Source organism: Polistes dominula, unplaced genomic scaffold (assembly GCF_049000335.1).
Source record: "Polistes dominula isolate Pdom_NZ unplaced genomic scaffold, Pdom_raw_medaka contig_22, whole genome shotgun sequence".
In the NCBI taxonomy this organism is placed as follows: domain Eukaryota; kingdom Metazoa; phylum Arthropoda; class Insecta; order Hymenoptera; family Vespidae; genus Polistes; species Polistes dominula.
Window position 1 is genome coordinate 2,610,564 of NW_028300966.1, and position 288,358 is coordinate 2,898,921.

General features: G+C 31.5%; 1 protein-coding gene and 1 long non-coding RNA gene across 4 annotated transcripts; one reads left to right on the forward strand and one right to left on the reverse strand.

Annotated features, from left to right (window-relative positions):
- Positions 1 to 11,872: 11,872 nt before the first annotated feature.
- olf413 (DBH like monooxygenase olf413) lies at positions 11,873 to 226,225 on the forward strand. Of its 3 annotated transcripts, XM_089172891.1 has the most exons (10): positions 11,873 to 13,151; positions 39,388 to 39,567; positions 131,076 to 131,404; positions 177,081 to 177,230; positions 209,719 to 209,913; positions 215,059 to 215,145; positions 217,164 to 217,343; positions 217,472 to 217,939; positions 218,551 to 218,744; positions 219,676 to 226,225. In XM_089172891.1, the coding sequence occupies exons 3-10, from the start codon at positions 131,156 to 131,158 to the stop codon at positions 220,106 to 220,108; spliced, it is 1,956 nt and encodes a 651-aa protein (XP_089029017.1). In that variant the 5' UTR covers positions 11,873 to 13,151; positions 39,388 to 39,567; positions 131,076 to 131,155; the 3' UTR covers positions 220,109 to 226,225. The 3 variants fall into 3 exon arrangements, with proteins under 3 accessions (XP_089029017.1, XP_089029016.1, XP_089029018.1); XM_089172890.1 differs by lacking the exon at positions 39,388 to 39,567; XM_089172892.1 differs by lacking the exon at positions 39,388 to 39,567 and having other exon boundaries at positions 217,475 to 217,939.
- LOC149032450 (uncharacterized) lies at positions 173,364 to 173,865 on the reverse strand. Its single transcript, XR_016176672.1, has 2 exons — positions 173,627 to 173,865; positions 173,364 to 173,549 (listed from the first exon to the last, which is right to left on the reverse strand). It is a non-coding gene; the product is annotated as an uncharacterized LOC149032450 (long non-coding RNA).
- Positions 226,226 to 288,358: the final 62,133 nt, after the last annotated feature.

Here is a 288,358-nt window from a genome sequence, read left to right on the forward strand (position 1 = left end):
ATTTATTGAATTGAGTTGAGTCAGAGTCATGAGACTTATCTTATCCAATGAAGTATTAAAATCTTTATTTTTTTTATTATCGTAGCAAATAAAAAAATATTATAATTGTATTTGAATGTAAATCGAATAAATAGTAGATTTATTTTTATATAATTATAATTAATAATTAATTATAAAAAATTAATTAATAATTTATATTAAAAAAAGTAAATAATCGATTTATTTTTATAATTATTATTAATAATTTATATTAAAAATCGATTTAAATGTTAATACATTTCGTATAAATTTACTATTACGAATTATTGAAAAAAGAACGTGCATATATTTAATTATTAATTTATTTGTGTGTGTATTCTTTTGCAAATGGAAAATTCTAAATGCCGTTTGTATAGATAATCTGGAAAAATAAGAAAATCCGTTCTTATTATCGAACCTTTTCATCGTAAATGTAACGAAGGCAAAAGAGTATCAATAAAGATACTCTCAAAGTTGTATCTAAATGTGTAAATACGTGTGCCGCATAGAAATTTCCGCAGCAGACAATTTTCGTCTGACGAAAAAGGAAAAGAGAAGAAATTCCCATGAATGTGTCTGTGTTCGATTATATACACTTGTATTTGTATGCATGTAGGTGTGTATATGTATGCATGTATGTGTTATAAGGCTTTATGCCAGATTTCAATCGATGCTTCCTACGATTACTTACTTTTACTTCGCCATGATTAAAGTGGGTAGAATATTAGAACGCGTTGAAAGATTTTTGCAATTCGTGCATCGAATGTTTGCGCTTTTCCGGTGAATTAGAGAAAAAGAGAAAGAGAGAGAAAGAGAGAAAGAGAGAGAGAGATCGTGATTTGGAACGTTTGGTAAAGTTAAATCGATCGTAAGGGAACGTGCGTAATGTTCGCTATGCGACTAAACAAGCTGACTGTGGAATTTACCAAAATTATCTAACGTATCAGAAAGTTTAACATACATTTCTGTTTGTATTTATAATCTATTCTTTTATATTTTATTATTATTATTATTATTATCATTTTTTCATTGTCAATCAAATTTATTTCCCCTCAAAGAAAATATTTTTTAAAAAATATTCTACCCTTCTTTATTGTCATTTTCTTTTTTGATTAGTTTTATTTTTAATTTTTATTGACAATTAAATTTATTCACCCGACAAAATAATATTTTTGGTTTAATTTAATAAAAAAATATTCTTAGAAAAATATTTTGCCCTTCCTTATGTTCATTTTCTTTTCTTTTTATTTTAATTTTAATTTTTAATTTTTTTTATTTTCATAATAGTAATATTCATAGTTACGAAACATGTGTTTTCCAAACAACATATTAATGAGTTTCTATAGCGAGTACCTTGACAAATGGATTTAAATGGGAGAAGTTTGGTAAACAGTGTGTGCTTATTCATTCGAATGAAATTGGTAATTTTATGCAAATTTACTTTACTACCGATCGCAGTTTCAAACCAAAGTGTTTAAAGTGTTAAATTTTAAAGACCCATTCGACGTTTCGTTTTCCATCGGTGAAAAACTTTAAATCTTCAAATGTAATTTTATGAAATAAAAATCTTGATAGCTTTGGTTTTTTTTTTTCTTCTAATGATTATAAGTGGCATGCATCGTAATGTCTCATTTTTAATTATCATAAATGTTGATTCATTTTGTAGCAATCATTTTCATTTCGTAGAAGTTTCGTAAACCCTTAAATTTGAACTTGACTTAAGGTATCATCACGAATATTAATATTTATCAATCATGTTAATGCACTTCTCTCTATCTTTATCTCTCCTCTTTTTTTTTTCAAAGAATACGAGTAGAAAAAATAGGTCAACGGTATGCAAATTTAAATAGAAAAGAAAAGAAAATGAATAATAAAAAAAGAAAAAACTGAAAAATAATTCATATTTTAAAGATTAATTAAAATACAAATTATATTATAGAATGTCATTTTTGTTCTTGTTTCGAGATAAAATAAAATCTCGTTAAAAAATTGTCTTTAAATATAAAAAAGAAGAGAAAAACAAAAATGTAATAAAGATAGAAAAACTGATAAGATAAAAGATCGTAGGACACGGAATAACAATATTCTGGTTCTTTCTGAAGCTTTTGAACACAACGTTCGAGATTGTGTAATGCAATCTCGAGTGTAAATCGTGGAAAATGTGGCACGAAATACGAATGACGACTGTTCAACGGTGTTGGTACATGTATGTAAACCAAAGTGGCACCATTCCAAATCTCACGACTCCTAGGGATAAACATTTTCGCCTTAGACAAGCGGTTTCTATGTCGTTTATGGATCATCCCTTCGAATCTCTTCGTGATATCATTATATCAACTATGCGGTGTCGGTCAATTATGGCAATAATTTCTAAATAGAGTGATCTTGAGATTGATAGGATTGAAATATTGTTAATAATTTTTTTTTTATTTTTTATCAGAATTAAATTTAAAAATTTGTTAAACCGTGAATATTCTTTTAACTATTATAGTTATACAATTTAATATCGTATCAACTATGCGATTTCGGTCAATTATGACAATAATCTCAAAATACAGTGATTTTGCGATTAACAAGATTGGAATATTATCAATAATTTTTTAAAATATTTTATATTTTATATTTTATATTTTATCAAAATTAAATTTAAAAATTTGTCAAACCGTGAACATTCGTTTAATTATTTTAGTTACATAATTAAGTAAATTCTAATTTTTATATTCTATGTTTGAAAATGAAGAAATATATAAATAAATAGTAATATAAATAAATACAGTCAATTTTAAAAAATTAACTGAGTATTATTTTTACTCATAGTATTTTAAATTGGTTGAATGATTACAATTTTCCTTTTTTTTTATTGCAAAAAATTAGAAAATTGATTTACAAGTTTAGTTTTGTAATTTTTCTTTATAATCAGTGTTTCTATTTCATCAGTGACCAACGTGTACTTTGCAAATTTCAATTTCGAAATATTTTTAGTATTACTAGTTACAATGTTTCAATCTTCTCGATATCAACTTTGGTTATCTTTTTGTTTTCTTATAGCATGATTAAATTATCACTTAAAAAGAAAAAACAAAACTACAATTATTATTTTTTTTTTTTTGAGAAATAATTTCACCGTTTGAATCTACATTTAATCAGAATCAAAAAACTTTAATGAAAATGTATACGCGTGTACAACTAGAAACGTTCCTTGGAAATATTTTACAATATTACACCAGAGGGAAAATTATCATGAAGTATAATATAACGTCCAGTCGCCTCGAGGAACAAAATCTACCCCCTTTTCAACTCCTCGCAGTGTCTACGATTTGTAATGACTAATTTAACTTTATAAGAGACGCGATGTATATTCATTTTTCGATTTTCCTACAGTGGAATTGTCATTGACGTTGTTCTTAGTTTCAACGTTTCATTTTTTTTTCTTTTATTTTCTTTCTCTCTCTCTCTTTCTCTCTCTCTCTCTCTTAATTTCTTTTTCTTTCATTATCTGTGCTCTTGGAGAAAAGGTAAGAAGAACGTCCTCCGTCCTCTTACGGACTCCTCCCCTGCATCGGAAGAAAAGTTCACGAAGGGCTAAGTACATCTAACTAAGAAGAAGAAACTCTAGGGTACCAAAAGCTTTTCATGATACTAATCGCGCAAAGTGGATGTAATCGGGAAAGTTTTTGAACGATTCTCGTTTTCCTCTCTCTCTTTCTCTCTCTCTCTCTCTCTCTCACACTTTCTTTTTCTTTCTTACTTTTGCTCTTACTCTTTTTTTTTTATTTATCTCTTTCTATCCACCTTTCTCTCTTTCTTTCTTTTTCTCTCTTCTTTTCTATCCTATTCGACACATCCGCTTATCGAACGTGGGAACGCGAGCCGATGCGAGTAACTAATGGAATTATACGATGGGCTCGACGTTGAAGTACCAGTAACAAAGTAGCAGACTTTAGTAGATACCGAATATATATATACACACACACACAGTAACAGTAGCAAAGTATGAACCAATCCTGGTCAAAGTTTTTCCATGTGTTTGATGAAAATAACCGAAACCTTGTCTCGTATTCGAATTCGTCGTCATCGTCGAAATCCTCGTCGTCGTCTGTAGGATTTTCTAGGGTTGTTACAACAAAGTAGCCACTAACAAATGACGTTTTAACACGTTCGAAACCAACTTGCAAATCGTGTGTGTATGTGTGTGCAATCATACTGTGAGCTATTACTGAGTTATTTTCAGTAAAGTATTCGTCGAGATAAGACTTCTTTTTTTTGTATAAATAGTTTTTTTAATCTTTCAGGTACTACGAGCCATTATAGTGGCTTTTGCGGATAATATGTTTCAGTAGGATGCGGCAATATGGTGGTTTTTACGAATGTTACATCTTCCAGTAGGACGTGCAACTGTAGTGGATTTCGAGAATGTCACATTTTACATTAGGGACACTCCACTATAGTGGCTTTAGCTGGTAATAACATCTTTTAAAATATATTATACCTAATTTTATTATTAATTATTTAATTATAATAATATACTTTACTTTATTTCTATTATTATTCTATTATTCTATAATATTATAAGATTAGTTTATAATTATTAATTATAAGTTAAGATTATTCTATGTCTGTAATATATATACGCAAAGAATTCGATTAATTTTAATAAGTCTAGGATAGATAAGCCATATCGTACGGAAAAATATTTTCTAATTTATTCCAATTTTTATTTCTTTCTTTCTTTCTCTTTCTTTTCTCTCTCTCTCTCTCTCTCTCTCTCTCTCTCTCTCTCTCGTAGAAACGTGACGTTCATTTTCCTTGTTTTTTCTTTTTTCTTTCTTCTTTCTTCTTTTTATTTTTTAATTCCTCTCGAACGTTAATTAAGCATATTGATAAATGTTCTAATAAATCGTACGCTAAAGAATTCGATTAATGTTTCCTATGACGTTTTATTGTCACGCTTATTAATCTTCACATTCATTCTTCATATAATAATAATAATAATTTTATTTAATATCAAAGTTAAATTAATTACCGTTAGATCATTAGTATCACAATACGATAATATAATACAAAAAAAAAGGAAAGAAAAAATAAAGATAGAAAGAAAAAAAATGATACAAATTCTTTAAGTCAACACAATTAGGAATAACACTAAAAGAAAACATAAATAAAAATTGAAAGCTAACAAGCGTTAGCTTTACAGATATCTTACAAACCTATCTATCTTCGAAACATATACATATATATATATATATATATATATATGTATATATATGAGCATAATATGAATACGTTTTTTAGGTACAAAAGTATCCTAAGGTTGTTCTAATGGATACTAGTGAGAATCGAAAATAAACTATGGGAAGAAGAAGAAGGGCTAGTTAGAGTGGGGGTAGAAGGTGGAGTGGGGAACCCAAAGAAGAAGGTGTCCGAACAAGCGGTCAGATCTGTGGTAGCCCAACGAGACCAAAACCACGGAACCATACCGTGTTTCTCACCCTCTTTCATTCCCATTTTCTCTGTTTTTTTTCTTTTTCTTTTGCTAACACGAGGTCGAAAAGAACCGAGACGTTGATGAGAGAACGGGACGAAGCAATGGGGGAAAAAAAAATAGAAAAGAAAAGAAGGAAAATTTTCTACTCTCGAATAGGATGAAGACAGAACATTCGAGAGAAAGAAATAAGAATAAAGAGAGAGAGAGAGAGAGAGAGAGAGAGAATACGATAAAGGAAGGGAAACGGAACAGTCGTAGACGACGATGGACGTGTTCATCTTCCGTTGAGTTACTACCTGCCATAGTAATTACGTTTTCTCGTCTTGCACGAGAAAAGACCCCATTCCTTATACGTTTTATGTTCGACTTTGAGAACGAGAGAGAAAGAGAGAGAGAGAGAGAGAGAGAGAGGGAGATATCTTACTAGTTTTAATGTCAACTTTGAGAGAAAATGTTTAAAGGACGAATAAAATTCTTCTACTCGAGTTGCTAACAGTTTCACGCTAAATGTTAATGTCCAACTACCTAAAAGAGATTGAGAGAGAGAGAGAGAGAGAGAAAGAGAGAGTGAAAACACATTTTTTGAATCTTTTTTTTTTGTCCTTTTTTTAGGTCTTCCCTTTTCTTCTATTTTTTCTTTTTTTTTTCCTATGTATTTTCTACTATTTCGTGTTGAAAACCTAAACGTTATTTTTCGAAGGACATCTGTTATTAACGACCATTTCAAACGATTATCGTTTTAACCATAGCAATAACGATTTTTTGTGAAGTCACGTTAGTTACGCCGTTTGATGGGTATTCGTTGTAGTCATTGTTAACTACTCAAGGACATTTCCAAATACTTAAACTCCTTTTTTGATTCTCGACCTTGGTAGTCCTGGATATATTTGTACATTGGTATGCGTGAAGAATATAACAAAATTATACGCTCGGTCTATGTTATACATTTAAATAACATTCATTGCAGATGAGATATATCTCGTCAATAAAATAATTCAATGGAATTTATCTTTTACGACGACTGAAACACAATGGGGGGTTGGGGAGAAGGAGAGGGGGAACGAGGTACGGCGAGCAAAATCAGTCAGTGCTGGTGGCCCCCTTTTTTATCCTTTTCTTTTCTTTCTTTCTCTTTTTATCTTCTATGCTTGTCCTTGAATCCTACGCAGACGTAAAATCAGTGATCGAGAGATCGTAAAACTCGTACTTATTGCAATTCCCTTACTTTCGCTTTTACGGCATGACAGTAGGATTATGGTGGTGCTCTTAGACCCCCTCCACCAGTGTCATAAACTTGGTAATAATCGTAATTTACATTTGTTCCATAACCAATGATTTACAAGGATTAAAATTTTCATAAGCCACAAATAAGTATGGTAGTAGGTATCGGTGGCAAAGTAGAATAAGAAGGAAGAAAAATATTAATAACGTACAGCTCATATACACACATACACACTTGCTTTCAGTATAACACTAATGTAAGATTACGCTTATTCAATATTACGTACTTGTTACGTATTCCAGGTAAAATAAAATATTATTACTTACCTTTGCGTACTATTGATGATATCAAGGATTTTATATTTCAATTACTTTTTATATTTCTTTTGTACTACGTTTGTACACGCATGTAAAAAAAAAAAAAAGGAAAAGAAAATATAAATATGTAGAATAGAATATAACAAAAATATATATACAATATATATGTAATAGAACATATATACAATATATAATATAATATAATATAATAATATATATATTAATAAATTAAATTAATTAAATATATAATATTTAATAATAATTATATTAAATATAAGTAAAATAATAATAATATAAATAATATTTATATATATATATATATAATATATAAATCATATTATATTATAATTAAAATATTATTATATAGTATTATATATTATAAATATATACAAATATACGATAGAAAAAAATTTATTTTAGAAGTTCTAGAGAAAATAATTTTTTATAGCAAATATTTAGAAATATACGTACATACGTAGATACCATTTTTAAGGGTATTTTTGATGCACGAAAAACACATAAAAAGTTTATTCCCTTATTCCCGTTAAATATTTTGTCGAAAATGTGTTTTTATCTTCTATTACTTTGACACACACGTTCACAGTCACATTATTAAATATTTCTGCTTTGAGATCATCGACGTTTTTACGATCATCTTATTATCCAACGACGAGACATCAAAATTTCACGTCTAACGCAATAATGTTCATGACGAAATTATAATCGGCAATGTTTTCGACTTACGTCAACTCACCAACACTTCGAATCATATTTGAACAGGACTCTTCTTCTTCTTATTATTATTTCGATGATTGTTAAATGAAATTTACATGAGTTGAAACGAGTTAATATTTCAAAACAAATCGAGACGTCAAGGGTCTTGGAAAGGTGAAAAAAAAATGGATTCACCTGAACCAAAGTATTCTATCAATTTGTTACGTTAATTCCATCGAATCCCAAGAGTACCGTCATGTAACCCATCGATCATGAATTACGTGTCTCCTATTTTTGGAACGTAGACAAAAAAAAAATCAAACTTTCCGTTGTGCCATTAACGTGAATTTTTTAGACGAGAGACAAATATATCGAAAATTCTATTATATATGAGTTTATCTCTTGGACTTTTATTTTCCTGTTCGATATCTATCTCTCTTTCTCTCTCCTTTTATGTTGTTTGACTAACTGACGAGAATCTTATGGAATAGGAAGAATGTGTGGTAGTCAAATTGTGACAGAAATTAAGGAGTTTTATTAAAAGTTTCGAATGTGTTTATGAGTTTGAATATCCTGTTGTTGAGATAAAGTTAGAAATGCATCTATTTGTAAACAAACACGTTCATATTTACTCTCTCTCTCTCTCTCTCTCTCTCTCTCTCTCTCTCTCTCTTTCTTACTTACATCTTATATATATTTAGAAAAGCTTAGTTGAATTCGTTTTATTTTATAAAAAACCACGTACAAATTTCTTTGTCACGTTTCCATTAAATATCTAATAATATAAAATCCATTATATATTTATAAATATACCTATATCTATACATAAACGTATCGACCTTTGATTCGGATAGCATCCATTTACTAAAATAAAATTGTTCGATGTTCGAAGAAACAGCGATCGGATTAGAATAAAGTTTCATAATCTAAATTGCAGTAGAAAGTTCAAAGGTAATTTAGACTACGTTAACCAAATAAAGACGTATAGTATTTCGTACAACTTTGTCTTTAAACACGAGCAAAATCGTAGTTTGTATTTGTTCGAAAGACTAGGTGAGAAACTCTCTCTCGAGAATCGACATGTACAATATATATATATATATTTGTGTGAATGTATATATTTGTGTGAATGTATATATCTTTCTATCGTTCGTACCTGTGATCGACGATGAGTCGACTCGAATAGAATGCTCGTTCTAGATTCTAAAACTCCTTTCGAAATAAGTGGATACGCATAGAACACAACAGCGGTGTGTCTCGAAGCAGCAAACCGTAGATTTGCATATTCAAGCCGGTTAATTGTCTGGAATCGCGCTATGCGGGTGTGTCACTGTGAAAATTATGGGAATCTGGTAGGAACTAAGAGAGAAGAAGAGGTGGTGAGGGAAAACGAAAGATGGATAGAGAGAGAGAGAGAGAGATAGATAGAGTAACTAAAACCAACTTGATTCACGCATTAAGTTTATCCGTTTCTCCACGTACGTGTTAGCAGAGAGAGAGAGAGAGAGAGAGAGAGAGCTTTCGGGCTTCTTTGAAATAACTACATCTAGATTGCAACATCTATCCAGCTTCGAAGTTCACTGAAATTCGAGAGACTGGTTGGTAGGTAGGTTGGTTGATACAGCATCCCTTCTACGAAGAAATATCTTACCCTCCGGGGTACGATATAAGAACTCGAATCGCAAATTCGTTCGCATAAGGATAAGAATGTGAAATAGTATGAGATCGTTTTTTTTTCTTCTTCTTATCGATGAATTCTCTTCTTTCAGATCTATGCATAGATAGATAGATAAAAAGAGATAGATAGTAAGAGATAGAATTTTCTTCTTTTCAAATGTTAACAAGAATCGATTGAAAATTTATTTCAACCGTGTGTAAATCGATCGATACGTGACACTACTTGAAATTATTCATTTTCTTCTTTCGTACGCGCGTATGTCGTTTTGATAACAAATACAATAACTGTACTTGAACGAGTTTACCACCACACCCCTTCGTTCATAATTTTCAAACGATAATGACTCTTTCGCAAAAGGTAAAGTACGACGTTAACTAAATTCATGTTCGTGACAAAATCGGGGAGAAATTTGGCAACCCGAATGAAAAACAGGAGGTAGGGGTAGTCTCGATGATAATGGACTGATAGAGAGAGAGTTCGACGAGTATACTCATCTTTGAAAAGTACGAATATAACCGAAACGAACGGGTCAACGTGTAAAACCCGTAGTAGGGTCGGAATTACAATCGGTATTTATCGAGCAAATATAAACGAACAGTGTACCAACGGAGCCAATGTAATTCTTGCGTTATAATTAATCTCTAGAAAGGTGGAAATATTTATCATTTCAACGATACATGTCAAATGTATGCGTGAGTGTGCAAGTGTGAAAGAGTGGGATGATGCATATACGCACAGAATGCATCATTAAAGGGGGAATATTAAAACTGATGATTTGATGATGATTTGAAGTTGTCATATCGAATTGGTACTCTCATACTTATTACAACCCTAAAGTGAGACTTAACGTGATTCTAAAAATATATTCTTGGAGATAATACATGTAGAAAAGGTCGAACAGCAGTGTCACGGTACGTCGCTTTAAAGGGTCAACATGTATCAGCGCAAAAACTCGAGAAACTAGGTCTCACTTAAAGCGAGCAACCCTCGGCTCTGTTCGACCGTATCACTGAAAGACCCTCTCTCTCTCACTCTCTCTCTCTCTCTCTCTCTCGTTTTCTCTCCTAACTCTGTCTCTCTAGGTAACGTTCCTACCCTACGATTCAATGAACCCCGTGTAGAGATAATGATAATAAAAAGATACGGTTTCCTTTTTTCTTTTTTTAAACCTTTAATTTCATTTTCTATTCCTTCTTTTTTTCTCCCTGTCGTTCCAAAGGATCTTCTTCTATATAGTTATATCCTTTTGATTATTTTTTTCTTTTTTGATAAATAAGACTCGTTAGAAACGAAAGTACGGAAAAATACCGTGAAATAATTAATATTTGACGAATATAAATGAAAAAATAAAAATAAAATTAAAAAAAAAAGGATTGAAAGGAAAACTTGTATAGATAAGAAAAAGGAGTCAGGTTTAGAAGATAAAGGGTCAAGGAGCGCTTTGATCCAGCGTCATATGATAAAAAGATTCTTTCTTTTTATATTCTTTTTTTTCCTTTCTTTCTTTCTTTCTTTCTTTCTTTAGCATCAAGTTTTCTACGAATCTCACTTCTCGGTGAGAGCAAATCGTAAAGAAACGAAACGAGTCCCTAGATAGTGGTGGTGCTGGTGGTGGTGGTGTTGAATATGTGGCTGTACCGAACGTAAGTGAAAACTCGACGAGAAGAGGGTGAGAAGTTAGAAAGGTGGGATGAAGAATGAGAGTGAGAGAGAGAGATATGAGTGTGTGTGGGGGTAGAGAGCCCAAAAGGAAGATCGTTTGAACGGGCATCGAAATATTTCTGAAGGAAGCGCGTGCGGATGGAGATGACGGTGGTGAATCGGGAAGAAGGAGAGGAAGAGAAGAAGAAGATCGGAGATCCGGAAAGTCCTTGGGTAAAAAGGGGGATGTCTCGTGGCATTTCTAAGGAGAAGGAGGGAGGGTACAAAGTTGGAAGAGGAAAGGGAAGATGGGTGTCGAAGAAACCGGTGGCAGGGTACGGTACGGTACGATAGAAAAGGAAGAAGGAGTCGGTGTTAGGCGGTTGGATACGTGCTGAGCTTTAGAAAAGGATGAAAGATCGTAAAATGGTGTGAGTTAGAAAAGGTAGGAGAGAAGAAGAAGAAGATAGAAAGAGAGGGATGATGGTTTGAGAAAGAAATAGAAATAGAAGGAGAAAAGGTAGTAGGAAGAGTATGATAGTTCGGAAAGGGGGAATAGAAAAAAAGAGGGGCAAGGGAACGAGTACGAAGTTGGTGGGATACGGTGTTGAAGGGGAAGGAAGGGGAATCAGTGGACGAGGGGTTGGTTGGTTGGGTTGGTTGGTTGGTTTGGTTTGGTTGGTGTGCTCCTTCTAGGGTCGAGCGCTCGCGCGCGCGTGGCGCGCTGGATCCTAGGGCGGTGGGGCGGGAAGTTAGTTTGGGCTGGGGTGGGGGTATCCTAGGGAGAAATCAGTCGAGTCCCGGCCTCAGGTCGTGACGGGTGTTCAGTTCACAGGCGAGAGCCGTGCCGTGCGGTTCGCTCGTGTGTCGTCGTACTGTTTTCGTCGTTCCTCGTTCTCGTTCGTTGTTCAAAGTTCAAAGTTCGAAGTTTCGGTAGTTCTCAAAGTTCTATTTAGTCGGTGTATCTTTTTTTTAATCGTGTATACTACCTATCTCTCTCTTACTAATTGTGTTGTTTAAGTTTTTTTTTTATTTCAACTTCGTTACATGGAAGAATAAATAACACATGATTATTCATCTCGTTTCAAACGACGAGAATTTATCTGATAAAAGATCATTTTTTTTTTATAGATAAACTAGTAAACAAAATATTACACATTTCGTGTAATTATTTTTCTCATATATTATATCGTTGAATAATAAATGTTCTTTTTTTCGAAGTGTGTGTGTGTAAGAGAAAAATACAAAAGTGAAATATAGAAAGAGAGAAAGATAAGAAGAAGGAACAAAGTGTTTGAGAATCATTTTTGGTATTGACCAGTTTTTTTACGCGTGTGCCGATTTATTAACCGAAGACTATTACGAGGTGTTTTTTATGGGTCCTCGTTTAAGACACAAATGTTAAAAGAAATCGATTGAAGAATCGTGTTGATTTTTGTTGAGCTGTTTAACGAAGATCGTAAACGTGATTGAGAAGAATTCAAACCTCGAACCCCTAAGTAAATCAAAAAAGGTGGTTTTCTTTCATAAGTGTACGAGAAAAGAAGAAGAAGAAGAAGTTGTAAAATTGATATATATCTAACACTCAACTAAGGACACTTACTTTCTTTCTAACAAGGATAGATATATTACTTTATTAGTTCTCAACCTTTTGTGCGTGCGTTTTCCATTTTTTTTTGGTCGTCCGTGTTATTGTTATTGTTGTTGCTGTTGATATTATTTTTCTTCTTCATTTTCCATTTTTCGCGTGTGACAGTGACGATAAAACAACCAGTGTGTGCTACAGCGTGAGATCTCGTCTAAAGGGTTAAAAGTAAAGAAAAAAATATATAAAAAAAAGGGTAAAGAAAACAAGCAGAAGAAGAAAAAGAGAAGAAAGAGAGAGAGAGAGAGAGAGATCAACAAGAAAAATAGAAGAACGTGGGTTGAAGAAACTTTTCAACGTTGGAATTATCCGACGAAAGGGAAGAAGACCACATTAAGAGAAGAAAGAAAATAAAGGGACCGAAGGACAGAAGATAGTCGATTGTTAAAAACCAGCGGCAAAAACGCGAAAGCGCTTCTTCCTAGCAAGTGGTAAGTGTTGCTTTCTATTTTTTATTTTTATTCATCTTTTTATATCTTTTTACCCCTTTTTTTATTGAGCTCTTTTCAGAGCTTTATTCTCATAGCCGAGGTTTGTTCTTTTTATCATCCCTAACAAGAATGATCGAGAACATGGACGAGCACTTGCTCTGATTTGAATCGAACTCTCACGAATCGACCTTTCTCTCTTTCTCTTTCTCTTTCTCTCTCTCTCTCTCTCTCTTCTCTCTCTCTCTCTCTCGTAAAGAAAGATAGAATTCACGATCGAGAGAGAAAGAGTTCGAGAGGTCCAGTTTCGTAATCTCTTTGATAATATCGGACGTCGATCTCTCTCGTGTTCGCTTCCGTCCGATGGAAGTAGATGGTCAAAGGGCTCGGGGTAAAGGGTAAAAGGGTGAAGAGATCCAGGAACGACGATTGCTCGAAAGAGATGATCGTAAGACTCAGTGCAGATTTGCGCTTTATCGTTTGCTTCCTCGAAATTCCTTCTATTCGTCTTTTACTCTCTCTCTCTCTCTCTCTCTCTCACTCACTCACTCTCTCTCTCACTCACTCACTCACTCTCTTTAGTTATTTCTTCTCTTTCTCTATTTCATTCTCTCTTTTACATCAACGTTTGACCGAAGTTCTCTCATAAGATGAATACGTTTTAGACGAAATAGTTTTGCTCGTTCGTTGTTAAATTCAAAGGAAAGTTAAGAATATGACTAAAAAGAGAAAGAGAGAGAAAGAAAGAGAAAGAGAGAGAGAGGGAGAGAGAGAGAGAATGAGATGGAAGAAGAAACATGTAACCTTTTCTAAAATTCCAATTCCGAGTCATATCTGTGTTTAAATAGTTCTATTTATTTTGATTATTTGTTAGACTAATATTTATTCCTTGTTAAACATTAATTATATAAAATAAAATAATATTATATATATATCAAATAATTTATGTTAAATGTAATATAAATTTTGTTCACGTGTTCTCTACATTTACGTATTATTTTAAAACTAATTTTTTTCTCTCTCTCTTCTCTCTTTTTTTCTTTTTTGTATACCACCATTTTTCATTTCTCGTGATTCGTACCACTTATCGAATTTTTTGGGTAGTTTCACAAATTTATTTTACGCGATAACGCGTGAATAACGATTATTCGAATTTCGCGGGTTTTATTGAAACTCGATCGATATTATTTAAAAAAATATATATATTTTATAGATTATTTTATTAGATATATTATATTATTAGATTATTTTATTTTTTAATATAAAAATATTGTTATTGTTTAATATAATATTATAGAATATTTTATTATATTATTATATTATATTATATATTAAATTATTTTATATAATATATAATACACATAAAAAATATCATATATAATAAATAAGAGATATTAAATATAAATATTCAATTTATTATATTTATATATATATATATATATATATTATATAATTTAAAATAAAAAGTAGATATATAAATATATATATATAAAGAAAAGAAAAATACAAATATACGGAAGTATATTATTTCGACGAATAAATCACCAATTTTTGGATTAATTCTTAATCATATTTAAAAGAAAGAAAGAAAGAAATAAAATAAAGTAAAATAAAAAATTATTGAAAGTATAATAATAAATATTGACGTAAAAAAGAACCGGAACCATTTTCGTCGATGGGTCAAAGAAAATTTTGTAATCCCTATATGTATCCATCTATATGTATGTGTGTGTCCAGTGTTCGGCAAAAAAAAGGTAGAGAGAAAAATTTAAGAGCATTGTCATGTCGTTTTCGCGTCAGCCGGAAATAAGAAAAGTTTAGGAACGAGAAACTCTTTACGCGGCACTTCGCGATGGTTCACCTCGTCCATTTCGTTTCTTCTTCTATTTCTTCTTCTTCTTCTTCTTCTCTTTCTTTCTTTCTCTATTTTATTTTATCTTTTTTTCCCCTTTATTTTTTCTCAACAATATCGAGAAAGAGAATAAAAAAAAAAAAAAGAGGAAAAATCGTACGAGTAGTAGTAAAACCTCTGTAAATCTTTGGACGAATTCACGAGCGTATCTCCTTCGAAAGGAATCGTCGTCTTCGTCTTCGTAGTCGTCGTCGTTTAAACTCAAGCTGCTAAAAAATTAACGCAACCCTGACGCAACCCTGACGCGGAAATGATGCACGATAAAGTAATTGTTAGAAAACCCATATGAATTAAATTCCTACAAGATTCTTTTGGAAACTTTTGACCAAGCAGAAACGTTTAACGTAAACTATAATTTATTATACATATATAATAAATAATAAAAATTACTTTATAGTAAATATTATAATTTGATATTTAATTAATAATTAATATTAATAAGTATTATATAATAATATAAGCTATCATATAATAAATATAAACTACATAAATAAATATAATATTATAAAATATAATTATAAAATAATATATATATATATATATATATAAAATAGAATATAGAATATTATAAACTATAAAATTAACTATATATCTAGGTATATAGGTATATAGTATTGTTATATATACATATAGGTATTATAATAATGGGTATTATTAAATATATAGGCAGTATAATAATATAAAATTTATATATAGTATTTTAATAATATTATAAACCTATATATATATATATATATATCATCATCTCTTAGCACCCTCCTCTAACTCGATATATGTGCGTATAAATTTTTATTATTATTATTATTAAATTTGGATATTTCATTTTCGTACAACATCTGCAAGAAAAGAATGAAAGATCGAAAGATAGAAAAAAAAAGTAAAAAAACAGGGTAGGGTAGGGTAGGGTAGATGTAGGGGTATGTATGGTAAAAGGATAGAGACAAAAATGATTTCCTTCCTTCCGAGACAAGAATCCTTCTATCTTTATAGCTAGAAATGAATTGGAGCGTCCTTTTTGGTCCTTTTTTTTCTTTCCCCTTCCAAGAATCGAAATGCATTTTGGTATTCTCTTTTTTTTTTCCTCTCCTTTCGTAGTTTCTCCTTTTCTCTTTCTCTCTCTCTCTCTCTCTCTCTCTCTCTGTCTCGTCTTCTTTTCTTTAATTTTCTTTTTCCATTTCAGCTGATGTTTTTTTTTTCTTTGTTTTTTCCTTTGCCAAACTTCGAACGAGATATTTCTCTTCGTCACGCGTTCCCAGGAAATGAAAAACGCGCAGATGAGACTTTCTTCTCCTACTTCCCGTGGTTTTTCCTTTTTACTTACCATTCTCGATAAGACATTTTCGTAAGTCGATGAAATGTTTATGAGAAAGTATTTCCTTTCAAGAGGATTTTTACTTTTACAGTATAATCGGAGAATTTGAGTAAATAGGAATAGTTTTCTTTACAAATGCGATAAGATTAAAATATAGATCTATAAATTGATAAATATTCGATTGTTTGCGATACTATCCATTTTTATACAAATATAATCTTTTTTTTTCTTACACAAATATTTAATATAAATAAGATAAAAATGCTATTTCGTTACAATTATTCATACTCTCTTTGTGATAATTTTTGTGTATTATTCAATTTATTCATAGTTAGTATAATAATCATAAATATATAGTCATGTTTGTTCAATACTGCTCATTTTTATATAAATATATTTAATCTTTTTTTTTTTTTATACAAATATTTACACTCAAAAAGATAAAAATGATTATTTCGTTACAACTATGAATACTTTCTTTTTCTCATAATTTTTTTTTCTTTGTTCAATTTATTCATAGTTAGTATAATAATCATGTATGTATTCATGTATGTGTCATTCATAATGTAATATAATATTATTCTTCATATTTATTATTTATTAATTAATTAATATTTAATTCTCATTGAAACATTTACATTTTCATTTTCATTTGTTTTAATTAACATTTAATTCTTATTTAACATTTACATTTTCATTTTCATTTTTTTTAATTAACATTTAATTCTTATTTAACATTTACATTTTAATTTTCATTTTTTTAAATTAACATTTTTCTCTCTTTCAATGAATTTATTTATTTACCAATCGTCTAGACATTCCATTACTTTCCTTTTTATTTTCTTGTATGCATAATTCCTTTACGTGTAATCGCATTCTTATCGGTGTTAGTCTGGACGAACGTTTCGCGTGAATTTGCCTAATCATAAACACAAATATGTCCTGTATAAATACCGACGGTTTGTGTTGGATGCGTTTGTGCACACGTAACCGCAGGTACCACACACATTGGGCGCATGCGCCCTTTCTCTCTCTCTCTCTCTTTCCTTTTCTCTCTTTCTCTTTCTCTTCTCTCCCTATCTTTCTGTCAGGTCATCGTAAACCAAAAACGTACAATGGCGATATTATCGAGATCACTATGTCATTTTTATAGCACCGTCTCGTTGATTTTAGTTAGCTCTATGTTCGATAACGAAGAGAATACTATGATAATCAATCATTTTTACATTGACAGTAAAGCAGCTGTAGTTAGGTGGATTCTCAGTTAGGATATTTTAACCCATGACCCTTCACAATACGAAAATGCAAAGAAAATTAATTTATTTAAATTAAATTTAATTTATAGAAATTATATGTACACTGATATTCATGCTAACCAAATAGAACTATTTTTACAACAATAGTTTTTTTGTTCTTTTTTTTTATTTAATTATAAAAATTATTTTATATCATTAATTATTTGATTTATAATAAAATAATGACAATTTGTAATATTTACATGAAACACGAGGTGTACATTCTCATAATTTTAATGAATATATTTCATTCTGAAGTTGCAGTTATTAAAGATAAAAAACTAATTTAAATATGTTTTCCAAAAAAGGCCATTGGCAGGTAATGGGTTAAAACGTGCATTACAACGATTGATCTTTCGATGGTATTGATAATATTAATATTTTAATAATTATTGGTTATATGTAATCAAACGAAGTTATATTTGATAACACGGTATACTACTTGTGATTATTTTTAATTTTTATTTCCATCGAATAGGGGTATCCCTTACTTTAAAGTTGTTTCTAATTGAAATTTTCGTATTTCTATACGGTATTTTAATTTATAAATTAAATACGAAATTGTGGGTACTTTAAATAAATTAGTGTAGCGAAATGGTTCGATTTTTTTTTTCAATCTATGAATTAAAGTTTATTTTGATAATATTAAAAAAAAAAAACAAAGAAAAAATGTATTCGAGTACTTTTACGTTTTTTTTTTTACGTGTCCAAGCTCGACGATGAAATTCGGGGGTATGTAAAAGTTGACATAGTCATTTTCGTAGATATAAAATAACGATATATACACATATATATTGAATATAAAACGAATATAACATAGTAGACGATCTTTTAGCAATAACGTGATATGTGTGTATGCATGTGTGTGTGTGTGTGTATGTCTTATCGATTTACTAAAGTTTTTCACTCACGGTCGAAACCCCGAATTTCCATAACCCGAGAAATGGCTTCTTTTGTAAAGTGAGAAAAGATTGTCGTTGAGAGGAAAAGATAGGAAAGAAAGAGAAAGAACGATGTGTGTGTATGTGTGAAGGAAAAAGGTAAAGAAGAAGAATCAAGAAAGAAATAGTCTGCAAAGATACATACAAAAAATAAATAAAAATAAACAAAATTAAAAATAAAACAACGAGGCCAAGTGTTATAAGCAAAAAATAAAAAAATCTTGCTTGTCCTAAGGCAAAAGATCTTTTACCGACCTATCACCTTTAAGCTTCTCGAAAAGCTTTTCTTCTTCGTTTCAGTTTCGTCGTCCAGTCCAAGAAACAAACACACACACACACACACTCACACACATCCTCTTCTTGGTCGCGTTTTCTCTCTTTCTTTCTATTTTTGTTTCTTTTTTTTCCTTTCTTTCATAAAACACCTACACCTTAGACACATAGATACACATACATACACACCTTTGCCCATTTTTACTTCTCATTCCCTTTTCCTCTTATTTTTCTTTTATTTTCTTTACATGAAAATCGTAGAATGCTCGAACACTTCTCTTTCTTTTTTCCTTGTTTTTTTTCTTCCTTCATTTTATCTTTCTCTTTCTCTTTCTCTTTTTCAATCCTGGGCCGTCTGTTTTCCACACGAAAACAATCCGTCGACTTTTCCATCCCTTCCTTTACCACCTCCTCCTCCTCCTCCTACTCCTTCGTCTTCTTCTTCTTCTTCTTCCTCTCGACTCCTTTCAAATTTTCTAGTCCGACTATTTTATGGATATTTCGACACAACGGCGGCAGCCCTTTCCTCGCTCGAGACGTTCCTTTCCTTACCCGGTGGTATTACTCGTTGACAACATTTATATATATATATATATACAACTCACTATCTTTTCGTACTCTCTTTTTCAACACTGTCTTTCCTCCTTCTCCTCCTCCTACTCCTACTCCTACTCTTCTTCCTATTCTTTTCCTGAATTTTAAACGAACACCCTTCTCTTGAGTGAGTTTGTGTCTTGAGAATGTCGTGACTCGACTATAAACGAAAATACTAGTCGAAAGAAAAGGGTTTTATTTTTTTATTTTAGGGATATTTAGAAAATAAAAATGTTATACGAATGAATTTGGCTTCAATTCGATAGTTACAATTTATAATTTATATTTTATGTTATAATTTAACCCTATGGAATGGGTACACATTTTATTTGAAAATTACTTTTGAAATGTTATAATAATTTAAATTAATATTAAATATAATATTTAATATTATAATAATATACAAAATATATAATAATATAAAATATATAAATATATATATACATATATAACTTATTACTTTGAAATAAACCAGAATAAACTATAATTAAATCTCGTCTCTCAGTTTCAATGACGTATCAGAACGTCATGTTGCCTATTTACCCAAACAAATGCATGACAGGGTTAATAATTTTTTCATTTTACGATTAAAATAATATACAACATTTCCAATAAAAAAATAATTATCGTAAGAACTATACAATTTGTATCTAACTTTGTTGAACTTAGTTAAAATTTAGAATCAATTTATTCTTCTAACTGTAACTGTAAAATCGATAGAAATACATTCTAACAGATATTTATAACAATTTCGATTAGAAAATTGACAGAATTACGTGATATGAGAATTTTCATAGAATTTTTAACAGTCATAGAACAAGGTCTAAATAATCCAATAGATAAGAGCTACTATCTACGGTAAAGGTCGATATCTAATAGTCAGACGACCTCTCACGTTGGCCAAGAGAGAATTTCTCTACCCACGTGAATACTACTTGGCTTCGCGAACCATACGAGATACCAATCTCTTCGGTATACTACTTCTTCTCTAAACGTGCAAAAACTCTCGTGGTTTTATCATATGAGAAAAGTAACACGTAGATTTTCTTACACGTACAAGTAGAATCAAAAGAAAATGAAGAATACATATCTGATTTTGATTTATTTATTTGAACATTTTTTTTTCTTTTCATGCGACATTTATTATATTTATTTTTCTCATTTCACGTTTCCTAAGATGTAAAATTATTTAATTTATTATTAAAATCTGTTATTTTTTTTTTATTTTTCATATTTTACGTATGACGATCATTTCTATAACGAGTTTCATTCATAGATTTACGAGGGATTGAGGTCACAATCTAATTTCATTTCAAACCTAAATCATATTTTCTTTTAACTTCATCTTGAATATTATTAAATACGATAGGAATTCTTGCTATTAAACAACCGAGAGATAGAATTTTCTTTACACTCGTGCAAAATATCCTTTCCTCGGTTCTAATGTTAGAACTTTATAATCAACTTGTAAACCTAGTAAATCTTTTCTATTAAAAACATCTACATATACACATATATACAAACGTATACATAAATTCGTATATACTCGTCATGATTAGTATTTTAATACGTTATTTCACCTCGACTATGCTATGAAAAGGTAAAGGTAGTATTACTACTAACGTTTAACCGTACGCTTAGAAAATGTGAACACTTATGTGTATGAGCATCCCAATGTGCACTCTTACCACAAACGAATCACGTATTTCTTAGCGTTTCCGCCCACGATTGCCGGTTATATCCGCGAAAGTTTTTCACCTCTGCGGATAGTATTGCGACCCCAATGCGATACGTGCCAAGTACGGTATTCCAGTCAAAATAACGAATGACCTCATTCCTACCTTTTGGAAGTACCCAAAAAACGGACTGCATAATGAATATGCGATAAAACTTGAGAAAGTTTGATATATACATATACATATATATATACATATTATTTTCTTACACCTTTTGATTTTCTTCTATTCACCTCCACCAATTTATCATTCAGTAAGATTTTGATTTTTTTAATTTGATTTTTAATTTTTATTTATTGATATTTTTTGAACAAAGATATTAAAAATTGATAGTATAACGAATGATGTGACGATGATACGTGTAAATGTAAAAAAAAAAGAAGGGATTTTGGATAGAAATCCGGATGAAAATGTTTTCGTCCGCAACAACGACGACCACGAGTTGACCGATGCGTAAATTAATATAATTAGCCAGGTAAAGCCTCGATAATACCAATTAGCAAAATCTAGATCGTTGGTAGAATTAACGGGCCGCTGGGTGTGACAATCCCTCTCTTTTTCCTCCCCTTCTCACCGTTGTCTCCATCTCTCTCTCTCTCTCTCTCTCTCTCTCTCTCTCTCTCTCTCTCTCTCTTTCTCTAGCTCGTTCCCAAAGCCCAATTATCCTAATCCGGAATAAACTCCGAAACACTTGTTTGCACCCTAGTAGGAAACTATTTAACCGTCTGTGTAGAAATTTTGTTTTAAATTATAGTACCAATAATATTTTTATTAACATTTGTTTTATCTTACTATATTTTTTTATTTTTTTATTATTGATATGATTAAATTAATTCGCTATTACGAAATATTTATTATTACGTTTAACGTCACTTGTATGTGTACTAATATATATATATATATGTATATAGGATATGTTATAGGATTTATATCATAGGGTTTTATAAATATATATTTTTATAATATATATTAAATTTAATTTATTTTATATATTATATATAAATTTAGTATATTTAATAATATATTATTTATTAAATATTATTTAATATACAATATATAGAAATAATAATTAATATATATTAACATATATTAACTATATTATATATTTAATATATATTTAAATAATATACATTTTTAATATATAATTTATTAATAATAAATTAATATCTATATTATGTATTTAAATGTATTTAATATCATGTATCGATATATATATATATATATATCGATTGATTAGAAATAAGATTAAATTGATTGGTACCCAATCGATTTCTCTAATTACCAGAACAGAGAGAGAGAGAGAGGCAGGTTTAACATTTTGCGAGAAGATCAAAGCTCTCAGGTTTACTAGTGGTCTAAACAACGATTGTTGTTACCTGTTTATGTGCTTGATTAGATGGACGCTAGGTAATATGTGTCGTCGTATAAGCTTGAGTACGATTAATTCCTCACAGTGATTTTCAACAGTACGGACATTATCATTAATTATTAAACAGAGAACGTATGATGACGTTATTGTTGGTGGTAGACCCAACGACGTGTGTGTGTCGTTAACTAAATCAATCGATATCTAAACACACAAAACTATATATATACTCTCTAGGGATTAAATTTCTCTACGTTTATAACACTGAATCAATCGTTCGTTGAAAATTATACGGATTAAACTTGAAATACATATACATATACATATATATGTATTTTTGTATTTCAAAGCGTTTAAATAAAACATTTTCCAGCGTGTATTTTAATCGACTTAAAAAGGGTGGGGAAGGAAGAGAGGAAGATTTATATACTGTTCGTTTTATATATTGAAAACAAACTATCCGAGAGGATTATTAGGGTTTTTTGAATTGAGATTCGAGAAAAAAAATAAAAAATAAAAAAAATAAAGGGGGAAGCATTAATCCAATTAAGAAAAGGGCGGACCGTGTATGACGTTTTACGACATTCTCTCAACACCTTTAACGAAGGATGATTTTAGTGATGCATTAAGAAAGAAAGAGAAAGAAACGGAAATACTGAACGAATGAAAAGGAGGGGTGAGAGAAAAAGAAGGGAAAAAGGGTAGGAGAAGTGTCACGCCCACAGGCCTATGGGTTTATCAAGGAGGCAGCAGCTGGGTTTCGTGACGTTCGTTAATTGCCTTCCAATGGTAGAAAGAGAAAGAGATAATTTCTCTCAACTTGTAACTTCGTGCCACGAACAACGACTGAGACATCAATAATGATCATGGAAAAGAATGCTAATAGATAAAGAAAATGTTTATGGGGGGATACAGTTGATTGTACGAGGTTTCGGTATAACGGATACGATCTATAATTTTGACTCGTAAAATATTAGAGTGAATCAATAGTTCGTGCATTTTCTAAATTAATATTATACTGGGACAGGTATAGTAATTTTGTTTAATTACAAAAAAAAAAAACAAATTGTGCATTAACTGAAACAATACAATAAACCCATGAACTTAATATCTCACTTGCACATGTAAAGTAATTTTATTGAATTTCAAAAAAAAATTACGCTAACTGAAACAACACAATAAATGTAGGAACCTAATATTTCACTTGTACACTGAAAAAAAAAATAATTTTATTAAAATATTATTAAATTCTAACAAAAAAAAAAAATAAACAAATTACACTAATTGAAACAATACAATAATTTATGCGTTTTTGAAATTAATATCTCACTTCCACACTTAAAATAATTTTATTAAATTCCAACAACAACAAAACAAATTGCACAAACTGAAACAACACAATAAACTTACGAATTTATAAATTTACCCTAATAATAAAAACAGTAGAGACAGAGAGAGAGAAAGAGTGAACAATAAGTTAAACGAACGAGTATGAGGAAGAGAGGGGATTCAGTAATTTTATTTGATAGAAAGAGACAAAGATAGAAAGTATAAATCGTTATGGGAAATAGGATGACAAAATAAAAGGGTGTGATTCGTGACGTTTAATAGAAAAAGGGGGGAAAAGAGGATAGAATTAAAGTGGGAGATGAGAAAGAAGAAGAAAAGAAGAGGTAAAGGAGGATGAGTACTTACAAATTACAACGGGGCTTGGGAGTCGCGAACGGCAGACCTGGTTGGTTGGTTGGTTGGTTGGTGGACGACGACAAGCCTAGCAATTTGGTGAGGACGATGGGATTAAGCTGCTCAACCAAAAAACCATCATTTCGACGCGACATAGGTACACATTATCCGCGAGAAATGCCGAGAGGAGAGAGAAGAAGAGAGAAAACGAAAGTATCCCTCTCTTTGACTTGCTAATTTCGAATTGGCCCTTCCCCTCACTCGTCCCGCCCCTATACCTTCTTTCCCTCATGCCTGTATGATGATTCGTTTTTGGTCCTTGATGTTTGCTGTTCCTGCTGCTCCCTAAGATTATTATTGATGCCCTCACGTGCAAATTCCTTTTCTTTCTCTTATCTTACACTCTTCGTTTCTGTATAAATTTCAGAACAATTTCAGTTGAAATTTTCTTTATTTTTTTTTTTTCTATGAGTAAATCAAAAAAGAAACTTCATTTTATATTTTATTCTTTTTCACATTTGCTGGACCTATTTTCTTAGTGTTTCTTTTCTGGTACTGCTACTGTTGCTGCTGCATTTTTAAAAATTTATATTTTCTTTTATTTTTAATAATAAAAAATAAAAGATATTTTCAAACGTTTATGATAATATATGCATTTGATATTATTATATACCAGTCAAAAATCGTAATCGTACTCTTCAATTTGCAACATCGTTTTGAAATGTATAATACTAGTGTATATATAATATTATGTATATACTTAGATGACATATAACCTGGACTCTTTTACGAGAAAAGATCGAAAATAATTCCCTAGTGTATAACATTATATACCTGTTGTGTCCGAGGTACGAGTAGAACCGACAAACGACGAGAAAGCATCCCTCTTTGACTTGCTAATTTTGAATTGGTCCCGTGGCGGGTCGAATCATCCTCTTTCACGTGCGCCCACACTCAGACACACATATATATCCACTCACACGTATGGAAGCACACACGTTTACACAAATCACACGTACGATTGTTATCGATGTGGTTTACGCACGAGGTGAACCAGTGTCGCATTTCGACTTTTCTGTGGTCTCATAGAAAGAGAAAGAGATAAAAGAGATAAAGAGTGAGGGTGAAAGGGGTCGCAAGGGGGGATTGGGGGAGTAGTAGCTAGGGTGGGGAGTTGGGTTGGGGTTTGTTGGGGACAGGGATAGAAAAAGCAGGCCGCGCGCGTGGCTTTTGTTGAGAGAAATTTTCGTCGCTGGTAAAACGTATTGTGTTCTATGCTTCGTTCCATCACGCCTCGCCAGTATCCATCGATTCGAGCTTTTGTCGCATGCTAAAACCCCGCGATATGAATCGAAATGATTAATTGAATATCGGTATCCTACCTACCTACGCACACACACACACACATATATATACCGAGTTGCAGAACGAGAGGAGCAATCGATCTCGACATTGATGTAGCTTTTCTGTTAGCTCAGGTGGACGTAACGCGCGTATCCATGAAAATAAAACAAAAATAAAATAAAATCAAACAAAATAATAAAAAACGAAACAAAGCAAAACTAAACGAAAAAACCCCCGAAAGGGGCACCCCCATCTCCCCCACCACCATGATATCGCACTTTGTTTTTCCCGGAGATTACATTATTCTTCTTTTTATTGTTTTTTTTTGGTGGGTGAGGTGGGAGGAGGTGAGGTTTTTTTCCTCTCTTCATAGTCCTCCGTCCATTACTTGTTACAATTAATCTATTTTTGTTTTGTTATCCAATTTGTATCGTAATAAATTCGTTTAATTAAGAAGCTATCGATACGTTGAAATTTTTGTTTGTTTATTTTGTTTTGTTTAACGATTAAAAATTGAAAAATAAACCATTTGCGTGAATGACTCTCGTAGAAGTTAATAAAAAAAAAATAAGCAAAGGTTAAAGATAGCGACATGGAAGTGAAGTGATAGGAGTAAAGTGGAATGAGAAGAAGGAAGTAAGAAAGGAAAGGTTAAAGGGTGGGGGTGGTGGGGGGTGGTTTTAAGTTTATGTAACGTTCGTTATTGCATAGCACCTCCGTTCGGAAGTACGTCGAGCCTTCTTGGAATTATAAAGTACCATTAAGGACGAGTTTATCCTTAAATGCGGTGCAAAAGGGGCAACACTTCCGCGATTTTACCTCGAAGTTTCCTCGTTAAGTCGCTCTCGATGCTACCAACGAAAGAAGGGTGGAAGGGAAGGAGAAAGGAAGGAAGGAAGGAAGGAAGTTTCGGACTCGAGGAGACGACGACGACGACGGAAAAACGAAGAAGAAGATCGATTCAACGTCTTTCAGCCGTCCTCCGAGTTACAATCCCAAGTTAGACGAGGAGTTAGAAGTAAAAAAGTAAAAAAAGAGAGGGTAAAAAGAATTTACGGATTTCTCGAACTAACTATGAGAAAGATCGTAACACTATAAAAGTGTTCCTTTAATTTTTTAAAACCTATTGAATGACCTTAATTTTCTTTTTATTATCAATTCTATTGCTGTCAAAGTGATTCTTGTTACGATCGTTTATTGAACAAAAAATTGAATGTATTTTAAATTTAGTATCATCATCATGATCATCAGGGTTTTAAAATAAAATCAAATAAATAAATAAAACATTTTTACATTTTGGGATGCTACAAAATGTTTAATTTTTCTTTTTCTTTTAATATGAAACATAATATATTCGTCGTAATATCGTAGTTAATATTTTTTTATTACGATTTGAAAATAAAATAAAATAAAATAATATTTCATTGCGAAATATTACGCAAAATGTTTATTATATTTTTGTTTATTTATGTATTTTTTTTTTTTTTTAATATAAAATACGTATGTGTAATAATATCTCATAGGAAATATTTGTTTATTACAATTTTTATTGTGAATTGTATGAAACATATCTCGATCGAATAAAAAGAAAATATACTTAAAATAAAAATGTATTTAAAAATCGAAGTGGTATAAGAATTGGTTGGCATGCAGTAAAGTTTGCTTTACTAAAGGGTAGGACTTTTAAGAGCCCTATGTTAAGTACCTTACGAGTGGCCTCGACAATCCGTGAATCAACGTGCACATCAGGCCACGACAATGGGCTACTCGGAGGTCTCCTCCGTGAAGTCGTCGTCGTTGATCGATGTTTAAATGCACTTTCAGCTACGAATTACGACTAGAAAAAGAGAATAGTAGTAGTAGTAGTAGTAAGTCCGAGAGAGCCCCGCCATTTCCTTTTCCATTCTAAGTAATTGTGTGACCCACGTTGTCGATTCATCTGTATAACGAATCGTAAAAAAAAATGGACCCTTTTGTCGTGACCCCGCGAAAACGGTCATTTAATGCTCGTAACTTTTCGACCTCTCCTTTATTCTCTCTTTAACGTTTTATTTTATTCTTGAAAAATAAAAAAGACAGAGAGAAAGAGTCGTTGAAATTTGACATCGTGACAGGTGAGATAAGGTCTTTATACATAGAATTGTTTAAAAAAAGTTTTTCATTAATTGACTTAGGTAATATGGGATCAACTTGGGATAGGCAGGATTAAATTTAATACTCGAGGAACAAGTTTAAAAATGTAACGTAGGTTTATTCTTGCACCACATATACATATATATATATTTAAAGTTAACCATGTTAGTTTTAGAGAGAGAGTGTTCTTCTTTAATATATTTAATCTAGTATTTATATTATATATAATTCTGTATATTATTTTAAGGTTATGTAAATTTCTAGGTTCTGTATGAATTCAATAGATGGTGCTCTATTACAATTCTATTATTTCGAGCATTATTATTTTATGTATTCAATTTACAATTGTGGTATTATTTTGTGTGTTGTTTTATAATTAATTTGAATTCCCAAAAAATTATTAGTAAATATTAATTTGACTTAACATTAATTAGTTTAGAATTATATTAAAAATTAACGTTTTATAACAAAACCACACGGTTGCAGTAAATGGCACTGTATTAATATTCAATTATTTCAGAGTTATATGTATATATATATACAAAAATATAAAATGAACAAAAGAAAAGAAATGCATTGAACGATTTTATGAAGAAAAAATTCATTTAAATTATTACTCGAGTATTATATTTACATTCAAGATTGTAAGGAAAGTATAAAAATGAAAATGGAAAAAGTTGATTGATCGAAATGACAATGCATTATTTTACGCGTTCACACATACATTAGCAATCATATCTTTATCTATAAATATACACAGGAACGAAATAAAAATAATATAATTATCTACGTGATGTATGAGAGGAGGTGGCACTCATCCATTTCTTAGCTGTCGTAGACATTTGTCATACGAAGCAGATGACACCGACCTTTCTTTCTCCTCCTCTCTTATTCGCTCCTATTTCTCTTCCTCTTCATTCGAGTTATTTCGTCCCTACAACGAGATCGCCCTTTTTTCTTTGGCGGCACGTTTTTGACTACTTTGGAGTTAATAAAAAAATTATTTTTAAATATAGATACGAAACCCCATACACAGTTTGTATTCTTCTAAGTTTTCTTTATCATTATTTCGTTTAGTTTGACTAGAATGTAATAAAATAATAATTTAGAAAGTTATCGATTGTTGACAATTTGTTTTATAATTATTAAATATTTGTATTATAAAACAATTATATAAAAAATTTGGAAAGAACTGTATGAAAGAGTTTGCAATCGTTTTCTATGCAAATGCTTTATGTTCTATTTTGTGTATTCGTATTTATAATGATTTAACGTACTAAAATGTAAATTTTAATTGCTTTTTTTGTTCTCCTTGTTTTTTTTTTTTTTTTTTTTTTTTTTTTTTTGTTATTTTTTATTACCTCCGATTGTCGATAAATATTTTCCAAATGTTTCTTTTTTTTCTTCTTTTTTTTTTTTTAGTTTGCAAATTTTTATCGCGTTCATTTTTTCGTGACATTTCGAACGATAACGCAATTGTAACGAGTCTTGTTAAATTTTGTCGAAACAATATGAACCAGAAGATTGTCGCTTACCATTTAGCTGCCAAAATAATAACGCTGTTTACAAATGTGCGAATTGTCGTGAAAATGTATCGCTGTGTTTCCAACTCTATGCACATACATATATATAGATATATACATGTACGATGAAAAATAGCGTGACGAGAATATCGACAAATTAAAATTCGAGATTTTACTGTTTCATTCAGTAGGATATGCTATCGACGAGGAAATGACAAAAAAAAAAAAAAGAAAAAAAAAGGAAAAACAATGTTTTTAAAATGATTTTTTTATCCCATCGTCGAAATATAACATGGAACTACGAGTACAATAAAACCCGTGTTATTCTTTCATTTCGATTGTTTCATAATTATTTATAAAACGTATATTCCCCTTGTTTTATTAATTATTATTGCCGAGAGAGAGAGAGAGAGAGAGAGAGAGATTATATTATATTTCTAATTATTCAATTTGTATATTTCATTCGTAAAATGTCATACACATTCATACACATTCATATGTATATCTACATAAGAAATGATCAATTAAAATAAACACGTACGTATCTTTTAACAAGTATATTATCGAATTCTATGATAAAATAAACCCTAGAGTATGCACACACACACACACACACACACACACATAGAGATAGAGAAAGGAAAGAAAAATGAAACGTGGAAAGAAGAGTAAAAGGGAATAGGGTCTCTTAAAGAGCAAACTTTTTCATCTTGTGACATTAGACGTTTGAAAAACATTAGGGTCGTCGTATGAAGAATCATCTAATGGCATAAGAGGAAGCATATATCATTGACGCCTAGTCCTAATATCAAATACTTGTGTATATCCGTTAACTCATACTATTCGTCGTTTCGATAATTTCTATCCTTCTCTGTCTTCTCTTTATAAATCATTCTCCTTCTTCCTTCCACTCATTCTCTTTTCCTCTCTTCTGTTCGTTCTTACTTTTTATATTTTTATCGTTTATTATTACTTTTTGTATTCCATTCTAATTGTAGTATTATTTTCTGTGTGTGTGTGTGTTTTCATTTATATATTACACATATTACATATTATATATTATATATGTTAAAAATTGTATGTTGTTTTATGCCTAATTTGAAGTTCCAAAAATTATTAGTGAATATTAATTTGATTGAACATTAAATAGTTTAAAATTATATTAAAAATCAACGTTTTATAATAAAACCACAGCAACGCGTGGCCGGAATATCCTACTCTATATACATATATATAACAAAAGTTTTAGCACACCGCACACGGGTGACGAATATTAGTGCCAAGAGATGAAGGTAACGTAGTTTAATGAGACTAGAACCTCGCTTCTAGAAAGCGTCATCAAGAATCACGTATGGAGTTCTCAAGAACGGTGAGAAATACGGAACGGGTAACTGGCTTCGTATAGAAAGACTATATATATATGTGTGGATGTGGATGTGTGTTAGATAGAAAGAGAGAAATAGAGAAGACATTCGTTCTAGCGCGAAAAAGGGTTTCAGCTTTGCAGCTTGTTAGTCGAAATCGTTCTTCCACCGACAGTCGTTTCCGTGAATGTCGAGTTAACGTCCATTTGCTGGATCAGAATGAAACTGGCGGGGATGGTAGTGTGTAGGTGTGTTGGAAAGACGTCGAGAGGATAGCACTTCTAACACCTTTTATTTTTCTTTCTCTCTTTCTCTTGATCTTTCTCTTTGTCTGTTACACACATTCCTTTTCTTACCTTTTCTCTTCTCTTCGTCTTTCACTGTGTTCATCTCTTAAGGACATTCGAGAGCCGGTAAAATCGGCGTGCAGCCGCCGGTAGAATTTATCGTTTGCCTAGGCAAGAGGACGACAATTAGCCCGAAGCACCCTTCGGGTAGAAACTCTAAAAGATAGAATAAGAGATAGAGAAAGAGAAATAGAAGAAAAAGGCGTCCTTTTAACCTCGAAGACGTAACCGTTTACGAGTTCAGAGTTTGGAGTCAGTCGGTGCTCCGGTTTCATGATACTCGAAGGAGGGAACTAATTAGATAAAGGTTGCCCGTTTTCTGGTCGTCTTTCTCATACCTTTTCTTATTTTTCTTCTTCTTCTTCTTCTACTTCTTCTTCTTTCTCACCTCTCGAAATTATCTCTTTTCCATTCTTTTTCTCTTCATCTGTCCCTTTTTTTTCCCTTTCTATCTCTTTATTTTAATATTATCTCTAGCATCTGAAGATTTATAAGATTTCTAATTTAGAAATTATTTTCTTTATTTTAGTTTTATTATGTATATTGTATTAATGTGTATTAGTATTTAATATTTGTATTTACGATTACAATTTATTGATTGTAACGAATCAATGCCAATGGAAATTACTAGCATCTTGTTCAGTTACTTGTTCCTGCAAGTATATTAGAGTATATATATAATAATATTTAGTAATATTTAGTGTATGTATATATAATTTTATTATAATTATATTTTATATTATTATATAATTATTATAATTAATTATTATAATAATATTTAGTAATATTTAGTGTGTGTGACAGGATCATAATAAAAGAGTAAACAATTGAAGAAACTAATTATCACCGACATTTCAATTTTTACATTTTTCTTCACATTTTATTCAATCAATTTTTCATATTTCTTCGTTGATATTATATATTTACAATTTTGTTAAATAAATAAACACAAATGATCTTAATTAATGATACTACTCTACCTATAGTGTTAATATATCAAAAATATTTCATTTCCAAAAGTTATTGTAATTCGTTTACTCGTTTTGTGTAAGAGAAAAAAAGTTTACTAGTATTCTACTAGAAATTCAAGAAACAGATTTAATTTCAAGTAATAGTCTACGCCAATGTATAAGGAGTCTTGTTAGTAGTACATTGCTTTCTTTCAAGCATCAACTTCTTCGCGTACAACTTGATTGTCGTAATATCCTTATCCTGTTGCTATTATGGTTACCCACTACTTAAAGTGTTCAGTTTTAACGAGGATATTATTCTCTCTCTTTCTCTATTTCTTTCATATATTTCTATTTCTTTTTCTTTTGCTCGTTTTTTCGTCAATTAACATTGACCGGTAACGAAAGCGAATTTATAGAATACTTCTCTTTCATCTAGTTGCCTTTCGCTTTGCAAGTAACAGGCTGATAGGCTAACAAAATAGGTTCGCACGTTCTTACTTCCACTTTCATTTTTCAACATTCCCGTTTTCTTTTATAAAAGAAAAAAAAAACAACAAATCATTTTTTTTTTCTTTAAGTTTAATCATTAGAACGATCTCGGAATTTCGTATCTCGCAATACTCAGGCTTTACGTAACTATATTATATCTTTGTAAAAACGATTTTAATCTAGATAAACCTATGAGAACAAAGTCAATTAAAATATATAAACAAGTATTTGGAATTACTTCGAAATGCAATTCATTAAATAGAACGAAGTAGCAATCGAACGAACATAATTATTCTCTTAGCAAATTATTTTCAATATAATTAAGATATGCAAGTGTATATATATATTCCCTTTTAAATATAATTATAGTTTAATTAGTTACACGAAGGTAAGAAGAAATAATTTCGTACAAATTATAGAAACATTGTAGAAATAGTTTATTGATAAACAAAATAACAAAAATCAAAAGATTCATTCTATTGATAGATCATACAAATATATATTCTCTTTTAAATATAATTATCATTTAATTAATTACATTAACGTGAAAAGAAATATTTAGAAATTAACTAGAAATAATATATATTAGATATATTTATAAATCATACAAGTATATATTTCCTTTTAAAATTTACATTTATAATAATTATTTATCATTTAATTAATTATACGAACTTAAGAAGAAATATTAAGTAATTAATTAGAAATAATAACTAATAAATAATAATAATAATAATAATAACTACAAAAATAAGTTAGAAATTATAGAAACATTGTAGAAATATATATTTTTTTGGCAAAAAAAACAAACAAAAATAAATCAGAAGATTGATTTGATCGATAGATCGTTTCATTTCTGAATGTAGGTCGCTATTTCCTTTCTCTCTCTTTCTCTTTCTCTCTTCTCTCTCACTTGTAACACGAATCGATGACATTGACTTCCAATCAGAGGAGTCAGAGGAATGCTTTTCATCGAGTTCCATTCGCTTTCTGCTCGCGTGCAAACTCTCGCACCTTCGATCACACCTCATTTCCTCTTTTCTCTTTCTCTTTCCTCTTTTTCTATCTCTTTCTCTTTCTCTCGTATTTTCCGTGTATTTCTATCTCTCTCAATCGTTTGAAATCGTCCTGTACGAAAACTTCTTTCCTACCTTGGATAAAATAGCAAAACTCAACGAATTTCATCGAAACGAAATGTAACAACTATCCAATGCTAGATGAGTTTCGTGTAATAGTCGCGAAAATAAACGATTCGTCTCATTTATTTCCCTAACATCGAACCCAACTCTTTCTCTCTCTTTCTGACTAACGGGATTTTATTCCATTCCAGTCGCAAACCTTCGTGCGAGAGGGGTCCGTGTTAAAGCTCGTAAGTGTTTTGCCTCGAGCTTACACACAAGGCTCGTTCGATTCTCGTGAAATATATGACGAGAATTTTCTCTCTCTCTCTCTCTTTCTTTCTTTTTCTTTTATATCTCTCATATTTACATCTTTCATCTTGTCTCGTCTCATCTTTTCTTCGTAAATTACGTTATTTCGTATATTACACGTGTAACGTGCATGAGTCACAGCTAATGAGATAAAACTCATCGAATGGTTTTTTATGCTTTGTGTGACTTTTATTTTATTTTTTATTTTTTTAATATCATCATTTTATACTTTCCTTCTTTTTTTATAATGTAATAAATTAACAATTAAGTGTTTTATTCTTGTTGTTGTCATTAACCAACGAAACTTTTTTTACTTAAACCATTCGAGACAACGGTTCTTAGGAGCTATTTCTTTTTTCTTTTTTTTATTATATTGCCAACTTTAAAATTCCAAATTTTGTTTTTTTTTATACATCAAAGATATTATTTATAGAAAAAAAAATCTTATCTCGATGAATACTTTACTCAAAATAACTGATAATAGCTTAGTATGACACAGGGTGTGCAAAAGTGGTCTCAAATGAGTTAAGATAAACTTACACACTATATCAATTATTTTCCTCTTAATTACGAGTATTTATTTATAAAATTGTTATTATTATAAAGAATGATTGATAAGGAGTAGAAGAAGATAAATTCTCCTAACAATGTTTGGCTATTTCTAAACTAGACAGATATTTAAATAAAATTGATATCTCGAGACAGCTGGGATATTTCGAATTTGAATTCCAGACCGGTTGACAGTACCAATGATGATGATGATGATGATGATGATGGTGGCTATAAGAGAGCCCACACACGTTCTCCTATCCAAGTTTGTGTCTTGTTCAATACCGAGTAGAAGCTATGGAAGAAAATAGTGGACACGAAGGGACACGTATACGAGAACACGAATAAGAAAACAAGAAAGAAAAAGAAAACAGATAGAAACCAAGACAGAATATGTAGACACGGTGTTCCAGCAAGCTGGTCGACTCCATCTTGTCTTATCGTTCGTTTCTTATTTCCTTCCTTCCTACCTTTATTTCATTTTATTTTCATTTATTTTCTTTATTTTGTACATGGGGGTCGTACGTTTGTCGCACTTCTCGTCGGCATCTTTTCGCCCACGCATACGAGGAGAGAAGCCATCGAAAACCAGCTGAGAAGAGAAACAGCCTCCTCATCCTCTTTTTCCTCAACCTCTTTTTCTTATACTCCCACTTCCTTTTTACTCCTCTTATTCAAGAATAACACGTGCAAGGGATATATATCGCGTGCCAGTCTTGTCCAGCCTACGTATTTATGGTATCCGTGTATGTTGTCGAGAACGGAGGCACTTAGTTTACTTTCTCATACTTTCTTATACACATAAATTATTATTATTATTATTCTTATTATTATTATTAGTATTATCGCAAAAAGTTAAATACATTTTTTTCTCTCCTAATTCTCGTTGAAATAGAATTTTACGGTGGTTTCCTGTCAAGATTACGAGTTAAGTATGATATCTATATTTATATCTATAGTTGCCATGTTGCTGTGGCTTTATTATAAAATGTTGTGATTTAATATAATTCTAAACTATTTAATAAATTATAAGAATAAAAATTAATACAACAATTAGAATGGAGTATATTAAATAATATAAAATATAAAAAAAAAATATATAAAAAGTATGGTTATACGTAAAAATCTAACCAAAAAACGTATAACGTGAATATATCCGAAATAATAGAATTGTAATACAGCACCATCTATTAAAAATTGTAGTAACTAAAGACCTAGATAACCTATAAATTAATATTATATATATTATAATCTTTAAATTAGTAATAAAAACTATCCTATATATCCTAAATTGAAAAAAATTACACAAAATAAAAAACAATTTCATTAAGATTGGTTCAATAGTTTCGAAGTTTATTAGAAACTAGCAATGTAATATTGAATTTTTATATATAAAGATACGTGTGTATGCGTGTGCGTGTATAAATCTATGACAGGATCAAGATAACTTCGGATTTTATTATCCTATTAAGTATTTGCTGGCCTAACGAAGAAGAATATAATTAGTTTCGCAGAAAATACTCGTAACACCCCACCTTTCTTCCTTCAATGAACGATAGTGTCGCTGTAATTAGGGAAATTCATTCGTTCTTCGGTGCGTGCCGCAGTTCCTTTTGATCGAACGATAATTAAAGGGCCGGACAGCCGCGGAAGGAAGAGTTTCCTAACAGGAGGTGATCGATCTGGTGAAAAGACGCTAATGAATGAGTATAGTCGGGTCTCATTGTACGACGTGAAGTAGGATGAGGATGAGGATGAGGAGGAGGAAGTCGTTAACTCTCATCGAGCATCTTCTCGTTTGCGTTAAATTCCATTCCCTTCGGAAATGACTACGATTTTTAAAAACTAACTTTTCTCATTTACCACGTACAATTTTTTTTTTCTTATTCTTCTTTTTTATATTTTATTTTATTTTATTTTTATTTTTATATTTATATTTATTTTCATCGTTAAAAGACACTTTTTGCGAAACTGCGTTAAAAGAAAATTGATGCTCGAGAGGAATAAGAGTAGGGAGAGGAGGATGACGTAAAAATCAGGGGGTGGAAAAGATTTTTCCTTCGATGTACCAAAACACCGTATGTACCAGAAACTCGTTCTGCGGAAAAATTCGTATTTACGTTAGCAAAGAAAAATTCCTTCTTGTTTCTCTCCTACACTATCTTTTTCTTTTCGAATTTTCAACGATGCGTTTGATGCGTCAAGGATGACGCGTATGTCGATGGGTTGATAGGTGGTGATGGTAGTGGTGGTAGTTCGTGCCGTTTTACGAAAATACGTAGATCTCAGTTTGTCTATCTCTCTCTCTCTCTCTCTGTTGGTGGGTTGGTGGGTGGATAGGGTGGTAGGGTTTACCTTTCTCTTTCTGTCTTTCTTTCTTTCTTCTTTTCAACGAACAACAAGACAAGACAAGAAAGAGGGAAGTAAAAGGGATAAGAAAAAAGAGAGAAGAAAAAAAAACAATACGAACGGTTACTACAGCTGTCTGCTGAGTGATTCTTCTTCCTTGTGCATCATTCCCTTATTCGAGACGACGACAGACTACGATGTGCCTTGGAAAATTGAAGTTTACACTGCAAACTCGACAAAACGTCTCATCTCGAATTCTCTCTCTTTCTCTCTTTCTCTCGATAGGCTCGAAGTTTTCTCTCTAGTACGATGTTCCAACGTTTTTCCTTTTCCTTGTAAACGTGTCACACGAGTCAGTCCTACATACGTTTGATCGATGTTATGTTTTCTAATCTCCGTTACTGCTATTTATAATGGTGACAAAGAAGGAAAAGGGAAGGATGGAACGAGTTCATCGATGCAGCTGTCGCAGTGCTATTAAGTACTGTCTTCTGACCGAACGAGAATATAAGTAACTCGTGTGTTTTCTATCTACAGAAATAAATCTCTTTCTCTCTTTTGGTTTTCCCTTTATTTTTTTTTAATGATTTTAAAGTAGTGTTATATTATATTCAATTTATTATTTGTCTAAATACAAAATTAGACATCGCTATATATAAAATATAAATATATATTTGTAATTTTAATATTTTATATATAAATATATATAATAATAAATATAATCATAAATGTATATATATATATATTTAATATAGTTTATATTAATATATAAAAACATATTTATATTTTTTATTTATATATTATATTTATTGGTAATAAACTTTCGATTTCCCACACAACACCAATTAATAATAATAATAATATTAATTATTATTATTATTATAATATAATATATTTATTATTATATTTATATTTCTATCTAATTTATATATTATATATAGAAACGTTATTTAATATGCACATATTTGGTTAAATAAATATTTGATTTCATCGTATCAGACACATATATTTTTAATTTTTGTTTTAAAAATTTAAAATAACTAATTTTGGTTTCATCAGTACGATTTCAATTTTCCATAAAGTTTTAACAATTTTACTTTGGCGTACATTTAATACGTGTAAGTCTTCATTGACTTTCAATTCTCTTTTTTACATTTTATTTTATTTTACCTTTTTTTTTTTTTTTCTTTTTTCCCCTTACATAAAAGGCAAGCAGATTTTTCGGGTAGGACGTATCCTTACAAGCGGTTCCCTTGTAAAGTAGAAAAAGATAGATAGATAGATAGAGAGAAAGAGAGAGACAGAGAAAGAGAGAGAGAGAATGAGAAAGACAGAGAAACCGTAGAACCGTCGAGTTTCGCGACGGAACGCGGAAATTCGAACGCTTATACCTCCTCTGATGTGAGTGAACAAGCACTATGACGAGGAATGTACGATGGCCGACTCACCAACACCATCACCACCATCACTCGCCGTCGCATGCATGGCTTTTCAACATCCGCCAGCGTGAGAATGAATCCTATAACGATCCTAGGTCGCTATAGTATGTACAAAGCCTGTCCCACAGACAGGATTGTGCAAAAAAAAAAAAAAAGAAAATGAAATACCAAAAAAAAAAAAATATAAAACTGCATATGCATCACTATCGTTAATGAATATATCGACTTTTCTTCTTCTTCTTCTTCTTCTTCTTCTTTTTATTTATTTTTATTCAACCAGTTATCTGTGATTGACGAGTATAATCGTCATGCGTATAAAGTAGTGACCATTGGTTATTTAAATTGTAATTGTGTGTAAATATTAGTAATAAAATTGTCAATTTTATAAAATAAACCCATCTTTTTGATCCAATATCTTACGAGCGCAACTTACTCAGTGATTGACGAATATAATCGTCGTGGCTCGAATCTGGCGACACTAAACGGTGCGCGTTCTCAAACGTAGAAGGCGCCGCAGTTAACTGGTTACTTTTCTTTCTTTTCATCTATTTCTGTTTCTTTTTCTTTCTTTCTTATTTTCTTTTATCGTACTCTTCTAGTTGTTTGATTAAACTATTCCAATGCAACTCGATATATGTTTGTCTAATAATGGGAAAGCATTAAAATAAAGTAAGTTGGATATCTATGATTGATAAGCGTTAAAGTATGTGTGCTTGATACGACGACGACACCAGATATTTATCTAGCTAGATAAGCGTATATTAAATAACGTTTCTGTGTAAATATTTATATGCTTTCATCGGGATAAGTGGAATGGGTGTAGTACGTTAGTAAATAAAAAATAAAGATATTTTACTGATAAGTTAGACAGGTTTAAGAGGATATCTACTTTTAGTAGATTTATCTATCGATGAATTGATAACTATATTGATTATTAATTTCTATAGTTTTCAATTTATTTGTATATCTAATTAGAATGAAATTTTGTTCAACAGTTTTTTTTTATTCGATAAGTTTTATCAATCATTTTCATTTATATTTATTATAAAAAAAAAAAAACATGTTAATTTCATTCTAATTTTTTTCTTTTTTTTCGAACAATATAAAAAAGTAAGATAAAATTTTTATCTTAATCTTTTAATTTTTCTTAATAATTTGATTTGATTACTTCCCGTATTCAATCAATGTTACTATCATCTTGTTACAGCTTTCCGTTCACAATCACTTTGGAATTACCTTTTACGTAGCCGATCTAACGCAAGGTCTCGCGTTACGAACAATATATGGTGTTGCTCCTTTACCCGCAACCGGTCGTTACATAATTATCGTCATTAGGTAGTTTACCAACCCTAACACGCAGCCGATACACTTTTAATTAACGACTAAGGTAAGAGAATTTGAGGTGACGCCTTATACTACTCCTTCATGTTCCTACATACGAATAATACACACATACACACATACATATATATATATATATATATATATATATATATATATATATATATATATATCAATTCAAATTGCCTTTTGTATATATATACAAAATAAATATAATATATTATTATTATTAAATTCACTTGCATTTTGAATATATATATATATATATATAAAAGGCAAGTAATTTAGGTATGAAATTGAAATTAGATCCATTAGAAAAGCACTAATAGAAGTACAGGAAAATACCTGGAAAAGATAAGAACATATAACTAAAAGCATTGTTATATGAAAGGTTAGCATACTTTAAAAGATGGATCAAATTTCAATATCATACTTCAAACTCTATTACCCCACTTCTGAATTTATATTTTAAACCATGCATGTGTATGAACTATGGCTAATTAGTAATTTTAGAAACTAATATAATTCTTATTATATGTTTTCGTCAACACAAAACGTCAAGTTATTTGTGAAAAAACTTAAATGTTCTACGATTTAATCGAATTATATAATTCAATGTTGACATATACATATGTATCTAGAGAATCCAATTTAATCGTTAAAATAGGTCAGATTCTAAAAATAGTCAAGCGGATTTTACAAATTAAGGAAACACTCTTTCTTTTCCTGTTGATATAAAAGAAAGAAAGAAAGTTGATGAAAGGAAGGATAAGAAACTATGAAAGAATTGCTTTTCTGATTTAATTAAACAACACCTCACACAAATCTATATATATACTTCAACGTTTAATAAATAACATCGAATTCCATTTTATTTTTCTACTCGAATGACATTTATAAAAAAAACATAAAAAAACGAATAAAATCTAATAAGAGAAAAATTATCACGTTATAATTTCTTTCTTTTTTTAAAAAAAGAAATTCTGATAGAATTTCAATTGGATAAGCACGAAGAAGGATTTCATCGGTGTAATACGATTGAAATTAATTTCGTATTACGACGACTATGACGCAAACGAAGAAGAAAGGTGTGTGTTAGGGGACGTTCGTACCTTTAGGTAGGTTCGGTGCCGCATATAATCGAATGACCCGATTTGATATATATATATAATAATAATAATAAAGTGATTTAATACTGAAAGAGAGAGAAGGACGATAAAATTGATTTACAAATTAGGTATGACGGCTCGTGTGTAATCGATAAAAAGGAAAAATCCTGGTAAGTGGAGCAGCAGAAAAGGGTTTGGTGGGGTTCTCACTATCGTTGAATATACCCACTACTACTACTACATTTACTACGCTAGCGTAGTATCGAACGATTTGCGGTAGGAAGAAGGAAGGATCGTGCAAAAGGGGAATGCTGGAAGGGTAGGGAAAGGGGGAGGGACCAGAAGGATGGTTAAGGAGGAGGAAGGGAGGATGTTGAAGAAGGAGTTACGGGTAAATTGATGGTCGTGTCACGGTGTTTAATACGCTCGAACGGTTTATATGCGCTGTGCGTGTAATTTTCCTTAAAAAAAAAAAAATATATATATATATATATATATATATATATATATATATATATATAAAACCTACACATATACAAAAAGACAAAAAAAAAATGCTCTCGAAACGACCTTATCCTTTTTAATCGATCACGTAGTCGATCATTGTATCTATTATCACACGATGACGAAAAGAAAATGACGAAGAATTGACGATTATGTTTCACGTATGTTTTAACGATTTTTATAATCTTATACAATTTTTTCTACCATTTCACTTTCTTGGACGAGTTCGTTAAATATTCTTCCTCGTAATACATATTGGATAAGTAAACGTTGAATATTTATAAGAAAGAGTGAGAAAGAGAGAGAGTATGCTCATGTATATGTAACTAATGTTTTTATAATAAACATTTGCTTATTACACGAAACCTACACAGGGAGTATGTTGTAAAATGGTACGTGCAAACAGAAATGTCATTTTCTTTTTGGTACAAAATAAAAAAATTTGCTTTTAAGGGAACAAAGTACATGAAAATGATGATTAATAACAGTGGTGTATATTATCGGTGAAAATGTAGTTAGAAAATTACTACTGGTATACGATTTAGTGGAATAAAAAGGTACCACGACGAATGTTGAATGATATAAGATAAAAAGAGAAAGAAAAGGGTGGTGGCGGGGGTTGGAAAAGATGAAAAGAGACGTGGTGGTTTCTTCATCGTAAAGCAGCGAAGAAGGCGACAACACAACTCGGACCAACGTTCGTTGAAATATCATCATCGTGTAGCTTGAGAGACTTCTTAAGAACCTTATTCCCTTTTTTTTTCTCTCTTCCATCCCTTTACCTCCCCACTGTCCTCTTCTTTTCTCCCTTTTTTGTCCGCTCTTCTTTTAGCATCCAGTATGCCACCACCACTACCATCACCAGCACTACTCTGCATGCTCTACCGTGTTTTACCCTTTTCCGAGCCGTTTAAATTGTAAGCTTGCTTGCTTACTTGCTTGCTTGCATGCTTGCTTTCTTTTTTCGCGAATAATCTTTCCGTAATAAATTCACATCCGCGGAAGTTGCAATCTTTGCTGCTTTTTAGACCATTTTTTTCTTTTTTAATTCTTTCTTTGTTTCTTTTTATTCCTTTCACATTTTTTCATCTATACGAATTTAATCGTAGTTTTCAGTTTACAATTCAAATGAATTTTTCACACTTTCCATACACTTTTCTTGTGTATATGTATGTATTTCTTATTATAAAGATAAGGGCACAAAGGTAACAGGATTAAAACAATATGTTCTGATTTTTTTAGCTGTTCAATTTCCCTATGATACAATGTTTGTATTTATTTTATTTTGTGGAAAGCAACTAATTGAATTTATTATTATGTTAGAGTTTATATTGTGTTGTATTATATTAAATATAATATATATTAATACTATAGAATAAATATATATTATATATTATATTTATATATATTATATATAAATATAATATAATAATTCTATAGTATAAATATATGTATATTAAATATAATATAATAATACTATGGTATTGATATATATATAAATGTACTAAAATATAGTATAATAATAATATAATAAACATTAGATTATTTTGTTTTTTTTTTCTATTTCTTATATAATAATTATATTTTTTATTTATACTTATAATATAAACATAATATAATTTATATCTATAATAATACTAATATTACAGTTTATTGTGTCGTATTAAATTACATAATATTATATTATTATATTGTAGTACATTATATTATATTTTATTACACATATATTTTTTTGGAAATATCTAAGAAAGCTAAATAAACTAAATTTATCTGTATATATATATATAGTTATATATATTTTCTATTTATTTTAAAAGAATTATAATATATGTATTTTTATATATTCTCGTTCAATATATTTTAGAAAAATTGTGAAAATGACAATAACGACGTATCTTCGATAAAAGTCAGTTTTCATAATATCATCCCTAGATGTCATTAACATTTTTCACATTTATTTATTTGCATAAGAATAAAACTTGCCGTCGTTTCGTACCTGGTATAAATAAATGTATTCGCGCTTACCTTCAAAACTCCTCCTACTACAGTCTATTTGCCCGGTTGTTACGAGTTGCTTACGTAATACATGCACCTTTCCTCGTTTTCAGTTCTTACTCCAGTTACTAATGTTGTTATACTTCCATTTGTTCGGATCTCTTAAGGGATCTGTTCTCTATTTTCCATCTCTTTCTATCTCATTCTCTTTATCTCTATTTATATATATATATATATCTTTCTCATTCACTCGTATTATATTCTCTTTTTCTTTCTCAGTCTCTCGTAGTGAGTTGCAACGACGAGCAAAAGGGCTCGTTTCGTTTCTCCCTCGATGATACACATCCCTTTCTCTTCGTGTATATTTCTCTCTCTCTCTCTCTCTCTCTCTTTCTCTTTCTCTTTCTCTTTCTCTCATTCTCTCAATCCTCTCATTTCTTTTTCTCCCTATCCCTTTTGCCTGGGTGTAATTTTAATAGTCTCGGCATCGTCGCTGACGCCACACCATTCAACGTCAAAAAATAAATATTACATCTAGACGAGCACACACACACACACATATATATATATCTATATATATGTACGAGATAACGCATCTCTGTATAATAAATAATATTCATTTACTGTTAAAAAAAAAAAAAGAAGAAGACAAAAAAACGTAGAAACGTATAATGAAGGATTCGAATAATTAAATGGATAAAACTGTGTATATTTTTCTGATTATAAAGATTACAATATATATATATATATATAACTGAACTGTATATACTTAACTGTAAAACATATACAGTATCTTGTTCTGTTTATCCTTTTATCTGATAACAGATTAGAATTATATTAAAATATTGTTTACAAAAATTGAAAGTAAATTATTTTACTAGACAAATATGACGAATAATGTTTATAATTTAGCTGTTAAACTAAAAACAAAAAAAAGTATTTGTTTAATTAATAATTTTTTTTAGTTTCACGCATAAAGAAAACCTTAACGTGGTTTAGTTTTCGAGAGAAAAAGGGTTTCGTTTCATTCAGATAGCAAATTCTTTTTCTATTCTGGTGACTCGCGAGACTTTTACCGTTGTCTCTTTGGCAAGCATCCGTTTATCTTTTTTACCCCCTCCCCCACTTTTCTCTTCCCTCTTTACCTTTCTTTTCCTCTTGGTTTTCTGTGTATGTGTGTATGTGTGTGGAACAGAAACGAGGAGAACTCTGTGCTTTTGAGAAGAGGAGGGGGATGGAAAAACGACGGTTAACCGCACGCGGTCGTCCAACGTTGACGCCACCCCCTACCCCCATCCCCACCCTCTCCTATGCGTCGTTAAAATGTTCCACCCTCGACACAACCAACGCCCTTTCCTCTCCCTTTCCTCCCTTATATTTCTATTCTCTCATAGTTCGTGTCTGTGTGTGTGCGTTTTATATTGAAATATACTCGTCAAAATGTTATCTCATTTCTTTTTGTTCCCTGCAACCCCAAAAGGAAAATAAATTTTTGTTCATTTATGTCAATGGAGACCGACCAACCAAGCAACTCGAGCAATCACCATCGGTGATCTCGTTTGATACGATTATTGTTATAATAATTTATTATCCCGTGTGTCAGATTGTTCCCCACCACCTCCTCCTCATCCCTCACCCCTAAAAAAAAAAAAATAAAATATTGCGTTAACATTGGATTATTATTTTGTTTTATTTTTTTTTTTCTTTCTTTCTGTTTTTTCTCTAACAAATTTTTGTTCATTTATGACGACTTATTAAGCAATTCGACCAATTACCACGTGTGGTCTCGTTCGGTACGATTATTGTTATAATAATTTATTATTCCGTGTGTCAGATTGTTCCCACCTTCCTCACATATAAAAAAAAAAAAAAAAAAAAAAAACAAACAAACAAACAAAACAGTGCGGTAACATTGTATTTTTATTTTTTATTTTGTTTTGTTATGTTTTCTCTCTGTTCTTTTTCTTTTCTAATTTTTATCACTTCGAGTCAAAAAGAATTTCAAATCACGGTGTTTTATTTAGGTGCGAGTGCGAGAGTATCGTTTTAAAATAGTATACCCTCTTGGGAAAATTAAATGATACTAATATCACTGAACATTAGCACGAGCTTTAGCGGAAAACCCATCAACGTAATTTTCAAGTTCCATTCGTGGAAATTTTCTCGTAGTGTTACTTCCTCCTTCCTCTTTTTCTTCTTTCTCTTTTCTCGACTCATTTCTAGTTATTTCCATTTTACTCTTGCCTCTCTTTCTCTCTTTTTCTTAAATACAGAAAATGCAAGTCGTATTTTCATTAATCGTCTTTCTTGGATCTTAAAATAAAAGGGTACCGTTACCCAGTACGAGAGAGAGAGTCTCATTTATAATAAAAACAGTTAACGTACGACTTATCATTTTACTTTCTCACCTTTCCGTTCATTTTCTTTATTGCATTCTTCTCTTTTTATTTTTTTTATCTTTTTTTTTTATTTCTTTTACTTTGACACAGAGGTTAAAAGAAAAGTAGGAAAAAGAGAAAGCGGACAAGTTAACCACAGAAGAAGAAGAAGAAGGTTGCCCCTTCGTGAGGGTGGGGAACCACGTTGCATCGTTAGAACATTTCACCCTTGCAGCCAGTAGGTTTGGTTTTAAAAGTAAAAAAAAAAGAAAGAAAAAAAAACAAAGAAAGAAAGAAAGAGAAAGATAGAACACGATTTAAATTTAAATAAGCGCGACGAAGCTGCAATAAAATATAATTAAGTTCGCCCCACGGAGCCGACGAAACGGGGGGTACTGAAGTGGCGTGGAAAGGACACCCCTTTCCTCCCCTCCGATGAGTGGGAGAGTAAAAGTGCTCGGAAAACAGAGAAAAAGAGAGAAAGAGGAAGAAAAGAGCATGAGTCAAGAGAAGCTGGAGACCAGAAATGTTGGAAGTGGAAGATGAGAAACCAGACGAAAAGAAACCTCTCTTATTCTAATCTTTATACTTTCTTTATTTAATTTTTTTTTTTTTTTTGTATTTTTTGTCTTTCATTCATTCATTAATTCATTCATATTTTTTCTTATCTCATACATCGGAGTGATTTTTAGACATTTATGTTTATCTGAGTATTACTTTTGTGATTTAATTAATAGGTGTTTTTAAGATAACAAGACACAAATGTAAACATAATTATGAAAGTAATCTAATTGTAAATCAAAATTAAAGAAAAATAAGTTGTAATATTGTAATATTGTAATATTGTATAGAATTTATTTAACGTTCAAATATAATTCTTTATATTTATATATATTATATTTTATATTATAATTTATACATTATAATATAATGTAATATATAAATAAAAATAATATGTAATATAATATATAATAATATAAAAATAAATTAATATGTTATATTATATTATAACATATTAATATTTATATTATATTTAAAATATATATTACTCAGACCACTTTCATAATTATGAACGCACAATTACATTAATTTATAAAAAAGAATGCAGGATGAATTTATATTATATTAAAATTTCAAATTAAATATAATATAATAATTATAATTGAATAATAATATATCTGTATGTGTTTTGTTAAAGAAATACATTTATAAATTTAATAATAAATTGTATATTTATTATTAAACTGATTTGTGTGTGTGTGTATATATAATATTACATTAGCAATGTGTTTGTAATATCGTTCGATAATACTTTTATTCGAATTTTATATGAAATTTTTTATATTTTATTTTTATTCATTATTGAAAGGAAAAATTCAATTAATCCATTCATAAAATATTATGTTTTGTATGGACGAACAAATTGAATCATTAATAATTGTCAAATATATTATATTAACCATGTACGGTTGTGGCACGTCATATTAATATATTAGCAAGTGTGATATGCAGTCGATGGGCGTCGATACACGCTCGAACGACGACCATCACTGGTAGTGAATTGTTGCTTTTGGAGAAGCTTATAATGTAATTTGTCAGCAGGTTTTTGATGGTGGTTGATTGGTAGGTGGATGGGTAGTAACACGGTCGATAGGTTTTGACGTCACATTTTGTGGTACCAACCCTTTTTTTTTCGTAACTTCGTTCTATTTTTCAGCGTATGTAGAAGTACATTATAAAACGTCTATTTTCTCGAGAATAAAAAAAAAGAAAATAATACAAAATTTAAAAAGAAAAGACAAGAGAGAAACAAAAGCAAATAAATCGACAGCTACTAAAAAAAAAAGAAAAAAAAATCGAAAAAAATAGTTTTTTCGTCCCGATGACGATTCAAAAACGAATTCGATATCGTAGTTGATTTTTTTTTCTTCTTTTTTTGTGTGTGTGTTACATTTCCCTCTCCTACCGTTTTGTTTTTCAACGAAATAAAAAAGAGTGGGATAGGGTAGGAAAAAACAAAAAAAAAAAATCGGCGTACGTTATTGTAATAGTTAGACATTGGAAAGGATTCATTTCACAAGAGAGAGTGAGTGAGAGAGAGAGAGAGAGAACACAACAAAAAAAATAGAGAAAAAGAGATTTCATTCGTTTTAGTAGTAGTAGTAGTAGTAGTAGTAACGTTTTATATTTTGCACGAAAATGTACATTCGTAGTGATACGAAGAATTGTTGTTGAGTTGATGGTGGTAGTGTTGTTGGTGTTGGTAGTGGTGATGATAATAGTGGCGAAAAAAGACGCAATATTTTGGAGGAGCGAGAAACCCAACCCTCTACTCCCACCCCCTAACCCTACTCCGTATATTTAACGCGTATATCAGTGTAAAGAGCATGGTCCACCACGTTGGGGTATCACGTTGCTACTTAACTTGACGGACTTAATGGCTGGGCGTAATGGGCGTAGTGTAGCGAGAAAAAAAGTCGTAATTAAGAGTAGAAGGGAGAGATATCCTACGGGTTGGTTGGTTGGTTGCTAGCTCGGAGATTTATGGTTGCGCTGTAATTTTTACAAAATCCGGCCAACGTTACCACCACTATCACCAACACAAATACCAACACCAACACCATTACGTTTATTCTGTTGCCAATGGGGTGTGACGAGAGAATGAGAATGAGAGAGAGAGAGAGAGAGAGAGAGAGAGAGACCAGGAATTTCCATAAAAACGGCAGGTTAAAGAAGGGGGAAAGGAAAGGGTGGGAAAAATAAAGTACCCCGAGCGCTTATTTCTTTTAAAGCGTTAATGAGGCGACGCCAATACACCCCCGCTTACGCTCGTTCGAGCAAGCAAGTTGTTTGCTCCAAGCGAAAGAAATTGAAAACATCCGGATGAAAGGTGTCAACCCTGTCGGCTTCTTCGATGTTTCTCTTCTTGTTGTTGTTTTAATTTTTTTTTAATTTTTTTTTTATTTAGTATTTTTTTTATACCATTATTATTATTATTATTCTCATATGATGTGATCTCGTTAATGTAGCGAGGTTTAAAAAAAAAAAAAAAATGCAAAAGAGTAAAGAACAAAAAGATGAATATCTAATTAAAATATTTATTTTATATTTATATAAAACTAACTTTATATAAATATTATTTCTAAACTTACTTTACTTTATATTTATAAAAAATAAAAAATATCATGTTAAAAATATTGAAATTTGTTTTGCAAAGATTCTTCATTTATCTTGTGACCATGATAATAAAAAATTTGTTTGAAATGTCGAATTTATAATTCTATTTTATATTTTTTATTTCTGGAAATATTTATTTATTTATGTTCTTTTATATTTCGATAAATTTAACGTTTTAATTTGTCAAAGTTTAGGTTATGGTAAAACTATCTTATGTGAAAAGAGAGTAAAAAAGAGAGAATAATATTTTGTTAAAATTGTTGTTGATACAATCGTCAACCATAGAGTATCTTTATGGATACTTCCATGATAAGTGAGAAAAGAAATGTTTCAACCCCCTCACCCTCATCCTCACTCCCACCTCTAACATTCGTTGAAAGTCTATGAGGTTTCCTTGTGTCCGTTGACGACAACATTCTAGCTAACATTTCGCTCGGATTTTTCTACTTTTACGTGGTCCAGGTTGTACTGGTGGCCGTTAGACGGATTTGTGATTTATCGTTGTTGATGTGGGTGAAATTGTAAAACCATTCCGAGGATATAAAGATTTACAGAGATCGCACTAGTCCCTGCTTTACGTTTTATATAGATATATATATATCTCTCTGGTGACAATTTATCTCTTTTATCATCACGTTGACCACATTTTTTGCAAATACGATAATAATAATCTGCTTTAGAATTTTTAAAATTTTGTTCTCTCATAAAAAACATACCAAAAATAAAATCTCAATCCTATGAAAAGAAAAAAAAACCAAAATATATTTAAGAAAAATATATTTTTATTCTATTCTTTGTTACGTTCATTTTAAAAAAAATTTTTTTAAAACGATATTCGTTTATCTTTAACTATACACTGTTCATATTATTGCTAAGCGACAAGATGTTTTGTTCCTCAAATATTCATAATTGTGCTGACATTTATTTTAATAGTCATCGAAGTCTATTTTTAATATTCTTTTTTAATTTTTTTACTCACACTAATGATACCTACGACTGAAAGTTAATTGTCGTAAAAAAAAAAACATTTTGTGAAAAACAATATAAAAAAGATATAATCAGAGATTTTGCAGAATATTTAAAATGTCGATAGAAACAATTTTACATTTGTTAAATATTAATTATCCAATATTAAATATTCTTTATATGTGTGATGTGATATTAGTTGTTTATTTATTTTTATATAAAAAACTTATATAAAGTTTTTTAATATAAAGTATTTACTCATATAAGGTCTTAATTAATTATTATTAACATAAATTCTCTCATTAATATATCAATTTACTTATATAAAGTTATTTATAAACAGTCTTCACTTGTACAATTGGTAATTTTGTCACCAAATTCTATTTTCCATAACACCCAGAAAAACTTACAACTGTGATCCATGAATAAAATTAAAAAAACGATAAAACACATTTTTATTTATATGCACAAATAAACAAGTCTATTTTTAATTTAAATCATAGAAAATTTGAATCCTACCAACTACAAAGATGCAACTGGAATGATAATCGATTGAAATTTAGTATTTAACTCGATAACTTTAGTAAGAATACATAAAATAACCCTGTACAAAACCGGTTATTGGCGTTGTCGAGTAATCGTGTTTCAATATCGGTCCTAAGGGCACCTAAAATCTACCTACCTACCTACCTACCTACATACCTATCTACCTACCAACCTACCTTGCTCTTTATCTCACTCAACCTCGCACGAAACTAATTACACGACACGAAGAAAATTTCTCTACTCTCGTTTTATCGCCCTAGTCCACGCGTCGTCTCGTTAAGGGAAAAAAAGGGATAATATATAATAAAGAGAAATTATACTAACACGCGTACACACTTCTGTCTCATAATCACCACCACCCTTTATCCCATCTTTTGTAGTTTATATACCTTTTGTATTTTGATTCAACATTCAAGACAGTAGATATATTTGTGGTAACTTTAACCAATACTCTTCGTTTAGGGAAAGAGTGAAGGGGTGAGGTGAAGAGGGGGGGGGGCTAGGAGGAGAGTTTTAATAGTTATTTTTTTCTCGAATAAAAATGAAAATACATTCTCTTTAAAATAATAGAAATATTACAAACATTTTGATCTTCAATATAAAAGCTTTTTCTTTTTGTTATTTGCTTGAATTGGAATTTTAATTATTTTCAATGTTAGGAAAGAGAATTTTTATTTTACTTTAGAAAAGAAATGTGGTTAATCGTTTGTTACCTTAGTTTAAGAGTATAAAAAATAAATAAAAAGAAAAGGGTTTGTAACAATAGATTCGTTTCGGTCTGTTAGGCAATCAAATTATCGTTTTAATCCATCTATCGTTAAACGATCGAGTAAAGTACTAGAAAAGTTTCTTTCGAGACTAGTTCAATTTCACCGACACACGTTTACGTACACAACATGTTCGCACATTTACACTTTTGCATCGAGAGGTATATATATATATATATACATTTCGCGTTAGTTTCTACCATGATCGTTTGAGTTTACGTATAAAAGTGCCCAGAGGATACATATGTCGAATTGCGTTATATTAAATGGGGTCTTACCCCCCCCCCTCCATCCCCTCCCTCACTCCCTCCCCCATTACCATAGAATATTTCATTACATCCTGTCGTAAGTGAAACCACATAGTGTGACTCATTTTTCTTCTTCTTCTTTATTAACCGTATAGTTAAAGTGAGTTTGCGTGAAGACATTGACGTATGGGAATAAATAAGATTGTACTACTGATTGGATAATTTTCTCTTTCAAAGATTAAAGGACAAGATAATAATATAAAAGAAAAAAGATAAATAAAAAAGAAAAGAGAGGTAAAAGTATAGGCGTTGGATGTTTCGTATAATTTTTTCTCTCTTATTATTCTCTTCGAAGAGATAATATTTAAATATATAATAATAAATTAAATATTTATCGTATTTAATATATTTATATATTCATTTTTATTCTATTTAATAATAATATTTAATAACTTAATAATTTTGTTTTTTCCTTCTTTTTCTCTTCGAAGACAATATTTAAATATAATAAATTAAATAATTAATGTATTTAATGTATTTATATATTTATTTATTCTATTTATTCTATTTATATTTATTGTATATAATAATTTAATATAATACATTATTATTATATTATATTAATATTAATTCATTAGTATTTACAATTAGTAAATTATTATACATTATAATTTAATATAATAAATGTTTGATATAATAAATTATTATATATAAAATATAACAACTTTAAAGTAAATTATGTTACATTGTAATAAAATCGTTCTTTACACTTAACTTAAAATATTAATCATATAATAATATAAAAAATAAATAACTTTTGGTAATAACTTAATATCTTATCTTATCAAGAATCAACCATTAAATATTCCTTTCAAATAAACTTAAATAATTATTATAAATAAAACATTAAATTAAATAACAAATTAGAAATATATAGTAAAATTATAAAATATAACGTCATAACATTTCTAACGTTATAATTCTTAACGAAAGATTTATAAAAATAATTGTGGCAAATGAGGGAAGGGTGAAGGGGGGAGAGGGAAATAAAAAACGTCTGCTTAAATATGAGAAGGAGACGTTTGAAAAGCTTTAGGTTGGTCGTGCGGACAAATTACTCGACAGGGGCGGACACACACACACACACACACACACACACACACATGTTCACGCGTACACATTGGGTACCTAAGTTCACATAGAAATAGATTCAAAAGTAGACGTATACGTGTATAACACATAGATACATACATACATATATATGTAGAAAGAGGAAATGGTGCGGGGTGGGGTTGGGGATGGGGGGTGTGCATACACATCGCTTCGTAGCAAGCGAGCGAAGTAAAGGAAAGCGAATATGCGAACTCGAGCGCGTTTACCTCGGGAAATGCCCCAGTTACCTCGTCATATAGTACATCGTAAAAGTTGTCTGCAACGTGGAACGTCACGAAGTTTAGTTTTTTTTTTTTATTTTTTCTTCTTCTTTTTTCTTTTTTTTTTTTATTATTATTATTCTTCTTCTTCTTCTTCTTCTTGTTCTTCTTGTTCTTCTTCTGCTCTCTCGTTGCTGGCTACGTTGTCTTTTCCATCCACTTGTTTTTTCCTTTTTTTTCCCCATTTCTTTTCTCCATTCTCGGTTGTTTTTTCTTTTCTTTTCCATTTACCGTCATTCGTGCTACCATACGCGAAAAAGTAGAAACTATGTTTATAATCAACCAACCAACCAACCAACCCCCCACACACACAACATTAATGAAAAGAAATTCTTTTTGTAATTGTAATATTCTTTTTGTTTATCATTTTTTTTTCTCTTGATATTTAACAAATACGATATTAGAATTTTAGAAATAGTTTTGTATTCGTTTAAATTTTTTTTATTACGAAATGAGTAATATTAAAAGGAAAAATTGTATTTATACGAATTGCACGTTTTTTTTTTGTTCTTGTTTGTTATGCATTATTATAGTTAATTATACATTATTGTAGTTTGTTATACATATTATAGTTTTGCATTTATTCGATTATTAATTGATTGATTTATTTAATACTTTTAGATCAATTTTAGATTTTCGATTCTAATTTTATTTAGGATAAATAAATTTACATTTATCATTGAATAAATTTATATATATATATATATATAAATGTTTACTTGTTTACGAAATATCGATAATATCAAAGAACGTATATAAAAATAGAACACAGTTTCTTTATTAAAAATAACGTTTATTTGAATATCTCTACAAATTTTAGTTTCAAATATATGATCCTTGAAAGATTTTATGTATTTTCATTCATAACAAAAAAATAAAAAGGGTCTCTCAGTTGGCAAGTCGATTGGCTAGCGTAAATTTCTAGAATTAATGTAGGTTACCGTGCCAATGCATTTCTTTAATGAAATTATATATAGGTCAGTACATCAAAGAAAATATTTCTCTCTTTCTCTCTCTCTCTCTCTCTCTCTCTCTCTCTCAAATGAAATAAAATATCTCTGAAACTAAAGTTCGCCAAAGACTGATAATAAATATCATATTAAAGTATTTTCACCCTTTTTTATCTTTCGATGTTATATAATCAATAAAATTGCAATATTGAAATACATATATATGTATATAAAAATCGTGAATATTACATTTACTTGGTAAATGTATGGTAAAGTAAAAATATAAAATTGATTATTAATAATTATATTAAGGGTAATCATAAAATATTTAATTATATATATATATATAATATTATAATATTTTATTATAAAATATATATTTAATATATATTTTTTATATTTTATATTATTTATATTTATATATATATATTTTTTATATATTAAAATAAATTTTATTTTATTTAATTGTATTTTTAAAAATTTTATTTATATTTTTTTTATTGTATATATTAATGTATATAAAATATATATTTTATATTTTAATTTATTTTATATATAGAAAAGAATATAATCCACATATAGAAGAACTTTTTAAACAAAAGTTTAATTATTTTCCCTTCCAATTCCTTTTTGAATTATTATCAGTACGATTAGTCGATTAAATATTCCACGTGTAAGATTCAAATATTATTATAATATTCATGTTGAATATGGATTTATCAGCGAATCTTCATCGCGTTAGGCATATATGTAAATTATCGCATCGTATCGTATCGTATCGAAGAAGCTTTGCATGTTTCTTCTTTACTACGTCATTATAAATTCCACCTATATGAACTCCACCTTCTTTTTCATTCTCTTTCTTTCTCTCTCTCTCTCTCTCTCTCTCTCATTTCCAATCTTTTTCTTTTCTTGGTGTTGTTTCTTTAACAACTCTTCTTCTGAGGGAAGGGGAATGGGGTGGAGATTTGCCATTCTCCTCCTGGTAATTTTACACCATCGAACCGATAGAGTCTTCTGCGACTCGAAGAGTAATTACGAACGGTGCACCTAAACACCACCCACGATTCGCCCACGTTTCTCTTCATTCTTTCTTTCATTCTTCATTTTTTTCTTCTCTTTTTTTTTTTTCTTTCTTTCTTTTTATCTATCGTATTTTCTTTATCCTGAGTAGAAACGCCTCACGCGCGAAACCAAAAGAAGAAGAATAAGAATAAGACAGAAAGAAAAAAAAAAAAAAAGACAAAATTATGCGAGAACGTCCACCTCTTCCTCTCGAGTATGGTTGGTCGTGTTGTGTAGTATATGCGTACGTGTGACACGCGTGAACATAACGCCTACGCATCGTAACCTCGATCATTATTCGTTTGTGTATACACTTAATAACAAAAGTTTCATGAATGTTTCTCGAGTAAAGAATATTAGCATGTCAATAATTTTTTTTTTTTTTTTTTACATTATAAATTCCATGAAAATATCATTATTATTATTATTATTATTATTTATTATTTTATATATTATTATACTATTTATAGAAATATTATATATTATTATTATTTGTATATATTATTGTATTATTATATTATATTATTATTATATATTTTTTTATTTTGTTACATTTACTGTAGAAACTTTCAAGAATATTTACAAATTCATTGTTTATAAAAAATTATTTAATAAACTACATAACATCTTATTTCAAACTGATCGGTGTACTCATACTTTTTACACCCATTATATCACTGTATATAATTTTGCATGAAAATAGGATTAGTACTGAACATCAAAAATGATTATTTTTCTTATATTTATTTTGTTTTATATATGTATTTATTTATTTAATTTTATATATATATATATATATATATATATATATATATATATATATATATCTAATTAAAAAAAATAATGAAGATCTAAAAGGATTTATTTCTTTTATTTTTTATTATTAATCATAAATTGTTATATCAAAGGATTTCGAGGTGGAGATATAAATTAATGTAAAATGAATGACGCTGATGATAATAATAATAATAATAATAATAATAATAATAATAATTATAATAGACGTAGCATATTTGCTCGTGAATTTCAGCATTGATAATTATTGCAAATTGTAACATTAATCAATATAATATTAATTACTTTGTTAACTCATCCTGTTCTATATAACTGATGAATGAAATATATATGCTTCATATACACATATATATATATATATATATATATATATATATATATATATATATATATATATATAGGAATAAATTGGAGAGTTACTCGTCAAATATTTGTATACTCATGAGACGTAGTCCTAACTTTTGTCTAGTAATGTACCCCATGTATCCGTGCCTATTTGCACGCATATACGTAGACACATTTATAAAGAAAGAGAGAGATAGAGAGTGTGTAGAACACAACTTAAACGTATTTTGCATATTTACACATAAACCAAAGGAAGAAGACTATATCTTTTGCCATAGTGTCGTCTCGTAAAGACGGAACTCTCCTTTGCGTATTTCGTATTCGCATGAACGTTGGCTTTAAACTTTCTCGAGAAGGGTTGAGAAGAAATTTTTACGCTCGTCTCTCTCTCTCGATGTAAAATGGTTTCGCATATAACGAATGGTCACGGCAACTCGCGAAGCATAACACCTGAGAATTATTCTACGGTCAAAAAGATTTATAACTTATATAAATATAAATATATATGACCGTTTTTGAAACCGCGTGACATAAAAGAAAAAGAAAAAGAAAAAGAAAAATAAAAATAAAAATGAAAATGAAGAAAAGAAATATAGAAAGAAGACGCTACAAGTTAGACGTTAAAAGAAGATGGGTATAAAAAGTTATGTGAAATATGTTTCTTTCGTGATTAGCTTGTATATCATTTTGTTTCTACTTTTAAGTAATATAAAAAACAAAACAAAAAATAAATAAATAAATTATAATAAAAAGAAGAATAAACTGGTAGAACTTTTAACGTTTTACGATAATATTGCGAGTAAAAAAATATTATTAAAAAATTATTATATTTTTATTTATTTTTATATATATTTTATACTTTATTTATTTAATTTTAATAAAATATTATAAATATAAGTATTATTTATTTATTTTTATTATTTATTTTTAAGTGTGCTCGTAAACGTGTGAGTAATTTAATATACGTTCCAACCATGACAATCTTCCATCCAACCAAATATGCAATCTCATATCCCACACCTCAGACCCACTTTTCTTTATTAGACGATTATTCAAGTATTTTTAATCAGCGTTTGAAAGGAGAGAGAGAGAGAAAGATTCTTCTTAGGTTTCTTCAAAATTGAGAAAACAAAAAGCACAAGTAGTCACTATACTTATAGACAGAAGGGAACGACGATCAACTTTTGTACGTCAGAAAGTTTTGAAGTTTCGTTGAAAATCTTCCACAAGGGTCGATCTCGTTCGCAGTTAAGTACGGTGGCAAAGAAGAAGAAGAAGAAGAAGAAGAAAGAAGAAGAAGATGAGGATGATGATAAAAAAAAAATCCTCACGTCGTCGATGGGACGGGTCCAGCGTTAAGCCTCTTAAGCCGCTTCCTTTTTTTTTTTTCTTTTTACAACGCTTTCTTCTTGGACTCTTCTCGTCATTCTCGAAAAAACGATGGGAAGGAGGGAAGTGGGAGAATTTGATCAAGTACCACCTCGAATTCTTCTTGAACACTTTCAAAGATTATATATCGAAGAATGATGGTTTCCCATAACGCATTATTAATATGAATTATTATAACCATATTATAAAAGAATAGGATAAACGTATCCGTGTAATTGTGAATAATAAAATGAACTAACGTGGGTGACAAATAGAAGATAATTTTTCATTTGATGAAGGAACCTTCGTCATACATCAGGATAGGATTATTATTATTGTATATAGTATCTAGAAAAAGAAAGTTAGTATAATATAATCTCATACGTTCAATCTTATTTGATTTTTTTTTTTATAATTCATAAGTCCCCACGCATTTCCTTTGTATTTCTTCTTATTATTATTATCATCTTATTTCGTAATTTATGTCTCTCTCTATCTCTTTCTTTCTCTTTACTTGTACGAGATATTTCTTGACACTAAGGGTGGTCCCTCGTTGAAATTACCTGTAAATTATTCTTACCTTTTATTACTTAATACTCATCAACATTCAATGAGTAAGAAATTGTATCTCGATATATATATAAGAATCATGCAGAGAGAAAAGAGATGAGATATTTTAAACGTGGGTGTATATCTTCGACTACGATCATTCCATTTGGAATAAATGAATGAATGAACAAACCAATGCGTCAGATTTAAGATCACGTATAACAGATTAGAAATAATTATCATACAAATGGAAAATAATATGACATTATATTATTCGAGATCAAATAAATATGACACCTAATAACGTCATTGTAATGTTAATGTAATATACTCGCGAACGTAATATAAATCCTATAATATTCTAATATTGATAATTAATTTGAATAGAAATAGATAAAGGTATAATATAAAAAAAAATGGAAGATTAGAAATAACGAATAAGAAATGAAGAAAATAAAGAAGTTGGGTAAAGTGGAGGGGATAGGTAAAAGGAGGGGATAAGTAAAGTTGATTAGAAAGGGATGAGTGAAGGAGTGGGAAAAATATTTTAAAAGCGTGTGACTATTATTCCTAGGCATCTTTTGCAAGATTTATAATAAGTTGTCTTTTGGTTGTGTTATCATAAACATTCACATACATACACACATACAAAAGAATTATACTCGCATGTTAACGTAATACTCTTAATTAAGAATTTCGACGTCGGTTAACCAGGAACGTCGTAGAAAAACTTAACCGTTGATGTTACCTTCCTTTCCTCTGCGGTAACGAGAGAAAATAGAAGAAAAATAAAAGAGATCTTAGCGTGTAATTATAATTAACTATAATAAAGTTCTTCGAGACTCTTTGACTCTTCCTTTATCTTTTTTGTTCTGTTTTTCTCTTTCTCACTCTCTCTCTCTCTCTCTCTCATTTCATATTATTTCGTTTTACGAGTATCTCATAAATAGGTTCGTAAAAATGAGTGAAAAAATATATTTCAGGTTGGTCATCGAAAAAGAAACTTTTTTCATATCGTTGTTAATTTCTACCACGGTTAAATATAAATTACACACCAAGTTTCTGGTCGTTGGGGGAAGGGGGGTAGTAGTGGTGTTTCTCGAGTGTTGTGAAGCATAGAAAAATTATGTTTTTTTTTTATATCTTTTTTTCTCATCGTCGTCCTAGTGTCGAGTTAGTTAAACTAAAATAATAAAATCTATCTAATATAAAATATAAATAATACTACTAACTTATTTTTCTTTGAACAATTTTGTTATTTTATTAGTTAGTTTGGAAATAAAAATTGTAAAAGAGTAATCGTGGTGTGTGTTTCATGGCAGAAATTAAACGGAGATCGATGAAACGTCGTTTAACGTGTTAAAAAAGGGGACGATGATGCAAGGAAATGGTTCGAGAAGGTGATTGGGAAGAGAAAAAAAAAGAAGAGAGTCTTCTACCCCCTTCACCTTTTTCTTCCCCCTTAGTCTTCTCCCACAACCCCCATAGTAAATGGCACATTTCTCCATTTTCCTGGATTATTTGGGCTTTCGACTCTTCTTCGGTGTTTCAATTTGTTTGCCGTCTGAATTAGAACTCCCACCACCATCCCCTCTTTCCCTCACCCCAGCCCCATTGATATTACGAACCTGACGAAAGTCTTTTCACTTCGAATGGAAGCTCTGACCGTCTTAGTTCGTTGAATACCACCATCGAATCGGTTTTGCGACGTTCATCAAAAACGTTTGCAAACACTCGAACGCAAGGTAGCAGGAGGGTCGGGTTTTCTTCTTCCAGTTACTTTTTTTTTCTTTTTTATTTTTTCACGATCTACTACTACTACTACTTCCTTCTACTACTACTAATTTCTATCTCTTGATGCTCTTGAACTAATAATTAACGTTTATACTTGTCGGTATCTTTTTACTTTGTAAAAAAATAAACGTTATTTTAATACAATGAATTTTATCGTGAAATTTTTAAAGAAAAGGTTCGATAACACTAGAAGAAAAATATATGTTATATTACATGTTTATTATTTTATTTATTTTTTATTTATTTTATTTACTTTATTTTATTTATACATATACATGATCACAAAGAAAGTAATCAAGATAAAAGATAATAGAATACAAGAGAGTGAAAAAGAAAGAGAGAGTGTTAAGATAAAATAAATGTAACATTTATTTATATTTTTTATATTTTTTATTTTTTTTATTTTTTTATTTTTTTTTTTTTGGCAAGAGTATAAATTTAACGATAATAGATAAAGTTTATACTACGAGTATAAGAGAGTGTAATCCATTGAACCGGGGGCTCGATCTATTCACCGTAATTCCCAAGCACGGTTTGCTGCTTGCCACTCATAATACCATTCAGTGCGCACCACATAACAGCATTATCCACTTGCTCCCATGGACCCGATAATGTGCATCGGATTTGAGTTATACGAAGCTCCCGGCGAGTTATCGTAACGATAAGTGGGTCGGTGGAAGAAGGTAAAAGCGAGAAGAAAAGCCCAAGGAAAATCTTACGAAAAAACGGAGTCAGTCACGAGAAAAGAAAGTGATAATATATATATATATATATATATATATATATATATATATATATATATATATATATATATATTATACACTGCTACTTCATGTCTGGGCAGATCGAGAGAAGACGCCATTGTTATGGGAGAGAGGAAGAGGGTGGTTATGCTTTACGACGTTGACCTAACCACATGACTCTATCCCTTTTTACCATAACCTTTTGATTTTCTTTTTCTTTTTCTTATTCTAGTTCTACTTCGACTTCTTTTTCTTTCCGTTCTGTCTACTATTCCTCCTCTTTCCTACCCCTTTGCGCTCCTCCCTCCTTCCTTCCTTCCTTTTTATCTTTTTCTTTTCTTCTATTTTACTTTGTATGGTAGTCGATAAGTAATTTGCCTTTTTTTTTTTTTAGGCCCCATTACATTACCCAATGGTTTTGTTCCCTACGATTATAGACAAAGTTTAATAACGACAATTATGTCATTTCTAGGAGAAATTCGAACGCTCGCGGGTGAAATAGGACAATGCCTTCGTTATCCGTTAAAGTGTAAGAGTGTGAATGAGAGAGTGAGAATAAGGGTGAGAAAACGAGATAGAGAATGATGATAGAATGAGATAGAAAATACACGAGCCTCGTTCCTATCAGATTCCCGAGAATTCGATGCTACCGGACGATCAGCATCCCTGTCTTCCCTCATCTTCTCGTTTCTCATCCTCCTCTTCCTCCTATTTCTACTTTATCTTCCTTTTTATTTCACGTACTTTTTCCAACGAACGGAAAATCTGGAACGAAAACGCGTTACTCGATGAATAATTTTCGTACGCTTTTATTTTATACAACTCCCTTCCTCCACCCTTTGAAATTGGGGATGACATCAGTTCGTTTCGTTTATTCATTTAACTTACTTGGTCTTTTAAAATAATTTTAAATAGAATTTTGTTTTTTCTTTTCTTTTTTCGTTTTGGCGTAAATCCAATGTAAAATAAATGAATTTTGGAATAAAATAAATAAAAATTTGGCACGTAAATCCTGTGTCGTGGTTTTTGAAACAACGTAATTTAAATTTTGCAAAATAAGAGACTTCTAATAATGCTCTTTATTTACTTTTTCTAGCCCATTCAAGACTACTTACACACCGTGTGTGTGTGTGTGCGTGTGTGTGTATTGTATGTGCAATCATACTAAACTATTATTAGTTATTTTGAGTAAAGTATTCGTCGAAATAAGACTTTTTTTGTGTGTAAATAGTATCTTCAAAATATAGAAAAAGAAAATTTACCATTCTAATATAAAACTGACAATATAAAAAAAAATGTCTAACTTGGAACCGTGTGTTCGAAAAAAAATCGTGGTCTCGAATGGGCTAATCAAGTTTTTGTTTTTTGTTTTTTTTTCTTTTTAGTAAAATAATTATATCACGCGGGGTTTATCACGCGAATTCTCATCTACCGTTCTCATTCTAGACACTTTAAATATTGATATTTAATTATCGCCTGTTAACGGCAGAACACTTTTATCACCGGTAGAGACAAAAAAAAAATATAAATGAGTTTTCTTTGGGCGAAATGAAAAAAAAAAGAGAAAATACAAAAAAAAAGTCGAATATTTTCGAACGACATTCGAATAAGAGATAATAACGTTACTCGTACATCTGCATGCACGAATAGAGATTTTAAAAGCATTTATTTCGTGCTACGGCTTCCAACAACTATCGTTCTCGATAAAAAGAAATAAAAAAAAAAGATAGAGAGAAAGAGAGAGACAAATCATAAATAGAAGAAAAAGGAAAAAAGAAATGATATAAGTTAGAATCGCAAATTCGTCTAATTTTATTTGATTAGAATTATTATTGAAATGGTATCGATTTCACAATCAATTTTTGTCCTCGTTGAATCATAAAACGAGTGAACCGATACAATCGATTCTCCTCGTATTGTTCATTTTTTCTTTCTTTCTTTCTCTTATTATATTACATATTTAATTAGAATAGATTTGAATATTTTGTTGATCTTATAAGGATAACAGGAGTAGTATGAGAATATCAACTTATTCATTTTTGATTCTTTTCTCGGATCTCAAATTGATTGCAACTTTGATATCTGGTAAGCTCTATCTCTTTCTCTTCTTTACTTTTTTTTCTTTTCTTTTTTTTTTTTTTTGTTAAATGACAGATTTATATGAGTTCCCGAGGATGCCCGTAAATCGATTAAAAAAAGCGAAGCGGAATAACGAAATATAAAGTTGGAAAATCGCGGTAGCGATGGGAGAAGGATTTTTATGATATCGCACGGTCCGAACATGGCGATGTGCGAGCGTTAAATATTGTTCGCGATATACATACATATATATATTATATTTTATATATATATATATATATATATATATATATATATATATATATATACATCAAAGAAGAGTCATAGTTCAGGATTTATCGTCGCGTCGAATCCCCGACGATCCAAACAGAGACAATCGAACGAGCCATGCGTCACGTCGACGACGAGTCGACATTGACAAATCCGGCTATTTGAAAAATCGTCCTAGGGATAGACGAAACGATGGAGTCTTCAAGCACGTACTGTAACAAGAGAAAGAGAATGAGAAAAATAGAAAAAAGATAGGCTATTATAAACGGTTAAACATCAACTTTGTTTTTCTTATTCTTTCGATTTGTTCGAGAATAATATTTTAAACCTTCTTACCATTATCTCACCATTATCTCTCTATCTCTCTTTAAACCTCTATGTGAGCCTAATTGTTATTATAAATAAAATAAACAAATTTTTATAACTGATAATCATCAATTATGAACCTATAAATAATAATCATAATAATATATAGAAACTATAATTATATAGTATTTATATTATATATAAATTTATATAAAATTATATATTTTATATAATTTTATTTAATATTATATATATATATTATTTATATAATATTATTAATTACATTTATTTTTATATATTAATATAAATTTTATAATATTATTTAATTATATATATATATAAAACTACTATATAAATATTACCATTTATTAATATATATACTATATATGCAGATGAAAAGCAAATTTACCATTTTAAACAATTTCATTTTCAATAAATTCACTATATTACTTTCAGTGAACAACGACCCATAAAGTTTCCATTTCTACCTAGAAAATCTAAGTTTAAAATTTTACGAAGTAATTTTCAAAAAGAAAAAGTTTCAGTTACTTCAACTGCAAACAAATTGCACAACATTTATTTTATTATTTTAGGTTGATAGTACTAGCAACCGTCATGAATATTTGACATAGAAAGTTGTCTCTGAGACAAAGTAAAAACGTATAGACCATATCATTAAACAAACTAAAAATTATTTAGTAGAATGTCTATAAAATTAACATGTTACCTGAAAGTAAAACTGTCCCCATGGATGGGTGGTTAACTTTCTAATTACTTCGATTCAATTCATTTGTATTAATTACAATGATCAAACGTGTCAATTTAATTGTACCTTAATAAAACTGGTTATTAGGTTTCCTAGTTTAGCCACGCATCGTAATAATAACCATAGTCCGTTAGAAGTTTAATGACACAAAGAATAAAAGATGTCCGACATCCGACAAGAAGAGAAAGAAATAGGAAAACCAAGACGAAGCAGTTATTTACGAAGTAGCATCAGTATCCGTTCTTTCAACTCGTTTCCTCTCTTCTACACTTCCCTATAAACCTTTCCCCAACCTTCCCTCCTTAACCCCACTATCTCCAGCCTTTTCCTTTTCCGTCCTATTCCATCGTAAAGTTTTTTTTCTGTTTAACTTGACAACGAACGGGCCGCGTCCTGGGTAGGTGTGGGGTGGTATGGAGGAGGTAGTAGGAAGAGGGGTGTTCTGCAATCGGGAACGGGTATGTACGGTTGGCCACATCAAACAGACGAGTACCCTTTGAAGATGAAAAGCTCACCGTTGCACAACAATTTAATCTTCACGGTAATAGCGAGCACCAGAGTCGGGTCGTAGTTTACGAGGAAGGAAGGCCTCTGGAGAAGGTTTCTTCTCTTTCTCTCTTTCCTTTTCGTGGAAAAAGATAGAAGATGTTTGGTTCTGTGGGATAGTAAGAGAAAAGACAGTTTGGAAAAGGAAGATAGATGTATAAAAGAGAAAGGAGATATATAGGAGTCCGTCAGACGTTGAGAGAACGCTAGAAGCAACGAGCCAGAGAACAAACGAGCAAACGAACATACTCTGTGTCACATAATTAGGCACGCTCACTACCGTTATAACGAAGTTTGACAAGCGACAGAGTCATGCTTTTTCCTAGTTTACTCTTCTCATATCTCTATATATTATATAGTATATATTATATATCGAGCGAATATATCTTATTTATATAAAAAAATTCAGTGTCACATTATTGGTTTTCAATAAATTTCGAAATTACTGAACTGATCTTAAGGAAATTTTTATTTATTCTGTGTGATTTTTTTTTCAATATAGGATATAGGATAGTTTTTATCACAATTATTTTGTATTTTTTATTGCTAATTTAAAGATTTGTTATTTATAGGTTATTTATAGGTCTTTAGTTACTGTAAGTTTTCGATAGATGACACTGTATTATAATCCAATTATTTCGGATATATTCACGTCATACGGTTTTTTTTTTGTGGGATTTACATATAACCTTACTTTCGATATTTTTATCGTATATTATTATTTTATGTATTCCATTCTAATTGTAGTATCATTTTGTGTCTCGTTAATTTAGTATCTAGGATAGTTTTTATTGCGATTATTTTTATTTTTTATTTCTAATCTAAGGATTTATTACTTAGAGGTTATGTAGGTCTTTAGTTACTGTAATTTTTCAATAGATTGCGCTGTATTTCAATTCTATTATTTCGGATATATTCACGTCAAAGCCATAGCAACGGGTGACCAACTTTATCTCGTTTTGTTGATAAAAAAAAAAGAGAAAATCAGATAAAGAAGAGAGAGAGAGAGAGAGAGAGAGAGAGAGAGAGAGAGAGAGAGAGAGAGAGAAAGAAAGAAAGAAATAGAAATAAAAGAGCTTTTATAATTTTTTTATTTTACGGATCGATATCATTGATAATTATACATATTTAATATTTTTTGTTTATTATTTAACTTTTCGGAGTTTTCAATTAACACGAACTCTCTTTATTTTATTCAAATCGAAAAATAATGAACACTTATTTAATATATCTCGATTTAATTATATTATAATAATTATATTAAACATTTTCAGAAATTTTCGTGTAATATTATTTAATACGATTAAAATAATATATATATATACCTGGTAAAAATTATATAATAACGAAATCATCTTCTTCTCGTCGTATTACTTATTTTTCTGAATATAACTCGTTAACTTTGTTAAGATCTCATTAGAGAAGAAACACCACTGATAATGGTGGTGGTGTATCCTTTTGCACGAGGTTTATAACATAACCTTCATATATACATACATATATACTTAATTCTCTTTTACTTTTATGTTTTAAAAATATTCATTCGAATACTGAAAAAAAAAAAGAAAGAAAGAAAATGAAGTTTTTTATAACTTAGTTAATTGGTGAAACATGTACTTTTACACTATACTTCATGTAGTAAGATAATGAATATGATAATGATCTTCCACATCTTTTTCACATGCATACACATATATATCTTTATACGTAAAATGCTTATGCACAGAAACGCATAACCATTAACCACATAGACTTTGAATTTTGAGACGTTTCTATTCGTGGTATCTGTCTGCAACGTTGCACTTAAGCACGAACACGATCGATTGCATTCGGTCGTCTCCGAAGTGGTGAGACACATCCGCAGAAACGTATCATTCGTGACCTGATCGTCCTCATCCTCGTCGTAGTTGTCGAAGGACCCAAAATGAAAAGGGAGAAGCGTGGTTTGGTTCCTAGCCTGTGGCCAAATATCTTTGGAAAAATCCTACGATTTCTTTTTCTATTTGTGTTTGTTTCTCTTAACCCATTCGAGACCACTTGCAACCGTGTGCAACCGATTGCACCGAGTGTGTGTCTAAATACTTAGCTACTATCAGTTATTTTGAGTAAAGTATTAGTCAAGATAAGACTTTTTTTTGTATATAGATAGTATTTTTAAAATATAAAAAATACAACATTTGGCATTGTAAAGTGGCAATAATGTAATAAAAAATAAATAAATGGCTTCAGAGAACCGTGTTCGAAAATAGTCGTGGTTTCCAATGGATTAATGTCTCTCTTTCTCTCTCTGTCGGAAATGGTATTTCATTTGTGATTAAAGAATTTTTGTCACCTAGTTGTTAAGATATTTTCATCTTATATTTTATCTTATTTTCTGTATTTTTATTAAAACGTTTATTCAATTAAGAAATACATATTTTATTCGATTGAAAACGAGATTGGTGTGATCTACTTCTTGTCATATTTTTTTATATTTTTTATTATTCGATTAAATAAATTCAATTATAATAAATTATATTTTTTTGAATATTTCCAATATTTATCTTTCTTTTTATCTCTCTCTCTCTCTCTCTCTCTCTCTCTCTTTTTGTATATTTTAATATATTATTTAATATGTTCTAATTAATTGGGAGATAATAGTAATAATTCGTTTCTTTTAAATGAACCAAAAAATGTGGTATAATATAAATATTAATAAAATTTAAATGATATTTAAAATTATGAAATTGCATGTACGCGAATTCAAGTAAAACAAAAAAGTAAAAAAAAGAGGAATACAAAACGTCGTCATGGACACACAAAGATGACGATGACGTATATGTGAATTGCATCTCGGTGAAAACGTTCGTTTCAACGGATAACAGTTGGACAACTGGCAAAGGAAAGCTCGAAATTTTAGAAAGAGAAAGAGAGAGAGAGAGAGAGAGAGATAGAGAAGCTTTGTTGCATATAACGTGCTCTTGTTGACTAATTAAACCTCTTAGCGTAGTCGTTAGCCACGCGTCAGGCATGATGCGTTCCGCGCCAACGCCCGCGCGCGCACGTGCACATGCATCGGTGCATCCGTGCATCTTTTAAACGGAGAAACAGAAATATATATATACACATTTTAGAGGACTTCACTCGTGGATAAATTTCAAAAAAATCTCTCCTTTTCATCGTGTTTTTCCATTTTTTTTTCTTACTCCTTTTTGTTTTTTATTCGTTTCACTCATTTCTCTTTCCTTTCTTTCTATTCTAATGCATGTAGATTTCTTTTTTTTTTTTTCAGTAAAACATAGAGAATAAGAATTCCTTACAAAAGAACGATTAAATGAAAATAATGTGACAAATTTTGGTATTTATTTTTAAACAAACTTTTTAACTTGTATTTTATTTTTTTTATCTTTTAATTTTTTGTATTTAGATAAAGAAAATGAAAATTATTTGAGCTTGTTACATGTTTTATTTAACTAATGTTGTTCAATCATTGTAATTGTAACAAAATAATTAATATTTTAGTTAACCAAAAACAGATAGGAGGGTAACAGGTAAGGAGGGTAGTTGAAGAGAGAGGTTTACAGATTAATTTAACTTAATTAAAGTTAATTCACTTAAAAACACATTTTTTCTTTTCCTATAATCTTTTGAAGTAAATGAAAAAAAGTGAACATTACTTTTATTTGTAGCAGAGATTTGTAAGTTTAGTTTAAACTAATATTGTTCAATCGTTTTAATTGAAACAGAGTATTATAATCAATATTTTAGTAACCAAAAAGACATGGGGAAACAAGTGGGAAGGGTGGAAAGGATTACAGATAGTCAAAGAGAAAGGGTTGGGGGGAAAGGGTTTCGATGATCGTTCGCTTTGATCGTCGATGAAAATTGATAGCCGGTGGGAGGAAGATTTCTTTCCATCGTTGATCGTGGATCGTAAGTCGTAAATTCTTTTGACCTCGTTTGATATATATATATATATATATATATATATGTATACCTTACCTACCTACCTATACGCGTGGGTTGTGAAGTCTGAAAGGAATTTTTCTAAAAGGAACGTTCCTTCCCCGCCTTAGGTATTTCAACTTTTAAATTTCTCTACTGACTGAAGTAATCGAAATAAAAATAAAAAAATAAAAGAACAAAAAAATCCCTTCTTAATATATACCATGGAAAAACTTTTAGAAGGGTGGGGGGTTTCGGGGTATTACTATCGGAATTGCATTATCGTGTTTTCTTTTCTTTTTTGATCGTAGAAATTAATTAGCATTAAAATGTTCACATCGACTAAATTTATGGGATATAATATTATTTAATTTTACGATAACAGCATAGTTTTATTTGTTTATTTGTGTTTTATTAAATAGAAAAACAAAAAAGAATATATATATATATATATAGATATCGTACTCGAACGTTTATTTATCGGACAGTTTATTTTCGATAAAATAAATTATTTTAATTAAATTCGTATTGATATTATTTAGTATCGTTTTTAAGCTAATAATTTATTTTTAATTTCTATTTGAGGTAATAATTTTGAAAATAAATTTCTACCTTTTAGTTTTGGGTATTCTTGGCAACGGAAAAGCAAGCATACGTATATTATCAAAATAGAAAATGTTTTGTGTGAGAAAAATCAAAAGTATAATTTATTCAACGAAGAAAATATATCCCTCACACTCTTCATTCGTAAAGAGAGAAAAGAACAATTTTTCTTAGTCACTTCTTTTCCTTATTTTCTACGCGATTTTTAAAATACGCAATTTTTCTAGCGTGCTAGACGCGATTTTATTTCAAGACGAATTTAAATAAAGGATATTCAAATCGTTGAGTATGAAAATTAACGGTACGCGTTTTTCCACAATTTACATTGTGGAGATTGTTTACAATGGAAGAAGAGAGGAAAGAAAAAAAATACGACTGTTAGAAAAATGTTTGAAAGAAGAAATTTTAGTATCGAGAAAGAAAGAGAGAAAGAGAGAGAGAGAGAGAGAGATATTCGGATTAGAATCAAAGAAAGAAACAAAGAATGAAATAAAGAATGAATAGTATCGATTTGAAGAATTTAACTTACAATCAGTTACGAATCGGAAAAGTGTCCGTTCGAGTGGATATATACCATACTCTCGAATATATACTACTTTTTAAACTGAAAGAGAAAAGAAAAGGAAAGAAAGAAGAGGAGTATAAGGTAAAAAAAGAAAAAAAAGAAAAAATAAAGAAAAAAGAAAAGTAGGAAAAGAAGTTGAAGAAAAATAGAAGAAGAAAAAGAATATTGGTAGAGAAATACGTTCAAAGTAAGGGAAACTAAAGTAAGTGTATCGTTTTATCACGCTCGCTTGGTTTTACGATTTAAAGTCATTCGTTTTAATGTCGATGACTAGATAGAGGCAGATAAATAGATTGATACATTACTTTTATTGTTATTAATAAACGTGTCAGATAAATAAACTTTTTAATAAATTAAAAATACAAACTCGAGAACGATTCAAGGAAAACAGTGTTATATATATATGAATACTGTATTGTAATTGTTTGATTTCACGATTTAAAGTCATTGATTAAATACCAATGACTAGTTAGAGATATGTAAGTAGATAAATAGATAGATAGATAGATTGATTGTATTAATCGTTACTAATATAAATGTCAGATAACTAAATTTTTAATTCTTTTTTTAATAAATAAAAAATACAAATATTAAATATAAATACAAATAAAAACAATAAGAATAATAATAAATATATATTCAAATACAAGTAATAAATATAAATAATAAATAAAAATACAAATAAATGTAAACCTAATAAATTAAAATTTAATAAATAAAAAATATATATATTAATAAAATACAAATATATATAAATAATATACAAATATAATTATAATACAATTACAAATAAATATAATACAATTATAAAATACAATTATATATAAATAAAAATAGAAATAAAAAAACAATTATAGGAAAATAGTTATATATATATATAAATACTATTCTATTATTCTATTCTAATTGCTTAATTTAATTTTAAAGTTATTGATTAAATACCGATAACTAGGTAGAGATATCAGTATATATTATAATTAGATATCGGTATATTTATCTACCTATGTAGTTCATATAAATGTCAAATCAATAAATTTTTAATTTTTATTTTTATTTTTAAATTAGAAATTTTTTTTTTTAATAAATAAAAAACACGAACTCGGGAATGATTCAAGGAAAATAGTAATTGTATTGTAATTGTTCGATTTCACGATTTAAAGTCATTCATTAAATACCAATGAGAGACTAGGTAAAGATATGTAGGTAGATAAATAGACAGATCGATTGTTTCAACCGTTACTAATACATATGTCAGATAAATAAATTGTTTAATAAATAAAAAACACACTACTACTATGGAACAATTCAAGGAAAACAGTATTTCATATCTATAAACATATATGCATATAAATTCTGTATTGGTAAACATAAATATCGTATCGGTAGTACGTCAATGACTGTTAGGTGTTGGCAAAGTCAGTATACGTTCTCACGGCGAACGAACAACATCGATCGTAAAATATACATACATACATGTATATATATATGTGTGTGAGTATTTTTCAAATTACATCAGAATAATCCTTGTGTGTAGTGAGAAAGAGAGAGACAGAGTAGTCAGCTTAACGTTCTATCTCGTGACGCCCGGTTTCCAAGAGTAAAACGTGCCTCCGGAGTACAGTTATTACCTCCACCTTCTCCCTACTTCTTCTTCACCTCTTCTCTTGGGTTCGTGTCGTTGACGACGCGGTTCGTCGTACTCGTCGTACTCGTACTCGTCGTTGATCTCGGCCATTAGTGGAAGCTGTACCAAGTGCCAAAGGGAACGGAACAGAGAGAAGAAGCAAAAGAAAGAGAAGAAGAAGAAGAAGAACAGGAGGAGTAGGAGGAGGAAGAGGGGGAGGAGGTATAAAAAGAGAAGAAGAGGAGAAGGGTGTACAGCAGATCCGAGCGTGAACAGGAAGATTCTCGGAGCGACAGCTAACATGGTACTGCTCGCATTCTATTTTCCTTTTTCTTTCTTTTTTGATTCCCTTCCTTCCCTTCCTTCTCTTTCTTTTCTTCGTAGCGTCTTAATGACACCCCTCCATTTACAGACATCCTTCTTTTACTAACTTGATCTCTTTCTATCTCTTTGTGCATTTCTTTCTTTTTATTTTCTTTTACTTTTGTAGCTTGTTTAAAAGATTTTTCAAATTTTTGCCTACTGGTAATTCGCCTTGACAGAAGCTAGCAGCCACCCTTCTTCGCATTTTCCTATTTTCTTTCTAATTTTTATACTTTTTTTTTTGTTTTTTATTTTTTTATCTTATTTACTTACTCTGTCTCTTTCTTTCTTTCTTTTCCTTTTATCTACTTAGCAGTATAGTTACATTTCTTGATTCATCTTCTTTTTTCCACTTACTTTCACGACAGATCTCTCAAATAGGTAGCTTATTCTTGAAGTAGTAGTAGTAGTAGTAGTAGTAGTAGTAGTAGTAGTAGTAGTATTACGTTTACGATTGGTACTGAAGGGCTTTTTTCTATCTTTTTCTTTCTTTCTTTCTTTCTTTCTTTCTTTCTTTCTTTCTTTCCCTTCAGAGAGTTTTTACAGTCACTAGCAATTCGTATCATATGTGTAATTAGAAACGAACTCTGTTGGTCCGTTATATACCGTGTTATCATTTTTAAAAGTATCGAAGAAGGAGCAAAATTCCATCACCGTGATGGAATGTCGTTTTTTTTGTTTGAATGAAAGAGAGAGAGAGAGAAAGTGATGAAAACTCAACTACGTTCTATTATCGTCAAGTTGTTCACCTAGGAGATTACGCTTGATTTTCTATCATTTTCATTAATACTTCCATGGCAATAACTTTGTATATAAGTATGTATGTGTATAAATGTAAAATACAATCTCTATGCATGAGTAATAGTAACTTCAACTCTTAAAATATTACACGTTAGCGTAAATAACGAGGATTAAACTTTAACTAATTTCATTCGGTTCAATGATTCGATATAACTTGCGAATGTCATTTATTAATTATCGAACTACTCGTTATCGATGAAAGGATTTTCACTTGATAAAACGTCGTAAGAAATTTATTTGCAAATAGATATTAAATATCGATAAAATATCAATGAAACGTTTTATCAACAACAAATATATCTATATACTAGGATGTTTTGGTCAGGGGTTGCACTGGTTTTGTTATAAAATATTGATTTAATATAATTCTAAACTATTTAGAAAATTATAAAAATACACAGAATAATAACACAATTAGTAATAGAAGACATAAAGTACTAATACACGAAAAAATATAAAAAGTAAGGAAAAGTAAAGAAGTCTTATGTAAATTGAAATAATTGAATTGTAATACAGCACCATCTATTGAAAAATTACAATACTTAAAGACCTAGATAACCTCTAAATAACGAATCCTTAAATTAGCAATAAAAAATAACAAATAATTGCGATAAAAAGTTATCCTATATTCTAAGTTGTGAATTTTAATACATATTTTAATTCTAAATTTGTATATATAAAGATAAATAATAATTTATTTAATATTTTATAGATTTAAAATTTTCCCCTAACTATTTAGGTGTTAAACTTTTGGTAAATAAGAAAAAGCTTCGAACAGATGGATTTTTTTTTTTTTTAAAGAAAAAAAAAAGACAATGTTCAGTCTATTGAGAATGATCGATCAGCAAGCAACAACACGGATTGAAATTTGTAACGGTGTTGTCGTCGTCGCGCTCGCGAGCGGATCGTTTGCATAAAAGAGAAAAAGAGGGATAACGTGTCGTTCGGATTGACAAGATCGAACAAGGGATGCGCGAACATATTGGCAATGAATTAGAATCACATATTTGCTCGTCTCTGGAGAGATTGAATATTGATAGCATCATAAATAGTACTCTTTTTCCTTTTTTTTTTTTTCGTAAATTCACGCTCTTCCTGTCTCTCTCTCTCTCTTTATTTCTATCTTTATCTATCTATCTATCTATCTATTCATCTCTCCCTCAGTTTATTGCGTGCTTCATCGCATACGGTACTCCGTGCGAAGAGGTCACGTGTGCGGACACAGAGAGGTCGACAATACTGATTCTGCTGCTTCTCGACACTATTCCCTTATGAACGTCGACTCGTCCTTCATGTTTCCCCCTTCTTCCACCTCCTTCTCCTCTTCCTCTTCGTCCTCTTCCTCCCTTGTTATAACTCCTACCTCTAACAGCCTTCTCATCGTTCCTCGTTGTCCGTCGTTTCTAGCGTTTCACAGGACATAGACGACGAGTACGACTACGGACATGGGACAAAGTACGTTTACGATGCAATTAAAATTCTTTCCTCTCTTCGACGAAATACAACCCGAAATATATATATATATATGTACGTCCTACTGTTTTATTACTTTCTAATTGGTATATATCAATTATATAATATATTATTATTTAATTTATAATAGTTTATAAAATAAATATAAATATATTTATTATCTATAAATTGTATTTCAATATATTTATATTAATATATTTTATAAATAAAATAAAATTGTATTAGTATTAAATTTGTATATATATATAAAATACTGTATATCAATTTAGATATATATAAGTCTTAGGTTTTTATTACTTCGTAATTGGTATATATTAATTAAATATTTTATATTATTATATAATTTACAATACCTTATCAATAAATATATATATATCTTGTCGTGAACTTTTTCGTACGAAGAAAAGGTATAAATAAACTAGCAGTTTTTATAATTCGATCAGAGTTAAATCGATTCTAAAGGACAACTGGACCGACCTTTTCTTTTTTGTCCTTTTTTCTTGCGAAATTTCTTGACCTCTTTTTTGTTTTCATTTTGTTATCTTTCTGTTTTATTTTTCCTCTTTTTTTTTTTTTTTTGCCTTTCCTGTCGTCCTTCGTTTCTTTAAGCTTGACACGTTTCGATGTAATAACTCATGAAACGATTTTGCCATTATAAAAATGAATCCCTCGGGAGATCGTGAAGCTCATGGCATACGAATTGCACGTAGGGACGAAGGACACGTTCCGAAGGACCGTCGAATATCGATAGGATCGACCGCGCGTCCGTCTATACCTCACTGAAGAGAATGATCGAATAATGATAGGGTGATACTACGGGGGTAATATTTTTCGTTTATACCTCTAAAGGTAAGGTTTAAAAGAAACGTTCGTTATATATTTCTTTTAATATTTTATCTCATTATCTCTTACCTGAAATCTTTAATGAAAATTGATTAATGTAAATTAAAACGTTATAATTCCTCTTATCGTAATATTAAATCACGGAAATAATATTTCTCTTACGTACTACACACGTGATGGAATTTATTTTAATTAACGTTTATCCAACAAAAAAAGAACAAAAGTTCATAACGAGATAAATATATTTTTATAGTATATTAAAATATAGTATTTAATAATTATTATTAAATTTATAATAAAATTAATTTATAATATATATTAAATAAAATATACTAAATATTAAATATAATATATTTATAATTTAATTTAAAAATATTATTATTAAATATTATTTCGTATTATTATAAAATATATATAGTCTAGAATTTAAATGGAATCTTACAAAGTAGGAAGACTAAAGTATAATAAAAATAAAATAAAGATAAATTCGTTGTGTATAAAGAACGAACCAAGAGAGAGAGAGAGAGAGAGAGAGAGAGAGAGAGAGGAAGAGAGTAAGAGACCTCAGTGACCTAAGAGAAAATTCAACGAGGACACGGCAAATGTATTCTGTGATGTCTTCCTGTCCACGGGATTGCAAAAAAAAAGGACACCGAAGAACATTTGAAAAGTTGAGCGTTAAAACACGCGCCCGAGGTAAAAAAGTGTGCGTGAGTGGTGGAAGGAGAAGTAGGAAGTTGAGTAAAAGAAGAAGGATAAGGTGACTGAGGAAGTATACTAATACTACTACTACTACTACAACTACCTACTGGTTTCGCGAGGTCTCGTCTTCGTTGAGGTCGCGCATTTACACAGGCAGGGTCATCCCATGGTCTCCATGGTACCGTTACGGTGCATAGTACATACATACATATTCTCGGAACGGCCATCTCGCAGTTCCTCTCTCTCTCTTACTTTTTCTTACTCATTGCATATTTTCGTGCATCTCTTGTTGTATGCACACGCGTTACGTACACGTATGTGTATATTCAAGCAACACGTGTAAATACAGTGAGAATATGGGGGCCCAGGAATATCTTCGGTCACGTACGTTTCTTCGCATGCCCGTTGGCTCTTGGGGGAAAACATGAATAAGTCAAGAATACTTCGTGTATTCCTCCTCCTCCTCTTCCTCCTCTTTCTCCTCCTTCTCCTCCTCTTACTCTTCTTTTACTCTCTGTCTTTTAACTTTTCGTTTCGGTACCTCAGCTTTCGGTTCTTACGTTTATTTCTGCTTTTCTGACGATTCGAAACTTTCCTTGCCGTTTATTTCGTTTTACCAGGTTACCCAGGTGCTTATCTCATTGTATATACTGTGTTTGATCTATACTCATTTGTAATACTTACACGTTATTAGTATGAAACTTTTGTTTGAACGTGTTACATTCTCTTAGCTTTATCTCATAGTATTACAAAGAATACTTTCCTATGTTTCACACCTTCTCGTTCGTTTGTTATTTGTTTAAATCCTTCTACTTTATCCCAATATTACATTCGTTTTGATATATATATATATATATATATATATATATATATATAAGAAGGATATTCCGAGAGATACATATAGCATCGGGAAAGGAAAGGTATCGTGTATACGAATCCTAGTTTACGAGATGATAAAGGGTCTCAGGTGTTGTTCCATTATCCTTGTTCGGGTTATTCTTGTTTTCCACAAAGTCGAGAATAGTCTAGAACGATGGATCGAGACTTTCCTATGAAAGAAGAGGAGGAGGATGAGGCAACAGGAGGTGAAGGAGGAGGAGGAGGAGGAGGTGGAGGAGAAGGAGCCACTCACGAAATCGATCATATCCCGTCGTCTTCCAAAACCAATTTACTTCGTCTCGGTTCGCGAAACATCCGACGCGAGTTTACGCGAGTTTACAAAAAAGAACAATTTTCTCTCGTGTCTAGCCAATAGAATTATTGACGATTATTATCGTGGTTTAAATTTTGTCCATATCCTTTTTTTTTTTTTTTAGTTTTTTTCTTATATTTTTTATATGATGTAAAAGGATGGGCTAGGGGGTAGTTTGAACGAAATTCGGTCAAAATAATATAACTCGTGTAATCGATTATATTCGGTTATATTCTCTTCTTTTTTTTTTTTTCATTCTTTTTAAATAACTCGAAATATCGTCAAATTGATGATATTGAAAAAAATTAAAGCAATAATGTTTGAACAAATATTGAATACTACTAAAATTCGAAAAAGTTGGTTAGATAGGGAGGAAGGGCTGTAGGGAATAGAGGGAGAGAAGGGAAAATAACAATAAAACGCATTCATATGTCGAAATATGCTCGATGAAAATATTTGAAAATTGTCGATATTCTATAAAAAATAAAAAATGGATAAAAAGAAGAAAAAAAAATGTATTCCCGATCAATTTTTTTCATAACATTTCAAACGAACATCAGAGTTAAAAAATATGTATTGTATTAGGGAGGAGGGAGGAGGGGCGGTGGGGGTGGGGGGTTACAATATTTTCGAAAAGTTTTGTCGCGTTCACGGTTTTCCGTGGAATTTCCGAAATCGATCGAATCGAATCGTTGAAGTGCGAATATTTCTTTTTTTCTTTTTTCTTTTTGCAAAATCTTAATCGACTTTCAATATTATTAATTTTATAATTTTCATTGAAATATCCCCATTTATTTATCTATTTATTTATTTGCCACTTGAACGTTATTTGCCACGAATAAATAAAAAAAAAAAAAGAGAATGAAAAATAAAGAGAGCAAGAGTGAGTGTGATTTTTCGAACATTTACTTGATAATAATGTATCTCGTTTTGAAAATTTTGTCGACTAAAAGAGAAGATGTTGGTAAATGTGAAATTATGAGAAATATTATAGTAAAGGAAAAGGAAATAATTTTCAGTCGAGTTGACGTATCGCTAGGTGCTGAATAAACACCCAGTGTCTAGAATAATAACGGAGTGAATGAGAGAGAGAGACAGAAAGATAGAGGAAACAATAGTTGAGGGTGGGAGGGCAGGGAAGGGAGAGGGTTGTATATATATATATACCAAACGGAGAAGATTATTATCAGAGCAACCCGACACAGTCGGCTTAAAGTTTAATCGTCTGTCTCGATTGCGTGCTTCTAATTTAACGCGTTCGCGATCTCTTACTCAACGCCAAAGTAAGTAATTGTATCTTTCGCAATCCGATAATCATTGTTGTTGAAGAGGAAGGTGGGGTGGGAGGGAAAGAGGTTAAGTGTATATAGGATCTTGTATACCATTCTTCGTATTCCATCTTCAACACACTACTGACCTAAATTCAAATTATTCCTACATATTCTCGAATCTTTGATGATGTATTTTATAATCTTTTATATATAAACATTTAAATGAAATAATATTTCTATATGTCGATACCTTTTCGGAAAATATCGATGATAATATCTCTGTCATATTTTTAGAAACCTTTTATATATATTTTTATGTATAAAAATTAAATTTTTTTCTTCTTCTTGTTGGTTTATTATTTAGAGGTTATCTAGGTCTCTAGATACTGTAAGTTTTCAACAGATGGTGCTGTATTACAATACAACTATTTTTTCAGGTTTTCATATCAGATAATTATTTTTACTTTTTATATTTTTTTCGTGTATTATTATTTTATGTATTCCATTGTAATTGTGTTATTATATATAGTGCGATGTTATAATTTACTAATTAATTTAGAATTATATTAAATTAATATTTTACAATATACTCTATAGCATTCTATTATATAGTTATATGTACAAATGTGTCAGTAAATATTATATGTATTTGAAATAATGATCATTTTAATATACCTACGTATAAAATAAAAACGTATAGATATCATCATCATCATTATCATCAACAACAACAAAAAAAAATAAAAAAATATGAATACCCTTATCCAATGAATTACAGAATTTTAAATATTAGTCGGATATCGAGTTTGAATTTCGAGTAGGTTGTCGTATTTCGTAAATTATAATACATATATACATGTATATGTTTCTCTTGCTTTACATTCATTCTCTGTTATACATGTGCCTTTTTCCTCTCTTACTCTCTCTCCCTCTCTCTTTTTCAATTGTTCGTGTGATCGTAGTTTCATTCCATCTCTCTCTTATATACACACATACTCTAATTTCCGGTTGACGAGAATATATTGCCATAGCGTATTTATATCGTTTGTTTTCGCGCTGGTGGTGGAGTACATATAACGCGGTTGGAAAATTAGGGACAAATTTACGGCTTGTAAGCAGCAACAGCTACAGCTACTACAGCTACAGCAACGGTTGGGGTCCTGTCGACGTTATTCGGACGAGAAATACGACGAGTATACGTTGCACGACGATTCATCCATCTTCTTACTGTTGAGAGGGGCACGTGTCCTAGCGAAGAATTACTGATAACGATGCTCGAGCATCGATCCCTTTTTCCTCCCTTCATCCTCTCTTCCTACCTTTATCTCTCTTTATTTTCACTTATTCACTCACTCACTGACTCGTTCTTTTCCTTTTTCCTTTTCTTTCTTCTGTCGATCTTACATGCTTACATTTTATATGGCTCATGTGTATGATGTTAGTAGCATAGCTAGCAAAAGAAATGACGCGGCATAAAAAGAAAGAGGAAGTCAAAAAGTAAAAGAGAAAAAGAGAGGGAAAAATATGGAATAGCAACGCGGATCGATTTTACAGACAGGAAAAGAAGAAATGAGCTCACGTATTACGTATTACCACGATCGACCTATTTGAATGATCGAATGGTTCTGAAGATAGTTGAACTCGTATGTAAAATTTACCGTTTCTCTCGTATCCAATCGCGGACAGTACACTTTGACCTTCCAAAAAAAGAAAAAAAAGAAAAAAAATAAAAATAAAAAAGATGCAACTTCACTTTTTATCAAGATGTGTGCATTTGCAAAATATTACATGTCTCTTCTTTTTCTTGACTTAGTCTACGAAATTATTATTTCGTAATTTATATTTACTCGATAAAGAAAATAAATACGATATCGTGATATAGTTGAAGATGGGATTTTATTTATAAATTTTAATTAAATCTTCATTTTTTTTTGTTTTTATAAGAAGAAATGAAAAAGAAGGAAGATAAATCTTTCTATTCTTTGTAACAACGAAATATATCAATAGCAAGTAAATCTACTTATAAATTTTTTTTCCCATTTAGTTACATTTTTATATTCTTACCAAAACTCTTTATTTATCTTTAAATCCCCCCCCCCCTCATCCTATTTTATATTTCTCGTTTTAGGAATAAATAAATATTCACTCGGTATACAATTATAACGAGATATTCGAAATAAGTTATGGCAAAGAATATTTTAACCTCTCTCTCTCTCTCTCTCTCTCTCTCTCTCTCTCTCTGATGTATCCATGCTACACGTATGATATAATATACAAATATATTCTTATTTAATGGCTAAAAAAAAAAAAAAAAAGGAAAAAGATGAAGAAATAAAAAAATATATTTTCTTCAACATTTCGTCTTTTTCCCATCGGCGTAGTTCATGGTAGCAGAAAAATATTTCTCAGTCCCGTTTCGGTGTCATAAATTCCCTTTTCGTCGAGGCGTTTTGCAACATGCAAGGCAAAAAAAAAAAAAAAAAAAAAAAAAACAAAAAGGGGTCGTAGAAAAATTGCCTCCTTTTTTGTGCGTTTGAATGAAAGAAGGTTCCATTCCTCTTTTGTTCACTCCTTTCCCCCGAAGAACACTTTTTCTTCTAGAATTTCTACTGCCGAACTGCGAACTACTGCGTAAAACACAAACCCCTTATACTACCACTCTTTTCTCTTACTCCTTCTGTCCTCTTTCTCTTTTCCTTTTTTTTTTTTTTATTCCACTCTCTTTACTTTCCTAGTGTAGGCGGATTGTGTGTGCATGTATATATGTATGTATGTGTGTGTTATATTCAAGAAACTAGGTTCCCATGTGGCGCGCGATTTTCTTCTCGCATGAAGGATACATTGTATTCGCAACAGGGGAATTCCATTGTCTTCTTTCATTCTGAAATAATATTCCACGTTGTGTCGCGTTGGTTTCCTTCTTTTCTACCCACGTGTATTGTTTAAAATACCCGCTGTCCCTTCTTGCGACCATCCCCCTATTTTTTTCGACCATTTGGATATGACAAAGAAAGACATATACACGCAACTTAAGAGAAAGAGAGAGAAAGATTGACTAAATCTCATTTTTTTTTTTAATTTTTTATTTTTACTCAGTTTGTTCATTAGACAGTAATTCGTATCGTCGAGTGATGATAACTCGTTAACTTCTTTTTTTTTTTCTATATTAATTGATCGATTACGATTTAAATAATCTTCGTATTGTGATGAAATCCTACCACCATATTTTCATTGGCTCATTCTAAATCCATTTGTCGCATTATTCGACGACATCAAATAATTCAATATTGCCAAAACGATTTATAATTAACATTTGGTTTAAGCAATGCATTATCGGTTTGGACGAGATCCATTAGGTGGTTCATTAAATTTTCAATAAATTTGAGTTTCATTTTATTTTGTAGTAATTGCTTCAAACTCCTGATTTATTATAATAATACTTTATATATATTAAAAAGTAAGCCGATCGTGAGTTAACATCTCATTCATTTCATTAATGAATTATTTGAAAAGAAAATACTTTAATTAACTGATTCGATTGTATTTAAATAATCTGGTATTAAATAAACAGTTAGATTGTTTATTTTTTTATAAAAAGAATCTCATAATATTTGAACTCACATCGAGTAAATAAGTTCAAGCTTTTTTTTTACCTTATAAAGCATTTTAGTATTTCCGAGTTGATCGGTAAATGGTTAGTATAGTAACCATGACCAATTATGGAAAGCCGTGCTTAGTAGTTTTGCAAGTTGTTCCATATAATCCTATTATGTTCCTTACACGAGTCCTGCAAAAGGAAGAAGCGCGTATCGTTTAAATGTAAAATAATTTTATAAAATACTATTTTATATTGTTTTTCCCTTCGAGCTTTATCCATTATTTTTATTATTATCTCTCCTACTTTTTTTCTCTTGTTATTCATATTACATACGATTATACGATTACTTGACCGGAAGAAGAAGAAAAAAAAAGAAGAAAATATGTATTAATAATACCTCCTTGTGTGTAAAGTTCTTTTACCTATTATATAAAATAACCTTAGGCAATATTTGATATATCGTATTGAAAAGATAATAGTAAAATGAAAAATAGAAATAAAGGAAGAAAAATGAAATATTATATAAATCAATTTTATTGATGTTTCTTTGTAAAAGTCTACACACAAAGAAAAAATTAAAAAATATATAAAAATCGTAGAAGAATTGATTTTAATAAAAAAATTTGTCGATACATTTGATTTCCACTATACAATCTGAAGATTTGGATAAAAAAAAAAAAAAGATATAAATCGTAGGAATTGATTTTCATAAAAAATTTGTAAACGTACATATGGTTTTCAGTATAAAATCGTAAGATTCGGATGAACTAAATTTGTGGGATACATTTACGAACTTTGTCATATGATACCAACGTATCGTAACAAGGTTTTTATGTAAATGTATGTATAGATATGTGTGTCTGTGTATGTATTCATTGTCATGAAAGTGAAAACCAAAGCATGGGGAAATACGAGCGAGTTTGAGAACGCGATTCTCGCTTGGATATTAACTTTGTCCAATCATGCACCCGAGTAGTTCCGTGGCTTCGATATTATCACGTATCGTTGGCAAAATTTAAACGATTCTTCTCGACATACATATATCGTCATCCTGTAACTATTCGATTTACGATCTAAATTCGTTCGTTAATTGAAAATCGAAATAGTATTTTACAACAAATTTTATCAAATTTAAATATTTTATGTTTTAATAAAAATAAAAAATAAAACAAGGTTTTATATTATAAAAGATTTCATTCTATCGTTCGTATCATACAAAGTATTATATCATACAATTGTTAAACGTTTTGTTAAAGCAAAGAAATAAAAAAAATCACGCATACTGCTACATTTTTATATCGATATTATATTCTTTTATCATAAGAACCAGATATATATATATATATATATATTTTTGCGTCAACGAAAGCTACTACTCCCTTTTTATTTTTATTTTTTCTTTCTTTCTTGTTGAACTATATTTCAACTCCTTCATTTTCCTTTTTATTCTTTTCTTTTTTCTTCCTTTTCTCTCTCTCTCTCTCTCTCTCTCTCTCTCTCTCTCTATCTCTCTTTGCTTTTGTACGACGTAAATTTATTTCTACGAATATTGTAGTAAATATGGAAAAAAGAGAGAGAGAGAGAGAGAAAATACAATACGATTGTGATTTTTCGTTAGAAAGGAATGAAAGTAGAATGCAAAAAAAGGGGGGGGGGAAATAAGAAACTTCGATTTATTTATCCCGAAGAAGATTTTTTTTTTTAATTTTTTTTTTCTTCCATTCGAAAGAATATAAATAAATTATTGACGTTACTTTTGACGATGAAAAGCTGCTTTTAAATTTTTCTAGTAACGTTTCATCTTATAAATATCATATATGCACATACATGAATGCAATATGCAACTCTTTTATTCATTTAATAAAATATATATTATAATATTTTCGCTTTTTTTTTATGTTACAGGTAAGCTTCCAGATAATAACTTATCCTCTTCTATTAGAAAAAAAAAAAAAAAACCAATATTCTGTTGGATACGTAAGTTTATTCTGAATTTTGTTGTGTTCACGTATTTACATATGTGAACATAATTATGAAAGTGGTCTAATGTAAGTTAAGATATAAACAAAATGAGTTTCTCAGTTATTTCACACGATATTATTTAAAACTAAATAAACTCAATGTAATTTCCACGGTATTGTCAAAAATGAAATGTTTAATAGTGTTTATTATGTAGAATTCATTTAGTGTTCATATGTAATTCTTTAAATATCTTGAAATAAGAGATGTATGACTTACAATTAGACCATTTTCATAATTATGGCCACATATATACGCCTAAAAAGTTCGAAATAGAAAAAAAAGCAAATTTAAACATTTTTTTATACTTCAAAGGAATTAGAATATTTTTTTCCATTACCAAATGATAGTAATTCGTACGAATGATCTTGGAATTAAATAATCAAATTTAGGAGCCTATCAATGATTCTTGACATTTCTTAAATTGTCGTCACACACAATAGGATTTTTGTTTTATTTTAAAAATTCGAAATAAGAAAATAAAGGATGAATAAGATGAAGAAAATATAGAAGAAGAAAAATGAAAGAAGCATAATTTCCCGAGGGTTAAACAGTTTCATTCTCGTAGATCTAATTTCCTTCCATCAAGATGCGTTGTACAGAGGATACATTTCTCTCTATATTCCCTATACGTATATGTGTTCCTTTCTCTTTAGAATACGTCTCGTTTTGCTGTTGTTGTTGTTGTTGTTGTTGTTATTATAGTAGTAGTAGTAGTAGTAGTAGTAGTTGTTGTTGTAAACTCGTCAGCCGGAATTACGTCCCCAATGTAAATCTCTTTGCATTCTTGCGAGCTTGCACATGCTAGTTTTCTCTTCTCAACCATCTCGTCGTAAGCTCCCCCCCTCCCCCACACATATATATATATATATATACCACGCTCGAACAATTTAAAGCTCGATTACTCGACTTGACTTCGCGTGTTTCTGAAAAGAGAACTGTTAATATCGTAATCCCCCCTAACAGGAAGATGATTTCGATGCTTTCGAGAAGATAAGTTTTACACTCGATACAAAATTACATTCATTTGCTTTTAATTTTTTTTTTCTGTTTTCCCATTTTTTTTGAATAACTTTATTATCTTCCTAATTGGTTAATGAAATTTCTCATTATATTTCTTTTTTGTTCTCATTAGTTAGACGATAGTGTATTTTAATTTGTTACTTTCACAGACATTGACCTTGCACGTGTGATGATTACAATATTCATGAGAATATGATAATTCGATTATAGGTAGATATATATATATATATACCATTTGACAGAAAATAACATTAGGAAATTATTCGTCAAAAATGAACGATTAAACGATAGGAAAGATAATAATGCGTGTAAAATAAGGAAGAATGAGAAAATAATTGAAGCAGGGTGTAATTGAAGTCGGTACATACCAAGCTTAATTAATACATAGTTATTCAGGAAAGTAAAGAGAACATTTCTATATATATATATAGGTAGTTAGAGAGAGATTGTATGTGCATGCAATGTACTTTACATATGTACCCACTTACATATGTTGGTATTGAAAACGCGCGTATAATATAATAGTTATTTCCATGCTCTGTGTTTTGCCAAGAGAGAAAGAGACACACACACACACACACACATATATACATACACATCATATACGTGGTAATTTCAGGTGCTTTCGAGCGTGTGGAATATTTTACCGAAGTTACACGCTATCTACCGTTCGTTGTGCTTTCAAACGAGCTAATAAAAATGACAACATAAGGAAGTCGTATATCCAAGAGAAAGAGACGTAAGATTGGAGACCTAAAGTTAAAAGCAAAATGATCGGATTTGAAAGAAAAAACAAATTACGTGGGAATGAGAAAAAAGAATATTAAACAAGTTAAATGTGTCGTTCTTTAAGAAAAATAATAATAATAATAATAATAATAATAATAATAATTCAAATAAAGTTATTTGGATAGAAAAGGAGGAATAATTATAAATATAAATTTAAATATTTAATAAATATAATTAAGAATAATTATTTATGTTATAATTATTCTTAATAATATTATTTTATAATACTATATATATATATATATATATATTTATTTATACTATATTATATAATATATTTTTTATACTGTATATTATATTATTATATTTTATTAATATATATAAATATTTATTATATATATTTATATATAAAAAATATATATACAAATAATATATGGTCATCTTATCAAAAATTATCATAACTTTCACCATTTATTTCTAAATAGAACCAAAATTCTTTTTATCTCACTTTTGTAATTCTTTAATTTTCACCATCAGATTTTTCATTATTTCTTAAACATCATTTTATTCTTTTTTAAACGTGTATCACACGAATAGAATAAAAGATTTCATTTCTACTATTTTGTTTCCACTTTCTTCTTTTACTTTTATAACTCTTAACCTATCATACATTTTTCTCTCACTTTTTTCTTTTCTTTTTTTTTTTTTTTTTTAAAGAAACGCTTGAAAAATAATCGTTCAACGAGGATTCGCATGAAATATAATTTCCGGTAGAGATCAAACCGTAGAAAGAGAAAGAGCGTGGGAGTGAAAAGACGAAGAAGAAGACGTCACGAAGAAGAGACGATAATTCGGCGTGTCTTGTTCGTGAAACTAAAACGCGAAAAGTATTTTGTATCCCCGTGTGAGAATAAATGAACAACACGCACGCACGCATGCACGCACGCCACCCTCGGTATTTTCAATTTTCATCTAACTTCCTGTGCTCTTATTATTTCCCGTCTTTTACATTTCTGCATCATCTTCACGAATATACCACGTTTAACGTGTTACCCTACCACACGCACAGATGTGCACGTAAAAAGCAAAACCATCCTCGGAATCGTGAGGTTTACGGCCTATTATGGCAAACGTAATCCCTTGGAGGAGAAGGGCTGTAGAGGTATAGGTTTCCTTTTTCTTCTTTTTATTTATTCATTTTTTCTCTCTTTCTTTCTCTTTCTATTCTTTTTCTTTCGTGGATCCATTCGGAATCTTTTTCTATGAAACCACGCTTCGGCATTTTCACTTTTGATTTCGCAGGATTGGAAGGGGAAGTGTGGGGAGGGGTGAAAGAAGAGGATTAACACACTTCGTCTTCCGTGGTATCGAAGTTAAGCCTCCCTTCTTCTCTTCCCCTCTTCTTCTTTCCTTTTTAGATTTTTCTTTCTTTTGGTGGTCATGATACAGGATTATATGCACGCTTGAAATATTACTTCAGTTACGAGACTCTTATTTCGTTCCTTCGCTCGTTCATTCATTCGTCCTCGTGTGTGTCAGTTCGTTGATTTACTTTTTCAAAATATATTTCTATATATTTTATTCACTATCACTTCTTTCTTATTTATCTTATATTTTGTCATATAAACAATATTAACATTGTATACAAGTATGTTCATAGAGGACAATGTCTTAGTCTAAAGGTGAATCTCGATGAGGAAGGTACATAGATCATGTATTCTAAACTTTTAGGTGATAAGAGACATTTCTATCGATTAATTAACAATTATTTATGTATTTTAATAAACTCTACTTACATTATAGGACAATTATAAACTAAATGTCATAACTGCACAGTAGCTTCAAAGTAATTAGAATAAATTATATATAATATATTTCTATATATTAAATGATATATAATTATATAATTATATAAATATATAATTATAGTATTATATAAAATCAATGTTAAATTATATTAAATTTATATATATATATATTTAAATTATTTATATATTGTATAATATTATATATTTATATATAAAATATAGAATATAGGATATAGAATAAAGAATATAGAATAAAAAGTGGTAGAAATATATATATATTAAATCTAACAATAACTTAAATTATCGATTATATATATATATATCGATAAAAGAAACATATTACCAATTTATCATGTATTTACTATCGAAAATGTACTTGGAATATTATTGTCCAGAATATATAAATATATATATATTTGCATACAATCGTTTTGAAAAGAATGAACATTCGACAAAGAGAATTCGAAAAGTCTCATTCTTCTCTCAGGAAAAATATTATATTATTCAATGTTTTACCGATACTAAACTCCTGTATTATCAAAACGTATCCGATTCAGCAATCGTTTCAAGACATGTAATCTGATTCCACATTCCCCTTCTCCCTCCTCCCCCAACTGTATTACTACCAATACGTCTGCTTATATAGCCGTTTGTTGCATCCTACCCTTCTCTCTTCTCCACCCTTACTCATAGTTCTCTTTCCCCCTCTCCCTTCGTATTCGTTGTTCAACTAGTACGACACGATACCTACGATACTTGCACTAATAGGTATCATGTTGTAGTAACTGTTATACTATAGTATCGTGATCACACAATATGATACTGGGCAGCATCGTGATGCTTCGATGCTACATCAATGGTATCACGTTTTCAAACTTATAAAGAGCTTTCGATGTATCCCCTAGAGTTTACTTAACCAACCCGTTACGATCATTTTTACAGGAGGGGATAACACACACATGTGTATATTTTTATAATTAAATACAAAGAAAAAAAACAGGACGAAACAAAATTAAAATTATATATATATATATATATATTGTAAATAATTTATTTAAATAAAAAATAAAATATTTATTATATATATGTATAAAGTAAATAGTTATTGTAATTTAAATTAATATATTTATATTAAAATATAATTCTGTAATTTATTATTATTATAATTTATAATTGAAATTTTTATAATAAATATTTCTATAATATATATATATATATATATATATATATATATTAGATAATATAAGGTTTATATTGATTAATGATTTATTATATTTGATATGAAAGAAAGAATGAAATTACAAAGAATAACAATAATATTTCCGTGGTTTCCATTAACCGGAAACATTAGTCGGAGTTATGAAAGAGAAATAAAAGATATATATATCTAACCTTTAATATTTGGCCATTGGAGAAGATTTCCAGTTTCCGAGTAGTCGCGTGCATTTAATATCAACACGTTATTGTACGAACGCATCTCTGTGCTCAAACACTGGTATCCTACTGTCTATCTCTCTCTCTCTCTCTCTTATTCTCTTTGGAATGGGCGAGAAGAGACCCTCGTTGGATACTAGTCCTCACAAAGGCATCGTCTTCTCAGACAGCATCGGCATTGTATTGTATATACAGGGTGTCTTTGCCAGCTTATACTTATGTAACGTGAACCCACAAACACAAGTTTAAAGGTACGTCATACTTATAACCTTAGTACCAGCATCAGGATCGTTGTGTGGTGGTGGTGGTAGCATCATCGAACCCCATTCTCCAAAGTCTGCTCTTTAAACCAACGATAGATGCGAGGGAGATGAAGGTGAGGGACGTGTTTGGATGGAGAAAGACACACCAGCTGGCATTCAACAACGACCTAGGGATTGTACAGAGAATAAGTGTACGTTTGTATATATATATATGAGAATGAGAAAGATAAAGAGAGTAGTAGGTGAAGGGGAGAAACGCGTGCAAGGATTCTCAGGACCCTGCCTGACATAATCCAACGTCGAACGAATAACACGCGGACATTCGTGGTGTCGTCTTCGTTTTGAATTGTCAAACTTTTTTTTTTTATCTAAAAGAATGTTTAGTATTTTTTTTTCTTCTTTGTATTCGTTGTTTAGTCTAACGGTAATGTTTGTTACAATACGATTCGAATTGTATTACATTATTATATTCGAATGACTGTTGTACAATGTTTATATAATATTGTGATTATACATTTATCAGTTTTTTTTTTTTAAATAATTTGTGTTTAATTTAACGAAATGTAAAAGATAAATTTGATGAATTTTAATTGACAAGTTTATTGGTAAATTATTGTCAACCGGTAATATTCTATACTTTAATGCATATTATTACATACGAATAACTGTTATACAATGTTTATAATATTGTAATTATAAATTTATTATTTTTTTCTTAAATAACTTTTGTTTTTAATGTAACGAAATGAAAGATTAAATTTTTAATTGACAATTCTATTAATAAATTATTGTCAACCGATAGCATTCCATACTTTAACGCATATTATTATTTTCCAATAACTGTTATAAAGTATTTATAATATTGTGATTATAAATTTATCATATTTATTTATTAAATAATTTCTGTTTATAATGTAACGAGATGAAAGATTAAATTTTTAATTGACAATTCAATTGATAACTTATTGTCATTTGTTAATTAACAATTAATGCATATCCCTACGAACTATAACATTACACTAAAATTATATTATATCTAATTATAAATTAAGGTTAATTTAGGTTGAACGAGTAGAACGAGACTTTTCCTCTGTCTTCCTCGTACCACCAGGTTAATGTAACTACCGCGATGAATAACAAAATAAGGTTGAGAGAGAAAGAGAAAGAGAGAGAGAGAGTAATATGGTCGTGGACGAAATTAACTCTTTCTTTTTGCGTTTAAATCAAGCGAGTTCGTAGTTAATTTTACGTGTACGTTACTGTGTGTATGTAGTTCTATCTTTTTTCTTTAAAACGTAACGACACGTGTGTGTCACTATGCTAACGAAATAGACGGAAAGAGTGCAATGCCATCCACGAACATTTGTTAAATAGATCCCAACGTTAATTGCAACTGCTAGGGGAATAAATAAAAACGTAAACTCGTAATTCCTTTTTTTTTTTTTTAATTTCTCTTCTTCTTGTCGTTGACTTCTTCCTCGTTGCGAATTGTGTTTCTTTTCTACGGGGTAGAATTATTTTTTGCAATATCATCCTACTTTCTCTCCTCCCAACTCCCCTGAAGCACCGTTGTAAATGCTTAAACGTATTTTTCAAAAAGAAAATGCTATTTTCTAGTCTGTTGTACGGGGTTCTAGAAAATACGGGCATTGTTTTATATATCCAAGTTAACCACAAACCACTACTACCACCAGCATCACCACGTTTTGCAAAAGTTGCTAACGACTGAAAATTCACGAATTAAGGACTTTAAGTGGGTGGTACCTCTTTCTCTCGCTAAGCCCAAAATGAGTTTATGTTAATACGTTAGAGAGAAAGTTCTGTACGCGGACAAAAACTTCGGCGCATTTCCTTTTAAAACTCTACTCGTTGGAAGCGAATTTAAGTATTTATGGGGAGTGGGGTGGAAAGCTTCGCGAAAGAGGAGCTCACGAGCTTAAATGTTAGCCGCAAACACCGTGAGAAATAGGAGAAAACACGAGAGAATGAGGGAAGAAGAGAATGAGGGAAGAAGACTTTCCTTACCATTTCATCCCCCATATAAACATCGAAAGTGAGATATTAATAAAAAGAGAGGGGGATAGAAAATCGAGATATCAGTTGGAATAAAAAAAACATGTGTTTTTAACACTTCTCCGAAATTGTCCATGGGGTTTTTTTTTTTTAATTTCTTTTTTACTTTCTCTTTTCTTTCGAGTTGCAAATTGTAAAGCTTTTATTTTTTATTTTTATTTTTTTTTGTTTCCCAACGAGTTTTCCACTCGATTCTCCAAAACCTCCAACGTTCTGGAAAATGATTAGAAACGATCGACGACCTCAATACGCTTTTGAGTCTCCGTTTCGTAGAGGTAAAACCCATTGAATCTTACCCGAACGTTACTCGTGTTAAATAAAAAAAAAAAAAATAAATAAAAAAAAAATGAAAGAGAGAGAGAGAAAGAGAGAGAAATTTTTTTAGAAAAAAAAGCGGAAACACAACGATCGTTACAAAATTTTATTCCACCCCCCTTCATTCATCGTCGAATATTATTTATGCACATTTGTATGTACATGTGTGTGTGTGTTATTTCATTTGTTAGATCGATTTTTCATTTTAGTCTCTCTCTCTCTCTCTCTCTCTCTCTCTCTATCTCTATCTCTATCTCTCTTTCATTTTCTCTTGTTTCCTATTTATGCTTAACGATGAAACACAAGCAAAGAACATAAGCAACTAAAACATGGAATTCATTTGGAATTCCTTCGTATGCAAACACGCGCGCTTGAGCAAAATTAGTTGAGTTATACGTATAGAACCTAATTAATTATCTCCGATAATAACGTACATTAATTTTCGTAGACGGATATTATATCGGTTAAACTAACAAATATCGATCAATTATTTGAATATATAAAAAAAATATATTACATCGATCTTATACGATTGTCTCAACAGAAGTATTTTTAATATCCTGTAGAATAAATTAGACAGAAATTAAATTAGTGATTATTTAATTGATCAGACGATAAATGAATTGAATGATCGATAAATCATAAAGTATTGGGTTGGCAACTAAATAATTGCAGATTTCACTAATCATTTTCCTTGAAAAATCCGCAATTATTTAGTTGTCAACCAAATACATTGATAAGTTCCATTCATAAAAGAAATGAAATGACTACACGTTAGTAGTAGTAACACGCATATTTATATCAAAACCTAGTAAAATTAGAAATTAAAAAATGGAACGATTGTTTGATTAACCCTTTGACTAAATTTGACGTATCAGTACGTCATGCATTTGTTTGCGCAAAGACACGCATGACGTTTTGATACGTCATTAAAACTAAATGTGAGAGACGAGACATAATTAGTTCATTCTTGTTATATTTCAAAGTAATGTGAGTAATTTTTATATTATTATTATAATTAATTTGTAAAATATTTAATATTAATTTAAATTATTATAATATTATTATATAATAGTATTATATTAAATAATATAATACAACTAACAGTAAATCATTGCTGATTTTAAAAGACCACTTATCAACAAAATCCTCAATTATTTACTTGCCAATTAAATATTTCAAAGTAATTTTCAAATAAGTGTGTACCCAAAGGGTTAATTCTAATTTTTATTATCCTTATAACTCGCATAATGCACGGAATCTCTTCTTGAGTGCAGTTATAAAATGCATACGCGAAAGTGTGCATTAAAACTACATTGTTAGCTTTCATTAACTCGGAACTAATTCGAAATAACAATTTACCTTTTCATGGTTATGTGGGTTGGGTGGGGACCCTCTTTCCCCCCTTGCTTCGTTAGTTCTTCTTCACACCTTTTCGACAACGTCTATGTTATAAAATCCCATATGTGTGTGTGTGTGTGTGTGTGTGTGTGTGCATTTATTTTAGTTTCTTCTCATTTTCTCTTCTTTTTCTTGAGAGCATCAACTCTTTCGAGCAATTTCAACCCTTCAGACTCTCTCCTCATCCTTCTATATGTTCTCTTTCTCTCTCTGAACCCTTGCCGACGACCTTTAACTATTCGACTTTGCGTCGCGACCGGTAATTTGCTTTTTATCGCTAGTCTGCCATCGAGTGTATAGAGGAAAGGGTAAAGAGGAAAAGTTTTACTCGTTTCTAGCAGAGAAAGAGAGGCTCGTGTTCATGAATTTTATTAAGATTCTCGATAAAAAAAAAGGGATGAAAAGAGAAAAATAAAAAAAAAGGAGTCTCTAGTAGTAGTAGTATCAGACTTCTTTTTCTTTCTTCTCATTTTTTTTTTGAACAGATACCACCGTCTTACCGTCTGAGTGAGTGGGATTTTAAGAGCTAACGTGTCTTCTTTGAAATTCTTCACACATTTTTTTCATCATTTTATTTCAATTCCGAATTAAATGGAATGAAAAGAACAAAAAAAAAGGAAAGTAGAAAGGATCAATTTTTCTATTAAAATTTTTAATCAATTTCATCTTAAAAGTATTCTACATACACAAACACATTATATATATATATATATATATATATATATATATATATATATATATATATATATAATTGTATTATAATATATATAATTATTATTATTATATTAATTGTTAATTATAAGTATTATATATATTAGTATTAAATTATTATAATAATTATATATATTTTTATATTGACTTAACCTTTATTGGTCATAATTTACGTGAGAAATGGCTTATAAATAAAAATGTGTTATTAAAAATAAATAATTATTAATTTCATATATTTTTAGTAAACAAAAATAGGTATACATACCAAAATAAATAATTCTAATAATAGTAAACAATTTTGTTGCATATTTACCTAAACTTACCTTACTAAACACTTACAAGTTACAATCAATGAGAATCATCCAATAAAAAAACCTGACGACCGATAAGGGTTAACAATATCAAAAATATTAAGAAATGATAATAATAAAAACAAAAATTTTCAAAAATAACAATACCCTTAAATACCTAAAGAATGTTAAATGTTTAACCATCACATATATATATATATAAGGACTTTAAAATTATATATCGTCAAAATCGCATGGTTCGTGACTCTAACGATCCCCATAGTTCTCGAAGCATTCATTAACTCATTAAGTATACTTTTATACAACGGAAGACGTTGTTTTATAGTAATCCTTCTTACTCACACTTTTCCCAACACTGTAGAACCTCTCTCTCTCTCTCTCTCTCTTTTCTTTTCATTCTCATATTATTTCCCAAGGAAATGGAGCATGTCCATGGTCATAAAATGAAGGACGAAAGGAGAAAGGATATAAAGGAAGGAAGCAAGGAAGGAAGGAAGAAACGATTAATATTACATAGTTGGGGTGTATATGAAGGCGTTCTTGCACTAAGCTGAAATTCCAAAGCTCGTTTCGAAGCTCTAGGCACGTGTCTTTGAACAAGAGAGACTTGAACGATATTTCCCCCCCCCTCTCTCTCTCTCTCTTTATCTATCTATCTCTATATTTCCTACCACTACTATTTTTGCTTGTGTTAAAGGCGTTACATATACAGGACGCAAGCGCGTATCTGCAGATTTATAACCAGGCGACCGAGCAAAAGGTGTCGCCTGGGAATGAGTAATGATATATTTGCCCGCATGCGAAGCGTTTCGAGATCGTCCGGGATACGTTTCGAACGTTCTTACCAGAATATGAGTGTGAGAGAGAAACAGTGAGAAAGGGAGAAGCCAAATATACGTATAAGACAGAGAAAGGTGAATTGCACGTTGGTGCAATACGAAAACGACTACGTTGCACACGAATACTTCAACTACTCCACCTCACCTTCCTTTAATACCACCACCACCACCACCACCACCTTAGTATCTTTGATCGTCATCCTTCCTTTTAGGTGAAACTCCACCAACCCAATTTCTTACTTCATCTTACTCTATCGCACACCTCGTTATTACCGAAATTCGTCTAGCTTTACTAACTCATTCGAGATAAAGATTTAGCAAGTTTTGCTGGAAGAACAGATTTTGCAGTTATCATCATCATCCTCATCAGTTTAGACAGACATATTAGAGGTGAGACGATTTTCTGATAAAAGAAGTATCTTTAAATAAATGCGAAAACATCTTGTTAATAATTTTTTATTGAATTGTTTTTATTAATTGAGATTGATCGATTGAATTAATCGTAATGATAAACAAGTCATTTTTTTTATTCTTATGCACGATAGTTATACAGGTATTAGTAATCATATATCTCTCTTGTGTCCTTTTATAAACGTAATTAGTTAGTTGACACAAAGCTGTCATTAATAATAATTATATTTCATATTTAATTTAATTTATCTATCGATCCTTTTATCTTCCATTTTTTTGTTTCATTCTTTAATATGAGACATTATTGATTAGTTATAAATTAAATATTTTTACAATTCCCCCAAAAAATAAGACAAGTTTGAATTATTTGGTATTGTTATTATATTAGGTCGTCCCAAAAGTAAGTTTCCTTTTTTTTTTTTTTTTTTTTTAATAATTTTACGGGCATAGTATATTTCATGTTGAATAATATATGGTAAAGGAAAAGGTAATATTGAGTAAAATCGATATTATTTAGTAAAATAATATAATAAAATATTACGCATACAATATTGTGCAACTTATCAGCAAGAAAAAAGAAGAAATTTTCGGAAGGACCTAATAGTTAGCAAAAAAAAAAAAAAAAAAAAAAGAATAGAAGCATCAGAGTTAGGTATTACTTAAGTTTTTATTAATGAAAAAGAGTAATGATAATGTATCTTTGAATACAAGATGTATTAAGATCAAAATAATCATACTACTACCAATTTCGAGATTTTTGAGGGCTACCAGGTGAGGGTGTTGTTAAAAGTATGCTTTCAATGACGACTTTTTTCTTCTATTTTTTTTTTTTTTTTTTTTTTTTTTTTTAATAAAAACAAACGTGTCTTCCATCTTCCTAGCCCTTTTCTTCTTTTTTTTTTTTATCTCATGTTGCGTAGGAATATTCATGGTATTTCGCCTACTACTCTACTACTCTACTTTATCCCATCTCTCTTTCTTTTTCTCTCATTCAAATCGTCTTTCCTTTGAGCATGTAGAAATAGGAAAAAACGAACGGTACATATATACCAGTAGTAGTAGTAGTAGTAGTAGAAGTAGTAAAGGTAGAAAAAGAGAAACGCGTCTTTTACAGAATATTAATACCCAGTCTCTTTTTCCATCTACCCGAGTACAGACGACCTTCCACCTGGTGCTCCAGTTTAAGAATCGTGACCAGTGCGAAGAAGAGGAAAGGAATTCGAGAAAAAGACAGAGACAGAAAGATAGAAAGAGAGAGAGAGAGAGAGATAGAACGATATATATCCGCGGGCGAAAGTATAGAAAGGGTCTTCTTCTTTTCCTTGCGTACTCCACTGCTTTCTTTCCAATCAAGCTGAACCTTTTTTTTCTATCCTTTTCTCTTCCACTACCTACCTTTACCCTCTCTCACACTATTTCTTTCTCACTCTTTCTTTCTAATTTTAAATAAAGAGAAAAAAAAGAGAGAGAGAGAGAGAGAGCCATACGACGTGCTTCATTTTACTAACAAAAATGGTCCTTCGAGACGACGAGAACTTTTCCTCTCGCGCGAAATGCACTCACTCATTCATTCTCTTCTTCTTCTTCTTCGTCTTTTTCTTCTTCATCTTCTTCTTCATCATCATCTTCTTCTTTTTCTTCTTCTTTTTATTTTTCGTGAGTACATACTCGAAATAAGTTTTTCTCTAAGGAAAAAGTCTTCTCTTCATTTTGAACTCTATGATTTTCTTAGGCCACGGTGAACGAATATTTCACCTTTTTTTAGTTTTCTGAAATTAATTCAATTTGAAAAAAAAAAAAGAACAATTTCCCTCTCACCTGCCCCCTTCCATTTCATATTATCTATGAGTCTCTCTCAAATTTATCCAAGATATATCTTATAAGTATAATACTCAAATGTTAATGTTGCAACGAGAAGCTAGAAGCTAAGAATGGGAGTGGGGATAGGGGGTGGAAGAAAGAGAAAGAGGAAGGGCATTATCCTTGCCGTGTTAAAACGCTAACCGTAAAACTGGGTCGACTTCTTATCGCCACGAAATAACAAAAGCTCTAAGCCTCCACCCTCCACCCTCCCCCCTCTCCTCCAGTAATTAATTTTCCTCGACTCTTTTCCGAGTCTTGTTATTGTTTTTTTTTCTCTCTTTTTTGGCATCATCGAATCCTTTCCTCCATGTTCTTTTCTTTCTTTCATTTCTTTCTTTCGCATTTTAGTAAGAAGAAATAAAATGAACGATATAAGGAACAAAAAGGAAAAAAAAATGTGAGTGAGAAAGTGAGAGAGAATCAAAGTAAACGAATTTTACTTTACAAAAGCAGATGTCCGAAGATCTTCCACCTCCCCCCCCCCCCCGCCCCGCCTCGCCTCCCTCCTCCTCCACCCTACTTGTAAGAAAAGGGAAAGAAGAGAAAAGAGCCGACAAAAAGCCCCGACGTCTTTTGCCACCGTTTCGTGAATTTTCGAATAACGATGTAAACACGTGTTTATTCGCGCAGAAGAATTCTAAAACGAGGTGAGGGAAGAGTAGTGTGGGGGATAGGGGGTGACGAAACGAGAATACGAGCAGCTAGCTTGCTAGTGCGTTTCCTCGTCGAATGGTTGGGTTGGGTTGGGTTGGTTGGTTGGTAGAGAAGAAGAACGAAACGTTAGGTTCAGTCCAGTAGTGAAAAGGAACTCTCTCTCTCTCTCTCTTTCTCTCTTTCTCTCTCGAGGAGTAAATACGTGCGATTGTTCCCTCGTCAAACCGCATGAATAAATAATAAACTAGGTACAATTCGCTCGAAGGGATGTTGTATCGTTCATCCCCTCTAACTCTCTCTCTCTCTCTCTCTCTTTCTCTTTTTCTTTTTCTTTCTTTGTTGCAGTAAGGGAGAAGAAAGAAGGATAGGTTGATATAGAGCAGCTTCCTTGAGCTGCTCCTCTTTTTTCTTTTTCTTTTTTTTTTCTTCGTTGTACGGCAAGAGAAAATATAAATATTTCTATATTATTAAATCCTACTTAAAACGATCCTTTACAGTTGGCTCAAGGTACGGTCTCCCTTTAAGTGTCTCACCCCGCCCCTTATTCACTCAGTCATTCACTCTTAATGCTTTTCAATAGGTTTCAGGGTCAAAATAACGTAGTAAAAGATAAAAGATAGATAAAGGAGGAATTAGAAAGAGATAGAAAAAAGTGTGTGTACATAGAAGTACACCTGCACTTTTCTTATTTCGATGTATTTTTATTCTTAGCAAAATTTCCATCGAGGATGATGTTTAAACTGGAAAAGAATAAGAAATAAAGGTTCAGTTTGATACCTTTACATTGACACGACACCCTTTTTACGTCTCTTAATCTTTTCTTTTTAATAAAAATACTGAAAAAGGGATGAGAAGAAGGGGAAAGAAGAGTAGTGGTGGGGGGTGGTGAATCATAGAAGATGGAATATCCTGACGATGAAGACGAGGAAAACGACAACTATGATGAAGATCAAGACAGAATAATATCGAAGAAAGGGGTGACCCTGGTAAGTAGTCTTGATTGGTGGAAGAAAGAATAGGGAAGGGGAGAAGGGTGGTAAGAATGAAGCTGAGACGTGCCGGGCACAATAAACGCCTTCTAGAAGAGCAAGCAACCTCTTTCTCTCTCTCTCTCTTTCTCTCTTTTTCACCTATTATCAACTCGATGGATGAACCCCTTCTCGTTTAATGCACTTTCCTTTAGAAGTAGTGGAAATCTTCTTTGGACGTTGCCGTTAGATATTTTAAGATAAATTGCGGTCTTAGGGATGGTCGAACGTAAATTCCTAAGTCGTGACAGTTATATCAACTGATATTTGCTGCACTTTTTTTTTTATATCTTATTACATATACATATATATATATACATGTATTATGGGTTTTTTGTTTTATTTTTATTTCTTTTTATTTTTTATTATTTTTCTATATTATTATATATTATTTTGTATATTATTTTATATATTTTTACATTTTTATTTTTTTTATTAAATTTTCGATAATGTTTTATTTTATTTACAAATATATAAGAACTGATATACATATTATAAATATATCTAAAATATTTTCAATGACCATAAAGAAAAATATGGGATATTTAAAATAATATTCATTTGCATGCATCACATTCATCTATCTATCAAATAATTTCAATTTAATGTAATTTCATGGATAGTGCGATTTTTCTCTCTCTCTATCTCTCTTTCTCTCTCTTTTTACTGAGCTATTTGTATGCAACCGATTTTCTGATCCACCTCTTTTAGCTTAAACCTTTATCCAATCCTTTCGAACGTTCACTTTGACAGAAACGATTTCTCCTTTCGACTCTCTATTTCCTTTTTTTTTTTTCTACTTTCTCCCCTTCTTCTACTTATCTTACTCCTCTTCTACTTAGTTCTTTCTTCAACGTTTTATCCTCCCTAACTTTCTTTCTTTTTTTTTTTCTTTTTTGCATATCTCGACTAGTTTCTGCCTCGTATACTACCACTACCACTACTGGCATTTTTTTTTTTTTTTTTTTTTTGAAAGAATCTTTCGCGTCTTTTGCCATTTCTATCCAGCACCCACCCATCCCATAAGAGAGTTTATATTTCAAGGGCCCTTATTTCGCTGAAAAATCGCTTTTTAAACTCGTTGAGCAAAGCCAACGATCTACGTTTATTCACCTTGAAGATGTTCACCACATGTCTTCGATCATCTTCCTTTATTCACCATCAACGATTATCGATTTGGATTATCATCTTATTTTTATGAAAGCACATATCTCAGGTTCATCATTTTATTGTGACGATAATTATAGTTAAATTTTATTTATAGTCAAATAACGTTGACTTATAATCTTTATTGTATCGTTTATTATAACATTTATAAGGAATGAACGTATAACATTAATATCCTATATATCATTTCTTATTCTTGTGATATATATATTTATTTTCTTTTCATATCGTTAAAGTAAATTTTCCTTGCAACTTTTGTATTATATCTAAAGAAATATATTTCATATTTTTCTTCTCGTACACACAAGCAACGCAACACATATTCTACTATACAATTCACATACGCGAAACGTCTACTACTCTTTATAAAAACGACCAAGATATCGCATCTTTAAACTTACATACACATATATACAAGTCACATACGTACGTATACATTTTTTTTCTTTTTAGACGGACACGTGTATTTCTTTGAAGAAAGACTTGATGCATCGTAATGCGATACCCATATGTGTATCTTTATATATTTCTCTTGAAGAAAATATGAAGCATACAAATTTAAATATATGTTGCTGTTCCTTTTTTGCTATTTTTTTTTCCTCCTTATCTTTATCCGATACGTAAGGAAATTATCATTCCTTTAAAAAGAAGGAAAAAATAAAAAGAGAAGGAAAGTAGGCCAATCGAAAAATAACGAATCAGTATTTTAGCAATCTTATATTTTTTGATACTTGAACAAACATTTTTGATATTAACTCCTCACTTCAAGCAAAATATATCTCTATAAAGAGATATGAATAGTCGTGTTAAAAAAAAAAGAAATAAAAGAAAGAAAGTATTTCCACGTTTCCGAGAGTTAATCAATTTCGTACTTTAACGCCGATCATTTATCACGTCCACGATAATTCCACTTTCATTCCATCAGATTCATATCCATTCCTATCTTCGAAGTGACGTTCGTACGTCACTTTCTTGAATTTTCACAATGGCTTGTTATAAAATACCTTTTCGTTCTCTTAAAAAAAAAAAAAAAAAAAAAAAAAAAAAAAAAGAAAAAAAGGTCAATAATATTTTTTCTTATCTCATTCCTTTCGTGAATTTTCCCTATCCCTTATTTTAATTCAAAATTCATTTAAATTAAATCCTAACAATAAAATAAAATAAAAACAAAATGTTGCGAAAAATTTGATTTATCCATGATACAAAAAAATGTCATTGATACAATCATTAATAATTATTAATAAAATTAATTTTTAAAAAAAGTATAAAATACGCCATATTTAACACATAAAAATTGATTCTTAATCCATTACTCGTCATTTATTTAGATCAAATTTATTATCGTCACCTTTTACGCGACGAGCTAAGTTTCCGATGCTGGTTGGTGGAGGGAGGGGGGGGATAAAAAGGGGTGAAGAGGGAGGGACTCGAACAAGAAACGTTTCTGGAAACTGATGGGCACATCCCCTGACAATGGCTCTCGATCTTCAAACTCCAACCACCCTTCTTAGGGCCATCCCCTGTCACAAAGAAGAAGACCCCTTTAACCAAGGAAGCGCAAGACTCGACCTTTTTTCCTCCCCTCCCAACATTCTCTTCTCCATCTTTCTTCTCTCTGTCTCTTTCAAACACATTCATCTCTAGCGAAGCCCAGTTTTACAGGTCAGCTACTTTAAGGTTCTACGGGACCGAACACCAACCAAACTCTTATACTTGTGGGCCCTTCTTCCTATCTTCCACACTTTTCTTGATTCGTGTGATCGATTTAACCAAGGAGAAGAAGATAAATAGGAAGAATGAAAGATAGAAAGAGATAGATAGATAGATAAAGTGAGAAAGTAATGGAACCGTATGTTTCAATTATACGGATACCTAACTTTAGTATAATCGGAATAATGATTAAAAGAATTAACGCGTAAACACTTGCTACTATTTTTTTATTTTTATTTTTATTTTATAGTCTCTCTCTTTCTCTCTTATGTACACTGTTTCCCTTGTTTGTATTTTTTTTTATTTCTATCCCTTTTTCACTCCTACATGATTGTTTGTTTAACTCGCACACGCACTGGGCTTCAGGCAAACATTGAATTCTCCTCATCTCTACTTCCTATTTTTTTCTTTTTTTTTCTTGTCTAGATGGTGGCCTCAGGGTCGGTCGCGAGTAGACACAATCCTGGCTAAAGTTTGATCGGTAGGGTCGTTTTTATTGCTGACTCACGTGGAATTGTGGTTATACCATATATATGTGTATACTTTTCACATGAAATCTGATTTCTCTAGCGATTTCTTATGAAAAAGTTAACGTTTAATCGTTTATCGTATAAACAAAATTTTAATCTATGACTAACAAATGTTTATAGGAAACCATCAAAAAATAAATTTAATTCAAAAGTAAATAAAAGAAATCTTCATTGAAGTATGGTACCGATGATGATACAAATTTGAAACAAAAAATTAATTACGATTACTTAATTCTTTTTTCTTATCGAAGCAACGAGAAAAACGTATTACACGATTCATCGTTATTCTGTATACACATACTTACATATACATATATATAGAAGGGAATGTTATATAGTAGTAGATCCACACACGTGTGAAGGTGAAAGCGCATGCGAGATATTACACGAACGCGAAATACACAACTACTACAACGTTATAGGTGCACGCGATGGTAACCAGTGGGAAGGGGATAAAGGGGACAAGGGGGTAAAGGGGTGCTTGCCTCTCGTTCGATGTCTGTGCCTTTAAAATAATATTTTACTGGGATTATTGTCGATGGGAAATGGTAAAACAGCTTACGCTTCGCGCTCGAACGGGCAAAACGGCAGGCAGGCAAGCAGGCAGGCAGGCATTATGCAAAACAGTTCACCCCCATCGTCGTCGTAGTCGTCTCGTGCCATCCTCACCCCCTCCCACCTCCCTCTGCACCAACCCCACTATTTTCTTTTCTTCTCATTCTCTCTCATTTCTCGCTCATCCCCCCTTCGAATCACCAACGGCAATCGTGTTCGCGTTACCGCCCTTTGCTATACCTTCGTAACACCCTACCTGGCTTGGGGGGGTCTGTTAGCACCCTATCTCAACCTTCCATCTATCCCTTCCACCAAAAAAGAAACGAAGTCTACTCGCAGTAGATCCTTCCGTTCGCATCCTTCCCGAGCTATCTCGTCATTGGTTTCCTCGTTAGGGGAAGAAGCCAAGCGTCGTGAAAAAGCGTTCCCTCCTCCTCCTCCTCCTCTTCCTCCTATTTCTCCCCTTTACTCTTTTTCCATACCTTTCTTTTTCTATCCTTCTTTTATATATATATACATTCCACAGACACCCTTTTTATTCCGTGCCTTTCTTTTACCTTAGAGGCTTAAACTTGCAAATTACTTTAATGCGTCGCAGTGCTGATATTAGCACGGGGGAAAATGATTTTTCTACGAGATCACTTGGATCGTTTTTACTGTTAGTCGAAGGAATAAAAAAAATTTTTTAAATAAATTCGCGAAAATGTATTAAATAATATAATTACAATTCAATGTAATTAATTATTTTGATAAAGTTTTGATATTTATTTATTTATTTATTTATTTATTTATCGGTATCATAATTCGACAAAGATTTCTATTTTTTTTATTTGGGTATCAAACCAAGATAAATTCATTTAAATATATTATTTATTTATTTATTTATTTATTTATTTATAATACACCCCTAAATAAAAGATTATATAAGTTTAAATTAATACTTCCAATTTTTCAATGAAATAAGAAAAATATCTTTATTCTTCTTTTTCTTCTTCCTCTTATTCTTCTTCTTTATGGAAGTAAAAACTTTGAGTTAGGTTATTTCCATGGAACAAGTTTCCCCCACTCCTCCCCCCAACCCCAAACATTGTAGAATCACTTTTGTTCTCCTTTAAATCATCGACGTTTTCCAGTTGTTCGCTTTATTCGGATCGTAGAAACGTAGAACACAAGAAGAGAGAGGGGTTGTATGTGTGAGCTGCTGACTTTTCCCTTCTTCCTTCGATCCTTTTGCGTTACCTTAGCAAATAAATTCTACGATTCTTCTCGGAGCCCTTCGGGACCTAACCGAGGAGTTACGAGGCGACGACTACGACGACGAGTTTCCTCGTTAGGAAAAGACGCTAACCGTCGATCGTAGTCCTGGTAGTGGTGGTGGCATTTGTCGTGAAAGAATCACCCGTTGTCATGGTAACCCTTCGTCGTGCCCTTTGGTCCCAGTGGCAGGTGCTTTTCCAACTTATGATTCGACGTGTTACTGCACGATAGATGTTGTTACATACACCAACACGAGATTCTTCTTCGAGATCGTGTGATATCGTACATATTCTTATGTAATATCAAACCACCACCACAACCACCCCCAATCCTCATCCGTCTACGTACTATATTTTCAACCCCCTTCATCCTTCTATCCTCAAGGAAAGGTCGTCTTATATAAAACATACACATTATACACACGTAACTTTATATAAGTATTATATAAAAATACATATATACATGCATACATATGTACGTATGTACATACATACATGAATCGAAGATTCTGTTGAAAGATGTCACCTAGTAAAATGGATTATTATGTGTCCCAGTTTTCTCACGACAAAATCGTCTCGAACATTGATTTGTTATTTTACCGTAAGATTAAATCCACCAGAGAATTTCTACTTTGGTTTAAATAATAAAAAAAAAAATAATAATCTTTGTAAGATTTAGTCTTTTTCTTTATCTTGTTCTTAGTATCTTTCTTCTTCTTCTACTTGTTCGAATCACTCGAGCGTAAACAGAACGATTATGTCGTTATACTATGAAACGATATCGATGTAGAACTTTAGACGTTTAATTTTCTGAGGAATGTGAAATAACACAAAAGGAAAGATAAATGACGAAAATTACGACGTTTTCGTCGCGACGTAATGCCGTCGCCATCGTTGATTCGTAATTTCGTTTATTCACGTTGACGTTCATAGTTAGATCTTTGGTATTAAATATCAAATGTACCCAAGTTGATAATTGAAAATTGTCAAGAAAGTTGAAAAGCGTGTTATACGTGCAACTGTAAGAAACTTTTTCTTTGAATTACGAAAATTTTGTCACGTTTAAGAATTATGTTAATTATAAAATTTCATCTAGATCAATATTTGTATCATTTATCTTTTGAACTATTTAATTATATCATTTAATAATTTGTTTCCTATTTGTTTAACCCATTACTCGTCACACTACGAAAATGCAAACAAAAAAAATTTAATTAACTGTATAATGATATTCATACTAACCAAATAGAACTATTTTTGCAACAATTATTTTATTTTTTTTTATTTAAATATCAAAATTATTTTATACAATTAATTATTGATTTAAAATAAAAATTGTGATAATTTGTAGCACGTTCATTCTAAAGTTGCACTATATTAAAAAAAAAAAAAACAAAAAAATATTTTGAAAATGCGTCCCAAAAAGGCGCCATGGGAAAGTAATGGGTTAATACGATAAATGTTCATTCATAAAAGAAAACATCATTAAACAGTTATAATAATAATCTCATCGATAATTTGATTATCATAAAAAAAAAAAAGATAAACTCTGAATGAGAAAAGATAAATATTGTCTTACGTAGTTTAGTACGTACTTATTAACAAAATGGTAGTTCAATAAATACGCGTTGGGGTATAGTTTTAAGAAAGAACAACAAAATAACACAACAGTTCTTTAAAAAGACTCAAGAGAAAAAAAAAGAGAAAGAGGTTTTTAGTGGTATTCTTATTAAAATTTATAACACTCGAACTTTTGATTCGAAACTCCGAAGAAATTCTCTACTTCTCTCTTTTACTTTCTTGCTTTCTTTTCCCTCAACAAATAGAAGAAAACACACGTGAGAATTCTCTCAGCTTCATATTCGTTTTCCTTTTAAACCTTCACCACACTACCATCACCATCACCACAACCAAACTACTACTACTACTACTACTACTCGGAGTCGTTCTTCATATTTACATAAAATTTCGTTCAAATATTGATTTTTCCCTTTCTTCGAATGGGGTACAATGATTTGTCGCCGTGCGTCTTGTAAAAGGCACGTTCTCTTTGGACCAAACAAGATTCATGATTCGTAAAAACCACCTTAGACCGACGAATGATGTTTTTCAAGGTTTCGGTCAAAAGTATTTTTCTTTTTTTTCTTCACTGCGTGACATCGTAAGTAAAGAAGAGAAGATCTTTGTGCATTTTAACGTTTTATGTTATAAGAAGACCACCGTGACTTTTCCTCTCATTCTTTCAGTATTTGCCGAACCAAACCCTCCCCTCTCTCTCTCTCTCTTAAAAAACTTTCCATATATTTTGTAAAGAAATACCGTCAAACGGAAATCCACGATGAAGAGGAGGAGGAAGAGGATGGTTGTATCCTTGAAAATTTAACATATATTTTGTATTTTTTCTTCCTCTTTCTACTGAGTTTCTCTTTCTTTTTACAAACGCAAAAGACCGCAAGAGGATGTTGCATCGTTATCCTGTAATACACCATATCTCCGAATCTTATGGGTTTTACGATTTTTTTTTCTTAAATCTTATTTAACGCAACCTTATTTTCTATACGTTGATCTTTATTTGAAAAGGATAGAAAAAAATTGAAACGATAAATCTTTCTATTGTTATGATATAATACTTATAAATGAACGTATATTGTTGCTATTATGTATCCTTTTATTTACATGATTATTGTTAGATATTATTTAACCAGAATTAATAAAAAGGTTTGCTTCTTTTCGATCGTATATTTTTCTCATCAATCACATTAATTCTTTTTTTTTATTTTTTTTATTAAACTTTTAAATTATCGTGCAAGTTGTCGTAGCAATGGTAAATAATGTTGTTATTTTGTATCCATTTATTTACATAATTATTATTGGATATTATTTAATTGAAATTGATAACCAAAATTTTATTTTTCTTCGATCGTATATTTTTCTCATCAATGTCGTTAATTTCCTTTTTTTTTTTTTTATTTAACTTTTAAATTAACGTAGAGCAATGGTTAATAAATGCAATAAAAGATACGAGTATTCAGTTTTGTTCTTTTTGTTTTATCAAATTAAAGTAGGAAGGAAGGAAGATGAATGAACTATATTGATGAAATGAACTATAAAGTACTTTTATTTCGATAATCTTTCACGAAAAAAAAACAAAAACAAATATACGGTTTATCTAAGTGACGGACAATTTTGTTTAATTTATTATTTCCCAAAGTAATGAATTTTAAAGTTAGTAATATTTCAATATCGGATCACGAAAAACGTTGGCTGCATCGTTGCTGCAACGTTCACTTCTAGCTCGTGCTGTTCTTTTCTTGAAACCGAACACCACCACCACCACCACCACCATCACCATCACCATCACCAGTTTGCTGGCTATGAAAATTTCAATGAGAAGTTTTCTCCCTGTTTGTGTATCTGTGTATGTGTGAGAGAGTTGGCCCGCAAAACAGATTACCATTTATCACTGTCACAGTTCTCTACAAATACATAGTTTTGAGATCGGTGAAAAGGGGAAGAAGAAAGCAAGAAAGAAAGTAAGAGATAGAAATAGAAAGGGAGAGAAAGAGAAAGAGAGAGGGTGGTGTATCATTTTCTAGAGTGCGTTTATCGTACCCCTCGCTACGTGAATTCGTCTTCGAATGCTAAATATTTCGACTTGAATGATTGGTTTCGTATATCTCTCTTGTTCTCTCTTTCTTTTCTCGTACGCGTGTCAGTTGCACACCCTTTGCATTTTGTCTATCCTTCAAAGGTATAAGAAAGGTTTATAAATCATTTGTTGAGAATAAAATTTGATTTTCACTATAAAATAGAAGTTAATATATATTTTTTATTTTTGAAAATATATTCGTATAATTTCACGAGTTAAATATATAAATAATTAAATGTATAATAAATATATAAATATATAATTAATATTTATTTTTAATACAATATATAGATTTATAATATATATTTATATTTATTATATTTATTTTAAATATCTAAATTATAACTATATAAATATATAATTTATAAATATATAATTTAGTTAGTTAAAGATACAAATAATGACATATATAACAAAAATATTAATATATATTTCTTTTTGTCAAAAATATTAGTGTATAATTTAGCAAGTTAAAGATATAAATCATGTGATTTCAACGTAATAATATATATATATATATATACTTCAGAGATATAATAATACATAGAGTTGATATAGGAACAGTGTTCGAATGTCAATCTTCTCGTTAGTTCTTGACGTTAAACGGAAACTGAGTTAAGTTTAGGAAGCCGAGGCTTACGCCTTGTCACTAAAATTTCAAGGAGTTTCCTTGAGCTCCGTGAAGGCGGCGAGTATAGAGAGAGAAACGTGGGTGGGAAGTAGAGAAGTAACAGTTGACGACGATCCCGATGACGTTATAAGGTAGAGGTAACACTATCAAAACCTTTGCTAATGTTAGTACTGAGTTAATGATCGTATATGATGTGCGTTAGTATATTATTATATACATAGAAAATTGCTAAGAGGAGGTGGGGTGGGTGGGTGGTGGGAGGAGGTTGTATAAACCGACACGCGTATACTCTCTAGTAATATCTTGTCTAATTATATGTGACTGTACAAAAGCAAGAGAATGTAGGATACAGTTGCAGAAACAAATGAGATAGAGAGAGAGAGAGAGAGAGAGAAATACAAGTAATAGTAATGGTAGTGGTAGTAGTAGACAAGACAAGGAGTATCATAAGCGCGAAATCGAGAAATGCCACGACGTTTGAGTACTATACTCTCCCAAAGGAGAAATTTCAAGGAGTTTGCGTATTACGTTCATCGAGTTCCTTCCTAGCTTCTCAGTGGGTCAAGCATCAGCCAATGTCGACCAATAGTTATCTACCGACTCGAACTTTGAACCCGAAGAATCCTTTTAAGTGCTTTCGCATATTACATTTTCAAAATTATCTATCTAAGGTTTAACGGTTAAATATACAACTTTATTAGAGGAATTTGTAGGGGAAAATGTTATTTCAACGAGGTATGATTTTTTGTTTATTTGTTTTGTTCGAAACTTAGACAATGCATGCTTTTAATCGGTCAATAAATTACTCAGTTTGCAGTTGTTGTCTAGTAGCTTGAAAAATTCAGGATATACAGGACAATCATCCTACTGGTAGTCCTTTATGGTAACGAAACGTGGGTCACTTACGTTATGGGACGAAAAACAATTAAGGGTTTTTGAAAATAAAGTTGTTCGCGTAGAATGTTCAGTGCAAAATGGGTGAATGAAGAAAACTCCATAACGTAGAAGTACACCGACTGTACAACAAACCGGACATCATTAACGTCGTAAAATCTCGCCGATTAAGATGGGCAGGTTATGTGGCACGCATGGGGGTGGATCATAGAGTGCATAAAATACTGATTGACATACCGAATGGGAAAAGACCACTGGGTAGACCGAGACGTAGATGGGTGGACAATATTATTTTGGGATCTTAAAGAAATGGGCTACGAGGATCGCTGAGGGACTAGAACAGTGACGGGATTTGCGTATTTGCATCTATGAACTTTCGAATTCCTAATGCCAATTAGTAATAATTATAATATATAATTTGTTTAATTATTTATTGAATAATTGTACGAAATAGTTTAATTCATAGAGAAAATTAGGCAGGAGGTTTTATGGGGGAAGGATAACTTGAGATCGTTTTTATTTCATCATTTTCGTCGTGACGAAATGAAAATAATATAAAAGAATAGAAAAGAAAAATAATACATATGTATATGTATACATTTAATAACAAAAGTAAAATAAAAACGATGTTAAATGTTTTTGTATGAAAAAACATACTTTAATCGCGCCTCCATTGTACATTTATCCTGTTTTACGTGGCTAGTTAACGGAAAACTGTCTGTTTCAATAGAGTAGCGCAAATTTTTAATGTGTTCTCTGGCGCATGCAACATCCCCACACGTTTATTCATAGGACGAAGCGAATAACTTTTGTTTGATACGCATTCGATATATATTTCCTCGTTCTCTCTCTCTCTCTCTCTCTCTCTCACACACACACAAATTCTGACATTTTACTATTTCATAAAAAATTCCCCAGAATACGCGTTTCCCTGTTTTTAATCATGTACCGAACGAAGCATAAAATTCATACACGTATATAACTCGTAACTCGTTGATTTTAAATCGAATTTATGGGATTCGTGAAATGTAATATTTCTAGACTGGTGGGGGAAGGAGAAGGGTGAAGTAAGGGCATTCGTTTATAAAATGTAATCAAAAGTATGACATCGAAAACATTGAAATAGAATCAATAGGTAAATCAGTGTGAGGTTTGAATCAAACGTTTATTTTTGTTTTTCTCCATCAATCATAATTCTATACAAATATCAACTATGTGGTCGTCATATTTTATGATTCAATGTAACACGACAATTATCATTTTATCGTAGTATGATAATAATAATCATTTTATTTGTCGATACGTGTTTCGATTCGTGTCATTCTTTTTCAACAACGGTGATATAAAATATATACAAGAGCGAATCTAAACAAATTTTTTTTAATTAAAACGGATATATCACGCATAAAATAAATAAATAAAAAATAAATAAATAAACTATACATCGATTCGTAAAATGGGATGTGTTAGTGGTGGTAGTAGTACTCTTCTCCTTTTCCATCTAGAAAATTAAATAACATTCTTTTCCTATCCCCTCTTCTCTTCTCTCCCTTTCTCTCTCTTTCTCTTTCTTTTTCAGTAGTGCCGGATTTCTCGCTGGCTACTCGATATTTTTATGGGGGTACGATGATAATGGTTGGTAGACAGTAAGGGGAGAAAAAATCGAAACGTATGAAATTGCTATCGGTGCCTCGAGCTATACAATCGTTTTTTTTTTATTTATTTCCCTTCTCCCTCTCCCTCTCTCTCTCTATGCATTTATACATATATATACTATATATATATATTTACGTTGATATATGTCAATTTTTTCTCATTTGTAGTTTTAATCTATTTTTTTCCCTTCTAGAACGTGCCAAACATGAAATATCGTAAACCGGTAAACTAGTGAACTTTTTTCTTTTTTTGAATGACACAGAAATAAATATAGCTTCAAGGATTAACAGTATTAGATGATCGTCATCTTTTGAAATACATATAAAAAAGGACCTTTATCCAAAACCATGTAGAAAATCTTTTTTTATCATCATTTACGTGGAATCTTTCACATTTTTAACGATCACTTCTTTTTATTTCTTATTTTCTTATTTTTTTTTTCTTGTTTTAATACCAACCACAAAAATCGTTCTACATTTTTATATAATATAATACATTTCAGTGTATGCTTTTTAAATCTCGTTATGTGCCTCTGGATAGAAAGAAAATAGAAAAAAAAAATAAAAAATAAAGAAAAAAGAAAATTGTTAGAATATAAAGAAGAAGAAAAAAAGAACTAGCACAAAATCTCCTCTCACTATAGTATTTTTTTTTTTTTTTTTTATACACACGCGGTATATTTTTTCCTTTTTTATTTCTTGTTTTTATATGTATGTATATATGTATGTATGTAAATATATAACGTGACCTTGCAAATAAGTATGAATTTAAAAAATGTGGCATACGTGCATACAGATTTAGATATATATGTGTCCTATATATGTTCTATATATATGTATATACTCGATGATGAAAAACTTTAATTTTCACGACCTCGATAGGCAGGGTCGAGTTTTTTTTCGCTCAATAAAGCTTCACTTGTTTCTACTTGTCGAATATCTTTCATTTGCGAATACTCGTTAGCACGCATTCACCTAGTACTTGCGTACCAACGCGTTTCCTACTTTTTTCAACACTTCTTCTTCTTCTTCTTCTTCTTTTTTTCTTCTTCACTCTTTCATTTCATATATATATATATATATATATGTATCTCATCCCTTGAATTCGAAAAGAACGAGAGAGACGTGTGGTGAAAGAAGCAGAAATAAATTTACTCAGCCATAAAATGACGCTGAAAAATTTCAACCTTCCGTTCTTGAAAATGTTTTTTTTTTTGTTTTTTTTTTTACTTCTTCCATTTTCGAGTGAGAAGAGAAAAAACAAAAAGAAAATAAACAAGAAAAACCGACAGGATGTTAAGAAAGAAATAAAGAGAGAGAGAGAGAGAGAGAAATATGTACCATATTATGGTGTAGATATTACACCATAATAAATAGATTGCAATAAAATTGTCTATTAATTTATAAAATACAAGTTGTACCTCGCCACGCGTTGCTGTGGTTCATGTGAGTCAAAATATAACGTTGTTATATAGATAAAAATTAGGTTATGTTCAAACGTTTCGAGAACTCACCGAAATCTATGACCAACAGATGGCGCTGGACTTATTTGTACCTTTTTCTTTTCTTTTTTTTTTTGTAAATTAATTAATTATTATATAAATAATTTAATGTAATAAGAACCTAGCTGTATGTGAATACAACATTGTGTCTAAATTTCAAGACAATTGGTAAAGTACTTTTGGAGATTAGAAATTAGGAACAAAACGTTGAAATATATTTTATAATAAAAATTATCAATTAAATATATGTAATAATTAATATAAAATTTGATAAAAATATAAAATTATAAATTGTGAAATATAAATTATAAAAATATATATATATATATATATATATATATATATATAGATAAATGTAGGTACCAATATTATTCTTAAGTTCCCTTTTTATTTCGACAAAATTATCTACTCTCCGTTCACGAAAAGCCATAAAGAATATTTTTTTCCTATTTTTTTTTCTTTTTCTTTTCTTGAACGTACGCGGATTCTCGCTTGCTTCTAACCGAGCGAGTGAATCTAATTTGCCACTCGTTACCGAGCTACCTGATGAAAAATTCATCGAAGACGACACACCTTCGTTTAAAGTCGTTAGGAGAAAAGAAAAGAAACGAGAGAGAAAGAAAAGAGATCGTGCTGGATTATTTTCCTAGGTCACCCCTTTTTTCTTCCCCCATCCACCCTCCACCCTCTCCCATCTCTTCTTCGTCGACTATCTCTCGTAAAACCCCAAAGTCAACGAGGTTCTTTGCATATACGTTTTACTCTTTGGATTTTTTTTGTCTTTTTTCTTTCTTTTTTTGTTACTTACCTTCTTTGCAATTAACATATGACCCGATGATATTGTAAATAATGAATTTTAATATTATAATGTGTTTTTTTTTCTTCTATCAACCTTGTTGTTTCTAGATTGACTTTTAAACGAGATATAAAAAAAAAAACCCATCACCGATTGGTGATTAATTTTTTTTTTTTTTTATGGTTATATTTTAATAAACTCGTATAACACTTTAATCGTGGCAATATTTTTGATGAATTAATTTATAAAAAATATAACAATAAACAAAAAACAACAACAATTTAATAACAAATTTAATTTTACATAATTTTCAATATATATAAAGTTATAAATATAAATTATAGCTAATAATGGTTGTTCTTGCTATCACACACGCACATGTTGTGTGAGTGGCCATTAAATTGTTAATAAAGGGAATATATTTTTTAATTTTTTGGGAAACAAGAAAACGGAGCATGATAATAGGATAGTACATCGTCCGAATGAAAATGAATACATATATGCAGATCCTGTTTGTCACACTTTCAGTGATTTACGTAATTATGCGAAATAGTGTTTGCTACGAAAGATCGTTTATTATAACCCGACTACTTCGTAGAGTTTGCTTTCTCGAAGAGAACCTCGAGAGTTGTAAGAGAGTTTGTTTGTATGTGTCTATGTATGTATGTATTACGTATATATATAACGTTTATATGAAAGTGTGTGAGAGAGAGAGAGAGAGAGAGAGAGAGAGAGAAGAAGTAACAACGTACATGCGGGTTTCACGTATAAGTAGAAACGATGTTTGCTCGTGTGTTAGAAGATTAGACGAAGAAGGGGATGAAAACGGAAGTAAAAGGTAGAGAAATGATATTATATAATTCGTGTGTCTCGTCACACATTTCCATTCTTGTTTTCTCTACCTTGACCAAAATTTCTATGGTATATCGTGTGTCACACCATATTGTAACCGGACGAACAACGTTAACAGTAAAACAGTTAGGTTTCTTATGCGGCAATTAAGCTAATGTCGCTTTTGGCAATTACTTGGTTACTATTATTACTCTTTGCTGCTACTCTCTTTGTTTTTTTCCCGTTTTGTTCTCTTTGCATTTCTCTCTCTTTCTCTGTAGCATCTCTTTTAGAACTTTATCTCGAATAACGTGTGTTTATTGCATACTGCGATAACGAGCCCAAGGCAAACTTTCAATAGCATTTAATTCGAAATAATTATGGTAGCTTTTTTACAGCTAATGTCGCATTATAATTGTCATTTTTTTTTTTTTACAATCGTATACACATTTAACATATGTATGTGACATAATCAGTTTTTTTTCAATAGGAAAAAGATAATAGTCAAAAATTAAACGATTATTTGCTACCTGTTATATGACACTTAAAAAGTGTTATATCTTTATTTTAGTTAATATTAATTAATTTAAAAAAAATAACATTTTCTTATGTAATACAAAATATATTTGATATAAAAACTTTGTATTATTTATATTTGATATTTGATATAATTATACAACATTTTGTAATTTTTTTTTTTTCATTTAAATAGTCAATCTACATATTTTATTCTTACAAGAGTAAAAAAAAGTACTAATAAATGCAAATATGAATTAAAAGTTGAATTTAAATTAACCCTTAGAGTGCTATGGACGCATATGTGTGTTTGGTAAAAATAACCAGAGTGGTCTATCGACGCATATACGTATTTGTTAATATTAATGTAAAATAATGTAATGTTTATATTAATTAATTAAATAATATTCTCAGAAAGAAAAACTTTAATTATTATATATAATTTATTATTAGAGAAATTGGTTAATAATAAATTATTCCGTTCTAACAATACATTTTAGTTAAAAGTATTCAGCACTCAAAGGATTAATAATAATTTCTTTACGTTTGTTGGGAGGTGGGTAGGGGGAAAGATAGTGTTGGATTTATACAGTAATAACCGTGTTATCTATGTATTCAATGATATTATCACTTTACCATATTGAATATACCGGAAACACACCATGAATAACGTGCGAATGAGAATACTCTCTCTCGTCACGCAAATCGCGTTAAATCGTTTTGAAATCGCATTATCGAGAGTTTGTGTAGTAGAGAAAGTGTAGTAGGAGTTGTCGAATGATTAAATGATAAGAAACGATAGTTATTTATCGGTTTGAAATACCACACACTGCTTTCAGTAAAATATATATCTACCTGACCCACACCTTCCTCTTCAATCATCATTCTCACACACGATAGAAGTTAAACTCGTTTTATCACCGTGGAAAATAATTAATTTGATTCGTTAAATAATTTCAATTGTTTATTTTATTAAAATGAAAATATTCAACTAAAAGTCATCGTTGAATTGTAAGGAACGTTAAAAGAACTTTATTATCGTTTAAAACAATTTCAAATGTTTAATTGAGTATATTAAAATATTTAATATACTTTAAATGATTAATAATTAATACAAATAAATTTATATTATAGTTTAAATAAATAACAGTTTAATATATATATATATATAAATGTTATAAAATTTTATCAATTGGTTTAAAAAAATTTTATTTCAAAAAATTAAAAATTGAAACTTGAAAAGGAAACCGATCAACAAAAAAGATGGAAATTACAAAAAATCTTTTTATTATTTTAATTAATTTCTTTGTTCAAATGTTTGTTCACATATTGGTGGTTTTTTATTTCGTTGACAGATTACTTTAATTTAATTATCGGTTAGATATATAGAATATCGATTATACGAAGCCACATTTGACGATTCAACGATAGTCTTCCGATTGGAATACGATGATTAGAATCCTAGGGTGTTAGGGAGAATATAAGGTTGGGATAGGGTGAAATTGAAAAATATAGAGGGTAAAGGAAGTCCGCAAAACGAATTGCTACAATTAAATGCGCGATTATCCGCCACAAAATCCACATTCTCTTTTCTTTCTTTTTTCCCTTCCCCTTTTTTCTTTTCCCTTTTATATCCCTTCCAGCTATTTCTCCTTAATTTAATTTGCCCCACGGTGTGTGTCGATCGAAAAATAAAACAAAAAAAAAGGGAGAAAGAGAAATAAAGAGAGAAGAATAGTACGAGTTTTCAAGAGACGTTCTCATTATTAAATGTATATGTGTATAATGTGTGTATTTTATTGAAAAATAAGAATATTATAAATAATGTAAATTATTTTATATTACATTTATTTATATAGATTTTATTTCAATAATTTTATGTTTGATATTTTTATGTTTAAATTATAAATTAATTATGTCAAGCTTAAAAATATTTAAAATATTATATTAGATTTATTTATTAAAATATTAAAAATATATTAATTTATTAATATAATAAATATATAAATATGTTATATATATTTATTTCTATATAAAATATTATATTATATTTATTTTATATTTATATTTTATTTATTTTATTTACATATATTTTATTCAAATTTTATTTATACAATTTATATATATATATATTTTATTTATATAAAATATTATATTATATTTATATAATATATCTATATTTTATTTACCTTATTTATATATTTTATTTATAATATATTCAATTTCTTTTTTCAAATAAAAATCTTACACTAAGATAATCACAATTCAATTTATATCTTCTCATTAAAAAAAAAAATAAAAATAATAAACTATATATATATATATATATATATATATATATATATATATCGTTAATCAACATATACATTTGCTTGTATTACAATACGCACATTAACGAGTATTCCTCGTTACGGTTTGTAAAAAAAAAGATAGTAGATTCAGTTAGATACAGGATCTCTGGTGCGGTGTTTGAACCATGGAAAAGGATTTCTCGTCGGAAAGGAGTAGAATCAGAGTTTCGAAGTCGACCGACAAAAGAATAACATATTTCTTGTCCATTGTCTTGGAGAAGTCCTCGTCGTCGTCGTCTTCTTCTTCTTCTTCTTACACAAACCAAGCCAAACCATGGGACGAAGTGGTATCTCTCTTTCTCTCACAGTTTTAAAACATCCTACGTACGAGTCTATCGGCGACACATCGCTGACGATAAATCGTATGCGATATGTTTCTCCCTCTACTTTTATTTCTCTCTCTCTCTCTCTTTCTCTCTCTTGCTCTTTATTTTCTTTTTTCTGTCTTTCTTTCTCTGGTTCTTTGCAAAGTCGCGAAGGGAGAGTTCGTTGTCAACGGTGAAAGAAAAAGGGACTCGTGTGACTTTACGAAAGGACTTCCGTTCTCGCAGGTGCAGGAAAGACGCACCGCATCGTTGCTCGTATAAAAAAAAAAAAGAAAAGAAGAGCAAACGAGAATGAAAGAGAGAAAGAGAGAAAGAAAGAGAGATAGAAAGATCATTGCAACGTTCGTTCATTGCAAACGTTCGGGTAGACAAAGGGATCGAGAATGAAACACGCATAATATAAGAACCCCGTCACGCATTATGCACGAAACGTTCGACCAATCGGATAACCCTATTCGTTTCTTTGAAATTAGAAAAAGTCTATGGAGAAAGGGTTGGAGAATTCTTATAGGGAAACGGGCGTGGTTTTTGTTAATTTTTTCATCGAAGCGTAACTAGGGGAGGGTGAAGTTGTAATATTTATAATAATATTTTATTATTGGGATGGGAAACAGATTGATGGGTAAAATAGGTTGTGTTATTAGATTTTTATGAATGCTAAAGATTAGATTTATTTTTATTAGATTTTAATATTTAACGTAGCGAGATTTAATATACATTAAATATATACTTTTATATATTGTAAGGGGGTTTATAAAACATATGTTTTCATATGGAATGTGATTTTAATTAATTGGATCTATTGATGAATATACTTTATTTTATTTAGAGATATAATATTTATTTTATTTATATTTTATTATTATATTTATAATAAATATTTATTTTTATAATATAATGTTATTTATATTAACAATAATAATTTAATAATATTTATTTTATTTTTATTTTATTATATTTTTATAATATTTATTTTTATATTAATTTTCTTTGATATAAAATAAAATATTATATAATTAATATAATTTATGTTAATTTTTGTAATATTTATTTTTACAATATAATGTTATTTATTTTATTAATATTTATTCTAATAATACTAATTTAACAATATTCATTTTACCAATAAAACATTATTTTTATTTAACTATATTTATTTTATTTTATATTTATTTTTAGAATCATATTTCAAATAATACATATATTTTATACGTTTTCATCGAATTTGTTTTACAAATTAGAGTATTCTAACAAATTAAAAGCTCACATTTTTAAAAATTGCAGAACACGGTAGTGCTACGTTTAATATAAACACACATACATAGATATTTAATATTTAACCATAATAACAATGTAAAATAAAATCGAGATAAAATCTTGAATATCTGATCGAAACATATCGAATCGTTTTCATCATCATAGTCATCCACTCGTCTACCTTCCAACATATATAACTGTGTTCACAGCATCCGTTGTGCGTTAGCCCTTTTAAAGGGATAACGCGTTCGGAGACTTATCTCATAATATATTTACGGTTACGTTACTACGGTCATATATTTTATCCCCAGACATACGGGGGAACCTTCTTATCCTGCCACCCGTTTCTTCTCCACCCCCTTTACACACGCTATCCCAAGCCCACCCCCGAATGTATTATGCATTCCGTACGCGTTGTATTCTTGCATGCTCGCACGATCCATGCCCCGCCTTGTATAATATTTTTGACCTCGATCTATCGGCTTCATTTTGTAGATGTTGCATATCTTACATATTATTGCTATAGTATTTTTTATTTTTTTATTATTACATATTTTTCATTTTTTTTTTTTTTTTTATTGAAACCTATTTGAATTTCATCCTGTAATAAAAAAAAAAATTGTTTCTTTATTAAATTATTATTTTTATTATTATTATTTAGATTGATATTATAATTATATATTAATAAAATAATAATAAAATTATGTATTACTATTATTGGTATTATTTATTAAATTATATTATTATTATTAATATATTATTTTTGCATTAAGTTTTTTTTTTATATTATGTTATATCTTTTATTAATAAGAAAACAAAATAAATCAACTTACCATTAGTGTAATTTAAAAAAGAAAATGAAATTTCTCCCTAACACTGGTCCCTTGTTTATTTTCTAATAAAATTTTCTTAGTTGAGAAGGGTTAAAGGGTTAAGAAAGTCTACTTACATTAGATGGAGGATATTTTTCTTTTCGCATGATTCTCGTAGAATCTACGATTATTACTTTCTCATTTGTGATCCTAAGAATGTTCACAAGAGATATATAATTTCATTTACGAGAATAATGTTAACGCGGTAGACGATTATGGGAATTGAAAGGGTCATTGAGAAGATGAGAAGGGGTGGCAGGAGTAGAAATGCTTTTGAAAAGCGACGTTAATTGGAGACAGTCAGGATCGATGATCCTTTCTTCTTACCCTTTTTTCTTTTCTTGTTCTTGATTTTCTTTCTTTATATTTCTTTTTCTTCAACTAATTGGGGGCGGCAAGTGTTGCAGCAATTAAAGAGGGAATGTGAAAGGGTGGAAGAATAGTTGCGTGTGCCACGTGTATTTTCTTTCAAGGGATAAGATTTGAAGGAAACTTTCGTGGATTTGAGAAAATAATAATGCGTTAAGAAGGGGTAGGTTAAGAAGGGAAACTCGCAAGTGTCAAAATTCCACCCTTCTCTTCTTCGAATGATCGATCATTCGAATTAACTGGGTGCATTTCATTTTTCTTACTTCCCTTGTAATATTTGTTATTTTGATGAAAATAATTCGAGCATAAAGACCTATCATCTCTATGATAAAGTATATTATTTATTATATCAAATAATAAGAAGAAAATAATAATCTATTCTATTTAAATATTAAATATGATTAATAATATATATATATATAAATATAGTTATAAATTATAAATAAATATATATTTATATATTAATTTAATTCTAATATATAATATAAACTATATATTAATTTATTATATTAATATTAATTTATTAATATATATTTATATAATTATTTTAATAATTAATATTATATATTATATTCTAAATATTAGAAAACTTTTATAACCATTGCAATATATAATTAATTAATATCTAATTGCAACCAAATTTCTATAATATTTTATTATATAATTATTATATAATATTATATAATAATTTATTATATATTATATAATTTTATTATATAATATCTATAATATTTATTAACATATATATATATATATGTTAAAATTAATATTATTATTCAATACCTAAATATAAATTCAAGGTGATATTTTATCATGAAACGTGGTATATATCCTAAAGCAATGTGAGTTTCTTGTTACTTTTGATTTTTTTTTGGTCTCATTTTTTCTTTTTTTTTTTCTTGTCTTTTCCTCGCCTCATCTCGCTCTCGTTTTCCACCCACGAACAACAACAACAACCTTGCGCTTTCGCCTAAGCTACTTTTAACTTCCGAAGTTTGTCCGTTCTTTCGCGAGAAACAGTGGCACGTTGTCTTTCTTGTTTCTTGTTTCTTTTTCTTCATTCCCCTACTCTCTTCTTTTACTCCTTTCGAGCATCTTTTGTCAGCAACTTTACACTCACTGCATTATGAATACCACGATTCTGTATAAAAACTTATTCAGCTTAGTCATTTTTTGTTGTTTTTTTTTTTTAAATGTAAAACCATAAGAAGGAAAGTAGGTCAAAAGGTTTAGGTTCGTTTTGCACGTTGATTGTTAATCATTTTATCGATTCATTCTTCCATACAATTTCCTTTTTTTCTTTTTTACACTTCTTCTTCTTCTTATTTTTATTTTAAAATATAATAATAATTCTTTTTCTTATCGATCACATAAATAAAAATTGTATCTTATATTAAATTAATTAAGCTCGTTAATGTTCAAAGAAATGATAGGAAACGAATGAAATATATCGTTCAATCTTTATAGTTATTTTTTATACTTGTCAATCAATTACTTGCTAGTAAACTTTATTAATGAAATAAAAAAATAAATAGGTTTGATAAAACGTTTCTTTTTTTTTTTTTTTTTAAATAAGAAATGACATTTTCTTCATTTCATATTACACTTTATTACTTTTTTATTTCCTCCTGCTTAAAATAATTCCTTTTACCTTGGTCGTTCTTGAATATTTAATTTCTTACTTTATTTTTTTCTTTTATCTCATATACATCTATACAATTATTATTCTATTAATATCACAAGTAAACATATATATTATAATATATAATACCTAATGAATATAACATCAACGTTTAATCCAGATAATATTTCTTTACCGATTAAGTCGTTTCTCGTTAAACTACAGACTCCTAGGGAATTAACAAATAAATACGAAGAACAGAGAGAAACTAATGAAAATGTGTGTATGAAGAAAAAAAAGAAAAATAGGGAGAGAGATAGAGAGAAAAGAAAAATCAACAAATAATATATTCATAGAGAGAGAAAGAGAGAGAGAGAGAGAGGATATCGTGAAAGGCAGGGGTCATAACCCCTAAGTTCTCGTTTGATAGTGAGTGCCGTGTGGTATAGCAATTAGCTTTTCTGTAGCGTACTAAATTGTCGTGACAATCGTAGCAGTATTATCTCTCTTATTTGTAGTTTATACTACTATTATTATTATTATTATTATTATTATTATTATTATTATTATTATTATTATTATTATTAATATTATTATTATTACTAGTTCTATCACAACTAACGTACTGAGCAAAACGATCACTCGAACACCTTTCTTTGCTTTATAATTTAATTTTTTTGTTATTTTTTTTTTTTTTTTTTTGTAAGTTCCTTCGCATGACAACTGTTCAACGATACGATACCAATGATTACTATATAAAATGTATGAATTATATATAATATTATATACATATATATATACTAGAAAAAAAAAAACAAAGTAAATTATTTAGAACTTTCTTATCTCGTTGATGTGATCGTCACGCGTTGTTCTTGTTAAAAAAAAAAAAAAAAAAGAAAAAAAATTGTAATAACCGTGTATGCATTTTTATTGCAATAGAAACACCAAAAACGATTCCTTTCGTGTCGTAAAACAAAATAATTGATTAGAATGTGACTCGTAACGCTTGAAATAATCGAATGATCCACGAAAAATTTTAACTGCAAAATCGCTAATATTTTGTACTTTTTTTTATATTCTTTTTTTTTTTTTTTGACGTAATTTTTACGAGTACCTTTGTCAAAAAAAGAAAAAAAAATAGAGAGAGAGGAGCAAAAAAATGATAAAATTGAAGAAGAGGGTGGGGGGTATGGAGGAATGTAAATCACGCTCGATTTACGGAACGCATGGGTGATCTTTTTTATGTTTTATTCAATAGGCGAACGGAAGCATTAATTGCGAACCGTGCCATATTTCTTCCTATATATAGTTTTTTTCTTTTTTTTTTTTGTTGTTGATTTTTTTTCCTATTTTTTATCTTTTCTTCCTATTTTTTTCCTGTATTTTAACGCTTCGAACGTATCGTCGTAAACACCGATATCGTTTCGTTCTATTCCGTACTATTCGTACTATTCATTAGTATGTGTACGTACGTTTCTATTCGTACGTTCGTACGCATATTTTCAGCTTCGATTTTTCTATTGGAAGTTGATTGTCGTAATTTGACATACCAGGATATTTTAAAGAGTTTGAAATAACACACAAGTCGTTTTTTCTCTCTCTCTTTCTCTGTTTGATTTTGTTTTTTAGTTTAACGCACGACACACGTAAAGTAAGTATGTACTTGTAGGGAATATGTAGGGTACAACTGAACCTTCTCGTTTGTTCGTTCATACGTTTGTTCGTTGCTGCTGCTGCTGCTTTCCTAGTACATATTTCGTATTTGAGAACGTACTGCGCGACTCGGTGTATAATTTATTATACCTAACGATGTTAGTCGTTCTAACTCAAAACTCGTAACGATATTCTGCACGATAGAAAGGAAAGGAGAAAGATTGAGAGAGAATGAGAGTAAGTGAGAGAGAGAGAAAGAAGAGTAGAAGCTAATTGTAAGTCTGAAAATGGAATATAAGTTCGCCCGACGTTCAACGAGATAGTAATTTGTCTCTTTTTTTTTATAAAATTCCAAGGATAGATTAAAATTATTAATTGGAAAAACATAATTGATGATTTTTTCGAGTATAATTATTTACTATAATATATATTATAGTATATAATATGTAATATATAATATTTTATTTATATAATATAGTATAGTATATAATTATATTGTATATTATTATTTATTAGTATTAATTATTATATAATTATAATTATAATATAGTAAATAATATTTATATAATATATTATAGTCTATAATTATATAGTATATTATTATTTATTAGTATTAATTATTGTATAATTATAATTATATTACTAAACACATATTAAAATATAAGATAAATAAGAAATTAATAAATATGAGATAAATAAAAAATAGAAGAACAAAATCATAATTATAAATATTACAATACAAAGAATGTTCATTACAATTTAATACGTATTTTTAATGATTATATTACAATAAACATTATCAATGTTAATAAGATTAATATTTTACATGGGTTATTTATAAATGGGTTTATAAAACTATTAATTATAAACTATGAATTATAGGTTTCGTTAACCTTAACAACGTTGGCACGCCTCTAAACGTTTAGAAACTTGCCTCTCGGTGGATAGTAACGTAATTTGGGTCGTGTTTCAAACTGTCCTCGCACGATATTCGACGATTTTACGGGAACGTTAATTGATGTGACCGAATACGAGAGACTCTGCGGATTACCCATCCTTGCGGATTATGTTATTCATTTTTTTTCTTCATCTACTTCTACTCTTCTAAACTTTTTTTGTCTTGTCTCTCTTTCTTCTTCTTCTTCTTCTTCTTCTTATTTCTGATTTTTTTGATGTTGTTTCTGTACTCATTTTCTTCGACGAAGTAAGGAAAACCTTCGTCGGGTGTCACGATGATGGATTATAACCAGATATTAAAAACCTCGATAAGTGTTCTCTCGTAATATTATAGTACGTTGACCCTGTTTTTTTTTTTATTAAACATTTTTTTCAATTTTTTTGTTTCCCCTATACTTTCGACCAAACCAATGTAATTTAAATTTATCTTTAACTTTTTCTAATTTTTTTTTTTTGTATTTAATCTTGTTACTTATAAAATACAAGATAATTTAATAATACATTTTGTATACGTAAGATTGAAATTTTTTTAATCATTTTTATTGATAATATTATTCTTATAATACTGAAAAATTTTATTTATTTATGTATGGAACGCGCGATATTTACCTAAACCACTTATAACTTACCAATGAAAGAATCATCAATATAAAAAACCTGACTACCGATAAGGGTTAATAATTAAACATTCAAATTAACCCTTTTGCGTTAAAGAAGAAAAATTTAAATATTTGAATTTTTGTCAGGATTTTAAAGTCAAGGGTCTGCTGCTATGCTTTGTAGTGCCACGACGTTATCTTCGATGTCATCCACAGAAATTACATTTCAACCTAAACCCTCTACCACCTCCACCTTCTCCTCCCATTCCTATTCTTTTCCCTCTTCGTCCTATAGCACCCTTTTGTTCTTTCTTTTTCCCCCCTTTTTTCTACAAGGGACACGTGTATGTACGTGTGTGTGTGTGTGTGAAATTCGTCGAAAGCTTTATATATTATTATACTTACGTGTTAGGCATATAACTGCTCTAACAGTAGTCGTCTCCTTCATGTTGGTGACGTAAGTTTTGCGTGCTTAATTAGTTAACCGTTTCATCGTGATCACGATAACGATACATATACAAAGTATGGTTGAAGATCGTCGTGTGTATAATTCGTAATAGAAATACGACTTTTAATTACCGAACCCCTCGAATCAGAATCGTAGGTAAATTAATTGGAAATATTTTGCTGGTTTTTATTTAGTGATTTAATAAGTGAATGAAGAATTGTAGAAAAAAAATATATATATATATATTTAAATAATAATACTCGATTCTTCGTCATAAGAGAAAACTCTATAAATATATATATATATATATATATATATATATATATATATATATATATATATATATATATATATATATATTTATTTATTTATTTAAAAAAAGAGAAATTTTAAAATTTGTCCAAGTATATTTAATTGAAAAGTATGCTGGAGAAACGTAGGTAGTGGAAGACAAGCTGAAAAAATAATGAGAGTAAAATAGAAAGCAAGTTGGAAAGCAAGGTAGGAGAAAGAAAAGATTTTTCTCTACTTTTGTGTGTTAAATTTTCGAAGGGCAGAGAAAAATTAAAAAAAACGGGGGTTGGGAGGGAGGGAGGGAGGCACTGGCAGGCAGGCAGGCAGGCAGGCAGAGAAAGGAAATCAAGAGAGAGATCCACGAAAATGAAAATTTATGTGAAATTCCCATGGTCGAGCTAACTTGCAGTCCCGTACATACTATAATACATGCATACATATATACATACATACATGTATGCATACATACGGTTTTTGCGTTATGTATCGCATCATGCGCGAGCGAATCCGAATTTTGCTTTTGACATTCGTCGTCGCTTTCCCAGAACCAACCAACGGCGGTCTTTAATTTAGTTTATATTTTAATTGCTTTTAACGTCGACATTACCGCGTTTACCAAGAATGTAATATAAGAAGAGAAAAAAAATGAAAAAGAAGAATACAAAAAGAAATGTAAAAAAATAAAAATAAAAAAAAGAAGAAGAAATTACGTTCCCTAATTAAAGACAAATTTTGTCGCAGCAGGTAAAAAATAAATGGACTCGTATATAATTTTATGTATCAAATATCATAACTATTATTATTATAATTACTGTTATTATTATTAGTAGTAGTAATATAAGAAACAAAAAAAGAAGCCCACAAAAAAAATTTACGTTTCCTAATTAAAGACAAATTAATATATTATATAAAATTTTACATTATTATATAATTATATATTTTAATAATATAATATATATATATATATAACATTAATTATTATATTAATTTTTATATTACATATATAAATTGTAAACGCACACATAATTATAAAAAATTATTATTATAATTGTTATTATGTTCGAATAGGTTGAAATAAATTTTCTCTTTTAACGTTGGTGGTGGGAGGGGGGCACGTTTGGTTTACGATAACATTTGAATTACTAATATCTCACATTTATATTACCGTTTATTATTGCCGCATTGCGTCTGTATTGCGCATAGAACGCAATGCGAACGATCTAATCGCTCGTCGCGAATGCATTCTAACCGAGGTCGGCTAACAAATATCAAATGCCATAGAAATACCAAATGGGTGGTGCGATAAGTTACGCCTGTACGTGATAGTGTCAATGACACCTACGATAAAAGCAAATAGTTTTCGTTGGATTATACCATAAGTATGAATACAATCGTTTAAATAATCGATCCACATGAAATGCTCATATTCTAACGATTAGTTTACCTGGTCAGTGTTTTGAAAATAAAAAAAAAAGACAAAATTTTTTATCTCTCCTTTTATTCTCTTTTTTTCTTTTTACTTTTTTTTCCTCCAAATTGTTAAACGATAGGCATCATCAAAAAATCATTTCTCTCGTAAATCTATATTTGAAAAAAAATACCTTTTTTTTCTTTTCTTTTTTCAATAGATAACACACCATCGAAGCGCATTCGTACGAGAAGATAAAATGAAAAAAAAAAAAGCAGAGAAAATCATAAATAAAGAAAAGAAGAAAAAAAAAAAAAAAATATATATATATATATATATATATATATATATATATATATATATATATATAAATGATAGATTGTAACTCATTCGTTTAAACGAAATTTGGGCTTTCGAGTTGGCCAAAATATCTATGTATCGAATAAAACGAAAATAAAACGAAAAAAAAAAAGGAGAAAAAAAAATACTCAAACACACACCTCGACTAATCACCGTTCACCTCTCACTCCATATATACATATATATATATATCGAAAACTTCGTTCTAGCGAACGTCAACTTCTCCCTTTTCCAACCCCTTCTCCCTCCCCCCTACCAGTTGCGAATAGCATGCGAGCGTGAAACTACGAAAACGTATATACCATTTCGATTTCGGACGTTTTACCGAACACGCCCGTCGATTTATTTAACCCGGCAAGCACTAGAGGCTTTTGTATGAGTAAGAGTGAGAAAGAACGAAATAGAAAGAGAGAAAGAGAGAGAGAGAGAGAGAGAAATAGTAAGAGAAGTTGGGTTGTGGAAAAGTGGGAGGACAGGTGAAGTGAGGTGAGGTGAAGTGAGGCGAGACGAGACGAGGCGTCGCGTTTTCTACAAAAGGGAGTGGAAAATTGAGAGAACGATAGAAAGAGAAGAGAAAGAGAGAAATAGAGAGAGAGGGACTATGCAATAGGCATAAAAAGAGAGAGAGAGAGTCTCTAACCACTCGCACAGAGTGTCTACGTGAGTATTGCTAGAGGGTGTGGAATTTTGGTGGAAGTATCGTGAGTAGATGGTGGTGGGAGGTAAAGAAGGGAGGAGGGAGTGTATCAAGGGGGTTGTTGGACGTTTCAGGTTGATGCCACACCGGTACTGGACGCAATTTGAGAGCAATCGACTGAACGACACGCCGCAAATCAAAGCCGCTGCCGAAGCACGGAAACTGCACCCACCACCACCACCTACTTTATAGTAGTAGTAGTAGTAGTAGTAGTAGTAGTCACCTTCGCAATCGTCACATATTCTTCTCATCTTTCTTTCTTTACGATCTATTATTTCATCTATCACCCCCCCCCCCTTCTTTCCTCCTCCGTGTTCTTTTTCAATTTCTGTGCAAGTTTTTATTTTTATGTAGTGGCGGTTATGGTGAGGATGATCTCGAGTATATTTGAAAGCTGCATTGTTGCATTGATGAATGGATGATGCATCATCATCATCATCATCATCATCATCATTGATATTTCCTAACAGAAATACAACACGTCATTCAGACGTGTATTATCACATTGGTATTATATTGTTGTTAATTGAATTGATTGTCTTTATATGAACGTTAAATGTTAGTATATGTGTGAGAAAATGCGTCTGTTAATTACAAAATCATCCTATTGCACGCGTATTGCTTCGAAATAGATTTTAACGGTGAGAATCCATCAAGAAATTACTGTTACGGTTATTTTTTTGATGAATTTTCTAACTAACGTTCTATATATAGTTCAATTAATAACAAAATGGGAAGGAGGAGGATTTTCTTCGATACGCGTAAATCGAGAAAGATTAGACGGGTATTATTTTCTGAAATGTAATTTACACTCGTTGAACGTTCACGATCGAATAAAAACAACAATGGATATAATCTTACCTTGGATAGGAGGAAATGAATGAGATTACAAGAATCATTTTTATAAATTTGTTTCTTTTTTCAATTCATCGCAATATAGTATATATATATACTTTTAACAATTACGATCTATATTCTCATAAAATTATTATTATATTATAACAAATTTGTATTTTACTGATAATACGAGAACGAGCTTATACTTCTGTTGTCAGTTCATCCCCACTCTCCTTCTCTTCACTACGTGCAATCTCTGTCAATAGAATTCGCGAGAGTAGAGGTATAATTACTCGATTTCAATCTAACCCAACTAGGCAAAGGTTAATCGCGAGTACCGTCCAACCAACCAACCAACCGACCAACCGATCGATAGCAGCTTTAAATTGATCTGTTTACGATAAAAGCAGAGAACTATACTACTATTACTACTACAATGTTGGAATAGATTCAACATAGTCAACCCCCAACCAACCAACGACCATACGAAATTCTCCAAACTTGTAGCTACTCGTGATTTTGAAGAGGTCTTTCCTTTCGAACGAACGAACACATGAGTGAGAGAGTGAGAGAATGTGGTGAGAGTGAGAGAGACAGCAGGTTTCTATCTCGTGCAAACGCTTTTAACGCGAGTACGACACTTCTCTACTACACCCTGTACCTACTCAATTTGTACTCGACTCGACTCGTTAAGCGTTTATAACACTCCGTGTCACCATAGTCCATCCCCGCCCCCTCAAAAAAGCTAAGATTTTAATCTACTTTATTTATTAAATTATTTCTTCCCTTTTATATTTTTCACTCTCTCTATCTCTCTCTCTATCTCTCTTTCATCTTTTCAATTTTATTCTTTTTTATGTTTATATACCAGGATGGTAAAATAAAAAGAAATAAAATTGAAAATATGAACTCAAGCTTTTAGAAGTATTCGAAAGTGTAACAATTTAACGAATACCAGAAAGGTTAAAATACATTTGCTTATCAAAATGCGAGATATTTGGAAAAAAAAAATATATATATATATAATCGAGTTATAGAGGAATAAAATACGAGGCTGCAGTAACAGCAGTAGTAACAGCAGCTAACCCGCTGTTTCAGCAACGAAACGTTGACATAACCAATTTTTCTCTTGTAAGAAAGAAAAAAATAATGTTGCCCACAACATACGACTTTTTACATTGGTAAACACACAATTTTTCTATTTTATACGTCTTCTTTTTGTAAAATTCTTAACATATCTTTCATTTAACTATATTCCTTTTCTATTTCGTTTATTGTTTTTATTTTTATAACAAAGAATAAACAAAACAAATAAAAAAGGAACAAATTCGTACTATAAACACGATGGAAAATTTTAAGAGCAGAATCTTTTTTTCACTTTATTTATCTTTTTTTTTTTTTTTTAAATAAGAGATCAAACTAACTGGAACACATTTAATGTCTTCGTTTATAGTCTGATGAAACAAGCTCGTTGACCCTGTTTAAACAATATGCGCTTCTGTGCTTGTCTCATATACTCATCCGATTGGTAAAAATGCAAATTACATGGTTTTATCGTAGTTTCTTATTCTGTCTGCTACTATTTCATCCAATCGTCGGTTATAAAGTTACAACCTTTCTTCCTTCATAGGTCTCGTACGTAGACGAACAACCCAGCAGCAGACGGTTTTCCCTTTGTGCATTCACTCGTTTGGAAACTCCATTTTCTGCAGTTTCTTGTCGAACCGATTCTTTGCGTCTACTCTTTTCCTCCTCCTCCTCCTCCTCCTCCTCCCACTCATTTTCATTTTTTATCATTTTTATTCCTTAAACTCCTTTCTTTCTTTTTATTAGATCTCCCTTTTTGTACTCATTCACACTTCCATGCAATGTTCTAATTCTTGACAGAAACATGGTCAACATCTTCATATATATATATCTTACTCTTATTTCATTCAATCTTCTCAATAAACGGAGAAAAAGGGTTAATATGACTTCATAAAGAAACGAGTAGAATAACCAGATAATTAATACACGTGGTGGTATGTTCATGAATACAAATGAGAGATAAATAAATCCATTACGATGTTTCTTCTTAACAAGAGTAAATTTTTTTTTTAAACCGTGATCTTAAATCAGTCCTCTTTTACTTTTTTATTATTAATAAGGAGTAGTAAAACGAATTGTAAGAGTATTTTTAAAAAAAATATTTTTAACTCATGACTTGGTTTCTGATGAATGTAGCTCAAATTAAATTTATTTTGTTCTTGCTTCATTTTTATGTAAAATACGTATTGTAATATATATATATGTATAGTATTTCATCGATAATAGTACGGTAAATTATAAATATTATAAATATATTATATAATATAATATTTATATAATAAATATAATATGTAAAACTATAATATATAAAATTTATATATTTAATATATAATATAATATTATTATAATTTATAAAAATTATATATAATTGTATATAATATTTATAATATAAAATATAAAATATTTAATTTTATATATTTAATATACCATATAATTAAAAAATAAAATATAATTATTATATTGTATATAAATTAGATATAATTATAATGTAAATTATAAATATATATTATGCATTATACATACATATTATATGTATTATATATATATGTATGTATTTGTCTATACAATGAGATGCGTCGTAGAAAATAAAATATGAAAAGAAAATGTTGCTTGTGTTCTCTTTGCGCGATCGCGTTAAAAAGTTTTAAGTAGCACAAGCCTGGTGGAGGGGTGGGGGGAGGGGGGGGTTACCGGTGGAGAGTGACTCTCTAGTACCATATTAAACTGTAACACGATATATCATGCTTGAAAGTAAATATCCTGAGGTAGTTCAGAAACAAAAGTTTTATCTTTTACTAAGGTGAAACTTTTACCGTTACATATAATCAAAATTTCAATTCCAATTTTTAGGTTTAGTACACATACAAATGATTTTTATATTTCTAAGGGTAGAAATTTTTCATGATACTATCGATTCAGGGTGGGTGTGGGTGGGGAGATGGGGGATTCGTTTCTATCGACCAAAATTTAACTGTTACGAACAAAAGAGTATGAATAACGACGGAAGTACGGTGGTGTGTGTTACCCCAAAACGCGACGATAACCAAAAAAAAAAAAAAAATAATAACTAAATAAACTGGAATTGAGTTTTTTTGTTTATTTGATTTAAAAACATACCATCGATTTTACATATTTTTTTTTTTAATTCAATAATCTAATGTTAGTTTCATTTTGGTTTTGTTACAGATGCACTGAAGGAAGAGTTCATTCGTCATTTTGTTATAAAGAGAAGTAGAAGAAAGAAAAAAAAAAAAGAAAAAACAAAAATGAAATATTTGACGTTGTCGTTAGTTCTTTTCCACTTGAACACAGTTTTTTGCGTCGAGTGGAAACACAGCGCTATCTTGGACAATAATTTTCTCGTATTGTGGACACCAGGCGACAAGGAAGTTACTTTCGAGATTCAAGTGAAGACCCTTGGTTATGTCGGGCTTGGTTTCAAGAAGGAGGATGGTCGAGAGGGAGCTGACATGGTTATTGGTTGGGTGGACAACAACGGTCAGGTTCATCTACAGGTAAGTACTCTTATCATATCTAAACTTTTCATCATTTACAAATATCGTTAATATCATTGTTTATATCTATATGATAAGATAAATTTCACAGTTTTTTGTATAATCGATTTAAAATAATATTTTTTTTATACAAAAATCAACTAAATTAATATTATATTTGAAATACAAATAAATCCTATATGTTTCTAATTATTTTTGATCCCATAAAAAAAAATCGGGTTTTATATTTATATGATAAATTAAATTTCAATTTCGTATTGTCGATTTAAATTGATATTTTTTTTTACATAAAAATCAATTAAATTAATATTATTTATAAAATACAAATAAATTCTGTTCTTATAATTATTTTTAATCGTATAAAAAAATATCATTTTCATAGAGAAAGAATATTTATTTAAAAAAATTTTAATGTCGTTGCTAACGATGAACTATAATAATTATATATCACGTTCTGACACAAATAAAGAAGCAAATGATCGAAACTCACGGATGATTATTATCATGGAGATTACGCATCCTTGCTCGATTACCACCACTACTACTATCATCACCACCACCTTTGTACAGGGAATATAATCATATAATTATTTCCAAGCTACCGACACGATATATATATACACATATATAGACATATATACACATGATGCATACATACGTTGATATACCTGGTAGTAACACGCACTCGTTTATAATATAATATACAATTGTGTGTGTATACGAAGTGGAGATGAAAATATCCTTTGTGGCATATCAATTTACGCGGGGGTGAAAGAGAAAGAGAATGAGAGAAAGAGATGATGGATAATCATAGTAGTTTTGTAGTTTAAGTAACGGTTCTCTCTTTCTCTTGTTTCGATCGGTTGTATCGATAGTTATAGATCCCAGTATCGAAAGTTGCGGCCTTTCATTAAATCTCGATTCTTCTTTCTTCCACCTCAATTTTAATCTCGATTCAACAAGGCGACATACCTTCTTGATACTTTCTCGATTACCATTTTTCGAAGAAGTAGCACGCTGTTAAAGTAGCTTTGAGAAAAATTATTGTCGATAATCGGTCATCGTTTTCGCACCGAGAGTACATGTATCCTTACTTCCAATCGAGTATTCATGAATTATTCATGCTACTCTTTCACTCTTTTCTTTTTTATTTTTCTCTTTTATCTTTATCTTACAGCAAACCAAGCTCATTATCGGTGAACGTAAGAATAAAATTTTAAGTGTCCTTACTCTCGGGTGTCTTCGATGAATATATATATTGATTGTCTATCGATCGTTACAATGTTGAATCGACGTTATGTTGAATCATGCTCATTTATTATTTTTTAAAGAATATTAATCCATTACTCGCTAATGGGCTTTTTTCTGGACCCATTTTCAAGTTGTATTTTTTTTTTTTTTTTTAATAACTACAACTTCAGAACTAGAACTTTTTTAATACCTACAACTATTGAAAGTTCTAATTATTTTATTTCAAATCAATAATTAATGATATAAAATAATTTGTATATTTAAATAAAAAAAAGAAAAACAATTGTTACAAAATTAATTTTAATTTTTTCACCATCATTATATAATAATTATAATATAATTATAATATCAATATATAATTAATTTAATTTTTTTTGCATTTTCGTTTTATGGTGAGTAATGGGTTAATACTTCATATATTTGTAATTGTAATTTCATGTATTTGTAATTATAATATTTACAATACTATAAAATAACACTTTTATCTCGAATCTTTCGTAAAGATTCGTGTCTTAATGTGTGGTTAGTTTAATCTGAATGAAATAAGAAAGATTATAAAAAAAAGAAAACTTATATAAGAGAATGTTTACTTTTGAAAACGATTAGGCGTGCTGCGATTCGTCATGTATAATGTTTCACGTAGAGATATTTAAATGACTCGTTTTCTATGTTAAGTCATTGACAAAGAAAACAGGAAGGAAGGAGGAGTACTGATGTGTTCTCAGCATTTTGAACGAACAAGAAAAGCAACGGAATATAGTATTTCATTCTTTCTTTTTTTCTCATTCTCTTTCTTTAACTGTCTATCTTGTTATTTTTTTATCAAGCCTTGCACGGTACCACTTTAGCCAACAGCAGCAACAGCAGCATCTTCTTCTTCTTCAACATCGTGCCAAGTATATACGAGACACGTGATATGTTTTCTCTTCCTTTCCCACTTCTCTTCCCTTTTTTTTTCTTTTCTCTCGGACATGTCATAGTTCCATTAATAGAAACCCGTAAAAGTTTAGCTGTCAGCCACACCACCACATATATGCCGAATATATTTTTCAAGACACCAGCCGTGCGAAAAATGTCTTTTTATTTTTCTAGCAAATGCTTTTTCTTTACCTATTTTTTTCTATTTTCACCCCCCACCCATCCAACCATTCCTTTTTTTTTGTTGCTTTAGATCGTTCGCCGCAAATTTTTTTTTTACCTGAGACTTCTTCTCCTTCTTTCTTCTTTTTTTCCTCCTAACTTTTATGAGTCCCACGAGTCGTTCTCATCTTTCGACCTCTTCCGCCAACGCTCGTGAATGTCACGTACGATTTTGCGAATAAAAAAAATGAAGAATGATAATATTAAAAGTAACAGAGAAAGATATTTGTTCCATTTGAACAATCAATCAATGATGCTGTTATTATTATTTATTCCTTAAAAATCGAGTAGAATTTTTGTTGCCTTTTTTTTTTTTACACACTTTGTAACGTCAATCAACATTTTACGCGCTATCGATAATACTAGTTTTTGATCATAATCTTCTTTTCACTAAAATAAGAAACACTCGGTGTATTGTTACAACGTCATTCGCAAAACAAATAAAATCAAAACTGGTCTAACAATAAAACAGAAAAAAAATTAATGATAATACTGGAACAAAACCGTATCTTACCTTGAATGATATACGTCTTCACCGAACTGTCAAATCGTACGACACGGTTATTTATTCCTTGCCTTCATAGATTGGTAGCACTGAACTGCAACAGCCTTGTGGTCTTATTCCGACGCACACATCTTCTTTTTATAATTTCTTATAAAATGGAAAACAGTGAGAGTCTAGTCGAGTACCGGTTGGTCGAAAGAAAAATAAAAAAATAAAATAAAATAAAAGAAAAAGATAAAAATAAAAATAAAAATAAAGATGAAGAAGCGGAAGGGAAAGTCATCGATGCGATATAGGAAAGCAATCTTCTCGTCTAGCGACTCCTTCATAGCGGTTTGACCAACAAGAGAACCAACTGCTTCTATGTATCTATCTAATATATATATACATATACATATGTATGTGTATCTATTCCCAGTAGAAAAAGGGCGTTTTTCTTTCTGCAACTATCTATCTATCTATCTATCTATCTATCTATCTATCTATCTATCTATCCATCTTTCTCCATTATCTTGAAGATTTTCTACGTAGGTAGATATCGCCAAGTGGTAAGATAGGTAGGTAGGTAGATAGGTAGGTGGGTATCTAGCAAGGTATCTAGCTAGTCAAGCTGCAGATCGCGTCCGTTTCGCGTGTCCGCAATTTTTCCGCTAGAGAATCCTTGCCGGTCGTTCCATAATGCATGCCGCGACTTGCAATGCATATATATATATATATATATGTATGTATATATGCGATGCAGCCATTGCCGGACGTTCTCATACACGTAGAAAGAGAAATAAGCAGGAACCTAAGAATGAGAGAGAAAGAGAAGGTTGTAGTAGCAAGGAATGGGAGCGAGAAGCTTTTTCGTTATGATCGTAATCTTAGAACCAGACCAGCCGCGGGCATTCAGACTGACCAGACGACCAAGCCCATGATACTTCTAGTTTTCTTGTCCTTCTCCTCTTCTACTTCTTCTTCTTCTTCTTCTTCTTCTTATTCTTATTATGTTTCTTCCTTTCTTCTTGTTTCTTTTCTTTTTCCTTTTCGAACTTGTACTAGAAACGAAGACGTGACTTTTAACGTTGTCCTTCCTGCTTTCTAACAAAGTGACGCGATTCCTTCTCTTACTATTCATTTTATTTCTTTTTTTTACTTTCTTAGATTCTCGTCTATTTTGTTTAATCGTATTTTTCTACCTGGCTTGTCACCTAGTCATTCGAATATATTCGAATACTAAGTTTACCAATTTAAAATTTGTTTATAATTATATATCGTATATATTATATATACGATATTATATATATATATATATATATATATATATATATTAGTTAATATAAATTGATTCGTTTAAGGGTTAGTATAAAGGGGTATATAATAATAAAGTGTATATAATTATTCGAATACTTCAAATTGTAAACTGTATATAGTCATTCAAATACTTCAAATTGTTCTAGATATTGTCCTATCGATAATATTGGTAATATTGTCAAATTTTTTATATATTTATTAAGTTAATATTATTTATTAAGTTAGTTAAGTATTACTATACTTATTAAGTTTTCCAATTTAAAATATTTTTATGATTATATATCGTTTATATATATATATTTGTTAATATAAATTGATTCGTTTAAGGGTTACTATAAAGGGGGTGTATAATAATAAAATGTATACGTTTTCAATCGCGATAAATCATACAAATCTATCTATATATATATATGAGCTAATTACAATGGATTTATGCACGTTTCGTTTATTTCTCCAATCGACGTACATTTATCCGCGCATATGATGAGAGTACTCGTTATCTCCCTTTAACGAAAAATTTGATTCCACCATAATCACACTAATTCTGTATATAATCGCTAAAGGATAGATATAGATATGGGTATAGGATAAGTTACGTATGTATATGTGTATACACATATTTTGCGTATCCTGCTAGCTAGCAAACAAATTTATTCGTTTATCGAATGAAATGATCGAAATCCGGGTACGATTATCCCTCAACTTTAAATACCGATAATTAGCCATCAATTAAACGAGAACACGAACGAACGATTGAAATTATTCACGACGCGATATTCGTATCTTTCGAATTTTCGTTGAACATTCGTTGACTCATTGATAACGTTCATTCGTTCGTTCATTCGTTCGTTCATACTTCGTTCTGCAAAATTATCTCATCGTTAAAGTAACTTTATGACATTTCTCGGATCGATTCTAACTTGCTTGGTTTAATTCACATACGCAATTTTATTCTATAAGTATCTTTACTTATCTTTTTATCTATCTTTATTTATCTTTTTCACAACGCGTAAAAGAGTTGGGCGGATCTGGTAAATCTTTTCCAAGGAAAGAAAGGGGGGGGAATAAAAATTGTTTAGTTCCACTTATTTCTTGTAAAGTATCGTATTAAAGGTATTATTATTATTATTATTAAATTATAGGTTACTAATATGCTACTATAGAGTTGAATCTAGTCCGGTATATATCTTGTTTACTATCTTTAGATTCTCTTATATGCCTAGAATCGTCTTTCTTTACACTGTCCTTTATACAATGCAAAAGAGAAAGAGAAAGAGAAAAGAAAAAGAGTTTAGGAAACGTACAGAAAATAAGAAAAGAAATAGTAAAATGGAATAGAAGAAGTATGGAGAGATCTAGGGAGATGAGAGAAAAGAGCAGAAAGGTAATACTTTGCCCAGAATGAAATTCTTATTCCGCATTCTGCGTCGGCAGTTTGCCCCACTGCAGTCGAGTAAAGTGGTGGAAAAGAGTGGCACGGATAAAAATGTGGAAGTTGCCGGGTGGTATGCTTTAGCTTTTTTTTTTGTTCTCTCTTTCTCTTTCTCTTTCTCTTTTTAAACCTGGAATTCAAATCCGTCGAATGAAATAAAAAGCAGCAGCAGCAGCAGCAGCAGAAGCAGCATCACGGAGGAGGAAAAGTCGCTAACTTTTCCTTTTTTCTTTCTATCTTTCTATCTCGATTCATCTTCTTTTGCACTCCTATATATTCGTGTTTTATTATTAAGTAACGCAAACAGAGATTATTTAATACGGATTAAGTCGTGAAGATTTTTCTTTTTGTTTTATTTGATTTTTTTTTTCATACCTTTTCTTTTTGTATTCTTTTATTTTTAAATATGTGATCAAGTAAGATAAAGATGTATATGAAAATATAAATTATAATTAAACGTTTATTTAATCGTAAGTGATAAGTAAAAGATTGACTAAATTGTCAAAAATTACAAAAACAAAATTATATTCTTTTTTATTTTTTTCTTCTTCCTTTTTTCTATTCTTTTATCTTCAAATATGTGGTATAGATCAAGTAAGATAAAAATACGTAGGTAAGAAATAAATTATCATCGAACTATCTTCAAATCATAAGTGATAAGTAAAGGATTTACTAAATTGTCAAAAATTAAAAGAACACAAAAAATTATTCTTTTTATCTTGTCCAAAAGCTACCTTTCGTATTCTCGATTATGATCCTATGGTTATTTTTTTTTTTTTTTTTTAATTTTTTTCTTTTAGATAGGACCGGTAAACCGTCCATATTTTAGCAGTTGTTTCGTTTCATTCAATTAAAATTTACCGTATCGTGAAATTAATCGAAATTAATCACCGTCTATGAGCATAAATATCATTGGTAGAGAGAGAGAGAGAGAGAGAGAGAGAGAGAGAGACAGACAGAGAGAGAGGTGAGCATGCATTCAGAAAATCCTCCGTTTCGCACATTAAATTCCTACCTCCTCCCCTCCCTCCTCTTGTTTCTAACGCGACGTGAATATCGTATTTATTAATCAACCGTGTCGAGAATTTAATTTCAATCGCACTCCAATGTATCTCTTACTGCTACTGCTACTGGTGCTGCTGATGCTGATGCTACGAGGAATAAATTCTGGACGGTTGTTTTTCATTAAAAAAAAAAAAAGCCAAATACATATCCAAGAGGAACTAACACGTAGTATCATCCGTTTCTCTCGATTACAATACGATCTATTTCGTTAGAGTTTTAAAATGATACCTTTGATCCCTTACGTAACCTTTTTAACGAAAATATATATCATTACATTCTATTCTCCGTGATACGCTCCAATTCCACATCAGAATTCGCTCTTTATCCAATATCATCCACCCACCATCCATCCATCCATCCCTTTCCCCTTTTTCAAGATCAAAACATTCTCGTTTTCTGCCAAAGGCTTCTCTGTATTACCAACAGTTCACGATTAAATCACCAATAAGCTTTGGCTTACAATCGAGGATCCACGGCAAAAACAAAACAACAACAAATGGGGTACGAATGTACGAAAAAGTAAAAAATACAAAATAAAAATTAAAAAATTGAAAAGAAGATAGGATAAAGCCATTCAAAATGAGAAGAAGAAGAATATAAAAAAGGAAGGAAGAAAAAATACAATAGGGTTTAATAAAAATGCCGTCTACCGTGGTAGTTGCGTAAGTGTGTGTATCCACCACCATCCTGTACACGTCCCAACGTGTGCGACTAGCTTTCGAAAAAGGTTGCCATAGAGAGAACGGGGGAGGGGAGTTTAAGCTCGACCTAGAATCTAGGAAGAGAGAAGGTGGGGGTGGCTGAGAGGGGGAAAGGGAGAGAATAACCGTGCGGAGGCTATTCCCAAGGTACTCCTGCCATGGGATCCCTCCAATGCGATTTTACCCCGGCGTAAATAGGATTGAGCGTAAATGCAGTTACGTGAGCGCGTACCTGCTCTCGCACTTACATATATACATATATATATAGTACCCAGTATTCACCGTGTCCTACTTATCGTATGCGTGTGCGTGTTCGTGAAACAGTGCAACTACGTAGATGCTATACACATGACAGCGCGTTACGTTTAATGTAGCAAGGTTTGGAAATTTGCTTCTATTTTTTTTCTCTCTTTCTCTCTTGTGTTCGTAGTAGTAGTGGCTGCATCCCTTATGATGTTCTTATCTTTTGCATCTAATTTTTTCGTCGTTATTTTCTTTCCTCTTTCCTTTTTTTTTTTTTCGTTTTCCATTACTCGCAATTTCAATAAAAATCTGCGGTAAAAGAGTTTGGTCTGGTTTTGCAATAAGGTTTTTTTTTTTTAAGCTTTTCATTTTACCCCCATTGCACACATTCTTATTTTTAGATTAAAAGAGGAAACTTAGATTTCTCACAACTTTTATATATATATATGTGTGTGTTTGTACGTTCTTTTGGATATGTCAGATGAGTCAGAATAAAAAAGGGAAAGATTTAACATTGAAGAATGAATTCTAACAGTTTTTTCTCTCTTTCTTTCTTTCTTTCTTGATCGTTTTCCCTTTCGTTGATCTTGATATAGGGGTGCGAAGCAATCGTATGAGTGCTTGATGCGAGTGTCTCTGCAAAAGATTTCAACTTTCGCATGCTGATTCCAACCTTTGAGAGCATATTCGGTGTTTCCTTCTGTTTCTTTTTTTTCTTCTTTTTTTTTTCCCAGAGTCTCTTTCGGTTGCTTGAAGAATCTCTTGAAAGGCTTGCTCTAGGAGTACCCTGAGACGACTTTGATCCTTGAACGTTGTTGCGTTTTACGAAGAGACTAAATCTTCTCTTTTATTTTTTATTTTATATATATATGTATATAAATACACGTGGTTGTAATATTCAAAGAATTTTTTCTCATATTACAAATACATTTTTTATATTTTGGTTGTTGTGTTGTAAATATTCATTATCGTTTAAATATGTTTTAAATTCCAATAATGTTCCTATGGAATGTTACATATTATAAATCGAGTAACGTAAGGGGGGAAAAGGTAATGGTAGTTTCGTGTAGAATCGAAGCGAACAGTTACCTAATCGTATAGCGTATAGCAATTTTGCCTTGACATAGATGCATTACGTGTTATTTGTGTACATAATACGAACACTGATATACATATACGATACATATACATTTCTTTTCTTTTTATGATTTACCCCCAGCCATATTTTATTTTTTTTCCTTCTTTTTCTCTCGTTCGTAGAAATATATATATTTTATAGCATTCAATTTTAACCGGATTAGTTTTATTCTAACCCCTCTCCCCCTCCCCCTCATCCCTTCCAGACTAAACGTTCTAACAACATAAAGTGCATTTACGTGATAGTTAAGAGCTTATTTAGAAAGGAACGAAAGAGAATTTGTGGTATTCTACTGTTCTCTTCCTCGTATTGCAATTTTCTTTTTTTTCTTCTTCTTCTTCTTCCACGCACGAGATATCTCGTTTTTTATCTCTTTTTACTACTAGCATCTTTTCCTTTTCTTAACTCTTTTCTTATATTCTATCTCTCTATTACCTTCGTTTTAAGAATGACTTTCATGTACCCCTCCCCCTTTCCCATTCTTTCCACCCTCACTTTCCGAAGTAAAGCCACCCGTCGATACATTTTTCTTTCCTCGTTGAACACGATGTATCATAATACATATATATATATAGCGTACACCATAAAAAAAGAATCTCTATGTAAGTACGTTTGTGATATAACCATAGCCGAAGGATATTCTTGCTTTAGATATACATACACATATGCATACATAAATACATGTATAATATACGTAGATATTACTTTATATAAGTTCTACTCAAATATTTTTCCCTTTTTTTTTTTTTTTTTATAAATGCGAAACAATAGTCAGAAACATAATATAAGCGGTCAGAAAATATTCGTGTACTTATCGATCGATCGTTTTCTCTTACAAATTCTCTTTTTCCATATTCGTATAGTATTTTCTTTTCTTTTTTTTTTACATTTTCTTTTTATACAGATCAATAGTAAAGGATGATTGCAGAGAGTAGGTATAGTTTTCTCTCTCTTTCTCTATTTGATATTCTTGTGGAATTTGTACATTTCCTTTATCGAGAAAGTATAAGAAAACGAAACAATATATATATGTGTGTAATAAATATAGTAGGAAAACTAAAGAAAATTTAGATCGTAAATATGAAAAATGTAAAATATAAAGAAGTAGAACAATATAGTTGTTTTTAAAATTGGAGAAAATTATGTTATTTCTATATCTATTTTTTTTCTCATCTCTATCTGTCATAAGTAAAAAAAGAAAAAGAAAAACAATAAGAGGATGAAAAAAATAAGAAAAGAAAAAAGAAAAGATAGTAATGATTGAAACAAAGTGTGTTTCACCTGCATCACCTGGTTTTCGGTGATGTGATGGATCGTAGCTCGTTTGTCGAATATAGGATCTGCATTATAATGCATCGGTAAGCTTAGTATGTTCTCTCTCTCTCTCTCTTTCTCACTCTTTCAAATAGGACCACTCGCTCGAACGAGAAAAGCAGCACAGCTACTTTCTCGATAGGGAGTCGCGATCGTTCGAACCGATACTGTCAAAACTCTCGTACGTGGGGCGTGAACGAGTACTCTGCCGGGACCACCGGAATTATTATCTTTTGATTTCCCCCGTGTGCATCGGGTGGTCAAGAATTTTCAACGAGACCCATTTCTTTCTCTTTCTCACTCTTTCTCTTTCTGTGCTTTCTTTTCTAGTGCTTTTTTAACGTCAAAACTCTTCTTCCGTTATCGTTGTATTACTACAACTACTACTACTACTACTACTACTACTACTAGTATTATTCGTTCGATACTCCATATCGGTTTATCAATCGTGTTAGGGGAATTGGTATGAAACGTGACAGGTAAAAACCTATATCCTACGATGGATTAATTCCGACTAAAATAATTGTATGAATTATTTCTTTCCTATCGATCCAATGATATTCAAAAAAAAAAAAAAAAAGAAAATAAAACATAGAGGAATAACAAGGTTGATAATCGTCAGTCGAGACAAGTACATCATTTTCGTTTTTCGTATGTGCGTACACCTACCTCTACCCCCCATTAATCGAGAGATTAAACGATTAATGTATCACCGAGTTAAATGAAATGAAAAATCAAGGTACGAAAAAGCCTCCTACTCCTCTTCCTACTGTCGGTGCAACGATCTGACAATTCTGAAAAATATATAGACCTATAGATGATATAAAATAACAATTATACGCGTCGGGCAAACGATTAAAAGAGATACACATTTTTCCGGTCAGTGAACGAATGAATCGCAACTGTCATGAATTCTACTACTAATACATACTACTATTACTAATACTAGTATTCTCTCTCTTTCTCTCGCGTTCTCATAAATATGCTCAGCTCTCTGTTATCAGAAACTGATATGTCTCTGACAACTGATCTGATACGAATGCAAATCCGTAGGCACGTAGTAGACATATAGTTATTGAGCCGTGAAATACGATCTGTCAATAAATAATGGTAATACGAGACTAGAGGATTGTACAGGAATTCTGATTTCGCCGTTTTGGAGATACTAGTCGAGATGTAAATCGTAATTGATGCTTATTTTTCACTTGCCCGTTCCACCACCACCACCACCTCCACCTCCACCATTTGGAATACCATAAATCCTTTTCTTCTTTCATTGTGCACTTTCGATATTTCGACAGATAACTACGTTCGGACCTTTCACGTTGGAAAACCGAATCGAATCTAAAATATATAATAGTATATACATATATACTATTATATATACGGAAAAACAATTCCGTTTGTTTTAATGAACCTCGCAAGAATATATATCGATTTTATCGTTCCGAACGACACCCACCCATTTCTTTCTATATACATATACATATATATATATTTTCTTTATCTCTCTCTCTCTCTCTCTCTCTCTCTCTCTCTCTCTTGTATGTTCATTTTCAATAGCAAACATTATTTCTCTTTGTAATAAACCTGTCGCGTATTTTCTCTTTGTACGCGTTACGCGTCGTCTCTCAAATAAAACCCTCTTACAGATACAATCTTCTTTCTTTTCTCTTATTAAAAAGTTTCCTTATTATAAAGTTATGTGTCCCCATTCCCCCCCCCCCACCTACCCCCTCCCCCCAGCCACCTTCTAACTTTAATGAATGTCAAACAGTTCGAATTTTCTTCAACTGAGAAATATCTTCGACGAACAACTTAGAAGGAAAGAGAGAATCTTACTCTTACTCTTCGTCGTTTTAATTATTTCATTAGGTAACTCTCATCGGTATCTAATTACACGGAATTAGATGTTCTTCGGATAAGTTTAAGTAATAGGAAGAAAGTGGAAAAGGGGGATTTGCTAAAGACGAAACGAAAAGGGTAGTAGGAGTGAGTGAGTGAGCCAAAGCGTTACATGCCCGATAGAAGAAAGTTAAAAGCGTCCTGTTAAATTGGGTTCAACTTCTATTGGTTTTCTGAGACTATGGGTATACAATTCCATCGATCGTGTTGAGGCTAAACCAATTATCGAACACAGCCTTTTGTCTTGTTATTTTCGTTAGATATTCTCCGTTTCTCGTTTCATTTATCTCTTTAAGCTTTTACTTTTTTTTTCACACTAATGGGAACCAACGACTCATTTTACGACAAAAGACGTTTTTTACGAGGATAGTTCGTTTCATGATTAATGTTATTTTTGTTTTAGATAGGATAGATATTATAATAATCGTTAACGTTTATAAAACTATTCAATATATAATATTATAAAAAATATATATAAAACTATATATTTTATATAGTTTTAATTATAGATAAAATAATTAAATATGTATAACTATATATAATATATAGTTTAAAATTATTAAAAAAAGAAACTACTATATGAAAAATAAAAGAAAAATATAGAAAAAAATCTTTTTAACATTCCATCATATGTAACGCAAAGCAATTTCCGATGTAGTTGAGTGTTAGTGCTTTTTTTTCTGTTTTCCCTATTTTTTCTTTCTTTCTTTCTTTCTCATCCAGTGGCAGGACGCTTTTCGTTTAAACTTCCGACAGTGGAAGTTCGTGTCGCGCGTCTCGTGTACGGCTTAATACAACTACCAACGCGTCTAGTCGCATTCAATTTCAAAGCTTACATCGAAAAGGCATAACGGAAGAAATGGAAGTTCCTTTAACAGAAAAATCTATACGACGACAACGATACCTTCTCTACACATACGTACTCATTTCAACCATCGTCGTCTATATATGCCTTTCGATTTCCAACTTCCCTCGCCACAAGTGGAGAACGAACCAACGTTTCGTTCTTTTACTCTCTTTATATATCCGCGATATTTACAGCTGCTCTGGATATTTGATTTCCTTTTTCATGTGGTGGTAGTAGTAGTAGTAGTAGTAGGAGGAAAGAAGGTACCTTTATATACCACCTTCGTTTCCATCGATGGATTACGTATGTATGTGTATATATATTTACCTGTATATACGTATGTGTATTTGCTATAACCTACCTACCTTCTATCTAACCCCCTCTGCCCCCCTTCTTATACGCGAATTCGCTTGCACTTTGATTTTTGATCTCGATTTTCGTCATTTCAAAATATGTCAGGGTCTACCCTTTTTACCTGTAAGTAAAAAAATAAAAAAAAAAGGTCCTCTACCATCCGATCGATCGTTCGTTCCTTCGATCCAATTTATTATCGAGAATGTAAGAAAAAAAAAATAAAGATGATAAATTCAAGTATTTTCAACTGATAAGAAAACAAATTTTTAGTAATTTTGTTAACTAATCGATCGAAAGTGGAAAATAATTTGTATCGTTGAATCAATAATTTCGATGATATTTTGTTTTATTCATCGAGGTTAATGTTAAAAGGGTGTTGTATAATTTTTCAAACGAATGAACAAGATTGAGAAGAAGAAATACTGTAAATACAAGTAGTAGTGGTGGTGGTGGGGGAAGGAACTCAGTTCGACGAATTGCCGTTCGAATAAACGGACATTATCGTGTTCGACCAGTGGCAGAGGAGAAAGGGAAAAAGGGATAAAAGGAAGAAGGTCTTATAAACGTCGACATGACTGAAATGTAAGAAAGAAAGAGAGAGAGAGAGAGAGAGAGAGAAACGACGTTTATCGTGAAGCTACTGTCACGATTCTATTCGTTACGAACCCGCGAACCCTTACTCTTATTTTGACAAGTTATTCCGTTGCACGCGTTCACCCTAATATCAACGAGGACCATTTTGTATTGTGTGTTTGTGTACATATGTGTATGTGTGTATGTGTCGGATGAATGATCATCGATAAAACGTAGAAGAACGGCTTGACTTGATCCTCGTGTCGTTCGACATTTTTCGAGATAAGTGGACAGGTTTATTGGAATATCATCCATCCCTTGTTGTTATTTTCAATATCATCGATCGTGACATTTATTTATTTATTTTTTTAAATTGATCTTAACTTTTTATATTTTTCATTGGTTTATTTATAACGTTATTGAATCATTGATGATGAGAGTTTGTATAATTGCAATTATCGATTTACCAAACTGATTTCCATCGTTTGATTTATAATGAAATTCCATTTCAATTAGTTTCTAATGTTTGATATAAATGTTATGAATAAAAGATGAAGATATTTGACTATAATAATAATTTAGTAAACATTACGAATCTCGAGTTTATTATTCATCCATTTTGATTAACAAAAGAGAACTCACGAGTGTCGTCTCGTGTGACGTCTAATCGACCCAAAGCAAAAGCCATTCTCTTTCTTTTCTTTTTATAATCGACTTTTATCGATTATCCACTCACCGACCGGAATAAATGCATGATTATTCAGTAGAAGAGAATTTTTTTTCTTCTTTTTTTTTTTTTTTTATTTTCCCATCGATTACTCCTTAACTTCGTATCTCAACCTTTCTTCCATACAAGTAATTTTTTTTCTTTGACAATGATTTCCATTCCTCCCCTTTTATTTTCTTTTTTTATTTGTAAAAGAACAAATCTACCTTTTAATGTACCAATCACCGAATTATAATGCGACCCTTTTTTTACGAATGCGTGAAAAGTTATTAAAGGAATTAAAAATATTATATTGACGAACGAAGGGGAGACAAAAATCATTTAACTAAAAATCAATGAGAAATAAAACTCGATGGAGTAGAAGAAAAAAGTAGACTGAAAGTAATGTGTACAAAAAAAATAAAATAAAGAAAGGTTTAACCTAACAACGATATTACGCAACTCGTTAAGTCCTTACGTTTGTAACAAGTAATTAAACAAAAAGGGCTTTGCTCATTTCTCTTCACTTTTTGTGCTCTTTTCAACGACTTTTTTCTTTACCATTTCGTTTCCATCTCTTCTATCAAGACGATCCATAATATCTAACAAACACAGCCCTTTAATCCACCGACAAAGAAAGTTCTACCTTAACACCAAAAAGACACGTATTTATTACCGTCCGTTAGCAAACGACTCTGAGCAAAACCAGCCCTTTTTTATTTTCCAAGTCAAGCCAAAACGAAACTAAACCGAAACGAAATTCAACCTAAACGTAACTAGGATAACGATACGGATAAAAATACTCGTTTTTTCTTAGAGTATACTGTAGTTTCGAAACTAAACAACGATAAAGATAGTAAAATAGAAAATCCTTAATAATTGTTTCCGTTATTTTCGTTTACCCGTAAAAATCCTAGGAAACGAGTCTAAAAACGTCGAAAAATAGAAGTCGAGTTTTTTTTTTTACTATTTCAACCAATACTCTTTCTCTTTTATCTCTGTCTTACTTTCGTATTTCTCCATTTCTACTTTTATACACGTAAAGTAAAAGCAGCAGCATGGATGATACCGAAAGGATGCGGTTTAGGTGGCAGGAACGATACAAAGGATCAAATCTGGCAGCTTTTAACGACCACGAGCTTAGAATACAATCCTCGGGGTAAAACTGGCTTACTCAATGGTGGGGTTGGTAACTCGAAATCGTCGTTGTCTTGGTACCCGTACCCTTGTGGAAGAAGAGGAGAAGGCTTCAGTGTTCATTCGTAGAAGGTCGTAGAATGGGTGAATTTAGAGATTGGAGTCATTTTCGGGGTTTCTGTTATTGTATTTAGACGTCAGATATCACACTGGTCCTAACGGATACAGAAATTTAGTTTTATTTTTTTTCTAGCAGATAGCAAAAGATCTGTTACGACCATTTCTTTTTCTCTATTTTTTTTCTGGGGTTTTTTTTCCAACCTTCGTTTTTCTTTCTTTTTTCTTTTTTTGTCTAAGATTCCTCTCTATTTCTATCTTTTTCTATACGAATGAAACTTGTAACAAGCACAACGATGTAAGATAGACTTTGTCGAGTCAGCCTCTTTCCTACTACATGCAACGTTTCTATCTTCTTCCTCCTACTCTTTTACTTTTCTCCTATCGAAAATTCCCGAGAGCTTTTCTACTCGAGACGAAACAAAAATGCTCGCGCACAAGTCGTGTCTCTTCAAAGGCATCGCCAACTAAGGGTAGTTTGCTTCCTCTCTTACTCCCTTCTCTTCTGCTACGTTTTCTTTTTCTTCATGTAGTAATACTAGTAGTAGTAGTAGTAGTAGTAGATATGGGATGATATTGAGATGGTACGAAAGTAAAAGCACAAATTTTTTGATAAAAAATAAAATACATGTTATAAGATTATTATATACGTCATTGATTTAATATACTCAGATATTATATTTTAAGTATTTCAAATAATTGATGAATTGAAATGAATTTTTATCAATAAGCTCTAACACACACACACACACACACAGAAAGGATTGTATTACATTTATAATTGTACTTTGGCTTTCATTCGAAAATTTTTTCTCGACTGTTTTGATGAATCCAATTTTATCTCGTAAGAGAAACGTAATTACTAATTATAAATGCGATCACGTAAGATGCACGTAATTAGATTATATGCCAAGAAAATTGGGTGTACATAATGGAATGAATATTTTGCCCAGTGCGTTCTCACGATCGAATTAGCGATGATTTTTTTTTTCTTTTTACTTTCTTTTGCGTTCGTTACAAGCTCGAAAACCAAGTAATCTCGTTTTCCTGTTTAAGGAGGTAAGTAAAAAAAGAAAAAAAAATGAAAAAAAAAGCTGTAACCAGTTACCTCGTGCAATATATATTTTCTCATCTTGGAATAATTATATTAACGGATTAGAAAGTTTCTATATAAAGTCGTTGTTTAAAGCTACGTTTCAAGGGACTTAATTATTCCACTAAACTTATAATAAATCTTAATAAAATATATATATATGTTGTTCGTTGCCTCAATACTAAATTAACAACATTTTTCTTTAAATTATTCTGCACGTTTATTACTCGCGTTTTCAATATGCATATTAAACTGAAGTTGGCAATTGAGAAAGAAGGGAAGAAGAAGGTACAAAATGAATATTGTAAGTAATAAAGCAAAGCATCAAGATTTCAAAAAAACCGGCTACCCACTTTTTTAACTTCAACTCTTCAATCTTCTTTACTTCGCGTGTGAGATATCAAAATGATATTACAGGAAGTACGTGCGTGACAAGTTTTTTTTTTATAAAGATCATTATAAATCGGACCACAACGACGAGATCTTACATTTCCTTCTTTTTTTGTCTTCTTTAAAATACACTCCGAGGTTTGAGAAGATGAAAAAGAAAGCAAAAAAATATTCGTGTGATTTGTAAATGGACTTTAAGAATATTATTTTCGCAAAAATATGACTTAAAAAAAAAAAAAAAAACTTTTATATCGTAGATGGTCATACATCCTTGAATTAATTTATCTGTATTTTAGTTTTTCTTTTTATTCGTGTTTTTCCTCATCAGCTTATTTTTTTTATCTTATCATCTTCCTCGCGATATACTTTTTATGATTTCAATCTTCCGAGCTTTGTCTCTTGGCTTTATGAGATCAACTTGACAAGAGTGAGACTACACCGACCGATTTTTTACTAGCTCTGCAAAAGACAGACATAAAAAAAAAAATCAAAAGAAAAAAGTAAGAAAGAAAGAGAGAGAGAGAGAGAGAGAGAGAGAGAGAGATACTGGTTTTTGCAGCCTCTTAGGAATCACCGAGATCCAACTTGATTACTTTTTAGCGATAAGGTCTTAAGGTCTCGAAAGTAGTATTACGATGAGAAGAATATCGTCCTGGGTTAAAAATTAATTTTCATTTTATATCATAAGAAGAAAAAAAAAAAGAAATCCTTTCCTCATTCTCTTCAAAATTGTAATTGTTAGAACGATTTTTAAGACAACGAAGTAAGAATCGTCGAATTATCTCATTTTCCTTTTTTTAAATTCATTACCCGTCCACGTTTTACGAGTAAAAGAAGAAAAATAATTCGAATCAATTAAGAACTTGATTCGATCAGTTTGATTCACCCCCCCCCCCCCCCACTCCAACAATTCATTTCCATTCCAATGTACCGAATGAAATTTTTTTATCGAAGACATAAATGCTACCTTGGTCATGCATCTTTCTCGCACGGTCACGTCGAGTATTATCATAAATTACTCGACAAATTTCAACACTCGAATTCGATAGAAGATTACTCATACACATACACACACACATATATATATATATATATATATATATAGACACATATGCATGCATATAAATATAGATAGTTTGAAAGATTGAACTCCGATAGAACGTTATCTCGTGAAAACGAAGATTCGTTGTCCATTTCTCTTACTATAGTTCTATCTTTATCACACGCATATACATGCACATATACACACATATGTCTTATCTCATAAAACGTACGTTCATATCTCTAAATCCAGTTGCTGCCGAGGCTGCTGTAGTTACTCTCCGAGTGAGTAAAAATGTTCTTCTCCTACCATTTTCGTTAGTTTTATTTGATTGTATTTTTTCTTCTTCATTCGACCTTTCCGTCCTCGAACGAGAAAAAGACTCTCTCTGAACTTCATCGTATGTGAATGTGTATCAGGAATGATGCATAGAGACCAAAAGAATGAGAAGAAGAATGAAACACCATAAGAAGAAGAAGAAGAAGTAGAAGAAGAAGAAGAAGAAGAAGAAGAAGAAGAAGAAGAAGAAGAAGAAGAAGAAGATGATGATGATGATGATGAAAAAAAAAGATAGGTCTAAGGAAAAGGGACCGAGAAATAAGAGGTGGAACTAGTTATGGTAATGAGGAGATGCAATGATAGCTTCTCGTCCGTTCCAGCTTCTCTTTCTCTTTCTCTCTCTTTTCTCTTTTGCTCTCTTTCTTGCTCTCCCTATTGCTCTTGACTTCTTTAGCCTCATCCCATTCTGGTATGGCAATGATCTTCTTGGACCGCTTACACCTTTTACGCCTTATTGTCCGGTACGGCTGTTATCCGTGTGAGCCATAATCTGTAGTATCTTCTATCTTCGTCTTACTCATTCTTACAACCGTATACGCGAGGTAGCATACTCTCGGTAGGGTAGATATAACCTTACGTATGCCTTATTTTTTTTGTATTATTTTTCTTTTTCTTATTCTTCTTATTCTTCTTCCTTCTGTTTCTTCTTTCTTCGTGTGTGTGTGTGTGTGTGTGGACCAACGTCGTATAATGGGACGGCTGCTCACTTTAAACACGGTAAATAACTTGCAGTGGCGCCGCATTATCTGGAACGCGGACGACCGCCTTCGTGATTCTTCTTCTTCTACTTCTACTTCGTATTCTTCTTCGTATTTTCTATACTTTTATTTTTTACTATCTATCATCTTTCTTTTTACTTTTTTTTTCTTTTAATTTACGTTCTACTCAACTATGAGATACCACCTTACATTCTTTTCGTTCTATTTAACTTTAAACTTTTGAATTTTTATTTTTGGATTTAATTTTCTTACTTTTTCTTATCTATTCTCTCTCTCTCTCTCTCTCTTTCTTTTTCTTTTTATATATTTTTTTTGTAGCAATAATATTACTCAATTAACACGAATAATCCGATTATTTCCAAACTTAATTTTCTTTCATTAAAGTTCGTATTATTTTTAATCCAATTTTCTAAACTTTAACTAAACAATCTTACCCGATTATTAGACAATTCTTTGAAATACATTTTCATCGATGAGTAAAATTATACACGTTTGATATCATTTTCTACCTACTCTAACTATTATACTTCTATGTCTAATACGAAACTATATATTATACGTTGAAGAAGAATAATTATGATGATACGGAAAGGGAAAACTAAGAGATACGATATTATTTCACGACACACACATACATACACACAAGACGATTACTTGGGAGTAACCACAAGGATCGTCGTCATCGTCGTCGTCGTCGTCGTCTTCGAACGACGAGTAAAGTATACCCTACACGTTCCCGTATAATTCGTATCATAACCCATACCTGTATCATTCTCAGGGCACACCTTGTACGTGTCGCACGTTGAAAATTGCGGTAAAGGAAGAGTTGCAGAAGGTAGGAGGGAAGGGAAAGGATTATGTAGATATATGTAGAATTATGTAGATTCAAACACTTACAACGATGTAATCTATTTGTTGACCGTGAGATAGAAAGCAAGGTAAACAGAGAAAGAGAAAGAGATAGTGAGCGAGAAAGATAGTAGTATCATAGTTACGTGGGAAGGAAACACACACGCGGCAAAAGTTTTCGTTCAAGTAAAGACAGATATATAGAGGATGGGGATAGTAGTAGTAGTAGTGGGGGATGATGGTAGAAAGGAAAACTTCGTTTTTGGATGTCGTCGCTTTTGCTTCGCGAGAAAACGCGTCGAAGTTAAAACTTTTCGGTTGGGGGTGGAGAGTAGGGAAGAAGGGAGGAGGAGCCTTTGAACCAACGTTAGGAGGAAGACGAAGGGAACATCTAAATTTATTTCGCAACCTGAAAGAACTCTCTTTCTTCTTCTACTTCTTCTTCTTCTTCTTCTTTACTTCAGCGTTATGAACCAACTCTCTTTCCCGGAGTAACAAGTTACAAGAGAATTTTCTTCTTTCGTCCAACGGGAGGAACAGCTCGGCGTGCAAAGTGCACGAGATAATTGATTATCTCTTTCCCGCCCGAGAGAAGAACGAAAAGAGTAGTGAAAGATATAGAAAGAATGAATAAGAGAGAGAGAGAGAGAGAGAGAGATAGTGAGAGAGTCTCTTGTGTGCGCCGAGTTTCGAGGTAGATTAAAGAGAGAGATTAAAAAATTAAGAAGGATGCGAGATTGGATCCCTGTACTTCGCGATCGCTAATTTATTTCTTAATTAAATCCCACTCCTTTCTCTGGCGTAGATAATTAAATTAAATCATGCGCTATCTCATCTTCGTAGTCCTCGTCTTCACGTGGTGCGTCAAATTTTCATATCTCTCTTTCTTCGAAAGATTATTTTATAACTTATCGAACTCTCTAACATAAATCATTCGACTTTTTTTTCTTTCTCTTTAATCTCAGGTTTTAATTGAGATCTTTCGTTTAATCAAGGATCGAAGATAATAATATTTTGTTTTGTTTTATTTTTTTTTTTTTTATTTTCGCTCAACGATAAAATGTTAACACGTTAACGGTTCGTCGTTTTTTTTTATGGTTCATTCTTGTGTTTTTTTTTTCTTATTCGACCAAAGCAGGTATAAAGTAAAATACCAAGGTATAAGGAAGAAGACGAAAGGGGGATTCGTGTGTGGCGAGAGATAAGATCCGAAGAATCTTTGAAATTCCTTTCACCAGACGGCACGGATGTGAACGGAATTATCTGTGAATTCGACAAATTATCGAACATGTATCGTTCGGTGTGCACGTACCTATATATATATATATATATATATATATATATATATATATATATATATATATATAGATATATAAGAAGAAGAAGAAGAAGAAGAAGAAGAAGAAGAAGAAGAAGAAGAAGAAGAAGAAGAAGAAGAAGTAGAAAATGAAGAAAAAGATATAAACTACTTGCTTCTTGTTAAGATTATCAAGTCGTGGGTATGCCACACCACAGCACACAACACACACACACACACACACACACACACACACACACTGTTTTTCGTTCTCGTTGAAAAGATAAATTCGAGCTATTTGGCTACTTTGCTCATATTAAAACTAATTGGTCTAACGGGATGTATCCCGTTTAATGATTCCACAACTCACAATCAGTCAATTTTTTTCTAATTCGAGTTATTTTTTCCACACGTTGAACATTCTATGTATATCTAGATCTGTATCTATCTATATATATAGTTTCGTTCTCTTATTTATTTCTCTACTAACTAACCCGTGGCTTTAATTAGTATCAATGCCAACGGAACAAGATAATATCGACGTCAATCGGATTGATCGAACACATTAACCAATCTCCCTCTTATCAATAAACCAAACTACCACCATCACCGACATGTGTGACTTATTTTTCTCGTTTTTATTTTTATTTTTTTATTTTTTATTGGAAAACGTCAATTTAATTGGTGACGAGAAAATAAAGAAATTTAAAACGTGTCAAACGTTTGTACTAAATGTGACCAAAATAACTATATCCGATATTTTCAATATTGTAATCCATTAAATGTGACGATAAATCAAACTAACTAACGAGAAGTATTACATATGTTTATTCTTGAAAAATAATTAACGATAGAACACTTTCATTTAGGGGTTTGAAAGAAAACAAAATAATTATCAATTAGAAATATTTCGAAATAACGAATTTTCAATTTGGACAGGTTTACATTTGGTTTTGGACAATTACACACATATGTACCATATATATATATATATAGATATAGTAAAATCAGTGATATTCTGTGAACCGTTTTTGAAACGATTTCAAAGTGAACAAGAGTATACGAACGAACCAGTTCGCGATCGGGATCATTTCGTTTCCCGTGCCCCCTCGTTGCAAACGGATAATGTATCGCAGCCACGACGTGGTTGCGGTCAACCGAGACGCGCGGCTCGTCCAACCGGAATACCAACGGTGGAGACGACGACCATGGTAAAGGGAGATGATGATGAGAGTGAAAGAGAGAGGGTGGAGAAGCAACGAGATATTTTCTCTTTCATTCTATAAAGAGAGAGAGAGAGAGAGAGAGAGAGAACGAGAGAGATCTTTAACTATGTAGGTGTATGTATGTATACACATGTTTATGTGTAACTAACTTTACGCGTTATTGAAACCATCGTAATGAGTGGCAATAAGATACTTGAAGAAAAAGATGAAAACCCCAAAAAAAGAAACAAAAAACTAAGAAAAATATATTTTACAGTAAAAGAAGAAAATAGGAGTAAGAGGAGTATTTTAACGAGTTAAGGGCAAAAGACTATACAAAGAAACCGACGAAAAGAGACGTCGAAGTCTTGACATGAGAGGAAACGTAGCGTGATACCGGAGTACTCGTTCATATATCACTCTCTTTCTATCTCACTCTTTCATACATACATACATACACATATATATATACCCGTAAGCGAGAAGTACAGGCTTACTTTTTTTCCTCTTCCTCTTCCTATATCTGTTTTTACTTGTAGAAAAAGAAAAAGAGACAAAGACGTATATCTATGGGGTGGGTGGGTGTGAGGGTGGAGGTGATGCTTTATTTTCGTTCGTAGAAAATGGCAGTGTTTTTCTTTCGTGTTACTGACAGTTTGCTACCCTCGACGCTTTCGTTCGAATAATCCTCTCTCTCTTTTTCTCTTTCGAGTCGAAAAGGGTGAGGGTGAAGGGAAGGGAAGGGAAGAAGACATTGACGTGCACGTCTTTGATATCCACTTTCGAGCAAATGAAAGGTACACGCGAGAGAGTACGTGGAAATGGTCGAGAACAGCTCGTTGCTCTCCGAGAGAGCATCGAGCTCTGGTGATGGTGGTGGCCTTTTGTGCAACGAGAACCTTGCACCACCAACCAAGCCGTGGACCCTTTATGTCGTCCTTGTACCTTGGCGTTTCAAAAGTCTGCTGACTGCCTGCTTGCTTGCCTACGAACAGCATCCCGGACCCGATGTGATTGAACCGGCCCCCGATGAAATGGGGTGGGTGTGTGGTGGTGTGGTGTAGGTATGGTGTTAAATACGTTCCTTTCGAATGCCGATTTTTGTTCTCGACGTCTGGAAAATACTGCTATTGCGAACGCCATTTTTTTTTTTTTTTTTAGATCAAGTTGTTCAGAAATACGAACGTAACGATGCGTAAGTAATTAAACCCTGTCGTATAGTTGATTACCGTGATTATAATACTATATATACATACGTTATAATACTAATAATATTATTATATAATAATACTATAAATACGTATAATTATTTGGATATATTATTTATTACTTTAACGAGCTAATTGATAAATGATAGAATGTAATTTGTGGGTGTGTCTCTATAATAAATTTTGTATTATCATATTTGAAAAAAAGAAAAATAAACAATGGGATATTTAATATGTCCAGAGGTGAAAATGGTAGTAGTATTTTTTTTTTTTACGAAGTTAGATTAGAGAAAGAAATCAATGGTTGAAAGAAATATGGATAAATTAACGTCAGCCGCACGTTATTTCACGTTGCTGCTTGGATAAAGCAAGTAATTAAGTTATCAAGAAAATCTACCGCACCATCTTTTCCATCTTTTTCTTTTACTTTTTCTTCCAGCTGTCTTCTCTTTTATTTATATATATTATTTTGTCTCGTTCATCATCTTACGGTGCGCCCACCTCCTACCGTCCCTCATCCATCAAAACTCATTCGAACGAGAAATTAACGTAACTTCGTGCAATTTTATTCTACACAGTCAATATATTTCATTTCAGAAATTTGATTTTATCTTTTAAACAAGTTACTATGGTTACTTATCACAAAATAAAATAAAGTAGTTTTTTTATTTTATCGTTTCTATCATGAAAGGATAATTTTTTATGAACAAATTTTCAATTTAAATATTATCTGATTTTCTTCTTCTTATTTATATTAATCACATTCTGTTATCAAATTAAACTTTAATTTCGTTATTTGACTTGCAATGAAAATTGTATTGATACCATCGATTCTCGTTGAATCCACTTATCACAAATGTAATCCAATTTTAAACGAATATCAGCATATAAAAAAATATTATCGAATAAATGTATTCGTGTGCTTAATATCACACGTTCTATATTTATTCTTTTTTTTTTTGGCAAAAGAAATAATACAAAAAAAAAAAATAAGAAAAAGAACTAAAAGAGAAAGAAGAGAGAGAGAATGAGAAAAGAAAAGAAAAATGATAAAAGAGAAAATAAAATGATACGTCAGATCGTTTTAACGGGATGAGATGATGGTGCGGGTGGTGGTGATGGGGGGAGTCCCCTTAATGGAATCGTCCTGGAACGTAGAACGAAATATCCACGTTACGACATATAGTCATGGAATTCAGCTTGCTCTTATCACGGTAATTTCACAAAGGACGAAGGATTTTCGGCTGCTTGGCATTCCCCACATCCTGTGTGTACGTCCTCTCGAAGCCGTAGATGGTTGCCTCCATGACTGCCTGCGTTGCCTTCCGACAGAAATGCCGAGCGTTCGTTCGTCTATGATCTCTCTGTCGTCAATGAGAAAATGAGAGAGAGAGAGAGAGAGAGAGAGAGAGAGAGAGAGATAGAGAGTAAGAGAAAGAGAAAGATAAAGATAGGAGGAGGAGGAGGAGATGTACTGTATGCTGTGGTTAGAGAGATAGAGAGAACCTGCAAATATTCTATTTGATCGTGAATGCTCCCAAAGCTTAGTAGAATTAAACCTTTTAGGTAGAGCTTAGAGAAAGTGAGATAGAGAGAGAGAGAGAAAGGTAGAGGAAATGTAGTTCAATCGATTAGATTTTCAATGACGCGTAATGGAATAGTAGTGTGGTGATATAATAGGATCATCCTAGGATAAAAGTCACGTAATATAGCTTTTTTTTTTTTTAACTATATACGCAATATATAATATATGTAAAGTAAACCACGTTATTTATATAGTACTTTACTTAAAATTTGTATTTATACACAAAAATATAGAATAATAAATTATAATATAAATTAATATAATAATAATATAAATATTATATATTTATTATTATAAAAAGCTATGTCACACACATTTATATAGTACTTTTCTTAAATTTGGTATTTTTGTTTTGGTATTTAATTTTTTTTTAATATTAATATAATATTAATAATAATAATATATTTAATATAATATAATAATATATAATATATTATTTTAATAATAATTTATATATTAATATTAATTAAATGAATATTAAATTATTATTTATAATAATATAATAATATAATAATTATAATAAATATTATAAAATAATACTTATGAAATAATTGGAAAGTAAAGTAGTGTGAGAGAAACTCTCCATAAATAAAGTACTTAATAAAAGCTTATCTTAAAGAAAGTAATAAAGGATCCTAAAATAAAGGCTTTAAAAATGTTCTTCCTTGATTTTTTCTATTGGTGAAACAAATCTTTTATTAATTCTTTAAAAGTTCTAAATATTATAAATAAATTATGTTTTGTTATAGAAAAGCAGTTTCATTTTTATTTCGTAAGTCAAATTATCAAAGATTAAAGTATTATTTTACATAGAAATTTTTTAATGATAAATTAAGTATCTACTATCACGAATCTCATTACTTTTTTTTCTTGTACTCATTCGAGAGCTTGTGACAGGTATTAAAAAACATTTTAAATAAGGTATGAAATCGATTAATCTTTCGAACGTTACTTTACTTGTACTTTTAATCGTCATTGTTCAAATTATTAACCATCAACGATTGCTTTCAATATTTATTATTAATCGATATCAATTAATATTTATTATCAGCGATTAGATTGAACGTTATCTTCAATTACTTTCTTTTTCTTTCTTTCTTTCTTTCTTTCTTTCTTTCTTTCTTTCTTTCTTTCTTTCTTTTTAATTCTCTCTCTTTTTATTTTCACCATCAATCCATCTCTTCTCTTTTATTTTACAAACCACCACCACCAAGTACAATGCTTCCCTTCCTATTGGACTCTGCATTCGATCTAATATATGATAGTTTCCCGATAAAAGATGTCAATTCCAGACCAACTGGACGTTTGTTAGAACTCTTTTACCGTTAGGTGTGTTTTCATTCGATTTTCTGGTAAAATGCCAAAGATCTTTGTACGATATCATCGTGTATTCCTAGAAAATCTTTGTACATTACAATAAATATAATTCTACGAGTTTCTTTTATACAAATAATAACAATATAGTTATTTAACATAATATAGACAATTTCATTTTATTTAACTTTCCTTTAACCATTACCAATTTCATCTCAAATCAAATCAAAAGATTAATAAATATATTTTTAGTTAAAAATTTAACTAATTTAATAAAAATTATTGTTATATTTATTAAATAATAATTGTTATTATTATTACATTGATATAATTAATATTATTATATTATATATCGATATATTAATAATTTATTATTATTAATATAAATAATATATATAATATACATTAACTAATAATTTAATAAAAATTATTATCATATTTTATTAGTTATATTTTTATATTTATTATATAACATAATATATATATATATATATATATATAATATTATTAATTATATTTTTTAAATATTATATTATAAATATTTATATAGTTATATTGTTATAATTATTCATTTTTAATAATAATCCCCGTCCAAATTTTGCTATACAATTTAATCTGATTTGTTTAGAAAATCCTTTGCGTAAAATGATATATGCATATACAAACCCACTAATACTTCTAGCATTCGTTTGAAACGTTGAAAAATGTAAAGGTTGTGAGGTATGTGGGGCAGAGGAGGGTGGGGTGGGAGGGGGGCAAGAGAAGAGAGAAAGAAAGTGAGAAAAATGGTGAGTTTCGCATAAGGAAAAGGGTGGTTTTGGTTGGTAAGGGTTCACACATATACACACAGAGAGAAATAGAAAGAGAGGGAAAAAATGAAAGAAACGATGATGCAAAGGGTGAGGAGAGGAGAAGGGGGGAGGGGGTAACGTGCCTAGCAGAAACGTTAGAGAGGTATATAGAAACGTATAGCGGAATCAGGGAATATTCTGCGGCTTGGCAAATCGTTTTTCAATAATTGCTCGGCATCGCGTACCACCGGTTACGAATTCGCGTCGCAGGAGGGTGAAGGGGAGGAAGGGAGAAGCAGTAGCACCACCACTACCGAGCACAACCCCCGTTGGAGATGGGAAAAACGATCGCGGTCGTACGTAACGCGACCGAGAGAAAAGAAGAGAATTTTCTCTTTTCCTAGATTCCCCATCCCCCCCCCTCATCCTCCTCGTTCAGGGGTTTTCCTTTCTTCCTACCACTATTTTCTATTGCCACCATATTTCCGCACTTTTCTGAATATATATATATATGTACAGGGAGGTATCGTACCTGGTGATTCAAACAAACTAATTATCCGGGCAAAATTCTCTTCTCTTCGAATTGCGCTTTTATACAGAATCTTTTTTTTTTACCTGTCTCTGTCTCTCTCTCTCTCTCTCTTGTTTTTTTTCTATTTTTTTGTTCTTTTTCTATTGGCTCAAAGTAGATTCTCGATCATTCTCATCCCTCACCACACCCTCCCCACCCCTCATTTAATGAATGCTTTATCCTTTTCGTGTCAAAAAGAAAGAAAAAAAAAAATAAAACGATCGATTTCAAATCAATCGTACGATGCCCCAACTAATTCTTTTTTCAACTGCTTCTTTTTTACGTTTTATTCTATCTCTTTTTGTTTTTTATTCTTTTTTTTTTATATTTTTTTATATCGTGACAGTTGTTAAAAGAAAATAAAAATGAGATAGATACTTTTTTTTTTTGTCTATTTTTAAGTATGGGAGATAGGATGATATTCGTCATGTGTTAATTAAGATTGCTGGAATGTTTCGTTAAGGAGAAACTCTCGAATTTAGTGGAAAAGGGACGGCAAGAGGAGAAAGGGTCTAGTTCGAAAGACACTTTTGTAGGTTCCTCGTGGGAATGAAGGCTTGTTTGGTATTGAGAAAGGTATCGAGTTTCATGAAAACAACATCGTGTTGCCTATATATGAGTCGACAGGCTCCAAAGGTCTTCCCTTTTCTCTCTCTATCTCTCTCTCTCACTGAATTACTCATTCACTTACATACACGTACATACACGAGCATACACTTCTTCTTTGAAGGAATTCGCGGTAGAGGAATTTCTATACCTTATCATAATAATCGATAGTCTAGTCTGGATAAATTTTTATTTGAAATTATAAAAATATATTATTATTTAATTTTATTTCATTTTATTTTATTGTAGAGTTGTACAAAAAAACTAAAACAAAATGATACAAATATTAAATTATATAAATAAGTGTTATATAAAATATATATTACTACAATATAGTATTATATTTAATAATATTTTTTATTTATATTTATAATAGATTTTTTTTTATAATGAGTATATATATATAATATATGTTATATATAATAATAATAATTATATAAATAATTTATAATATGATATTAAGTACATTTATAAATTTAATTTATAAATATAATATTAAATAATTAATTAATTAATTAATTAAAATATATAGAATATATATTTCTATAATAAAATATTATATTTTTATTATTTTTTATATTATATTTCTAATATATATTTTTTTTTAAATAGTAAACCGACGTTATTAATTATTACACCTATTATTATAAGAAAATAATATTATAATTACATATATAAAATATTTATTTTATTACATAAAATAATATATATTACACCTATTGATGTAAGAAACTGATTGATATTCTTAAAGACAAATATGAAATTTGTTTAAAATATCAAAACCTTGTTATCATAAAGTGCACTTTGTTGTTAACAAAGCACAGCATTTAAATACCGAAAGTATGTCGTATAAAAATTCAATAAATCCCCCACTCCTCCTTCTTCCACACCGATAAAAAGATTCTCAGCTAGATCATGTTAAGAACGCTATGAGAAACGGATCTCTTTATGCATAGTAATCGAAAACGAAAATTTTTACGTTTCGCATCATTAGCGATTCGTTCGAGCGTTTTATCGGTTTTTCACGCGTACCACCCCCTCACCTTCTCCCACAACTCGTTAACGTTGCTACTTTTAAACGAACGTATAATATATTGGGCGTTACGTTTAATGAGCTTAATGAGCTTTATCTCTTTTCTATGGGAATAATCGTGCTTCAAGGTAAACATTTTTTGCGTCGTTTCATTTGCAAGTCAACGACATATATTAAAAACAATTTTGTTGAATATATATATATATATATATATATATATATATATATATATATACGTTTTTTTTTTAAATTAATTAATTTATTTTTATTAATAAATTATCGTTATTTATCTTATCTAATTTATTGATGTATTAATTTATTTATTTTCTATACAATTATAAAACTCGTCGATCTTTAAATTAAACGACAAGTGTTTTTATTTTTATTTGTACTCGTTGTTGTTGCATTTTAATCTGACAATGAAGGAGACGAAAAAACAAACTTGAAATAATCTTGCAGACAAATATTAAAATGCATGAATGAGAAGAAAGAAAGAAAGGAAGGAAGGAAGGAAGGTAGGAACGAAGAATGAACGAATGAATGAAAGAAGGTAAAAAATGAAGAAACTTGTAGCATGGCTTGAAATTTTCTTTTTTACCCCTTTTCCTTTTTTTATTTTCAATGTTAACCTGCCAATCAGACTGACAATGGGAAAGAACAATGTCGCTATTTTTCTGCCTGGATTATCATCGAAACAATTTCATTCGAAAAATAGAGAATGAGAGAGAGAGAGAGAGAGAGAGAGAGAGAGAATGGGAGAGAAAGAAAGAACAATGGAAGAAATGTAAAATAATCACGGGATACACAACAATGTTGTCCCATTAAATTTTTCTACGTTGTTCAACATGAAAAGTTAAAAGAAACATTAAATCAGTAAAGATGTAAAACACGTGTATTTAAAATCGTGTTAGTCGACAAACACACGGATGAAAAAAAAGGGGGAAAAAAAGTTAGAGAAAAAACCACTTATTTTTTCTCTAATATGATTTATTGTGCTTTATTAAATCTTTTTTGAAACTTTGACGTAGGAGGATTATTCGGTTAATTAGTAGAGAAAAAGAAAAAACAAAGAAAATTAAATGAGAAACATAAATTTCGTTAAGAAAAAAAAAAAAGCCAAAGATGAGTTATATATTAAAATTAAATAAAAAAAAATTTCTAGTTTAACGTTGACAAAACTTCAATTTGTAATTTAAAAAAAATTACAATTAAATTAAAATTAAAAATAAATATTTAAATAATAGAAAAAATTACAATTAAATTAAAATTAAAAATAAATATTTCAATAATAAAAAATTTACAATTAAATAAATTATAAAATTTATAATAAAAACTTAATTATATTACTCGCAAAGTAAAATTATGTAGAGCGAGAAATAAGAAAAAATAAAATAAAAAGAAGAAAAAAAAAGGACAAGAACTAGAAATCGTCTTCTTTCTCTCGAAATTAAAAGATTGACGACCCTACCAGTTGGTGGGGAAGGAGGTGTTGGGATGGGAGGAGAAAGGAGGTCGACTTTCAAAGCTTATCTTCTTGGCATGGTGCTTCTAATGAAAGCTCATTTTCGAATTGTCAGAGAAGAATCACCTTAGCGTCTTGATGGATGACGACCGATCTTTAATAGTCACCGAAGCGAACGATAAGCATCGTTGTAGGGATAGAAGAAAGCTTGTCAACCATAGGCTGCTTGCTTCACTCCATTCCCTTTATATTTCTTCCCTCAACCCTTTTTTTATCTTTCTTTCTTTACTCCTTCGTAGTATCGGAAAATCTCGTAGGACAAAGAATATCTCGTGCGAGGATTAATTAGAAATTGTTTCTTTCTTTCCGGTCACATACAACTATCATCTCGTGTATTTCATTTTCTTTTCTTTTCTTTTTTTTTACTTTCTTATTCTTACTTATTATTTCTTTTTTTATTTTCGTTTTCATTTACATGCAAAAGAATATTTTTTTCCAACGAGTTTCGTGGACATCTTTTCGTGACATTTTTTATTTCAACTCCACCCCTACTCCTCCCACCTTCACCATTTCTACCTCTCTCGTGCACATCATTTTACTATTTTTATTTGTTTTTGTTTTTTCTCGTTTTTTTTTTTTTCGTATTTTTTGTTTTTGTTTTTCGGTTTGTCGAATTATTCGTTCCAGGGCACGTCGATGATACGCCGTGTCGCTTTGGATTCGATTATTTGACGAAATGAAATGGACGATGGTCGTAGTCGTAGTTCATAGTCGTCGTAGTAGTAGTTGTCGTCCGAGTGCATTTCTAGTTTCCTGTTTGACGTTGTATACCAGGGACAACGGTTCCTACGTTGTTTCTGATCGAATAAATTTTGGATATGGTAATAGAATAGGCCGAACGAATTGGACAAAATATTACCCATTATTTTGTATTGAATTAATTTTGTATCGATTATATTTCATATAATATTATATGATCCCGATAATATATATGTTTTCTTTTTATTTATTAATTACATTTATTATAATATTTAATAATATATGTATATATGAATAAATATTATTAATAAATTTAATTATATAATTATTAGTAATATATTATTAATTGATATATATATATATATTATAGATATGTATATTTTTATAATATATTTTATGATTTATATTAAACATTTTGTAAATTAATGTGTTTCGTACTACTTATTTGATGTTTTAATAAATAATGATCATTTACAAACGGAAGAAAAAGATGTTACCAGAACCTTTTAAATATCACTCATATTTTTATCATTTACTTCCAAGTTTTATTTTTCAAAAAGAGAAAACACAGGTAAGGGGGATAAAGGTGTTTCTTCTTGATGATAGGAAATGTTGAAAAGTTTTACATCGTACAAGTTCGAATGTTACAAAGACGACAGATGCTGCTAGTAAACCGCTTTTTCTAGTTAAGAAAGAAAGAAAATGATCGAAGAGAAAAAGAACCTTTTTTTTATTTCTTCTAACCCCGATAAAAAATACGTCATTTGTGTTAAGGAAAAAAGTACGGATAGAAAAAAGAAAAATAAAAGAAAAAGTGTAGAAGAAAAATGAATTAAAAATAACATAACACACACACACACAGTGTCTCGACACACATATATGTATATATATATATATAACAAGGTGATGGATAAAAGAAGTATACTTCACAAGAAGAAGAATATGAGACGATGAAATCGATAAACCTTTGGCTACGATAGAACGACACTACTTTCGATATTAAATTGCAAAAGTAGTAGGGTACACCGTTCTTATAGAAATTGGACTATACCAAAGAATCAAAAATAAAAAGTAATATTCCATGCTCGTCAATGAAAGTACAAAGTTAGACTTGTCAAAAAAAAAAAAAAAAATAGTTCTTTAACGTTACGTCTAATCCATAAGAAAGATGATTCCCCAGGTCTGTTTCGATTCTATTTGCAATTTTAAACTTTACTGACTTCTATTTCGATTAATCGACACGATTTTTATACTATTTTTGTTCGAAAACATTTCATTATTCAACATCTTTCGTATAATTTGATAGACATATTTGTATAAAGAGGTCTGATAATTTTACATTAAGGAAATAAAATTAAATCAAATATTTTATTCCGAGAGAAAAACGTTTATTTAAAAAATTAATATTAAAAATTCTAATTAATGATAGAATAAAAATTGTAGAAAAAATAAATGTATAGTTTATTATTTTCCAATTTGATAATTTGGCATTAAAATAGAATCAAATGTTTCTATTTTAATATTTATTTATTATTATATATTTTTAATTTTATTATATTTTATATTATATTTTATAATATTTTATATAATAATATATTTAATAATATATATTACATATAATATTTAATTATCAAATATTTTAAATTTAATATCCATTAAATTTATTTCAATATTTAACTAGAAGAAACGTTAATTAAAAAATAAACATTTAAAATTCGAATCAATGACAGAATAAAAATAGTAAATAAAATAAATGTACCATTTATTATTATATTTTTCAAAATAATTCAATTTATTTCTTCGAACTTACGATCTTAACTTACGTTACTTGAAAACCTCTTATCCGAGACTTAAGATCAAAGAATAGAGAGGGCTGGGGGGTGGTTTGAGGAAGAGAGGGGAGAATGTGTTCATCGGTGTGTCAACCTTTCCCTTCCAATCGTCGCCTCGTTCCATCATTTTCCCTCCTCTTGGTGGTCTCTCCGCAAGAATCTCAAATGCGTGTGACTTCTCTTCACCGTCAAACACTACCCCCCTCTGCTCCTCCCACCTATCACGCCCTTTTCCTCCTTCTCACCTTCTCCTTCTCCACGTTCTATCGTACGAGTTTCACGAACGACTGAACTGAATCTCGTGAAACCTGTTACTAATGTTTATCCTTAAAGTGACACTGGAGACTATGGGTCCTTCAAAGAAGAAGAAGAAGAAGAAGAAGTAGTAGAAGGACACAAGTAAAAGAATGAGAAAGGTGTTTATTCGGTGTTTGTGACGATATCTTTTAACTCGTTTGCAAAAAAAAAAAAAAGAAGCAAAAAGAAGACTAGTTTTTTATACTAACCAGACGTGTGATCATGTTACGTTAGTTAAAGTGTGTGATCATCATCGACGTATACGTGTTGAATTAATTTAGATCGGATGAGAATGGTTCAGGTTGATAGTTTGATAGGTCTAACGTGTTTCTAAGAAGACAAAAAAAAACAAATACGATTAATAAGATGATATCTCGAAAGGTGTATAGAATAAACGAGTCAAATAAATTTTGTTCTCTCTTTCTCATTCTTGTTCTCGTTCATTCTTCCTTTTTTTTCTTTTTTTTATTGATGCATCAGGAGGATAAGACGACGATCGACGTGTCGCGTGAAAATTAAGCGAATAGTCGAGAAACGAACTTATTTCCCTTCCCCCTCACACTCACCTCCTCCCATTACGTTCGTAAAAAGATTTATACCGGTTGTCACCGATCTGAAAAGATAGGAACAGAAATTCTCGTCTCCCACAAAACACCTCAGCCATTTAATTCACTTCGAATCTGAAGTGAGGAAAGGATGGACCTCATCGGTTAAATCTTTTTGGGGTCCCCTTTGCCACGTGTTTTTCACGTGATCATTATTTTTTCGATAGAGAAGAAAGAAAATAAGAGATGAGATAAAATAAAATCAAATCAAATGAATTGGATGAAAAATAAAACAAAAAAATAAAACAGAAAGGAAAGAAAGGTATGTTTAAGTGTGAATGTTTCAATTTGATTTGCCAGCAGTCGTTAGAACACTCAAGGTCCTTGGTTCTTATGCCTATAGCTAGAAGACTATGCTATCACACTATTCGATCTTTCCCAAAGCATGTTCTTCGTAATCCTTTGGAAGCTTCTCAGATTACTCTTTCAGCATCTTGATCTTTTTGGTTTCTTATTTACAAGTCCCGTACTCTTTTGACACTCATCTCATTTCGCAAGACCCGAAGGGCTCTCTTTCTCTTTCTCTTTCTGTCTCATTTACTCTTTTTCCAATTCATGCCTTACCTGTTTTTGAAGGATGACATTATTGACGTCTCGAACGAAGGTGTTACAAAGATCAAGTCAAGTGTTTCTTTATATCTTCTCACTTTTTTTCATCTCCCTTTCTTTTTCTTTTCTTTTTTTTTCTTCTCACGACGAAAGAAACGCGCCTTGACTCGATCATTTTTTTTTTTTTTTTTTTTACAAGTCCACGCCAAAGATCAAAGTAAGAGGAAACGACGTGGGTGCCTTCGAATTCTCAACCGACTCTCTCTTGAGAGTTTCCTAGTGAAATTGGAGCCGCGATAAAACGATCTTTCCACGATCTTGAATTCGTCCTCTTTTAAATTTCTTTTTTTTTTTTTATTACCTACCTTTTTCACGAAATGGTTAAAACGTTCGATAGACCTTTTAAATACGTCTTTTCTTTTCTTTACTTTTCTTCTTTGTCTTTATACTCTTTTTACTTATGTTCATTGAATTCTTATTCATTCATTTATTTATTAAGTATTAAGTATTAAGTATTACTTTCATACATCAATTGAATAAAGTAAAAGTAATTATAGAAAATTTCTATAATTTCCATTTCTTTTTTTCCCCCATTATATTATCTATTTTCCAATGATAAATTTTGTTATTCTATACTTTAAATTTACTGTTTATACAAAAAAATATATTATTTCGACGAATACTTTATTCACAAAATAATTATATGTATAATATAAATTTTATATTATATAATAGAAAATAAATATAATTATTATAATAATATAACTTATTATTATAATAAGTTAAAAATATTTTATATATATTTAATTTATATAATATATATAATATAAATATATAATAACTATATATTATATTCTATAAAATATAAATAAATATTATATTTATATTATATAATATAAAATAAGATTTTTAAGATATTTCGCGGTAATAATACCAAAGAGAATAATAATAATAATAATAATAATTAAATATAATAATACTAATATAATTTAATAATAATAAATATAATAATAACAATAATAATAAGACAAAAAAGATTTATTATATTTGTACCATTTAATAAGACATTTAACTATCCTACTCATGAAGAAAATAAATCATATATCATTCTTTTTTTATTCACATATTTAAGAATATCATCCTAATTAAATTACATTGATTTACCATCACCATAAATCATAAAGAAATTCTTTATACCAACGAAGAAACGATCCCAAAGATTTAAAGATAAATTTGGGACAGATACAAAAGTTAGAAGTTAAAGTGATACACATGTTTTTGTAGAATTTTGTCCCCAATCGAATCTTCTTCTTCATCTTCTTTTATTTTTTCTTCTTCTTCTATTTCTTCTTTTCTCTTGTCCTTCGTACTATACAAAACACATATACACATACATAAATACATACAGATATATGTCTGTCCTTTTCATCGATAGGATCGCGTTTTATTCTTGCACGATTAACGTCGTTGACGTTCTCCGAGCACGCTCGAGCTAAGAGAGATACCCTTTGCTTTGTCGAGCCCTTTTCGAATCCCTTCGAACGATTTAAGAAGCCCGTGCCGGCTAAACTACGAAGGAGACAATCGGAGAATGGGATCGCGAAGTCGAGTTTGGACTTACAAAGCGATTCGCGAGATGGGACGATGGATTTAACGGGCTCTCGTTCTCTTGGTCGAGTTGCCTGGGAAAAGGGTTCAAAGAGAATCGAACAAGAAAAAGAAAAGAAAAAGAGAAAGAAGAAGTGAAAGAATGGTAGAAGAAGAAAAGATCTGAAAAGGTTAGAAAAAAAAAAAAAATAAAAAAATATTTTATCTCTCACATAATTTATATTATATTTAAAAAAAAAAAAAAAAAAAAGAAATCTTTTATCTCTCACATAATTTATATTACCCTTCTTGATTATTTCGTATAACAAAAAATAGAATTACTGTTTATTAAAAATTTTCAAGAATAATAAAGAAATATAATCGTCTCCGCATTTTTTTTTTTCTATCTTTTTCATAAAATGACTTCGATAGACGAGAAGATAAGAAAAATAAGGAGGAAAAGAATAAAAAAAGGAAAATATAAGAGAAGAAGAACAGAAGGTTGATCCAACGAAGAAGTAAGAAGGAAAAGGACCCGTTATGGAGATGGGGTTTCAACAACGGACAATGGGGGTTTGTCGAGAGGGCCTGAATTCATAATCTTTCGTCCTAACGGAGCCAACAGCAACACGAATACCACTACCACTACCACCACAGAGTCACGATGATCCAAATATGTTTTCTGTATATAACAAAACGCTTTTATAAATGTTTATCATCAATTTAAATATTATCTGATGCGGGTGGCATTCTCGAGGTGGGTTGGAAGGGAAGAAGAACGTTTTGGTATCCTACTTGGTATTAGTGGTCCAGAATCATTCTTCCTTTCTATTTGGTTTGAAAGAAGAAAGAAAAAGAGAATGAGAATGAGAGAGAGAATATGAAGAATGGTTCCAGAGATTTTTCACTGCCTACCGCAGAGCATCTTTTACGTCTTTCGGCCTTCCTTCTTTTCTTCACTAACGTGGTTTCATTCTCTCACACAAACTTAAATATGTGAGCGCGTGCGCACCCTCCTGTTCTTTTCCTATCTTACTCTCTGTATATCTTTATCTTTTTTTTAGTCTTTTATATTCCTTGGATGGTGAAGTTACGAATGAATTAGACCGACGAAGAGCAAATTCTTTTGCTATAGTAGGTATTCTTCTATCTTCCCTTTCATATTTTATTTTCTTTTTTCGTCGTCAATGTCTTCTCTGAGGTTCATTCGATGAACGGTGAGACTTTTTTTGTATCATTTGAACTTTAATTTTCTTTTAGAAAATATCATTCATTCTTCCTGTGGCGCTCCGTTTTGAAAGTGAGCACCGTTGTGTGTCGCTAAAATCGAGTTTTAAGGTTCAAATTGCTCATTTATGAGGATAGAATGAAATTCTAAGAATAGAAAAAAAATAGTAATTTATAAATCTTGAATTTCTTCTTATTAATTTTAAAATTTTGTATTATTTTTTTTATTTTTGCTTTTTTAAATAATGTATGAACACGTTTTGACTACAGGTAACAATTGTCAACCTAAGATACTGTAACATCTTAAACATAATCATGCTAAAAACGTTAAGGGTTAATATTAAATATTATAATAATTAATTACAATAATGTAATAATTATTCACATTACTTTGAAATAAAACCAAAATGAAATAAGTTAAATCTCATCTCAGTTTTAATGACGTATCAAAACGTCATGTGCATCTTTACCCAAACAAATGCATGACGTGCCGATACGTCAAATATAACTAAAGGGTTTTAATCGAATATGAATTTTGTGGCTTACAAAATATAATGGATGTAGAAACAAAACGAGAAAGTATGATACAGTTTTATTCTTTTCATTTTTTTCTCTCCTTTTTGTAAAATTTATTTCCTACCTTTTACGAATACAAATGAACGCGAATTGGTAGTAACAGAGAAACGTGGGTTCTTTCTTACGAGAAGTGATATCGCTAGCACGATGTCACACGGTTAAGAGATAAAATGAAATTTATCCAGTACGATTCGCATGGGACTCGTAACTCTGTCATTTACGAGCTAATGGTTTATTACATGGTGCACGGTAATCGAGAAAACGCACCAACAACATCGTTCTCATTTTATTACAATCGAACGAAAACCTTTTTTGCTTTTCTATTCTTTTCTTTACGTAATATTTTTTGTACGATAGTACACCAACGTTTACGTTTCTATTCATTTATTTATCTCTCTTATATGTTACTTCGAAATAAGATAAAAAAAATAAAAAAGGAAAAAGTAAAAAAGCTTTCACTCCGAAGGTTTGTGAGTCAGCATCGAGCGATATTAAATGCGACGAGGATGATTTACGAGCCGCGATGAATCGCTTTCTGGAATCTTTCTCCTTTTAGAAGGTAGATACGTATCCCAGGAACGATGTGCAACAAGAACGTAAAGACCAGAACCACTATACGATACTATTTAGATATTTCGAGTATAAAGAGAAGATATAGGATGAGTGAAATAAATGGAGACTGCTATCCTAAAATGAAATAATAGATAATCTCGTTAATATTTGACCACACACATATATATATAACATACGTTAATCATAAATTATTATTTATTCGGTATTCCTAGCTACGTTAGGAAATGGGTTAATGAATTGTATTTCCTTTTTTTTTATTGGGATTCGTTCGTACGGTAAATAAAAGTAATTTATCGAAAAGGAAAAACCTTGCAACATTTTTTATTACTGCTATTAACCGTCCCTGATTAATCGTATCTCGAATAATTCTACTCTTAATTTATTCTTTTTTTTTGTCTTTCCATTTATTACGGTCACACAATCCTTATGTTATCCCATTATCCGCAGTTGCCCATTTTTTGTTTGTACTGTTACTTTTTCTGGTTGACCAGGATAAAGAACGAGGGTATCTGTAAAAAAAAATTGCTACGATTTTGTAAAATGCAACCTTTCGATTATTTCAAACCATCGTGGTCATCTAAATCGAAACGAAGAGCTTGCGAGAGAATAGGGGATGAGAAATACATTAAATACAATTCCACCTAGTACATGGATGACACTCAAACCACGTTCCATATGATCCATTAACCTTTAATGTCCCTACCTCACTATACCATATCATACCAATTAGCAATCTCAATTTATTAGTCGTGGTTCTGTAATCCTCGAAGTAAGTACACCACCACCACCACTACTATCACCATCACCATCACCATTCATTCGTTAAATCTATTTTTTCCTTTTCGAGAATTTAAATAATAATCCGTCATATGGGAAGATTTTTTTGTAAAAGATATATAATCATGGGATATTCTCGTGCTGGGTCATTTGTATCTATCAGATGATACCATCTAACATAAATTTTCCAAACAAACACCTAAATATTGATTATAATCGTTTTTTAATGTGTTAAAATGTCAACCGGATAGAAATATTAAATATATATATTGTATAAATATTCTAGAATGGAATATTTAAAAAAAGAAAGATACTTTACATAAAATTTTCTATAAGCAATATAATATATATATATAATATGATAGATATTAATCTTTCATATTATTTTTAATAATATAATAATAGATAATTAATCTTTCATATTTGGAAAAATATAATATATATGTTTCAAAGATCGCATCATGCAAGTTCGCGGGCTGCAATTTTTCGTTAAACAATTAACACCACTCATATACACAAATACATGTACATACATATATATCTCACATCAACTGTGAGCAAAGAGAGAGTTGAGTGACCTTAGTTATAACAATTTCGTGGGATATCGGAAGATTAAAAAATGACATTTTTCCCGTTCCCGTGTATCCGCTCGCACGCTCACTCGCGTGCACACTTACTACCACCCACCACCACTACTACTACTACTACTACTACTACTACTACTACTACTAGTAGTATTGTTCGTTTTTAAAGCGCATATAAGCAAGAAAGTAAAGCCATACTTGTTCTTATCGGATTCGCCAGATCTAGGAAACGAACCCCCGTGTAGGAATGGTTTATCTCGGTACGACGATTTCTCTATGCTCCGTGTTTGTGCCTTCATGCAATTTTTTTTCGATCGCGTGTCGATACAAACAACAGTTCTCCTACTCTCTTTCTCTATTTCTTGTTATTTTTATTTTTTGTCTTCGTTCTATTCCATTCTTCTAGTTTACTATGTTTCTTGTCGAGCGACGTTATCAATTTCATTATTTCAGCAGAATGGGTTGACTGGGGGGTTATAGTCATCGTAGTAGTTTTCACGCTCGGGAAAAGTGAGTAAACGTTGGGTTGTTACCAACTAAACAGAGACATATAATACACGAACGGAAAATACTTGGGGTTAATTTTTTTATTATTATTTTTTACTTACTCATTTTTCTTCTGTTTTTATTAAACTTTCACGGATAATAATCATGTATGAATAATAATAAAGAAAAAAGAAAAAACACGACAATTATGTCAAGAGCATCAGACAAAAACCCCCTCTTCACCATTCTCGTCGAAGAATCAAGATGAGACAGAGGGGTAGGGGAGACAAGAGTAAATATTATTCTCGTTTCGTTGGATAATCAACGAGGCGAGTTTTATACCGTACACAAGCTCCAGAATTTAAATTGTCATTTGTGTCTGACGAAAGATAATATCGCTAAATATCTTTGACGAAGTTATGCGTGCTTTTTTTCGAGAACTCATCTTCCTATCTTTCGGTCAAACAAATAAAAACATAAAACATTCATTTTTTATTATTTTTTGTTTGTTTGCTTTTTTTTTTTCTACGAATACTTTTTTTCAATACGTTCACGTATTTTCATCATACGTAAATGATAATTCGAAGAAGATAGAAAATGAATTTCTACGAAAAGTATTTTACTCTTTCTTTTACGATTATTTTATTTTCATTTACTTTGCCAAGTTTTAATATTAGAATGAACGAAAAGTTGTTCGAGTAATTTTATTATTTCATGAATAGTACCTATGCAATTTTGTTTTGAAGTCAATAAAATTACTTTCGAGTTGAAATATTAATTTAATATAAACTGTTCACGTACTTTTGGGCTAACAATTCTTATCGATTTTAAAATAAAATTTTTTTTTCGTTTAGTTTGCTGAATAATTCAATCTGATTGTTTAACGTTTCTAAAAATAACGTTAAGTGTTCTGTACTATTTTATTCGTTACCGTAATACAGTATAATTGAAAGAATCGTAAAATTGTTTAAAAGGGAGACGGGTATTGTACGGATACGTTAATTTACCAAAGTTTATGCAGTGGAAAATCAAGAAAAGGGAATGCTATTCGATCGAGTTAAACATCTGAAACGAAATCGTTAAAAATTCTTGTTAGTTATCTGACGAGTTGAATTGACTAACCCCGTTCCGTTTTGACTTACCGTATCGAATTTAACGATCCTTTTTTATTTTTTTTATTTTTATTTTACATTCCTTTTTTATAACTTGTGTCTTGTCGGGTCAGAATGCTCGTAAAATTGATTGCCATTTAATTAATTCCTCGTTAGCGTTGTCCCTTATAATCCTTATAATTGCAATTTCTCTCTAATAATTCCCCTTTTATTATCATTGTTTGCCAGACGAATTGTCTTCGTACGAATTAAACATTTTTTCTGTTATTTTTTTTCTTCTTCTATAAATGCCCTTGTTAACGAATAATCATGTCGCACTGAAATGAACTGGTTGATAGTAATTGGTTTCACTGTACTTGGATTGCGGAATTAGTTAGGTATGGAGTAAAACTCGTGTATATATATATATATACAAGTATTCCTACATAGAAACACGATTTTCTATCTATGTATAACTATATGTTTAACGTACATAGATATACTTACACAAAAATACAAATACCTATACTCACACATACACACGACAGATTCACGTGTTCTAAACCAGTAAATGCGTGGCAATAAACGTGACGTACGACGGATAATCGAACGAAAAGACAATTATACGTATATGTATACGTATACGAAACACATAAACGTTCGAATTCCATCGTTTATAAATTTATTTCACACACTTTTTATAAAACCCCATTTCTTTTCTTTGTTGAAAGTTGTTAATAATATTGTAAATCTTCAATGTTCACACGTAAAAAAATTGAAGCAATCTTAGAAGTGGATTTAAATGAAATGGAATAATTAGTTTAAAAGAAAACAACAAAATTTAATAACAATTAATTTGAAATATAAATTTTTCTATATTATTTATAATATTTATAAAATATCTCGTAGTTGTGGTGATAGTTGAATGTATTAGAAATATTAAAGAGTTAAAAAAAAAAATGAAATAAATGTATAATAATATTTGTAATTAACAGCAGAATAAAAATTTTGTTTATGACGTTTGAAAATTATGGTTGTTAACGAGTAAACAAATTTCTATATAATTTACAATTCTATGATTCATCTTGAACAAAATAACAGTCCTATATTTAAGAAATAAAAAAAAAAAGAAGTATAATAACGTTCTCGCAGGATGATGACGATAGTAAAAAAAAAAAAAAAAGAAAAGGAAAATAAAAGGGTGAAACATAACTGTAGGAATTTCTGTAAGCATTTCGAACGTGTCCCATGATATATATCCTCGTACTTAATCGTACTCCATCGACGTCGACGAGCACGTGCTTTGATCTCGTCTAGATACGGGCAATTAAACCGCGGCCATTGGCCGGTTATAGTCTGGACCGGAGCAAGCGGTCGTCGGTTGGACCGGAGCCGGAGCCCCCGACGACGACGACGACAACACACGACGAGAACTGAATTCTCTCTCTCTCTCTCTCTCTCTCTCTCTCTCTCTCGTACTATACTGTCGCCCCATCTATGACAACGAACGTTGGAATTGACGTAGTAGTATTGTGCGGAGCGTTGAATTGGTCCGACATAATTGCCATAATTGCTCGTTATGTTGAATCCCTCAGCGAACGTCGCGACGTGCCAACGCGTTCCTCGTGTGTATCCGTGTGTATGCGTATGTGTTTCGTTAACTTTCTTTTTTTCCTGTTTTTTATTTTTTTTTTTTTTTTATGTGATGGAACATTGAAATAAATTAAGAAATATATTATTGTTTTATGTATTTTTTACCAATTGGAACAAAAAGAAATACAATTCTTTTTGTCCCATCATTTTGTGTGTGTTTCGTGAACTTTCCTTCATTTTTTTAATTTTTTATTTTATTTGCTTTATGTGATAGAACACTGAAATAAATTAAGAATGTTTTATATATTGTTTGATAATTGGAAATAAAAATTTTCTCTGCCCTCATCATTTCTTTTCTTTTATATTGTCTTTTCAATTTATATTTGAAAATGGTAATTAAATTTCATTCGACCACGAAAAAAAAACACACACACAAAAGATAAATTTATCCTTCGAAACTTTTCGACGAACTAATAATCGTCTCATCCCCCATTTTTCGCGACTACTAAGTTAACAAAGAATGGAAAAAGGTATAAGGACAAATAAAAGAAAGAGAAGAGTATGAAAGAGAAAGAGAGAGAACGAGTTAACGAAAAAAGGGGGAACGAAATTGCCATGTAAAAGCGAACGTACCTGGGTTTCGTTCTACGGATAACGCGCGTGACTTCGACTACGCACGGGGATCTGCCTTTTGCGGCTAAATTCAATTTTAATAAAGCCCGCTCTTGGAAAGTGGATAGGCTAAAGTAAAAAGAGAAAAAAAGAAAAAGAAGTTAGAAGGGCTTGGACAGAAAGAGAAAGAGAGAGAGAGAGAGAGAAAGAGTATGAGTGAAAGTCGATGTAGAAGTTAAAAAAAAAAAAAAAAAAAAAACAAAGAAGAAAAAAGTATAAGACTTGTTCTGACGAAGTAAAGAAAAGGGATCCTTTACGAGAGAGAGGGAACACACAATGGAACATCGAATCGTTTTGAAAGGCGTCGTCCTATCGTCGTCTAAACCGTGTCGGCCCTTTTCGAGCCATGCAAGCGCAGAAGCCCCAAAGAGTTTTGCGGCACCTTAGTCACGAGATAATTATATCGAGGCGACGGAATGGAATTCTTATAGAAAAACTTGTCCTCGAACCTATCGAAGAAGAATTCAAGCGTGCTATACTATAGCTAACTAACAACACATACCACTTCGTCGTCGTTTTGTTCTTTTTTTCGGTTTTGAACACTTCAATATTTTTTGTATCTTTATTTAACCCTTTTATTCGTAATGTCGGATATATTCGGCATCAGCCAAGATTTTTTTTTTCATACTTGCGAAAGAATTAAGAAAAATGTCTGACCATATGAGGATACTTTTTTTAAATCTTATACTACTTACAAAATGTCTGACCATTTGAGAATACTTTTATTTTCTTATACTACTTAAGAATGTCTGACCATATGAGGATACTTTTTGTACTTATACTACTTAGAAAATTTTTAACCATACAAGGATATTGCAAATTATTTTGTATTCTGTGTCCATTGTTTATAAATATTTTTTTCACATTATTTTTGGTTCCATACGTTCCTCCTATTATTCTCGTTGATCGATCGGACGGAGGACATATATTTGTTTTTAAAACATTCATCACCCATTTTTTTGGGTGAATATTTTAATATTATAAGAGATCGTTCATGTCAATGTTGCTTTATTGCCTTTTAATATTTCATTCGATTTTTTTTTTGTTTTTGTTTCGATTGAAATTGGTTCTCAATTTTTCATATATATATTTGTGTTTGTAAAAAGAGAGAGAGAGTTAGAATTTTCAATTTCCGGTTTAAAATTTTTAACATAACCTCTCATCGACGAAACTAAATTGTGGTATGGAAGGATGTAATTGGCAGAGATATTCACCATTGTGGTACCATCGTTTGTTACAGGATCGACATATGAAGGATGTGAGCAAGGATCCAGAGGTGGATTCGAGCCAAGATTATCGTCTCCTATTGGGTTACGAGAACAAGACGCACACTGTGCTACGTTTTAGCAGAAGATACGACACATGCGACTCTAGGGATCTGAAGATCACGGTAAGCGAAATGATTTATGAGCTATGCTGAACCTGACAAACATCCTTGGACGATGATAGAATGCGTCGTTCAGGACTCTTGTCACTTCAACAAATTTCTGATTGATTTTACCTTATTATTATTATTATTATTATTATTATTATTATTATTATTATTATTATTATTATTTGAACTTAAATCCATATACATTTAATTATGATAAAATTCGTTTTAATATTTTAATTAATTGGCATCGAATATAAATAATACAATTTTGTTACTTACAATAACAAAATGTTGATCAAAGTAACATTCCATTGAAAGTTTTTCAAATAAACTAAAAAGAAAAAAAAAACGCGTTAATTAAATATTCGATCCAATTAGAATGAGATTAAATGTGGTAACAATCTCCCTATATTAACATAGTCGTCGAAAAGTATCTAAAGTAGGAAAAGTCGTGGCGTTATCACAACTTTCCTTAACTCGGGATTTGATAACGTAGTAGTAGTAGGATGACCTACTTCTTTATTTCACCGGTAATTAACTCAGAAATAGATTGCACGATAGAGCCACCCACCTATTCGCTGGTGATAGTGGTGGTCGTAGTGTTCCGTTGAGGCTTAACTCGAAGAAAAGAGATTACAAGCGTGTTACGATTTGTTTAAGCCTGTACATCCTAAAATTTATTGCTAGCAAGGATAGGACACGAGAATACTCAAGGCTTGATGCTGGCTGTGCTGCTTCTGATAATACTCGGATCGATTCGTTTAGTTTCACACGTTTACTTCTTTTCTTTTCTTTTCACCTATACAAAAGTACTAAAAGTTTTAAGATAAGAATAAAAATAAAGAAGAAAAAAAATAGGAATTTAATACGTTAATCTTCCACGAAATGTAAAACGATAATTAAAGCTAAGGTAAAACAAAAAAAAAGGTGTTTTAAATATTATACAAGATTTGTAATTAGCACAAAGTAATATCTAATGTCGCCATACCGAAATTCTCTACTTCTTAACAATGTTCAAGCCGTAGGGGAAATAATCTTCCAATTTTCGTAGTTTCTCCTTGATGTTAATCATCGTTTCGTACCTACAACCTAATGATCGATAATACAAGCTTATTACAATACTTCATAGCAGTAAGCTGAAGAACGTTTTACTGAAGTATGCGTTGTTAACATTTTCCACGCCTATGCACCAGGAAACCGCGAGGTTTACGTTCTTCTCGTAATAGTTTCTCTTCCGAATATATTTACTGAACATAGTATATATATAAATATCTCATTAAATTGTTACTAGAACATTATTGTTTTCTATTTTTTATTTCATCGTTAGAATCAAGATCATTTATTTGTTACAAAATGAAAATATTTACCATGATTTAATCAAATCAGCCAACCTGTATACTCACGAACGCCATGTATGCGATACACCTTACGTAAATACTCGATGATATATGCATACTAAGGTTCAAATATTGGTAGCTGATCACAAAGTTGAAGTAATACTTACACAGATTTCTGAAACCTATGCTGCTGACGTTTCAAATATTCCTGGTTTTCATTTCATGTAGATTCTATTCTTATAGGGAAAAGGAAAAAAAATTCTAGGACTAGTATCTTTTATTTCTTAACAATCATGCACTCTTCTATTCTTTGTTGAAAAGTAGATGATTGAACAAATCAAAAAAGAAATGTATATATAAAAATAAATAAAAGAAATACCTAATCGCGAACTATATAAAACGTGACGTCGATCACGATAGAGAATTTCTAACAAAGAAACTGCATGTCCTGCAAGTACCATGATCTCTTTCTTTATATCTTCCTTTTATCTATCTATCTATCTATCTATCTTTTTCTTTTCCTTTGGTCTATCCCGCACAACAGGGGAGAATGTCCATCTAACTGTTAAGTCATCAAAATACTTTCCAGCAAAACTAGAATGAGTCCGAGGATATTATTCTATTGAAAAGAGAAACGAAGAACGACCGAGTCAGCTATGTTATTTTCATTCCTTTCTTTTCTTGCTTAAAAATTTTTCTTATATACTTATCTCTTTTTCTTCTCTTCATTTTATTTATATATATATATATATATATATATATATATACGTGGTTCTCAGTCTTGTTGATGTATCGTTTTGCTACGTGTACATCATATTTCCACGTGTCGTATCTTCGTGTTTTTCGTTGAAGTATCTGAGATTGGTTAGGTTCGTGAAAAGATTGAGATACGTATTATTAATCTTTTTCTTTTTTCTTTTGTTTTAATATCAAAATACAAAAAGAAAAACAAATATTTAATATATATTCTTGGAACGAACGATAAATTAAATTTTCAATCTAAAAATATTCTCGCGTCGATTTTTCATATAAATTATTTTTATAATAATTTTATATATATTATATTTATATAAATTATTACGTATTAAACTCTTAAAATATATAGTAAACTTTATAATTATAAAATATATTTTAAACTTTAAACAAATATAATCCTATATAATATTTAAATAATAATTTAATTAATACCAATGAGATATTTTTCTTTTAAATTGGAAACAATGCTTCGAGAAAGTTTGTTCAAACGTTCTTGCGTTGGTGGAAAATTCGTCAACCCATCGGGGGATATATATCTGTTGTCAGAGACGCTACGTGAGCGTTGGGAATCGAACTACACTTATACCATCATACATTTCTCGAATCCATTGTTATTCGTATAACGTCGGTCGGTAGTGGATTAATTGAATGAACATCAAATTAAGCAACGTTCTGTCGTAACCGGCTTACGTTAGTGTTGAAAGGGTTAGATTGTGTGTAGTATGGTGTGAGAGTAGTAGTAAATGGAGAAGGAGAAGGAGAAAAGGGTAGGGGGGTTTGCAACGTTTCGATCGAGTATTAATATTACTCTGCTTCCTCCTACGACTTGTCTCTTTGTTTTAGTATGCAGACAGTTTCATCAGTGTGACGTGAAATTAAGCTCAGCTATGCCATAGATGACACGAGTACTATAATATCGTCTTATACGAAACGTTCCTATTTCTCTGACTATGTCTATCTGTTTCTTTCTCTCTCTCTCTCTCTCTTTCTCTCTTTCTATTCCTTTCTAAATAACACACATATATACATAATATTTCTTCGTTACTTAGGATAATTAATCTTCCAGCTTTTTCTTTCCTATTTTCCTACGTTTCCTTTATTTTGTATCCCGTTAATTAATACGATTCAATACAACACAGTCAAAGTATAGTAAACGTAAAAGCAAATAATTGTTGTTAAGATTTCAACAAAGAAATTGTTTTTCTCTCTTGATATTTTACGTATAACGGAATATTCATATATACTTGTGTGTGTTGTGTGTGTGTGTGTCGTTTTTGTTTTATTTTGAAATGAAAATCGATAAAACAATTGTGAAAAAAGATTGAATATTATCCCAAGCTAGGAGATTATAAACGTTTGACGTATGGAATATTAAATGAGAATTGGTAAGCGAGAAAAATGAAAGGGAGAAGAAAAGTTGTACGTAAAAAAAGAAAAAGAAAAAAGAATAAAAAAGGAAAAATGAAGAAGAAAACGCACAGGTGGATAGTGTCGGCAGCTGGCACAATCATCACGTGCTCGTTTTCTCACAGAATGAAAATAAAGTTGAGGAATACTTGGAAATTACGATAAAAATACTTCAATTGGTGGGAATAAAAATAATAATATTTATAATATATATTTCTAAATATTTGCAGAAAGTCAATGGATCCTACGTTATTATTTATTAATTATAATGAAACATTATTATTATTATTCTTATTATTATTGTTAATTGGCATTAGGAACTCGAAAGCTCATTGACGCAAATACTAAATTTCGCCAGTATAATTAAAAATAAATATCAAATATAACTGATGTTAAAAAATAAAATAACAAAATTGTAAAAGAAAACCCTACCAAAGATATTTGAATGTATAAATGAAGAACGAAACGATGTTAAGGATTTTGACGAAAGCCAGAAAAGTTTGAACCTAGGCTGAGGAGAAGTAGGTAGTAGGGGTTAGGATAGGTCATGTTTAAAGGAAATTCCCTTGCGAGATAGAAGAAGGTACTACTTTCTAGTGTTTCGCAATTCCTAAATTCGAAAGAAGAATTTCTCGATAGGTATATAACAAGACTAACTCTCATCTTTTCTCAGCCTCTCTCAATTTTTTTTTCCTTCCACTTGTATACAACAACCGTACCAAAGAATGTCCATTCCGATAGATGCCCAAGAATAGCCGTTTATTATCAAGAAGAGGAGTAGGAGGAGGAGTAAAGGTAGGAGAAGCCTGTTCGAAGTCCTTTTTTCACGTTGAATCCTCTTGAGTGCAGTGTCGATCGGACAGGTGAAGAAGAGGCAGCTCTGCGAAGAGAGGAGTGGTATAGTAAGGGATGGGGGTTTGGTGAGAGGTTCGTAAGCTTCCGTGCACATCGAAGAGGACGATGTTTCTGGAAAAAGGGATGGCTATGATGAAAGTGGGACTGAAAGCTCCCTCTCTCTCTCTCTATCTATGAAAGGAGCAAAAGAGAGAGTAGGATATAATATATATATATATATATATATATATATATATATATATATATGTGTGTGTGTGTGTATGTGTATGCATGTTAGAGGAAAACTCAGCTAGGTAGATCGGTTCCTACCTTGCGAACGGAATTGGCTGGCTGACCCGTTTCCGCGTTTCTATTCTGGCTTCTATTCTGCCTTCTATTCGCGGCCGTATCTAGTTTACCACTTTGGACAGTCGGAAGGTCTCTCTCTCTCTCTCTCTCTCTCTCTCTTTCTCTCTCTCTCTCTTTCTGTTTCTCTCTTTCTCTTTATTCCGGATAGCGGAACCGATCACTATTCCAAATAGACGCTTGGATGTAAAAGGAAAATCGAATTTGACCGATGCTGGTTCCGAAAGAGAGAGAGAAAGAGAAAAGTATATATCGTGTATGTATGTGAGAGAAAAACGAAAAAGAAAGAAATAGAAAGAGAGAGAGAGAGAAGGAATGAGTGAGAGAGAGAGGAAGGGCGATGGCCAGCAGCAGGTGCAGCGTTCGATCGTGAACGTTCAGACACGTATATGACTTTAGAGAAAAAGATAGAAAGAGAGTGAGAGAAAGAGAGAAAGAGAGAGAGGGGGGAGAAGAGAGGTGAGGTAGAGCAAAAGGGTGAACTTGGAGGAAACTATCGAACGCGACGGGAAATCGAATCAAGGAAAAAGAAGATTTTCGTGCGAGACCTCTGCTTTGGAGGTGGGAGGGCGAACTAGAGAGGGGGAGGAGTGGGAGGATGACGAACGTTTGAAGAGAATTATACCGCTGATTGAATTTCCAATCGTTTCGGATCTATTCGATTAGTTAATGGATCAGGATGGGAAAGGTTGGAGAATCGGGAGAAATTCGGTGATTGATTTGGTTCTCACTGTTGACGGATGGAAAAGGAAAGTTTACAGACCTAATGATTTACTAACACAACACTTATTCAATTAGATTTGAATGATTATAATATTTATTCTTGATGAGACAAAGTGAACAAGAGTAAGTGTGTGAGAGAGAGAGAGAGAGAGAGAGAGAGAGAGAGAGAGAGAGAGAGAGTAATTAATGTAAGTAATTTAAACCATTTTTTCATTATTCATTATCATTTAAATCATGAAAATGAATTATCTTTTTATTAAATTAATATATTGTTTAGTAACACGAAGAAATATATTTTCAAAAAAACATGTAACTAGGTAACGTGTATCTTACGTGATAAATAAAAAGAAAAAGAAAAAGAAAAAGAAAAAAGTTAAAATAATAAAGATAGAAAGAAAAAAAAAAACAGAAAAACAAAAAAGTAAATAGAAAAAGAGAGCGAGAGAGAGAGAGAAAAAATGACGAATAAGGAAACGAAGAGAGTAGTTGGTACGCGTTTTCCCCCAGGAGAGAGACGGTCGTTTCTTCATTCGCGATCACTCCCGGAGGCGAAAAAGACGTCGAAGAAGGATTTGATCTCGGATCGTAGGCGCCAGTTGCTCGTCCATTTATTGAATTTCTATCTCCCACGTGGACTCGTTAAAGAACGAACAAGAAGAAGAAGAAGTAGAAGAAGAAATAAAGTAAAAAGGTATAGAGAAAGAGAAAGAGAGATAACGGATCCGATCCTTTTTACTTCAACGAGACGTCACTTTTGAAAGAAAAATATTTCTTCTCTCTTTCCTTTCGTCAATCAGTCTTTTTTTCTCTTTTTTTTTAACTAAGAATATATATGTTATTTATAAAATATATGTTTAATATTAAATCAAACATTATTTAAACATAAATTAACTTTCTGCTTAATTATATATATTATATATATAACCATCTGCTCTCTTACTTAATATATCCAAATACCGTTCCCCCCCTTAACCACCCCCTACCACACCCCGAAATATCCAAAGAGTAACTTATTATCCAACTAATTAAAGCTACCTTTTAATTTAATAACCTTAGCGTCCTATCCCCCTCCTCTTTCCCTCTCCCCAACTCACCCAGTAACCTCCTCCCTCTACCCCCATTCTATTTAATTTCAACGGGGGAAACTTTTGCGAAACGATTCTCCGCGAGTTTCTCTCTTCTCTCAAAATTATAATAAACTTATTAACTTGTCATTTAACAATGCGTCTACGGAGAGACAGTATATGAAGAAGTTATAACGAAAGTTCATCTCGCGTATTACATATATATATATATATATATAAATAATATTTACATTATTACTACTACTACTAATACTAGTACTAGGTAGAGATACATGTAAGTTGTGTGAATATATAGATAATAATATATTATTCGTAGTACCGTGTTTGTTTAGTAACATTTTTACTCGAACACACAATGTGAGTACACAATTACTTAACGTCGATGTTTTTCTACTTGGTAGAAATTTTTTCTTTTTTTTTTACTTGCGAAGCAATCCATATATTTTCTTACATCTATCGCTCTTTCACTTCTTTAATATGTTTGTTATAGTAAAAAAAAGAAAGAGAAAGAAAGAGAGAAGAAGATGGATCGAAATCGATTGCTTAGCTACTAGTGGATACTACGAACGCGTAGTACTAGTTCGGTAACTAATGACAGTTCGCGAAACTTTTACGGCCTTCTTCTAAGTTTTCCAATCGACCAAAAACTCACAGACTGGCATTTACCTAAGAGAATTTACTCTGCGATATAACGTTATCTTTCTCTCGCTCAATTTTTTTCTTTTTTTTTTCGGTCTGTCTTTCTTCTATTTTCTTCTCTATCTTTTACCCTTTAACCCTTACCCAGTTGTCCTTTCATTGAAATCTTTCCTTTCAATGGATGGAACACTTCGACTTTCCCAATCATCATCGATGTCTCGATTCTCGTTCTCTCCTTGTTTCTTATCTGATGGTTCGTTCGAAACTCACCGTGAACGAAATTGACAGAAGAAGAAGAAGAAGAAGAAGAAGAAGAAGAAGAAGAAATAAGAAGAAGTAAGAAGAAGTAAGAGGAAGAAAGAAAGAAAAAGTATAAGTTGAAAGTTTCTAAGAAGAAACGACCGGAAGAGAAGTAATCAAAAAACAATCGTGGATAATCGAGGAGAGAAAAAGAAGAAGAACCTCAGTTTTCTTTTTATACTTCCTTTTTCTTTTTTTTTTAAACTTGCGAAAAAGCTTCGGATATAAAAATTTAATTAAAATCCTTAACTTACATCCCCCGTTTAAATGTACATATATATAAATGTATTCAATGTTACTATCCCAACGACTTTGGTACAACTGCGTTTCATTTGATTCGTAATTATACACGAAGCTGGGCATTAAATCCATGCGTCGGATTACGTTTAATTCCTTGTTGGAAACCTAATGCCGAAGACCTGAAGAAGGTACGGGATTAGTTAAAGATTAAGCTCTATCCGTTAGATAGATACTTGAGATTCAATGGTAGTTTCTCGTTTAATAGTCAATTTCTATTGTCCATTTTTTCTTGATTAATTTAATTAATATATTTTTTATCTCATACGATTTTTTTGGAATATTTCAATAAAAGTTCCTATTACTTTTGAGTGTGTGTGTTTTTTTTAATTAATAAATTAGAAAGATCATTCACGCGATAACATTACGCGTATCCACTTGTCGAATATTCGATTCGACGTAGTTTTGGAAATCCTTAAATAATGTCTGTAAAATTTAGCTAGGGCAAATCGCAAATGTATAATGCTAGGAAACCGGGGGAGAGCCCAGGGAGCTTAACTGCTTACACCGAAGCTTAAATTAAGGGTGGCGTTCGCTCGCAAGCTTGGAACAGCGTTAACCAATTTTATCGTGACCGTTGGACATGTAAATTAGCTGCATACAAAATAAGCTAATGTAAAGCGGAAGCTATCGTATTTATAGGCTCCACTATGGCTGGACTGGACAGAACGTTCGATGGGGGGAAAGGAAAGGGGGAGGGATAGGTAGGTAGGTAGTAGAGCTTTAAAGGTTAGCAGAGAACGATCATGCAATTTTAAGCTGAATTCTGAACCAAACCTCTCCTCTTGTTTCCTCATCGTTTCTCCTCATTCGCCCCGTCTAGTTTTCCTCGTTTTCATCGTTATAAAACATAACCTCAATACGTTAATCAAAAAACATCAGCACGAATTTTTGTTGGCTATATTACATATTTCTAAATAATCATCTTTTTCGTAACGAATTTTACGTACGATAAATTTCATATCGATATTGATTATATATGATTTTATATATTATTATTATTATTCTATTTATTTATAATAAATATAATTAATTATATATAATTATATATATTTGTATATTACTTTGCTGTGTTTCAACGAAACATCGATCGTATTTTATTAAATATTATTTTTAACGAATCAAATCAAATGTGTATCGTACATGCAAGGGAAAAACTTTTAAATATTATTACGAGTGTTTAATATTGATTGAATTATATATATATATATATATACTTTGGCTAAAAAAATTCATCATGTAAATCTAAACAAATAATTAACGACTCCACGAACACATCTTCTTTTCTCTCTCTTTCTCTTCCACTCTCTGTTAACGATGGAATTCTAACGATTAAATATATACCACTAGGGTGAAACAATCTGCATACTAATTAGTCGTCGTTTATAAATGCAAAATGCAATGGCCAAGGGTAGATGGTAAGAAAGAAAGAAAAGAAAAAAAATTAATGTGAGTAGAGAAAGAGAGAGAGAGAGAGAGAGAGAGAGAGAGAGAGAGAGAGAGAGAAATCTACAAACGTCACGCGATTGAACGGGAGCATTAATCTTTTTAAGTAAGGTGACAAGGGTTGTGTTATAGTATCTATCTCGTTACTCTAATCACGATTAGAAACAATTACAAAATTGTCATTGAACAAATATCGTTATTACCTAATTGTACATCAACGTTTTGTATTAACTTAAAAGCTAATTTATTTCCTTTTCTAAATTTTCGTTAATTTAATATGAGTTCAAATAGTAATTAGAATTTTGTAAATCGTGATTAGAAACAATTACAAAATTATCATTGAACAAATATCGTTATTACCTAATTGTATATCAACATTTTGTAATAACTTAAAAGCTAACAAACTAGTCTTTCTAAATTTTCGTTAATTTAACGTTAGAATAGTAATTAGAATTTTGTAAATCGTGATTAGAAACAATTACAAAATTATCATTGAACAAATATCGTTATTACTTAATTGTATATCAACGTTTTATTTTAATTTAATATTCGAATTAATTCCTTTTTATAAATTTTCCTTAATTTAACGAATTAAAAATCGTAATTTAAGAATTATTTTTTAATTGTATTTTCTTCAAATAAAAAATTATATCGTACATAGAAACGATGATCAATCTTAGTAGAATTACTAACGGGGTATAAAAGTTATTTCGAGATTGTTACAAAAAAGAATAGGAATAATACGAGAGAGATTATGCGAGTAATTTATTAAAACCAGATGTTCGTCACGCTCGTATCGGCTCCGGGAGTACAGAAAATGTGGCGTGTTTCTTTTTTGTTCTTTTTTGTTTTTTATTTTTTCGCCGGAAAGGGGAAAAAAAAGAATATAAAACCCAACAGAGTATGTCCGCAACGGTAGAAAGCGTAGCGAAAACGAGAAGGAACGCTTTTAGGAACGACCAAAGACCACCCACGCTTTTCGCTTAACATCCACCACTCTATGGCAATTCATCCTCCCTTTGCACTCTATCACTTTTACTCTCTCTCTCTCTCTCTCTCTCTTTCTCTTTTGGTTGTACTCTATTTAATCCATTTAAATAAGCAGATTAATTAGATTGTAATATTCATGGTTAATTTTATTAATGTCTCTAGTCTGTAAGAACGTAGATAACCCTTTTTAAACGAGAATTTCTTTTTTGTATTTTTTTTTCTACTCATAGCAATTATAATAATATCATAACAATTTAGCTTTTAATGGTACGATCTTTGAAAGGTTCATTATTTCCCCTCACCCCCTACTTTCTTTGATCCGAATACATTTTGGAAGTTAATCGAGCGTGATATAAACTTGTCTCTTTTTTTCACGATAGAGTCGTTCTAACAGAAACTTCTTCTAAAAATTGATTAACAACGTAGTATATTAAAGAGTGATAAGTAACGAACCGAAGAATTTGCTTTTGGAATAAAGTAAGTAAGGGAAAGGGAAGGAAGGAAGGGAAAAGGAGGCTTCTAAGGCATTAATAACTTTCGGATAGAAATCGATTGAGTGCTAAGCGAAGCGTTTAAACTGCTCGATCATGTCTTAAATGCCAGATAGGAAATACCCTCTGGCAGCGATAATGCAACTATTATGTCTGCGGTTATCCTTTAAATCGAAGCTGGCGCAGTTTAATAGCTGTGAGAAACTGCCGAGTTGATTTTGTATTCCGTAGCAGATAGATCCACGCAAACCACCCCCTTCCACCCCCACTTTACCGTTTATCGACGTTGAAAATAGGAAACGGTTGTGCTTTAAATGTAACACATCAAACATATATTGGAATGTTCATTATATAATATTTAATTGTTTTTCAATTAATAATACAAATAATCTAGGTCAATTATTTATTTTGTCAAAAACGAATAACTTTTCTCGGAAATTTTATATACTTCGAATTAGTATTATTATTATAATATTCTGTCGATATATTTTGTTTAATTTATATTACGATGAAGTAGAGAGAATTCGATACAAGTAGTTTTGAAACTGTGAGTGAATTTTGACATACAATGAATGGTATGGGGGCCATTTTTCTCAGTACTTTTCCATTAAAGTTATCATAACCAGCACATGCGGACGGTAAAAGTGGGTAGAAAGCGGCCAACATTGAGTATAATAAAAAAAAAAAAGAAAGAAAGAAAAAAAAATCGGTTTAAAGCTTCTAGTACTAGAAGAGAAAAGGGGTAGAACCATTCCGAGACTTTTATACTTTTTAATGAAACCGCGTTCGTTATCATCGGTGAGAGCAATGACTACTACTGTGTTTGAGTTTTACCGAGTATACTCTCTTGGGGATTTAATCGTAATAGAACCTACCGCAGGAAATAATATCTAACCCTTATTTATTTTTTTTTCTTCTCACTCCAAGCAAAAAATCTCAAATTCGAAATAAAAAGGGAAAATAAGCGCGTATTCTTCTTCTATTCTATAGAATTGCTACAAATATCTACTACTAATATATTTCTCGATAATAATTTTTAATAAAAGACAAATAATTTGATCTTAAATCCATAAATGATTCCGTAACTCTAGTAGAGTAGCTATTATTATTATTCGAGTAAATTTGGTTAAATAAAATGGAAACACAAGAGTTAAAACGTATATTTATCCTACATATCTACGTACAGATATATCTATACATATATATCTACGTATTCACATTTACGAGAACGAGGTTAACAAGGTATGTGTGTTGGTGATGATGGTAGTAGTGGGTGCTTTTACACACGTATGCGTTTATGTTCAAAGATGGAAGACATACGCGTAGTAGAGAGAAAGCTTCTCTCCTCTTCGGCAAACCACCCTTCCGACCTCCTCCTCCTTCACCCCTGCCCACCTTCGAACAGGCGGAAGTTAAACGAAGAGGTAATCCCAAGCAAATATCTCGGAATCAGCGATAGTTCGACTAACTTACGGCCGAACAACTCTTTCTCGTTTCCGCACTCTCGGGTTATCGCGCATAATATATCGTTCTCTTACTGGAGAATTTCCTCTCTTTCTCTCTCTCTCTCTATCTCTCACACTCTCTCTCATTCTTTCTCTCTTTTATTCTATCTTTTTCTATCTTTCTTCTATCTGCTTTTCGTTCTCTAAAACGCGTTTCCTGCCGTGGGAAATTTGCACGTAGGCACCCTGAAAAGCGTGTAAGCGTTCGACGAACTCTTTTTATTCTTTGTTTTAACTTCTTTAAAGCTCGTTTTAAGCCGGTTTTAAAGGGTTTCCAAAAAAGTGTAACACACCGAACTAAGGTACACGGATTAACGCTTTTAATTTCAAGACATTTTATGATCCTAAATAGATTGTGATAGTATTTTTAAAAAAGGTATTCTACAAATATTGGAAAGTTCGTGCTGGTTTTGACGGAAAATTGAAATGCAACACATTTAAGATTTCTTTTTTTTTTTGTATATATTTATTAAATTATATATAAGTGTCATTTCACAACCTTTCTCCTCATTTCATCTTTAAGGTTAACTTAGAAAATTTCATCTTTTAAAAACTTCTCAGGTTGTTTTAGCAAAAGAACTTACTTCATGTCACTTATCGGAGATCGACACGAACTTTCCAGATAACTAATAGATTATTTTATCGTAAATTTTTAATTTATTATCTCATTCGTATTAATTACTATTTTGATTAGAACATTATGATGTACTATTTATTATATATATATAGATATATTTAATTAGGGGGGATTTTTGTTACAAATTTACTCATACCATGTGTAATAATAATTATTATTATACATTGAAATCGGATATGAATATAAACATTGTACTTGCATAACGTATGTTGAAAATCATAGTTAATAGATAAAATAATATGTTTATATATGTAGAAACTATGTTACAAAACTAGATTTAAACAGATATCATATTCATAATAATTATATTTTGTTATATTATATTATATTATCATAGAAATGTGTATATATATATATATACTAGGGGTGCCCCGGCCACGCGTTGCTGTGGCTAATAGATATATAGATAGATCTGAATCTACGCACATAACATTTGTCTTTTTTTCTCTTTTTTTAATATCCTTTTAAAGGAAAAATAATTATGGTGGGTCACCCTTATCACTCAGGGGTATAAGAAATATAAGAAAAACTATTCTCATACCTACCGAATATACACAAAAATTTCATATAAATCGATCAAGTCGTTTCGGAGAATAAGAATAACAAACACTGTGACAGGGGAAATTTATAGAGATAAAGATATATATATAATATTTATTATTCTAATAACGTTATATATAACGTTATTAGAATAATAAATAAGAAATTTCAAATATAAACTGTTAAATATAGACTCGTCTGAGACAAGTATTGACCTGTACTACTTCGTTCAACTCTGAAACATATTCAACGAGTGGTTATAATAATGTAAAAGAGACCCAGCTATAGTGAGTTTCCATGTTTTCAAAGTTTCTGCGATACAATGAAAACGCCGATATATTCTTTACAAACTGAGTGTTAGAACCTTCATGGAATTGAATTTAACCGTTCGTGATAAATGTTTGATCAGAATTATTGAAAAGAGCTGTTCAAAGAAACGATGAGGAGATATGAAAACGAGAAATGAAATTGACGAGAAAAAATTTACCCGTTCGTTGATAATAGAAAGAGAAAGAGAGAGAGAAAAAAGGATTAAATTTATTAAACAGAAACGGAAAAGGTACTTTTTACTTCTTTTTTTTTCAATGCGAAAAAATTCAACCTCGAAATGTGGGACGGACATCGATTTGACTTTATTCCTTGAAAGAAGAAACCATAATAATATAAATGAAAATAAAAAAATGAGAAACGAGAGAAGCCAAGTTGCACATAGCTGGAATCTCGAATCCTTTTTCCATCAAATATATATATATATATACTTACAAACGTAACATTTATCTAAAAAAAACATTATCATAAATATAAGAATACATTTTTCACAAGTAATATCATTGCTATGAATGTTTAAATAGGCTATCTATTAAACAATGAAAGATTATACGTCAAGAAAATAAATAATCTCTTGCATACCTTTGTGCAAGCTCACAACGTAAAGTATTCGTTATCGATAAGAGAATAATCTTTGACTAATGTCTTGCGAGAATTTCCTACAAATGAATTAATACGTTGTTCGAAAGGTACTCCTGGTAACTATATTTTCTTTTACATTTTTTTTTTTTATCGAATATTCATGTAAACTCGCGTCATTCATAAGTCAAGATGTATCAGCTATAAAAAAAGAAACTTTACCGATGATATTAAAACCAATTATCTTTTTTCCAGTTCTACTATTTGTTTTTTTCTTTCTATTTCATTTTGTTCTTTCCATTCTCTTTATTTAGAAATTAGAATTAATATTAATATAATAATAATTTTAAATTAATTTAGAAATAATAATAATATAATTAGAATATTATAATATATTATAATATTACTAATATATATAATAATATAATTAGAATATAATTATATATATATATATATATATTGTATATATTTGGAAATAATAACTTCCTAATTAATTTAAAATTATTCCAAATAAATTATAAATTTCAATTTATTTCTAAATTATTTGTTTAGAATAAATATATGTATATATTTTTAAATAAAAATAAGATAAGAAGAATAATTATATATATATATATATAATTTTAATTATTATTATATCAAACAATCTTTCATTTTTATTCCCTTTTTCTTCATTATACATTATTACGAGATAAAACAAAACCAAAATGATTAAAAAGTTCAAAGATATTCATAATTAAAGCGATTTAATCAAAATCCTTTTGGAAACAATTGGAAAACTCAATAGTACAGTAAAGTTGTAATTTGAAGTAGAAAGAGAGAGAGAGAGAGAGAGAGAGAGAGAGAGAGAGGGGAAATTGGAGTTTACGTAATAGCAAAGGGATGTTAGAGGTAGGTTTACTTAGGAGAGAGAGGAAGCAGCGTTAAAATCTTGGAGAACGCTTTCGAAAATTGTGGTCTGTGTTCAATGGCGTGGTTAGAAACGAAGTTAAAGTCCATTGGGCTCCTCTAGCTAGGAACACGTGTCCACGAATCGTGGTAACGATTACGGTTTCAATCGGAGTTCTTCGAACTGAATCGTTCCAGCGGCATCACCTTTTGGATTATTAACCTTTAACCTTTCTCTCGGTTCACGAAACTTCCGGTTCACCTACACATCCTCCTGTCCTCCTCTCATTTTCTCAATTTCTCTGTTTCTCGTTTTATTTCTGTTTGTGTATGTATATGTCGTTTCTTCCTAAGTATACTTTTGACGCATTGTGAATATAATTTAAAGCTCATTCGTAGCCCTGAGGCAAAAATTAGAAATTTTTCTTAAAGAAAAGCACAGTTTTCCTGAGATACAATAAAAGAGTTAGGTGTTTGGATTAGATTACTTTTTAGGTTAGATTTAGAAACTTAGAAGAATTTTAGTTAATAAAAGATTTAATCACATAGGTATCATAAAAAATTTTATCTAAATATAAAAAACTTACTATTTTATAATACGTCCATATAAATTATATATTTTTGTTCTCTATAATTTTAACTATATAAAAACATGTTATAGAAATATAGATTTAAATTATATTCGATGAAAATATTAAGGTCGTAGTTAAAAATAAATCCTATTATTTTTAAAACTGTCATATTTAAGAAGTAATATTTTTAGTTTTAAAAATAAATCAATTTATAAGTAAGGTGGTGCCAACGCTTTCTTCGATCATTATTTTTTGATTTATTGTGGCAATGCAATTGCGATGAGATATCGATCGATAACAAACAAGGGAAAGAATAAGAAGGATAATAAAAGAAAGAGATATACTTAGAGAAAAAAAGGAAGTGTTATAATCTAACACACACATATACACACACACACACACTGATACATACACAAAACTTTTCATTCTTTACAACTGTTCTTATCAACAGAAATATAAAGTTTCATACTGTGTGTGTGTGTGTGTTTGGTGCTTTCTCTTTCTCTTATCTTTCCCCTGCCATTAGCGAAACGAAGCTTAATGCTAAGTGCAAAAGACAATGATTACCCGCGAAAGCTTCTTCTTTTCTCTTTCTCTTTCTTCCTGTCTCACCATTTTTCCTTTTCTTCCATATTTTTTCCTTTTTCTTCCTTCTCCCACCAATCTTCTTCTTTTTTTCTTCCTTTCATTTCTCTTGTCGTGTTCTTTTTCGTTGGTTAATGCGAACGTTTCATCGTCCTCATGGTGGTGGTAGTGGTGAGGAGGTGATACGACTGTCGTTGACAGGCCTCTTCCTCCCTCCTCCACCTCCCCTCTTCCTCCACCATCCTTCTCCTTTTGGATATAAATTACGAACGCTTTTTTCAGGCATTCCTATCGTTATCACAGCTCGAACGACAAGGACGAAGTCAATGCACACGCTAGCAAACCGGTACCGGTACCGGTACCAGTACCTGATTGGTTGTTTACAATAGTACGCAAAATACTGGAAAATGTATAATACAAAACCATACATCGAGCTTTTTGTCGATTACCTAACGTCGGTTCTCGTACAGTAGACTTCAAAATAACTTCAACATTGAAACGAAATCCTATGACGACTACACAATAGTCAATTATGATGACGAACGGAATGAATGAAATAACGTAAACTGATTTTTTTTATTTTTTTATACATTTAGAAGAAGATAGTGAATATATTTGTGTTAGGTTTCGAATAGGTATGAGTAAATTTTTGTTTATATTTATGTCTCTTTTCACCATAAAGAGATAACGTTGGAAAAGAAATATAGAGAGAAATATAACGATAAAAATATAACGAGAGAGAGAGAAAGAAATAATCTTTGCGAATAGTACATTTTTTTCTATTTTTTCTTTTTTTTAACGAATAACGAAACTAAATTGAATGAATTAAAATGTAAGCTACGAAAAAATTCGTACCTTTCTTTTTCCTTCCTTTCATCTTGCGTTCCCTTTTTAATTTTTTTTTTTTTACTTTTTTTTTTAATTCCTACAAGGAGAGAATGAAAAAGAGAGAGAGAGAGAGAGAGAAAAAAAGAGAGAGAACTCTTTCATGGAATTGTAAACGACGACGACTACCGGAAGTCCTTTCGAATCAATTCGAAACTTTTCGCGTACTCGATTTTCTCTCCATATATATTTTATATATATATATCTTTTACTTAAAAAAATAAAAAAGAAAAGAGTAAAAGGATGAGAAAAATTGCGGGTGAATTTTACCTAACGTTTTGTTCCCTGACGCAACCCAGGACATTTCATTCCGGTTGGATTTCTAAGTAGGTCAAAATGTCGAAGTAAGCATTTCCGTTTTGCTGGTATTTTCTATGCACTAAAACCGTTACTAAATCGAGCGTATATTTTCTGATTCTTTCATGTTTTCTTTGGACATTTCCCACCCCCATCCCCTAGTACTTTACATTATCATCTTTTTTTCTTCTTCTTTTTCTTCATCACTTTTATCATTTTAAATTTCTATCTGCCCTTCTTTTTCTTTCCTACGATTTTACATCAAAGATAGAAACAAATAATTTATCGTTTAATTATTAACGAAAAAAAAATAATCGAATCGAATCGATTGTTTTGCAAAAGTCAACATAAAATATATCGAACTTTTTTTTTATTTTTTTATTCTTATCTGTTTTCGCATAAACGAAAATCAATTTTATCCACGGATAAAGATGCACATCACGATTTTTCTCGTATAGGCACCAGTTGAGGGTGGATGGGAGGTGGTATAGGTTGAAGAGGGATATATGATGGTGGTAGTTTTTACATCCTCTTATTTTTCTCTTCGTATGCTTCGAAGATATAACACGATTGAATACACTCGTTTGCACTACTACCGAGTATGGCAAACACTTTTCCAGTATTCCCTTCTACTCGATCTCCAATTTCTTCTTCCATATATAAAATCTACATTGTGTGTGTGTGTGTGTGTGTTGTTGGTTTGTTTATTCCATACCCACGATTTTTCTCTATATAACTTTCTAAAATCCTACCACATTTTTCCTATCTTTATTTTTTTTTTCGCTAACTAATACGATTGTTGTTAGACGATTTTTATTTCTCTCTTCACATCGAACGATATTTTATTTATATTAATGTTTATATCAGTCAATTCAGAAAAAACTTAAAAAAAGGTATTAAATCTGTGATAAAAAAAAAAACAGATAAATTATTTTCTTTTTCACATTAAAAAATAAAAAGAAATAAAAAGGGTAGATGTAACGAGACAGATGCGTTACTACTCTAGTTGTATTTTTCATTACAAAAAAGAAAAATACAAATGGAAAACGATCGTTGGCTATTAGCTCTTAAATAAAAAAAAAAAAAAGAAGAAAAGAAAAAAGGGAAAAACATTGGTTAGGGTGATCTCGAAGAGTAGTAGTAATTGAGCAGCCACGCTCGTCCAATCAACGATACTCTGTTAATACATATCCACCCTACGATCCACCCCTTTCTCATTCAAACTCGGGCCAGACTAATTACTGATCGGGATAAGACGGGTGGTACTTGCAATGTAGAACCCTTCACCTCTCTCTCGCTCTCTCTCTCTCTCACACACACACACTCACCCCCATACCTCGTTGTTCCCGAGATTCAACATTGAGAAATAGAGCAGTCGAGCAAGGCAGTACAACACATTGTTAGCACACGTATAGGGTTAAAGGAAAAGTAGAAGTAAATGTTGAAGGAAAAATAAAGAAAAAGGGATGTTATAGAGAGGGCCGAAGGTGGTATACCAACGACGACTATACTTGGGCCTGGATGAACGCACAAGACGGAAAGTAGAAATGAAAGAAAAGAATGAAGAAAAGGGGCTAGTAGTACTAGTAGTAGTAGAGAGGTAAAAGTAGGTGGTAGGAGTGATTTTCAAGCCGTGATAACGACTACTGGCATATCACTGGTGTTCTACTTCTAACACCGATATGCGCGTATTTGTGTGCGCATGGAAGGAAACTTAATGTGCGTCGTGGAAAAGTAGAAAGAGGGAAGAAGAAGAGGTGGTAGTGGTAGTAGTGGTTGGTTACTTCTTATGGAAAGGGCTTGCCCAGGGAGAACTGTGCTCGCTTGTTCGCTCTCTTAAGGGTGGAGATGTACTATACGTCAAGACAATAAGTACCATTAAGATAACGGCTACGAGGTGTGGTGGGGATGGTGGTGGTTATGTAGCAGATAACCCCCGCATGAACTCAACCAAGAGAGAAAGAGAGAGAGAGTGAGAAAGTGGAAGAGGACTCGCTAATGGAGAATTCCATTTTATACCGACATATATTTTTATACGTAGAATTCTCATTCGATCTTCTTTCATTCTACGTGCTTAGCCAGTTTGATGTCCCTTTAAAGTTTTCGGCTAACGATCCAATCTTTCGCCCATGCTCGAATAAGGGACCACTTTGCGATTCAGATGGGAAGAAGAAGAGAGGTCGATTGCTTCATGATAATCTCGCTGGGTTTTAAGGAAGGGGTAGGTAGGCAAGCAAGCAGGCAGGCCCTCTCGTCTTTTGTTCGAACAGAGGGACGATTGAAAATCGTCAAAGAGGAAGAGAGGGTTAGCTACTCGATGATTGGCTTCTAGAACCATCGGTACACCATCCCTTCTTCTTCTTTTTCTTCTTCTACTTCTTCTTCAGGCACGATATTGCGTCAATGACTTCTATTGTCTCGGATTTTCTTGTTTTCCGTACTACGCCGTTTAATCCTTGGCAAAGGTCCAATCTTTGCGCTTCCTGAATTCGAAACGAAGTCTCCTCTCTCTCTTTATCTATTCGGACGATTGAAATTGATTGAGATTTCTTAATAGAACTCGTCGAATACTTTACATTCAAAGGGAATCTTGATAATAGTATTGGTTGTATCAAAATGATTAATACTACCAAATAATCCTATATATATATACTCGTATTTAAATCTATAAATCAGTAAACTTCCATCTCTCTATATATATGTATATGTATATTTACTCATATTCAAATCTATAATGGTACTATTCGAAAAAGACGGGGATAAGATAAACTCGAATACGTAGGAAGTAATCCTTGGCAAGTTCCCTTATGGGAATTTTCAGTTAAATGTCGGGGCTTTGCGAGACAGTCAACGTCAAAAGTTCGGTTATCTCTCGATGTGTCCTCGAGACGACGAGACGCGACACGACGCGTTCTCAAGGATTTCGGCAAGCTCAGCATGAACGAAACCCGACGACCCTAGGACCCGACTAGTCTGCTAAATGTTAAAAACTTACGTTAGCTCGTTTATTCGTTCTTTTATATAGTACTTTTCCGGGAGAGAGAGTTATATTTTTCTCGTTAAATTACCCAAGTGTGTGTGTCAGAATTTCCGAAACACCATAATGACGACGATCATGATGTGCGATTGTTATTATACGAATAATAATGATAATACTTGACGCATAATGTCAACGAATTTATCTAATGAATTATAACCCTTTTTATAAAAATATTCATTTAAAAATGTCACTCTAATTAAACGTCGATGTCGATTATCTTTTCGTACGATTAATGAGAACCGGGAATATAATAACCATAATGCTCCGTCATTCGATGATAACGGCAAAGTGTATACACATATATATATATCGTGGTAGTGGTAGTAAACTCCCATCTCTATTCACCATTCGAGAACACGATCGATATTTAAACAATTACAAAGAAAAGAGTGAGCGACCCAAGCACGGAATAATTCAGTACTCTCTGTATAAGTGGTGTATCAGCTTTTGGACGAGATAGAGTGAGAGTGAGAGTGAGAGAATGAGAGAATGAGAGAATGAGAGTGGGAGGGTGAAAGTACGCGTGTGATTTCAACTACGTGTGCGTACTTCTAGAAGAGAAAGAGAGAAATAAAACAAAAAGAAAGAAAAAGCAAAAAAAGAGAAAAAGAGAAAGAGAGGGATGAAAAGAAGGGCACACATACGGTTGAGGGAGAAAGAAGGGTCTTCTACGTCATTAATTATGCAAGTACTGTACGTACTTATTCGCAGGCTTGCTGACGCGAATATCCGAACCTTTGCTTCATACACCGTCGTAGGAGGAAATGAAGGAGAGAAAAGAAGAAGGAAATAGAAAAATGAGAGAAAATGAGATAGAATATTGTTATACACATACACACACACATGCACACACACATACACACACATGCGTGCGGGGGCGATAAACCTCATTCAAAAGTCTCTTGCAAACGATAGTTTTTAATTCCGGTTATCGATCGACACTTACCAGTGTGTAGTAGGAAGAGGTGTTTATTAAAAATTCTCTGTACTTTTTTTATTCGTTCTACAAAGAGAATATTTTTTCTTCTTTTTTTCTTCTTCTTTACTCCTATCGGGTTTAAGATAATTTAATATTGATATTATTTTTATCTGAAAAATGTATTATTGTATTGTCGAGAGATATTGTAATTGTTTGTATAATTATATATATATTTATTCCATATATATGTTATTATTATTATTATTATTATTATTATTATTATTATTATTATTATTATTATTATTATTATTATTATTATTATTATTGTAGTAGTGGATTTAAAACGTAGCAAAAAACGATCAGGTTAAGTAATTTAATATTGAAATTATTTAAATCTGGCAAATATATAATTATATATATATCATAAATTGTTCGTAATTTTATATATATTACTATTATTATTATAATTGTAATGGATTTAAAACGTAGGAAAAAAACGATACAGGTTTGAAAGAGAACATCCTGGAATACCTTTTTAAAAGGAAAGCACTTCTGACAGGATATCGATGCCAAAGTGAGTCCAAGATAATGGAGTTTCCTAGAATAGATCCTTTCGGGTCTACCACCTTTGCAGGTGGGATGGGGCAAATAACGCTGCAGAAACTCGTAATCGAATGTGGACAAGGTTCAATATTTGATCGAACGGTTTCCTTCCGTCTAGGCAAAGAAGGTAGGAGATATCTACCGCAATTCCGGACACGATCTTACCTGGTTTCCTTGGTTACGTATCATGATTTCCTTCTTTGCCGAGTATCAAACCTTCTAAAATCGATCATTTAATAAGAAATTGACAATAAATTAACTGCGATTGTCTAACTTATATTTTCATTCATATATATAGAAATTTTATCTAAATTTAGAACAAATGTGAGTTATCAGAAAGGTGGTAGGAAGGTGAGAGGATAATTATCACGCTAATTAAAAAAAATATTAATAATAATAATAATAATATTGGAATTTATAGAAATGACACGTTAAATTGTATCAACGAAATTAAATATTTAAAAATTATTTTTTTAATTAAGAAAAAAGGTAATAAATCACTAGTATATATTTAGTAAATAAATGGAGTTAGGGTTAGGGGGGTTTATGAAGAATGTTTATTAATTAAAAGATTTTGTCGAAATGTTCGTTTCGACCTATCGGAAAGTCGTATTTCAGGCAAACAAATCCCATGGAATAAACGTCTAGTAGCTAGTTACCATTCGTATAACACCGGCAGAATTCTCTGATCCGGTTCAGATTTAGTCGAATGCTTAGTTACGTAGAACGCCACTACCACCACCCTCACCACCACCCTCGGAAAGCATCGACTAGGAAAGAGGGGAATGTGGAAAGGTGAACCGAGTGATAGGCAATGTTACTGGTGTTGGTGTAGTACTTGATGGTGATGGTGGTAGTGGTAGTGGTGGTGTTAGCGATGGTGGTGTACTTGACGGTGCTCGGCAGAAGTTTCAAGCGAGTTTACTCGTTAATGACTGAGTACATAGCGGTGCTACGTGCTCAGGTATGCCGGTGGCCACGTATTCGCCGATGTTGGTTCATCGGGCTTTACGTTGATGAACAGAACATCGGAAGCATCGTCGATACGCCAAAGCAAAACGATACAATTCTTGTTAAACTAACCTTCCATTACCCCTAGCTAAATTTCATCTTTTTTTCTTCTTCTTCTTCTTCTTCTTCAGCTTCCAACGATTATTTGATTGTATTTTTAGGATTCTTCTAATAATATTTTGAGGTATACGTTTAATTTTATTCCTTCATAATGCAAAGAAAATGAAAATAAAATTAAACGTCAGATTGATCTAAAAAAAAATAAATCTATGAAAGACAAACTACCCCCCACCCTGTAATTACCTTTTTTTTTTTATTGTCCACAGTAGGTCGACATTTACTGCGAATGAAAGGGTTGTGCGTTGTTGACGAACGAACTGGCCCCTCCCTCTTCCCTCTGTTCTCTCTCTTTCTCTCTCTTTCGTCGAGTGTCAAAATCGTTACCGAAATAACAGCGAGGTTACAACAACAACAACAAAAAATAACAAGATAGACTATGTAAATCCTACACGAGGTGTTCCTCGACCAGATGTATAAAAAAAAAAAAAGGAAGACAAAAAAGACTGGTAGGGGGAGTAAAAAAAAAAAAAGGATGTAACGAGACATAAAATCCCGAATTTTTTCGTGAAAACTGAAACTACAAATCGGCCTTGTTTGTCCATACAGATCGTAAAAGTGCTTTTCACCTACGTGTAATATCCTGGCAATGCAACGGGATATTTTTTCATTTGGCTTTGAATATTGCTCAAAGCATGAAACAACAGAGAGAGAGAGAGAGAGAGAGAGAGAGAGAGGGAGTGGGAATGATATACACAAAAAAAACGGAGAAAAGTATTGACAGGCAGGCGTAAGCGAAAAATGTTGGAGAACCTACCATGAAACTAACCTTTACAAACGATTTATTATTGAGTCGATGTTTAGAACGCGTTAGAAAAGCTATGGGGTAGTATAGAGGTTTGGATGAGGTGATGTGAGGTGGGGAGAAGATCTGGGGGTCTGGAAAAGAGAATTAAAAAAACAAAAAAATAACTCGTTGGTTGGCTCACCAATAGTTTGTGTATACCTTCGCTTTTAAACTCGCACGCTTTAAAGTCATTATTCACCAAGCGAGAACCGTAATCTGCTAACTTTAATCACGCGATTCTAAAATTATCGTTCGGTTTGTTCTCCCTGGCCTTGCGAAGGTTATACCCACCCATTCTACCAAGAAGGAAAAAGAGGAGGAGGAGAAGGATAGTTCCTTCTTCCCTATTAATCGAACGAAATTTAGAATTAGAAAATAATAATAAAAATTATTAAACGTTGTCTAATCAACAAAACGAATTTATTTAAAAAAAGCTCTCTTAATTGTTGCTACAATATCTTTGATATTATATTTAAACAATATTATTGTCTTAGTATTTTAAAAAATTTTTTTTTCAACATGATATACACACAGGTATAAAATAATACACTTGTAAGATAAAAACCGAGTATTCAAGTCCAAGGACAGAGTAGTGTCAATAAAAAAAGAAAAAACAGAAACAAGACTGGTTTCGAGCGACATTGAAAAAACAAAAAAAGAAAAAAAACACCAATTCGTAACTTTGGAAATAAAATATTCTCAACGCGTGTATCCTACGTGGGGCCATGGCTCGAGACAGACAGGATCCTCGGGTACGAATTTGAATCTAATCGGCGTATACGTGCGTGCCTAGTAGTCGAGAGGTCTCGCGACAGTTTCAATGGGGTTGGGATGGAGGAGGTTGCACCGTTACGGATGAGTGCTCTCACCACTACCACCACCACCACCTATATGTTATGCATACCCCGTTCACGGAACCTTTATCTCTTTCTCTCTCTAACTTTCGGAGTAGATAAATGAACTCGCGAGAAAATCTCGAGAAATAACTGCAATCTGAAACAAAAATCGACAAGATTCTTTACTTAACACTTATATATTTCGAAATAATATTTATTGGGTTTTTCAGAAAATAATTTCGTTTTTTTCTGACACAATAAAGGCATTAGTTGATGCAAACCGACAAATAACAACACGTGAGATCGGTGAGAAGCCTAGGTTTAATCTCGAAATGAAAATTGTCTTCATTTTCACAAAAGAAAAACAAAATTACTTTCCGAATAACCCAATATTTTATTTCAATTATTTTTTAACAAGCCTTAAAGGATACCAAAGGTATTCGACCGGAAATTTTACGGTTTTTGTCTGTAAAATTAATTCGAAAAAAAATAAAAAAAAAAAAAAAAGGAATAATTCGTATTATCACGGAATGAACCAGCCATAAGAACCAAACTAGTGTCTCATTGGTGCAACTGTCTCGACAAAGATTAATCACTCTGATGTTGTCGCGTACCGTGACCGAGTTACAACGCTTGAAAGACGAGCATAAATTTCATTACCAAAAGGAGAGAAAGGAGGGAAGAAAGGGGGTTGCGAGAAAGTTTGTAACAACTCGGACAGAATCTTCGTCGTCGTAGTTCGACACATACATGAGATATACACTATTCGTCCAAAGTACTTTCATGAAACTTAAAAGGAAATAAGTTCAGTTTCTAGTTCGTAGGAAGGTAGAGTCGTGTCATAGTTATCGATTTGAGAGAGAATTATGAAATTCCCCATTTTTTTTTTTTAACCTGCTTCTTCTTTTTCTTCTTTTCTTTTTTTTTCTGCGTGCAGTTTGTGTAAGTAGGTGAAAGACCAAGGAAAGAAGTATAGCTAAGTAAGAAGAAAAGGGGGATGGTTCGAAGGCGGGGTAGCACACACACATACACACACGAACGTAACACGAATAAGACCGAACGCGAGCCACCATGAGCACGCACATAGAAGGGTTGATAGGGTCGAGAGTAGGGAAGAATGGCTGAGTTGTAGCGAGAGAACTGAGCGTCCAGAGTTTGAAGCTCTTAATTGCTTTTTAAAACTTTCAAGTTCGACTCCCCCACCCAAGCACAGACCAGGCCAAGCAAGCCAAGCCAAGGCTTTCTTCCTCAACACTCCCTTTCCCCTTCTTCCTACTCCTCCTACTCCTCTACCTTTTTTCTTTCTTCTTTCTACGCCGGCAACCCTTTGCATTCTACTTAGGAATGTTCAATATTAGTTTTCCCTATCGGAGTTGCGAACACGTTCGGCACGTCGAGAGTAGGATAGAAGGAAAAGGAGGTGAAACGAGAGTGGGGGTGGGAGGAAGATGGGAGGTTGGGTGGTACGGGGGTCCAAGTTGAAGCAGAAAATGGCGAGACAGGTTGGTAGAGAAAACGAGATGGGAGCTTATGAGCTAACAAGTGTGAGAAAGATAGAAAAGATGGATAGGGATGGTAGAAAAGGAAGGAAGGGAGGAAGGAAGGGCTTGAAACCGTCGATAACTAGCTACCATAGTTTTTGTACTCGAAGCAATTAACGTTGCCGCGAAAAGGAAGCTACTTGGAGAGTACTTTCAGTTCGTTTCCTATTAGTTTGTGTCTATCCCTTGGGCGTTCGTACGGACTTACTTTTCTTTCTCTAAGGGAAAACCAACCGAGAGCCCTTCGGGGTTTATAACGCGGCTTCTAACTTTCGTTTGCGTTGTTTCTGTCTTTTGAAAACCTCTACACTCTTCTTTTTTCCAGCCCTTTTTTTCTCGATTTGTGTTTGTATGTATCTATCTATCTATATATATATATTTGTTTCTCCGTTCTTTTACTTCACTTGCATGCTTGTAAGAAAAAGGGAAAGATGTAGTAGCTCGCTGATACTTTTATTACTTCCCTCAAGTTTCAACCTTTTACTTGCCAGCAGCAATGTTTCTTGATATACTCCGAAGAAAAGCTCTCTCTCTCTTTTGCTTGTCATGGAAATTAATTAACGGGGGATATTTCTTTCCCTTCGTCTTATTACTTCGAAAGAAAATTTCAATCGTTTTAAAGGTTTATCTTTGACAAGAAAGAAAAAGAGAAAGAGTTGCACTGACTCGTGAAAAAATCCTAGATGAATTTATTTCAATCTAAAAATATGTATTACCTTGGTAAACCATTCCGATCGAATAATATACTTTTTTTTTATCTTTCAAGAATATACGATGTATCACTTCGGTTTTTATCCTATTTTATTCTCCAATAGATCGTGAACGTTGTTACTAAAAGAATGCGTTTTTTCTTTCTTTCTACTTATTCACCCTATTTTCTCTCTACCCTATTCTTTTCACGGTGAATGATTATTTTCTAAAAAGAAAAAGAAAGAATAAGAGTGTGTGTGTGTATGTATGTGTGTGAGAGAGAGAGTGAGAGAGTGAGTGAGTGAAAGAAGAGAGTCATTTGAAAGCATAGCTTTACTTTTCGAAATTGGAACTCGCCCTTCTGTTTTTTCTCCCACCGGTGGTAGTAGAAAGTTTCATTCGCGAGTAACAAGTTCTGCCAAGGGATAAGGCGAAGGTAAATTAGAAAGAAAGAGAAAAAAAGAGAGAGTAGGGTGGAAACAAGGTGAGGGCTGGTCATGGACGAGTTTATAACTTAGGGTTCACAGGTCAAGAGCCTTTCAAGAATGCCTTAAATGTTTCATTCTCAATGTCTTCAAACTTTCCAATATTTTTTTTTTTTTTTTTTGAAGGGATGAATTAAAACGATTTTACTGTTCTCACTATTATTATTATTATTATTATTAGTATTATTATTAGTTTTCTATCTAAAAAAGAAAAAGAAAGAGAGAAAGAGAGAGAAGATTTTCTTTTTGAAAGGTTTCTTTATATGACAAAGAAAAAAAGAAAAAAATTAGTCTTATATTTCTACTTAGCACGGATAAGGGAAAAAGCTTATCCTACTCCTCTCTCTCTCTCTCTCTCTCTCTCTCTCTCTTTCTCTCTTTCTTTCGTTCCCCTTTTTATACCAATTCAACGTAGAATCCCGACTTTACGATCGGAACTTTCCAACGCCATGGATCTTCTCTCACCCTTCGGGAACTCTTCGAGAACCGAAAAGATTTTCCCGAGCGATCGCACCCGAAGAAAAGGGGAAGTATTAATCTAATTCACCCTACTCCCTCAGGCGGGCCATAATTTTTACTTGTTCCTGAACATCGATGAAAAGATTTTTCGTCTTTTCTCTTTCTTTCATTCTTTTTCTTACTTTTTTTTTCTTTCTTTCTTCTACCATATACCTACCCTTATCGTCAAACTTCAAAATCCCTGGAATATCTAGAAACGTTAGGAGAGTGAGTGAAGTCCCTTTACAACTCCGTAGCTTCTACGAAAGTCGTTCGTTCGTTCCTGCGTTCGGATCGCGTTTTCGACGTCACCAACTTCGAACCAAAGTCACCCTTAATATTAGTCCTTCCATCCAATAGAAGATAGTTTCCTTTTCTCTTTCTCTCTTCTTCTTCTTCTTCTTCTTCTTCTTCTTCTTTTTCTTCTTCTTCTTCTTCTTCTTCTAGTAAAGTATAAGCCAGTACCTTTGAAAAAGTATAGTTTTTAAGAAAAATAAGTAAAAAAAATAATAAAAAAACGAATAAGAAAATAGAAATGAAAAGAAATGGGGTAGGGGTTAAGGGTCTCTTGTGCATATAGCATAGAAATAGGAAGGAAGGAAGGAAGGACCAAAGTCGTCTTAGGAATCGCGTGATTCCTATTCTACTTCACACGCGATGCCCCTTTTCCTACTACTATCGACCTTTCATCTTGGCCAAAAGGAGGAAAGGCTTTCCATCCAAAAGACCCCTAACACGACGACCTTCCACAGTAACACACACACACACACTCACATACACAAGGGATTCCTCGTCTACAGGGTTTTACTCTCACCCTTGGAATCTTTCGATCTAGGTCGTACCTTGATATCTATCCTAAACTATCCAATTCAGGTAAACGGGCGCCCAATTGTCTCGACCGACTGAAATAAACGTTGAATATAACGGGGCTGATTCGAAAAGGTGAGCAGGAAGAAGCAAAGAACGAGAAATTGCAAACGGTGGTACTGGGGTGGAAAAGGGAGGGGCAAACAAGAATGAAACTTTTTTTTTTCAAATATTCCCTAGGTGTGTATGGCAAAACTGAACTCTGTTTATCTGTCCCTTTGTGAAAATACTTTCAAAATCGGATTGGTTTAGCTTGTCGATTATCGAAAAATGAAAATGGCTGACGCGTGAGTTGCTTGCGAAGAATCTACGATTCCCTTTTATTTTCGATGGTTAACTTCCGACTATGTAATTCGTTAAAGCCAACTACCTTTTGCTAGCCACTGCCCTACTAATGCTATTACATTTGGTCGAATCGAATTCGTTACAATCTAGCAAGCAGGCTAGCTAGCTTTTCTATCATTCTATATAATTTCTCTTCTCTTTTCTTTCTCTCACAAATGTCTGACAGATCCTGATCCACGAAGTGTTTCTCAGTCGATTATTCTTCGGTATCGGTGAACGATTCGTTACACCTAAGCGAGTATTCCCTTTCCCTTTACCTTCAATTTCCTTTCGAACGAGAAAGCTACTCGTTCATTGAGCCGCTCGATCACGAACCCAGAACTAGGATGGATCCTAGGTATATAGGGTTGTGCCACTTGACGTGAATACGTTCAAAGAAAATTGTATATGCTAGTAACTTTTCTCTCTCACTCTAATACCATGGATATTATCTCATTGGAAATTTGATTTCAAAGAAAATTACTTTTGCTGTGTGTCCTTAATCTCATTGAATGATTTCAAATGAATCATTAAATGCATGTTAATAATTAATAAAGAATAATGTAGAGCAATAATTCGTATTATTATTAATATCGATTAACGAAGATTTCTAAATACGACAAGATGAACTATCTTTTAACAAGTACATCGATAACGAACTTCCAACTAGCCAAGATTTTAGATAAGATCAAAGATCTTAACCAACTTCCCCGTTCCTCCTAGAAATTATTTCATCGTACCTTTAAACCGTACGATAACGATCGATGAAGATCTGGGAGATCTTAGGTAACGTCTTCAACCAACCACTATGTACTAGAAAACGAGGCAACCCCTGGCATCGTGGATTGCATCTGGCCAATGCTCCAATCAAGTACAATCGTCCTAAATTGTAAGTGGTCCATAGAAGCCACCACCCCTCTTATCGTCCCTTTCCAAAGCTCCCCACCCTTTCTTGAATTTGGCACGTTGCAAGAAGGGATCGATATATGTATCCTATCTACGGGATTTCTTTAGGTTGAAACTTATGAAATCAGACTGATTGCAAATAATTCTCTTCTAATTATTTAATTAAAATTGAATATTGATCTATAATAATTATTATAATATGTCTTTGTATCTAATTATACAACGGATCATTATACAAATACATTACTACGTCGTGAAGCTCGTTATAATTATTAATAAGCAGTATAGTAAGTGAGTATCTCCCCATTCTTACGTTAACGTGCCAACGTGAATATTGTTGAATTCAAAATCAACTGAAATTCTACTCGAACCCTTGAAAAGCCTCAAGGCTCTTTTCTTCCATTCCTTTAGAGAAAAGGGTGAATGCTATGCTATGCGTGGCTCGCACCTCGACAATCTAGACGAAGATTATTATTATCATTATTATTATTGTTATTCATGCACTGCTACTATTGCTGATCTACTCTTCCCACTTCTGTTGTTGTTAGTTTCTATGCTATACGTAAAATGGAATTGATCCCTTAGGCGAGTACCATAAATCTTTGTTTCGAAATGAAAGTAGTTTAGATTGATTGCACGTCGAATTCACGTAGGCTACGTTTAGTGTTAGAAATATAAAATGATCCGGGTAGGGAGAGAGGTGGTAGGGATAGGAATCTCTTCTAATTGGAAAATTTAAAAATATCTAAGGATCAATTTCTAAACTCGCTCAAAGGTATGATGAAAAATTTTATTCTTGATGTATACTCCAAACTTGGAGATTATCGATGCAACATTAAAACAAAGGATTCATTAGGTATGGTCATTAATCAACTATTACTGGGAAACGATTTATTCTCCGCTTTACTCTCAATCGATCGATTTTGAGCTTTTCAAGCATAAAGCCTGATACCCGAATTATTATTGGAATTGACTTTTCATGTTTCTTTTTTTTTTTTTTTTTTTTTTGATAGTATTCAAATGAGACATTTATGAAATTTTTGTTATATCCTTTTTGTATTTTATATTTTATCGGAAAGTATTTACTTTTAAAAAGTGGTATTCTCTCTTCGATAGAAATTATTCTGATATTAAATATACGAAATTATATTTTATTATTTAATATATTCCAGAAAAGCGAGATGAAACGTGTGTGTGTGTGTGTGTGTGTAAGAAAGAGACAGAGAGAGATTTCGTTAATTGATCGAATGTGTGCTTTATGAAGACGAAACGTTGCATAGTATCATCGTGGTTGGAACGTTGCCAAGGATAATGTAAAGACGCATTTCATGCTAGCACAATACTAACTGACTCGCAATAAGATGAATTGTAGGTAAATGCATTTGACTGTTTCCACGGTTAGATGGTTCATTGAAAAGTGAATTATTTGATAAACTGATAGCGTACGACCTAGTTTTCGAATAGTTCTTTTTAAAAATTCTTTCACACGTACGAATTATGTCGTTCATAAATAATCCCTTTAAGCTTTTGGAGAATTTTTAATGCGTAACAATCGATAAAAATCGAATTTTTAGTTTCATTTTAAGCTGATGTATACGAAACCAAAAAGAAAGAAAAAAATGATGACACAATTTTATTCTCATTTGAAAGACGAAAACGAAAAGAAAATTCAATCGTAATAAATCTTTTCGCTGAGGAATCAGGGAAGAAATGTTATTGCGAAAGGCGTGTGCTTTCTTTTTTTTTGCCCCTCTCTTCCCCCCCCCCACTCTCCACCCTTTTTTCTCTTTCTCTTTCCAAAAGCTTCAAATACGATTTATTTGATTCTGTGCCAATCGGTACTCCGTTGCGGATACTAATCGACTTAACGTCCATTTCACTTTACCTCGAATGCGTAACTCTCATTCCCAAGGGTTCTTTTTTATTTTTTTTTTTTTTTTTTTACATTTCTCCCTCCTTCTTTATTGGAATGCAGAGAGAGAGAGAGAGAGAGAGAGAGAGCTTTTCAAACAATTCGATTTATTAACTTTATGTAACTTTGCTATATATAATTCGTAACAAGGGAATATAAAGGATTACAGTAACGTTAGTAAAGATTATTGATTACGTAAATGGAAAATTTTATATTAATTTAATAACAAATTTATACGTTCATTATTATTTCGTTCAATTAATTATCAATCTATTTTCGATGAATATAAAATTTTCAAATTTTGACCTGAATACGAACGAGAGATCATTTCCGCTAATGATATTACGATATTAATTATATTAATATGTTCGTGTTTAATTAAATGAAATATCAAGTTAAACGAATTTTATCATTCACTAAACATAATTAAAATTAGAAAGAATTATTGTATACTATTATATGTATTTTTCAAATTTTTCAGAATGACACGATGCAAGTTGTCTGGCAGTACCACGCTAAGGAACCAGCATCAGTAGCCGGTGTTTTACCTGGTCATGGTGCTGTAAAAGGATCAAGGCCGTTGTATTTAGTTCAGAGAGATACACAGCCAAAACGTTCGTCCTATAATCAGGAGAGTGAAGCTGTACTGAAAACCTGGGACATATTGAATCGCGAGGTAAACTTTCTTATTTAATTTAAAAAAAAAAAAACTTATAAATGAGATGTCAAACTAATCAAATTATCGATTGATGTAATATTTACATTAACTAAATTTAAAAAAAAAAAAAAATTAAATACTCTCCGAGAAACGTATTAAAAACATATGCATGGATACGTAATGAAGATGATAGAATTTTACGAAATAATGAGAAAGAAGAAAATAAAAAGGTAAAGGAAGGAAAGAAGAAAAAATTTCAAGGGAGAGAGAGAGAGAGAGAGATAGAGGGAAAGTAAGTAAACGTTCTCATACAAATTCATCGGCTAAATTTCGCGAAAAGGGCGAAGGAAAGACGATTAAGGAGTTTTAATTGGAGTTTGGCGAAGTGGATCGCGTTAAAATGGCGTATCAGCCCAGGGAGATATTATACTGTATAAGGTCGATTTTCGTTACATAGCCTCGGACACTACCACCACTCTTCGACCTTCCCCTCCTCCTTCTATTCCTACTACTTCAATATAGCTCACACTCATAAAAGCAGTTTAAAAGCGGATTTAGTTGAAAACTCGAGTTTTCTCCTCCTCACCCACCGCCTCTCACCCCACACGCTTATTTTTCTTCTTCATTTAATTTTAACCATTCTCATTCATTCGAAATATCCACATCGATGCGATACAACTTTAATATGATTGATATTAAACGATAAACTAACCACCGACTAACACACCTGTCTTTAAATGTAACCTTTTTCTGTTATATTTAAAAAAAAAAAAAAAAACCCCACCACCATTGCCAGGCTTGAAGAGAGAAACGTAGGTAGAGAAAAAAAAACTGAAATTCAATATTCTCGAGGGTTGAAATATAAATTCAAACTGACCCCCTCGTGGTAAAACTCTCTGTACGTGATTTTACGGGCCAATGCTTTTTTTACGCGTATATATGTGTATACGTCGAAGTATCAAACTTTCTTTTTAATTTTTTCTGTTTTTTTTTTTTTTTTCATTTTTTTCCCTGTATTTTTCCTTTTTATTTTTTTCGTTTTAATTATTTTGCGAATCAAACTTTGTTCATAAAAAAGTAACTAATTTTTACCGATTATAATGTTTTAGAAATTTCTTGTTTTTCAACGAAAAAAATTTTATGATAACGTTCAGGCTTACTCTTATTGGAGAAAGAGAGAAAGAGAGAAAGAGAGAAAAAGAAAAAGAAGAAAAAAAAAGTCATGCAAGCAGCTCGCGCATATAAAAGCCCAACCAAACCACTTCTCGTACGTTTATTTCGCAGTAGTTATATAATCCTACAAACTCTTCCTGCATCTTTATTGTTTTTTATTACTTTACTTTATTTTTTTTTTCTACTTCTGTTCGAGATTTTACTTGCCTCTCTCTCTCTCTCTCTCTCTCTCTCTCTCTCTCTCTTTCTATTCATTATTTCGTTTATTTCTTCCTTCACTATTATAATTTAGATTCCACGTATTATTCCATAGCTACGTATTTAAGCCTCTCTTTATTTCTCTTAATAATTCTCTCTTTCTTTAAGATTCAACAAGACTTTTATTATCATAAAACTTCGAAACTTAAAATATCCCACCATTCATTTTCCTCTTATTCTTTACAGCGCCCATATATTTTACGAGTTCGTCATATAAGAAAGCTTATTATAGTTACAATTTTATTCGCACAAAAAAAATCTTAGGAGTATATAAAAATAACTTATACTTGAATCACTTGGAAAAAAGAAAAGTATTTAAAAAAAAAATAAAATAGTAGATATTCCATTCAAACCTATTCCATTCGAACAAAATATTGCAAACTCGCAATAAAAAAAAATCCGATAAATGCTATGCAATAGTACTTTCTATATATATGTATATATATATATATATACATTTCAATATCAATAGATCGTATACACAAGAGTGTCTCGGTTTTGAGGAGAAGAAGAAGAAGAAGAGAAATATAGACGTAAGGATCGTACAAAGAACTATCAGAATTCTTTCTTGATCTTTGTATACTTTTCTCTATCTTCTTTTTCTTCTTCTTTTCTTTTTCTTTTTCTTCTTCTTCTTCTTCGATATCGTTCTGTTTTTGTCACGTGCCGTAGAGGTTGCATCGAGAGACGCACGCTTCACACACGATTGCATTTTCTACTACTGTATCTACAGTAAACACATGGATGCTCTTTTTATCTCTCTCTCTCTCTCTCTCTGTCTCTCTTTTCGTTCGATGAGTGTATATGATAGAAAGAGAAAGAGAGAGAGAAAGAGAAAAGTCTCCTCTCATACCTCCTCGATGTGGAAGCAGCAGCAGCAGCAGCAGCAGCAGCGGTCGCACGTGAGATGAATGTTCGAACGCGTTTAACGTTCCGAGTATACGAGTGGATTTTTATCCGATGCAAGCCACGAAGCATTGTGCCCCCACGAATTTATGACGACATAAATCTTAACCGGGTCACATCCGGCAAAAACTATTCGTTCATTAGCGTCGTCGGGTCATAGATTATCGGAAGGAACGAGAAAGAGAGAGAGAGAGAGAGAGAGAAAGGGTGAAGGGTGGTAGTAGTGGTGGTGTACTATCGTTGAAATCGGACAATGCTAATTCCGCTTAGCGATTCTCCATCGAAAGGTCGTTTATAGTTTATATCGAATCGAATTTAGGCCAATCCAAAATGTGTTACTGCACACCGTGTGAACTACAACGACTAACTCTCTCAACCAGCATAGAGAGATAATCGCAAAATTCATCGTTAATTTCTGACAATGTGGATTAATAATTGAGAAATTATTACCTTTAAAACTAATGAAATTTTGTAATAAAGGAGGAAAAATTAATCGATTCAATTCGATGAATTTTCTATTGTATAGGTATACTTCTATATATATTTTTATATATATTTAATATATATAATTTTCTATTATATCTATATATATATTTCTATATTATAATACGATTTTAGTTTCATTTTAAAATGACAAATTTATCATATATTCGAATATATTTTTCTATTCAAGCAAATCGACATTTATCTTTTTTTTTTGTTTTCTCGACAAAATGAGGGTAGTTAAATAAAAATATAAAATAGCTATGAGAAATATTATACATATATATATTCCAATTATCTCTCGGTACACACAAACATATAAAAACACACATAATGAACTCCCTCGCGAAATTTATTCACGAAAAAAGGGGTGGGGGGAGGGGGAAAGAATAAAAGATTAAAAATAAAGAAGAAGAAAAAGAAGTAGGACTACTTTTCATAGACGGCGAATCGCGTTTCAGGCTTATCTTTCGTAAGAAACTTTCCGGAGGTCAGGGTTGAAAGAGAGAGAAAGAGAAACGAACGTTCGTGTTATCTGATAAAACTTGCTACGTTGAAGCGTTTCGCAGACGCATTTCGCCACGCTGTGCAAAACTCTAGAAACGCGTTTGTGGTTTTTAATTGTCGTAGACGGGGTTCAGTAGCAGCAGAGCAATCCTCTTCGTCGTACCAACCGGATGACGGAAAAAGATAAAGTTACCGTCGAGGAAGTTTATTCTCTTTTTTTTTTTTTTCATTCTTTTTATTTTTCTTTTTCGCGAATGCCACGATTCTACTTGCTTCTTATTTTATTCCCTTTTATATTTTATCTTCTTCTACTTCTACTTCTACTTCTTCTTCTTCTACTTATTCGTCTTCATTCAATACCAACTACCCTTCCCTCCGTCTTTCTTGTTCTCATAAAAGGAAGTAGCCGACCGGTCAGATAACTTTCGTATCGTACCGCAATGAATATGTATTTCGAGTGTACAGAGAATGACGACGAGAATGAAAACGAGAACAAGAAGAACAAAAATAAGAAGAACGAGAAAAGACTCGTCGATTCACGACACTACTATCCACCATCATTCCGTTTTCTTATCTCTCTTTTTTTTTTTTAATTTGTTTCTTTTCTTATTCTCATAATTTCAACGTTTCTCTTACCTTTCATTCCATTAGATATCCAATTATGATAATACATATTTACCCAATTCAATTGAACGAATAATTATTGTACATTTACAGAGTGATTGATAATACATTTCTAAACAACAATGTGTATATAATAACGTTATAGAATAAATAATAATATAATATTACATATTTGTCAATTGTTAATAATAGATCAATTTTGTCATGATAAAAAATTTATATAGAAGAAACAAAGACGATACACGAAAAGATATTTCGAGTATGTACGTTTATTTTCTTTTTGATAGAAGATACTATAGAAAGAAGATTTTTTTTCGCGGTAATATTAAAATCGATAATTTGACAGAAACGCGTGGGAAAATCCTTGTTGCCGTTGCTGAGCTTTAGGGTCAGAAAGAGAGAAGAATTCTATGAGTGTTACACACACAAAAAAATTGCAATTTTCTCCCTTCGCTTGCCTCTTCGCATTTGCTCTACGCCTGCGGCTTGTTTCTTCCAACCGTGTTGCATCTTCCAACATTGTTACATCTTCGAACCAAGAAAGAAAGAAAGAGAAAGAATATACATTTTACTTTTTTTTACTTTTTATCTGACAATTCGTACGATACCGAATCACCTCGTTTCCTTTACTGACCTAATAATATCGAAGTATTTTAGGATACAATTTTTGCCAATTTTCTTTTACTTTTAACCAGAAACAAATTAGCTTTTATTTAATTAATTTCACACAAATATCAATTAATGTATATCTTTCGTTCGTCGGTTTTGGTTCTAATTACATATATTTATTATATAATATTGAATGAGGAATATTTCAATAAAAATTACTATCTCAATATTACCAGGTTGGTTTCCTGGTAAATAATTCAATCAAATATTAGCTATTTATTTAATAGCATTAGATAAATTTGATTCGAGAATTGTTTATTTATTATACACACATTTCGATAAATTCTATACTTTAATAAGACTAATTTTTTTTTAATGCATTCCACATATTTTTAAACAAACATTTTTATATTATAAATATTTCTAGCATTAGATAGAATTGAGAATTGTTTATTTGTTATACACACTTGTCGATCACTTTTATACTTAAATAAGAATAATTTTTTTTTAATGCGTTTCAAATATTTCTAAACAAATAATTATAAACTTATAGTTTATAATTAATATAATTGTTTCTTCATTTTTTGTTTTGTTTTGTTTCAGGTTTTACTACCGAGAGACAAGGATTCGTTGCTTTGGTGTCAAATAATAAAAATGCCATACATAAATCGCAAGCATCACGTTGTCAAGGTAACTCTCTTTACTTATTCTATATACTTGAACACATTTATGACGCCTTACAGGCGTTTCACGGAGAAGTAAAGTACGTTAACCGAATATGAAATAGTTTTGGGTAGAGAAACACAGTGTAGAAACTACAGCATCGAGTTGTCCCTCTCTCTCTCTCTCTCTATATATATATATATATATTTGTATCTCTCTTCCTCACTTTTGCACACTTCCTGCAGGAAAGTCTCCACGGAAACATAAAACTAGTACCGAGCATGTATTGTTGTTGCGAACCTCTTTGTACATTCGTGACAATCTTTACAAGTCAGAAGAGCGTTCTCGTTTACTCTCTCTCGCCTAGAATAAATAAAACGAACAAAAGTTAACGTTCACGATAAATTTAGCACCTGTGAAAAGATGGAATATTGTTTTTTTTTTCTCTAACATTAGAAAATAGGACAAGCAAAGAAGCTGTGTGTATTTATAAAATGAGAACTATGTAACTATGTACCCTTAACGATTTGAATTTACATAAAACATTAGATTTATTTATATCTGGCTTATTAATTAATTCACCTGTGTTACATTATAATTTGTTACCTGATTAAAATCGTAATTTCTTTCTTCTTCTTTTTTTTTCGTCCAATGAAATTCGACACAATTTGTCAGAAAAAAGAAGATTTAAATAACTGATAATAATGATAAATATTTCAAAGTATAAAAAAGCAAAGACGTATTATTACTTTATAAATAAATAATAATGTATTAGTTAAAAATGTATATGTACATATACATAGAGAGAAAGATAGACTTATAATTGGCACATTTGATATTCGTAAAAAACCTGACGATTATAATCGCGTAAATTAATTGAATAGCAGTTAATAATTTGGGTTTATCGCGTCAGATCCGTTCGTGGTTAGTGTCCGAAAGAACGTTTTTAAAGCAACCGACGGGAAAGCCGAATGATAGTAGTAATAAACGTGGCAATAATAAGAGGAATGATCGTAAAGCTCATAATACGCTTACCGAGCGCTTTATAACGTCCCCTCACGGTGATCTCTCTTGCGTTACCGAAATCATTAATTTCTAACTATATCCAGTCGTCGTTTGACGTTTTCCAAATGAATGGTCAAAATTTACTACCCTACACAACCTAAACGTCGTATTTCTTTTCACTTCTATTTTCAAATTTTAAACCATCTAATTATATAATTTCTTTTCAATATTTATTATCTATTCTATTATTTATTTATTATTATAATTAATATAATATTTAGTATCAATATTTATTATCTATTTTATTATTATCTATTACTATAATTATTATAATATTTAATATCAATATTTGTTATCTATTTCAAGAAAGAAAAATACAAAACAAAATAATATTCAAACTCAGATAAAATATCGATAAATCTTTTATGTTTTTTTTTTGTTCCTTTAAACTTTCATTCAAATTAACAAAAAGAGAAAAAAATTAGAGAAAGAGAGATAAAATGAAATATCGATTGATATATCGTTGATAATGATTAATATTAAGCTTTAAGTTAGATTTTTATTTTGATATTTTTCCTCGAACGATTCGCGATATCCTAGAACAGATTCCCATGAGTTTCGAGGGAATAGAGCGTGAGCAGCAATATAGTTGACCTGACGCCAGTCAGCTAGGGGGTGGTGGTAGCACCTGAATCTCGAACTCGATCGAACGTGACCCAACTATGGGATGCGATTGCATTGTGTTCCATTCTCTGACAGAGAAACGAGGAGAGACGATTAGCGTTTCGATTTCGATAAATCTAGTGTTTAAAGTTGAACCTTCAACATAGAAAAATTTTTTTACTCACTTTTTTGTGGTTTACGTAAAAAAAGAAATAAAACAAAATAAAATCTTCAAAGATACGTTTTAAATAATATAAATTATCATTATTCAAAATAATTGAAATTATATTTAATAACCGTTCGAGAAGATTACGATGATAATTTTGTAAATATGTATATATATATGTTCTTTTTGTTTTTTTGTTTGTTCATTATAGTACGAACCAGTTATCGAACCTGGCAAGAATACGTATTTGCATCATATGACACTTTACGAGTGTCCGAATAATAATCCTCAGCTTGAAGAAGCTTCGAAAACAGCTGGAAGTGTTTGTTACAAGGACGACAATGCAACCCAGTGTAATACAATTGCTGCTACTTGGAGCTTAGGATCTGAGGTAATTAACTAAACCTAGCAACGTTAAATCGAGATTAATTAAAAAATTCGTTTTTTTACAAAAATAATTATAACTTTGGTCCTATCAGTACGAATTAATTTGCATAATTTTTCTATTATTTTCATTAGCAGGGCTTTAATTTTCCACCGGAGGCTGGTTATGCATTGTATCCTGATAATCGTTCCCGTTACTTCATGCTCGAGACTCAATACATCAATCCTCAACAATTAGTCAACGACAATTTGGAAGTCAGTGACAGTTCGGGATTGAGATTATATTACACCGATCAACTTAGACTTCACGATGCTGGAATTTTGAGCATAGGAATTGATCCTAATTGGAGACACATTATACCACCTGGACAACCCGAAGTAGTATCAGAAGGTCATTGCATAACTGAATGTACGGAACAAACTATACCTAATAGTGGGATAAACATGTTTGCCGTAATCATGCATACACATCAGTTAGGAAGAAAGATAAGATTTAGGCAAATTCGTGCTGGTGAAGAATTACCACCGATTGCATCGGATATCAATTATGATCCTAATTATCAAGAATATCGCAAACTTCAACGACCCGTCAAAGTTTATCCGGTAAGTATAATATCTATATTAATTATTTACTATTTTTTTTTGTATCATATATGCTTAGAATAATATATATTAAATTACATAATATAGATATAATAATATCATATTATATAATAATATATTTATAAAATAATAAATTAAATAAATATAAATATATATTAATTAAATTAAATAAATTTGAAAATTTAAATTTATAAAATATATTTATATTTTATATATATATTACTCTATGCTACTTCATTTGATTCCAATTTTAACATTTCTCTACTGCATTATTCAATTATTATTATTATTAAAGTTCTTTCGATTTTCTCAACCAATAACGATCTTGTAAGTTGAAGCTTTTTACAAAAAAAAAAAAAAAAAATAAAACGATCGATCGTCCAATCGGCCACCTGTAGAAAGTATAGATAAAAGAAAAAAAAAGTTAGGCTTAAGTATAAAAGTTTCGAAAGAATCTTAGTCAACTAGTTGAGAAAAGTGGAAGAAGAGTATTAAAAAAAGAAAAAAAAAGGAAAGGTAGTTATGCGGTTTTGATCGGCTTCGACAGCTGTAAAACGTTCTTTGGTAGTAGTAAGGAAGCTGCTTAGAAACATCGTTTGATCGTTTTACAGGGAGACCACTTAGTTGCGGAATGCACCTACTCGTCCGAGTCTCGTTCAACTATTACGCTTGGAGGTTTGATGACGAGACAAGAAACTTGTCTTATATCCGCACTTTATTATCCTCGGATCGAATTATCGATCTGTTATTCTTTGCCATCTTTACCAACCGTTCTGCAAAGTCTTGGCGTTCAAAAAGTCATTCAGTAAGTTAATTTATTATATTTTAATAAAGTGAAACTAGAAGTTCGTGAACATTTTTAAATTAATATTTGCACCTGATTATAAAGTCATTTTATTGGTTTCAAACAATAATTGCATTATCTGATACAACACAAATTTTTGGTTCACTTTAATATTGTTTTATTATTATACCTGTTTGTTACTCTTATTTCTTAATCATTGCTTTAAATTATTAAATTTCATAATATGAACGGTAAAATTTGAAGAACTTAGTACTCGTAACTCGGTAATTCCTCATGGGTTCCTAGAAAATTTGGTTGAATCGGTGGAATTGGCCGAAACTGCTTGATGATAAATTGGCGCGACATACACACGCACATACTCACACATACTAGTTTGCGCTATTACGAGAGGTTTGTACGGGTCCTATGTAAACGGACGAGACGATTGCCAGCTTTTACTCCTCTCTCTCTCTCTCTCTCTCTCTCTCTCTCTCTCTCTCTCTCACCCCATCTCTCTTTGATCGGTTTAAATTGGCCATTAGGGAGCAACGCGTCCCTTAAATGCGCGAAGAACGCACAAATACGTTTTAGTTTAAATCGTTGACAGAGTTATATATTCATTCGCGTTATGTAACGTTACGAGCATGCTTACAGGTGATGATAATTTTCCTAATCGTATTAAATCATCTCACGTATGTGTGTGTAAACGATAATTCTATTAACACTTGTATCCAAGTGAAAAGAAACCAAACATTCGAATGATTAATTGACACCACATTTCGTTCATATTTAAATTACAATCTTAAAATACAATTCTAAGTTGAAGTCAACTTTCAAATAAATGACACACAATGTTTCATAAATTTATCGATCGTATGAGTGGAAAAAAACAACAATATAAATCGTATTTAAAAAGTAACGTGATGAAATTGGTGAATTTATTAATTTTCAGAGAAGCATCATTAGTGAAAATCCAGGAACCGAAGAGTTTAGCTGGAATGACCTTGGAAGATCGTTTAGTAAGTTACGACTGGGAGACGAGTTTCCAGAGTTTCCAAGAAGCAACTAGAGTTGGTACGTTCATGCCATTATGTTGGACAAGTAAGGGTGCCCTACCTGGTACAGAATCGTTGGTGTCACATTATCCAAGAATTCTGTATTCCTACGAAGAGACCAATTTAGCTTGTTCCGACATGGGTTTTCCAATGGATGCTGAAAGCGACGAAGCTAACGCGGTAGAACGTGGTCAGTTGGTAAGAAGCAAAGTATCGAGAAGTAGCGAAGGACCAAGTGCAGCAAGTTCACCATCGATTTCGGGTCCATTGTCCTTGCCACTTATACTTGGCACGACCCTTTTGATAGGACTCGCGGCTGGACTTAGGTGAACTATCCTGATCGGTATTCGTGCTATCGTCCCAAATTCGAAGAAGTACCTTCGAGGATCCGCTGTTTGAAAAATAGAAATATAAGCGAAAGAATAATTATATTATATTTATCGATAAATTATTAAGACGAAGAAGTAGAAAAAGAAATAAAAAAATAACAAATGAAAGAACAAACCATTTCTTCTTCTTCTTCTTTTTCTTATTTACTATTATTATTATTATTATTATTATTATTATTATTATTATTATTATTATTATTATTATTAATATTATTATTATTATTATTAATATTGTCTTTCGCTTTTGGATCCTTCGATTGGAAGTACTTTCTGAAAGACGGGATACGAGTTCTTTGCACCGTTCGATACCGTCTTTGTCAACCCCCTTTTTCTATCTATCTATTTCTATTTCTATTTCTATTCTATCTATTTCTTATTGTGGATCGAACTAGGACCGGATGATCATCACGGATGCGTGAGATCGCGTCCATGCGTCATGGATGGTACCCGCGTGAGTACATACCACGAAAATTGTCTTGACATTTGTCGCTTAAGTTTAAGACAACTGTCAACGATGTTTCTCTCATACGACATTTATCCTTTACGATGAGAAACAAGGGGCGAGGAGGGGGGGGGGGAAGCTTTTCTACCTTCGAAACAAATCAAATCGTCGATTCTTTTTTTTTATTATTTTCCAAAACACATCCGTGATTTTTGTTATTAATAATAAATACTCAAAATGTTTTCTTCCCCATTACTTTCTCTCCCATTAATCGAAATACCAATCGATATAAAAGATTTTAATATCGCACGAATCTTAATTGACTATCGCATTCTTTTAATCGTCCATCGATCCATCGATTGATCGATTGATTGATTTTTAAGCTTGTCGTGCGATATTATACTGCGTGGAATTTGTCTTGAGACAAAAAAAAATAAAATAAAGAATACCTTTCGGTCGTCAAGAAAAGAAAAGGATGTCGGAAAAAATGCGAAATATTTTCGATGAATATTTAATTACCTTTTTTTTTGTAAAGAATTATTATTATTATTATTTACTTTTTGTTTATTTTTTGATAGATAACGATTGAATAAATTTGTCTTCATCGAAAAATAGATTAATCATATTCTAAAAGTAATAACTATAAATAATATTAAATATAAAATAATTTAAATAACAATGTGTAAATGTAAATGATCGATAATACGCGAGATTTATTTTTTTTTTTTTTTTTGTTCAACGTTAAACTCGTCGAGTCACGAAGGATAAGAAGAGATAAGCCGCCAAGATGGAGGGTAAGAAGAAGAAGAAGAAGGATAGGGAATATGTGTGCTTCTAATCGGGGGTTCACTTCTTATTATTATCGTACGATGTAATACGTCAAGGAAATTTCTCGGATAGTTACTTTGCAGCTCGTTATATGAAGATAGTTGCATAAGGCGGCATGCACGAACAACGTACAAATACACTCACCCCCACCCAACCCTCTAACCCATACCCCTTTACCTCTCTTTACCAGAACCAAGAACCAACTTTTAACTTCTTCTTCTTCTTCTTCTTATTCCACTTACCTTATAGTACCTTGCGTAATATCCTGAGCGGAGAAAATCATCGTCTCTGTTAGGTGATAACACATATACGTATATATGTAAACGCGTTTACGTAATTTACAATAAAATCGAATAGATAAGCAAAATAATTCGAATAAATGAATTCATACTTAAGAATATAGAGTCAAAGATAATTTTTTTTTTTTTTTTTTAAATGAAAATAAATTAAAATTTTTCTCTCACACTAAAAGCACACACAGATATATACACACACACAGACTGAGAAAATTACACTCAATTTTTGTAATATTATTTCTTTTAAACTCGTGAATAATTTTTCTCTATAGAAAATTGATCCGACGTAAGAAAAATTTTCTTAGAAAAAATTTCCGACATTTTTTACGACAGAAAAAAATAAAAATGGAGAAATATTTATTCGTAATATCAAAATTCGTATATTTTCGATGTTTCTTTTAAGACCGAAAGGTATTTCAAACACGAAACGATCCACTCTTTCTAGTTTTATTTTAAGTGCGTTTTCTTTTTTCTAGTTTCTTCGATAGGAATATTTCGAGATAAGGATTAATTGTTGATTGTTTATTTACTGATTTGGAAATCGAACAAACCCATCTCTTTCTCTCTTTTACTATTACTCTATATACGAGAATAACGCAACTTTTTTTTTTAATCAAGCAAATGTAATATCATATTTGTTGATTTACATTTTAAAAAATCTTGCGATTCTCTTGCCATTTTTTTTACGTTTATACTTTAAATTTGTTCGATTTCCGACTCACTTTATTGTATATTTTGTTAATTAGGCTGCGTTGGTAAATAAGTTTTTTTTTAATGAGATCGTATAAACATTGGTTGATTTGCACACGCAAAAAGTACACACACACATACACATATATACACGCGTATATACAAAACACACAAACATAAAACATTAACATTTAGAAGGAGTCACGACGCAGGGCGACGTTTTCTAATTTTTAAGCTCTTTTTCGTGTATCTCGTTATATAGATAAATAAATATATATATTATATATTATTTTTTTGTTAACTCCTCGCGAAAATGTGTTACTTAACCAACGTTTATATACAGAAGAAGACATATATAACTCGAATGAATATATATGCAAATATAAGATATATAAATATCTATATAAATGTATGTATGTATATACATATACATATATAGATATGTATATATAAATACATAAATATAAATTAAATAATAATAAAATGAGAAGCGATTATGTATTCGACGAATCTGTGTAACATTCTGTACAGTTTATTAATTATATGTAATATTGTTAAATGCGCTTTACACGCGTGTTCGACGTGTCGGACTAATGTGAATTATTAATTTATTTTTTATTTAATTGTAAAAAAGAAGAAAAATAAAACGTGAAGAAAAGAAGAAGAATGAGAAAAATAAGGATTAATATCTAGGATTAAAATAATTGTTTATTAACAATTATCGAATAACAACTGTCACCGATATTATAACACTATTAAACAAACACGCGCGTCAACACAATCCACAAATATTCCTCTCGCGAATTAATTTGGTATTTTGAAAAAAAAAAAAATACAAAAAAAAAGAAACAAAAAAAAAGAAATAATAAAAAGCTCCTACCTTTTATGCATCTCTTTGACATTCCTTTATTACCCCACCCCCTGTCCCCCGATCCAATCCTTTATGGCCTTCGATGATCGTTCATTCAAATTTCTAACTCACGCTTCGATTACTTTTTTTTTTTTTTTTTACTTTTTCTGCCCTGATGCACGCGAGTTCGTGACGTTAATCGATTTATTTTCAGCATATCTTTTGCATCAACAATTTTTTTTCTCTCCGCACTATTTGAGTGCCTCGCGATATATTAAATTAAATTTCGAAGTAATAAAAAAAATGTTGCTTTAAAATGAGATTTACTCGAAAAAGAAAAATATTGACTTTAGTTTCGATTTGATTGTGATTTTAATTTTGATTTTGATTTTGATTTTGATTTGATTCGATTTAAATTAAAAAAAAAAAAAAAAAAGTAGACAAGAGTAAAATTATTCTAAGTGATTTTGTTTTCTTTTTTTAATTTTAAATACGAACGCAACGTAATAAATCTACGAGACGGAAAAATTAAATTTCAATACTGTCGAGGAAGAAAATATCATTCACAAGCACGAAAATTAAAGATTTTAATCTACGAAGGTGGTTTAAGGGAAAGAAAAAAAAACTTTTACACACGTCGACTCAACACACATAGAATGAATCAAAGTAAACAATCGAGATATAGATTTTAATGACTAAAAAGAAAGAAAGAAAGAAAAATAAAAACAACAACAGCAACGTGAAGAAGAAAAAAAAAACGCGTAATAAATTATATTGATTTCCTTTTTTTTCCTTGCATCCAACCCTTGCTGCTGCTCATGCACTTGGACAAAAAAATAAAACTTAGGACCCTAATTAATCAAGCTAGATCAATATGATACACGTAGCAAAAAAAAAAAAAAAACGTTTTGCAATTTAATACCACGATTATTCGTAAATGTCATAGGAAAAAATCTATGTACGTAGTAGAGGTAATATTTTTAGGGCAATTATGTGAATGTCCCTTTCTCTCTCTCTCTCTCTCACTCTCACTCTCCCTCTATCTATCTTTCATTCTATTTCAATCTCTTTCTTTGCTTTTTTATCTTTCCATTACCATCGAAACTTATCGAAACGTTACTGGAAAAGATAAATACAAACTAATACAATTTTTTTTTACTTTTTTTTTTTTTTTTTATTAATGACGACAAATGTTTATTTCTTATGGCACCAATATTTTGTCCTCTTTTGTTTTTTTTTCTTCCTATAAATGAGCACACAAAACAGGTTGAACGATAAAATCGATCAAATATTTTATTCAAAACATATTTTTTCCCCCATCAAATTATCTTCATCTTTACTTAAATGTGTGTGTGTTACGGCACGAAGAAAAAAAAAAGTAATCTATAAGGATAAAAAATAAAAATTCGATGAATTTCGTCGAATTTATTATAGTGCTACAAATATTTTAGAAAATGGAAAGAAAAATGACTTGCGTGAAGATGATAATGATGATGATGATGATGATGATGATAATACCTCGGGAACTACGAGGATATAAGTATAAAATTTAAATCTCGGTGATATGATCGTAACAATCAAGAAGAAATTGCGTCGTGTTTAAGATGGAAATAATAAAGATAATTAGGCGAATCATTAGAAATGAAAGAAATATTTACGTATTTATAATCTCGGAATCATCCTTGCATCGTGTGTGTGTATGTTTAGCTCGTTCTTCGTTCACGGTTTTCATTATTTCAACGTGATCACGTTGGAACAACAATTGCAATTGAACGAATATATTAATACCATGTTTTAATTCTATCTGACGAGATATATTTTATATTTTTAATTGTTTTATTTTTTTTTTTTTTTTTTTTAATAAGAGAGAAAACTAATTTCATTTTATTTCTCGAAAAAAAAAACAAACTGTAATATAATATTATTTTGCTTTAAATAAGATTTAAAACATTGTTTCATTTGTGTCAGTTGTTCCAACGAGAAATGCGATGAACGAAAAGAAATCTTCTAAAAAAAAAAAAAAAAAAAAAATTAAATTGTATGTACTGTATGTAGAACGATGTAGCTCTAATCACACGAAATGCTGCCAACGCCTCTTATTAGTGTGTTATCGATAAAAAATATACGAAAAATAAAAAAAGTGAAAAATGAGAAAATAATAAAAATAAATTATATGAAATAATAATAATAATAAATAATAAAAAAAAAACAATAAGAACAAACGGAAAGAAAGAAAAAAAGAAAGGAAAAAAAACAGCTGATGTATGTCGAACACGAGGAGGAGATTGTTCCTCAATTTTTGTGCGCGAATGATGTTTCAAAATAATGATTATGGAAAGAGAGAAAAAAAATAGCATGTGCGCGTGTATATAGATACCCTGTATATAGTTTTTAGATTTAACGAATAACGTCCGACAATTCCAAATATAGGCGAGTACCCTTTAAAACCTTAACATACATTACACTGCCGCATACATGTACACATCGATACACACACACACACTCGAATCTAATTCCGATTGGATAGCTAATAATAGATATCTCGTATCTTTATAATTTACGTTACATATGAAATATATAGATAAAACACATAGAAATATATATATATAAATATATATATAGATACATAAGTGTGCGCTCGCGTGAATGTGTGTGTACACTGTACATATATGTATGGGTATAACGTGCTACGTCAATCATGTACGTTTAAATTTACCTATGTATGCATTTAAACACATTAAATCACGAATACACTCACGCATACACTAACATTAAAACCATGAAAAAAACAAAACTAAATCTTTTTCCCCCAAAAAATTTTGCTCTTAGATTTATACCTTTTACCCATAATTAAACACTCGATATTGACGACATTTAAAACGCTACACTATCATCTACTCTGTAACACACAAATTGTATTATATTTTATATATATATACATATATATAAATATGTAAATGTTTTTCTATAACAATAGCCTTCCGATTTTTACTTTTGTCCTTTTGTTTAACGAGAGAACAAACTCTCATATCCTTATTCCTCTTATAATTATCCTCTATGATTAAATTATTTTGCGTGAAAATATGCTACGTTATTCTTTCAAGAATATTGACAGGTAAGTGGTACTTTTAAATTTTGAATGTTTTTTTTTTTGAAAAAAAAAAATTCTCATTTTTTTTTCTTTTTTTTTGTTTTTCAAAGTATAAATTGCGCACAAGCGTAAACCACATTGTAAATCTTCTTTGCGTATTAAATATGAAAATTATAAATGATGGCGCCTTTGATGAACACTTTCGAATATGCATCGCAGGTTTTACGATGCAGAGTAGTAATATGCATTTGCATATACATTGCTTATCGTAACCACGCATGTATGTATATATATGTATATAGAATATTTTTCTCGTGGTCGATCGTTCTCTCTTTAAAGAACCATAAACAATAATCCAATTATTTGTTTATTTTTTCAAATGTTTAATAGAAAAAAATATTACGACAATCTTAAAACGTCACTTTTTGTGTTTTAAAATATTTAACTAAACAATTATTAATTAATTCTTTTGTTACGTGCTACTACGTTAGATCTTCGTAATAAGCTCTATCTAATTATAAATTTATGCAATTAACTGGAAAGATGCGAGGGGTTATTCATCGAAAGTGCATTATCGAAAGTGATACAACTAATCACACGCGTGTATGGATTAAACAACGAGAGCTTAAAACGGCGTTGGTTCAGCTGTTGCTGACAGTTTGAATTACCGCACATTCTAGCCGTTAGATTATATCATGGATTTAACAGAACATCTAAGTTCAAGTCCATTAACGGCCAAGTTTTCACTGAGTTAACTAATACGTAGGATACCACTACCTACCACCATATACATATCTATAATAAACCATATAATCTAACTTTACTGTGTTAAAATATCTAAGATAATATTTAACAAAAATTGATTCTTTTCTCAAAAATGTTTAATATACTCCTATCTTTAAACGTAATAAATAAAAATATATAATAATACTAAAAATGATTAAAATTATGGATATAATATTTATTACAATCGTATTGAGAATAATAGACAAAAATGTCATTTAAGATGAAAGTTGTTTCAGTGTAACGTGTGTTTCTATCATTCACTTTATCTGTCTATCTATCTTTCTCTCTCTCGTTCATCGTAGAGATGCAAGCTGACCATTTGCGTGGCGGCAATTCCCAAGCGCAGAGGTGCAACTAATCAGACCACCTTCGCGTCCAGGTAGCAATAAATATTTGCAGGGCGAAACGGTCGGAACGCCTTCAATGAGAACGCGATTGTATTTCAGGCTCCACTCGACGGCGGGACCGTTGATTGAAATTTATGTTCGATGGGACCGCGCCAATTCTAGTTCACTCTCTCACTCTCTCTTATACACATACAATTGCATTCGAGTTCACTCCTCTGCATCGCGATACCCGTTGGTTACTCGCCCGTAGATTTCGGTTGTTCCTCCAATACACCCACGAGATCGTGGCTACTAAACTTCCTGGGGTTCAATGTCGATATACCCGTCGAGGTACCGTGACGTTCACAAGGCACGAACTCTCTCATACGATATAGTGATGCTATATATGAGTGTATTTGTGTGTGTGTGTGTGTAAACCTTTCTAACAGTTCCGCTTGTGTTGTTTGTACGTGGTTATTGTGTACATGTGTGTGTGTGTGTGTGTGTGTGTAATCGTATCTACCGCATGAGTGTGTACAGCTAGTCGACGATTCGATCTCCAAACTCGAAATAATTTCGTCGGCTCGTTACCGTCCTGTCCCTTCAACTTCCATTTCTCTCTCTCTCTCTCTCTTTCTCTCTCTCTCTCTCTCTCTCTCTCTTCGTACAATGTAAATAAATTTGCAAGGAAGATTCTTGAGAGGCGAAATGTAAATTTTCCAAGGATGCTCCACGAGCCGAACATGCTGCTCCTGAGATTATCGTGGAATTTCATTTTCAACATGATACACGAGGAATATTTATTAATCATTTTTTTTTTTTTATAATACTTTTTTTTCCGCATCCAATCGTTTATAGGAATTACGTACGAGTCACGTGAAATATAGTTACTTATTACGATTTATTATATAACATATCGTTTCTTTTTTATTATTTTTTTTATTTTTTTTTTTTTTATGTATCCACTGATTTAAGTTCCCATTAAAAATAAATATATATATATGTATCTCTTTCTTTTTCTTATACTTTCGTAGAAAGAATTTTCTCAACACCTACATTTCTCGATTTGTTTTCCTCCCTGCTACAGGTAATTTTTTTCGCGTTAACGACTTTCTATTCCGCAACGAAAGAAACGAAAGAACAAATCTGCGCTACCGGTTTTTATGACGCTCCAGAGAATAACCAGAGGATTGGAGTGGAAAAAGGGATAAAGAAAGATAGATGTAGTATGAGAAAGAAATATCGTAAGGGAACGAGAAAGAAGTAGTTTGGTCATAAAGCGATACGTAAAGGCAAATCCTTCGATTCTATGAAATAAGATAATATATATATTAAACGATTTTCTCAATGCATAAAAACAAATATATGATGATAATAAAAATAATAATAATAATATGAAATTATAAAACAAGTTTATTAAAACGCGTTTTCTCAATTCTTGTCGAGTCACACAAATTCCTATGATTTTTATAATATTTTTAACAAAATACTGTAGAAATCAATAATACAAATCAATACCTCGGCGAATGTAAATATTCGCGTTATGGATATGTATAATTTTGTGATTCCACAAATTCAACACATACAATACTAGTAGTAGTATTTCCAATGAAATTCTTCCTCAAAAATCATAAAATATCTCTACAAATATCTCTACAAATTCTGCGGATATTTATAAAAAAAAAAAAAAAAAATAATAACAAATATAAATATAAAAATATAAAATTACTTCAATCTATTAATTAAAAAAAAGGACAATAATCGCATAGTTTGTTCGAATAAATTTGTTTCCATTCTTTTTATACAACAGGTAAAAGCAATCTTTTCATATTTAAATTTGTCTCTTTTCGTTTTCTATTTTCATACTGTAGGAAAATCCTTCTCTCTCTTTCTTCTCATCGAAACAGGACGACTACTATACGAAGGGAGGAAAAAAGAAAAATGTAGAATACAGAGTGAGATAGAAAGGGAGTTAGCAAGGAAAAGAGAAAAGAAGCAAAAGTCTCTTTCAAATCGCGATAAATCGTCCGTTGACCCGGAATGTTGCGTTCGGTCGCGTGAAAAAAGCATCGTTGAAAAGAAAAGAGTAGGAGGGACTTACTACGAGCTTCACGTAATTCCGTTCGCGAATAAAAATCGCGTTGAAAGCTTGGAATACGGTTGGACCTGTAGTATACAGTAAAATGTTTAGCGTTTTTAGAAATGAAATGTATGTACTTGAGGATGTGTAAAAGGTAAGAAAGAACGAATGAAAGAAAGAATGTATGAATGAATAAATGAATGAATGAAAGAAGATGAAATGAGCAAAAATTTTATTGATTACGATTAATGAAAATTTATTAACAAAGTGAATAATGTATTCAACAGTTTCGTGTCATTGTAAATATAACAACAAATAGAGAAACGAAATGATCAACCTTTAAACTCTTCCGATTTTTCCATCTCTCTCTTTCTCTTTTTTGCAGTATCCTATAAACACGCAGTACACATATATATATATATATATATATATACAATACATACGGGTAAAAATGTTCCACCGCGTTCCATTTCTCTCTTACTTTCGACAGTTTTTGTTTCACCGTATCTGCCTATTCGACTATGAATTAAAACATAAATTTCAATCAACCAGAGCGAAGGCATTTACGTGCTTTTGCTCGTTCCACCAGCCTTTCGTTGGGTATTTTTGTTTTTTATTTCCTTTTTTTTTATTTTTTTTATTTTTTTCTTCCACACACGCGCGTATACGCGTGTGCACGTAGATACAACTGCTACCTTGTGCCAAAGTTTTGGTTTACGTTTGTGCAATGCCAGACGAGAGAGATCGTTTTAAAGAGCGAGCTAAACGATCAACGGAAATTGCTACATTTTAGACGAATTCTTTTCTTTTTTTTTTATAACAATTACATGCAGAGATTGTAAATTCTTCAATTTTCTCAATCCTTGTACGACAATTCGCGACTTAGGATATTTTCAATTTTGTCAACGTTATTCCTCATTTGTGCATAACAACAAGAAAATAGACTTCTTGTTTTTTTTATTTTTGGATTTTTTTAAGTACGAATATTTTAGACTTTACGATTCTCGATGTTGAAATATAAATATAAAATGTTGATAATAACGATTTTAATTAATTGAAGCAAATAAGCAAAGAGAAATAATAATCATTTTCACACTGTGTTTCGACTCTTTCATCATTGACGATCGTACGCTAATTATTTCGCAACGCATTCGGGTTCGATGGGTTCGGCACGCTGATTAACTTTAATCAATAGCTAGTTCACGATCACTTGTAATAAGCTGATTATTCTCTCGCTTGTAACGAAATACCATTAGCGACTAACAACTACCCTTTCCCAACATTTATTTCAACATGTCAAACCAATATCCTCGTTCAGTATTACCCGTTTCTTTTACTCCACCCCCTATTGCACGAATGAAGGATACTTCGTATAGCATCTGACCGTTGAAAATGATTGCTAGACTGTTCGCGTAATTAGTAAGCTTTAACGTTCTACCCATAGATTTAATACGTGTCATTGATAATAACAATGTAAGTGGTAATTAATTTCTCAAAGATAGTTAAAAACAATTACGATTTTTCATTTAACGTTTAATTATCATTGATTCCATAAAATCCTTCCAAATACAATTCAGTTTGGATAATTTCAAATATTATTGTCATCCGGATAAAAAATATTTTGGAATTATTGGATAACTTTTCTCTTTTTGTTTTTTAATCTAAAATAGAAAAATCGTTTAAAGTGAAAATTTACTGAAAAGGAAAATGAACCTTTTTCTTATTCTTATTCTTCTTCTTTATCTTCAGCTGGCAAAACTACACGAGTTCCAATTCTAAAGCATAGGATCCAAGAAAGCGCCCTTTCCTTTATAGAATAATTTTCTTTCCTTTTCTTCGAATCTAAAAATAGAATCACACTAGAAGAAAACTCGGTCGTCGGGAATTCATTTTCAGTATGCTTTTCTGTGAACGAGCTTGGTGCTTCGGGCCAATAGAAACGTGCTAAGGTTCAAAGTGTTACTCAAATGCGAAGAAACATGCAGACGGTGGTAAGAAAGAATACGAAATAAAAAGAATATAGTTCAGAAACACAGTTAGAACGTTGTAGATTTTAAAAGAAGAGCTTTTAAAAGCTAGAAACCCAACGATTTGTTACCTGTTCTATTTTCCTCCGAACGTTTTTTAAATAGACGAACAATCCTTTATCACAACTCTATTCTACTTATTTCTTTTTCAAGCTTTCATATCTTCCATTGATTATTTAAACATCCTATGACAATAACTAAACAGTTTGATTATAAAAACTAAACTGAATTTGTTGTTGTTTTCTACTTTGTGCGATTATGATATCAAAGTTATTTTTCCTATAAAAGATCTGATAGTTTTTGTTTGTTTATTCAATTATTTTTTGGTTTGTTATTATATTATTTCTTTATATACACATATTATTGTTAGAAAAACAAGAATATAAACAATAGTATCACGTATATATCTTTGCGTGCCTAGTATAAGCTGAGACACACACAAAACGTTCCAAACCTTTTCATCAAGGACCAGAATCAAGGCGAACTTTGTTCGTTCTGCAAGTTTGATGGTGTGGGATACCAGTAAGCTGCACGAAAACGTAACGTTACCTGAACATAGTTCGAGCTTTTGGTTTGAAACGAAAAAGTAAAGCGCCAAGTAACGGAGGCTACGGAGCCGATTCAATCAGCTTTCATTGTTCAAAAGTGCTGTTCGCGACAGCAACGATTCTGTCATGGTAATCCAATGGCAATCGGAACGTTATTGGGATCTAGAACTAACTAACACACAGGGACAAGATTTCATCTTGATTTGAAAAAAAAAAGATCTAAATAACGAAACTTTTCTGTGAGAAAAAGTATTGGAATTGGGTTATATTTCTTGTGAGAAGAATTTTTCTATAATCAAAATTTTAAATTGAAGCATGTAAATTAGCAATGTAATAATTTAATAATTTTCATTGTATATTATAATAAGATAGAAAAAAAATGACACAAATATATTAGTATAAATTAGTTTACAAAATTTGTTATCTCTATAATTTCTGAAATATTAGAAATAATATATATATGTAAATACATAACCATAATAATAAATATATAAGTGTATATATATATTATATACGTATAAAGATACAAATTTAACATAAAAGGACATGGGGCACCTTTATAAATGCAAGAGGGACGTTTAAAGGGAGAACGTAAAGTGGTCTCTCTTTCCAACACACCAACATTGGAGGAGAACTAGCACCATCAGTGAATCTTCCGTGCAAGGCCGACGCTCGACTTGATCGCACACTGTTCTTTCGACGTGAGTTACATTGACTGCGCCGCACATTAATTACCATTAGAGAGGATTGCTCTAATTCCACTTCACTCTCTCTTCCCATCGTACCCTATATCTCTGTCTTTCTTTATCTACCATCCTTCTTCCCTTTTCTAGTCCCTCTTTACCACTACTGTCCTACTTCCTCTCTCGTTTGTGCGTACGACCACCTCTTTCTCTTTCTCTTTCTCTTCTCTTCCATCTCTCTTTCCCTTTCCCATTCTCTTTCTCTCTCTCTTTCTCTCCTACTCTCAATCTTTCTTCCCTTCCACCATAGAACCGGCTTCACGTTCTCTCTCTCTCTTCTCTCTTTCTCTCTCTCTCTCTCTCTCTCTCTCTCTCTCTGGGAAAATTGCCACAGGAGGAAACTCTGTGCGGGATCGAGCTTGGCCCTGAGTAAATTTATTACGGTCACTTTGTTCGCTGACTTTCGGAGTTACTTTTTTCTCTTCTTTTTCTTCATCTTTCTTCTTATTCTTCTCTTCTTCTTCTTCTTCTTCTTCTTCTTCTTCTTATTCTACTACTTCTTCTATTTTTTCGTATTCGTATTCTTCTCAGATTTCTTTTTCTTCAAGAAATTGTTATTACACGAAAATCGGCATAGAAATTTTTGATAAGAAAAGAAGTTTCGATAGCAATAAATTCATACTTCTTATTGAGGGCTCGATATTGAAAGGATTGAAGATTTCTTTATTTTTTTCTTTATTTTTTAATAATACTAAGATACTCAGGCCATCCGTTGCTGTAGCTTTGCTATAAAATGTTGATTTAATATAATTCTAAACTATTTAGTAAATTATAACAACACACAAAATAATACTACAATTAAAAGTAAGATTCGTTGTGTCGTATGAAAATCTGAAAAAGAACGTATGACTTAAATATATCAAAATAATTGAATTGTAATACAACGCCATCTATTGAAAACTTACTAGGAAGCTCCAGTCCGTTGCTGCGGCTTTGTTATAAAATATTGATTTAATATAATTCCAAACTATTTAATAAATTATAACAACACACAAAGTAATACCATAATTGCAATAAAATACATAAAATAATAGTACACGAAAAAATATAAAAAGCAAGGTTAGTTTTATCGAAATAATTGAATTTTAATACAACGCCATCTATTGAAAACTTACAGTATCTAAAGCCTTAGATAACCTATAAATAATAGATCCTTAAAAATTAGCAATAAAAAATAAAAATAATCGCCATATAAACTAGCCCATGTACTAAGTTAACAAAAAACACACAAAATAAACAAAAATTGCATTAAAATCAATTCAGTAATTTCAAAGTTCATTGGAAACCAACAATGTGACACTGAATTTTTATTAACATTTTTCTCTGAATAAAACTTATACTTAACAACGGACTAGAATAGAAGCTTATTTTTTTCTTTCAATTTTAATTTTCTTCTCAAAACCCAGCTGATCGTTGGGTAGGTATAGGGGGGGGGTGGTGCTTGCCAAATTTCATCACGCTTCTCGAGCTTTCGAAAATAACGGGAGTGGAAATAGAAAAAGAAAAAGAGAGAGAGAGAAAAGAATGGCGAACGATCTCTTCAAAACTTCACTCTTAAAACATCTTTTCTCTCCAAGGAAGAAAAGCTGTTCCTAACCTTGGTTTTAGAATTTCTCACCACCACCCTACCCTTTACCACCTACTCCCAACTCTTGATTCCTCCTGAAAGAAAAGGAAAAAAAAAAATAAAAAAGGTGGAAAGCAGTGGCGTATTTCTTGAAAGCACCTCGACTTGAATCACTCCTCTCGAAGGCAAAACTTGAGTTTTAATGAAACTGTACGAGAGCTTTATTATTTTTCAAATGATTTTCTATTTATAAAAAGACTCGTTCGATATAAAAGAAGAAGTAGAAAAAAAAAAAAAAAAAAATCATTTTTTCTTATTCAATAAAATTATGTTTCTCCATTTTCCCCCACTCCTCCCACTTCTCCCACCACTTTTCTTTATCTTTACCAAAAAAAGTTACAAAATTCTGCACTTACATTTATTCATTTGAATAAATTTACCGTAGATTTCGAATTTTATGTCGTAATCATCTTCGTCGTCGTTTAATGACGTGAATTATCAATACTAAGTATAGTAACATCTTACGTATAGTATTTCATCGTGAAATACAAGAAGGTGTAAGTAAACCGCGAACTCCCCTTCTCATCTGAACAACGACGTAGGTTCCAAGTCGGAATATACCTAGGCGTTATTAAATGTATGAACCTTGGTAAACCCACTTTAGGGCGAGACAAAGAGCGGATGGAAGGTAGTAAGTACAGATATAACCCTTGGTAATTACCGCTGCAACTAACAGCCAAAGTAATCTCATACGTGTATTGACGTACGTGTATATATATATACGTGAATAACACATATTGACGTATATGTGTAACTTTCTCTCTACCTCTTGATAAAGAATTAACTTTTAACCGATAATTGTTCAACCTTTTAGAGTAATTTTTTTCCTTGTTTTTTTTTTCTTTTCATTGTATCGAGAAAAGATTATAAATTCATTTTTCATTCGATTTTAAATTAAATTAAACGTTGAAACACAATTACGAGATTAATATTATCAGGGTTTTTTTGTTGATCTTTTTTTCTTTTGTTGAACAAGATGACGTTGGAGAAAGTAAGAAAAAGGGGGAAAATGAATGACGATAAAAAGAAAAAGAAGTTTTCCGAGTTTTCGGACTCGTAAAGTTTCCAACTTACTATACGAAAGGTTGTTAGTAACGTGTTAAGCTAACGTAGCCAGATTTTGCGATTATAAAAGTTCAAAGATTCTTCAATTTTGCAATAATTTTCTAAAAGAAAATATAATAATATTTTTATCTATTTATAAGTACGGCTGATTGCAATTAAATAGATGACTATATAATACGTCATTAGTATAAAAATGTGAACGCGTTTATTACTTGGAATCGATGTACCGTGTGTCGTCTGACGATTTTATTTAATTTATGCAGACAAATTCGAAAATATCGAAAATCGTTATCGCAATATAAAATCGTTTCTTGAAAAGAGGATTAAATTTCATTTGTACGATGAATCTATATAATTGTAATCTTACCATTAATAAATTATATTATTTCATTTAATATATTATTATTCAAATTTATCATACGAACTTATAGATGGAGATTATTAAAATCAATAAAATTGTTACGTTAATGAAAGAAATAAAATTATTGGAAATAAATTATTCCTTGTCAACTAATATATATAAAAAAAAAAAATAATAAAAAAAGATAATCTTGATCATCGACAAATATTAATTTATTGGGATATAAAATGCAAGCTGAGGTAATATTCAAATTCCGGATTATGGTTTAGAAAAGGAACATTTTTGAGCTCATACATAATTCCTTCATAAAATGAGATTATTTGGATGGCAAATTTCTCTTCCTCTCTCTCTTTTTCTTTTCTCCGTCCACGTTCTCAATTCCTTGATCCTTACCCTCTCAAAGACAAAGGCATGACAGCCGGTATTAATCGTCGTCCTTCCGTCTGCTATAGCAAATTGCAGTCATTTTCCACCTAAGATTCAAAAGCATTTTCAACAAACGTCAAATATAGTTCGAAATAAACTTTGACGTATTATTTTCAAAAAATTTCTAACTTATACTATTTGATCATTACGATAAATTTACAACTATAACATAAATGTCAAAACGTTTGTTAAACATTGAATTTCATTTTTACAATCAACCATGATTCTAATTTAATTCACGCATGTAGTATTTATCAAGCATATCTAGTACACTAACAAATGTTAATAATAGCATATGCGTATAAGCAAAAGCTCGTTAATAGTTCGATAAAATTAGCCTTAAAATAATATCAGAAAATGAAGTGAAACGAGTCAACGAATGTCAGACTAGAAACAGTAGTAACATTAGTTGCAGTAGTAGTAGTAGTAGTAGTAGTAGTAGTAACTACACCGGCACTAGTCAGACAAATAAGTTTCTTCTTAAATAGTTATATATTACTTTGGTCTTAAGTGAAGTTTCGGGTTTAATCGAGTCGAGGTTTTGTTTTCGTTGATTTCTAAAGAGCAATATCAACGTATTAGATCTTGTTGAAACTCGAGCAATTCGTTAACGACGACGAATTCATAATCGTTGTCGATGACTAAACGAGCGGGGTTCACGTTTATCGTACGGTCGAACTAAGAGGGTGTTGTATAAGTTAGAAAGAGAAAGAGTGTATATATATATGTGTATATGAATGTAAGAGAGTGAGAGAGTACATGACTGTGCGCGGAAGTGACCTCAGTGAATGGGTTGTTAGTGGCAGATTACCCCCAACGCCTTACAATCACGGGGCCTCTTTGAAACGTACGCTCAAGCCTAGCTTATAAGCTATCGACTTGCATGCCAACTAGTAAACTAGTTATCTTCACTTCAGGTATTACGGCCAACGCCGTGATTAATAGCCGATTCAGCGATCTCAAAATCCATTTCCTACCGAAGCAATACCCAACCGACTCTCGTTTCCTCGCTCCTCTAAATGTAATAGGTCGAACTTAGAAAACCAGTGAAAAAGGATCATATTAATCATTTTTCCACTAGATTATTATTAACCAGGGATATATATTATGTGTAGTGTACTATATACTTATATACTTTACCGCGGGAAAGTACGGGTATAATCTTACCATTTCGATTATGGGAACTTTATATGCCATAAAGTAGAAATAATGATGGTTAGTTAAGAGAGTGAATGAGTGAGTGTGAGTGAGAGAATCAATTTTAATGATAAAATCGATCGATCGATTTAAATGAAGACGTAGACTAAGATTAATTCTTTTTCTCGAAATGCAATATATTATCTTATATTTATCTAATCTATTTGAGAAGTAGTAGAACGAGTTACTAAAAAGAAATACTAAGATTCATTTGAAAAATGAATTTAAATTAAAATTATTTCAATGGGATATGTCGTGAAATGATTAAACTTGAAGGAAGGTAACATGTGGACACTTGAAAGGATCGGATGAGATTATACTTTCTTTTTAAAGGATATAACCTTTTTTTCTTTTTCTTTTTTCAGTACTAACTTCAATACTCTCCTTATCCTTCTTCTTCTTCTTCTTTTTCGTTTTTTACTGTTAGACCATTATTACATAACGTCTATGTGCCTGTTTTCGCTATATAACGAGTTATATTACTTCTACACGAACGTATGTCACTTTTACGTAACCTTAAAACAAAATAAATCTAATCGAAAGGAAATAAGGTTATTTTACATTTAAGTCTGGTCACCATAAGCACGAATTATACTTCTTACTTATTTCTTTCTACTATATTTTTTTTTTCGAAGCTCATTTCTACGTGAATTTAAAAGTAAAAGAATTTGAGAAGAAAAATTTATAATGTTGCAAAAAGAAAACATTACTCTCCAATCCGTTTGTTACTTACTCAAAAGATTTAATGGAAATTTCTTTAATGGAACAGAAAAATAATACAAAAAAAAAATAAATAAAAAGGTACAAAATGTAAAGTGACTTTCATTTAAAAAATCAAGAGTATCCTTTAATGTTTCAGCTTTAAAATACGAACGACAAATGTTTCTTAAAGAGAATACGGTCATATGAATTCGTTAAATAATATGATAATCTTATCAACTAAGAGATTCATCTCAAAGCTATCGTTGTATTTGTAAAACCATGCAACAACAATGATATAGAACGTAAGAAAGAAAAGGAAAAAAAAATTTCCCCCTAATAAAGGAGGAGGGAATGGGAGGATGTGAGTATCCCAACGAATACGCTGATCGATGCTGCTTTTTAAGGATGGATGCTGTATAACGGCACTTCAACTTTTTATTAAAAACCCGACGAAGTTAACAAGGGGTGGTGGTGGTGATGGTGGTGGTGGTGGTCTTATGAACGTAGTGTGAACCATGCAGCTTGCTTAAGTTAGACGAGAGGAAAAGAAGATGAATAAAAAAAAAAAAAGAAAAAAAAAGAGAGAAGAGGAAGATACGGAAGAGAGGGTTGAAGTACGATGAAAGATGAGGAGGACGAGAGGATAAGGATTTAGATGAGGGCATGAGGACGTTCAGAGAGAGAGAAAGAGAGAGCAGAAGGGAAAGGAAGGGAAAGCAAAGTGAAGTGCAGGGTGATTTGCAAATTCCATCATCCCTCGTCGCATTAGCTCCTACCTTACCAAGAGAGAAGATACATATATATAGACATGTACATACATATATGGAAATATATATATATATATGAGTGTGTATATATATATATATATATATATATATATATATATATTATATATTCAGTCACCATCTCGACGTGATTGCCCGCGACAAAAAGACGATTTGCGGCTTTTCCTCTATCGTGAGCCTTGAGAAGGAATCTTCTTCTTCTTCATCTCTCTCTCTTACTCTTTCTCTCTATTTCTCTCTATTTCTATGTCTTTCTCTAGCTGGAACTCTTCCTCTCGTTCTTATATATATATATATCACTCCATTCAGATAAATCCGCTTTTGATGCTAGTACCGTAGCAAAGATAATTTTCCCTTTATATCAAGAATGGAACCATAAAGCGACGAATACGACGACTATGACGACGATGACGACGATGACGAGGACGAAGGACGAAGGACGACGAATGAGGACACGAAAGCTTCACGGTTCTCTGAACCTAACCGAGATACGAAATTATCCGTAATACGTTTACGATTATCTCTAGTCGACGGTTATTGACAATAAATATCTTATCGGTTCATATACTATTCCGCCAGGCTCGTTGAATCGTGTGCCGTTTATCTATCATATCGATTAGATGATATCATTAAATTCTAACTTCAATTGTTATTCATAATCATACGTAAAAAAATAATCTATTTTTGTTGTTATGGTTGTTTCGTTCCTCCTGCGTTTTTCTCTTCGTTCTCTGCGTTTGACTCTCTTTAACCGATCAAATCAATTTATCAACTTTTACGTAATTATAGTAATAATAATATTAATATTAATAAATCATCATTCCGTTATAACTATCTTTTTATATCGTTATTTTGTACTTTCTTTTTCTTTTTCTTCTTTTTCCTCTCTGCGTCTTTGACTACCACCGGTAATTTCGTTTCCTTTTAAATTTTAATCGAACCTCTTTTCGCATTCAGTCGTACGAGTCGAAATCCTTGTACTAGCATGACCCAATTTAAACGAGCATGATAGAAGAAATCCGTATGACGTTACAACGAACGTTATTGTCGCTCAAACGTGTATTTTCTCTTTGACGATCGAATTAAAGCAAATAGTATTTGACGGTTTACGAGTTAAACGGTACTCACCGAGTTTCCTGTTGAAACAGTCGATTTAGGTGAAGATCTTCCAACCCCCTACCTTTCATTTCTAACCACCCACCTGGTTCTTTAGCACGTACAAACGTGATTCAAGTTAAGTATACGTATTAAGAAAAAATTCTATTAGTATAAAAAAAGAAAGTTAGATTAAATAATATGATTTATTTTTTAACATTATTTAAATATATTAAAAATGGGAATAAAGTGAATTATATGCATAAGTGTAAAAGAATAAATAATATTTGTTGTTTTTAAACAAATAACTTACTTTTACGAAATGATGGTGAAAGAGAAGAAAAAAATGTGAATATATAACGTGAATTATATATGCGTAAGTGTTAACTAGCAATCAAGCACTTATTTTACAGTCACAGCTAAATAAACTGGTGGACTCTGGACTGTAAAATGACCAAGCTTTCGTTGACTTTACGTCCCACTCTCTCTCTCTCTCTCTCTTTCTCTTTCTAGACTCTTTGAAATAATTACGACTGCTGCAGCAGTAGCAGTAGCAGTAGCAGTAGTAATAGTAGATTCAGGAACAGGAGCACTAGAAGTTTTGCAGTAGAACGCAAAATGGAAGTGAATTCAAACGTGCGAGAGAACCCGCGCGCGCGCGCGCGCGCACCAAAATACGAAAGTGCAAAACGAGGAGTATAGACCAAGACCGCAACTGGGCAAGCAGGGTAAGTGCCGTCACTAACGGTAGATTGTACCGGCTGTACACGGTTGCACTCGTTGCATCGTAACCACCCTACCTACTTACCGCATTGCACACTGCATCTTCTAGCACTAGAGAACGAAAGGGAAAAAAGAATGGATGAAAGAAAGAAAGAAAGAAAGAGGGAAAAACGAGAAAGAGTAAGAGAATGAGAGTGAGAGAGAGAGAGAGAGAGAGAGAAGGTAAAGGGCCATGGCAGCGTCCAACAACTTCCGCTATTTCGTTCTCGACGAACCGTGCTTCACTTTAACTCCCCCGCCCACTTTTTTCCTTTCTCATTCCTACCTTTTTATTTTTTTGTTTTTTTTTTCGTCTCTTTTTTTTTCTTCTTTTTATTTTTATTTTTCCTCTTCCTCTCTTTTTCTCTGCTTTTCTCCACTTTCCTTATCACGTCAGTGAATTTCTGATGACTCCCTACGCGTTGCTTTCTTCTTGTTGCCATTACTTTTTTATCAGCTCTTCCACTGACCACTCACTATTTTATTCGTACGATCGAGTAGCAGGAAGTAGGAAATGCCGAGTGAGATGTGGTATTTAACGAGGAATTCACGACGAGTTCTACCGGGTACAGAACCTGCTGCTTGCTTGCTTGCTTCTATGTAGCTTCCGTCCTCATTCCTAGCATAGTGAAAACCTTCTGTTTACTCTCTCTCTCTCTCTCTCTCTCTCTCCCTCTCTCTTTCTCACGTCACAAAGTCGGTGTACTATGTATTTTGTACTCTCGTACGAGCATTAGTACATTATACGAATTTGCCAGGAATGACGAGTAAAGGGTTGGTACTATTAGGTTGTTATTTTCCCAAAGAATGCGAATATGTATTCGTAGAAACACGTATTAAGTTTCGATTGATTTTATTTATGATAGATATTAATAAATTCTTATAGATACGATTAATATTATATTTGGAAACTAAGGAAAGAGAGAGAGAGAGAACAAAAAGTAACATTATCAGGATCCAAGAATATATTCTATAAAAATATTATTTTATATATAATATGTATAACGATTTAAAGGTAAAAAGATTTTCTTAAGAAAAGAAAATAGAACGCAATCCTCGACTTACTACTCAACTAGAAAGATTTCTATTGAAAATGAAATCCGTGTACGTCAACAGGTAGAACGTGAGAAAATGGTTAAAATTGCGTAGAAAAATCGTCGTTGAAGTTCGTCAAGGATTTATATAAATCATTTTACCTATGATAAAATATAAAAAAAAAAGAAAAAAGGTGACTAGAGCAAGGAGGCAAGCAAGCAAGCAAGCAAGCTGCTCGAACCGAATTCTTTTCTTTCGTCTATCGCTCACGACGATATTAAATCGTTCGGAATTTCAATCGTTCTTTTCCTTTTCCCATAGAAAACGTTAAAAGGAAAAAAAATGAAAAAAAAAAAAAGAAAAACTTGAAGGAAAAGGACAAAAGATTATCTATTTGCCAAAAAATATTTTGCATATATTATTACATTATCGATTTTATGGATAATAATACGTCCGACATTTATATACCACTATAAATGATTGTCTGTTTAGTTATGGCATTGGCGCCAATACGATTTCAGTAATTGCAGATAGAAATTGATAGATAACGAGCTCGGTGGAATGTAATGTACTCTAATAAATGCGAATATTTCATTATATAGGATTATGCATTTAAATATTAATTATTTTCTGAAGTGGGGGAGGGTGGGATGTTTCATTTTTGTTTTTCTCTTTCTCTCTTTTTCTTTTCATATCGATTTTTTGACTCTCCTTATTCCGTTATTCTTCTTTAACTATCTTAATTGTCTCTTTTGCTTTCACTTTAAGTACCAAGGAATTCATTAACGTTGAAATACATGTCATTAAATGGGAAGGCACTTTTTTCTAATTCTTCTCATTAAGATCAGAAGAAAGGTAGTAAAGTGTAGCACTTGCTTTTACCTAGAACCTCTGGTCGTCTATTAACGATCCTCTGTCGAGTTGTAACGTTGTAAACGAACAGGTCGATTAATGAGATTTTCGAATAGGTAAAGCGGAAAATTTTCTTGGCCGTTTTTAGAGACAAGAAAAAGGGGAGACACTAAAAGGATCAAGAACGGGAGAGTTTAGGGATATGGAGAGAAGGGTAAAATAGAAGAGGAAACGATAACGAGAAATAAAACGAAGTTACGAGTGAACATTTGGTGAATCTAATGATAACTTACTATGCCTTTATATAGCTCGTTTTTACTTTTTTTCTTATCTTTCTCCCATGACATTCTCTTATATTGATAAGAACAAATTAATGGTACTATTTGTCTGCTGAAATCAGAGATCTCACATGTCAGTAGTTGAGAATCTATCTATCTATCTATATATATATATTTATGATTGTAGATTGAAATCGGTGAAGTTTATGTGAATCACAAATCAAAGCACATACTATCTCTATATATACAATATTTTTGTTCAAAAGAGTCGTTCATTTAATAAACACAAATAAAACAAAGAAAAAAAGAAAAGAAGAAATTTAAGCGTAACAAAGTGCATTTTGATTTTCATACAATTAACGTGGAGTATAGAAATTCGTGGGCGTAACTCGTTACGCATGCGAGTAACTTTTAAAGCAGAAGATTGAGATTCATGAATAATCAACAGGTAACGAGTAGTTATACTGCAAAATAAAATTGAAGTAAATAGTTAGGAAGAAATTTAGTTCGGTCAGTTCGAATGATCTAATTTATGTAATTTAGATAGTTTTTAATTGAAAGGGTTTGAATTTTGTGTAATTTTTAGTTATTCTGTGAAATATAAATTTTGTAAAGTTATTACAATACAGTGATGTCTAGTCAATGTTATGCATGATCAATGTAAAGTACGAATTATTATTGAATTTGATCATTTTTGTTTTTATTCATACAGTTTTTTATTAAAAGATTTCAATTAACAAAACATTGACAAAAATGATCAATTCATTTAAGGTTTTTGATCTTTTCTTCGATAATTTCTTTTTTTTTATTCTCCCTAGTGTATTTAACTTTTGTTCTGAATTTGACGTTAGTGTATAGAGAAGATGACACACAATGAGAGAATTTTCGTAATTTAAAATACGAACGAAAGAAGAACGTACCTTCGTGGCGTATAATTCCACGCTAGTCAACGTGATTTTAAGCTTCATTAAATGAGAAATAGTTCCTACCATGCTTTTGGTAATAGGAAGGAAACTCTCGCGAGAGTTTTTTTTCGGGTACGTCAGTTCATCGTTAACAAAGCAAGGCGAAGCAATTATTTCTTAATTGGACAGATTGATAGTAAATTTCAAACGAACGAGGAAAATGGAAAAAGCCTTGATGATAGGCCAATCGTAAAGTAATTCAGGAAAAATCTTTTGACGTGTAATAAATGTTAAATATAATAATATTAATCGTTAGAATGATTGCTTGTTATGACATCTAACGTACTACTAGTTCTTTGTATTTCAATCCCAAATAGCACAGACTATTGTTAATTCTATAACATTAGTATAAATGCAATGTATGTACGTATATATATTTGCGAAACTACCATTAACAATAATTGAACAATCATATTTGACATGGTTATATTATATAAATAGAATCACATTTCACGAATAAACAATGAACGTACTTTAATATTTAACATGAACTTAATCAAAGTCTATTTATAATTATAAAGGAAATATTAATCAACTATGAAATAAAATTCAATATACGTATAATTATCGAACAAATGCTTGAGATATTTTTAAATAATGAAAAATGTTTGAATAGCAGCTCTCTCATTCGTCAAACCTCTTATCGGTTCTTTCTTTTCGGTAAGTATTCTCTTCGTAAAAATAAAAAAGAAAAAGAAAAAGAAAAAAATATATAAAAAGAAGATTAAAGGAAAGCGGACAAATGAGGGTGAAAGGAAGAAAATATACCAAGAGAAAGAGAAAGAAAAAAAGGAGGATGGGGTGGTAAGAGAAAATCTAGAGTCACAAGGCAAACAGAGAAGTTTAAAAGACCGACGTTGTGAAAGCGAAGTTTTATATTGATTTTAGTTCTATGACATACGTTTTTCGCTATTTCTCGAGGAAAATTTTTCCAAGGAAAGCTTTAGAGCCTCATTTAGTTAGAATTGGCGATACTATTTGTAAAAATTGTTTTTCCTCGTTTTGATAAAAAGCGAATATTACAAATTAAATATTACTGCTCCTAGTAAAGCTGGGAATGTTTACTTCATTACATCCTTTTTATATTATTTTTCTTTTCATTTTTTTTTTTTTTACGTGAAATATTGATACTACACTATTTACACAAGTTGTACAGGGAAATTCTTTTAACAGGATATATCGTTTTAAACATCGAAAAATATTTAACAGATCGTTTCTATTCAGTGCTAGTCATAAAAGAGTACATCTGGATCTTTTCGATATTCACTTATTCAGAATTGAATTGAAAACATGTATATATATATATATATATATGTAATCTACATACATATATGCATAAAAAGTATATACATCTATGTATATATATATATCACTGCTAGATTTGACTTATCCTTAACATACTTCATAGTATAATATGTAAAGCAGTGTATCTTGTCTATAAAAGCTTCCATTAACGTAGCGAGAAAAAAGATAAAGTTCGACTATGAAACAAAGTCCATCACAAAGTAATATCAATGCAAAAATATTTCAAACTCTACTAGTTAGTCGATCGTATTTTTTTTCCCTACAAAATACCCCCTCAATGCCTCCTACCTCACTCTATGAGTGTTTTCATTCGCTCGTCACAATGAAAAAACGCTTTTCCTTTTCTTTTCCAATCCCATTTTATTTTATTTTTCTTTTTTCTTTTTTTCTCTATAAATTTATATCTCCCCAAAAAAATCTATATCTTCTCGAATTAAAAAAAAAAAGCTCTTAACATTAAAAATCGTCTTTATCTATACAGAAAGGGCTTACACACGTACTTCGCAAATAATAATAAGGAATATTTGAGAGGAGACAATTTTTGCATTTAAATTCTACAAAAAAAAAAAAAAAAGAAGAAAAAACATAGAGTAAATTGGAACTCTTTCAAAGAAGAATATATATAAAAAAAAAGAGAGAGAGAGATGAATAAAACGGGATTGGAAAAAAAATAAAACAAATGAAAATAAAATAATATAAAAATATCAAAAAAAAAAAAAAAAAGAACCAAGAGAAAGTAAACGTAACAAAACATTATTTATTCGAGAATGTTATAAGAATTATAATTTCCAACGTGGGAATAAAGTACTTAATCGTTGAAATATCAATACATATATTCTTTTGCCAGCTTTATTCAACGCTCTATCCGTAGCTACTTTTCAATAGCCTTTGGATAACTCCTTTGAGACTTTAACGTCGATTTTCAACCACTCTAACGTTTCTCTCTCTCTCTCTCTCTCTCTGCATTTTTGTTCCTTTTTCTCGCTTCTCTTTATCCCTTTTCTTAGAAGAGTTTTACGTACTGTCGTCGACCAGTAGTACACCCCTTTCCTTCCACTCCCATCCCTTGTACTTTTCCTCTCATTCTTTCATTCTTATTTTCTTTTTCTTTTTATTTTCCCCTTTTGTCTCGTTCTCTCTCGCTTACTCTCCGAACCTCATCGAGAAAGCAACCGAACGAACGAACGGAGGAAAGGAACCGTTTGTTTCCCGCAATCTGCAGTACGGTAAATTCCAAGCGAGTGGCGTGCATGGCACGGTGGTGTTCTGCGAGATGGGAACGTTGGTTCTTGGCTCGAATGTGTTGGAGGGTCGAAGAACTCGCTTTCCGTACGGAAGGAAGATAGAGATAGAGTTGGATAGACAGTTAGAAATAGAAAGAGAGAGAAAGAGAGAAACTATAAGGGTGGAACTATTCGGAGGGACTAAGAGTAGCCTCGTTCGAAGGGAAAAGGGTCTAGAAACCTCCCGGGGAATCAGCTGATCTTCCATGGACGGCTCCCTGCGGTTCCTGATGTACAATCGCTAGCAACACGCTATCGGATTCCAAGGATAGGATGCGTTCTGTGTGGACGTTACGTTACCACCACTTCTCTACTACCTTCAATCCTCCTTTCTACCCCCTGTCGGCTTAGAGAAATCTGACGTTTACTTTACCTTCCTTCCTTCCTTCCTTCCTACCTATCTACACTCTCTACGCTCTTCTCTTCTCTCTTCTCTTCTCTTCTCTCTTCTCTCTTCTCTCTACTCTTCTCTTCAGTACTCTACTCTACTCTACTCTACCAACGTGCTTGCCCTTCTACCCAGTAATCCTCTTGAGCGTGGTAATTAGACTAAGATCGCGATTAGGAGTTCGCCTAAACGTCGACCCTGACGATAATAATGTCAGAGCTCTTGGGTTCAATCGATGTTCGAGTGGAACCCCAGGACACACTAGGAGAGAAAGGACAAACTTTATATTGTCTCGTTTATTATCGAAACTAAGTTAATTCTATTTTTTTCTTATTTGTTTTATACATGAAAGCTTCTTTTTTGAAAGTGTATATATACTAGGATTAATTTACTATTTAGTAAATTATAACAACACACAAAATAATACCACAATTAGTAATGGAATATATAAAATAATAATACACGATAAAAATATAAAAAGCAAGGTTATGTTGATGGTAATTGAAATAATTAAATTAAAATACAAAGTCATCTATTGAATTCTTAAACCATCTAGAGACCTAGATAACCTCTAAATAATAAATCTTTAAATTTGCAATAAAAAATACAAAATAATATCGATAAAAACTATCTTATGTACTAAATTGAAGAAAAATAAACACAAAATAAAAAAAATTTCATAAAGATTGGTTTAATAGTTTTAGAGTCTATGGAAAACATACAATGTGACACTGAAATTTTATCTTTATTACTTTATTTATTTATCTTTATATATAAAGATGATATATATATATATAAATAGGGATTAAAAGGAATTTGAGATTCATCTGAGTTTTGGTAAACTTCAAAGGTTGAACATTTCTACGAGATAACAAATAATTAAATGTGCGAGTTTTAATGTCAGGAATAAAAAACGTCTTTTCTTTTATAAAAATATGTAAAACATGTAGATAAATTCTTTTCCCTTTTCGTCTTGCCAACTAAAATGAGGGGTAAGAAACTAAAACAAGATAAAAAAGAAGACAGATAGAAAACGTGATATCCTAGCAAAGCGTTCCAACGTCAGTTACTGGAATAAAAGCTAAGGATAAAAACGATGAAATAAGAGAAGAAAATGAAGAAGAAGAAGAAGAAGAAGAAGAAGGAAACACAAACAAAGAAACTTTTTCATGAAATGTAACAAAATTGAAAATAAGTTCAAAAGATAACTAGAATTATTATTTGTCAATTATGCAAAAACTGACAATAAGAGAGCTTTGTTCTGAAGTAACATTAAACTATGGTTGCATTAACCGTAATATTAACTGTCGTACGTGGTTTCTATTCAACATATATATAGCAACTTCGTGATACCTAACTTTTCCTTTCTCGTCCTTCCCTCTCTCTCTCTCTCTCTCTCTCTGGCTTCTCTTTCTTCTTATTAAAATAAAAAATAAAAGGAAAAAAAAATTATACATGAAAATCGTCGGACATTTAATTAAAACTGTTTCAAGTAACGCGTCCTGAATTATTCATGCTTTGAGAAGGAAAAAAAAAACAAAAAATTAGCTACGACCTAGTATTACTTCGTAATATAAAGAAAAATCTTATTGTCCTTTTTTTTCGAGATACTCGTTCTTGATTTTAATTAAGAAAAAATATTGTATGTAAATAATTATAATAAAGCTTACACGTTCATGTATAAAAATGAATTTGTTTCTTTTCTAACAAATGAATCTTACGAAAAGTGAAATATCGAAATAAAATACATAAATTATTTTTATATGGATAATACTGTATAATATTGTACGTAATAGAAATTTGGTCTATTATTATCTTCAATCAATATCTTACCTTTCTACTTTATGCTTAACAAAGTAATATTTTTTTGTAAAAGGAGGTGAAGAGGGAAGGAAACATTATTCGAGATTAGGGTAGTGCAACGATTAAAAAAAACAAGGAAAAGAAAGTACGACGATAGGTAATCACGTTTGTCAGACGGCAAGATAATAAAAAGAGTTGGAAAACCTGTCGATAGATCGTTCGTGAAAAGACCATAGCGTGTCTTTGTTGTGTACAAATTAATTAAAAAGTTTCCTACGAGCGTAGAATAAATGACAAAGAAAGAAAGAAAGAGAAAACAAAAAAAAAAAGAGAGAGAAAGAAAATAAAGCTACAAGAAGGAAAAACTATTTTCGAGATTTCTGATCCCACAACGATGACATAAATTTTGCTTTTGCAACTATGAAAAAATAAAAGGGTAAAAAAGAAAAAATATAGAAAGATAAAAACGGGCAAAAAGCTTTGACCGTTCAATCGTGTTTTTTAATCTCGATATTACATCCGTAGCCTTTTGTTCGAATTACTTCGAACATGATGCTCTAGCTAAATGAAAATTATCATTTTCAACGACAACGAAGATTACTTTCCCGTGCTACGCTTTGCTCACTGTGACGTTCACTAACGCATTTTCGAAATATAATAAATTGTATGTATATATATATATAGAATATTTTACGTTGGAAATATTAGCTGGGTTAAGATTTGATTTTATTCAAGAATAATTATCTCATTTTCTACCACCGATGAAACTTTAATCTTTATCTCATTTGAAATATTTATTAAAATGGAATAAATAACGAAATAATAATAAAAATATTATTTCATACGAAGACACTGTTAAAATAGATACTCGTATAATTATTACTTCAATTGTGATTATTTTTTAAACGTTTAATATATCGATTATAAATAAAATTATATTCAATGATTATCAAAATAGCTTATAGAAAAATAATAGAATTTTCTATTACGTTATACAATTGAAAAGTAACGTTTACGTATATTTTTCTACGTTTATTTCGATCTTTGGATACTTTGATCGACTATACGATCAATTGTAACTCAATATTTAAGTTTAACCATTTCTCCGTCTTCGTAGTAGTCGTCAAATGGTCGTAAGCCCTTTGACCAATCGTTGCCTTCTTTCTATATATATATATATATATATATATCATGGATAATGATACAGAAGAAGTAGAAAGAGAAAAAGTAGAAGAAGAAGAAGAAAAATAAAAGGGATAAGAAGATTCGACTAGCGTTCAACGTTTTCTCGATCTCTATCGGGGTACACTTTCAAGAACCGAGGAAAAAAACGATCAAAGAGAAACGAAACAGAATGGTGGATCTTTAAAAAGGGCTGAAAGACAGCAACGAGTAGTCACCACTAGTCCATCGCGAAGACAAAAGTTTTCTGGGTTGGATCAAAGGACTTTTTTTTCTTCTTCTTCCTTTTTTCTTTTTTGTTAAACCAACCACCTCCCGAAAATTGAAAAGGGGAATGGCAGCACCAAACTATATATAGCGGTTGTTCTCCGGTTCCATTTTCTAGCTAGGTAAAGTATCCCGTCTGATCCAACATTGAGTTCGACTACTGCGTTTTACTATCCAACAGACGTATTCCACTTTCCTGACATGGCACGCCGCAAATCCGTAAAGCTTAAATCCTACCGACGAGTCTCTGTGGATTTGTCGAGTGGGCTGACTGCCTCCTCCTCGTGAACGCCACGTAAGGAGAAAGAGAGATGGAGAGTCTGAATAGTAGAAGGGATAGGGATCTCAACGCAAAAAGGAAAGGAAAGGAAAGGAAAGGAAAAGGGAACATAAGGACACGGGATGCGCAAAACCGCGTAGAAGAAGGTTCACAAGAAAGAAATAGAAAATTCAAGCGGCTCAGACACGTCGCAATTGGGACTACAATTCGGAAGCCCTTTTCGGATAGGAATTTACGCCCTTCCTTTTTTTTTTCTTTTTTTTCTTTCTCCTTACTACCACTATTCTTCGCAAATTCCTTTTATACCTCTTACAATCTCACCGTGATCGATCCCTATGAATATTCGATATCTTTCTCACCCACGTAGATACAAAGTGTCCTAATAGAAAACAATTTTCCCTTTTATCCCTTTTTCTTTTTTATTCTTTATCTCTTTTTTTTTCTTTTTCGTTCAATCACTTTGATCGAAATTCATTAATAATAAATGAAATAAAACGTATAATCGTATATGAATGATAAAAATAAATTAGGTTAGTCCCGTCAATGTTTCTAATTTTCTATTTGTTTTTGTCCATTTTCCCCATTCCTCTTTTTATTTCTTTTATTGTATCTAAAAGTCATATCAAAACGTACCTCATACACTGAATTTTCATTAGACATGTATGAAAAAAAGTTTACCATTCTTATCGCTAGGTCGTACATTTTATGACGTAAAAAAAAGAAGGAAAACACGATCGCGGCGAACAAATACCTACGGCATCGTTAATAGAAACGATCACGGTGCTAGATTTATAGTTTTATCGCGTTCAAAGAGAATAAATTGATGGAAAAGTAGGCGACAGATAGGTACATATATAGAGTGAAAGAAGAAGAGGGGGAGGAAGAGGTGGGGATACGAAAAAAAAATAAAAAAAAAAGGAAGGAAAAGAAAAATAAAGAGAGTAATACATTCTCATGCATACACACATACATAGATACGAACGAACGATACATTTTTCTCTCCCCTTACTCCCCACCACCCTTAAGCACTATTTTCATGTCTTTGACGAGCTTTCGCGAATCGCCGAGAGCTTCGGGGAGAGCTTACCGTATCGAAACGAAAAACTCGTTCTCCGGTACGTTCAACCGGTCTCGTCCGGTCTGGTCAGGTCCGATTCGTTCCGAAAAAATCCTTTTCGGGAAAAAATCGGCGCGTCAATTTAAATTTTCCATCGCTTGCTCAGCCACTCTCGGAACCTAATCCTCCTCCATCACTTCCACCACCACCTCCATCTGCTACTACTACTACAGCACCCACTTTTTATCCATGGCTTACGCTATTGGTACCATCTCTCTCTCTCTCTCTCTCTCTCTCTCTCTCTCTTCATCACCTTTACCATCCGGTTCTATCGTAATCGAGTAAACCGTTCTATTTCGAAAACCCAACGACAAAAGCCGACTACGACGATGACGAAGACGACGAGACACGCTCATGAAATCTTTCCTTCCTTCCTTCCTTCCTTTCTTACTTTACTTTCTTACTTTTTTCTTTCTTGTGCTTGCACGAGCTTCCGAATAAAGCGTACTGAAAATGCAAAATTATGCATAACGTTAGGTTCCGGTCGACACTTTCCTAGTCAATCCACCAACGAAGAAAACACATCCTTGCTGATGCTTCTGCTTTTGCTTTTGCTTTTGCTTTTGCTACTTTGGTAAGCTTCAAATTCTTTCTTCCTGGAATTACGTCATTTTTTTTTCTTTTTAAAATAACGAACACATTTCACTTCTTCTTTGTTATTTTTTTATTTCACGTTGGATCGGAATAATGATCTATCTCTTTCTCTCTCTCTCTCTCTCTCTCTCTTTCTCACATCCCTTCGACAAAAAAAAAATAGAAAAAAAGGAAATGGGCTTTGAATTCGATCGGAAAGAATTAATTAAACGATCCACAGTTCTTTTTGGATCCCCCGAGGATATCTGAAATTTTTAATGCAATACTTTTTTTTTTCTTTCTTTCTTACTTTGCTTTATTTTTTTTTTTTTTTTTTTTATATCTTTCTTTCACTAAACTCGACTCGAGTTATACGATACATTTCAAGGATGGGTGAGGGAAGAGTTATAATGGATTAACAACGTAATTCTTTATAAGAGATTCTCTGAACGAAAGAGAGAGAGAGAGAGAGAGAGAGAGAGAGAGAGTAAGAGAGAAAGAGATACTACTACTACAATACGAATTACAGCTTTAACCGTTAGAGAATAAGAAAGAAAGTATTTTCTTTTTTTTGTAACAAAAACCCTATCACTTCCTTTTAACCGTATACAGGGGGTACAATATTTTATTTAATTTCTCATAAGGAGATTTTTACGAGATAAAAAGGAAAACGCGGCCACACATATATTTTAAGTAAGAGTTTTGTAAGTCACGGCACGCTTTGGTAATCAACGAAACTAGTCCCAAAAGATTTCGTAACCTCGTAACTCCATCTCGCTCCATCGCGTTAGTTTAATATTACTCAGGGTAAGTTCGAAGAAAGGAGCTAGAGAGAATACGGGGTGTACAACACCACTACCACCACTACCAGCAACCAACCAAGCCATCTTTAGAAGACACGTACACAAAGATATGAGTTACAAGCAAATGTTAAAAGAAAGAGAGGGAAAGAAAGTTAAGTGTACGTGCGTATATGCACGTAGATTGTAGGATGTATGATGATGGTAGAAAGGTAGATAATATATATGTATGTACGTATATATATATAGTGAAATAGTACGTACCTAAAGGATAACACAGGTACGTATCCTCCTATGCAGACTCCTTGGAATTCTCTCACGAAGTAATCCCAAGTACGTCGCACGATAAGGCCGAACGGAAGAATATACGATGGCATAAAGTAAGCGAGACCGGCCAAAGCCTCACACTGAAGATTCATTTAAGGCTTATGAAGAAGAAGAAGAGGAAGAAGGGAAAAATAAAAACCAAAAGAGATAGATAGATAGAGAGAAAGAGAAAGACGGTGGGTGGGTGAAAGTAGGAAAAGTCCTCATTCTCGAAAAGGGGAAGATTCAGCATGCCTTCTGTACTAGTCTACTCTTACCTCTCCTTTACTATCGTTTTCATCCGGTCTTTTGAACACGCCACGCCCCGGATAATAGAGAACCCATCGTGAAAAAGTGAAAAAGAAAAAGAGAGAGAGGAGAGGGAAGGGAAGGGGGAGAATGGAAAGGCCAAAATATGGAAAGGTAAAAGGAGAAGAAAACTTTTGGTAACGAAAACTTTGGATATTTTATTCGGTGCTGAAATAACTTTTAATATTTTCCTCCCACACCCTCCTCCTCCTCCTTCTTCTTTCTACTTTCTTACAGGTTTATATCAAGAAAAGATTCCAGTCGCTGCTCTTTCGATTTTTTTTTCTTTTTTTTTTATTTCTTCCTATAAACCTAGCTATGGGCACGACTAAACGTGACTTTTTTTTAACCACAATCCAACATCCCACGCCTCACTCGTGCTTTGTGGAGTTTTTAATGAACAGTTCGAATTCTCTTTCTCTTTCTCTCTCTCTCTCTCTCTCTCTCTCTCCTTCTTTACCTTCGTTTATTGGTTTTCTACCTCTCCGAGGAAGAAATATTCGACTTCTACTTACAGTATGGAAGTTCTTTCTCTCTCTCTCTCTCTCTCTCTCTCTCTCTCTCTCTTTATGTGGAAGGAATAATACGTGGGAATATGTGCTGAGCCGTTTGCGTTGGTACAAAGCCTTAGCTTATGATTTTTATACTAAAGTAAAGACGCTTTAGTTGTTATTACACTCACATTCAAACAAAACCTAAAGTTAAAGAATCACTATGTCATTTATCGTAAAAATTTTTTTTTAATCATGCATGAATTAACCCTTATCAGTCGTAAGTCAAGTGGGAAGTAACTTTACAAATAAAAATATGTTATTAATAATTTCATATATTTGTGGTAATCTTTCAAAAAAATAAAGACATTATTTTTATAATACTGAACAATTTTGTTACATATTTATCGAAACAACTTATAACTTACAATTAATGAGAATCATCAATATAAGAATTTAATAATAATATATGTATAATATAATATATATTATTATTAAATTTTTAATTAAGTTATTTAATTTAATTAATTTTATTGATTAACTCCGATAAGGGTTAATTAATAGTTTCTTTTGAAAAAAAAATAAAATAAATAAAAAATGTGATACAAGGAAAAAGAAAACAAGAAAAATAGAACGATGGCATTTGATCTATCGATGACATTTTATAAAAAAGAAAAAATCAAAAAAGATTATATTCATCAAAGTTCATCTAGCTACCTACTTACTACTCAGCTTAAGGCTTGTGGCTTAACAAATTTAGGATGTAATCACACTCTAAGTTCGATGCAAGCAGACTCTTTAGTCGTTGGCCTTAGTTACGTAGTCCGCCGGCGTTTCTCGCCAAGTTCGTTCTCGTTCTATCTTCTCTCTTCGCGAGATAGGAATACGGCAAGGTGGTATATAGGTGAGGGAAGTATAAGAGCTCAAAAGGGAGGGAAGAAGTAGGGAGATAGGTGAGAAGGTTGAGAAGGAGAGAGGACTAAGTTTCTAATCCGCAAATCGGTGCCTAATATACACGCAACAGCTCGGTTGATGATGCATGTTTAAAGCAGAAGACGGTTTATGTTGTAAAGTTCGTATTGTAATTCTAAGAGTAAAATACTTGAGCCGGGGGGTGGAGTGAGGGAAGAAGGGAGCAATAGCAGCAACAACAGCAGCAGCAACAACAACAGCAGCATCAGCATATGGTTGTACAATTACGTGGTGGGCTTTAACACGCATTGTCATAAGTTTATCGATAATTTAAGTTTTCACTCGCGGGAGACATCCAGTTATTATATATATATGTATATTCACGTGCAATATTGAACAACAGAAGCGTGTTACATTGTCCTCACGTAACCGATATAATAGGGTTTGTGTATCTATGTCCCACAGAGAGCTTTACTATTTCTCAATGGACATTGTTGTATGCTTTAGTATCATCTCGAAGTACGTCAATTATACGAAATCGACCAATATACTCGGAAGATACGAAACGTTACACAGGCATTGATAATAATTGATAAATTAGGTTGAAACTAAATACAGGATGAAGTTGTGGTGTCTGCAGAGAAATAGAAGATAGACGCACGTTTGTAACGTAAATAGGAGAATAGTAGTATACAATGATAGAGATTCAAGATTCATGAGGTTAGGAATGTGAGTACGGTTACATCGAATCTTGATGGTTTCCCACTATTCTCGAGTAATTTAATTAACGAGTAATAGGATTAACGTATTTCACGTTTGCTAAAGAGTATGTCTCTTATTCGAATCTAAAATGTCACGTTTGTGCGTGCACATGTCTCTACGAGTTAAATGAAAATAAAAATGGAAAACAATCAACTTGAATTTCTCTTTTTTCTTATTCGAATCCTTCTATTCGATTTTATTATTTTATAAAAAAAAAAAAACAACACTTACTTATGTAAGTTCGAAATCCATCCCCCTTGGCAAGAGGTGAAAATTACACACGGTGTAATACTATTGTTCTTCGATTAAATAGAAAAAGAAGAAGAGAAGTAGTAGTGCAACAAGAACAAAGCTTGGAACCAACCGGGTTTCCAACATACCGTTTCCCTCCCCCCCCCCCAGGTTGTCTCCTTTAAGGACACTAAACTATTTGCATAAGCGTGAAACGCACTGGAATCGGAATTGCCAGCGACGAATTCATTTTGAATGCGCATTTAAGTTGGTTCACCTTGAAACATAACGTTTCGACTCGGAGACCTATCATTACGCAAATTTAAAGCCGGACTAAACAGACCGCCTACTACTACTACCCAGGACGAATTTTACTTCGTTCATTCCACTTGCTGCTCCACGACGATTACAACAAAAGAAGGAAACTAAATGTGTACAGAAAAGGGGGAAAATGAAAACACACGAGAAAGTGAGAAAGAGATAGAGAGAAGAACAGTATTAAAGACGTTAAACCCACCTGCTAGAGAGTACTCGACCAAACCCCCTCGTATCTATGTACAATGTTTTACTACTCGTGCCAAAAATTTAATAAGCTCATGGAAATCAGGCTTTTATGTAAATGAGCAAAATTTCACGGTTTGCCGAGGTCAACGTATCACAATGTGTATTTTTCGAGAAAGCTAACTCTGCCCCTCACCCTTATTATTACATTACACCAAATGACTCTTCTTTGACATGAAACTCGAGACGTGACTCACGACGAATCATTTTCAACAACGAGATTTATCTTTTATCCATGCAGCAGCATTAGTTTTTTTAATATGTAACGAAATATCAACTGGAAATACATGAAAGGTGAGGGGTAGATGAATAGATTTTTATTTATTTCAACGATTGATTCGTATGTACGACAATAATCATAAAACTCTCGAAAAAATTTGAATACTTTGATTTTTTTTATTTCCTAAATTTAGTAACTCTCCAAACGAGTTACTAGATATGCTTTTCGGTGTCTAGTGATAATTTTGAGATAGCTGTGTAGAGTAAAAATACTTTTCATGAAGAGATACGTTGAAAGCTAAAGGCAAACTAAAAGTGTGAAGAAAAAAAGAAGATAGTTCCAGGTTAAGTCTTCGTGACGATGAAAGAACCGAAGAAGAAAGAATATAAGGAGAGATAGAAAAAGAAGGACAGAGATAGAATGCGAAAACTTTGTTTCGAGGGGGAAAAAAATTCCACATACTCGGTCGAGAAGGTGTTAGAAAACTATCCATGAAATGATCTCGTCTTTCACACGATTCTTTCTTTTTCCCTCTTGTTACTTCAATAACGAAACAATGCACCATTCTATCTATAGATTTTACGATATGGCAAAGGAACCGTTTTCTCATACTCGAAACACGTGTTCTTTTTTCTTATCTATCCCTCCTCCACCCCCTTTCGTTTGCTTATGCTTGGAGAAACATTGTATTACCGATCGCGAAAACGAGATCTAAGCAATTTTTTCTGGAGACACTTTGGGAACATGGAAACTATCTTCTACCCTTGTAATAGACAAACTTCCTGAAAACCCTCGTAAGTTGTCCCTTAACGTTTCCCCTGTAAATTGCTTATATGTATAATACAATATATACGTACGTGCATGTTATACGAAAGTATTATAATATATATATATATATATATATATATATATATATATATATGCCTCGTTATTACAATTAATTCGAAATCGTTGTGAATCGTATCGTTATTTTATTACATCGATAAAGTTATAACGCTTGTAATTAAATAACTTCCCCGTTATTTCTTCGATAAAAAGTTAACGAGATTTTATTTCATTATATATTTTTTTTATTTATTAAACTACTCTTTTTCTTCTTATTCACATTGCGAAATAATTTGTCTCGATTTCATTCGGAGAGATATAAATATGCCAGTTGTGTTTTGTATTATGTATCTTTCAATTACAAATGTCTTGTTTTTTTGTCTCCGGTTTATTTTATTTCGAAAAAGAAACTAACTGAAGAATTGTATATTACATTTGTAAAATTGCATCTGACTGGCTTTTCCTTTCTTTGTTTTTTTTTTTTTTTTTTTGACGTTATACCTTGTCAAGTTTTCTTGAAAACGTCAACGGATATCATACGAACGTCGGTAGGTTAAGATTTTCATGAATATTCTTTGGCTTACAATAATGCACTTTATAAATATGTATTAAATTTCCTGGATTTTACTGTCTCTCGACAAATTAAACTTTCCAGCTGCCTTAACCCTTTCACTATTACGTATCTAGCTAGAACGTTATCCCCCCTCTCTGCTTTGGAAAGACGCAATTGGAATAATAATTTTCCCTTTTTGTTATCTGCATCAGTTCAAGCTACCGCGGGGACATTAAAAAAAAAAAAATAAAACAAACTCCTACCAAATGGATTTATATTATATTTCTTACTTTTTTTTCTGCAACGAAAAGAAGAATATCTTATGTAAACTTGTAAAAGTGAATAAACATCGTTATCCTCGGGAAAATACTTCAATGTAATATTTAGAAAAAAAAATAAAAGAAATTCTCGTTAAAAATTAAATTTCAGTTTTTTTTTTTATATCATATCTCAATGATACGAAACGTCGACATCGAAATATTTCCCATCAAACTTGTACAAATAATCTCTCTATAAATCATTTTACTTATAAGCAATTATTTATACAAACGAATACTGTATAATCTATCTATCCTATCTCGCGGAAACGAATATGATTGCTGTTTAAGCGGCTGCGTTCGAGAATAATTTGATTAACAACGACAAAGGATACGAAAATTATCATTTTGCGACATGATAATTATTAACGTAATATCGTTAATTCAAACCGGTAACTGGCAGCAGTATCCCAGTTTTAATCGTTATATTCAATTTGACGAAATATTTGCCAAAGTAGCTAATATATGTTAGCGCTTTAATTGTTCTATTCTTATTACCATCTAATTATAACTGAATTTAATGAATCGTAATTAGATATATCGTAATAATCCATTCGATTCGATTGTACCAAAAGATTTGGAAATTATCGATGACATTATGATAGCATAATTTATTCTTTTAAGCTATATATATGTATCTATTACAATATTTGGATACGATTATATAATTCTATTAAAATTAAACACCTTTCGTTTTATAATACATATATCATAGTTTAAATACAGAAATTAACAATGAAAGACTTATGGGAAAGTTTTGTAAATATAATAAAGGTTTATATAAATTAGATTTGTACGAGTCTCGCAATATTATCGTATTCCCTTAATAACATAGCAGTAAATAAATTGGTTTCATGATTAATTAACGATACAAATATATAGGTAATTACTTATTCCACGTTCTTAATCCTAGTTTTATATTCAAGCTTTGATAGAAATATTACGTAATACATAACGGAAATTGTATATCCAAAGTTATTGCATAAATTATATATATATGCACGATTCATATTTTAATTTCACAATAATTATTTGATTTGCTTGAAAAAAACGAAACAAAAAAAAACTAAAAAAAAATCAATTATCAAACAAAATTCTATTTCTTATTTTTATATGAAATATTAAAGGAGTTTAAATGGTTTTGTTAGTTTAATGTAATTCAGACGAATGCTATAATCAATACGTTCGATTACAGTTAATGGCATATCAAAACACGATATCGATTTTCAACCGTATTCAACACGTCATAACGATACTAACCAATGTATTTTCTAACCACTTCCAATATTGATCACATTAATCCAAGAGAAATACTAATTAGAGAAAGATCACAAGAGATGTGTAAATAAAATATAATTATTTGATAACTTTGTCACGAATTAAAGTAACAACAATTGTCATCTTTTTCTTCACAGTGTCGTTAACGTTCTATTTATAATGCATCAATCCTAAATACCAATCATCGGCGATAGGTAGTATAACGAAAGTTAAGTTGGAAAAAGTTTAGTTGGAGGTTTCGTCTTTAAAAGCAATTAAACCAATATAAACTTCGAAAACTACCAACGTACTTACAGAGCAACGGATAGAAAGTCCGGTACGTTCGAAGTAACCGACCAAGTAGTCGCAGAAACCCTGGATACAGCGAGAAGTAACTTTATAAATCAAATAAAATGGCCCGTGCCACCGAACAAATCAAGCAACTTTTTATTCTTTTATTTTTTCTATACCGCTTTAACTCAACATTGTTCCTGTATCCACGTTCCACCTTTTATCGAACAATACTCGAACCTTTGTAATCGTTTCTACGATTTCCAAACTCCTAATATCGTCAACATTAATCCGTCTAAAACAAAACAAAAAGAAGAAAATAAATCCTTCGCAAAAAATTACTCATATTATTTATTAATCGAATATAACCGATATGAAGTAAAAGAAAAAAGAAAAAAAAGAAAATGATCAAGTATGACAAAAGATGTAAGAAAATTCTATAATACTTAGACGTTATTCTTTGTTATTAACGCATTATCGTTAGAGTACCTTGCCAACAGTATAGGATTATCTCGATAATGCATTTCACCTCTAACTCCCACCTGAGTAACATAATACCATAGCAACCTCTATCCACTAACTCCTAACATCCTCCTTGTGCAATGCACCCGTTAAACATATCAATTATTACGAGACTTCCTTTTGAAATTCGTGATTCTAGGCGAGTATATTTTGACAAGAAAAAAAAATACTTCAAAAGACATCTTTATAATATAATAATCTCGATTTAATAAGAAACAAATCTAATTGATCAGATATTAGGCTTAATATAACATATTGGGTTCGTTGATAAGAGGAGAGGATTGGTCAAAGGGGTTGATTTCGGTCAAGGGTCAACCGTTAACCTGTGACCGAAACTTCTCTCGGTAGTTGCAGTTTCCTCTGTCGGTAAAGGGTTACAGCCAAAAACAATTTATATCTCACACCGCGAGATCCGGTAAGGTCTCTCAATCTCTGGGCACGGTTTGTTGGATTACAAATCGTTTTGGCTAGCGATGCAAGCCAAACCGGGACTCTGCCGTCCCATCTCTACACTACGTTAACTTACTACCACCGAGTGTGGGAGGCAAGGGGGTTGTATGAGAGAGGGTGGGCCAGGAGGTGGAAGAAGCAAGGAGGACCATGAGTAGCAAGATGGCGTCAGATGGATGCCCCCATTAATTAACTAGTCCCTGGTTCGCGCAGCTTGCTCGCGCAGCTTGCTTCACGCAGTTCTATCATTCATTTGAGTCACTATCTTGACTTCAACCGTAAATTATGGTTCTTCTTTCGTTCATCGAATTGCATCAAATGATAAAATAAATCAGTCTATCTCATGCAAGAAAATAAAAAACCACAGAGGAAACCGGAAATGAGCAGAAATGATTCTTTTTCACTTTTTTTTCTTTCACTTCCTAAAATACGTTCTTTTCCGTTTTATGGGAATAAATTCTGAACCAAGTAGGATCTAAATTTTTCCTTGTTTTTTCTTTTTCTACCAATTTATTATATACATTCAAGAAAAAAGATTTTCTTTTTTTTGCTATCGTAATCACGTCGAACGTTGAATCCAATTCCATCCGATTAATTCAAGAATACGTTTTTCCGAAGGTACATGAATTAGCATACGATTTAAGTTCATTCTTATCTCTTTCATTCTTTCTTTCTTATTCGTTTAATCTTGACTCTTATTTCCTTTCCTATGAAGATCTTGTCGATCTTCATAGAAAAATCTTATCTGAGGATACTTTAATGAGCTTATTTTGAAAAAATTTACATATCTAACGCATTTTTAGCAAAAGAAACGTTGGCCATATGGTACTAACAGCGTTATTACGACGAAGCTTCTTCTCCAGACGGTTATCATGGAACAACTTAGAAAATTCCCTCGTATAACCTGAGAAAGAACGAATTTTAATTGAACATTCGTCGTAGTAGAACAAAACGAACAAAGATAAAAACGTGCATTAAAATTCTAACCGATGAACGACGATGCATCGAATCGATGAATCTTTCCCTCTAACCATGCCCTTCACCTCCCACCATCACCACCGATTTCGAGGACCAGCTGCTACTTGGTTACATTACGTATTATAATAAAAACTATAAAATTGAATTGGATATAGGTAAAAACATACGCAAATGTTGGGCAAACTTTTAATAATGTTTGGATTAAGGGCAAGCAACGATGATTTTCACAATCGTCAGTGAATTGTAATTAAAATCGAATATCGGGCGTACAGACTAGATAGAGGTAGTGCAATATTTATTATCTACACGTACAATGAATATTTCATTTCGTTCGTATATGCCCAATTTCAACGTTACTGCTGAATTTTACCTGGGTTGCCATTTTAAGCTTTCTACGCGGTCGTGCACCAACGAGGGTGTTTAATTACTGACATGAATCGTGCCGATGAAATTTTATATTCTTCGTATATATATCTTTCTCTCTCTCTTTTTCTATTTCTTTTTCTTTCCTTCACATTCACGTTTTCATTACAGATCTAGATCTTTTCCTTTTTTTTTTTTTTTTTTGGAACCAACCGGTCACGTATCGAATTACAGTTTTATTCTATTCTCGAGTCATCATCGACATTGCTTTTGAAATGTGCATTACGTTGAGTTCGTTTTCTTTTCATTTTTTATTTTTTTTATTTTTTTTTTTACAGAAATATCAATGACGTTATCAAATGGAATATTTTTCTTCGTTCAAAGATTGAAAGAATAGGAAAACAAGAATTGATAATAATGAGAAAGAGACAGAATGCATCTGATAGAATAACATCGAAAAGAAGTTGGTCCTTCTCATATTTATTTTTTTTACAAATTTCAATATCATTCCTAGTATTAAAATTGAGAGTGAAGATCGAGTAAAAAAAGTCTGTAAAATATGAAATGCTTTTCATTTCTATTTAGCAATTCTAGGTTTGTTATAACACTCAAAACTTGACTACTCGAAAAATATATAAATCTACATGACTTCATCACTCACTTATCATTATTTGACTTGTTTCTCGGTTGTAAACTGAAGAATTAAATCGATATTCTCGATGAGATACACGTATCCGTTGTAAGCTTGTGCTCATCATCTCGAATGAAAAATTTAATGAGAAAATGAAAAAAAAAAAAAATAAAAACAAGTCAAATCAAATTAAAAAAAAAAAAAAGAAAAATTGAAGAAGAAATGTATATAACGACGCACTTCGTTGACCCAGTTGCATCAATTGATCCGTATCACATTGGCTTTCCACGTTTCGAGAACTATCACAAAGCGGTACCGCCTATCAGCAATTATCCGGGCTCGAAGATATCGGAATTCCTGTGGTCGGTTGCCTCGATAAAATTAATACTGCCATCCCAACGTAATGTAATTAAAATGTAAATTCAAGCGTGAATGACCGTTTCCACTCTAATGCCGAACGACCAAACAATTATCGCCTATTAAAAGGCAACTCGTCTTTCGTAAAAAAAAAAATAAATAAATCAAAGACTCGTACAAATGAAAAAAAAAAAGAAAAAAAGAAGAAGAAGAGAAAGATACGAAAAACAAAAAATAAATAAATAAAACCGCGTACTCTACAAAACATTATAATTAATTAATTACATATTTTATGTTTGAATCAAAAAATAAAAAAGAAAAAGAAATCTAAATCCTAATTCAAATATAGAATACTTGGGTTTAAGCATTAGCCTCGATACGGTGCTGACGGGTTTCGTTCCCTTTGATCGTCGTCCGCCCTCGTGTACGACATGACACTTTACCAATACAAGCATGACGTACAACCACTGGTCACCGTGTTAAGCGAAGCTACGTCTCGTCATTAGCCGAATGAAAACATGCTTCTAAGCCGACTCTATTTACTAGTTAGCTTTTATATACTTTGCTTGGGTCTGGGTATACATAAAAACTTGACACTTGACAAGACCATCGTCCTACGATACCAACAACAGGGGGAATGGAGGGGGTACTAAGAAAATATTGCAAATTTTATAAACTCGATTACATTGTTCCATACTTTATCAAAGTATATAAAAGCACATATAAAAGCGTATAAAATAATTTAAAACAAAATCTTCAATAATCTATGATAACAACGAAAATCATTTAACAATCTGTCAGTGTTAAACGCGAAAAATAAACGTCGTATAATAATTATACTCGTGGGATAGATTGGTTGGACATAGTGAACCGATAATTGGTTTCTGACATGTATGATAATTACAAATTAACCACAAGTTTAAAAATGTATAAAATAATTGTAATAATATTGATCGTTTAAATAGAAATTTTTATAATATAAATATTAAAAAACAAATAGAATCGTTTACTTTTATGTCACATGAAACCACAGATAATCAATCTGTCAGTTATGTTATTACGATGAAATCGATCGGTAAGAGTTCTGACAAACATAAAAATACGATATGAAAACGTTAAAGAAAGTACGTCTTAAATTTGTTGAAAATGGAAGTATAACGATCTTCTTTCGAAAGTAGTCTTGATCTTGTTAACGTTAAGGGAATAAGAGAAGGTACGTTTAAAGTAGATACAAACTCGGCAGGTAACTGACAGTCGGTCCACTTTATCGTAGATTCCCACCCATCGACCTTTCAGAACGTTAGACCTTTGCGTGCTACGATAATTAAAGCTACTGTCGGCGCCGCAAAATGTTCGAGAAATCGAGTCGATCCAACTGGCGACCGGAAATACATGCTTAACGGGCATGTATAATGGATGCGCTACGATTACGTGTATTTCGTGTAAAGGAGATTGATTGCCTTTAACAAGGTCGATCCTTATCATCATCCTCTCTTCTATTATTTCGTGAAAGTCTTAAGAACGATAGTGATCGATTTTCAAATACGAAGTTTATATGCATATTTTAAGTTAAAGATATATTGATACGTTTGAACACCCTCCACCCACTCTGCTAGTTATCTCTATGAATTAAGTTAATGTAATTATTATCTAGCATAATTACAAAACTTCTAATCTATCATGTTATGCTAGGGTCAATCAAAATTTCCTACGTAATATATTTACTGGTAAGTAAATATACTAAATAGTTTAAATAATATTACATATGGTTATCTATGTTAACGCACATATGTATGCAAATATTAGGATAAACCAAATTTCCAAATAAAATAAATCATATTTTCGAAGAGTAAAGTTTACAAAAACAATTCATTATGCAATTTCAAAGTAAAGTTTCAATTGAATAAATACACGAAATTTATTTGATTCACCGTAATATAACTATTATGACGTTTTCAATCAAATCTATATATTCTTATAGATATATGTTATTTATATTTTATGAAATCACTCAATGAATTGTTAGTCAATGAAACATTTATCATCGATAAACGCGATGATACGCGATCTGTCGAGTAGTAGTGCACTAGAAACATGCATTGTCTACGTCATCGATCAGTTTCATGTCGGACGTTTCGTGGATATGTATATCCATCTCTACCGATGTTTCCATTAGAGTTAGGAAATGAGATTAGCGCAGCTTCGATGAATCCTATCTGTTAGGTGGGAACCTCGCGAAGGCATCGTCAAGAAGATCGATAACGATACTCTTGTGCCCTAATTTCCTCTTTGACTTATAAAAATAAATCCATTGTATCTAGCATAAAAAGTAACACATACATTTTATATTTTATTAGGTTTAACAATCGATTTCGATGCTATTTTAATAAACTTAATATTTATTTGTAAAATGTACATCTTCGTAATGTCCATCATTCAAACAACTGCTGAATTTCTTGAAGAAAAAAAAATAGGTTGCCAATTAGGATGAAATTAATTTCAAACATAGCACATAATTAATTGCTATACATAATATATAATTGTCCCAGTTCAAAGGAACGTAAATAGACGATGTAAATAAATATCGTTATCGATAATGCAAATGTTCCATTTATATACATATATGCTTTAAATAATTGAATACCATAAATATTAAGATCGGCTAATTAAATTGGTTATAAATTCAATGAAAATATCAAATATATAATCACTGTCCATCATTAACGTTCAAATGTTAGTAAATACATACTGAAAACGTTGAGACTAGATTTGTCACCGAGTTAACTGGTAGTAGTAGTAGTAAGTATATATGTATATATATATATACATATATTATATCTACATACGTTACCAAACACGATATAATGCAACCCAACTACCTGTACAAACACTTAACGCGATCCCAAAGCGAGCGTTTGTTTATTTACATCCCCCTTTTGTGCAGTACTCCTAGAGTATCGTCATCGTACGCCAGAGAAACGTTGTTTCTACCGAAAATACATGTGTATAACTCGATACCACTATTAAACCTATCCATCCCTATGCTAAATAGTCAAAGTTTTATTATTATTATTTATAGAAAATTCAATTGTACAAAATTTTCCATTATAATACTATTTTAAATTTATCTTACAAGTTTAATATATAATATTACGTGAGCTAAACAAAATTTTAGTTTAAATTGCACAGGTTCGAATAGAAAATCTTACTAATGTTTCTTGTTCTTGGACCTTTCGAATTAACTTTGTACTAGCTCTATCGTTATACGATAAAAGCAGTAGGATAATATCCAATTCATAGGGAAAATGTGAGATACAAGAGTATTACCAGAGAACAGTTGCAACCGCTATCGTCCTATTCCAGCCTAACGGAACGTCGTAGACACTTCTAATCCGACAGAATCATGGCGTACAAGTTTCAAAGCTTTGCATCTGCAAAGGACGCAGCGTCCAAGCCAGTTATCATACTTCAAGGACAGTTATAATCTGCTACCCGCAAGATTGTTACACCCTATATATATATATATATAACAAATATATATATACTGTTAACCTAGTGATGTTGTTTCAGGGTAAAAGTTTTAAACTCGTTCTGTTGATTTTTAATTTTCATTTTTTTTGTGTATTTTATTTAAACGATTGCTTTCCCTCGATATTGAATCAATTTTTATTGAAAAACTTTTTCATCTATGGCCATGTAAAATACGTCAAATAAATATCTATTTTAATAGTCGAATACAGGGGATTAAAATGTAATCTCTATTATGCTTGACGCAATAAATTTCAACTAAAATGTAATCAAATATCGTTGTTTACATACGTTGCCTACAGGTAGATACCCAGCAGTAACGCATAGGGAAACGTGTATACTTGCCAACGTGTCGTTTGTAACTGAAGATATTAGAAAATAAACACGGAAAGGTTGTACAAAGTGTACATTTATATTATATATAGGTACATGCGTGTACAGTTACAGGTGTGTGTGTAACTCGTAAATAAGCTCTGGGTGAATGTTTTCTTTCATCGATGGCAATACACCACACACCACGTTGGAAAGCGCATCGATGCAATTCTGATGACCTACATTTATCGAACAAACAACAAACGATTATATATTTTACACGATCAATCATTTTTCCGCAACATCACGTTTATCGTTACACACCAAAAACTTACATCTCTTTAAATGTACCGTTTATTTCTTTCCTTCTCGTGAAAATCTTTTACGGTATTTCTGTCGATTACCGAATAAATTCTATACACTTTCATGTTTATTTCAAATATATTTAATAACTTAAATAATAATTGTTTATTCATTTACAAATATAAACTTGTAATTATTCTATCAATAAATTTCTTTCGATCGATCGTATACCGATGGAAAGTTAAATTTAATAAAAGTAAATATGTAATGTTTCTTTTTCGATTTGAAAAAAGAGAAAGATATTTATTTAACCTATTGTATTATACTTTTGAAAAATATTCCCTCGTACAAACGTGCATCATTCATCGCTAATTCAACTCGTATTTGAAAACATTATGATATAACCACGATCAGAATGAATTGTAAATAATGTCATATCAAATAAAAAAAAACAACTATATTCTTTCTTTTAACAACAATATGCAAAAATAGAATATATGTGAAAAATCATTCTATACCATTTGTTTTGTATAAAAATATAACCTATCAGTTTAAACGATACTCGAACATAGTACATATATATATACATTGGTATGAACATGTTATGCATAAAAAGTTCACTTGTTCCTCTCGTGAAAAAATTAAAATCCAAAATAAAAATTCTACTTTAAATCATATTGTATAAAAACGTAAATGTAAAATACATCGTATTGTAAAGTTTTCCGTAATGAATGAACAAGCAGTACGCTACCGTATAACAAAAGCAATAAAAATAATACATAAAATTTAGCAATTAATTGATTGAATAATTGGAACAACATGGATTCGCATAGATTTTCAAATGTAATTTTGAAAATTCCTATATTGTCATAAAGTGATATTTTTTTTTTGTTCTTTTTTATATTCGATAGACGCATAAACGCATGACTAAGTACACTTGAAATTGAATTATCGATGGGAAAATCCATGCAATGTACACTCACTATGCATAATAGACGTCCTCTAAATTAACAGGTGCACACAATTAACACGTGCTATCACATTAGGGAATTTGATCGATAGATCGATCAATCGATCTAAAGATCAATTTATAGATCAATCAAAGGATCAATCGATCTTCTATATTGTATCGATCAATGAGACGTAGGGAGTGATAGGACAAAATGTTATCACGAAATCAAAGCGATCTGTCTCTCCAGTTGCATCCAGGTTTGTAGGAGATGCAAGATGAGCGTCTTGAGTCTTGCCATTTGACATGTAGGCCAGATGTCCTGGGCGAAGGGCGTCCATGTACTAGTAATAGTAACAGTAGTAGTATTAGTAGTAGTAATAGTAATAGCAGTAGTAGTAGTAGTTTGATAAGGGCTTGCGAAGAGTAGAACCGGGATTGGTGAGTGTTGGGCGAGGAAGGACACCAAGTTGCATTTGGTAGGCAAATGCTCGGAAACTCTGACGTCAAATATTGAGACACGTACACTGTTCTGTTACTACCTGCGTGCAAGCGGTCGTCGACTAGGTTGAATACTACTACGCGCGGAATCTCCGTCGGTGCACAAGCTATTTATGTAAACGACAGTTTCCCCCAGGAGCGTTGCCGCGACGCGTTTGCTTATATTTCCGGCATTTTGTGAACATTACCGTGGTATTCAGGTGACATATTCCCTCCTTCTTCTACCTTCTTCTCTTTCGGTTTTCGTATTTTCCCATAGCTGAACAGAACACGCCCTTTCATCTGAACCCTCCTCTAAGCACACCAATCCCATCCTTCCACCTTGTCCCTTTTCAAATAGCGGTTCAACGTCTCGCAACCCTATTTCCTTCTGTTCGTCTCCTACCCGTCACCACCGATGACGTGTAGAGCCAACTCGTGCAATATCATCCACGACTTTTCTTTCCTAACGTCATCTTTTTTATTTACTTTTTTTTATTATCTAATCTTAGGTCTTGTTTTTCAATCACGGATCGTATTAAACAAGTTCTATCGATCTTACAATATACAACTTCTTTTCTTTTCTATATATTTGTCTATATCTTGTTGCATTAGAAATTTATATAAAAACACGTAACTTTATCTCAGAGTTTAATTAAATATGAGGTGCGACAAAGAGAAAGAAAGAATTAAAATAAATTTATAATTAACGGATCCGAAGTATGGCACGTATATATATACATCATACACGCGATAATAACGTACATTTACATATTGCACCGCACAATTGCACGCGTGCCGTGACGCACATCTAGCTATAGAGTAGTACATAAATATACCGAACGAGGCAGCTCATAAAGCATCGTCGAGTGGTTCCGCGTGAAAAATGTCTCTTTATTTCATACGTTTTTAGTCCCTCTCTCTCTCTTTCTCTCTCTTTCTCTGTCATATACCAATGTTAGCAATGAGACACGTCATTTGCAATGCTATTACTTCGGTCTTCGGATATAACAATGGGTAATTTGAATGTATTAATTCCACGTTGACACGGTAACGCTCATTGTTCGGTTTAGACACCGAATAAAGGGAGAAGGAAGGTAGGTAGGTAGATAGGATGGTATACCTATCTTCCCAAGTGAAAGAGAAAGAGAGATAGAGAGATAGAGAGAGAGAGAAGAGACGAGAGAGAGAACCTACTTCGAAGTAACCACGAATATTCTGACGAGAGCGAATATAAACGCAGCGAATGTACCGGTCAGTAAATGCATGTATATTGCTTCATGAATGCACTCGGCGATGAGCTTGTAGTTAGCCTTGGTGTGGCATCGTTATTAGCACGGGGTCCATAGCTTATGCGTTCTCTCGCGAGCTTAGAATCCGTCCTGACAAATAACGTCCTATGGAAGAAAACGTATCATTAATAATAATAAATCGTCGGATCAATTTCTAATCTTTAGATGTTTTCAACAAAATTTGATTAATTTAGTATTTATCTTGTATTGTTTTTATTTAGAAAGTAATCGATGAAATACTCGATTAAAAATAGTATCATTAATAATAATAAAAATAATTCATGAGATCAATTTGAGATCTTTAAATATTTTGGACAAGATTTGATTAATATAATGTTTATCTTGTATTATTCTATTTTGAGAATAATCGATGAAACATTCGATTAAACATTATCATTAATAATAATAAAAATAATTCGTTGGATCAATTTGAAATAACTGAATATATTGGACTAAATTTGATTAATATAGTGTTTATCTTGTTTTATTATATTTAGAAACTAATCGATGAAATATTTGATTAAATATAGTATCATTAATATTAATACAAATAATTCGTAAGATCAAATTGAAATGACTGAATGTTTTTGGAAAAAAAGAAAGGTGATCAGTAAAGTATCTTTTAATAAATAAGAAATAAATCGATGAAATGTATATTCGATTAAATTGATGATGCATACACACACACACACATACATTCATACTGAATAGTATTTAACTTTATACGAAATATCCTAATAATAATCATTCGTAGGATCGTATGTGTGTGTATATGTGTATGTACGGCGGTTTGCCATCTTATATCTCCACAGTCGTTTTCGTTAAAGGGATCCCGAACCCTTATACCTCTCGTCTAATAACGTTCTTGCCCGAGGCAAGGATAGCCGGGTAAAAGACAACCGAAGAGACTGTGTAATCACCGGATCGACGTTGTGTTGGAGGAAGACGCGCGGAAAATGTGCGCGTTGAATTCGTGTAATTTCGTGGCGATCGATCGATTGAAGCCTGCGCGACGAACGGATCTTTGTGCGAATCTCACTATCGAGAGAGAAAGATAAAGAATGAGAGAGAGAGAGGAGAGAGAGAGAGAGAAAGATCATTTTATATACTTGGCGTCGAAAGGAAGCTTCCTTATAATTAAGAAGTCGATTAGATTCTATATAAGATCAAACCCATGGTATAAAATACATTAACCCCATGAATTTCTAATAGAAATCTTTTTTTTTCTTTATCCTTTTCTTTTACAAGTAAGGTATATAATATCGAATAAAAAATTCATCCCCTCTTGTAGGTAATGTTATTAGAAACATCCGATTTTTGCATAAGACTTTCTAAAAGACGACGAATAGATAATATACCACTTTAACTATATGAATAAATGATTATTAAAAGTTTTTCTTATTATTCTTTGATATAACAAAACGAATATAAAACGACGACGAGAATAGTACAGATAGTTCGGATATGATAGAAATCCGTATTAACGGATCATCTTCTCGAATAGATTAAATCAGTATCGATCTTTTTTTTTTTTACTCGATGAAAAAAAATCGGTAAGAAAGAATGAAAGAAAGAATGAAGAAAGAAAGGGAAAAAAGAAAAAAAAAACACGTAGAAAAATTGTTCGTTTTTACGTCCTAGAGAAATATAATAATATTCTTTATTACATTCTATCCCGCGATCATTGTCGGCCGGTACATGGTAAAAGAGCTTTACTCTCGATCCCCCTTTCAATCTTCTGATAGGACAATTTCCTACGAAACGGCGAATGATCTGCCAATATCTATTTCTCAACCTTTTTCAGAAGATCACCCTCCCCGTCCCACGGATCTATTTCTATTAGCCATTTATGGTCGATGAGTTGCTTTATGTAGTTACAATGATCTTTCTTCGACCATCCTGATTCCCTTCAGATATCAGAAAGAGAGAGAGAGAAAGAGAGGAGAGATGGAGTAAGGGGTAAATCGTTTGTGCTAGTTGTTATCTCGAAACTGTGTTAGAGCAATTCGATCCTCTGATAAATCCCGCCAGACTCTGATCTCTTAGGAGAGAAAGAGAAAATAAGGTTTCGTCAAATGATATCAAAGAAAAATCAATTGGCAAAAAAAAGAACGAGAAAGAGAGAGAAGGAAAAAGAAAAAAAAAATCATCGTCAAACGAAACGTTCGCCGAAATACCATCGGAGAAGGGAAGGGGGTGGGGGAAGAGGGTATGGGAATGCCGACGATATTATTCGCAATATTTTCTTTCGATTTTAATTAATGGTAATTTAAACACGCATCGTATCTACTTATAATATATACGTACGTATACGTATATATATTGGTGTATAGGCGTGTATACATGTACGTCTATACTCTCATTGGTATAGTATATTTGGGAAACGAAAACCTTAACGCACAAACGCTTTTTCATACAAATATTATTCCGAATTACTCGGCAAACACGCTTTGTTCAATTTTATGCTGTACTCTAGGTATTTAAAATTCAGCAAATAATATTCGTCGCCATGAGGAGACAAAGGTGGTGGTGGTGGTGGTGGGTGCTGGCGATGGCGATGGTGATGGTGGTGATGGTAGAAAATGAGGTGGGTTGAGGAGATTCGATTATAATATTCCAGAACACGTAATACAGCCCGATCCCGAAGTCACGTTCGGCCAGTGAAATTATCCCCCGTTGCAATTTGCATCAACAACATACGTACGTACGCATTATAATGCGCGATACGATGTCGCGGTCAGGATCTTTTTCGAAAAGGGGGTAACGTGAGACGAGCTCGTTATTTTTACACCGCGAATTTTTGCGGGGAGGTAAACTTCATTGCGACAAAGCAACGTACGTTAGACGACGTACGTGGGAAACGAGGCAGATGTAATTCCTTCTCTGTTTGTCTACCACAGTAGAAACAAGAAGCAACTCACACCCAACTATGTACGTTCTCTCATTCTCACTCACCTTTTTCTCTATATTTCTCTTTCTCTGTTACTCTCTTACTCTCGTTAGAGTCGCATGACGTTCGTAAGGCCTGTTATTTAATAATAACGATGATGTAGAATCACAGCTTTGCATCATTCGAGCTTGCATGCAGTAAGTACGAGAGGGAGCACACAACCGAGTTAGTGTAGGATAATTGCAAACCTGGTGCATCGATTATCTTAATTGAAAAGAGGTAAGTATATTTAAAAAAAGAAACTGCACAAGAACAGGGGGGCGGGGGGAGTTAACGTTAATTAATTAAACGTTTGAAGTCTTATCCACTATGTCCTAACACGAACAATAAAATCAAATGTTACCTAACCATACATAAATCACTTTGATTAAGAAAAATATACTACTCATATCTGATTTAAAAAAGATTTATTTTCAAACGAAAAATAAAAGACAAAAGAAGAAAGAAAGCCTGGAATAGTTTTTTGAAACACGTTACAATCGATTTGTACGATCTAACACACGTAAGAGTCACGAAACTAAGACATCCCATTGGAATTAAAAACTTCTTAAGAGTTTTCTCGTGCCGTCGAGAAGGAAGAAGTGATAAACAAAAGATTAAACGTAATCCAGCAACGTCTTGAACTTACTTTCTCGCGGATTAGAACTGGGAGGATATATCGACAAGTATTCGATAAAACTTTCTAGGATACTCGATAGCTTTCTCTTTCTCTCTATCTCTTTCTCTTCATCTTTGTCTTTGTCTTTCCTACTAAAAGTTTCGAGATAATATCGACCTTTCGTAAAATGATGCGAATTTTAACAAGATTCTCTTCCTAAGTGGCGAGCTACAATGTTACCGATGCATTAGAGCTCATGCATATAGATACACTATGCGATCTACTATATCGATTACTAATTATACAAGAGTTAAATCCATAAGGAACAGCGCGACATTAATTTATACCTAATACTACCTTCTCTCTCAGAACATTTACCTCGATCTAGTATTATCTTAAGCAACTCCACTGGGTCCCATAGACACTCGGGGTTCTTTACTCGGGTCCCCATCGATCAGCCACTTTAACGTTTCGTATCTCTTGAATTTGCATTCTCTCTCTCTCTCTCTATCTCTCTCTTTCGATCTCTTAAAAACTTGAAAAAAAAGAAATAAAAGTCGAGCTTTTGAATTCCCTGACCTGACACAAATGTCAATGATAACAATTAACCTTCTATTTCGTGAACCATTTCGTAAAAAAAAATCCTGCTACCGAAAGTAATCTACGAATGCACAACCACCACGAATGAATGATAGTGATGATAACAATAACGTAGAAACAAATACATAAGCTAGATATCTTTCTTTCTTTACTAGAATAGTTGACATTTACAATTCGAGTGTTTTAAACCGTGGCAACAGATCATTCTACCTGGATATACTACAGGATGACGAAAAAAAAGGAGAAGAAAAATAACAAAAGACCCAAACTCATCATCTCTTCCCGAAAAAAAAGCTAGGAACATTTTGGTTGTTGTTTTTTCTCTATATACGTGCCTGTACTTATATGCCCTCTTTTTGGATAGACCAGATAAGTCCAAAAAAAACATTATTAAAAAATAAAAAATAAAAGTAAAAAGAAGAAGAACTATTCCGTCTAGCTATGCTATTGGAATGCGATATATAAATGTAAATGAGTGGTGCTTTCATGGTATGTGCAATTAAGAGGTTATGAAATTCTTCGCTGTCGGAACATCTTTCTTTCGTCTTTCTCTCTTTCTTTTTTTTTCTGTCTCTGTCTCATTCTACCTTTTATCGATCTTTTCTCTACTCTCATTTTCTCTTTCTCTTAAGTTTCACGTTCAAAAAGCATAAGGAGTTATCAGACTTATGATTAATGTTCTTCGTTTGAACGTTTAATGAGTTTACACAATTAACACCAGCATGAAAATTGAGTTTCAATTCTCGTAGTTAAAAATAAAAACAATTCTACAATATTGTTTCATTTACTGTCAATATTTTAAAAACAAAATTCATGTAAAAATAATGTAAAGTGGAAAATTTAAAAAAAAAAATGTATTTTTTATTCCATAATAAAATCATATCTCTAAATAATTTCAAATCCAATGTGTAAAAAAAATTATGTCAAATGCTACTACGTTACTAACTTTAAAAATTCAAAATGTTAAGTAAACAAGATTAATTTTAATTTCACATTAATTATCGACAATATGGAATTATTACGCATATCATATCCTACTTAATTATTACTAAAAAACAAAAACAAAAAAAAACATTTACGATTTAAAACGCGTAGAAAAAGTATTTCATTTCGCGGTAAAATTTGTTACCTTTTTTTTTTTAAATATTACGCGTAATACCAGTGGACTATACGTTTTCAAAAGGTACCGAGTTTTATCATCGTGAACGTAAAAGTTTTCAGTTGATGCTAGCATTGTTGTAACGATTCGTATACCTTGACAGGCATTAAAAAAATAAAAGAAAAAAAAATGTGTAAGGGAAAGAAGTATGACCCTCCCTCTATCTCCCTCTTCCCTTCCTGCCCTAGTTGAAAGAGAAAGAAAGTAACGAAATAGTAGTGGAAAAAGTAAAATATAACAGTGAGCGCAATTAAAGACGTAGAGACCGCAGCCAACAGTCCGATGGTTAGTGCTCCATACGTGCATGCTAATTACACTAATGAATATTTATTCAATTGCTGTGTGAAACCTCGGACCTACCGCAGGACAAAGGGACGCGGTCGCGTCGTGTCCAACACAGACAATATGTTGTTCTCAAGCCGCATTCGCGAACCGGACTCACCTCACAATTCTAGGCTACCCCATTTTACCTAACACTTATTGCATAATTTTACACGATTAAATTTTTCTACGAATTATCAGTACACGAAATGACCTTGTAAGATTGACGAGAGTTATACTTTAACGAGGAGTTGGGTGAGGGAAGAAATAAAAACTAACCTACTTTAATCTTCGATACACAAAGATCTTTAGGTTTGTTGTTATATTTCAAAAACACGCAAACGTAGACATAAAATACGCCATTTTCGATGATTATACAATCCAAAAAAATGTCTCTGAAAAGAAATACATCTATTAATGAGAAAGTAACATACTAGTAAAACACATAATAAGCTGCATATATATATATAACATACATATGTACCGTTATATAGTAGGGAAAACGTTTGCGTGTTCAGAAATGTACGAATGCTTTTGAAATTTTCCAGATACCTCTGAGCATCGAGAAATTCGTATAGGGGGAAAGGGGGGAGTGGGGAAACCTGTAGAAGCTTGTCAATGTGGTATCGTTCCTTATCATTCCACTTTTCAAAGGATAAAGATACGCGATTCTTGGAATTAGCGAAGCCAATGTTTTCAATCGTGCAAAGCAAAAATCGTTAGGATTCGTAGACCAAACCCCCCACGAAAAAAAAAAAGGGAAAAACGGCCAATAGTAGCTATGATGATACGCCCCAAGATCGTTTTAGTTAATGAACCTTTAATGAACCCTTTAAATGAAAAACCGAGTCTCGGAGGCAAGCCGCACTTTTTGCATTGATCGAAGTCTCAATAGATACGAACTGGCGGTGTATATATACCTGTCTCTCCCTTACCCCTTTTTTCTCCCACTCCAACTCATTTTCCCTCTCCCTTTCTCTATCTTTCTCCCACCTTTTTGTTCCTACCTCTAATTTTTTTTTCTTTTTTTTTTTTTAATACAAGAAAAACAAATAGAACGTTACCCTAGCTCTTTCGCGTGCGTGAATACGCCCGCACTGGCATTCAATTTGCTGGAACCGAGTACCGTCGGCACGGAATGAGAAGCAGAGAAAGATGAAAAGAGAGACAGAGAGAGAAGGAGAAAGTGCATGCACGTATGGAAAGAGAGGGTGGGAGGGACAGGGAGAACCTTTCAGGAAATTCCATGCGCACGTTATCGCGCCCGTCCTCGGCACGACTCTGCGTGGCCCTTAAAGGATAATAAACCGATGGCACTTTCGCAAACTTATATATATATATATGTATATATGTATATATACTATTTCAACGCGTTAACGTTATTATACGCGTTCCATTGTAAATTGTATTGCTAAAGTTTAGAATAGTTTTTTGTTTATTTCCTTTTTTTTTTGTATGAGACGTATGTACGATAAGGACATTTATTGACAATTTTTTTTTTCATAATATTATCGACTTTACAACAAGCTCGTTTCCTATTTTGTTATATTTTGCTTTATTGAAATTTTTATACTCGGTTATATGAGAAAAGTATTTTTCATTTTAGCACGATGGTAAAGTAAAAAAGTGAAAAAAAGTTTGGAATATTTTTTATACAGCGGTTTTATAATTCGACGTTAATTGACACCTGTATTATTATACCTATTATTATTATAAAATAGAATAAATCTAACGAAGACGATGCTTGAGATAATATTAATTGTAATTATTAACGTAGTACTACAGGTTGGTCTAACGGAGATTCCAAAATCTTGTTTTGCGAAAGGCATTTGTCTTTTTTACTTTCTCCTTGAGTAAGGGTAACATTTGCTAACATTAACAAAGTCCAAAGTACGATGTATAATTATTATAGTTAGAGAACTTGAACATGCAGCTTTTAGCTAAGTACGTAGATGAAACGATATCGCTTATGGTGTAAATTATTGCTCTTCGTACTTAGAAGTTTCAGTATCGTTCAACATGGAAAGTAAATAATTTGAAAGGAAAAAGAAAACAAACTTAAAAATGAAATAAAACACTAAAAAATTAACTAAAGTTAATCACCCACCCTAGTTTATATTCGAAGTAAAATGTCATACACTTTGACACACACTTTTCATTAGATTTTAACTTTGTTTCTATCAATTGAAAGAAGAAAAATCTTATTTATAAGCACCTGTTGTACTTTTAAAAATTGCTAAAGGATCGAACTTGTCTCCATCGTAGAAAAGAAATTCGGTTTACATGAAAAACATAGGGAAACTATTGGTAACAGATATTGCTATATATTTTGTTTTACCACAGAACAGAGAGAATAAAGTCTTTTTATTTGAACAACACCGGGAAGATCAAAGAGACGTTTAATACTGCACCTATCGTGTCCCCTGTCTTCATCATCATACTCATACCTGTGTCTTCTTACTCTACAAACCTACATTAATGCATGCATGCATGCATACATACATACATACATACATACATACATACATACATACATATATACATACATTCATACATTTATAAGATATCGAATTTCGAATCTGAAATGTGCACGGTACATAAAATATCTGAAAGTTGAGCATCCACACAAAACTGCTAGCATCTTTGAACACATTTTATGAGCACCTACGTCGAACAGGATGTCTCCTATTCTTTCCTGGTTATAAGACATCCTACTCGAGCATAACGTAGGGACCATACGACACGACAGACTACGACGCGTTACCATATCAAGGTTTCTATGTAAAGAAAGATACACGCGTTATATGGTGAAACAACATGCATGTAGTAGTAGTAGTATAGAAGACACATCTTTCCGAGAATTTTATGCCAAGCCAAGCGATGGCATGCACTCGTTGCAAATATTCCTCCGTTCTTCATTGTTTCTAACAAAAGATAACAAAAAATAAAATAATAATAATAATAATAATAATAATAATAATAATAATAATAATAATAATAATAATAATAATAATAATAATAATAATAATAATAATAATAATAAAGATAGTGATAGGAAAGAAAATGAAGAAGAGAAAAAATAGAGAAATAGTAAGAAAGATGATCAAAGATAACAATAATACATTTGTTTAAACATTTCATTGTTTTTGTACTTTTTTTTTGTACCCAAAATTTTTCAATAAATATGATTGCTATGATTTCATTAAGATTATCTCAGCATATCCATATTGTTTATTATCCATTAACTGAGTTAGCATCTATCCACATTTACGAAGGTAAATATAATATGTGCCTGTGAATTGCACTAACATGCATATATGAATTTTTTCTTCAGCTGAGTTCGCGCATATGTAAGTAAGTACCTTTACTTGCAGGCTCAATATCGACCCTAAACTAAAACTTACTTCAAGATCAGTAAAATCAGTTAAATGTACTTTTAACGCGTAAAATTAATTCAGTATCTTTTATTTTTTGTTAATCAAAATAACAACAAAATTGTATGTAACAAAAGTCAAACAATTATTTTTGATGATTATTATGAGACATTTATTACGAGTCATTCAAGACGTTGATTAGCTGATGAGATCAAAATAATGAATTATCTTTGATAACGAAGCACTGCAAAAGAATAATCTACAGAATGAAAAGGAAGATAAAAAGTCTTTCTTTTCTTAAGATGAATAAGAATGAAATAAAGATATTCGCTGTGTTGAAAAAAGAAAAAGAAAAAGAAAAAGAAAAAAGAAAAAGAAGAATGAGTCTTATTGAGGTAAATTAAAAAGTAGCTCAACTCATCGTTTCATTAAATATGCGAACAAAGTTTCCCTCGTTCCGTCCTTTTGACTTCAACGATAAAACATCCTTTAATCGTAAAAACGTAAAAAAAAAAAAAAAAAAAAAAAAAAAAGAGGAAAAAAATAGTACTGAGAGCTTGGAAAAATATCACAATTCTAATTAATAATGGCTAGTTTTTATCTGACAAAAAGAAAAAGAAAAAGAAAGGTTATATCTTTTCTTTGCTTGTTGGATTTATATTTCCTACGTAAAAATACATATACGACTCTCGTTAATGGAACCCACAGATTTTCGTTTACTCGAATGAAAAAAAAAAAAAAAGAGAGAACAAAAAAAATAACGATAAAACAAAGGGTGCATTGCTCGAGGCACTTGTACACGAGTAAAGAGCATATAGTAGTCGACTATTGACCCGCTGACCTGCTATAGTACGTGTATTTGCCAGATTTTATCGATTCTATTCCCATTCGAAAATACTTTCTAGCTATTGCACTTTAAAGGGTTTGAAATAACTAATGCGAACCAACGGGGGTTGGTAGATGCTACGTTCAAGAGTAACATAACTTTAAAGTTAATAGCGAACTTCGAACTTTACAAGCACGATGAATAATAATCAAATTTCAACGAGAGGGGCGTTACGTTAAATTAGATTAACGAATCATTAAAACGAAGGATTTCGCGACTTAGTCATAAAATTAATCATCTATTCCTTAACGTGATTTTTTTTTCATTATTATAATATAAATTTTCTTTTAATTCGACGATAAGAAAGAAATAAAGATAAAATTAGAAATAAGGAAGAAATTCACGTTCAACATCTTTTATTCCGTATTCTCATTTTATTTAGTAAAAAGGACAGGTACACAATAATGCACGAATATAAAAAGTACGCGTTATGGTTTCCTAGAGAGAGAGAAAGAGATAGGAACGTTGAGAAAATTTTCACGAGATAAAAGAAAACAGAAGTAAAGATGAGAAATGGCGATGATAATGGGTGTTGAGAGTAACATTTTATTAAAATCGTGTAATGCGATAAAAAAGGAAAGAGCAAAATGGAAATAAGAGAGAGAGGTGGGAAAGATGAGAAAGAAATATAGGATAACTGTCAGACGATGAATGTACAATGTAAATGTGACTTTAAGAACATAGACTATGCATACGGGTCCCCGGGTAAGCTGTGTTCTAGTCTTCATGTTGAATTCATGTATCGTATCGTCTAGTTTCAAAGAAGATCCACCGTAGGTATAAAGGTTAGGCGAATGAACGAACACGTTGTAATAAAAACGTTGAGATAAAAGACCATCAAATATTGGTACAGAACGTTGTATAACGAAGGATCCTTTAATTTATCTCAAACGTTCAATTAAAAATTCTTTTTTATAGAAAAACGATGACCAAAGAATGATCAAAAGATACGACCAAAGTTCGGATACTGTGCTTCTATATATATAATAGCTATAGTACGATACGAACCATATTCTTTTCTACTACTACTATTATACTATAGAAAAATTTCTATCAAAGTGTCGCACGACATTGAAAATATCTCTTTTTCACGATTCACCCGTATATCCATTCACGATACGTGCCAATATCGTTACTACAACCTGGAATACCAAAAAGACGACATATCAATTTTTCTTTTCTTTTTTTTTTTTTTTTTTTTTATTCTTCCTTCCTCCACCCCTCGAGAAATTGATAACCACTCTGGTACAGTCGGTTACGTCTATCCTCCTATAAAGAGTAAAAGTACATTTGGCATGAACGTTCTTTGAAAAAGTATTGCGTAGATACGTGCGAAGTGCCTTATGCGAGACCAAACTCGAGATTCTTTACGAAGGTATTTGATATGCAGAACGTCGAGTCTGCCTCTGGGTTGTTCGTGTTTCCTAGCTTTGCTTCCTCTACTAGCACGCGGGAAGGGGGAAAGTCTCGTAATGGGAGGTGGAAAAGAATCCCTTGGAAAGATGGAAAAATAAAGAGAGAAAAAGAAAGGATTGGGGGGAAAAGAGAGAAAGTCTACAAATATAACAACAAAAACAAAAACAACTATGACAACTTCGGGAAAAGATAGATTTGTGAAGACAGCAGAAGGAGGAGAAGAATGAAGAAAAATGAAAGGAGAAAGAATAAAAAAAAAATAAAAATAGGTAATGCTATTGCTGCTTTATTGCAGGCAGCTTGTTTAAAAACTTGGGAAAGCAACGAGAAATAGATGTAACCGAGATAGCTACGGACTCGTCTGAAGAGAATAATAGAAAAGTTAGGCGCGAGTGCGCATCACTGCTTTTTCCTTCTCTCTCTTTCTCTTTCTCTTTCTCTTCCTTTTCGTCTCTTGTACTTCTTCTATTTTTTATTTACAAAAGAGTAGTGCTCGTCTATGTATGTTACCTATATACGCACAAAGAAGAATGGCCAATAGAAGATAAGAGAAAGTTCTTTCCTTTTGCCTAACTTTGTCTATGAATAATTCGTAGTTAGTTTACGAGCTACTACCATGCATTTGAGTACTCAATTGTATCCCATGTATCATGAATTCTCAAATCTTTGTTACTACACGAAAACAAATAACTACTAAATGCTAACATTAAAACGAGCCTCACGACTTACATGAAGAATGAATTTAGTTGAATTATTATCATACCACTTGTACATTACATACACATGTGGTAGATGGAAAATGTGTAAAAGGGAACAAGCTCGTATCTACATAATTCCAACCGAGAAACAAAATTCATCCCTCAACCGCGTTCTACGATATACTTCCGTTGAGAAAAAGAGAGAAAGAGAAAAGGGAAGAAAATAAGAGAAAGAGAAAGAGAAAAAAAATACTCTCTGCAGCAATTAGGCCGCTTTTCAGGCACTTGCTACCAAGCCAACGTATGTACCTACGATTTCTGCTTTCAAGCATGGAACTTGAGGGAAACAATGACTGGAAAAATGTACTCGAAAGACAAATTGCGTTCGTATGCTAACCTCGCTACGAGATTCGCATTATTATTTCGAGTTCACTTTGTTAATCTTAACGACGTTAAACGTTTTCTACCACATCGTTGTTATTTGGATTTTTTTTTCTTTCTTTTTTAAAATCAAATCAATGAATGCAACTACATTTAAAGTTGTTGAACAAAAATTTGAGAAAAAATATAAATATATATATCTACTTTGATTTTACTAAGCAATTATTCAAGGTACTCTCTGTCTCTCTCTCTCTCACACACACACACACACACACACAGATTTTAGTCGGTTGAAAATATTTTATTATTTGATCGATTTGAATATTTCGTTGGGAAAACGAACAAGAAAAGTACAAGAAAATGTACATGTACTGAACCGCAATTTAATCGTCGATACGAGCATCGACGAGATACTCGATCGAGAAGTTCCTAACTATTCATACGATGTATGGGATATGAATATTGCGTGACTCGATCGTATGTAAGCGGTTCAACATCAGTCTCCCAATTTCCTCCGAGTGATTACCTTAATACGTTGCAATATTTCCGTTTGGATAAACCAACGTGATCGGTGCTGCTTATATATATATATATATATATAGATATACATATATAGATATAGATAGAAAGATAGATAGATAGATTGAAGATGAAACTAGCTAGAAAGAGAGAGAGAGAGAGAAAATAGATGATAGAGAAAAGGAAGGACATGCTATGTCGATGCATCCGTCTTCTCGCCGGAATATTAAGAGCCTTTGCATGAATACTTTGATCTAACGAGGATGCCTCGGTATTGATCGTGTTCAACCGTGACGCAATCGGTGAAGTTTATGTCAAGTGGGGTGATACTAGATACTACACATGGGTGATAGATTTTCGTTGCCATTTCATACGAAACATTAACTCTTGAAATGCAGATTTATTTTATCGTTCTTGCAGGCGGAGAAGCCCGAATTGATTTATCGTACCCGTGCGTACGCGCGTTACGCGTTACGTTTGTGTCTCTTTTCATATAAAATTGTTCGTACTTTTGCGTTAATATTTGAAATCCTTTGCTACAGTTTTTCTCTACGTTTACCTTTTTTTTTTTTTTTTTTATTATCTGTCTCTTTCTTCTGTCTGTTGGACAGTTTTGCAATGATAATGCAAATAGAAATAAATCGTTTTGTTTTGAGTTTAAAAGATAAAGTTTAACCTGTCAAATCTTTAGATAACATTTTCGTAGGGAAAATAAAAAAGATACTAAAAGTGTATGTGTGTGTTCGCTAACGTTCTACTATATTCATAGGTAAACGTGTATCGATTAGATAAATTTGTTTATCAAAAGAAGAGTAAGTTGTTTTTCGTACTAATTTGACTTTTTTTTTTAAATCTCCATCAACGAATCTTTTTTTATTCTTTTTATTTATTAAATATTTTGAAATATGTCTCATTTCTTTTTTTTATTTTGCTTTTGCTTTTCTTGTACAAATACATTAGTTATATATTTATGTTCGGGGAAATTGAAATTATTAATGTATCTACCCCCTTATCGATTGTGTGTTAGGTGGCGATAACACGTGCGGGAGAGAAGAAAAAATAGGTCTACCTAACGTATGAATGAGGCGGAAAAAAAGTACAAAAGGGTATGAGTAAATTGAGCGTTGGTATCGAGGATTTTTTTTTTCTTTTTTAAGGAACGAAAAGCAACGAAAATGTTCAACGTCGTGTCTTATCGCGAAGGTTCGCCAAGCACATGAGAAAATTCGCACGTGTGCCGTTCGAAAATTTTCGGATTAGCAGCTGAAAAAATACGATTCTATCTATCTCTTGTTATATATTTATGTATTTATATACATATAAGTATATTATACTTATACACATGCGTTTAAGTGTAAACGAGAATAATAGTAAAAAAAAGATTGTCAGTTGTTGAGATCGATAAAGTTTTTTTTTTTTTCTTATTTATTATATCGAGTTATTATCTTGAACAAACGATAAAAAAAGTGCTTTTATAATAGAAATTTTATTTCTCCTCGTGTTATATCGCATAACGATCAGCATTTTCTTCATTTACCGTGCTTGAAAAAAAATAAAAAAGATTAGCTTAATTTCGCTTAAACGATAAACGAGAGGATAAATAGCAACGTTGTTAGGAAAATAGGTAAAATGTATGGTGAGAGAGAAAGAGACAGAGAGAAAGGGTAAAGTTAACCCGGTCTGTGTTATATCGACATAAATTATTTCAGTATATACAAACAAGCTAAAAGGTTCAAGCAATAGAGCCGAACACGTTACAGATCGCCGTTGGTATATAAGTGCCACCCGAAAAAGGATAAGTACTTAACGTACAAATATTTAAGTATCATTACCTTATTCTAATTTCCTCCATCGTTTACAGAGTACAATCTTTATCGTCCTCATTTTGCTATGATCGATAAACTATTATTATTATTATTGTTATTATTATTATTCATTTCGTTGAAGTAAGAAAGAAAAGAAAAGAAAAAAAAGGTTTTACAATTTTAATCAACACGATAAACGCTAAATTCACGGTTATATAATTAAGTGCACTTTAATTTCGTTTAGGACGATATTTTACTTTAGTTTGTTAAATGAAAAAAATTCATTCGTCAACAAGCTAATACTAGAGGGACCAATTTAAAAACACAAGAATACAGAGGAACTTAAAAAAAAACTTGCTCCGTTTTTTTTGTTTCTTTCTTTCCTACCTTCCTTTTCTCCAACGTGTCTCTTTTTCTACGAGTTCTTTTTTTCACGATGTTTCTTTAATCTTTAATACTTTTCAAACGGACTTTGTAACATATCTTACCTTCTTTTTTTTTTAATTTCCTTTTTTCTTTTTTATTTATAGTCCCTTCCTTTCTTTCTTCGCGTTCAATCCTTTAACACACTGGCAGACCGTCAAGGTTGTATAAGTTAATTCAACGTCGTAAATTAATTGTTGCCTTCAATTAACTCTTCGCTCCTGCTTGTCCTCGTAACGAAAAGCAGTCAGTCCCTTGGCGAGTACTTAAGTAAACACCATAATTATTTAAGGTCCTTGCGAATCTGCTCTTTCTCTCTCTTTCTCCTTCTTTCATTCTTTTGCTTCGTCTTTCTCTTATATTCCATACCTTTCTCACTGCTACGTAGAAAGAGGTAGAAGAGAGGACCAGTACGGAAAAGAGGCCATTGTTACGTTAATCGCTATGTCAAGGTTTATTCGAGACTGCCAACGACAGAGATCGTAGTCGGCTATTGTACATTGTAGCAAAAGCGGATTACGTTTCCCGCCGTCCTGACGACGTTGCTGCTTCTCGCCCGTCGAAGCATCTCGTCGTCGTCGTCGTCGTCGTCGTTTAAAAGAAGGTAACGAGTCTTATTGTGTTCTAAACTTAAAACATAATCTTTGGCGGTAAGAAACGGCTGGTGCAAAAGAAACAATTATGTTAAGTATCATCGAAAAAAAGAGAAATAATTTAAAACTATTTATTATCTCTATCTATTCAACACAAAAATATCTATAAAATGAAAACAAATATTTAAACGTCATTACTTACTTAATGATAATTTAATTTGTGCAATGAAATATAAATTAATCAAATTTATTAAAATTGATAATATAATTATATTATATATAATGTAATTAAAATAATATAAATTGTATTAATATAATTATAAATTAATAATAAATAATAATATTATGATATTATTTATTATTACTTATAATATATTATATATATGTTCACGTTTACGTTCACACGAAATTTGTGATTACGTTTAATGTACTTAATAATATATTATAATATTATTTATTATTACATAATAATATAATTATAAATTGTAATTGATAATATTTGATCTATTAATACTATGTTATAACGAATGATAAAAAAATTTAATCTTTCACGAATGTATCAATCGTGAAAAATATGAATTAACTAAAGATAGTTTAATAATAGACTAGGATGAAATCAGTCACTATAGTAGAAGTATACCAATAAGTCGAGAAAAAAGGGGTTGATTATCGATGTTAAGGTAAGAAGAATAAGAATAAGAATAAGAAGAAGAAGAAGAAAAAAAGAAAGAACATAGAAATGGCCAAAAATTCGCTTCTGATCGTCCGAGGACGATGTTAAGCAAGTCACGCACGCGCAATCTCCATACATCACCGTCCGAGCGTGTAAACTTTCCAACACTCCCTTCCTACCTACCCTCCCCCACCACCTCCTTTCGCATATCCATCCACCATCCGCCTACTACACGGAAAGCAGTTTTTCCCCTATTTCACGGTGAAATTTTTCTTCTTTCTTTTTACTTGTCCACGTTGAAGGTACTAACACCAATAGTTTCTACTCTTCGAATCCCTTCAATTCGATTCGACCTTGTGAATACATGTATATATATATATATATATATATATATATATACGTATATGTATATCTCTCATATACTTTTTTTCTTTTATGAACGCATTGGCGCAGGGCCACAAATTATTGAAGCTCAATTGGAGCGAGTTTCGAAAGGTTCTACCTAGCAGACGCATCCTCCTGCTCCCTTTTGTCCGGATCTCTCTTTTGTACTAACCGATCCTTCGACGATTCTCTTTCATTCGCTCCTTCTGTCTCCTCGTTTACCACCCTAAACCTCCCTCTTTACCCCCAACCCTCCCAATCATTCTTTATTTTTTTCTTTTTCTCACTATTCGAAGCCCGGATATAGGATTCCCCATTCCCATTCTCCATCTCGTTGCTGTTCTTTACCTTTCTTCTTCTCCACCTACTATTCTATCCTTCCAGAGTACGTTCCATCGTTGTAAACCTTTCTCCCTACTCTAAACAGGAGGATTATTCTAACTCTCATGAGGCAGAAACGCCGTGGGGGCTTAACGATTACCACGAAACTGACCGAGGGTACCTACCACCCTCCTCCTCCACCAACTCTTCCTCATCCTCCTTCTTGTATCGCACAATTATTTGAAATTTCCGTTCGATATCTCTCGAAGCTAAACGAAAACTTTGTTTTAACATCTATTATAAAGTTTACTAAATGGCGAAACAAAAGTAGCTTGAAATTTAAACGTAATCATGAATTTCGTGTGTTGTGAACGTAAACGTGAACAAATATCATCAACAATAGTACGATTGATAACGTTTCATTAATTTTAACAACAACTTCATCATAAAGTTCATCAAATGTAACTAATCCTTACAATGTTATCTACAGAAAACAAGTTAGAAGAAAATTAAAAAAAAAAGAACAGTGAAAGTGAAAGTCGCGAAGTAAAACAACAATCGATAAGCTCTTGGTCATCAGCTTTGGTAAAATTAGAATGGCGAGAGTTTGTAGTTTCCTATAGTGAACACCAACCGAACGAATAGAGATGATAGAAAGTAGGGTTTAGTTAAGGTTTAGATAATCCGTATCCACTCTCGTGGTTCTGAGTACTTCGATCAATTCAAAGTGACACAATCTGAGTAAATCCGTGAACGAGGTTTAGGTCTAAAAACAACCGGGAAACTAGAGGGGTTTGGCTAAGCTAAGGTCAGCGCGAATCAGAAGAGCCACTTGTCGAAAGTCAAAGTATCTGCATCTAAAAGCAATTCCCAAAAGGGGTGTTGAGTTTCTCTATTGCTCTAGGATTATGCCACATTGCATATACCACCAATACCCAATAGATAGACAGACAGACAGACACCTAGATACATTTACATACAATCGATTCTAGTCGATGAGACAATTCTCAAGGGTAAATCTTCTATTGCAAAGGT

What these genes read in the sequence shown, in the direction of transcription:
- olf413 (XM_089172891.1), top strand. Translation starts at nt 131,156, where the DNA reads ATGAAATATTTGACGTTGTCGTTAGTTCTTTTCCACTTGAACACAGTT. An exon ending in ACGGTCAGGTTCATCTACAG is followed by an intron (nt 131,405 to 177,080) that starts GTAAGTACTCTT and finishes CGTTTGTTACAG; the next exon opens with GATCGACATATGAAGGATGT. An exon ending in CTTGGAGCTTAGGATCTGAG is followed by an intron (nt 217,344 to 217,471) that starts GTAATTAACTAA and finishes TATTTTCATTAG; the next exon opens with CAGGGCTTTAATTTTCCACC.